Consider the following 288,358-nt stretch of genomic DNA (forward strand, 5'->3'; position numbering starts at 1 on the left):
CTCAGCGGGACAGGCAGCATGTTTGGAGAAAAAGAATGGGTGACGTTTCGGGTCAGGACCCTTCTTCAGACTGAAAGTGTAGTTAGCTGCTTGATGGATAGCAGACTTGGTATGGTGAAATGACCTGTTTACATGTCCTGAGCCAAATTTAAATACAAATATGGACTGCAGACAAAAAAAGACAGGAAGTGCTGTAGAAACTCAACGGAGTTCTCAACGCATCTCTGGAAAACGTGGATAGGCGCCGTTTCAGGTAGGGACTCTTCTAGCATCGGCAGTTCCTTGTTTTTTTATTGTCTGTATACTGAAACTTGAGGATCGAGTAGCCTTAGTTATGAATTGCAGCTACAGTAGATTGAACAGCTTCCCATTAGTCTGAAGATTAGCTCCACTATGTGGGAAAAGTTGGATATCATAAGGAAGTTTTCAAGAAACGATTTTTCTGGCACCAGCCTTCACTTTGAACGATTTTGCTGCAGAACCTCTGGTTCGTATCAGGGCTTAGCAGAGTAATCGGTGGATTGAGGAAAAGGTTTTTGTGGATCAAGATCTTGCACCTGACAGCACGCGGATCCCTGTCAAGTGTGCTTCTAAAACCTGGACTACCAAGGACGGGCATCTGGAAAATATGGGCCTTAGCTGGGTTACGAATGCCTGACTTATGGACACCATTTCAAATGATTGAGCTACCATAATATTATAAAATTAAAGATCAATATACCTATGTTCCTTCTTATGGATGGCGAAACTAGTCTCATCTCTCTACTTCCAGTAATTGTTCTTGTTTGTATATACTTTTGATGCCGTTCATTACAATACTGGTGGAGGTATGTTTACCAGAGTGATTTGTGTGTATTTTCCAGCTTTTGAAAATAAATTAACCTAGATGTGGGAAAGGGGGAACCTGTTCATTCCCCAGAGACACCCTATACTATCACTGCAACATCATCCCAATTCAACGGAACACCAAAGCATTATCGGTGTCCTCTCCCAAGCTAGCATACATACACAGAGTGATGTCCTATTTTTACTCATCCAACCATGTTGAGCAATGTTCACAATATCATGACTCCTGAATATTAGGGGAATAAATTGTGAGACAGACAAAGGAAAGGTTTCAAATGTGTCCATTAGGGTGTTACTGCAAGCTAAAACGCAAAAGGCTGTTATGTTATTTAACAGAGTATCATCGCACAAGTTTCAATACAAGCAATTGGAATGGCCGCCTGTGTTAAAACTGACATACTGTTCTTAAGAGACACCACTGTAGATCAGTCACTATATTCGTGGTCCATGTCGGGTTTTTGTATGCCATACTTTGGAATGTGTTCTAGTGCATGCGTGATTGGGGCGTTCAGAAGGCGCTGGACACGAAATTATCATCCCCGCTGAATCGAGAGAGGATCTTCAATGCCTCAAAAGGAAATTTCGACAGTTGTGCAGTCCTCGGACGAATCTTACCATGGAACTCCTCAAGTTCAACTAGAACCAAAAGGATGGTGAGATAATTGAATTGTTTGTCTGTGCTTTAAAGAAGGCAGCAAGGAGCTGCAGGTTTGGAGAGCTCTGTGATGGGCTTATTAAAGACTGAATAGTGTGCGGTATTGCTAGTATAAACTGAGAAAAGTACTTCTGCACGACTTTGAATTGACTTTGGATAAGGCTATCTCTATCAGTGCGATTCACGAGACAACTGTTTTTAACACTAAAACGCTAACTGATGTGCAACAATCCGCCGTTAGTATCGATGCTGTTCAGGCTAGGTTCCGGAGAGAACGTAAGCCTGAGAGAGCGATCCAGTCTGGTACATCTGGGATGCGATTTATTGCGGGCTGTATCAACTGTGGAGGAAATCATGCATCAAAAAGGGAGAAATGCCCTGCTTTCGGCCAATTATTTCAGGAGATGCTGTAAATCCACACAACAGGTTTACACCAGAGGGATAACCAAACAGTCTGTCCACCAGGTACAGTCAGAGCCACAGTCTGATCCACCTGATAGCAGTACAGAAGAAATGGTCAATGTTGATGGTGTCACACTGCTAGTGGATTCGGTTGAGGCACAACGAGTAAAGAATAACGAGGTGATGGTTGCTCTGCTGGTTAATGATGTCGAAGTCAAAATGAAAATAGATACTGGTGCCAAGTGCAATGTTATGTCTAAAACGGGATTCAAACGCATATGGAATGCCGAGCAACCCGAGCAAGTAAAAGTATGCAGTACCACTCTAGTGGCGTATGGGGGCAGTAAAATCAAACCTATTGGAGGGGTAAAGCTGCAGTGCCACCTAGGGGGACAGTCGTATGACTCGGGTGGCACGGTGGCGCAGCGGTAGAGTTGCTGCCTTACAGCGAATGCAGCGCCGTCAGAGACTACGGGCGCCGTCTGTACGGAGTTTGTACGTTCTCCCCGTGACCTGCGTGGGTTTCCTCTGAGATCTTCGGTTTCCTCCCACACTCCAAAGACGTTAATTGACTGGGTAAATGTAAAAATTGTCCCCAGTGTGTGTATGATAGTGTTAATGTGCGGGGATCGCTGGGTGGTGCGGACTTGGTGGGCCGAAGGGCCTGTTTCCGCACTGTATCTCTAAATCTAAATCTAGACCAGGACTCCAAGCACGCCAAGACATGGAGCTGGTTTAGGTATAAGAAAATAACTGCAGATGCTGGTACAAATCGATTTATTCACAAAATGCTGGAGTAACTCAGCAGGTCAGGCAGCATCTCGGGAGAAGGAATGGGTGACGTTTCGGGTCTGAGCTGGTTTAGGTTATTTACCAGCTGGCCCCAACTAAAGATGACACATCACAGCAAATTTTTGCGGAGTATAGTGATCTCTTTACCGACGAGCTTAGAAAGCAACCAGTAACATAATCAATGACACTGGATCCGGATGCGAGACCCGTTGTTCGTTCTGCACATCGCATTCCCATAGCTATGCAGGACTGTGTCAAAGCCGAACTGGACAGAATGCAGACATTGGGCGTCATCACGCCTGCGTGAAACCAACGGACTGGGTGTCTTCTATGGTTGCAACTACAAAAAACAAACAAACAAGTACAGGCATCAATCCTAGGGACCTGAATACTGCTCTGAAAAGACACCACCACCCTAAGCGCACGGTTGAAGAAGTGGCTGCCCACGTGGGAAACGCAAAGGTATTTTCCGTGTAGGACGCCAAGAACTCTTTCTGGTAAATTCCCCTCGACCATAGATTGTCACTGCTCACCACCTTCAGCACTTTCTTTGGCCGCTACAGATTTCTAGGGATGCCGTTCGGAATCAATTCAGCCAGCAAGGTGTACCAACGCACCATGGAACAGATTTTCAAAGGCTATCCCTGCGCGATCATCGTTGATGACGTGGAGTAGGAAAAAAACCTGCAGATGCTGGTTTAAATCGAAGGTAATCACAAAATGCTGGAGTAACTCAACGGGTCAGGCAGCATCTCTGGGGAAAAGGAATGGGTGACATATTGGTTCGAGACACTTCTTCAGACTGATGTTAGGGGAGGGGGCAGGACAAAGATAGGATGGGTTGTTGACAACCTATGCCATCGCAGGAAATTCCATTAGATCCTACGGACTACCCGGATGCAATGATGGAGATAGAAGACGAAAATGTTCTTATGAGTAATGGACATGTGTCAGTGGGCCCTGAACAGTTTTGAGACCAGGTGCTGGTGTCTGCACCCATGGAGGAACCGCCTGGGATGCCAGTGCTGGCGGAGAAATCACCTATGAAGAAATCGTCTGTGAAGCCTGCGGCTGTGGTATCACCACCTGTGAAAAGTACCACAGAAGGGCTGTACAAGACACTTGCAGGATGAATCTGCAAGCCGAATCCCAGATACAAAGACTAATGACTAAATGCTTTTTTATACATGACCATTGGTGCAGATATTGCTTTGCTATAGTTGTTGGATTGTTGATAAGTATATATATTTTTTAAAAATATCTTTGCTATATTGCTTGTATGCATGTTTGCTTTTATTTTGAGGCATGTGCTAAAGGAGGATGTAGATCAGTCACTATTTTCCTGATCCATGTCGGGTTTTTATACTGACTTACTATGGAATGTGTTCTTGCGCATGCATGGTTGGGGCATTATGATACGGAGGCTGGAATGTACGAGAGAGGCTTTGTTCTCAGTTTCTGATTCTTATGGCTAATAACGAACTTTATGGTTAAATGACTTATAGTTATTACTACTTCATACAACCACTGTCTGTTTACAGGATGTGGGGTGAATGTTTTTCTTCTGGAGGTGTGAGTGGAGAGGTGGGTGGGCTGATAGGCATACAAAATTATGAATGGCATGGATGGGGATTCCCCCCCCCCCAACCAAAATAATCCAAATCTAGGGCGCATAGGTTTAAAGATTTAGAGGAGACCTCAAGAACACAATTTTTGTCCAACAAGTCGTTAGAGTCTAGAATAATATTGGTCAAATATGGTGGAGGCAGATGCTGTTTGAACTGGCAAAGCATAGATGGGTACAGACAAAGTACATGATGGTCAGAATGGACTTGGTGAGCCAAATAAGTTGTTTGTTCTGTAACTGATCATTGACCTTTTGGGGCAAAGCTTGGCAAGTGATAGGTGGATAGAAGCTAGGGAGGTGATTGTCACTCCACCCATCTGCCAAACTGTACACTGCAAGGGCCAGGAAGCAAGCGGGCAAGATCAACTCTGACCCCTCTCACCCTGGCCACAAACTCTTCGAAACACTTCCCTCTGGAAGGCAACTCCGGACTGTCAAAGCAGCCACAGCCACAGCCAGACATAAAAACAGCTTTTTTTCCACAAGTGATAGTTCTACTCAATAACCAAAGTCTGTAGTCTCTTTTTTTGCTCTGGTTTATTTTTGCCCACATGTTTAGACCGTAATGGTGTATCCTTATTGTTTTGATGCGTTTATGCTTTATTCTTAGTCGTTAACTGTATGTTTGTGTTGTCATTTGTGAGCGGAGCACCAAGGCACATTCCTTGTATATACATGGTCGGTTGGTCGGTCATTCATTGCTCGAGGTGAAATAGGCAAGGATAAGGAAAGAGAAGTGAAAGGTAAAACTGGATGGTGGATGGAAATAGTGGAGGAGAAAGAGGGCAGATAAAAGAAATGTGGGACTCTGGGAGATGAGCTATAAAATAGCAAAAAGGATCTCGGTTACGACGATGGTGGGGGGAAATGTGTGTATACCAGAGTGAGAGGGGTATTATGCAAAATTGGAAAATTCAATATTCACAGCATTGAGTTGCAAGCTACCCAAGAGGAATACGAGCAGTTCTTCCAGTTTGCATGTGGCCTCTCTAGCAATGGAGGAAGCAAAGGACAAAGCTCAGTATACATACAAATGTAGCATTTCACAAGGGCTCCAGATTGCCACATTTGGTCCAGCATTGCCTTGATATCAAGGGCAGTGGCTTTCACCTCACATTTGGAACTTGGCTCCAATCCACATTTAAATCAAGGCTGTGTTGAGGGTGGACTTTCAGAAAGCCTTCGACAAGGTCCCACATAGGAGATTAGTGGGCAAAATTAGAGCACATGGTATTGGGGGTTGGGTACTGACTTAGATAGAAAATTGGTTGACAGACAGAAAGCAAAGAGTGGGGATAAATGGGTCCCTTTCGGAATGGCAGGCAGTGACCAGTGGGGTACCGCAAGGTTCGGTGCTGGGACCTCAGCTATTTACGATATACATTAATGACTTGGATGAAAGGATTAAAAGTACCATTAGCAAATTTGCAGATGATACTAAGCTGGGGGGTAGTGTGAATTGTGAGGAAGATGCAATAAGGCTGCAGGGTGACTTGGACAGGTTGTGTGAGTGGGCGGATACATGGCAGATGCAGTTTAATGTAGATAAGTGTGAGGTTATTCACTTTGGAAGTAAGAATAGAAAGGCAGATTATTATCTGAATGGTGTCAAGTTAGGAAGAGGGGATGTTCAACGAGATCTGGGTGTCCTAGTGCATCAGTCACTGAAAGGAAGCATGCAGGTACAGCAGGCAGTGAAGAAAGCCAATGGAATGTTGGCCTTCATAACAAGAGGAGTTGAGTATAGGAGCAAAGAGGTCCTTCTACAGTTGTACCGGGCCCTGGTGAGACCGCACCTATGTGCAGTTTTGGTCTCCAAATTTGAGGAAGGATATTCTTGCTATTGAGGGCGTGCAGCGTAGGTTCACTAGGTTAATTCCCGGAATGGCGGGACTGTCGTATGTTGAAAGGCTGGAGCAATTAGGCTTGTATACACTGGAATTTAGAAGGATATCTTATTGAAACATATAAGATAATTAGGGGATTGGACACATTAGAGGCAGGAAACATGTTCCCAATGTTGGGGGAGTCCAGAACAAGGGGCCACAGTTTAAGAATAAGGGGTAGGCCATTTAGAACGGAGATGAGGAAGAACTTTTTCAGTCAGAGTGGTGAAGGTGTGGAATTCTCTGCCTCAGAAGGCAGTGGAGGCCAGTTCGTTGGATGCTTTCAAGAGAGAGCTGGATAGAGCTCTTAAGGATAGCGGAGTGAGGGGGTATGGGGAGAAGGCAGGAACGGGGTACTGATTGAGAGTGATCAGCCATGATCGCATTGAATGGGGGTGCTGGCGCGAAGGGCTGAATGGCCTACTCCTGCACCTATTGTCTATTGACCCAATTGATCCTGAAATCCCAAAGTGAGCATGAGCATTGCAGTAATTAATGGGTTAGTGCCATTGGATGGGATTTAAAGTAATAGAACGTAATAGGGCTGCATTAAAAACATAGCCTCCATCTGCATTATATCTCAAATTTAAAATAAAGCTCTAGAGCTGTTATTATTGCTTTAATAAAAGTGGTAACTTTTACCCACAACTATATTGGGAAAGGCAAGATCAACCATTAAAACAGGATAGTCACAAAATGCTGGAGGAACTCAGCTGGACTCTGGGGGAAAAGGAATGGGTGACATTTCAGGTCGAGCCCCTTCATCATGGGTCTCAAGACTGTGTTATTACTAACCAAATTCAATATAGACTTTTGAAAAGGGATTTATATTATCTGACATTGCATTATCAAGGCTAGATATGGACAGTAAACCTTACTTTTACATTTTTCTCAATGAATTTATATTTTCTCAAAAATAAATAATCTTGTGAAGCAAATTCAGAAGTTTGAATTTAATTACATTTAAGTAGCTGTTATTAGATTATCTGTGTTATCCTACAATTGGCTTCAATATCCTATATTAAGAAAGACGGAAAACTGGTGGTGACAATAGGTCTCAATTATGATATCTATCATAATCAATTAGCAGGACATCATCCTCTTGCATACAAAATGGTTACAAAAGTATTCCCTAGCAGATGAACTATGAAACAGAATTAAAAACACAGAAATTAGACGTCTGAAACATAAGACAAATAATGGAAACATTCAGCAGGTCAAGCAGCATCTACTGAAAGGAAAACAGTGTTAATGTGTCCGTTTGATCTTTCACGATAACTTATTCCTCTTTTCACAGGCTGCTTGTCCTGCTGAATGTTTGCAGCATTTTTTTTTCCAACTATAAAACGGGCTCTCCTAAATTTTGGATTATGAAGCATAGAATACTTAGTTTCATTTCAAAGACTGAAAATGTCAGTTGTCAGATGGTTCAGAAGTAGTCAATAATCTAATGTCCAATTGGCTGTAACAAACCAAAAATTCTTAACTCAACATACTTTAAAGCAAACGAGACATACTGTGCTTACTTTGTTCTCCGTGTCCAAATCGTTACGTACATAAGCAGGCATCATTAACCTGATGTTTTCATGTCTGGTGGATCTGTCAACTTATAAAAACATTTACATTGCTGTCATGAGAGAACCCGCAGGTAAGTGTAGTTTGTCAGTTTTCTGCTGACGGTGCTGCAGCCTGATGACCCTTCGTGTCTTCGAAGCGTCTGCTGGTTACGTACAGGAGACGTTCAATTGTCCAGCGCTAACTTCCTAATGAAAGCATTTACGCAGCCCATCGGACACCATCTTGTCTGCGTTTTGAAAGGTAAGATTTTGTTTGTATTTTAAATGTATTTTAAATGTATTTTGGGGGAAATACTAGCCGAGTCAGGTCGAGATTACAGCGTCTTCTGAAACATCGCGAAAGTTCACACGCTGTCAATGCTTCTCCGGCGTCCTCATTTTCGCTGAAATCACTGACAAGTCGGTAAGTACTTGAGAGTTTAACTATAACACCTTGTATGGGTTACTTAAAAACCAAGCTTCACTGTAACAAGGAATAAACCAGATTTACTTCCAGTTTACTAATAGCAGTATTAAAAAATAATAATTTTAAAGTGGTTACGTGGATTTTTGTGAAAGGTGTGTGGGCATTCTTTGAAAATGTAAGGGAGATACATATCTGGTTTCTGGGTTGAATATCTGGGTTTGGAGCCCACTTTACATGTAATGGCGGAGGCCAAAAACACCGCGAAAATTCCCACGCTGTCAAACTGTTGCCTCCAATCTACCTGTCAAATGGCCTGACGGTAAATAAATTGGTTTACTGTCCAATTTCATTGTGGACCGCCACGGGTAGGATGTATAACTACACTTTAATGAATTAGAAAAAAGAAGTTCTACCATTGCAATCAAATGCCATTGAGACACCATGTTACGTACGTTAACACTTGTGTGGTAAATTTTAAACCTGAAAAAACTACTTGCGGTTGTGGAACTATCTTCTTTCTTTTTGATAGTCAGACGGTTGTCAAACTTGTAAATAAATGTGTTTGCATTGGTTTTTACAACAATTAATTTTTGGGTGTCTATGTCACGCTTCTCTGTCCCAGTATCATATTTATACACATATATAAACATAGCACAAAAAGTAAGGAAATTTGTGTTTGGTAGATTATTTCTTTGTTGTAACAATGCTTCTTGGCAATAAATCTTATACCGTTGGAAAGCCTGTTTATTTCCCTTTTAAATGGTGCCACATTTGTACGGAACATGCATTTGTGGGATGAGCAGCAGAGCTGAGTATATGGGTTGCGCCCATGAAAAATCTGCCAAATCTTCTCTGCCAATGCCAAACAGCTTATTCTGCCATTGACTCTTGTTAGGTGTTGTTTGGTGGATTGGATGATTGAAGTCTGAAGAAACAAGACATATTGGCAATTTAACAATTTATTCATTTAATAAACAGGAGCCTCAGTAGCGTGTGGAAGAACCATACACAGCCACAACAGCCTGGCACCTCCTCCTCATGCTGGTCACCAGCCTGGTCACACACTGTTGTGGGATGGCATCCCATTCTTCAACCAGCATTTGTCGCAAGTCAGCCTGCGTGGTTGTGTTGGTCACTCTGGCACGAACAGCACGCCCAAGCTGAATCCACAAGTGTTCAATGGGGTTGAGGTCAGGACTGCTGGCAGGCCATTCCATCGTCTCCACTCCCAAATTCTGGAGGTAGTCTCTGAGAAACCCTGCTCTGTGGGGGCGAGCATTGTCATCTTGGAGGATAGAGTTCGGTCCCAGACTGTGGAGATATGGGATTGCCACTGGTTGCAGAATCTCATCTCGATATCTCTCTGCATTGAGATTGCCTCCAATGATGACAAGCCTCGTTTTTCCAGTGAGGGAGATGCCGCCCCACACCATCACACTGCCTCCACCAAAAGATGTTACTATCGGTGCAGCAATCAGCATAGCATTCTCCGCGTCTTCTCCACACTTTGACCCTATGATCCAACTGCCGTAGGCAGAATCTGGACTCATCGCTGAACATAACGTTCCTCCACATGTTCAGGTTCCAGTGCACGTGTTGCCGACACCAGCGCAAACGGGCCTGACGGTGAAGGGCAGTCATGGCAGGCCTCCTGGCAGCCCTATGAGACCGGAGATCGGCTGCGTGCAGTCTGTTCCGAATTGTCGGGGCAGAGAGCCGTCGGCCATATCGTCTTGCAAACCTTGACTGTAAATCTGTAGAAGACAGCCTACGGTTCCTAAGTGCTGACAGAGTGAGGAAACGGTCTTCTTCGGGTGTCGTCTTCTTGGGACGCCCACTTCGCGGCCTGTCTCTGACATCCCCCGTTATATGGAACTTGGCCTTCACTTTGGAGATGGTACTAGGGCTCACTCCAAATAATGCAGCAACTTGGTTTTGCGGAACACCAGCTTGAAGTTGCCCTATCGCACGGGCCCTATAAAGATCAGTCAAACGTGGCATGCCGATTCTTGGAGCAGACACCTACTGACCACTGTAGCAGGGCCCATGCTCACAGATGCTGCCAATCAGGCACCTGATTGTCAGCACCTGGGGGTACCAGAAGCTCAAAACAAGAGTCAATAGCAACAGCAGAATAAGCTGTTTGGCATTGGCAGAGAAGATTTGGCAATTTTTTCATGGGCGCAACCCATATACTCAGCTCTGTTGCTCATCCCACAAATGCATGTTCCTTACAAATGTGGCACCATTTAAAAGGGAAATAAACAGGCTTTCCAACGGTATAAGATTTATTGCCAAGAAGCATTGTTACAATAAAGAAATAATCTACCAAACACAAATTTCCTTACTTTTTGTGCTATGTTTATGTATATATTTCGTGTCACACAACTGTTGAGCCAATAGCGAGCAAATTTTAGTGCCACGTTGTTGGCCTCTGCAAGATCCTTTACATTGCATGGGTCATATCACAGCTCAGGAGATGTTCCATAGTCTGGAGGCCCCGTCCGTACTCGCAGTCTGACGCATCTTCAGTATATCCCCACTTCAGTATGTTCTATTTGCTCCTCCCATGCCTGTCTGCAGTTGGTTGAGACTGCGCCAGGTTATCCACGGTTGGTCGGAACCTGGTGGGAATTTCTCAGAGGAGTCGATTGCTACGTGAATGTCTTCCGGAGATTTCCCCAGTTTCTCTTCCCAGAGATTGAGACTTCTGGAAGATGCACTGCAGTCCAGGGGATGGACAGAAGAGGAAATGTCTGTGTGATTTCAAACACTGAGGTAGCAAAGGGTGGTCATGTAGGGGGTGTCTTTCATTCTCTGATTGTCTGAAGCGTTCTTTTTGACTGGCTACTGGTCTTCAGATTCCAGGAGATGCAATGCCAGAGAGTAGGTAGATGTTGTCAGTCTTGGTAGGTTTCATGCATCCACTGATGCAGCGACAGCTTGTGTTTAGCACAGGATCAATCTTCCTTGCATGAGCTGAGCACTCCCATACTGCGCAGGCATACTCGGCAGTGGAGAAGCAGAGAGCCAGAGCTGTTGATCGAATGGTTTTAGAATTTGCTCCCCATTTTGAGGTACTCAGCTTGCTAAGAAGAGCATTTCTGGAACGGACTTTTCCTTTAAGTTTGGTGATATGTGCTTTGTAGGTCAGAGATTAATCAAGAGTCACACCGAGATAGACTGGATAGTCACAGTGCTCCAATCTGACTCCATTCCATGTGGTCTTCAACCTTCGATTTGCATACTTGTTCTTCCAGTGGAAGGCGCAGACTTGGGTTTTAGATGGATTGGCTCTCAGGTGATTCTCTTTAGTATGAGGACGGGTTGACTAAAGCCTCACACAGAGTAGCTTCTGCCTCGAGGAAGTCAGCACCTTGGGTTCTAATACACAGGTCATCTGCATAAATGAAACTCCTGGTGTTGGGATGGATAGGCTGGTCATTAACATAGACATTGAACAAGGTGGGTGCCAGGACTTCCTTGAAAATGTATCAAGTATTTATACCTCAAAACATTTTAATTTGTGCAGATTTCTGGAAACATTAGATCAAATTGGACACCAGATTTAGCATAAGATTTTTTAATTGAACTGGGTCTATTCAGTTAAAAATAAGTTGTTAATCTTCACGGAAAATCGTTCACAACAAATTTCACGTACAGGAAATGTATTTTATAAAAGTGGAACAAAATCGCAGTTTAGATTCTTTTTTTCTTTTTAAACTAGCTTATTGAGTAAGTTCTGTTGTCAATAACAATTTGTTACATAAGTTTCAGCAGATTAACATTTTATATGTCTTGGTGCTCTTTTCAGATGGAATCGCTTCAAATGCATCATTTTATTTATTAATGTCACAAATCTTTGACCTATTGAGTCACAGCAGCTTGATTTACCCAAAACAGATAAATGTTTTTCTTGGTCCAACTGCCAGATTATTACAACAGAATGTTGTACCTAAAGGTAATCTAAATATGCTTTCAGACACTGTCATGTGTCCAAATCGTTATCTTTCCAAATAATGCAGAATGGTAATTAGATTTAGAAATTCTCAAGTTGTTAGTAGACTGTAAAGGTTATATAGTTGTATGACAATTGGATTTCTTTGACTACTTTGGAGTATTTTAAAACAGTCAAAGAAATCTGAATTCTCAAGCTAAAGTTGCAACATCAAAAACTAAAGCAGTTATGTCTTTTGTAACTATCTTGTGAATGTAGGTATTTTACAAGTTGCCAATTGAGTGTTCTCAAAATAAGAATTAAAGCAGACATCTTTGTTTCGGATACAAAGGTAATTTTGAACAGATGCGGGCTCTGTGGCCTGAAAAGTACAGTGCAACATTTAGTGCACACTATCATATTCCAATTTCTATTATCTTTACAGGCACAACAACCAAGTACTTGCCCCCATTCAAATAACAGAAAAAAATTGATACAAGCACGTTTATAGTCTTGTAAGTTATTTACAATCATAAATAGCAATTTAAGTATGTTATCGTTACTGTTAAACAGTTGTTTTAATTTTAAACAGCTGCAATTTTAACGATTTATGTGAACTGTTAAGATTGTCACTTTGTGGTTTTAGACCATTCTTCATATATCAAAGACCTGAGTATCCATAATTGTAGAGACTGTTATGCCTCTGCAAGTCACGTACATTTATATTTTTGGGTAAGTTGAGATGGATCTAGCCATGTAAAACATGGCAGCAGTTAAAAAAAGTTTGAAACTGTACAAACTATCCGCTGTTATCAATGGAAAGATGACCAGGGACTGATTTTCCAAGAAGTCAGATACTACTTAATAATGCCAAGAAGTCAGATACTACTTAATCATGCTGAGTGAATTAAAGACAGGAATCCTTGGTATTAAATTCATCTTTTACATTTTAACAAGTTAATAGCCCAGATAACCCAAATATCACCACTACTTTGGACCCATGGTCACCAAGAAAACGATCTCAATTTTTTTTTAAGTAACATACTTTTGAATTTTCTCTTAAATGTAATCCTTCGTCTCGTTCTCAGTTGGTCTATGGTTTCAAAATTTGCCCAGAACTGTTGCTAGCAGAGCCATCCTGATGTACATGCCATTTTCAGCCTGGCGAAAATAAGCTGCCCGTGGGTCAGAATCAACTTCCACACTGAAGAGGAAGAGCAATAACATTACCAGTCTTGACACAAATTATAAACCAAGATGCATAAGACACATATATACCCAAACGCATACATGTGTATATAATATACATACATTAGTATATTGATGTGCTTTTATAGAGGAATAGTTTGAATCTCATGAGTTAGTCAATCTAATCAAAGGAGAGCAAAGCGGCTGGGGAGAAATTCCTCCATTGCTGCTCAAATGCAACAGTCATAGTTATCCACTCATCCTATCCTGTCATAATCTTAAAAATGAAAACAATTATAAACAAAATTGTGTTAACATAGATTGGTGTGGCCTTTATATAATATCACACCCTTAAAATTCATCCTAATCAAATGAAAATGGTTTAAATAGAAATAATTTAAAAAAAGACACGCCTGAAATGTTGGATGTAAAAATAAAGAACATATGCATAAGTTTAGAAGTATAAAAATGGCAAACATTAATAAGCTAAATCACAATGAACAAAACTGCAGATACTCAAAAACGAACAAAAAAAGTGTTGAATGTTTCAGATCGAGGATAAATCAGAAAGGGGAAGGAGGGAAAAAAAGTTGCAGGATATTGTTTCAGGATATTAAGTATAGAAGTTAGGACGTTGTTATAGTTGTACAAGATGTTGGTGAAGGCACATTTGGAGTGCCGTGTTCACTTTTGTTCATCCTGTTAAAGGAAGGATGTAATTAAGCTGGAAAGAGTGCAGAGATTTACAAGGATGTTGTCAAGACTTGAGGGGCTGACCAAAAGGGAGAGGTTGGGCAGGCTAGGACTTTATTCCTTGGAGGGTAAACTCCCAAATTTATCCTAAAATCTCCAAAATAGCTTTTCCAACAGAAGTCATTCAGAAAAAGATGCAAAACTAAAGGGCATTCGCATAGATTTGGTATAAAGAGGACAAACATTAATAAGCTAAATTAAAAGAGAAATAACTGCAGATACCGGAAATCAAAGAAAAACAATGTGCTTAATGTTTCCATTTCTTTGAAATACACAATCACTTCAGGTACCGTTACCTGTAGTATTCTGGGTTAAGTCTCAATCTAAGTACATCTAATATGATGTCAGATCCCACACAGGAAGCTGGACTAGAAATATAAAAAAACAGGTGGAGCCAAATGGAGGTTTAATTGGATGTTATGAGCATATGTGGTTTCTCAGTGTCAGAAAGCAGTATGTTAGAAAAGTGGATGGAAAGTAATATGTTAGAAATGTTATATCCTGGATGACTCTTAGTATGTCCTACTCTGTATTTATGGATCAATTACATTAACAGACAATAGATTACATTTGTCCATCATTTTTCACTATAAATATTGACAAGTAAATTCCATGCAATTTAATGTTACCATAAATTACATTGTAATTCTGATTTCTAATAGCAAGTGATGCCTGAAAAGGCACATATTTTCAGTAGACCCATGCACATGAGCACACACACAAAAACTTTATTAGCTCAAGCTCTTACCTAACTTCATTCACACGTGGCAGTGGATGCATAACCACCATCTTTTTCTTGCCTCTCGTCATAATATGAGGAGTAAGAATAAATTGTCCAAAACACTAGATCAATTAGAGATAAAAGACAGTATTTTCTTAAGATTGCTGTGGACATTCTGAAGAAACATAGAAAATTGGTGCAGTAGGCCATTCGGCCCTTCAAGCCAGCACTGCCATTCACTATGATCATGGCTGATAATCCAAAATCAGTACCCCGTTCCTGCTTTTTCCCCATATGCCTTAACTCCGTGAGCCCCAAGAGCTAAATCCAACTCTATTGAAAACATCCAGTGAATTGGCCTCCACTGCCTTCTTTTTCTTCCCTTCTTTTAATTTTTAATTTTTTAAAGCATATGTACAAATAATAATAAACGACAAACTGGTTATAGAGTTCTTACATAGCTTCAATTTTAAATTTTTAAAGAAAAAAATAAAGATGAAAAGAGGCTGAAAAAAAAAGACTATAAACTAATAGAGCAAAGAAAAAAGAGAATTACAAACATAAAGATTATGGCGATAGATCCGGGGGTTAGTGAGTATAGTTGTACATCCAACCGTAAACTCAAGTTTTAACTTTAGTTTTAAATTTTAGTTTTGTGACAAACCCATTTACTTTTTTAAAAATTCAATAAATGGAGACCATATTTTAAAAAATAGATCTGGTTTGTCCATTAAGGCAAACCTTATTTTTTCCAAATGCAAGGTATCGGTCATTTCCGTAATCCACATTTTAATTGTGGGGGTTACTGTTTTCCCCCAAAATTTAAGTATTAATTTTTTTCGCAGTTATTAAACTGTAGTCAAGAAAGCGTCTCTGACAGCGTAAAGTTTGTAATGTGTTCTGATAATCCTAAAATTATTCATTTTGGATCTAAATCCAGTTGGTTATCGATAACTTTGGAAATGATTTTTTAAATATCGATCCAAAAATTTTGCATATTTGTACAAGTCACAAAAGTGTGAAAATTGGCTTCTTGAAATTGACATTTATCACAAATAGGAGAGATACTTGGGAAGATCCTGTTTAATTTTGTCTTCGAATAATGCAGTCTGTGTAATATTTTAAATTGTATTAACGAGTGTCTAGTGTTTAACGAGCATTGATGTATGTGTTGTAAACTTTCGTCCCATATGTCTTGCGTTATGGGTTGAGCCAATTCGTCCTCCCATGCTCATCTATATGATTCTGATGACGGAATGTCGGTATCTAAAGAGTGTTATAAATATAAGATATTAATTTATTTGTATTGTAGTGACGGTTCAAGCATTCATCAAGAATTCCTGGGCCTCTTAATCTATATTCTTGCGTATGTGATTTTACATAATCTCTGAGTTGTAAATATCTAAAAAAATTATTAGCATGTAATCCATACTTCTGTTGTAATTCCTGAAAAGAGAGAAAAGTTCCCTTATGATAGAGGTCTCCCACCATTTTAATTCCATAACTTTTCCATTGAATGAATCCTCTATCTGAGACAGACGGTTTGAAAGAAGGGTTATTTGCAATGGGTAGGAAGAAAGATAAATTACTCAATTTTAAAGTGAGTTTTAATTGTTTCCAAATACGGATAACACTGTGTATAATTGGATTTCCTCCATATGTTTTTTTATTCAAAATTATTGGGGCGAATAAGATCGCACCAATGTCAAATGGTAAGCAATCCTCCTTCTCCAACTTTAACCAATCTGGTTGCCGATCAATGTCGTCCAGCCAGAAGGTTATATTTTTAATATTAACCGCCCAGTAATAAAATAAGAAGTTTGGTAAAGCGAATCCTCCATTAGTTTTAGACTTGTATAAATGTCTTTTATTTATTCAATGGGTCTTATAATCCCAAATAAAATTAGTAATAATTGAATCAATTTTTTTGAAAAAAAATTTTGGAAGGTGTATCGGGATTGCTTGAAATAAGTATAGTAGCTGTGGGAGGAAGATCATCTTTATAGCATTAATTCGACCAGCTAGTGAAATGGGGAGTGTTTTCCAAAATTGGATATTTCTATGTAATTTAGTAACTAAAGAAGGGAAATTTGATTTAAATAAAGAAGTATATTTCCTAGTCACATAGATTCCAAGGTATTTGAACTTTTCATAGGCAATTTTAAAAGGGAATTGTTTAAGTATAGCCGGATTTTGTTCCGTAATTGGCATGATTTCGCTTTTGTACCAATTAATTCTATATCCGGAGAATGAGCCAAATTGAGTTATGAGATGTAGTAAATTCGGAATGCTAATTTCAGGGTTTGTGATGTATAATAGTACATCATCCGCATATAAGGAAATTTTGTTAATTGTATGTTTAGTGTTATAGCCGTGAATGTCTGGGTGTGATCTGATACTCTCGGCGAGTGGTTCTATAACGAGGGCAAATAAAAGCGGAGATAATGGACATCCTTGTCTACAACCTCTGGATAAGTGAAATTTTGGTGACAACATTTGGTTTGTCAATATTCTAGCTGTTGGAGTTTTATATAAAAGTTTCACCCCTGAGCAAAAGTTTTCACCGAGTCGGAATTTTTCCATCACGGAGAAAAGATAGGGCCATTCCACTTGATCAAATGCTTTTTCAGCGCCTAGCGAAATGAATGCTAAGTTTTCATTTAATATTCTATTTGAGTATATTATATTGAACAAGCGTCTTAGGTTATAGAAAGAATATCGTTTAGATATAAAGCCTGATTGGTCAGGGTGTATTAATTTATCAATAACTAAACTTAATCTGTGGGCTAAAACTTTAGCTAATATCTTCTGATCATCCACTGCCATCTGTGGCAGAGAATTCCACAGATTCGCAACTCTCTGGGTGAAAAGGTTTTTCCTCATCTCAATACAAAATGGCCTACCCCTTATTCTTAAACTGTAACCCCTGGTTCTGGACTCCCCCAACATCAGGAACATTTTTCCTGCATCAAGCCTGTCCAATCCCTCGAGAATGTTATATGTTTCTACAAGATCACCTCTCATCCTTCTAAATTCTAGTGAATACAAGCTCAGTCATCCCATTCTTTCATCATGTCAGTCCCGCCATCCTGGGAATTAACCTGGTGAACCTACTCTGCATTCCCACAATAGCAAGAATGTCCTTCCTCAAATTAGGAGACCAAAATTGCACACATTACTCCAGGTGCGGTCTCACGAGGGCCCTGTACAACTGCAGTCGGACCTCCTTGCTCCTATACTCAAATCCTCTCGCAATGAAGGCCAACATGCCATTTACTTTCTTCACTGCTTGCTGTTCGTGCATGCTTACTTTCAATGACTGATGTACAAGGACAGCCAGGTCTCGTTGCACCTCCCCTTTTCCTAATCTGACACCATTCAGATAATAATTTGTCTTTGATAGACATTAGCTGAAAAATGATTTTTTTTAAAAACATGCACATAAAAATGCTTAAGAAATCTGATTCCGTGCATCATTAGAAAAAAATCCTAAATGAAGCACCGGAAATAAGATTCTATACTGCAAAAATCAAACATTTAAAATAACTACCAAGATTAAAGATTGTGTCATGTTAACAGGCATCACCTGTTGAGCAATAAAATCAATACCATCTAAGGAGGTTGAGGGTTCAAGATGTACTGAATTTTTAAAAAAAACTTTGGGATTCAAAGGACAATGATTTTGACACCAGCTCAGAGTGATAGTTGATCTGGATTGAATAAAAAACCAAAATGTAAACAATTCACCTGCCTTTGCTTACATATAGCAATGGGGCGAGTATAGACACCGAAGTGACTGAGATACATTCCTTATATCAAAGAGCTGCTGAATGAATGTTGATATGAACAGATGGACATTGATAAGGATCACTGATTTTCATATTGTAGATAGTTGAAATAAGTTAAAGAAACTAAAAACATGAAAACACAAAAATCAAATCTGTAGAATTGTAGCACAGGGAGCACTTCCAAACTTCTGAAATGTTACAATGGGAAGGCTATTATCTTTCAAAAAAGGAATTTCCTAAATACATCAATCAATCATTTTGAGATCCAAATAGATAAATTGATTAAAATAAACCAAAATAAAAATAATTTTAGGTGAAAGAGCATTGGTACAGAAAGTCCTATGATTCCATTTAGTATACATTTTTCATTACCGCTTCATATTCTTCTTCTGAATCAAATCTTTCTTTCTGGATCCTAGTCATGTATAATACATCAGTATCTGGTAGGGCCTCTTCCAAACTGTCAAATTCCTCCTGTATATACAGACAGATGTCAAGAAAACAATAGTAGCAGCACAGCAGTATATGACATTAAGAATGCCATGATATTCTATTTCCTCAAATTATAAGCATAATAAGCTGATCCCAAACATGCTTACAACACCCGTTTGGCAGGTTTTACATTTAGAACATAGAAAAGTACAGTACAGGAATTGGCCCCTCGGCCCACAATGTTTGTGCCGAATATGATGTGTAGTTAAACTGATCCTGTATACTTGTGCATGATCCATATCCCTCTATTCACTACACTTCCATGCGCCTTTCTAAAAGCTTGTTAAACACCACTATTGTATCTGCCTTCACCACCACCCCAGGCAATGCATTCTAGACTGCGACCATTATGTGAAAAACCTGCCACGAACATTAAACTTTCCCCCTCTCATCTTATAGCTGTGCCCTCTAGCATTGGACACTTCCACCTTGGGGGGAAAAGGTTCTGATTGTCTACCCTATCTATACCTATCACAATTTTATATACTTCTAACACGTCTCCCCTCAACCTCTGACATTCTAGAGATAACAATCTAAGTCAGAGTTATAGTGTGTGGAAACAGGCCATTCGGCCCAACTCGCCCACACCGCCAATAATGTTCCGGTTACACTAGTCCCACTTGCTTGCACTTGGTCCATATCCCTCCAAACCTGTCCGATCCATGTACCCGTCTAACTGTTAAATGATGGGATAGTCCCAGCCTCAACTACCTCCTCTGGCAGCTTGTTCCATACACCCACCACCCTTTGTGTGAAAAAGTTACCCCTTGGATTCCTATTAAATCTTTTCCCCTTCACCTTGAACCAATGTCCTCTGGTCCTCGATTCCCCAACTCTGGGCAAAAGACTGTGCATCTACCCGATCTAATTCTCATGATTTTGTATACGTCTATAAGATCTCCCCTCATCTACGCTCCATGGAATAGAGACCCAGCCTACTCAACCTCCAGCTCACACCCTCTAGTTCTGGCAACATCCTCGTTAATCTTTTCTGAACCCTTTCAAGGTTGACAATATCTTTCCCAGAACTGAACACAATATTCTAAATGTGGTCTCACCAACATCTTATACAACTGCAACATGACCTCCCAACTTCTATACTCAATACTCTGACTGATGAAGGCCAAAGTGACAAAAGCCTTTTTGACCACCTTATCTACCTGCAACTCGACCTTCACCTGTACTCCTCGGCCCCTCTGCTGTACAACACTACTCAGAGACCTACCTTTTACTGTGTAGGTCCTGCCCTTGTTCTATGTCCCAAAATGCAACACCTCACACTTTTCTGTATTAAATTCCATCAACCATTCCTCCACCCACCTGGCCAATCAATCCAGATCCTGCTGCAATCTTTCACAACCATCTTCACTATCTGCAAAACATCCATCCAACCTCTCCCTGTAGCTGAAACCCTGTAATCCAGGCAGCATTCTGGTAAACCTCTGCTTTCTCTCCAAGTCCTCCACATCCAGCCCTATAGAGATGCATCATGACTTCCTGACTCCTGTATTTAAAGCCTAGCAATGAAGGCAAACATACCATATGCCTTCTTAATTACCATAACTCAGTGAGCTATGAACTTGGTCTCCAAGATCCCTCTGCGCATCAATGCCATTAAGGGTCTTGCCATTAACTGAATACTCCTTACATTTAACCTCCCAAAGTACAACACATCACACTTGCTCAGCTTAAACTCTGCCATTTCGCCACCTATTTCTGCAGTTGATCTATGTCCCGCTGTTTCTAACCGCCTTCAGGACTGCAACCCCTCCAATATTGGTTGTCAGCAAACTTACTCACCAATCTGTTTACATTTACGTCCAAGTCATTTATATAAACCACAAACAGAAGAGGTCCCAGCACAGATCCCTGCAGAATTCCACTGGTCACAGACCTACAGCCAGAATATCTACCTTGCACCATTACCGTCTGTCTTCTATGACTAAGCCAAGTTCTGAATCCATACAATCAAGTCATTGTGAATCCCGTACATCTTAATATCTTAGAATAATTATCTTACGATAGTTCCTTACAATAATTTTATTTAAATTAAATGCAAATTATTTTTGTTCACCTGCTTAATTCCTCTGGATTCAAGAAATTGAATGATATTTTGGGGCATTCGAAGATTTCTGGGAGTAACATATCGGAGATTAACACGATATAATGTGAGAAGGTAGGCGAGGGAATGCACTGTTCGTCCATGTTTCAGGTCTCCAACCATTGTAATCTGTAGGCACATTACAATGACAATTGGTAAAAAAATGTCTTTATTATATTTGGTACAAATTATAAAGAATGCTTTGAAAGTAGCTCCAGATTGATATTCCTGAAGCCTAATTTAAATTCCATTGCTCATCAATCTGTGATCTAAATGATCCGATGAGGAAATAAATGTTCCTTTCAGTGCAGAATTGTAGGCAAAACATATGCAAATATAACATATGCAAATATAACATGTAGCTAAGAGATCTTACACTGCTTGCTTACTGTAAATTGAAACAAATGCAATAATTGTTCGTAACCCTGAACCCGATTTTTAGAGACATGCTGAGTGAGAGACAAGGATATGGCAGATGGAATGTACAGTAGGGAAGTTGTGGAAGTCATTCACTTTGGTAGAATCAAGAGAAAAGCAGGGTCATTTATGAGTGAGAAATTGAGGTGTTCGCATTCAGAGGATCAGAGTGTCCTCGTACACAAATCAGCAACCATTATTCCGTTGGAAAATGTAAGTAGGAAGGTAAATGGTAAGCTGCCCTTTTTTGAAAAATATATTGTGGAAGATTAAATGCATTTTACAGGAATTATCTGCAGCCCTAGTAACTGCACCTGGATCAATGTGTCTGATCTCCACACTAAGGAAGAATATTCTTGAAAAAGGAAATGGTTCCCAGTTTGGGAGGAAATTTATCAAGGAAAGAGAAATTAAATAGAATGAGCTAAGAATCATTGTTTCGAAGATTGAGAAGTAATCGGATTGAAAAATACAAAATTCTTACAGGGTTTCATAGGATAGATGGAATGATAAGAGGGGTCACTTGACCTGTCACAAACTGGGGTTCGTAAGGAATCAGCCATTCAGGACAAATTACAAGAAATGTCTTCACCCATAAACCATATATCTTTAGAATTCTTTAACTAAAAAGGCTGTGTAGTCTCAGTCGCTGAGGAAAGGTACGGTAAGAGATTATAGAATTTTTGAGGGGAAAGTGGTGGCGATGTAAAATAACACCCACAATCTTTCTGCATTGCAGAGCAGTAGGACAATCTAATTCTACTCCTGTTTTTATTTGAAACTAGACCAAGTGGACCCGTTGGGCCCAAACCACTTGCATTGGTGCAGCACCCTCTCCTCCCCCACTCCTCTTCTCCCCCTTCCACCTCCCTCCGTCACCCCCTCCCTCCCTCCCCCCTAGGGTTACCTCTCCTGCATTGGTGCAGCACCCTCTCCTACTCCACTCCCTCCTCCCCAGTCCCCTATCCCCCCCACTCCACCTTCACCTCCCCCCCCCCCCCCCCCCCAGGAGCAATCCGCAGTTGCTGTAGCAACCTGCCTCCCGGCCCGGGCGGCCGCCACTGGTGGAGCGGGGGTGAGTGAAGAAAGAGTCCTGTCCCATCCCGGTGTGGGAATGTTCAGTGGTAGACGGCGGCGGCTCTCCCACTGTTGCTGAGCCGCTGGACACCGCGCAGCGTGGGGAAGGTGCTGAGCCGGCCGGGGAGAGGAGGGGGGACAGAAGAGCCGAGGGCAGGCCCAGTGCCAGGCCTCAGCCTCCACCAATGCCCGGCCTCACCGCCGCTGCTGCTGCCTTTCCCCTTGGCCCACCTCAGGCTAGCGGTTTCCTGGTCACGTCCAGGCCTAGGCTCCAGCTGCTTCCCCCGGCACCAGGCCTGGCTCTGCCGCCGCTACGGAGCCGGCAAACCCGCCCCCAAGAGACAGGCGGCCGAGCCCTGCTCAACGGGCCCCAACTGCGCAGGTGCGGACGCGTTTGTTCTGTGCATGCGCTTGTTCTGTGCATGCGCGGATGAGGCGGCCATCTTACGTAAGTACCAGATCAACGGAGCCCTAACTGCGCGTATGCGCATTTTAAAACACTTAATAATGTGAATAACTTTAAAATATAACACTGATTTCAATGAAACTTCTTCGATAGGGCCACGGGATGACGGTGAGTAAGGTTGGCCTAAAATTGTCGCGCTATCATGTACCGTTTTAGCTGTTGTTCAGGAACAAGCGAACAAACAAGAGTTTTAGTATATAGATTTTGGAAAAGCTTCGTCATACCCATGTCCACGATAGTGAAGCAGGTGGTATAACCCAGCAAATTGGTGCAACCAATGCTCCTCTTGAAACGATCAGTGATGGAGAAACCAAAACTGACCAAAGAAATTAGCTCCGATTCTGAACTTGATTCAGATGATGGCAGGACTAAAGAACGAATATATGATGAAGCAAAGCAGTGAATTGAGAAACGCCAAGCAGAAAACGCCATGAAGATAATGTTAATATGCTACATTCAAACCTCTAGGTGTTTATAAAATGTATAAAATTATGATTCAAAGTAATGGTCTTTTCAATTATTGCATTAATTATTGAATTCAATGTGGCCCAAATTTGTAAATATGGTGAGATCACAGGTGTTTATCATTATTATATCATTAAACCAACAGCAACTGAAGGATTTCCATGCAGTGTAGTTTTGACACTGAAATCCCACATTCACTCTCAACAATTCTACTGTAATTCACAGGTTCTGCTGTTTGCAACTAAAAAGCATCCCAGGAAACCGGCTGCATGGTCATGAACTTGAAGTCATTTACAAAACATTTGCTGAAAATATCATTAAAATATTTCACTTTATTGCACGAGATACAAGTGGGTTTCATAAACTGGGATTAACATTTAGCAGACTCTGACTTAAAAAATATATTTTATACATTGTGCTTCTATTCTCCACGATAAATATTCTAAAACAAAATGAATTTAAAAATATTTACTTGATGTTCAAGTTAATTAACCTTTTTCCTTCTTCGTGTTGATCCATTAAAGCATCCTTTAATGAGATTGGCTGCATAAACAGCTTAATGATAATAGCTGATGAGCGACAAGGATCCCATTTCAACCACCAATGGAAAAGATTTATTTGCCACAAAAAAAACCTTTCAGGGCAGTTTTCTTCAAGGTCAGTAGTTAGTGCAAACAAATTACCAAAGAGGTGGTATTGGCAGTTTTAAAGTACATTAAGATGGATAAATCACCTGGGCCTGACACTACATCGTCAGAAGTACATCTTTCATCTTGCAGAAAGCTAGAGAGAAATTTGCAATAGGCCTTTGGAGAGATATTTGCATCACCTTTAGCCGTAAACGAAGTTCCAGAAGACTGGAGGGTGGCTAATGTGTACTTTTATTTAAGAAGGGCAGCAAGGACAAGCTAGGAAACTAGAGGCAATTGGCTTTAGGTGAGAAATTTAAGAGGGACCTCATTGGCAACTTTTCCACTCAAAGAGTACGAGTTGCCAGAGGAAACTGTTACAATAATGACTTTTAAAAGATATGGACAGGAAAGGTATAGATTGATATGGGCCAAATGGGACTAGGTCAATATGCCAATTTGGTCAGCATGGGCAAGGTGGGCCAAAGGACTTTTTTTTTCTCTGCTATACAGCTCTATGACTCTACCAAATGCAATACCTTAGATTGGTATCAAATAAATAAAATAGACAGCATATCTGTTATTGAAAAGCAACAAAGAAATTACCTGAAAGATGAACGTTTTTTCTCTCTCCTCAAGGTTGTTACCTGATCTGAATATTTGCAATTTTTGGTGCAGTATTTCAATTGCTGATAGAGTTCTTACCACCAGTATAACTGGCCAATGCTTAAAATAGATTTAGCAATATCAAACATTACAACAGCACAAATAGTATAAATTGAACCAGCACTACTCAGCCCATATATTAAATAGATTGCGAGAAATACAAACAAATTTTAATTTGTTGAGAACAAGACACAGGACCCTGCTGAAAATTATCATTTATACTCAAAAGAAAATCTATTATCTTACCGTCATTCCATTCACTGTGCCCAGCTCCTCACGAATAGTGAAAATATCTAGCAGAGCCTGTGTTGGATGCTCACCAACACCATCTCCAGCATTAATAATAGGTTTTCGGCAATTTTTAGCTGCAAGCTGCAAAAAAGTAATTGGGTGCTACTTCGTCAGTATTGGACTTGAAGTTAAAAGTATGTACAATTAAACAGGAAATTAAAATTATATTAATCAATACAATCCAGATGCAATCCAGACAAGCCCAATATAACCAATAACATTCTTTAGTTTCTGACCCTCATTCAAATGTTTTACACAATTTAATATATTTTCAAAAGTCCAAAATGTGATTTCTTTTACAGAATAAAAATCTTAACCGCTTGTTAACAATCATATTAAAATATTTTCACAATTGGCCACGAGCAATTTGAAGTTCCGATTCCATCATTTCACGAGTCCCAATTCCATTGTGTAAATAGGATGAGAGAGAACTTTGTTGTTCTATAATTGAATATATTTCTAGTTTGACTAGGATGCCTATTATTACAAGAGACGTAGAAAATATAAATACAATAATCTAATTTAGTCTTTTCAGTCCAGACTAATTACCTCTTCAAATACACAGGGGCTCAATAACATGGGTGGCCGAAAACTGACAAGCCAAATATGAAGTTGCTGTTCAGCAGCAGAGAAAATCAGATGTAGCAGCATTTGACTTGAAATACCCTGCCGACTTCTGTTTTGCAACATGCTGGTACAGAGGTCAGGACTGAGAACATTGTAGTTAACCAACAATTCACTACATGTAGCCCATTGTTCAAATGCAATTAAATCTAACTTTAAAAAAAAAAATCTCAATTAGCTGCATGTATTTTTGTCCAATAAAGTCAGTTATAATTTTGCCACTCTTAATAATATCATAACTAGGTTCAAAATGGTCGTAATATACAAACTTATTTTTGTTTGATTACTTGTTGCCAAATGCAAAATGCATGTATCCAAAACAAGTGTGTATTTTGTATAAAAGCTTTAGACAAACAAAAATAACACCTCAGTTTTAATGTTGACTGTGCTGTGTGTAAAAAACAAAACAATGCTCTCAGTCATTTGGCCAAATGTACATACAGCTGACAACTTGTCTATTTAAAGTCACCAATTATCTGCTAATGAACTCGGAAAATTGAACTTTGGAGTAACATTCAATAGTCAAATGATTCAAATACATACCTCAACTGCACCTGGCTCAGGATGGCGAAGAACCACTACATCCACATAACAACACATTGTCTGCACTGTGTCAAGGAGAGACTCCCCTTTCTGCATAGATGAAGTTGCCTCGGCAAAGTAAATCACAGAACCACCAAGCCGTTGCATGGCAGCTGCAAATGACGTGCTAGTTCTTGTGCTGACCTCATAAAACATGGAAGCCATAACTTTACCCTGTTAGGAGAGAAAGGATAGATTTGGGATGTCCCTTTTGACACTTGCCCTGGTGCTTTTACTACTTCAGATTACAGTTCCTGTTTATCTAAAAGTTTCATAATTTACTTAAACCTGAATATTGTCTTTTCATAATTTCATTTTGCAACCACCACCTCTGGAAGACATTCCAGTCCGCCATCACACTAAAATACAATCTCAAAGCCTGGGTGAAATGTGGGAACAGAATGAGATACAAACCTGAGTTTTCCTCTTCTCACAACTATCTGAATTTGAAGTGTCCCCACCTACTTGTGACAACATATTTACATTAACCACAGCTTCAATTTTTTTCCAGCCATCTTCAGATCTGGATAGGGTGATGATGGATGTTCTTGAATTCCTTCCATCAAAGGTTATAGCACAATAATAGTAGGGAAGCAATTCCAAAGTATAGACCAGGATTGATCAGGAATAGCAACTTATTTCCCAGTCCAAATTATGGGTCATTTGGAAGGGAACCTATTGCTGGTAAAAGTTCCTCGTGTCTAAGCGTCTAAGCACTTGCTCTTGGTGAACGAGGCTAGTTTGGGAGGTGCTGTCAGTGCTATAAGTGCAACAGTACATTTATAAACAATACACACTGTAGTGAAGGGCATACGCATATGGAGTGGTTGATGGATGGCATCTTAGTTTTTGATCTGCTCTTGTAGCCAGCCTGCTCTGACCAGTCCACTTGAGTTTCTGATCACCAAAGACATAAAAGGAAGTAGAAGATGGGGATTTGGTGATGGTAACATTACTGAATATCAAAGTGAGATGGATTCTTTCTTGTTGGTTGGTGATGGCACATATGTTACTTCGCACTCATCAGCCTAATGTCGTTTGTCAAAGTTTTTACTGCTTATTTGCAGAGGTGCAACAAATGTATAATGATCAGCGAACATCCCCACTTCCGAATATTGGGTGGAAGGAATTTAATTGAACAAGATTTTTGAGATGTTTGAGCCTATGAAAATGCATGCTGCAACATTGAATATCCTCCAACAATCACAATCATCTTCCTATGTGAGAAATGCTATCAACCTTGATGTCCACGGACTATGCTCCTTGATGCCACACCTGGTCAAAGCTACCAATATATTAAGGGAGGTTACTCTCATATCACCTCTCAAATTCAGCACCATTGTAAACATCTGTTCCAAGGTTTTGGTGAGGTCTGAAGCAGAATGGTCGCAGTGAAACTCAAATAGGACTAGTATGTTCAGGACACTGGTGAATATCATCTAACAGCATCTTCAACATAATAGACACCAAGTTTCATTTTTGAGAGTAGATTGATTCTTGCCCAAATAGCTGAATTGGATTTGACATAAATTTTGTTATCCCCGGACAATTTTCGACTTTCTCAGAGAGACAAGAGTGTCATAGATGTTCTGTATGTCTGTCTTCTGTATAACAGCCAGGATGTTGGTGGTGCCACAACCTTTGCTCCAACCAGTGGGGTTTTAGCTGTTTCTTGATAATACTCTTAATTAAGGAAATTGGCTGAAGATTGGTATCTGTGGAATTTAGAAGGATGAGAGGGGATCTTATAGAAACATATAAAATTTTAAAGAATTGGACAGACTAGATGCAGGAAAAATGTTCCAAATGTTGGGGGAGTCCAGAACCAGGGGTCACAGTTTGAGAATAAGTAGGCCATTTAGGACTGAGATGAGGAAGAACCTCTGCACCCAGAGAGTTGTGAATCTGTGGGATTTTCTGCCACAGAAGGCAGTGGAGGCCAATTCACTGGATGTTTTCAAGAGAGAGTTACATTTAGCTCTTAGAGCTAAAGGAATCAAGGGATATGGGGGAAAAAGCAGGAACAAGGTACTGATTTTAGATGATCAGCCATGATCACATTAAATGGCGATTCTGGCTCGAAGGGCCGAATGGCCTACTTCTGCACCTATTTTTCTATGTTTCTATATAGAGGAAGCACATATACATCACCTACTTGAGACTTTTAGCCAAATTGACTGTTCTACAGCACTTGCATTCTGGGCCCCACCATCGAGGAGATGATGTTTGAAGTTCCCTCATCCAGTTAGAGGAAATGGGATAAAAATTGTACTAAGCAAGCATAGTACAATTGTACATGACTTTGGTGAGACCACATGTGTAGCACTATATAGTTTGTCTCCTTACTTAAAGATATGAGACACTGAAGAAGGTTCCCTAGATTTATTCTTGGGATGAAGGAGTTATTTTACTAGGAAAGACGGAATAGATTGGTTCTATAACTCTGAATGAAAACTAACCTTATTGAAACAGATAAGAGGACTTCTTGGGATCAGTGGAATAAGGTTGTTTCCTTTGGCCAGGGAAGAATGAGGGGACAATATTCTGCACTCTGGTATTTTCCTCTAACTTGTATTTGATGTAGGATTTGATTGTATTCATGGACAGTATAAAAACAAACAAAGCTTTTGTGACCTTGGTACACTTGACAATAATAAACCAATACCAAAGTCTCAGGATAAGGTCTCAACTACCAAAGACCGAGATGAGGAGAAATTTATTCTTAGTGTCATAAATTTTCAATGACAGGCATCAAGTCATAGAATATATACACGAGGACGATACAGACAGATTTCCAGAATACAGAGAAATCAAGGACTATGATCTGACAAAGAGGTCACATAGCCTATCCCTGCCATTCACTCATTTACTGCGTTCTTACATTCTAGGCTACTCAGACCTGATAGTTGCACTTCAGTTCTGCATAGACCAGAAATAAAGATGTGCACTTGTTTGATAAATTGACTCATGTTAAATTATGTAGTCAAATACAACATCTTCGGATAGAATTTCATAAAAACTGCATCCTTTCAGATTATTCTCTGGACACGAGAGGTTTCTCAACATTTTGACCAATATCACTATTATTGACACTAAATGATATAAACACACCAAACAAAAACACCCAGCTTCTAAATATTATAAACTAAAATAAAATTGTTTGACAAACCTTCAGAATATCCAAGCTGCGATCTTTCTGCACTGTTAAACGCAGGTTATGAGCAACATTGAACAAGTGCGACAACTACAATAAAAAACAAAGTTTTATCAGAATATCAATATGCACAAATAATTCCAGATGTGCATATACAAGAAATCAACACTTTATCAGGACACCTGTTACAACTTTTCATACAGTTGAAACATTATGACAATTAGTTACTTTTCCATGGGCTTTATAATCAAGATCGAAATTGGTGGATAGATGGAACGAGCTGCCAGATGCAAGTACTATAATAACATTTACACAGGACAGATTAACACAGGACAGTCATATTAGTCAACCATTGGGATTTTCATTTCAATTTTAAACTGGTGCAGACACTAGGAACTGCAGAATGATCAGCCATGATCACACTGAATGGTGGTGCTGGCTCGGCCGAATGGCCTACTCCTGCACCTATTGTCTGATAGTTTACAAAAAATGACAAAGTGCTGGAGTAACTCAGTGGGTTAGGCAGCATCTCTGGAGAACATGGATAGGTGACGTTTCAGGTTGGGACCCTTCTTCAAGATGACGGCATGTCGATTAACATCAATTTCATGACACAACAAAGATCAGCACCAGAATAGAAACCATATAGCATCAGAACTATAAATTAAAACCAGTAAAAGGTGATCACCTGGTCTTTTGAAAACTGTCGAACTGACAGAACATGCTGTCCAACAAAAGAATGTAAAAGAGTAGAGTGTGGATGAGGAGCAGCTTGTGCTGCAAGATTCTGTGGTGATAGAAGCCTCGAGACAGGAGGAGGATATACATAAACATCTTGACTCATGGGATCTTTTGACAAAAGAAAAACAAATAGATGATCAAAATTAGTTGAAGTGAAAAGCATACTCTTATGTAAATATTCAGTTTGCCTTGCAAAATTCTTTTAGGTTCACGAGTTATATTTCGTACCTATTCACAGAAAACTGATTAAGCTTCACCTGTTAAAAATGCAAATTATTCATTGAATCATGAAAAGGTAGGTGTTAACTTCATTTTAAAAATGATGTGTCTGTTCAAACCAAGCAGCAAAATTTGTACTGTTAAGTTCATAATGAATTATTGCACCAATACCCAATTATATATTCAAAACCTTGTGCAGTTATGAGTGCCACTATACAATCCACCAACTGTGCCCAGGGCCCAAGCTCATCATGACATGCACATGTGCCTCTACATCAAACCTTATTTTGCAAACCAAAGCAGAAAAGCAGCCCGAATTCTTAATCGGTATTAATAAGACAAGCCAACTCCAAATTCAGCAACATTAAATTATCAGAACTATCAAAATCTGCACTAGCACGTTTCACTCAGATTTGACTGCTGTGCAGTACAATGACATGCAAAGAAGAAACAGATTCAATACTGCAAAAGAACTTTTCTGTAAAGCAGCAAAGCATTCTCAGAGGAGAAAAAAAGCTGGGGTTATCTGCCGCTAGAATTACCAACATTCCAGAGTACTGAAATTTTTTAACTGCAGCTGCATTTCACACCTTGTTCGATGAATTTCTTGACTGTTTTGTCCTTGTATTCTCCTTCAGCTGTTTAAATCAGAGCAAGCAGAATCAGCAAGTGATTGAACCAATTAGAAAAGATAAGCACGCGCTGCAATTTACAAAAACATTTCTTCATGTGACGATGAGAGGGCGTGATTCTATGCGATCCACGAGTGCTATTGAAAAGTCAATACTTCCATTATGAAATCCATTATATAATATGAGGCCATTAATATGAGAAATCCTTTTAAGCGATTCACAGCCAAGTGATTATACCAATAGCACTGAAAACAAAGGTGTTAAATCGTTAAGTGTGCCTGTTGCAATAAAGCTATAGATTTGCATCCAAATATATTACAAGAATTGTCTTGTTCATTTCAGACTTCTTCCCAGCCCATTCAAAGCAACGATTCCACAAATCTGTATTTGAAATATAATGTCGAGCATGTTCCCTGCCTTTCATCTTAGTGAACAAAACCATTGTTAGGTGCCAATTTGCGTTAAATAAAAGGGTTGACTGTGTTAAAGATTCATTGTGTGAATGCATACCAACCAGGAAAGAGCTGGACTATCATTACAAACCGAACAATGAAGATTCCAAGTTACAAACTGAGAACAATGCATTGATTGAATAGTGACTGATTTGCTCTTTTAATTACATTTGACTATGAGGGTAGAAAATGAGAAAAATATGAAATATTATTTACTTAGATTGTATTACCCACAAATTCTGATAATTTAATAAGTTTATTATAAAAAGCAAATTAAACAGAGCATTAATTATGGATAATGGATAATTTTGTTTATGGATAATGTGACAGTACTACCCACAATATTTGTGCAATTAAATTACAAAAATTGAATGTTCTATTCTACCCATATTTTCTGGGTGGTTAGACAATGTGCCAAAGTAGCAAATGCCACAAAATCTAATAACAATATAACTGACATTTAATCTGTAAGTAAAATTTCACATTTTTCAAAGATGCGATGTGACTTAAAGTTTCCTTTAATGGAATTCAGCATGTGATAATCTGGACTTTGAGGATGTAACAAGGAGAATGGATAAGGGCGAGTCAGTGGATGTAGTGTATCTGGACTTTCAAAAAGCCTTTGACAAGGTCCCACACAAGAGATTAGTGTGCAAAATTAGAGCACATGGTATTGGGGGTAGGGTACTGACACGGATAGACAACTGGTTGGCAGACAGGAAACAAAGAGTAGGAATTAACAGGTCCTTTTCAGAATGGCAGGCAGTGACTAGTGGGGTGCCGCAAGGCTCGGTGCAGGGACACCAGCTGTTTACAATATATATGAACGATTTAGACGAGGGAATTAAATGTAACATCTCTCAATTTGCAGATGACACAAAGATGGGTGGCAGTGAGCTACGAGGAGGATGCTGTGAGGCTGCAGGGTGATGAATAGGTTGGGTGAGTGGGCAGATACATGGCAGATGCAGTATAATGTGGATAAATGTGAGGTTATCCACTTTGGTGGCAAGAACAGGAAGGCAGATTATTATCTGAATGATGTCAGATTAGGAAAAGGGGAGGTGCAACGAGACCTGGGTGTGCTTGTACATCAGTCACTGAAAGTACAGCAGGCAGTGAAGAAAGCTAATGGCATGTTGGCCTTCATTGCGAGAGGATTTGAGTTTAGGAGCAAGGAGGTCCTACTGTAGTTGTACAGGGCCCCGGTGAGACCGCATCTGGAGTATTGTGTGCAATTTTGGTCTCCCAATTTGAGGAAGGACATTATTTCTATTGAGGGAGTGCAGCATAGGTTCACCAGGTTAATTCCCGGGATGGCGGGACTGACATATGATGAAAGAATGGGTCGAGTGGGCTTGTATTAGCTGGAATTTAGACGTGTGGGGGATCTTATAGAAACATATAAAATCTGCAAGAACAGGAAGGAAGATTATTATCTGAATGGTGTCAGATTAGGGGAAAGGGAGGTGCAACAAGAACTGGGTGTGCTTGTACATCAGTCACTGAAAGTAAGCATGAAGGTACAGCAGAGTGAAGAAAGCCTTCATTGTGTGAGGATTTAAGTTTAGTAGCAAGGAGGTCCTACTGCAGTTGTATGAGGCCCCGGTGAGACTGCACTTGGAGTATTGTGTGCAATTTTGGTCTCCTAATTTGAGGAAGGACATAGCTATTGAGGGAGTACAGCGTAGGTTCCAGGTTAATTCCCCGGATGGCGGGACTGACGTATGATGAATGGGTTGATTGGGCACGGATTCGCTGGAATTTTCAAGGATAAGAGGGGATCTTATAGAAACAAATAAAATTCTTAGAGGATTGGACAGGGTAGATGCAGGAAAAATGTTCCCGATGTTGGGGGAGTCCAGAACGAGGAGTTACAGGTTAAGAATAAGGTGTAGGCCATTTAGGACTGAGATGAGGAAAAACTTTTTCACCCAGAGTATTGTGAATCTGTGGAATTCTCTGCCACAGAAGGAAGTGGAGGCCAATTCACTGGATGTTTTCAAGAGAGTTAGATTTAGCTCTTAGGGCTAAAGGAACCATGGGGAAAAATCCAGAACGGGGTACTGATTTTGGATGATCAGCCATGATCATATTGAATGGTGGTCCTGGCTCGAAGGGCCAAATGGCCTATTCCTGCATCTATTTTCTATGTTTCTATGTATCTATAATGCTCAAAGTTGTTAGGACTTGAAAGCCTTTATTCAGTGCTATCACTGACACAACCAATTCACAAAACTCTAGTCTAGATTCTGCAATGAAAATGACAATGAAAGTCTGCGCTGACCATGATTATACCATGAAGCTGACAACAATCAACAGTCTCCCACTCAAGGAAATTAAAAAACTGGTGTTGCAATGCTGCACGATATCAGAAGAAGTCTGATGAGAACATCAGGCATTTATAAATTACTCCAACTGTAAAGAACATTGCTTGGAAATATTTGGCTTGGAACAGGCTCACTGCGGAGCAGCATACCGTTCAAATTTTCCAGATGCTAATAGGAAAGAGTCTACCTGGCTGACTTCAAACTTTTGGGGACTCCAGCACTGTAGCGGAAGACAGGGAGAATTAATGGTGGAAATGTGCAGTGGGCATTCATGCTGGGCGATCTCAGGACTATGGAACTCCTGCTGCTGATCACCATAGGGCTGCTGATCTCCACATGAAGTCCAGTGGAAGAGAATGTTGAACCACAAGGCACCAAGCAATACCAAGTTCAGGATTCATGCACTATCTGCATGTGTGTGGGAGTCCCAGACTTGGCAATTATTCCTTTTTTGCATTAATGGTTTGCCGCACGAGCTATAACTAAGCTTTAGATGCTTACCAAGCCATTACAATCTTCTTGAAATAGACAAAATTATTTTTCTTTGCATACTGCCATTCCATGCTTCTTAAAATAATGAATATTTAATTTTTCAATGTCTTTGATATTTTAACATCTATCTTATTAGCATTATGTCAATGGTCCATCACATTTTATATTTTGTAATTGCTTCTTGATTTGTAAGAATTCCTTACTGTAATTGATATTAGGAAAGTAAATTACATCACCATTGGATTCCAACCATCTCCTTGAATAACTCTTTTCTCTTCCTTATGTCAGTGAAGAGACTAAGTATGCTGCATTTCGATATACGTTTATACCAGACTAACCACACAATTCAAAACTTACGCGAATACAATGAAACTGGAAAATTATCTTTTTAACCAGAATTTTTTTTAAAGTTAGATACTGAGCTGAATATTGAATTTTAAGTTGATTTTGTTTGTATAACCGAACAAAACTAAAAATTCAAGGCTATATAATGATCATACTGTTTATTCCGCCTATGTTATCTTACACAAGACTATGTTAAATCACAAATGGAGGAGGAAATTAAAGACTTGCCATTTAGAAGTCCAGGATCAGAAGAGCGATGGATTCTTGGAGGTAGATGGAACCTGGCATCTACAGCAGGGCCACTACATGTCATTCTGCGTGGACTTGCTGGCCTAGTGCGGATCGTTTCAGTTTGAGTTGAATGCTTTGAATGCTCTGGAGTCTTTAAAGAAAAATTAATTTTGTAGATACCTTGCAGGCTAATTAACCAGTTGTTTTGTATGATAAGGTAAACGAGAAATCTTAATTGCCAATCACTGAAACTTTTGGGAACGTACTTATATATCTGCCACACAAAAAGCAAGTAAATGTCATGTCAATGCAATATTGAAGGAGTGCTGCTTTGATAGACTAGTTTCAAAGGAGATATTTTAAAAAGGATCTTTATTACTTATGTGTTACGGGTGGTGTGTTGGTACTGACGGAGGAGAAGGCAGCCGTGGGTTGCCACACAGCAGCTGGATGAGCGAGTGAATCAAGCGCAGCCAGTGGCAGCTACACAGGGGATCACACTGGGCCAGGCTGACTCCTACTTCATTGATCCAGTGCCACCAGGACATCAGACCTTAAAGTGAGAAAGTAAGAAATTGCATATTTCCTTGGGCCATATTTTCAGAGACTTCCAGGTCGCAATATGACACCGGAACTTGGCAACTCTGTACCTGCTGTTCCAGAAAAGGAACTATAGTACTCATGTAAAGTATGATTTGACTGGATACCATGCAGAACAAGCATCTCACTGTATCTCTATATGCATGGTAATAAATAGCTAACTAACACAAGAGATTACCAGTCAAACCTCTGGGCCAGGCCAACCCCCAGCAGAACAATCCTATTCATCCCATTCCCATGCTGACGTCCTGAAGACCTGCAATTTATCCCTTCCGTGCCCGTCAATCTCCCTTTGATTCTTTTATTAATTACCAACATTAGGGATAATTAACAGTAGCCAATTCACCTTCAAGTACTTTGGAATATAGAGTAAAACCAGTGCATCAGCAGAATTTTTTCAAAAAGAGTAAACAGCACAAGTACAACCCATGTAATGACAAGGTTCACTGTTACCAAACTTCTATTAATGACTTGCATAATGAGAACTGAATCACTGCAAACTGTTAGAAGTGGCAAAATCACTTACTTGCTCGGTACCAAGGATGAGCAAAATATTAAGCTAGCACCCCACTGATTGCCCAGGAGTATTTATGATTGCCTGCAGTCATTGGAAAGGGAGTTTCCTACATCTTGCTAGCCCACACCCCCATCAAACAAAATAATGTTTTTATTTCTAGACAGTCTCAGAAATACAAGTCAGAATTAGTTTGGGCGTGCATGAGGTTCATCAGCAATGAATTTGACTCAAAAGAAACAACGTGTTTCCTCAAAGTGTTCCAATGACTAAACTGCTGACACAGAGCAAAGAAATTAAAGTGGAAGCATTGGTCCAACATCATATTTACAGTTATTCTTCACATTCTGATCATTAATTATATTGACCACTACCTCGCAACTGAAAGCGCTTTAACAAAAGATCAAATGAAACATATTAAATCAGAATAATCTGTGCTGGAATTGAAACTTTACCTTTACTGCAGTAGGTGGTGGTGGTGGAGGCAATGAGACACCCAAAGGCCATGCTCTCACATCCTGTCCATAGCCTGGAGGAACTAGCACCTGTAATCACACATTACAATCCAGCACATTTTCATAGGCATGAAACAAAAGATCCACAATGTAATCGCAAAGTTAATGCAAGACAATGATTGATAATTGATTACTGGGAGTTATACACAGGTTAACAAGGAGTTTCGGTAAAATGGTGCTTTGGATATTCAGGTCATAAGAGGTGCATTGAACACGGATAATACAATAAACATGCCACACTAGTGTGAAGAATGAATTAATGAGATTGTTTTTACAGGTTATTTTGACGAGATACTAATGAGGGAACAAATTATTTTACGTTTAGTACTGTGTATGAGAAATAGATAAATTGATGACCATGGAACATTGAGGGAACAATGATCATTATATGAGAATTTTGTGTAAAAATGGGGGTTCCAAGAATCAGTGACATGGATTTTACATTTCCACCAAATTACCACATTCTATGAAGCTATGGAGTGGGCCAATAGGTGGAGTGTGCTTCTCAGTGTAAAAAAAAAAATTGCCATAGATGCACAGTCTCTTGCCCAGAATAGGTGAATCAATGACCAGAGGACATAGGTTTGTGAAGGGGAAATGATTTAATAGGAATCTGAGGGGTAACTTTTTCACACATAGGATAGTGGATGTATGGAACAAGCTGCCACAGGAGGTAGTTGAGGCAGGGACTATCCCAACATTTAAGAAGCAGTTAGACAAGTACATGGATAGGACACGATTGGAGGGGTAAGGACCAAATGCTGGCAGGTGGAGCTAGTGTAGCTGGGCCATGTTGGCCAGTGTGGGCATGTTGGGCCGAAGGGCCTGTTTCCACACTGTATCACTCTATGTCTCCATTGTTTACTGCAACACTGGATTTGAAAAGAAGTTTGTAAAACAAAGCAAACAGTTGTGAAGTACATTTCCTATCAGTTATAATTGGAGAATCTACTTAGTCATATATGTTTCAGCTTTGCTTCAGGTCAGTATGTGTGATAGTGAGGTATCAGGATGAGTGACACAGGAAAGCATCAAGACGCAAGACCCAATTGTAATTTTCCATTTCAAAGTTGGAAAAGATAGCAATTGTTCTTCATCTGTGCACTCAATTCAAAGCAGCCTGGAAGATGACATGCAAATCCTATTTACGAAAATATACAAATGTTTAGAGTAGAATCGATAAATCAAGGCTTGTACCAATAGAAGTAGCATAAAGAAAGAGGAAGTTCAGCAGTACATTAATCTTGTAATAGTACAGCTCCAGCTTGTACTGGAGCCTAACAGGGAGAAGGAAATTCTGGATTTAGTGTTGTGTAATGAACCGGATTTGATAAGGGAACTCAAGGTAAAGGAACCATTAGGAGGTAGCGACCATAATATGATAAGTTTTAATCTACAATTTGAGAGGGAGAACGGAAAGTCGGAAGTGTCAGTATTACAGTTGAGCAAAGGGGACTATGGAGGCATGAGGGAGGAGCTGGCCAAAGTTGAATGGAAAGAGAACCTGGCAGGGATGACAGTGGAACAACAATGGCAGGTATTTCTGGATAATACAGAAGGTGCAGGATCAGTTCATTTCAAAGAGGAAGAAAGATTCTAAGGGGAGTAAGAGGCGACCGTGTCTGACAAGGGAAGTCAAGGACAATATAAAAATAAAAGAGAAGAAGTATAACATAGCAAAGATGAGCAGGAAGCCAGGGGATTGGGAAACTTTTAAAGAGCAACAGAAGATAACTAAAAAGGCAATACGGGGAGAAAAGATGAGGTACGAAGGTAAGCTAGCCAAGAATATAAATGGAGAATAGTAAAAGCTTCTTTAGGTATGCGAAGAGGAAAAAAAATAGTTAAGACAAATGTGGGTCCCTTGAAGACAGAAATAGGTGAATTTATTATGGGGAACAAGGAAATGGCAGATGAGTTGAACGGGTACTTTGGATCTGTCTTCACTAAGGAAGACACAAACAATCGCCCAGATGTACTAGTGGCCAGTGGACCTAGGGTGACGGAGGAAATGAAGGAAATTCACATTAGGCAGGAAATGGTGTTGGGTAGACTGATGGGACTGAAGGCTAATAAATCCCCAGGGCCTGATGGTCTGCATCCCAGGGTACTTAAGGAAGTGGCTCTCAAAATCATGGAAGCATTGGTGATCATTTTCCAATGTTCTATAGATTCAGGATCAGTTCCTGTGGATTGGAGGGTAGCTAATGTTATCTCACTTTGTAAAAAAGGATGGAGAGAGAAAACAGGGAATTATAGACCAGTTAGCCTGACATGGTGGGGAAGATGGTGGAATCAATTATAAAAGATGAAATAGCGGCACATTTAGATAGTAGTAACAGGATGGATTTACAGGCTGAGTCAGCATGGATTTACGAAGAGGAAATCAGGCTTGACTAATCTGGAATTTTTTGAGGATGTAACTAGGAAAATGGAAAAGGTAGAGCCATTGGATGTAGTGTACCTGGACTTTCAGAAAGCCTTTGATAAGATCCCACATAGGAGATAAGTGGGCAAAATTAGAGCACTTGGTATTGGGGGTACAGTACTGACATGGATAGAAAATTGGTTGGCAGACAGGAAACAAAGATTAGGGATTAACGGGCCCCTTTCAGAATGGCAGGCAGTGACTAGTGGGGTACCACAAGGCTCGGTGCTGGGGCTGCACCTATTTACAATATACATTAATGATTTAGATGAAGGGATTAAAAGTAACATTAGCAAATTTGCAGATGACACAAAGCTGGGTGGCAGTGTGAACTGTGAGGAGGATGCTATAAGGATGCAGGGTGACTTGGACAGGTTGGGTGAGTGGGCAGATGCATAGCAGATGCAGTTTAATGTGGATAAATGTGAGGTTATCCACTTTGGTGGCAAGAACAGGAAGGCAGATTATCTGAATGGTGTCAAGTTAGGAAACGGGGAAGTACAACGAGATCTGGGTGTCCTTGTTCATCAGTCACTGAAAGTAAGCATGCAGGTACAGCAGGCGGTGAAGAAAGCTAATGGCATGTTGGCCTTTATACAAGAGGAGTTAATTATAGGAGCAAAGAGGTACTTCTGCAGTTGTACAGGGCCCTGGTGCGACCACACCTGGAGTGTTGTGTGCAGTTTTGGTCTCCAAATTTGAGGAAGGACATTCTTGCTATTGAGGGAGTGCAGCCTAGATTCACGAGGTTCATTCCTGGAATGGCGGGACTGTCATATGTTGAAAGAATGGATAGAGTGGACATGGAGAGAATGTTTCCACTAGTGGGAGAGTCTAGGACTAAAGGTCATAGCCTCAGAATTAAAGGACGTTCTTTTAGGAAGGAGATGAGGAGAAATTTCTTTAGTCAGAGGGTGGTGAATATGTGGAATTCTTTGCCGCAGGAGGCTGTAGAGGCCAAGTCAGTGGATATTTTTAAGGCAGAGATAGATTCTTGATTTGTACGGTTATGGGAAAAAGGCAGGAGAATGGGGTTACGAGGGAGAGATAGATCAGCCATGATTGAATGGCGGAGTAGACTTGATGGGCTGAATTCTACTCCTATTCATGACTATTTTAAAAATGTATTCCATTATATTACCCTAATAACTATTTTTATTCTTTTCATGACACATTCCTTATTGCACTGAAGTTTAGTGCTTCAATTCAGGAACTGATTGGTTTGCTGCAGAAAAAGCCACGTTTGAGATTTGGGGATTGGATAGGCACATAGAAATCCCTGGGAGTGACCAGACACTATAGCCCCCTGTAACCGAAGCCTCATATGATAACATTTCAACAATCCTGCGATTTAGGTAGGACCTCAATAAAATTGTCAGTACTGCAGAATCCAGAAATTACCTGTCCATCAATGTAGGCCATTTCACCTCTCAGTACAACTTTTCTGACTCTTCCCTTCACTTTTCTTCCTTCAAATGGTGTCCACTTAGACTTTGTGAACTGCATACATGATGGGATAATCCATTCTTGTTCCAAATCAACCTAAATATACCCAAAATACAGACTCAGTTTTGTTTCAATGACATTAGAATTCCAACATATGTTTTTTAATTCACCTTTTGAATAAAAAGAAAATTGCATACAACAAAATACTGCTCTTTTACAAATAGTTCTAAGCTCATTCGATCTGCTATTCATTGTTTCAAGCAGCTCTGCAATCTCCACAGTTCATAGTTGGTGTTCCCTCTCATTTAATTTTAATATTGAGTCGTATGCAGCCTGCCCTGCAGTTACTCCAGCACTTTGTGTCCTTTTGTGTATTAACCGGCATCTGCAGATCTTTGTTTCAACTTTCTCTATTCTTTAATATTCCCAATGTTTCCACATTCTCTTGCAGAAAAATGATGTTCCATTTTCCAGACCCACACAGACTCTCTACATGTATTCAGTCCACCTGACAAAGCTTCTGTCTTGTGTAAAACACTGAGAACAATCAAGAGCAGTTTGAGAAACGGCCTTGACTAACCCTCATTCAGTCAACAAGATCTATGGTCCCTTTTATTTACCAGTCCAAGCTCCATCAAGCTCCCATTCCAGCCACTCGGCCTCCGGACAGCAGTGATGCTGACCTCCAGTGCAGTCTGCGGGCGTTTTGTACATTCCCCCTCAGTCTGCACAGCTTTCCTCCAGGTGTCCCTTCTCCCACATCTCATTAACAAGATGGTTGTTGGGATAATTGGTTACTGCAAATCACCACTAGGGTAGGTGGATGACAGGAGAATCAGGGGAGTTGAAGAGCATCTAAGTGAGAATAGGTTAAAGGGAATTAAGGAATGGGATAAATCAGAATAGACTGGAAAGCCAAAACAGATATGACAGGCCAAATAGCCTTCCATTTCATGTGAAAATATGGACTCTGCACTGTGCCAAAAATGTTTTAATTCAGCACTTGGGAGCCAGACTTTGAGATACTTTCTCACTCACCCACAGAAGCAAAGGAAAGGAAATCCTGAAAAACAGAGTGAACTGTTTTCATGACAGTTTCTTTCCCTTCATCAAAAGCATGTGTTGCTTTTCTTGTCAGTTGAAGGCAGATGTTTGATAGTGCAACGTGGATCAGGATAGCTCACTGAAAACACTGCATCAATCTTGACTATGTTTTGTGGTACCCGAGCTGTGCAGGCTGCTTCACTTTATGTTAGTTTTTGCTTTGAATTTTCCCAGCACTTCCACTTAAATCAACTGTTCACACCATTCTCTGCATTAAAGTGTGCAGTTGTTCTCATGACTCCGACTAAGGCCTTAGCATTAACATTAACAACTTAACCAATTCAACTGGTAGACACAAAATGCTGGAGTAACACAGTGGGTCAGGCAGCATCTCAGGAGAGAAGGAATGGGTGACATTTCGGGTCGAAACTCTTCTTCAAACTCGGGTCTGAAGAAGGGTCTCAACCAGAAACGTCACCCATCCCTTCTCTCCAGAGATGCTGCCTGACCCGCTGAGTTACTCCAGTATTTTGTGTCTACCTTTGATTTAAACCAGCATCTGCAGTGTTTTTTCCTAATCAATTCAACTGCTCTCTTCCAAGGGAGTGACCAGCGAACAGGAGCTGGTGTGGACATATTAATTGGTGTTGAGAGGTGTGTATCATAGCAAATGCTTCAAAGAACTTATAAAACAAGATAAAAATATTTTTCACACACAACAACTCAACTGGGCACTTCCCTACAAATATGCTTTGCAGATCAGACAATTAATCTTAACTTTCTAAAATTATACTCTTTACAATACTGAAAAACGGGACCAAGATTGAGCAGCTTGAACGAACATGCATAAATACCAATAAAAAGTTCATTTCACAATAGTTTCAGCCACAAATTCTCAAAAGTTAAACTTTACCTCCACATAAGTGTTGTCTTGAATTGGCAATGAAAAGATCTTCCGGGGATTTTCATACAGCCTTTTCACAAGATCATCAATAGAGAGTCTTCCTTCACTGACGGCTGTGAGGAGTAGTGGTAGCATGGTCTCTAAACCAGGGTAACCAGGTGGTGGCACCTCGCTGTTCTTCTCTTCAACTGAATGTGGAGCTGAAGAAGTGAAGATGAAACCATAAAATGAACAATTACCTACAACACAATTACTTAACCCACTACTGCACATCTAGATCAAAACCATGCTAAAGAAGAAAACATCAATGGCAACCAATGAAGCAAATTTATTTAATCAAACACAAATGATCACAGCACCACCATTCCATTAATCAAGGAAATATACGCCAAACAGTATTAAGTTTAGCAATATGAAATAATTTCAAGCCTTTGCTGTAATTAAATAACTGATTGTTAGTGAGAATGTTTTAGTCCTTTAACAAGAAAGCAAAAGTAAATTCTAATGCAATTTTGTTATGTTCTGGGTAAAAGTAGTTCCATGGAAAAAAAGATCTGGCAGCAATAATACTTGATATCTCAGTTATTACATACTGTCATTTGTGTAGTTACTTGCTTTAGCTTCAACCCATTCTTCACAGCTCCACCCAGAGAAAACTCCAGAGAATGGCAACTGCAAAAATTACAGCAAATAAAACTGTCGGTTGCAGATTTTAAAGGATGCATCAGATCACAAAGATGTACAAAGATTTAAGATTTTTCTGAAAGCATTCCTACTGCTTCTCCCTTTGTCCCAGAATTCAAAAATAAAATTTAAATTAAAAGTTTGCCAATTCAGTTACGTACCATGATCGGTCGCAAAACAGTCAATGACATCCATATTTTCCCAGAGTGCTTTGACGTCTTCTTTAGTACCTAGCATTGGTCTAACTTGGCCTTTGCCATGGCCTATAATTTCAAGGTCTTCTTCACTCAAGAAAAGATGATGAGGAGCCACTTCACAGGTTACTTGCAGACCCTTCTGTTTTGCAGCTCGAATAATCTGGATCTGATAGACAAAACAAATGAAATATCACTATTTGTACACAGCCCATATATACAAGTGTTTGAGAGACCTGCGGGATGGATTTGCCCACTGTCAAGGGATTGCAAGCATGTGTGGGAACTCAGTCCGTGGTTGAATTTTGGGTTACAACCAGTACACGAGAACGGAACCCTGTCATAAACTGGGGACAACCTATATAATCTAATAAAAGCATCATTGCATCTTTTCAGTCAGTTTAAAATCTGAAATTAACACGGCCTTTTATCATGAAAAAAAATCAACACTGCCAAGATAACGTTGAAACCAAATCAAGATTTCTCTACCTTTAAAGTCACTTTAAAAGCATGGCAGTTGCATTTGGCACACCACACAAAGATGGCCATGTTGCTAATCACAATGCCAAGATCTTCTCACTGTACAAGTCCTTTCCAAAGTTTAAAAGAATGTTCACAAAAGGTACGTGTTAACATATTAAGTTTGTGCATCAAAACATAGTGACCGCACCAATGCATGTTGAAGCTGCTGGCTTCCATTACTTCCATTCAATGTCCTGTGGTAAGTGGTGACCATAACTTTTTGTTTTTACCAAACCTATACCTACTTTTGTACTGCATGGCTGTCAAAAGCACAAAATTCAAGTACTTGACACAAACAATGACTTGACATTTACTTCTGTTTTTTATTTCCCCACATGGAAACTTTTAAAAGGACACTTAAATGGATCTTCTGTCCCTATTATCTAAATAGTGATATTTAGCTCGATAGAAATAAGTAGTTACATTTTATTGCCCAATGTAAATGCATCAAGGTTTAAAAATAATCTTAAAAATACAAGATTTGAACATTTATGACTTATCTAAATAATACAATAGGTGCAGTTTAGCAAGTTTACTCACCTCCTCCTTCCTGGCTACGTGGCAAATGTGAACTGGACGCTGGTACAACTGTGCAACCATTAAAATGGCCGCTACTGTCTGTCTTTCAGCATGTACAACTATAGGAAGGTGTTTCGGCCATTTTTCAAAATGCTGAAAAAGTTTAAAAATATTTAAATTACATAATTAGGCAACATTCATATAAATAGGAACACTTACTATTTTAAAAACATTTGGAATATGTTCACTGCAAAAGATTTCATTTAAAACATGCTTTAACTGTAACTATATAAAATTCTGAGAGGCGTAGATAGGGTAACGAGGACTGAAACATCAATACTAGAGGTCATAGCTTTAAGGTGAGAGGGAAAGTTTAAAGGAGATACGCGAGACAAGTTTTCTTTTACACATAAGGGATGGTGAGTGCTTGGAACACGCTGCAGGAGGTGGTGGCGGTGGAGGCAGATACGATAGCGGCATTCAGAGACTTATGGATAGGCACATTTATATAAAGGGAATGGAGGAATATTGATAAAGTGTAGGCAGATAAGAGTTGATCTTGGCATCATGTTTGGCACAGACATTAAGGGTCTGAAGTGCCTGTTACTTTACTGTTTTTGGGGGGTTTTCTTAGAAATATAGCACGGAAATAGGCCCTTTGGCCCATCAGATCTGCGCCGACCTGCACTATCCTACACCCACTAGGGACAATTTTTACGTTTACCAAGCCAATTTACCTACAAACCTGTACGTCTTTGGAGTGTGGGAGGAAACCGAAGATCTCAGAGAAAACTCTATCCCAAACCGCTGACTTAAACAGGGGATCAGTTTGCTATTCTATTAGCTCTGGTGAAATGGAAGGAATGCAAACAGTGTTAGTTTTACTTTGGAGCGATTCATCAACTTAAGAGTTGTCTGGAACTCTTCATCTCGCAATAATTTTTTTCATAAAATAGAAAAATATAATTTGAAAGATGGGAGCAAATGCATGCCATCTTTACAGCAAAGTTAATGAAGGCAGACTGGAGGCAACTAGAAGTTTTATAATGTGACCAAAAGTTGAATTCACCACAAGCAAATCTCCCAACATTTGATTTTACAAATTCATAATTTTGATATCCAAAATTCAGAATTTTACATTAAAATTCATAATATGGCGGGTAATGCAACTTTTCAGCAAAAATAAAGGATGCACGCCAAATGCGCTACATTCATGTGTGAAAAATGACTATCATTTCCAACAGTCTGAAGTTCTTGGACTACATGTACAATGTCAGGCCTATCATATATTCTGCTATTTATAAAATGGTTATTGAACAGAGATTTTTTTTTGCAACACAAAGAAAAAATTGTTTTGTTTTGTTTTTTCTATTTTGCTTTTTTCTTACACATCCCAATTCTCTTGATATTGAATAAAAGAACAATGGTCATAAAATGTATGACTAAGTTATGAAGAAAGAGTTGATACATGCGACTTGACTAAGCATACGGAAGTACTTAAAGTAAATTTGCACATTAATTGATAATCAGCCCAAAAAGGTGGTAATTGGCTTTTCTGCTGTGTTTTATATTTTAACCCCGTCTTAATTAATTAATATAGTTATATAATCTTGCACTTAAATTTAATATTTACTCATTACTGATTTTCTGGCACTCTTGGTTCCAGAGCTTTGCTGGTTTATCCAGCTGGCCAAGGAAGTCAGCTATGGGGATAGATGTGCTGGCTCCAGCTGGGCTGGAGTTCCAGAGCCCCGGCCGCAGGTTGCAAATTCAACCTACCGATCGGCCATGGAAGTCCCGATGAGGTCGAGATTGTCTGCCTTGCCCAGCATAGGTGCCACATTTTCAGGGAGACTTCCAGGGTGCGGGGGCTTTCTCACGGAACCCCTAGCGACCTCTAGCGGCCGAATCGACAAATTGCAATTATCGACAGTTTTACGGGAAAATGTGAGGCAAAATCGGAATAGCGGAAATGAAATAAGAAAACAGAAACTTTCCACCAAATTCGGAAGGGTTGGGAGGGGTGCACAAGGATAATGGTCTAATGCTACACAAGGAATCCACTAACAAATTCAAAATTCCAGGCCTAATAGTGAATTAGCATCAGTCTCCAAATAGCAAATTACTGCATTGTACTATTTAAACAATAATGTACCTTCCTCCAATTCCTCTAGAATATTAATCGAAGGTCGTGAGCCATGCAGAAATGCGAACAAAATAAATCAATGTCTTACATTGATGCATTTGCATTACATTGATGCAAATCTGTCTTTCATTGATGCATTCATGCTTAATCTGAAAATGGAAGCTACGCCATTATATTGAGCGCCATTTAAACTATAAAAAATAACGGACTAAATCTTACAAAACTGAAAAATTAAAAACTACTGTACCTCCATCCACAAGGATACATTATCCATTTTGAGTGTTGAATAAGTGTCATTTAAGTACATCTTCAAACCAGCAGCAGAATTGCTTATCAATGGTAAAACATCGGCATTGTCTAGAGATGCTCCCAGAAACAATGCAAAATCACACCGAGCACCAGCAGTTGCTAACTGGGGGAACATTTTGTCAAAGTTATCCGTGATCTACAACGTTTACATTAACAAAACCAAATGTAAATTTTAATTAGTTTAAAATGATTCTCTGTCATAAGACTTAGGGCATTACTTATACTTTAATTTTGCTCAAAGTGGAAGATTTAAGAATTATTTTGGTGCAATATGGAACCTCAATCAATTTCACACAAAAAAAATTGACACAATTCAATGTCATCAATACATCAGAAGCAGAACGTCTACAATATTTCCCCTTAAATGTGCCTGAATTTTTCAAAAAGATACTCAATAGCCACGAACCTGTGCTAAAACTAAAAATTCCAAGTGCCAATTACCTTCTGCACAAGTGCAAATGAGTTCTGGTCTACGACTGGCGGGTTTGTGTTAGGCATAACACACACCATGGTAATCCCTCCCGCCAAAGCTGCAGAAGTGCCAGAATCAAAATCCTCTTTGTGTGTCCCACCAGGCTCCCGGAGATGTACATGGACATCTATCAAACCTAAATGCAAAACACATTTACTTTTAAAGTCACAAAGTACGTTGTGTGGTTTTCACTATTTCACAAAATCCAGCTTCTCAAATACCAATTACTAACCAAAATTAAAATCTCTTGAGACAATGCCCAGAGGTCAGAACCTATTAGAAAAGAGTAAAAATAAAACCTATAATTGGCATTACCTGGTAAGCGAATTAATTTATGAGATGTCATGGAATCTATATGGGTCTTTACTGGAGGAGTAGTACCTACCAGTCGCAAAGCCTAGAGAGAGAGAAAGTGAAGAAATCTTTTAAAGGGTTTGCACACCTTACTCTTCTCTTTTGACCAACAGAGTTTAAGGATAGGTGGGGGAAAAAAAATCGATTTTTACAGGTCAAAATATCAAAAAACTTGCCTCAACAAACAGTTTTGTGCACTTGATGTCAGTAATTAATGGAACACAACAATCTATGGCTAATCGCCTGGTGCGATACCCCTTGGTTACAAATGAAGAAAGACGTCTTCCACCAGAGTTCCTCATGGAGAGATTTATAACCAAGTCAAAGTGATTTTCTTCCAAGTAGTTCACAATACTTCTGTGCTTTTCTTTCAAAGGACAACCATTATCACAGTCTTCAAATGGCCATTCCACTGCCTTAATCTGCAAATAATTCCAAGGACAAAAGTAAATTACTCTCACAAAATCCTCAAGCTTGAGTTAATAAAGGTATTCAGGGAGAATTTTACCCGAGGGATTAATTTAATCTCATTTCAAATATTTTGTTAAATGGCTCATTCTGAACTACAGATGCAATAATGTACAGTGTGAATATTCTCTTTCTTTGAAATACATGTATGTACACATACATTACCTTAATGCCATGCTCAGTGTAAAAATCTGCTGTTCCCAAACTTGCATATAGACTGTACCCAAGTTGCTCCAAAGACTGGACTGTGGATAGCAGCTCACTCTTATTCTAGAAAATTCAGGGGAAAAACACTCAAATCTTTAAAGTGCAATTTCTGTTGTGCAAAATTCAAGCTCGGTGCAATCAGTTAGAATAATTAAATTTAGAACTAAAAAACATTAGGAAGGCTCATTAGTCAAAAGGTTTACATGAAAAAAGACAAAACAAGTGATTATTATAGATAAATAAAGTAATTTATCAAAAGTGTGCAAATAACAAGAAAGTTTAATAACCTCAGAAAGTCAAAATATTTTTGAAATGTGATCATATAGAACCTGCAAGTGTTAATTTAGGTAACATTTCACAAATAGTTGCTGGACAATTATTTATTTCGGTAACAAAAGAGACTGGAGATGTTGGAGCCTGGAACAAAACTGGGGCAGGTCAAGTAACATCAGTGGCGGTAAAGGGATGGTTGATTCTTTGGGTCAGGATCTTGCACCAGGACTATTTTGAAGATCCTGGATGAGAGGCTGATATACACCAAGATACACCTCCTGCTCTCCTTTACAATGAATGTTCACTTCAAAGGGTACACAATGCTGTTTCAGCACACCAAACTCCTTCACCCTTTTGATAAATCAGCTTAGATTAGATGTCCAGAGCAGGACAAGAACCTAACTTGAGGCTGGAGTCCCACCAATCACTAAAGGTGAATCTTTTCTTAATGTACGTAATCTTATTTCTGCCACTCTTGTAGTCGCATTATCAAATGTATATGAGAAACAAAAGTGGACAGGAATTGCAGGGAGCTAGATGCTGAACCCATGGGATTCAAATGGCTTTAGTGCTGCCTTTTTCTGTCGTGATCTCTTTTACACAACCCATCCTCTCACTTCCAAGATATGCTCATCATTTTCAAAACCAAGGAACACCAGTACAACTTTACCATTTGCAATTCAAGATCAAGCGATTACATTTGCCAATAGTAGTTTGAAACCGTATTTACCTTGTAGCTGCCGATTGAAAGCAATATATTCTTTTTTGGTATTTTGAAGCCAGTGCTTAACATGGCCTTGAGATAAGCCTCATAGCGATTTTCTCCAAAGCAGGCCACTTCTCCAGTACTTGTCATCTCTACACCCAGTACCACATCTGCCCCAGCAAGGCGTGAAAATGAAAACTGAGGAACCTACAACAAGATCACACACTGCAAAATAAAACTTTACCACAGCAAGATTAACAGTTCATTAAAAAAAATAATAATCTCAAGAACACAACCATCCACGTTTTCAAAAAGTCACATCCTACCTTAACAAATGGCCCGTTTCACAACACTTTTATTCACTGAATATTAACTTAATGAAAGCTAGACAAACATAGTGCATTAGACAATAAGAACCACTTTACCTTTCATTAGTTCTGATAAGAACCCATGATTTTAGATTGCTTCTCTTCTCAGTTGCTTCGCCTTTTTTACTGACAGTTTTTACTTACTGTTTTTATTTTAAATTTCTCCAAAGTACAATATTTTCCCTTTGATTAGTTTAAATATCACCAAGTTTTCCATTGTTTATGACAAATGTTCTTGTTTGCCACATGACAATCCTAACTTCAAAGGTTAAATCAAACGATCATTCGCAACACTAGTGCCCAGCAAGGATTATTTCTATATAAGGCAAATCTTCTGTAGATCAAATGTCTATTAGCTTCTATCCACTAATAATTTGTTTTAAAAAAAGAACAGCAAAACTGCACTGAAACACAATCAGCATAGAAGGAACAATATTACTATTATCTAATTCAATCATCTATCAAGATCAGCTTACCTTTACACCTACAATTCCTGAACCAGTCATTAATCCTACAGGCTCAACTTCTTCTCCCATGATGACTTGTGTAGCCAAAGCTATCATATCCACTCCAAGTGTCTTTGACACAAATGGAAAGGAACGCGAAACTCTCACATTACATTCTATCACCTTGAGCTGATCATCCTGTAAAGAGGGAAATAAAAGACATACTTAGTGAATGGCCATAAATCAGGATAGGGACCAATGTTACCAGATCAGCAGATTCTGAACCAATGAGTTGAACATGTTCTGGACAAATCTTCCATATTCTTTTCAATTCTAGTCCTCAAAAGTGGTTGAAAGCAGCACCAAAGGAGAAAGGCAAAGCTGATCCCTTCAGGAAATATGGCTATAGCTCAAACATAAGGTGCAATCACTCAAACGGAATAATACTACAGGCCTCTCAATAGCCAGCAGGAGTTGAGGAACAAATATTTAGACAGGTTCCAGAAAGTAAAAGCAACAGGCTTGTCGCAATGGGTGACTAACTTTCTCAATATTGACTGGGACTTCCGCAGTGCAAAAGGCTTAGACTGAGCAGAATTTGTTAGGTGTGTCAAAGAGGGTTTTTTGAAATAGTATGTGGCTAGTCCAACTCAAGGAATGTAGTGGAGCTTGTATTGGGAAACGAGCCTGACCAGTTGACTGGCATTTCAGTGGAAGAGTATTTTGGGAACAGTGATCACAATTCCATAAGTTTTAAGATTGTTATGAATAAGGATAAGTCTGGAGCCTGGAGTTCAGGTCGCTCCATTATAGAGCGATGCAGAGTATTTGGAGAGGGTGCAGATGAGGTTTATCAGAATAATGCCTGGATTCGAGGGCAAGGAGAGGTTGGACAAACTTGGATTGTTTTCTCTGAAGAGGAAACCTTATAGAAAAATATATTAAATTATGAGAAGCATAGATAGGGAAGACAGTCAGAATCTTTTTCCCAGGATGGAAATGTCACAGACTGGAGGCCATGGCTTTAAGACCCAAGCAGGAAAGTTTAAAGGAGATGTGTTTTAAAAAAAAAAAAATGGAATATAATGGGTGCCTGGAACATGCTGGAAGATGGAAGAAACAGATATGACAGTGACGTTTAAGTGATGCTTAAGACAGGCAAATGGATATGCATGGAATGGAACAATATGGATCATGTGCAGGCAGAGAAGACTAACTTGGCATCATATTCTGTAGTAATATTGTGGGCTAAAGGACCTGTTCCTGTGGTGTACTGTTCTACATTCTTTGTTGTTCAGTGGGCAACTTAAACGAGCAATTTGGACAAGTGATTAAAAGTAATGATTTAACTACACACCTGTCAAAAAAGTTCAAAACTTTGCCAGGCCTTCATTTTGCTATAAGGTTATGCATACTCAAATGCAATTGTCATGGAATGTGACTGCACAGGAGTCCATTCAGCCCACCATGCCCCTGCCAGCACTCTTCAAGAGCAATTCTCTTGTTCCATCCATTGGCTCTTTGCAGTCCGGTAAATTTTTCTCCACCACATTTGTATCTCTCAGTTCCCCTTGAAACCCACGTCAAATGCACCACCCAACTCTATCTATAATTCACTTACAATTATTGATCTGGTTGTCAAAAATTAAACATTAATACCAAAAGAATATTTCAAATTAAAAAAACATGGACTGGTACCAAAACCCAAAACGTGTGGACTTCAGGACAGGATATTGACCTTTACCGTTGAGGAAGCAGTCAGCAGATATACAGGAACATCATCCTCAGTAGGCCCCCTTTCAAATTGATATATTGCCATTTTAGGATGCCATACAATGTTGCATCATTGATACAGGGTCCCAGCTCAAACTACATACCCAACATGGATGGCGAAGCAGTAGAGCTGCTGCGTAATAGCGCCAGAGACCTGGGCTCAATCCTGACCTTGGGTGATGTCTGTATAGCGTTTGTATGTTCTCCTGGTGACTGCGTGGGTTTCCTCTGGGCGCTCCAGTTTCCTCCCACATTCCAAAGACATGAAGGTTTGTAGTTTAATTGGCTTCTGTAAATTGTCCCTAGCACGTAGGGAGTGGATGCAAATCTGGGATACCATTGAAAAAGTGACCTGGTGATGGTTGTTCGGCATGGACTTGGTGGGTCAAAGGGCCTGTTTCCATGCGGTATCTCTAAACTAAACTAAGGTTACATTACGAGTGCTGTCACTAGGAGGACTGCAATGGTTCGCAAGAGGGCAACTCTCCACCATCTTCTCAATGGCAAATAGACAGGAGCAATAAATGCTGGTTTTGGAAACTAGTCAGATCCCACAAATTAATACTGAAATAAATTCCCTCAATACTATTTTGTGATTTATTTCTATAATCTCTTATAATGTTGTAAAATCTAATTAGTCTCAACCACAGACTTGCATCAGGTACAGAACGGTATTTCTTAATTTTATAAGCTTCTTCTCTAACAAGACAATTTTTTCTGTTTGCGAATCCAAATGATCACCACTGCAGTAAAGACTCTATCAATAAGCCAGCTGATATTATAAATCCAGGAAGATCGGAGAGTGAAAAAAAACGAATTTGGAATTTTGTTGAACCTCGTGGCTTATTTGCAAACCAAACTATGCATTTAACAGTAATGCATGAGGAAAGCCCAGAATCCATTCCATCTACTATAAAGAAGATTTAAAAATTAATCACTCGCATCTTACATTTGACGACTGATGGAATATTTTTACATTACAAAACCAAATAAGACATTTATAAATGTGATTATACATTTAAGACAAGAGTTCCCAATTCAACACAAAACTTACTAATTTTAACTGGGTACAAATTGGCTGTTGTGATAAATGTTAGGCAGCAAGGAATATTTTGCAAATTTGTGGTTGAAGCACATTGGAGACACATGCTTATGTATGGTGGTTTTTTAACGTTGATTTGAATTCTCAAAGTCATTAATATGTCCCAAAAATTCAAGTTTCCTTGTCAAATGTAAATTGCCAAGTATTTTAGCATCGAGATCTTTCAATTTGGCAAAAGAATTCCAAAATGCAGCAGTATAGATTTGTTTTTAAGTTCAGTACTTAGAGTCAATTAAATCCAATTACATCTGAATAGCTAGCCAGATACTTGCCCTTTCACATCTAATTCAAACATAGCACAATTAGTAACTATTTAAATGATGATCTGACCTTTGCAATAAGCTGAAGATTGAAAGGTCCAGTGGCTTGCAGCTCCAGTCCAATTGCACAAACAATCGCTTTGATTCTTTCTGTTGTTTTCTGGTTTAGGTCCTGTGGCGGAGTTACCAATGTAGCATCTCCGGAGTGAACTCCTGCGTTTTCTACATGCTCGGAAATAGCCACTGCAATCACAACTCCATCGCAGGCCACAGCATCCACATCAATCTCCTGCATAATATATAAGATTACAACAGATATCTGCAAGAGTTATCTAAACTCCATTTCACATTGAGAGTCAAAATACTGTAGATACTGCAATAAAAAATAAACAGCTGGAAGAACTTATGCATCAAGCAGCATCTGTGGAGCAATGGGATGGTCGACGTTTCAAGTCAAGATCCTGCTACTGGATTGAGTGTGTAGAGGGAAGATAGAAGTGAGTAGAAGGGGGCAAATGCTGGTAGGGATTGAAGGGGATGGCGTGGCATTAAGACAGTAGGTGGGAGGTAATAGGTGGACCAGATTAGGGATGGATCAAGAAGCAATGGAACCAAGTGGGGAAAGGGAGAAGAAAGGTGAACCAATGGAGAAGACATCTTGGTAGGTAGGTAAAACTCTTACCCCTCCCCTACCTAGCATTTTCTAACAGCCGACGTCATACCATTCCTCCTCTCTTCCTGGTTCTATCTGTTCATCTTCCCACCCCCTCATACCTGGTACCACTTACACTCCACCCTCACACGTCTATATCCTGGCTATATTTTCTCTACACTCATTTGCCTTGACGGATGCTGCTCGAATTGCTGAGTTACTCTGCCTGTTTATCTTGATTTAAACATTGAAAACTGAATTTAATTCAACAATGAAAGAAAAAATACAGTAAGCAGAGCTTCATTATACCAACTTATACCATAAACAATATAAATCCCCATGATTCCCCTAACACACTAGCTTAAATCTTATATTTAACATTAGATCTAGAGTTCTAAAATGTTTAAAAATGCAAAATTCCAAGTGAACTCAGGTTCATTCAATCAAAATCCAAATACCCAACTCAAACAGTTGACTAATGCAGATAAAAGTATATTATGCAGATAAAAGTATATTGTGCTCTCAAAGCAGACTTTGGGAACCATTAGCTAATACGAGGACTCCTATTCTTCTAATGGAAATTACAACTTTTAAAACTAAAGATTTCTGAAACTATATTGTTGATTTTATAGAGATGTTGTTGCATGTGCAAAATCAATTAATAGTGATAAGTATTATCCAAAACAAAGACAGGTTTTCTGACAGACAGAAAATAGGAAAACATGATTGGGGGCGGGATGGGGGGATTGTACTGCAAGTATAATGAATGAAAACAATAAATCAGAATAAGTCACAAAGTACCAGCAATACATTTATAGTGTACAGTAATCTACAGGCATGAGAAAATTTATTTTTAACCTTGGCTTCTTGAATGAATTTGGAAATGACAACAGGGTGCTCCCTTGAAACAGCCACTGCACTGGTGAGGAACTTCTCCAGGTCACTGTTAGAAAAGGCCACATTCATAGCAACCCCACTCAGCACGTACGAAGGGCGGACGAGACATGGATATCCGACTTTTGTGCAAAACTCCTTGGAAGACTAAAAAGAGATACATTTTAAGTTTTGCTATTTAATTTTATTGGTTACAAAAAAGAAAACAATGACTCTTCAATCTCAGTTGTCGTGAATGTACTCGTAAACTTTGGCCTCCTGTATATGTGAGACCAAGCATAGACTAGCCGACCGTTTTGCCGAACACTTGCGCTTGATCTGCCAAGGCCTGCAAGATCACTCGGTTGCTATCCATTTTAATCCTTTTTCCCATTCCCATGATGACCTTTCCATCCGTAGCCTCTTCTGTTGCCAGAGTGAGGCCACATGCAAACTGGAGAAACAAAACCTCATATTTCACTTCGGCAGCTTCCAACCCTCTCTTTTCATCTCTGGCCTTTCATCTCCAACCACCTGCCCAGCAAATAACCCTCCTCACCTGTGTTAGCCTATTACCTGCCAGTCTTTATGCTGCCCTTCCTCTCTTCCAGCTACTCTAGAACCGTGTCTTCTTTTGTAAACCAGCATCCGCACTCGTACATTTCTACACTCAGTTTGTTAGGTTTCATCTCTTGCAATGACCAGATTGTGCACAGACCTCTGTATCTGACAGTTCTTTCCACCGTGGTTGGCTAATACCAATTGTATCCAGCATTCGGGAGAACTTGAAGCGATTTTCCGCTGTATCAATAGATTCTGGTGATGTGCCCAGGATTCGGCACTGCTGGCGGTGTAGATCCATGGCAATGTTGTTTGGCAACTGCCCACCCATTGATAAGATTATACCCTCTGGATTTTCCAGCTCATAAATATCCATTACTACCTGAAAGATAGCAATAGAAAGTAATATAAATATTTTCACAAAATTGCATTTTCTCAATGTTGCCTTTTAAGTGGATAACCCCTTGCCAAAGGTTAAGTTCCCCAACCACATGAAAAAATGGGTATCTCCGAAACAAATGTAGGAGAGAAAACGAAATATTTTCCATTTCCAGCAGGTATACTGAATCCATCTCCTTCTTCTTCTTCTTCTTCTTCTTCTTCTTGCGTTTGAGGCAGCAGAAGTTATGAAGCTGCTTCTGCTTCTGCTGTCTCTGTTGTCGTTCGCCTGACTGAGGTCAGTTGACAGGGTTCACCACGGGGAGGTCGACAACATGAGCCCCAATCCATCTCCTGCAGCTCCGTAATTGACAAAGTGAGGCGACTCAAGTTACGAGACAAGGGCCGGAAACAAAGATCTTTGTTCTGCATGGCTCTGTGCAACTCAACACATCCAAGTTGGTGAGATTGCAGAACATTTGATGAGGGGCATTCAGTTCAAGAAGTGTAGGACTTGCTGCAAAAAAATACTCTCCTCGGTTCCATCTCACATCATATATGTTGGGATGAGTTTTGCACTTTTAGTGTAGCAATTTGCGATAGAAGAACATGGTAGAAAGAACAATTTCTATCATAGAATTTGCTCCATCAGTTATAAAGACACAGGAAACATTTGCAGCATGAAACATGAAACAAAACAGGCATAATCTAAGATCTTAAAATACTGCATGATCACCCATTTTATATGGTACTAAAAGTGCTGACAAAAATTTAATCTCTCACAAACCCAAATGTGACTTATTACAATGAAGCGGATTTGCAAAAAAGTTAAATTATTAGCCATTAAATTCTTGAATAATTTCTTCCAAATACTAAATGCATTCATACTATTACCGTAACTGCAACAAAGGGAACACAACCAGAATTACAGAGAATCTACTACTTTGAAAAGTAGCTTACCTCAAAAGATATTTCATCAAAGTAAAGTCGATCGCACATATCATAATCCGTACTGACTGTTTCAGGGTTATAATTCACCATTATTGTTTTGTATCCCATCTGTACAGAATGAAACATAGTTTAAAGGCATTTCAAGAAACCTGAACTCCAATGAAATACATCTGTTGTTTGTGAGTTGGTGGGGATAATCATGAAGACAGACACTTCATTCAACACCAAATCTTTGCTTCAATAGTTCTATAGGTTTTGCACAAACGAAATTTTAGAAATTAAAAATTACCCCTTAATTTATAACATAAAATATTAACAGCTAGAATTTTTATGCTCGTGGAAGAGTTAGTGCAAACTAGATTTTAATTCTTAAATATTATTTTGGTATGGTAAATAGAGGACAGATGACCTAAACTGTATGCTGAAAATCCCCATCTGATTGCCTGCTGCTCTCATGAGGGAGAATACTAAAATCAGTAGGTGCTCACCTCCAGTCATTTCAATATGTCTCAAGAACAGTTCACAGTGCCCTCCATAATGTTTGGGACAAAGACCCATCATTTATTTATTTGCCTCTGTACTCCACAACTTGAGATTTGTAATAGAAAACAATCACATGTGGTTAAAGTGCACATTGTCAGATTTTAACAAAGGCAATTTTTATACATTTTGGTTTCACCATGTAGAAATTACAGCAGTGTTTATACATAGTCCCCCCTTTCAGAGCACCATAATCACATGGCTTCACAGGCGTTTGTAATTGCTCATGTGTGTTTAATTGCGTCCTTAATGCAAGTATAGGATAGCTCTCAGCACCTAGTCTTTCCTCCAGTCTTTCCATCACCGTTGGAAACATTTATTGCTGTTTGTCAACATGAGGTACAAAGTTGTGCCAATGAAAGTCAAATAAGCCATTATGAGACTGAGAAACAAAAATAAAACTGTTGGAGACATCAGCCAAACCTTAGGCTTACCAAAATCAACTGTTTGGAACATCATTAAGAAGAAAGAGAGCACTACTGAGCTTACTAATCGCAAAGGGACTGGCAGGCCAAGGAAGACCTCCACGGCTGATGACAGAAGAATTCTCTCCATAATAAAGAAAAATCCCCAAACACCTGTCCGACAGATCAGAAACACTCTTCAGGAGTCTGGTGTGGATTTGTCAATGACCACGATCAGAAGACTTCGTAAACAGAAATACAGAGGCTACACTGTAAGATGCAAACCACTGGTTAGCCGTAAAAATAGGATGGCCAGGTTGCAGTTTGCTAAGAAATACTTAAAAGAGCAACCACAGTTCTGGGAAAAGGTCGTTGACAGATGAGACGAAGTTTAACATGTATCAGAGTGATGGCAAGAGCAATGTATGGAGGAGAGAAGGAACTGCCCAAGATCCAAAGCATACCACCTCATCTGTGAAACACAGTGGTGGGGGTATTAGGGCCTGGGAATGTATGGCTGCTGAAGGTACTGGCTCACTTATCTTCATTGGAGATACAACTGCTGATGGTAGTAGCATAATGAATTCTGAAGTATATAGACACATCCTATTTGCTCAAGTTCAAACAAATGCCTCAAAACACATTGTCTTACTGTAGAATGAACCGCCAGCCAATGATCCTAAACATGCTGCTAATGCACAAAGGAGTTTTTCAAAGCTAAAATATGGTCAATTCTTGAGTGGCCAAGTCAATCACCCGATCTGAACCCAATTGAGCATGCCATTAAAATGCTGAAGAGAAAACTGAAGGGGACTAGCCCCCAAAACAAGTATAAGCTAAAGATGGCTGCAATACAGGCCTGGCAGATCATCACCAGAGAAGACACCCAGCAACTGGTGATGTCCATGAATGACCTCAAGCTGTCATTGCATGCAAAGGATATGTAACAAAATACTAAACATAACTACTTTCATTTACATGACATTGCTGTGTCCAAAACATTATGGTGCCCTGAAATGGGGGGACTATGTGCAAACACTTGTAATTTCTACATGGTGAAACCAAAATGTATAAAAATGGCCTTTATTAAAATCTGACTATATGCACTTTAACCAAATGATTTTTTTAATTACAAATTGTGGAGTATAGTGGCAAATAAATAAAGGATGGATCTTTGTCCCAAACATTATGGAGGGCATTGCAAGTTACCCATCAAATTTTAAATGAAAATAGACAAAAATAAGCTAGCGGAACTCAGTGGTATGGGTGGCATCTCTGGAGAGAAGTAATGGGTGACGTTTTGGGGTTGAGACCCTTCTTCAGACTGGGAGACCCTTCTTCAGACTGCAGTTTGAAGAAGGGTCTCGTCCCGAAACGTCACCCGTTCCTTCTCTCCAGAGATGCTGCCTGTCCTGCTGAGATACTTCAGTTTTTTGTGTCTATCTTTGGTTTAAGTTAGCATCTGCAGTTGCTTCCTACAACTTTGAAATGAAAGATCTCTTAAAAATCTGGCATAGAGCGTTTATTGCACAATATCTGAAACACGGTGAACTAAAGCTACATTTCCCTTTTAGTCTCCAGAACCAGGGGACACAGTCTAAGAATAAAGGGAAGGCCCTTTAAAACTGAGGTGAGAAGAAACTTTTTCACCCAGAGAGTTGTGAATTTGTGGAATTCTCTGCCACAGAAGGCAGTGGAAGCCAATTCACTGGATGAATTTTAAAAAGAGTTAGATAGAGCTCTAGGGCTAGTGGAATCAAGGGATATGGGGAGAAGGCAGGCACCGGTTAGTGATTGTAGATGATCAGCCATGATCACAATGAATGGCGGTGCTGGCTCGAAGGGCCAAATGGCCTTCTCCTGCACCTATTTTCTATGTTTCTTTAAAATATTAAGAATGCCAACAAAGCAATTTAAGGCTAACCTTGCGTAACTGCTTGATACATCCAACAGCACACCAATCGAACTCGACACTGCTTCCTATTCTGTATACACCAGATCCAATCACCATCACGTGAGGTTTGGTAAAGTCGAGGTCATGTCCTTCACCATTATACGTCAAATAGAGATAGTTGGTTTGAGCAGGCCATTCAGCTGCTACTGTATCGATCTGCTTCACCACAGGAAAGATTTGCCACTCCTGTCTCAATCGTCTTACTGCCAGCTCAGTACTAAAGAGAGACAATCAAAACAAGGACGCATTTGAACATGTCGTTCATTAAGAACAAAATAATGTTTCACCCGTTCAGCCTCCTGATAAAGATAATATGCAAATCTAAAATTTAGATTTTCCTTTCAAACTAGTAATTTTATCGGACGATGTTTGGTCAAGGCAATACCAATCTAAAATATCAGTAATTAAGATTTAAGCTAAAAGCAACCTGCAGGTCTTGTAGTATAGGCTAAGCTACTGAAAAGCAGACTCTAGCACTAAAATAAAATGGGGTCATTCAAATGTTACAGCAACATCCAGCCTCAATTTTCCCCAGAGTATTACCAGAGAAATTTACAACACATCGTGCAAGTTTCCTTCGCATCATGTAATCAAGAACAAGATCTAATTCACTATCTGCTAACTAAAATTAGCATGTGGTGAAAATGACACATGAACAATCGCTACTTTAATCAAGAGTATCACAATCTGCTTTATAAACTCAATGCAAATTGATCAGTGACTGACCTCTGAATGGCCATTGCAATCTGCTTGTCGGAGAAACCAAGACGCTTCGCTTTCAGAAGATCATGATGAAGCATTTCATCCTTGGTGTACAACTCAAGCTTCTCTGAGTATTCCACAATATTCTTCATCTTATGAAGAAACCACTTGTCAATCTTGGTCAATTCATAGAGACGGTCAATTTTGTATCCTGCCTTTAAGGCTGCAGCTAGGACAAAGATTCGCTTATCTGTTGGAATTTCAAGATCCTATGAGAAAAATCAATAAACAGTAAAGCAATTAATATGAATTTAAGACTAAATGTACAAGAAAATAGTTGGAATGCAATACTTAAAAGTACATACAAAATTAAAACCTAAAGCAACATCCAATTAGATCCTTTCCAATTGGCACTGAAAATGTAAGTGATGGTCTAACATGTAAAAATAGGTAGATGCTTGAGATAACAACTCCCATTACACTACAGAATTTTGATTACATTCAACATCAATCACAGTGAAGGCTCAAGAAGATGCTATGGTCTCCCCAGAAACACCAACAATATTATGTACAAGAATGCAAGAAATATGATCTATAGACTACAATGTGTCACCAATTTCCCCTCACATTGAGGCCACCCCACTATTTAGTATGGTCGTGGCTGATTTGATCCTGGCCACTTTCCATTTTTCTGCCTGCTCCCCACCATTAACCAGTAACTTAAATATCTGTCTTGAACCAAAGTTTCTCAAACCTATGAAAATAATACATCTACTTCCTCTTAAATTGGCGATCCTTCTCTTTGAAACTATGTCCTAGTTCTCGATCCCCCTATTGCATTTAACCATTAAGCCTCAGAATATGACATTATTTCAAGTTCAAGAGAGTTTTATTTTCTCTTTATTTTACTGTATTTTTTAATTACATGCAGGATAAACATCAAGATTTATTTTCTGGAGATGGCTGAAATGAAATAGCTTCCAACATACCTCATCAGAAGCCAGCTTCAATGTATGATCAAACCCAACACAGTTTTCGTCCACCATTCTCAGTGCTTTCTGGAAAGCTTCTTCAAAATTACGACCAATGGCCATCACCTCACCTGTTTCAAACAAGTTTATACAGATAGGATGCAGAGTTTAGACAGTTCTGAAGAACATATTAATTGAATTGATATTTTCTTTCACTATTTTCTATCCATATTATCCTTTATTTGAAAAGGCAGTACAGTTGCACAGTTCCAGCGACTCGAGTTCAATCATGGATCTCTGGTGCTGTTGATGTGGAGTTTGCACGTTCTCCCTGGGAGTTTCATCTGGGCGATCCGGTTTCCTCCTATACCAAAACACGCGCTGATAGGCGATTTGGCGACTGTGAAGAAGCTGCTTTTAGTGTAGGTGGTCAGAGAATCAGGTGGGGGTTAATAGACATGAGAGAGTAGGTTACAGGGAATTAACTGGTAAGAGGCCTAATAGCATTGCTCTGAGAGTCAGCAGAGTCTCAATGGGCCAAGTGGCTTCCTCCAGAACTATAAGGAAATGTAAATAGTAGATTATTCAATGTCATGTGAAAAATAATCATTAGCGCAACATTCCAAAATACATTTAATATTTGTGCAAAAAGAATTTGAATACATTTAACTTCAAAATTAATATTCATGTTCAGGCCATCTGGCTGTTTTGCACCTTGTGAAGCAAGAGGTTAACCTGCTCTTTGGCTTCCATCAGTGGCCCTTGTCACTTGCTGCGATGTATTAATTTTGACTCTGCTTCCTCTTCTGTTCTTTCAGTAAAGGGAAACTATTAATATAAGCTGTGCCAATTAAAAGAAAGCTGCAGCTGAATTCTCACCTTTTGGCTTCCAAATGTAAAGATTTAATCACTCTGCTGCACCCTACACCTAAACCTCTCACAACTGGCTAATAGAAAAAGCAGCTTTCAAGAAATTCAAAACTGGAAACTTAGTGGACAGTTTAGCAGTCTTTGTTTTGCAATTGCATTCGACTTTCATCACAACAGCAGTTTAAAAAACAATTTAAATGATTTTCATCCTGCATCAGCGACAAACATCCAATTGTCAAATGTAATTAGCTCAAAACTTACCGACACTCTTCATGGAGCTTCCAATTTTTGTGCTTACACGCGAGAACTTGCTAAGATCCCAACGGGGTACCTTTACCACACAGTAATCTAGACTCGGCTCAAAGTTTGCAGTTGTGGAATTTGTCACAGAATTTCTACACAAAGCATACACAAAGAGAGAATTCAGCAAGCCAAATTGAACAATCTCCTTCCAAATTTAACTTCTTTCTATCATTTTATTTCGTACATTTGGCAATTTTATTTTCTATGCCACAAATTCACCTCTATATTAAGTCATGGGTACCAAGTTCTACTGAACAATTTATGGAGAATATTGCAGCATCATGACATAAGCAATGCTTGCTTCAGCATTAGAATGAGTCCAAAGCATGTCAGCAGTCATTCTTTCCAATACTGAGATCATTTAAAAGCCCGTCAAATTATTTTTCCTCGTGTACTTTTTGCAAATACATATTTTTTCCGCATTACAAGGGTATATCATCAGATTTTATATTTGAGTCTTGTAGAATGACAGTGTTCAAAGTCCGATGAAAACTTTGTTTTCACCAATTACCAAATGTACTCAAGTACTCACATCATGGTAGTCAGAGTCATATTGTTAACATTAAACAAAGTTGAGCATATAACCTGACAACACTAATGGAAATGTAAACTAAAAAAATCCCTGTTGTTACACACAATTTCACTGTTACATGGAAACATTAAAAATAGGTGCAGGAGTCAGCCATTTGAGCCAGCACCGTCATTCAATATGGTCATGGCCGATCATCCAAAATCAGTACCTGTTCTAGCTTTTCCCCCATATCTCTTGATTCCCTTAGCCCTAAGAGCTAAATCTAACTCTCTTGAAAACATCCAGTGAATTGGCTTCCACTGCCTTCTGTGGCAGGGAATTCCACAGATTCACAACTCTCTGGGCAAAAAAGATTTTCCTCATCTCAGTCCTAAATGGCCTACCCCTTATTCTTAAACTGTGGCCCCTCGTTCTGGACTCCCCCAACATGGGGAACATTTTTTTGCTGCATCTATCCTGTCCAATCCTCTAAGAATTTTATGTTTTTATATGATCCCCTCTCGTCTTTCTAAATTCCAATGAATACAAGCCCAGTCGACCCATTCTTTCATCATATGTCACTACCGCCACCCCAGGAATTAACCTGGTGAACCTATGCTGCACTCCCTCAATAGCAATAATGTCCTTCCTCAAATTAGGAGACCAAAATTACACACAACACTCCAGGTGCGGTCTCACTAGGGCCCTGTACAACTGCAGTAGGACCTCCTTGCCCCAAAACTCAAATCCTCTCGCAATGAAGGCCAACATGCCATTTGCTTTCTTCACTGCCTGCTGTATCTGCAGTGACTGATGTACAAGCACACCCAGGTCTCGTTGCACCTCCTAATCTGACACCATTCAGATAATAATCTGCCTCCCTGTTCTTGCCACCAAAATGGATAACCTCACATTTATCCACATTATACTGCATCTGCCATGCTTCTGCCCACTCATCCAACCTATCCAAGTCACCCTGCAGCCTCATAGCATCCTCCTCGCAGCTCACACTAGTCTTACCTTAGGACAGGTAAAGGAATACCAAGGGCGAGTTTGGCTGCAATATAAGCTAGAGGATAACCAGTTGCCTTACTGGCCAAAGCAGAACTTCTTGAAAGTCGTGCATTAACCTCAATGATAAAATACTGGAATACAAAGAAAGAAGGATGAAATAGTAATGTTGACAAACAATTTCAACGGAATGCATCTAAAATTGAGTCCAATATACTTAGAAATCGATTATAACATAATCTCAATTAACATTGTCAGATTAAAGATTGAAATTTGGGAATACATTCCTAATTATTCTAATTTTACAGTTTGAAGATAGTCCAAATAAAGTAATTAACTAAAACATTTTAAAAAACTCAATGTATGACATAAAAAAGAACAATAATCAAGCTGGTACCTGTTCAGATTCAGGGCTCAACGCATACTGAATATTACATTCTCCCACAATGCCCAAATGCCGTATCACTTTTATCGCAGCTGTCCTCAGCATGTGGTATTCCTTATCATTTAGAGTCTGACTTGGTGCAACAACAATCGATTCTCCTGTGTGAATTCCCAGTGGATCCACATTTTCCATGTTGCAAACCTGCAGGTGCACAGAAATCAGACCTTGAGTCAACTCCATACTAAAATAAATAACTGGTTTCACTAAACGAAAGGAGCAGAAGGATCAGTTATTCCACTTACTGTGATACAATTATCATACGCATCTCTGACCACTTCATATTCTATTTCCTTCCAACCTTTCAGAGACTTATCAATCAGAATCTGAGATGTATGTGCAAATGCCTGTGTCACTAAGGTCACCAATTCCTCTTTGTTCTGAGCAAATCCTGAACCCAGTCCACCCAAAGCAAAGGCAGCCCGCACCAAAACAGGGTATCCCAAGCGTTCTGCTGCACCTCGAGCCTAATAAACAAAGAGGAAGTTAAACTTTCACTATAAAATCCATTAATACAAAATATTTGTACATCAAGCTACTAGGCAGAGTATTTTGTAGCACAATTAATATAAATGAAAGTAACCTTTGACAGTTCAAGGTAACTCATGCAAAGGTAAAGAAAGATCAATTCATAAAGAAACATGATTCGTAAACTAGATATATCAAAACATTGCATCAATAGATGAGATGAAAAAACATTTTCAGCGACATATGTTACAAACTTAATGCAATGATCGAAACAGAGCAATTAATAGATCAGAGTTTTACCTGATCAAGTGATAGAGCAGCTTCACTGGGTACAACAGATTCATTAATTTCTGCCATCTTTTCAACAAAGATTTTCCTATCTTCAGTCATCTCAATAGAAGAGACTGGAGTTCCCAAAACTCTGACATTGTATTTTTGCAAAACTCCTCTTTTTTGAAGTTCCACTCCACAGTTTAATGCAGTCTGTCCACCAAACGTTAGAAGGATTCCATCTGGTCGTTCATTCATTATAACCTGGATAGAAAATGCAAAAATGTCCCAAACATCACATAACTGATATGCAACAAATAATTAATTACATAATAATAATAATAATGCATTTTATTTATACATGAATGTTAAACATAGATGTGTCATATAAGCTACTAATTAACTACCCCATGTTCAGCAGCTGCACTTTCTCCTCCAAGAAGAGCACAAATTCAAATCCTACTTCAGTGTTTGAGCACATAAGCACATCCGACACAACAGTCCAGCATTCAAAAGAAACTAGATTTCAATTGATTCATTAATCGCAATCTCATTTACAGGTTCAGATATGCATTAAACATTTCACAGCTTTAATTAGTGAAGAGCAAGAAAGTTCTGAGCCAACCTTGTGCCAATCACCAGCAAAGTAAAATAAGTTCACGAACTCGTGCAAAATGTGCACAAACTGATTGCCCGTTGCTCCAACAAAACTGCAATGGTTATACATTGAAGTGATTCTTTTGCCATAAAGGGATATGAAGAGAATAAATACACAATTTATTTCCCTTTGTAATATCTAATTGCTACAGAATAACTAATATGGGCAAAGTCAGTTATTGTGTACATATAAAATCACAATTATTTTTCTCTTTTCCCTTTCAAACTGCAGTTCACCCCAAAGATAGGTACAATGCTGGAGTAACTCAGTAGGACAGGGAGCATCTCTGGAGAGAAGGAATGGGTGACTTTTCAATTCGAGACCATTCTTCTTCGGTGTAAACTAGCATCTGCAGTCTGAAAAAAGTCTGAAGGGTCTCATCCCGAAACGTCACCTATTCCTTTTCTCCAGAGATGCTGTCTGACCCGCTGAGTTACTCCAACTGTTTATGTATCTGCAGTTCCTTCCTACACATGCAGTTCACTCCACCCTGATCTTCCAACTGGTGGGGCCAGGTGGAGTTTGCAGAATCTCATTCAGATGCATAATGTAGTTTCCTGAGGATTAAACACTATTTCTGGGAAGGACTGTTTTGAGGGTGATCAGCAATAACTGGGGCAATTGGCACAGAATCGCTGTTTTAGTGCAGCCAGCCTTTTCCTCTAGAGCGTCTATCAAAGGCAATTCTTCTGTATTGCCAATGTCCAGTCAACAGGATGGGAACTCAATAGCTACAATCACAGCAACCAATATAAATCATAGAAATCAGCAACAGGGAGGAAAGTAAAAAATATTTATTTGATTTGATTTACTTTGAATGTTTTAATTGTTTTGGAAAAGAACATCTGTCCATATCTGCAACTGGATCCTCAACTTACTGACCAACAGACCCCAATCAATCAATAGGGGACAAATTATCCTCCACGATAATCCTCAACACTGGTGTGCCTTAAGGATGCGTTCTCAGCCCCCTTCTTTACTCCTTCTACACCCACGACTGTGCAGCCATGTACAAATCTAATTCAATTTTCAAATTTGCCGACGACACCACCATTCTGGGCTGGATATCAATTAAAGATGAGACAGAGTATAGAAGGGAGATCGAGAACCTCGTGTCCTGGTGTCGAGACAACAACCTTTCTCACAATGTCAGTAAGACAAAGGAGATAGTGATCGACGCCAGGAAGTGAAGGGGTACACATATCCCAGTTTGCATTGACGGTGTGTAATGAACCTGATTTGATAAGGGGACTCAAGGTAAAAGAGCCATTAGGATGCAGTGATCACAATATGATAAGTTTCACTCTACAAATTGAGAGGGAGAAAGGAAAATCGGAAGTGTCAGTATTACAGTATAGCAAAGGGGAGTACAGAGGCATGAGCTGGCCAGAATTGACTGGAAGGAGGCCCTCGCAGGGAAGACGGTGGAACAGCAATGGCAGGTGTTCCTGGGAATAATGCAGAAGTTGCAGGATCAATTTATCCCAAAGAGGAGGAAAGATTCCAAGGGGAGTAAGAGACACCCGTGGCTGACAAGGGAAGTCAAGGACAGCATAAAAATAAAAGAGCAGCAGTACAACAAAGCAAAGAAGAGTGGGAAGACAGAGGATTGGGACTCTTTTAAAGAGCAACAGAAGATGACTAAGAAGGCAATACGGGAAGAAAAGATGAGGTACGAGGGTAAACTAGCCATAATATAAAGGAGGATAGTAAAAGCTTTTTTAGGTATGTAAAGAGGAAAAAAATAGTCAAGGCAAATGTGGGTCCTTTGAAGACAGAAGTGGGGGAATTTATTATGGGAAACAAGGAAATGGCAGACGAGTTGAACCGGTACTTTGGATCTGTCTTCACTAAGGAAGATACAAGCAATCTCCCAGATGTTCTAGTGGCCAGAGATCCTAGGGTGACGGAGGAACTGAAGGAAATCCACATTAGGCAGGAAATGGTGTTGGGTAGACTGATGGAACTGAAGGTTGATAAATCCCCAGGGCCTGATGGTCTGCATCCCAGAGTACTTAAGGAGGTGGCGCTAGAAATTGTGGATGCATTGGTGATCATTTTCCAATGTTCTATAGATTCAGGATCAGTTCCTGAGGATTGGAGGGTAGCTAATGTTGTCCCACTTTTTAAGAAAGGAGGGAAGAGAGAAAACAGGAAATTATAGACCAGTTAGTCTGATATCAGTGGTGGGGAAGATGCTGGAGTCAATTATAAAAGACGAAATTGCGGAGCATTTGGATAGTAGTAACAGGATTGTTCTGAGTCAGCATGGATTTACGAAGGGGAAATCATGCTTGACTAATCTTCTGGAATTCTTTGAGGATGTAACCAGGAAAATTGACAGGGGAGAGCTGGTGGATGTGGTGTACCTTGACTTTCAGAAAGCCTTTGACAAGGTTCCACATAGGAGATTAGTGGGCAAAATTAGAGCACATGGTATTGGAGGTAGGGTACTGACATGGATAGAAAATTGGTTGACAGACAGAAAGCAAAGAGTGGGGATAAATGGGTCCTTTTCAGAATGGCAGGTAGTAACTAGTGGGGTACCGCAAGGCTCGGTGCTGGGACCGCAGCTATTTACAATATACATTAATGACTTGGTTGAAGGGATTAAAAGTACCATTAGCAAATTTGCAGATGATACAAAGCTGGGTGGTAGTGTGAACTGTGAGGAAGATGCTATGAGGTTGCAGGGCGACTTGGACAGGTTGTGTGAGTGGGCGGATGCATGGCAGATGCAGTTTAATGTGGATAAATGTGAGGTTATCCACTTTGGTGGTAAGAATAGGAAGGCAGAGTATTATCTGAATGGTGTCAAGTTAGGAACAGGGGACGTACAACGAGATCTGGGTGTCCTAGTGCATCAGTCACTGAAAGGAAGCATGCAGGTACAGCAGGCAGTGAAGAAAGCCAATGGAATAATTTAAAATGCTCTTTTCTTAAAGATAGGTCTGTCTCAAGACCCTTTGCGTTTATTTGCAGGAATAAGTTAATAAGAGCATATACCACATTGATTCAGAATATGGACAAATTCCAAATCTTACAGCATGCACCAGATTCCCCTATTGATTTAAATAACCAACCCATTGAAAAAAGAAATTGAAGGCTTTTCCAAATGACACTATAATGAAGTGGGACATGAGGGAAAGGGGACGTACAACGAGATCTAGGTGTCCTAGTGCATCAGTCACTGAAAGGAAGCATGCAGGTACAGCAGGCAGTGAAGAAAGCTAATGGAATGTTGGCCTTCATAACAAGAGGAGTTGAGTATAGGAGCAAAGAGGTCCTTCTGCAGTTGTACAGGGCCCTAGTGAGACCGCACCTGGAGTACTGTGTGCAGTTTTGGTCTCCAAATTTGAGGAAGGATATTCTTGCTATTGAGGGCGTAGGTTTACTAGGTTAATTCCCGGAATGGCGGGACTGTCATATGTTGAAAGACTGGAGCGACTAGGCTTGTATACACTGGAATTTAGAAGGATGAGAGGAGATCTTATCGAAACGTATAAGATTATTAAGGGGTTGGACATGTTAGAGGCAGGAAACATGTTCCCAATGTTGGGGGAGTCCAGAACAAGGGGCCACAGTTTAAGAATAAGGGGTAGGCCATTTAGAACTGAGATGAGGAAAAACCTTTTCAGTCAGAGAGTTGTGAATCTGTGGAATTCTCTGCCTCAGAAGGCAGTGGAGGCTAATTCTCTGAATGCATTCAAGAGAGAGCTGGATAGAGCTCTTAAGGATAGCGGAGTCAGGGGGTATGGGGAGAAGGCAGGAACGGGGTACTGATTGAGAATGATCAGCCATGATCACATTGAATGGCGGTGCTGGCTCGAAGGGCCGAATGGCCTCCTCCTGCATCTATTGTCTATTGTGCCGAAGTAGATATGATTGAAAATTTCAAATTCCTAGGAGTCAATATCACCAACAACGTCTCCTGGACCAACCATTATTGAATCAACGATTAAGAAAGCACACCAATGCCTCCACTTCTTCCGAAGGCTTAGGAAGTTTGGCATGTTCCCTACAACTCTCACCAACATCTGCAGATGCACCATAGAAAGCATTTCATCAGGATTCATCACAGCTTGGGAACAGCTCCATCCAAAGAAACATAGAAAATAGATGCAGGAGTAGGCCATTCGGCCCTTCGAGCATGCACCGCCATTCAATATGATCATGGCTGATCATCCAACTCAGTATCCCGTACCTGCCTTCTCTCCATACCTCCTGATCCCTTTAGCCACAAGGGCCACATCTAACTCCCTCTTAAATATAGCCAATGAACTGGCCTCAACTACCTTCTGTGGCAGAGAATTCCACAGATTCACCACTCTCTGTGTGAAAAAAAAGTTCTCATCTCGGTCCTAAAAGACTTCCCCCTTATCCTTAAACTGTGACCCCTTGTTCTGGACTTCCCCAACATCGGGAACAATCTTCCTGCATCTAGCCTGTCCAACCCCTTAAGAATTTTGTAAGTTTCTATAAGATCCCCCCTCAATCTTCTAAATTCCAGCGAGTACAAGCCGAGTCTATCCAGTCTTTCTTCATATGAAAGTCCTGCCATCCCAGGAATCAATCTGGTGAACCTTCTCTGTACTCCCTCTATGGCAAGAATGTCTTTCCTCAGATTAGGAGACCAAAACTGTACGCAATACTCCAGGTGTGGTCTCACCAATGCCCTGTACAACTGCAGCAGAACCTCCCTGCTCCTATACTCAAATCCCCTCGTTATGAATGGCAACATACCATTCGCTTTCTTCACTGCCTGCTACATCTGCATGCCTACTTTCAATGACTGGTGTACGACGACACCCAGGTCTCGTTGCATCTCCCCTTCTCCTATTCGGCCACCATTCAGATAATAGTCTGCTTTCCTGTTCTTGCCACCAAAGTGGATAACCTCACATTTATCCACATTATACTGCATCTGCCATGAATTTCCCCACTCACCTAACCGTCACATTGCAGCCTCCTAGCATCCTCCTCACAGCTAACACTGCCCCCCCCAGCTTCGTATCATCCGCAAACTTGGAGATGTTGCATTCAATTCCCTCGTCCAAATCATTAATATATATTGTAAATAGCTGGGGTCCCAGCACTGAGCCTTGCGGTACCCCACTAGTCACTGCCAGCCATTCTGAAAAGGGCCCGTTTATTCCTACTCTTTGCTTCCTGTCTGCCACAGTTCTCTATCCACATCAATACTGAACCCACAATACCGTGTGCTTTAAGTTTGCATACTAATCTCTTATGTGGGACCTTGTCGAAAGCCTTCTGGAAGTCCAGATATAACACATCCACTGGTTCTCCCTTATCCACTCTACTAGTTACATCCTCGAAAAATTCTATAAGATTCGTCAGACATGATTTACCTTTCATAAATCCATGCTGACTTTGTCCAATGATTTCACCACTTTCCAAATGTGCTGCTATCCCATCTTTAATAACTGACTCTAGCATTTTCCCCACTACCGATGTTAGACTAACTGGTCTGTAATTCCCCGTTTTCTCTCTCCCTCCCTTTTTGAAAAGTGGGGTTACATTAGCTACCCTCCAATCCTCAGGAACTACTCCAGAATCTAAAGATTCCAACTCCGCAAGAAATTGCAGCAAATTGTGGACGCAGCCCAGACCATCACACAAACCAATCTCCCTTCTATTGCCTCCATTTATACCTCACGCTGCCTCGGCAAAGCCAACAGCATAATCAAGAACGAGTGGCACCCTGCCCACTCCCTCTTCTCCCCTCTCCCATCAGGCAAAAGGTACAGATGTGTGAAAACGCACACCTCCAGATTCAGGGACAGTTTCTTTCCAGCTGTTATCAGGCAACTGAATCATCGTACCACAACCAGAGAGCAGTGCTGAACTACTATCTACCTCTTTGGTGACCCTCAGACTATCCTTAATCGGAGTTTGCTGGCTTTACATTGCACTAAACGTTATTCACTTATTGTGTATCGAAACACTATAAATGGTTCGATTGTAATCATGTATTGTCTTTCTGGTGACTGGTTAGCATGCAACGAAAGCTGTTCACTGTACCTAGGTACACATGACAATAAACTAGACTAAAAGAGAGGATGAGCGAGAAAAGTGCGTTTTACTTTAACACGAATGTTTTAATTCTATATTCATTTTTACATTAATTTGTGACAGGTCTGAATCCATTGTGATTGCATATGAATAACAAAACCACTCACAATTATTCAATTTAAATAGCGTAAATGAGGTTGCACTGTGGAAGACTTTGTCCTGGACCATGTTGGAAGAAGCAAGGATGCAGACAACTGGCAAATTCAGAGTATTGGAAGATTTGCCCCATTGTAGATTTCATCCAATGTCCGTTTAATACAGCATGCATCCCATCCTTTATTCATGTCTATACCAATCCTTATACTTTCCTATCCTGCACGCCGCAATACGAATGTAACAAGTAATAATCCCAACAACAAATTGCTCTGGTTTGTCCAGCAAAACAGGCACTAAATATTGTAATCTTAGTTTTTAAAGAGGTTATACCTGTGTAACATATTCTGGGGTAATCGGTAGAAAATAGACTTTGTCTGCAAGTCCTTTAGATGTCTGTACTGTTGCAATATTTGGATTGATAAGGATTGATTGAACATTCTCCTCTTTCAGAGCTTTAATTGCCTGAAATAGAACCATAACTTGAATATGAAAAAGAAACACATTGTGAAATCAAAACAAATGCACTGAGACTCATATTTAGAACAAAAAGATAGTGATTTATTGCAGAAAGGCTAACTTTTTTAAAGTCTCTTATGAATTCTTGCAACCAGCCAAAGAATTAATATGCAAAGAGAACACTGTATTTTGCATTTATTTACTGTTGCAGTCATTTGTTGCACAATCCTTTATCATGTCATATCATTACAAAATTGCCCCCAATCCCATCTTCAACTTACCTGAGAACCTGAGTAATCAAACTCCCCAGCTTGACCAATGGACAATCCACCGGATCCAAGAATAAGGATCTTTTGGGATTGCAGCCTCCCAGGTGGAGATATACTCTCCTCTGTTCCAGTTTTGTACGTATAATGCAAAGTCACACGTTCTTTAACTGAAGAACAAGAGTGAGGTTTAATTTACAATATTATTTTTTGTCATTAGTTACAAAATTAGGTTTATAATTGCTCTTAATTGTACATCAATTCCAAATTATAAAATTTGGTTTCTAATGTTATTAAAGAATGGTCATAAAAAGAAAATGATCCCTCTATATAATTTTACAAACACGTTAACAAAGCAAACTGTGTTTCATATAAAGCACTTTGAAGATTGAAAAATGTATTAGCCAACTTCCCTCTCATTGCCATGATCAAATAAAGTCCAAACTGTTGGGGACTATAAATCACTTCTCTTAACTGGTGACCAAACTCATGTTGGAGCTGCCCAAACAAATTCTCTATGGATGAGAGCTTACAGCAGTTTGGTTGTAGAGGGAACAAGAGTGACATGCTTAATAAGAAAATCATGAATAAGGATTGAATGATTAAGCTGATTGAGCTTGAAAAAAAGGAGAGTTGGGGAAAATAGTGCTGCCATTGCTGCCTTGAATATGCCCTTTATGCAGGCTTCAGACAAATACTACATAACAGGCAAGGTCACATGGCAAAATTAAAAGAGCTGGTGGCATCTCGGGTGCAAAACGAACTCTGACAAAAAAAAAACTTGGTGGGATGGTACGCACTTGTTTTGAAGATTGCAAGAAAAGTAAAATTATGTTCATGAAGGTACTTGGGCTGCTATGATAAATCACACCAAGTAAAATGTTACATTCACAAAGAGACAGCAATCAAGATGCATGCTGCAAAATAAAAACCAGGTTTGCTCCATGGCCAATGCTTAAAGAGTACAGAGATAGAGCTGGGGTGCAAATATTCCAATCTCAGAAGGTGGTAGGACAGGCTGCAAAAATCAGTTTCTCTCCAAGTCATACAAAATCATTACTTGGAAATATTCACTAAGCATTCATCATCACCAGGCCTAGATGCTGGAATAAGCGAGTTCGGTATCTCGACTGAGCGTGCGCTCCTAGGTCACAGGAGCTAAACATTCTCGCCAGCTGATCTGCTGCGTGTATACAGACCTGCGTTTCATCCGTATTTTCCAGTTTTGCTTCATAGAGGTAAGAAAATACTGCTTTAAAAAATATTAGGTGTATTTATGGTTAATTTGTATAAGATTACGATGATTTTGTAGGTTTTATTGCTTTATGCTTCGGTGAGTGAGCGAGACTGTTACAATTTTCTTTTGCTGTTTGTGCAGCAATTAGACAGTTGCTGAGGTCAGCATCCAGCGGAGCGGTTTGGCTGATCAAACCCTCCCTATAATATTACCCAGTAGACACAAAATGCTGGAGTAACTTACCGGGACAGGCAGCATCACTGGATAGAAGGAATGGCTGATGTTTCAGAACGAGACCCTACATGCCATGAGAGTGGTCCCCGGGACAGGCGGGCATATACCTGTCGGGTGCCGCTCCGTCAGGTTTCAGGTGTTGCAATCGGAAACGCGCAGCGGAGGTGTGATCAAGGGAGCAAGACCCAGACAACCAGCTACAGGGAGCCAGCACTGGCGAACACAGCCTCTGCTGGCACCGCCATCCCGGGAGTGGTGTAGGGCTGAAAAGGAGCGAGGTTTGTGTGGAATGAGGGTGAGTTTGTGCAGCGCCCGTGTCTGCTCTGGAAGGCAGCAGAAATGACATTGCCTGGAGTGGGAGGGAGCTCTGTAACCCCCAATGAAGCACTAAGCATGGGAATTTTTTAACGTGTAAGAAGGAGCTGTAGGCGCTGGTTTACACCGAAGATAGACACAAAATGCTGGAGTAACTCAACGGGACAGGCAGGATCTCTGGGGAGAAGGAATGGCTGACTTTTCAGGTGGAGACCCTTCCTGTAGGGTCTCGACTTGAAACATCAGCCATCCCTTCTCTCCAGTGATGCTGCCTGTCCCAGTAAGTTACTCCAGCATTGTATGTCTACCGGGTGATATTATAGGGAGGGTTTGATCAGCCAAACCGCTCCGCTGGATGCTGACCTCAGCAGCTGTCTAATCGCTGCATGAACAGCAAAAGAAAATTGTAACGATCTCGCTCACTCACCGAAGCATAAAGCAATAAAACCTACAAAATCATTGTAGTCTTGTACAAATTAACCATTAATACACCGAATTAATATTTTTAAAGCAGTATTTTTTTTACCTCTACGAAGCAAAACTGGAAAATATGGATGGAACGCAGGTCTGTATACACGCGGCAGATCAGCCGGCGAGAATGTTTAGCCCCTGCGACCTATGACCGGCGCATGCTCAGTCGAGATACTGAACACGCTTATTCCTACGCCCCAATCGTCATAAAACTGTGATGTTCCTGGAGGGAGCAATCAAGAGATTTATTAGAACTCCAATGGCAAGAAGGGGCCTGGACGAGTACGAGCTGTGACTCAACAGGTAACATTCTCACCCGAGTTGGAATGTTTTGCCACCATCCATTTCTGGAGCACAAAAGTGCAAACTACCATTTGTGCACTGCACTGGTACCACCTTACAAATGAGATGTTACTACCTTTTAAATGAGATGCAAAGTAGAGGTTTTGCCTGTCCTCTCAGATGACTTAAAAAATTATAAAGGCATTTCAAAGTGCAGAGTAGTTATTCCTTGAAGTATACTTAATTATTATTTTTAACATTGAAGGTCATTAACAATTGCTTTCAGTTGAAGGTTACTGTGCACAAATTGTCTGCCTTATTTCTTCAGTTATAACAAAGACTGCACTTCAAAGTATCTCCCTTACTATAAAGTACTTTCATAAATCCCAATGTTGCACAAGGGACCATAAAAATTCATAGCTCTTGTCGTTTCACTAGAAAATCGTATAGGGATATTTCATTGGTGTTCAATATCATGAAGGATTTTGAAGGGTACAACTATTTAATTTGACTGACAAAGAAGCCCCAACATGACACAAATTAAATAGTCAATACAATGTACATTGGAGTACAAAGACTAATCCTACACAAAAACATACACAATTTGTAGATTAGATAGCTTCCCCAGTGCATTTGAAACATGAGTATTTTATTTAAACTCAGAAATCAGAATTTTCTTTTTGCAACTATGTTTCATCTTACTACAAAACAAAAATATCATAATTTGTCTGGACTCCAAGCATTTTTAGAATGCACCAGAATAAATGTAAAATCCTTAAAGCTCAGCAGAAAGATGAAATAAGATGGAGCAAAACAACAAACTGCCGGAAGAACTCGGCAGGTAGAGCAGCATGTATGGGAAGAAAGGAAATGTCGATGTTTTGGGTGAAGGCCCTGCCGGGACGTATAAGAAGTTGCATTGCCTTAATGTAACAGTGTATCAAGCGGATCTTGTCCTTGCATGATGTGACGAGGAATCAGAACAGATAGAATTTACTTTTTGGATACATACTTAAACATTAAAAAAGTGAATTATAACCTTTCTTAGAGTAAGATAATAATACTTCTAAAATATACAAAACTCAATTTGAACAAAATGTTAACTCTTTACAACTAATCTCCCTTAAACGTTTAAATACCCCTGCTGTCGTAGACTTGATAATTATGACACAAGAAACCAAAGATGCTGGAATTCTGAGCAAAACAAAGTGTTGGAGATTTTTAACAGGTCAGGCATGCAGACCAATCCCCAATTTCCTTATATCTCCTCTTTCCAACACCCATATTCCTCCCTATGGCTTCACATTTCACTTTTTTTTTCTTTCCTTACCCTGTAACATGTTGTCTCCTTTTCACCTTTTGCTTTTGTCACTTTCTTATCAAGAACAGGATTTAACAGTATACAAAAAGATAATGAACCAGATGAAGAAATGTTAATGATTCATATGACTATGATGAAACACTCTGTACAATATTTTCCTCCAGCATGCTACAATTCCTCAAACACAAAAAAAACACGTCCGCGAATGCACCGGCGATTTACATAGGTTGGGTTTTCAGCCAGAAACAGATTGGCAGTATTTGCATGTCATACGTGAGAAATCACTGCATTTAAAAAAGAAAAAACACGTCGTGGTTTAGAAAGCTTTGACTTTGAGTGCACTACAGTCTGTTAAATGCCATCATGATAGGCACTCAGCTACCTGTATCAAGGTTCTTACCAGTTAGATCTAAATTAACACCTGACTTTGTGTCGCTCACACACTTCAAAAAGATATCAAAAAGATCCACCAGGTCTGTTGGTCCTGCCATATGCTCCGGGTGAAACTGGACACTGAAAACAAGAAAAAAAGAACACTTAGATTATAAGCAAATGATAAGACAGATTGGCTATTTTGCTACAGCATATGGCAACATGAAAAGAAAATCTGCATATTATATTATTCACAAAATACTGAAGTAGCATTCTGAGATAGCTGATCTGCCCAATGAGGGAACCTCAGAGTTCCGTAGATGGAGCAGGAAGTTCATCCTTCATAGGTCTTTTGGCTCAACTTGCCTACACCGACTAACATGCCCCATCTACACTTGTCCCACTTGCCTATATTTGGCCCTTATCTCTCTAAACAGTCTACACCGGATAGCCCTGTACCTGTCCGCACAGGATAGCCCTGGACCTGTCGAATTGCTTCTTAAACATTGCAATAGTCCCTGCTTCAACTACCTCCTGCGGCAGCTCATTCCACACACCCACCACCCTTTGCTTGAAGTTACCCCTCAGATTCCACAAAATCTTTCCCCCTTCACCTTAAACCTATGCTCTGGTTCTCGATTCCCACTCTGGACAAGAGACTCAGTGTGCCTGCCCCAAATATGGGAGTCTGGGTGCTCCCAGTGAATGGCCTCAAGGTTCCCTCTATCATTCCAAGGCTCCTCCTCTACTTTCAGATATCATAGACCAGATTCCTAGGTGTCAGTGGGGATGTTACATTTCTTCAAGGAGACTCCAAGAACACCCTTAGCTCTTTTCCTCTGTGGCTGTGAATCTCATCCTGTAATAGCTCAGAATCAGGAATGAGGTATCCTGAAGGATCCAAAAGAAATGCAAATTGTACTTCAACATTCAAGGTAGTTTTGGGGGCCAATGATATTGGCACTGGAAACTGTGTTGGTGGTATTTTCCACTGCCTTTAGAAGGCTGTTGAATATCTCAAATAGGATGTAAGAGGGCGGTAGTCAAGTTCATCAACGATGTGCAAATACCAACTTCACTCGACGATGGTTACCAAGTTTAGAAGTAGTTACACTTTCAAGGTATTACTGATAGCCTTTATTGTTCAAATACAGTACAGTGTGCAGGAGTAGCCTGATAAAGGAACCTTTTTAATCAGCTGGACAATTCTATCATTTGCTTCAGTAAGTAAAAATATCTTGGAGCTTAGCATCCTAGGTTGGATAAACACCAGTAGTTGAGCTTCATCGTGCAAACAAAGTTGGGTGTCCTTGGCTCTGAAGTGTGATTGTTGGTTCAAGAGTTCATCATTAGCTTTGAAGATTATCTCCAATTATCTCCATCCCTACAGGAATATTAGTTGGAAGTGAAGTGAGACATCTTACTGAAAAGAATGCCATGACATTGTTTGATGTCAGTCTTCAGCAAGGTAGGTTTTGTGGTAGGCCCATCAGTTAGTATTGTGACTTGCATGCAATTGTACAGCAAACAGGATAGAGACAACTTTCTGTGGGTAACCAAGCTACAGGATGCTGCCCCAAGCTTTGATAAGTTTTAAAAAAGGCCATGTTTGGTGGATGGCGCTGCTCCCTGCAACTTCCTTGGAATTGCCATGACAGGAAGATAGTGACCATCATACTGTAAGTGGGCAGAATCCACATTGCGATTAAGAGAGCCATACTTCAACTACAGGGAAGACCTCTTTCAGAACAATATCATGATAACTTTACTTGCAGCAGACCGCAGCAAATCCACTCCATGGTTACCACAAGCAGATGGTTCCTTTCTTATAGGTGATCACCATTACATTATCTCAAAGGTCTTCTGAAATACCTTCCTCTTCCAAGATATACAAGATGTACATGATGTACAAGATAACCGAAACACTTCACTGAGGACTTAATCCTTATCTTTGGGATTAAGCCTTCTCAATTTCCTCTCATGAATTTATACATCTCTTTAAGATCACCCCTCATCCTCCTGCACTCCAAGGAATAGAGTCCCAGCATATTCAACCTTTCCCTATAACTGAGACCCTCTAGTCCTGGCAACATCCATGTAAATCTTCTCTGTAAACTTTCCAGCTTGACAACATCTTTCCTATAACATGGTGTCCAGAACTGAACACAATACTCTAAATGCAGTCTCACCGATGTCTTAGACAACTGCAACGTGATCTCCCAACCTCTATACTCAATACTCTGAAGGCCAATGTACCAAAATCCTTTTTTGACAACCCTATCTATCTGTGACTCCACCTTCAAGGAACCATGCACCTGCACTCCTAGATACCTCTGCTCTACAACACTCCCCAGAGCCCTACCATTCACTGTAGGTACTGCCCATGTTAGACCTCCCAAACTGCAACATGCAAAACCTTGTCAAATGCTTTGTTGAAGTCCATATCAACAACATCTACAGCTCTGCCCTCGTAGACTTTTTTTAGTCACGTATCATGAATAATATTATGAATAAGATGACATATGCCTACACCTAACACAGTAAATGCCAGGTCCCCAGGGTGTGTTGTGGAACAGAGAGACAATGGGTACTAGTGCATTGTTCTCTGAAAGTGATAAAAAGGCATATGGCACATTTGCTTTCATCAGTTGGGCCCCGAGTACAGCTCACTTGATGTTGGTGAGACGGCACTTGGAGCGTGGTATGCAGTTCTGTGTCATATTGCAGGTAGGATGTGATTAAGCTTGAGAATGCAGAAGAAATTAACAAGCATGCTGCCATGACTGGTGGGCTTGAGTTATAAGGAGAGATTGGACAGGCTGGGACTGTTTTCGTTGGACCAAACCAGGCTATGGGTTGACCTTAGAGGCTTTTAAAATCATGAGGGGCATAGATGAGGTGAATGGTCACAGCCTTTTTCTCACAGTGGAGATGCCTAAAATTAGAGGGTGGAGGTTTAAGGTGAGAATATAAGATTTAAGGGGACCCATGGGGCAACATTTTTCATATAGAAAGGTGGTGGATATGTAGAATAAGCAGTCGGAGAAAGTAAAATTACAATGTTTAGAAGACATTGGACAGGTACACGGATAGGAACGTTTTAAAGGGATATTGACCAATTGCAGGCAAATGGGACTAGCTCAGGTCAGCCTATTTCCATGCTGTCTAACCCTGTAACACTAACAGAGAACAAAAATTGCTAAGGGCACTGCATCATCGTAAGACCGATAAGAGTGTTAACATATCAGGTCAATAATCTTTCAACAGAATAGACTATGTATGCAGTATATTGTGTTTCTGTTTTTAAATTATTTATTCAACTCAGTTGTGTGATCTGTCTTAAAAGGATTAACGAGTTATTTTTTTTAATTTTGAGCTTCAAAAAAATATTGTATTTTAAATCAATTAAAATTAGTCAACCTTATCTGTTCATGACTTCTATATTAGGGAAAGGAATCCAATGGAACTTTCCACTTTTAAGAAATAATTTAAACAATTATTTGCAATGATCTGACCCGGAGCAAATCTTTCAACCCAATCAACACTGCAAAGATCCTCTACGTCTCCAAAATGGCCTATCTTTGGCCCAGACAAACTGCTCAAATTTTTGTCGATGACATCTCCGGAGAATGTTCTTCCCGAACCCCATATTAAATTTCAATGAATCATCTCCAAATTATCCAGAGACAATTTACTACATTAAAAGCACAATGCGAGTGGCATGCTGATTTGTATTAAGAATTGAAAAATAACAGAAGTTTAATTTGTGTTGCCTTTCAAAGTACTTACCTGAAAATTGGTTTAGTATTATGAACTATTCCTTCATTAGATTTGTCATTAGCATTGGTGAACAGAACAGACCAATCGTGTGGAAGAAAACTTGGCTCAACAGCAAAACCATGATTCTGGGATGTAATGAAGCAACGTTGCGTATCTTCATGAATACAAGGCTGGTTATGCCCGCGATTTCCATACCTATCAAAAGAAATCCAAAATCAAATGTATTCCATCCAGGAAAAGTTCAGCAAGTACAGCAATAGCCCAGCAAAATCAACCTATCCCCAATTAGTCATAAAAGTATCCAGGAGCTATTCATTTCTTCACAACCACTGTCAAATTTCTATGTGCTGCGATTTAATATTTTGAAAAATCAATAAATAGTTGGTTGCATACAAAGACAGGTGGAGGGGCAGGGTAGTGTAGCAAAAGAAAGGACTCAGCAGAAGGACTTGGACAGATTGGGAAAGTGGGCAGAGAAGTGGCAGATGGAATACAGCAGGCATTTTGGTAGTAGGAATAAAGGTATCGACTATTTTTTAAATGGGGGAGAATTCAGAAATCGGTGGTGCAAGGGGACTTGAGTGCTGGTGCAGGATTCCTAAAAAGTTAATTTGCAAATCAAATCAGTAGCAAGGAAGGCAAATGCAATTTATTTCAAGAGAACTAGAATATAAAAACTTGAATGTAATTCGGAGGCTTTATAAGGTGCTGGTCAGACTGCATTTGGAGTATTGTGAGCAATTTTGGGCCCCAAATCAGAGGAAAGATGTGCTGGCTCAGGAGAGGGTCCAGAGGCGTTTTTTTTACAAGAATGGTCCCAGAGATGATTGGGTTAACACCTGATGAGCGTTTGATGGCACTGTGCTTGTGCGCGCTGAATTTTAGAAGGTTGAGAGGGGACTTCATTGAAAGTTACAGAATAGTGAAAGACCTGGATAGAGTGGATGTGGAGAGGACATTTCCACAAGTGGGAGAATCTAGGACCAGAGGCCATAGCCTCAGCCTCAGGATGTCTACAGCAGACATGCCAAACAGCTCAACCACTTTCACTTGAGCTGCCTACGCAGACTCCTGCACATCAGGTGGCAGGACAAAATTCCCGACACAGAGGTCTTGGAATGGGCCGGAATCCCCAGCATCCACACCCTCCTACGGAAAGCCCAAGCCAGATGGGCAGGCCATGTCGTCAGAATGCCCGAGAGTCGACTGCCAAAACAGCTTCTGTATGGAGAACTGTGTCAGGGCAAACGCTCAGTGGGAGGACAGAAGAAACGGTTTAAGGACTGCCTCAAAGTGTCCCTCAAAGACTTGGACATCAACCTTAGCACTTGGGAGTCTCTTGCTCTGGACCGTCCAACCTGGCGTAGCAAGCTCACCACAGGAGCTCGTGCAGCAGAGAACTGACACACTGCAGAGGCCCAGAGGAAACGCACCACGCGCAAGGCCCAGGCTACCTCCACTTCCACTGTAGCACCCATCCACTTGTGTCCTACGTGTGGGCTTGCCTTCCGGGCCCAGATTGGCCTCACCAGTCACTTCCGGACCCAGTCACCAATCCTCCAACTGAAAGTGAAGTCATGGTCATCTTCGAACCCGAAGGACGAACAACAACATTTCAGAAGGAAATGGCAAAATAACGTGTTTGTGTAACTGCAGAGCCAGGGTCATACCGTGTTGAAACACTTGGCCTACCGTAACTGAACCTTCCATCAACAACATTGATTCAATTTTTCTTTTCACATGCCCATCAACGAACCCCATCCTCACTATGCTCCTATCGCCACCTACACTAGGGGAAATTTACAGTACCCAATTAATTCATCAAACAGCACATCTTTGTAAGTGGAAGAAACTGAAAATATACAGGGGGAAATCCATGTAGTTACAGGGAGAATGCTCAAACTCCACATTGCCAGCATCAAAGACAGATAACTGGAATACCCTCTGCGCCAACCAAAAACTTAAGTTGTTTAATTGCATAGATAATGAGAGAAAGTTTCAGTATCCATCTATCAGTGTGCATGTACAATCAAAACAATACCGAAGACACAACACCTTTCTGCAAGTGTTACATTCCCAAAACACCAATACTGTGAGAAAGTTGCAAAAAAGATAAAACTATTTTTGGAGATTAAATAATTCTTCCAAATTCCATACAAATGACAGTAAAACCAATGTGTACATTTTTAGCATGATGGTAGTCAATATGGAATTTACTTTAAAATTAAAATAAATGCCTGTGTAAGTCATCAGAATAATAATCCGCAATTAAAACCTAATTTCAAGACCAAAAGAAAGAATTTAGAAATTTTGGAAAAAAATCCATATAGTTGAAGGTTCATACTATCTACAATCACAAGAATAAAACAATACGAGTCAAGCCTGTACCAGTACTCTTCTTAATAGGGAGTTAATTAGGACAATATCTTTCCATCAGCCTGGAACTGTTGGCATTTACCAGAAAAGTGCAGGCTTATGTTTATCACTATGCGCCTTTAAGATCATGGAATACTTGAAAAGCACTTTCACGAATTAAAGTAATTTACAAATGAAGTGTGTAACTGTTTTGTACACCAATATTGATGGAGTGGGGAAGTCTCATTTCCAAAGGGAAGAGAACCAGCTCATCATATGCCACACAAAAATCAACGTTCCTTAATTAATTCTCCTGCAATTTTTAATTCACGTTTACTTTTGCAGCTGTAACTTCAATCAATTGGATTACTCATACGGAGACTGAATAACATTAACAAAATACATAATCTGCCAAAAATATTCAATACTTGTCTTGTTTAGGGCATAACCCAAGTTATAACATGTTCATATAGACACAGAAACCTGCTGTTTCACAGCTGCATACACATGAACTTCCAGTATATGCAATATTTTACTTGTTACGTAATTAAATGTTGCTTGGTTTTAGGATCTGTAAAGAATATTATACATACAAATTCAAGTCTAAGGAAATAAAATCACTCAGAACACTTTCCTCTACATCTTTCAACACCACCTTTCTCACTTCATACCAACTCTTACACACTCACTAGCCTTGGCAATGCTCAGGTAGTTTGCTCAATGTTTCATTGAGTTTAGACTTACTGATCAGAATGACGAAAATAGTAAATGTTGGAGCTACTTGGGAGATCAGAGAAGCCACAAAATGAAGCACCATCAGTGTTTCACGTAAATGACCCGTCCTTAGAATGGGAAAAGTATTCTAATTGGCTGAGACTTTAAACAAGTATTGAAGCAAGGAATGGACAAAAACTGATCGGCTGTGGCAAAAAAATCAAATGACAAAAGGGATAATTAAGGTTAAACAAGCAAGCAGAAAGCAATTGGTGGGTTTAAATGTGGTAATAAAAGACTGATAGTATCGTTATCTTAAACTGTTGAACTCTAATGTTTGGAAAGGTGAATATTGCGCAAACAAAAGAGAAGATAGCATTGCCCAAGCCGAACGTTTTAATGGTTGAGGGTAAAGGCCAAGGACCGAGTAGTCTCATGGTAATGGAAGCTCCGAAACAAAAGTTGGGGAATTAGAACGTGGATACACAAGAAACAAAGATGCTCTGCTGATCAATAACCCAGCTTGCATTTGGTCTCCTCAATGCCAGAAATTATATTGTGAATGGTGAATATAGCATGTTAAATTAAAAACAATTTAATGTCAGTACACCGGGGTGAAGTATTTGTGGAGCTGGATATTGGAAAGTAATGAAATTATAGGCATTACTTCTACATTATAAAGCAAAAATGTTGTGGCAAGGCCAGGAGTGGTGTTCACAGAGAAGTAGGAATAAGGTGTTCCAGGGAGAATTATCTTTCAGACAAGGAAGATAAATCGGATGGCTGCATCATAATAGAATAGAAGTGGCATAAATGGTAGATGATGTCCACTGAATACTGACACTAATGTGGTGGAAAGCAGTGGCGGGGGAAGCACATCACTGAAGGATGGGAAAGGTATTGACATGGCTTTCGTACATTTCACATCGTTTTTAAACCTTATCCTCGCTGCAAGTTAAGAATGTGATCCTTGCCCCATAAAGCAGTTAGAGGCAATAGTCGGCACAAAGAAAGGCAGCTAAGTCGATTTGATCAAAGTGCTGAAGCAGACAGTGACTTTGCCCGCACGGTCACTGAATAAAGTACATATGATTCAAATCCTAGTAAAAGGTATATCATCACAAAATACCACATACAAACTCAACCTCCAATGCAAATCTCATTTGCAGCTCACTCACTTCATTTTGTAAGTCTTGGCTCCAGCTGCCAATGAAAGAATCTGATGTCCCAAACAAATTCCAAATAACGGCTTTGGCTTTTCTTCAGAAATCATCTTCTTGACATTGTTAATTGTTTGTTGACAATACTCAGGATCTCCTGGGCCATTGCTGATAAATAATCCATCAAACTCTAAAATGGAAAAACAATTGCACTCCATTTCCAACAATTATCCATCATTTTCCACAAGTGGAACAGACATAGTCAAGACTCCAAATATATATTGAGTGAAGGTTGTCTCAGTTCTTGCCTCTATGCAGCAATCATTATCAAAATGTGGATTTTTACTTTAATGGTTTTTAACTTTTATGCAATGGTGAGCAAAATGAGTTTGTGGTCTGATTCACGTGGTGAATAAGATCGTGGTGATTATAAATCACCTTCATCGAACATTACAATTCTGTAAAGTGTGCAGCAGATTTTTTTAAATCTGCAGGTGTCTGAAAATCAATCTCAACAAACCACAAAAATGTTCACAAAACACGGAAAAAGCAATGAAAAATATTTCAAATTAACAATTAGATTGTTAGTGCCGAAATGAATAGAGAGTACTTTACAAAGTTGCAACAACATTAGAAAAATAATCATCTCCTGGTGATCCCAAATTCTAAAGGCATAAAATGTTCTCAGCTTCTACTCACCTTTACTATTAAAAGGATAATCCCATGGTACCATAATTACAGAAGCTCCTCTCTTACATAAGCACCTGATTTGGTTATACTTCATTCCACAGTCCACCGCCATAATTTTCAAACTTCCAGAGGGATTGTAAACTTTGGGCTCCTGGTGGTGAGATTGGGAAAAAAATGTAATCGACTTTTATAAACACAATATGTTGACTCACTGGTAATTTCTCTTTTACTTGCAAAACTTTAACAAAACCATGAAAATATTTTCTTGCGAGAATAAGAACCTGGATGTAATTTCATTGCATACATCCACATAAATAAAGTTATGAAATACCAGCAGAAATGTACAAGTATTAGTGAACATGTGCCACATTTGGGACAGTTTAGAAAAAAGTAAAAATTCTACTTTGTACATTTTTTTTTACAATCGCATCGGACCAAAGTTGTGCCAATGAAAGTCAAATAAACCATTATGAGACTGAGAAACGAGAATAAAACTGTTGGAGACGTCAGCCAAACCTTAGGCTTACCAAAATCAACTGTTTGGAACATCATTAAGAATGAGAGCACTGGTGAGCTTACTAATTGCAAAGGGACTGGCAGGCCAAGGAAGACCTCCACAGCTGATGACAGAAGAATTCTCTCTATAATAAAGAAAAAACCCCAAACACCTTTCCGATAGATCAGATACACTCTTCAGGAGTCGGGTGTGGATTTGACAATGACCGTGGATCGCAGAAGACTTCATGAACAGAAATACAGAGGCTACACTGCAAGATGCAAACCACTGGTTAGCTGCAAAAATAGGATGGCCAGGTTACAGTTTGCCAAGAAATACTTAAAGGAGCAACCAGAGTTCTGGAAAAAGGTCATGTGGACAGATGAGACGAAGATTAACTTCTATCAGAGCGATGGCAAGAGCAAAGTATGGAGGAGAGAAGGAACTGCCCAAGATCCAAAGCATACCACTCATCTGTGAAACAAGGTGGTGGGGGTGTTAATGTCTGGGCATGTATGGCTGCTGAAGGTACAAGCTCACTTATTTTCATTGATGATACAACTGCTGATGGCAGTAGCATAATGAATTCTATCTGCTCAAGTTCAAACAAATGTCTCAAAATTCATTGGCCAGCGGTTCATTCTACAGTAAGACAATGATTCCAAACATACTGCTAAAGCAACAAAGGAGTTTTTTCAAAGCTAAAAAATGGTCAATTCTTGAGTGGCCAAGTCAATCACCCGATCTGAACCCAATCAAGCATGCCTTTTGTATGCTGAAGAGAAAACTGAAGGGGACTAGCACCCAAAGCAAGTACAAGTTAAATATGGCTGCAATATGCCTTGCGGAGCATCACCAGAGAAGACACCCAGCAACTGGCGCTGCCCATGAATCGCAGACTTCAAACACTCATTGCATGCAAAGGATATGTAACAAAATACTAAACATGACTACTTTCATTTACATAACATTACTGTGTCCCAAACATTATGGTGCCCTGAAATTGGGGGGGGGGGGAGACCATGTATAAACACTGCTGTAATTTCTACATGGTTTTAGTTTAGTTTAGTTTAGATACAGCACGGAAACAGGCCCTTCGGCCCACCGGGCCCGCGCTGACCAGCGATTCCCCGCACATTAACACTATCCTGCACCCACTGGGGACAATTTTATTTTTTATTACATTTACCAAGCCAATTAACCTGCAACCTTGTACGTCTTTGGAGTGTGGGAGGAAACCGAAGATCTCGGAGAAAACCCACACAGGTCAGGGGGAGAACGTACAAACTCTGTACAGACTGCACCCGTAGTCGGGATGGAACCCGGGTCTCCGGCGCTGCATTCGCTGTTAGGCAGCAACTCTACAGCTGCACAGTCCATCACACGGACCAGACTCCCACCATTGACTCCGTCTACACTTCACGCTGCCTCACAAAAGCAGCCAACATCACCGAGGACTTGTCCCACCCCGGTCATTCTTTCTTCTCCCCGCTCCCGTCCGGCAGAAGGTACAGAAGCTCGAAAGCGCGCACCACCAGACTCAGGAACAGCTTCTTCCCCTCTGTTACCAGGCCTTCTGAACGGTCCTTCCATAAGCTGTCCGATTCACCTCTACCCCATTGCGGACATTGGACATTGTCTCTGGAACTGGTCTCAGGAATAGATCGGTAGATGCGCAGAGTCTTTTGCCCAGAGTAGGGGAGTCTGGGACCAACCAAAATGTATCAAAATGGCCTTTATTATAATCTGACAATGTGCACTTTAACCACATGTGATTTTTTTCTATTACAAATCTCAAATTGTGGAGTACAGAGGCAAATAAATAAATGATGGGTCTTTATCCCAAACATCATGGAGGTCACTGTTAGCAGATAAAAAAATTAAATACAGCAAGTGAATTTTTGCAATAATATAAAATGCCAGAAAAACACAGCAGGTTTGACAACATCTTTGGAGACAATAGAAATAGTATTTTAGGTTGTTGACCTTGCAGTAGAACTAAAGACATAATATGTTGTGTAAGCTGTAAAGAATTTTGTTCACAATAAGGGGCATGGTTATAAACTCAAAAGTAATGAAATAAGATTTGTTTCCCCATTTGATTATAAATGGGATGTTGTTCACTTTTAAGTTGACATGCAAATATCAGCTATACTTTGGTAAAGTCTTGCCCTGTTCAGGCAATAAAATTAAGTTGAAAAAACTTATTTAGCATTCATAGGAAAAAAGTTGGAGCTAGTTTAGCAAGATAAAAAATAGCAAGCATATGCCTTGAACGACCTATCACATTTCTGACATATACCTTGATAGAAACCTCCTTCACCAAATGTTGTTTGTTCGGATCACGATAAGGAAGCGCATTTGGATCAGTCCCATTTTGCACAATCTTTCCTAACATTGTGCCTTTCTCCCGAATCTTCTTTGTTAGGCATCTAGTATCTATTCCTGTATGTTTAAGAAAGTGATATTATTAGTTTATAATATAGTTTGGATCATATGGGCATTATGTGGGTACATTCCCACCACTGCAATCTCACAGAATTAAATCAGTGTGGTCTAAATATCTAATTAGACTCAACAAGCACTAACATTCCAAGCATTGAGAAAATGTATTCAAAGACCAAAATCACCATCAGCAAAATTCTCGAGCAAAAGAATCTCCAAATATCACAACAACCAGCTGGTTGAAGTAACTATCTGTCTTAAAATGTACTTATGCAAAGATATACAGACAAAATATGGTGCCTATACTGATAATTCCAAAAGGAACCACTGGTATTCAGCTGTTCCTCTGTAGATCTGAGATTTATATAGATCGGCTGCCAGTCTGGTACAGATGACAGTCTGTCACTGTACTCCTTCACTCATCTCCACAGGTAGTCCAACGGCAGAGTAAGTCTTGCAGCAATTTCCTCATAATACACTGGGTAATCCACCACTCTGAAATATGTCAGTCAGATCCCTAGGGACTCCATTTATATTGATGGGGATTCTAAACCTGGAGAATGATAGCTCAGCGAGGAGCCAGGAAGTACAGTTGGATTAAATTACATTTATTTCAATGCTAGAGGCCAGGTAAGGTGGATCAACACAGGACGTGCATAGGTGCATGGAGGGGAAACAATATCCTAGTAGGAAGGTTTGCTGGTTGCTAGTCAGGTCGATCCAATGCAGGATTGATAAAGTTGAGTGATTAGAAGTCCATATGGAAGGCGATGAAAGAACGTTCAGTGGACAGGATGGGCAGGGGCACAGCGGGAGCAAGGAAGGACTGGTGGATTGAATTGCATTCATTTTAATGAAAGAGCCCTTTCAGGTATAGTGAATGAATTCATTTTGCCCAATCTCTCACTATGGCTCAGGCCCTCAAGTCCTGGCAACATCCTCATAAATCTTCTCTGCACTCTTTCCAACTGAACAGTATCCTTCCTTTGGCAGGCTCACCAAAACTGAACACAATATTCCAATTATACTTTTAAAAATTGTTGGCCCACGATCGGCATGAACATTCCGATGTGCATGTCAACAGCTGCCCAACCACTCAAAAGACAAAAATATTTTTTGTTGTTACACTTAATGAATCACAGCAAACTGATTGCAGTGGCAAAGTAATAACAGGATGAGACATTGAGGCTGAAGAAAATTTTCTGTAATATGCTCAACCTGAATTTTTTGTTTCGCAAATTGATAAATATATTGAGAAAGTGCATGAGATACAAAGTGCAGATCATCAAGGCTAAAAAATTGTAGCGTCAAAGATTTAACAACAGAAACATCACAGCACCATTAAACAAATACTTTCTTGTGCACCTTATCCGCTCGTAACAGAACCAGAAAATCAATCCCAGCTGATACAAGTCGTACTCGTGTAGAAATTGGCAAATCTCTGGGATACTAGTAATCTGTACTTTACTACCATGACATTTATTTGGATTGCTATGGAATCTGAACTTCCATGTTTATCTAATTGTAACTAAGCAAGGAAGAAAACTTGCTAACTGAGGTTAATTGAATACAAACAGGTTTTAATGCAAGAGAATAGATCATTTTCCAGCCTGGTTTTAATTTATAAACAGTAGGCAGTGTTTGCAGATAACCTGAGCTGCAGCTGCAATCAATTTTAGTAGCATACATAATCTGCACAAAGAGAACAAGAAACTTTGCAACTAAAGTCGTATCAGTTGTAGTTCTAAGGACAATGGCTTCCAGTTTGTCCCAAAAACTGTATTTGGGTGGAAAGGACAAGGGAAAACTTTTCAGTCACTGATAGTAAATTTTAAATTTATTCGTCATAGAACACAAATTGATTTCTCCCCACCAATTTATCATGATATGGATTTTTTAATGCCAACGAATGTTTCACTCTCTTGTAGAAATGTTAAAATCATACCCACATCTTGAGTTACTGTATGTTTTGTGGCGCTACTCCTGCACACCTGTCGCGTCAATCACGCAAAGGGGCATTGTATCACTGCTCTTCTGGACCTTTACACGATGCTTTAGTTGGATCTTTGACTTCCCCATCGGCAGACTTCAATCAGTGCAGATAAGTAGCAACATCTCCTCATTGACTATCAACACAGATGCATCTCAGACCAGGTGGCTAAGAACACAGCCTTAGATCCCATGATTAAACACTGTACTGGTGCCAAATATAAACAGCCAACAACACCAATGTAGTTGGCCAAATTACTGATGGTGAAAGTGGTACTGCCACAACAACCTCTTGCTCAACATCAACAAGATGAAGGAACTGATTCTTTATTTCAGAATAGGAAGTCTGGAGATCACACACGTCTTTATTGATGTTGTCAGTGGTGTAGAGTGTTAGCAGCTTCAAATTCCTGATTTAACGTCTTGGATAGCCTGTCCAGGGCCAAGCACATTGATGCAATCACAAAGAAGGTTTACTTTCATACCTTTCTTAGAATTTAAGTGATTCGGTATGTCTCAGAATACTCTAACAAACATTTACAGATGTATGTAGAAAATATCCTGAAGACACAAAAAGCTGGAGCAACTCAGCGGGACAAGCAGTATCTATGGAGAGAAGGAATGGGTGACATTTCGGGTCAAGACCCTTCTTCAGATAAAATATCCTGATTGGTTGCATCATGGACTGGTATGGGAATTCCAATGAACACGAATGCAAGAGACTGCAGAGGGTGGTGTTTTAGCCTAGTCCATCATAGGCATAGCCCTCCGTTTCATCCAAAGTATCTACACGAGGTGCTGCCTCAGGGAGGTGGCATCTATTATTCAAGATTCCCCATCGTCAAGGTTATGTCCTGTTCTCACTGCTACAATTGTCCCACACTACCAGATTTAGGAAGAGCTACTTTCCTATAACTATCTGGTTCTTGAACCAACCCTCACACTATCCCTAATCCAACTTTGACAACAGAACACTACAGCCCACCGCTTGCACCAGTGTAGACTTGTTTTTGCTTCTAATTTCATTTTTGCACTAATATCTTTATTTTATGAAAGAATTGTACATGTAATTTGCCCGCAGTTCAATCCAGCCTGCAATTCAGCAATGGCAGCATAAAAATCAGATACTTACCCTCCAAAGCAGGAATTCCTTGGTCTTTCAGCCACTGGCCCAATGAACGAACTGAACTCCAGTGACTTGGATTCTGTGAATGTTCACCAATTACCAGTGCAGCAGCATGAATTTTGGAAGATTCAAACCACTAAAAATAAAAGGTCAATTAAACCTCGTGAATTCAAATACAAGAACATTTTCCCACTTGGATTAAAATATTGACATAGATGCAATAACCACATTTCAGGCATAATACAAAACCAATTCCTTAACACTGTCGTACATTTCAACATGATTGGGTAATAGAAAACATCAATTTCATGATCAGATTACCTATATCAATGGAAATTAATTAGGATAATTACAGACCAATATTTAGACTCATTTAAGCATCAGGGGCAAATAAGTTTATCCCTTGTTGCATACCTTACTGAGCCCATGTTCATCATCTTTATCCCTTTATCATGTTCATCATGTTTATCCCTTGTTGCATACCTTACTGAGCCCATGTTCATCATCTTTATCCCTTTATCACGCTCATCATGTTTATCCCTTGTTGCATACCTTACTGAGCCCATGTTCATCATCTTCATCCTTTGGTACACCATAGTTCCCGATCAATGGATAGGTAAGGACAAGTATTTGGGAATAATAAGATGGATCAGTCAAAGCTTCAGGGTAACCGACCATTCCCGTCTGAAAAACTAACAAAATATGTCAAGGATAAATGGATGAAATGACAAGTGTTACAGTCAAATACTCTGATTATGTTACAGGCAAATTTAATCAACAGGCATGTTTCAATTTCATAAGTTTCCACTAAATCTACAGCTCCACAAATGTATTTGCTGAAAGATTTCCTGTAACAACCTTTTACACTTTCATTCCCCACATAAGAAAGCACCTTGTGGGTGTTTAAAAAAATGACAATGACAAAATAATTGCAATGAGAAACTTGCGTTTCCCTCCACAACAGAGTTTGCCAGTATGTAACAATGCTACAGGTCAATATACTTTAATCTACTTGGTCCAGAAACTCATAATTTATTAATGTAAAGTGGATAAGGATTTTACAATTGCTAAAAGTGGCAAAATCATCATTTGCCAGTAATCTAGAAATAGCTGCTGAAAAGGTTTTAGGACAGATATCATTTTCAGTCTGGTAGTATAGAAGCCAAGCTACAAGGGTTGGTAATGGATCAATTGTATGGAATTTTCAACACAAACATTTTTTTAAAAAGCAAGGAATAATAATTAATCTTACACAGATCAAAATAAACAGATATCAAAACTAAACATTCAAAACCGAAATAATATTTATTTAGAAATCCCCAAAATTTGAAGAAAAACTGCGGGAATGAGATTACATATGTAAAATGTGTGATCCACTTGTGTGTGTAAAATGTATGTTACACTACCTATTGCTCCACTATGTAAAATGTGTGATCCACATTCAGAGGTTATTTAGCAGCAAAAACAATGCACCATTAAAACAAAATTATTCTGGAATGAACAGGACATTACAATCCCAAAACAGAGGGAAGTGGTGGAAGGATGTTTCTTTGACTAGAGGTCCGTGATCAGTGGTGTTCCTCAAGTGTCGGGACCTGTTTACGATATGTATGTAGGCAAGCTGATTAGTAAGTTTGCAAACGACCAGAATATTGGAAGAGTTGTGGATAGCGAGAAAGGTTATTAAGAGATACTGCAGGAATATACAGTGCCCTCCATAATGTTTGGGACAAGACCCATCATTTATTTATTTGCCTCTGTACTCCACAATTTGAGATTTGTAATAGAAAAAAATCACATGTGATTAAAGTGCACATTGTCAGATTTTAATAAAGGCCATTTTTATACATTTTGGTTTCGCCATGTAGATATTACAGCTGTGTTTATACATAGTCCCCCCATTTCAGGGCACCATGTTTGGGACACATGGCTTCACAGGTGTTTGCAATTCCTCAGGTGTGATTAATTGCCTCCTTAATGCAGGTATAAGAGAGCTCACAGCACCTAGTCTTTCCTCCAGTCTTTCCATCACCTTTGGAATCTTTCATTGCTGTTTATCAACACGAGGACTAAGGTTGTGCCAATGAAAGTCAAAGAAGCCATTATCAGATTGAGAAACAAGAATAAAACTGTTGGAGACATCAGCCAAACCTTGGGCTTACCAAAATCAACTGTTTGGAACATCATTAAGAAGAAAGAGAGCACTGGGAAGCTTACTAATCGCAAAGGGACAGGCAGGCCAAGGAAGACCTCCACGGCTGATGACAGAAGGATTCTTTCTATAATAAAGAAAAACCCCAAACACAACTCCGACAGATCAGAAACACTCTTCAGGAGTTAGGTGTGGATTTGTCAATGACCACTGTCCGCAGAAGACTTCATAAACAGAAATACAGAGGCTACACTGCAAGATGCAAACCACTGGTTAGCCGCAAAAATAGGATGGCCAGGTTACAGTTTGCCAAGAAGTACTTAAAAGGGCAACCACAGTTCTGGAAAAGGGTCTTGTGGACAGATGAGACGAAGATTAACTTATATCAGAGTGATGGCAAGAGCAAAGTATGGAGGAGAGAAGGAACTGCCCAAGATCCAAAGCATACCACCTCATCTGTGAAACACGGTGGTGGGGGTGTTAATGCCTGGGCATGTATGGCTGCTGAAAGTACTGGCCCACTTATCTTCATTGACGATACAACTGCTGATGGTAGTAGCATAATGAATTCTGAAGTGTAGACACATTCTATCTGCTCAAGTTCAAACAAATGCCTCAAAACTCATTGGCCGGTGGTTCATTCTACAGCAAGACAATGATACCAAACATACTGCTAAAGCAACAAAGGAGTTTTTCAAAGCATAAAAAAGAAGAATTCTTGAATGCCCAAGTCAATCACCCGATCTGAACCCAATCAAGCTTGCCTTTTATATGCTGAAGAGAAATCAGAAGGGGACTCGCCCCCAAAACAAACATAAGCTAAAGATGGCTGCAATACAGGCCTGGCAGAGCATCACCAGAAAAGATACCCAGCAACTGGTGATGTCCATGAATGACAGACTTCAAACAGTCACTGCATGCAAAGGATATGCACCAAAATACTAAAAATGACTACTTTCATTTCCATGACATTGCTGTGTCCCAAACATTATGGTGCCCTGAAATGAGGGGACTATATATAAAACACTGCTGTAATTTCTACATGGTGAAACCAAAATGTATAAAAATGGCCTTTATTAAAATCTGACAATGTTCACTTTAACCACGTGATTTTTTCTATTACAAATCTCAAATTGTAGGGTACAAAGGCAAATATATGATGGGTCTTTGTCCCAAACATTATGGAGGGCACTGTAGATCATGTAGCAATTTGGCCAAATAAACACCAATTGCCATTTAGGTATGACAAATTATGAGGTACTGCATTTTGGGAGGTCAAATGCAAGAGCAATGAATACTGTAACTGATAGGACCCTTGGATGCATTGACATTCAGAAGGATCTTTGTGTGCCAGTCCACACATAGCTCTTAAAAAATATATAGATAGAAGGCAGCATATGAGAGCTTGCCTTCATTGGTTGGGGCATTGATTATCAAAGTCAGGAAATCTTATTGCAGTTGTACAGAACTTTAGTTGGGCTACATTTGGAGAATTGTGCCAGTTCTGGTTGCCAAACTACAGGAAGGATGTGGAAGCTTTGCAGAGGGTGCTGAAGATGTTCATTGAGAGATTGCCAGGTTTGGAATGCATGAGCTACAAGGAGAGCTTGAATAAACTTGGATTGCTTTCTCTAGAGCAGGGGTGTCAAACTAATTTTCACCCCGGGCCACATCAGCATTATGGTTGTTCTCAAAGGGCCGGTTGTAACTGTAAGACTGTATAAATGTAACTAATCCTTAACATATTGTTAAATAACTGTCTGCATTTGATTATTATTTATTGAAATGAACAAATATTGTACATGCATCAACATAAATGTAAAAATATATGTAAGCACATTGACAAATTGGGCCCATTCCTCGTAGGGTTTCCATTGCGACCTGGGAAAATCGCGTTTTTCCTTTAAAATAAATTGTCTCTTAAAAAAAATTAAATGAATCTCAATGGGGGGGGGGGGGAGAGGAGGGGAGGTGGAGAGGTGGGTGAGGAAGGGAAAGGGGAGAGGGAGCCTCTGACACCGTCCTGCCAGCGGCCAACTTCTTTCTCCTTCACTGTGGTGCCATGCTCCTCCAGGGGAGGGGGAGCGCAATTAAAGGCGATACAGGGAAGGGGAGAGGGTGTGACCGAGGAGCCTTTGACCCAAAGCCTCTCCTGTATTGGTGTAGCATCCTCAACCCCCTACTCAATCCTCCTTATCCCCCCTCTCCCTACCCCCCACTCTCCCATCTTCCCTGACCCCCACTGTCCCCTTTCTCCCCAACCCCCACTCTCTTATCCCCCACCAACACCCCCTCCTCCTACCCCACCCCTGCTGTCCCCTTCCCCCCACCCCTCCTCCCCACCCGCACTCTTCCCTCCTCCCCACCCCACCCTCCTGCCCAGTAGCACTCTCCTCCACCCCCCACTCTCTCCTCCCCCACACCCCCATTCTCTCCTCCCCAGCCCCACTCTCTCTCCCCAGCCCCTCTCTCCTCCACCCCGCCTCCCCACTCTCTCCTCACCCCCTCCCACCCTCCCCTCCACCCACTTGCCCCACCTGCATTCTCACCGTCCCCCTCCCCCAACCCCCACTGTCCCCCACCACCACCCCCTTTCCCCCCACACTCCCTCTCTCCTCCCCCCACCCTCCCCCTCCTTCCACTCTCACTGTCCCCTTCCCCATCACCCACCTTTCCCTCCCTCCCCCACTCTCCCCTTTTAGACAATAGACAATAGGTGCAGGAGTAGGCCATTCAGCCCTTCGAGCCAGCACCGCCATTCAATGCGATCATGGCTGATCACTCTCCATCAGTACCCAGTTCCTGCCTTCTGCCCATACCCCCTCACTCCGCTATCCTTAAGAGCTCTATCCAGCTCTCTCTTGAAAGCATCCAACGAACTGGCCTCCACTGCCTTCTGAGGCAGAGAATTCCACACCTTCACCACTCTCTGACTGAAAAAGTTCTTCCTCATCTCCGTTCTAAATGGCCTACCTCTTATTCTTAAACTGTGGCCCCTTGTTCTGGACTCCCCCAACATTGGGAACATGTTTCCTGTCTCTAATGTGTCCAATCCCCTAATTAGCTTATATGTTTCAATAAGATCCCCCCTCATCCTTCTAAATTCCAGTGTATACAAGCCCAATCGCTCCAGCCTTTCAACATACGACAGTCCCGCCATTCCGGGAATTAACCTAGTGAGCCTACGCTGCACGCCCTCCATAGCAAGGTGCGGTCTCACCAGGGCCCGGTACAACTGTAGAAGGACCTCTTTGCTCCTATACTCAACTCCTCTTGTTATGAAGGCCAACATTCCATTGGCTTTCTTCACTGCCTGCTGTACCTGCATGCTTCCTTTCATTGACTGATGCACTTGGACACCCAGATCTCGTTGAACTCCCCCTCCTCCTAACGACACCATTCAGATAATAATCTGCCTTTCTATTCTTACTTCCAAAGTGAATAACCTCACACTTATCTACATTAAACTGCATCTGCCATGTATCCGCCCACTCACACAACCTGTCCAAGTCACCCTGCAGCCTTATTGCATCTTCCTCACAATTCACACTACCCCCCAGCTTAGTATCATCTACAAATTTGCTAATGGTACTTTTAATCCCTTCGTCTATGTCATTAATGTATATCGTAAATAGCTGGGGTCCCAGCACCGAACCTTGCGGTACCCCACTGGTCACTGCCTGCCATTCCGAAAGGGACCCATTTATCCCCACCCTTTGCTTTCTGTCTGTCAACCAATTTTCTATCCATGTCAGTACCCTACCCCCAATACCATGTGCCCTAATTTTGCCCACTAATCTTCTATGTGGGACCTTGTCGAAGGCTTTCTGAAAGTCGAGGTACACCACATCCACTGACTCTCCCCTGTCAATTTTCCTAGTTACATCCTCAAAAAATTCCAGATTTGTCAAGCATGATTTCCCCTTCGTAAATCCATGCTGACTCGGAATGATCCTGTTACCGCTATCCAAATGCTCAGCAATTTCGTCTTTTATAATTGACTCCAGCATCTTCCCCACCACTGATGTCAGACTAACTTGTCTATAATTACCCGTTTTCTCTCTCCCTCCTTTCTTAAAAAGTGGGATAACATTTGCTATCCTCCAATCCACAGGAACTGATCCTGAATCTATAGAACATTGAAAAATGATCTCCAATGCTTCCACTATTTCTAGAGCCACCTCCTTAAGTACCCTGGGATGCAGACCATCAGGCCCTGGGGATTTATCAGCCTTCAGTCCCATCAGTCTACCCAAAACCATTTCCTGCCTTCAGTCCCCCTTCCCTCCCACCCCCACTCTCTCTTCCCCCCACCACCCCCCCTCCCCCACACCCTCCCTCCTCTCCTCCCCCTTTCACTCTCACTGTCCCCTTCCCCCACCCACCTTCTTCCCCTTTGCTTCCCCCCACTCTTCCCTGACCCCCACTGTCCCCCTTCCCCCCACCGTCCCCCTTCCCCCCACCCCCACTCTCTCTTCCCCCCCCCCACCACCCCCCTCCACGTCCCACTCTCCCTCCCACCCCCCTCTTCCCTGACCCCCAGTTCCCCTTCCCCCACCCCCACTCTCTCTTCCCCCAACCACCCCCGCTGTCCCCCTCTCCCCCCACTCTCTCCTCAAACAACTCTCACTCTCTCCCCCCCCCCCATAATCCCATTCTCTCCTCCCCCCACTCCTTCCCTCCCCCCACTCGGCCCCACGTCCACTCCCCTCCCCTCCGTGGAGCCGTTGGCGGCGAAAGGCACTTACCGAGCGTGCATGGAGGAGGGAGCCCCGGACTACTGGAGTCGGGCAGCGGAGGTGGGACTACTCGAGGCGGGCGGGGCCGGTCTAGGAGCGTCGGGAGGGGAGAGACGCGGGGGGAGAGAGGCGCTGCGGGAGGCGCACAGTCTGAAGTCGCGACGGGCCGTCGGTGGTAGCGGCCCTCGTCGACGCCGCCATCGGTGGAAGGGGAGACTCGAGGACGCTGTGCATGGGTTGAAGGGACGGAAGGGAAGGATGAGGACCATCAGTCTGACCATCTCCCTCCTGCTCGGGTGTGTCCCCCGGGTGTGGGAGAGCGGGGAGGGGAGGCTGTAAAATACTTATTGGCAAAGACAGAGCTAGGCCACAAGTTCTAAATTGGGTCAAGGCCTATTTTGATTGCATTAGGCAGGAACTTGCAAGAGTTGATTTGAGGGTGTCCCTCAACAGGCAGAACTTTGCCAATTGATTTGTAGGCAAAGAGATGTCCCAAAGTAGGATGCTTTTAAAAATGTAAAGGAGAGTTCAAGGTATGCATGCATGAGTGAAGGGCACGACAGATGGGTCCAAGGAATCCTGGAGAAGAGAAATTGAGGCCCTGGAAAAGGAAGTAGGCATGGTCAGTAATAGGCAGCTGAAATTAAGTGCATTCTTGGAGGAGCATAGGGGATTAAGGAAATCAGGAGGGCAAATAGGGGGCATGAAATAGTTCTGGCAGATCACCAAGGAGAATCCAAACAGTTTTAAAAGTAAATTAAGGGAAAAAGAGCAACTAGACACAACAGGGCCCCTCAGAAACCCACGTGGTTATTCCATGTGTGGAGCAGCAGGAGATGGACAAGGTCCTCAGTGAAGATTTCCCCTTGATTTCATCCCATTGGAGGTAGTGAAAATGTCGGGTTATGTTTTGTATGCAACGATTGATTGGGATGAAAGGAAAGGACTGGGGGGACTTTGTCCCTGTTGCAATTAGGAGGAGGAGCAAGGGCGGAGCTGCAGGGTACCAATGGAAACACGTGTGAGGACCTCATCTATGATGGAAGAGGGGAACCCCCATTCCCTAGAGAATGAGGACATCTCGGATGGATTCCAGTGTACTATTACCTGATTAATGAAAGCTAATAACCCATGCACATTCTTCAATGCCTTACCAACCTCTGCCATCTTCAGGTATTCTGGAACTTGTACATCAAGGTCTCTTTGTTACTCAACTTTCCCTGGGGCCCAACCATTCACTATGTGTGTTCAACTTTTATTTGTCCTCCAAAAGTGTATCATCTGGCACTTATCAAGATTAAATACTATCTCATTCCTCTGTCAATTTTTGCCAAGTGTTCAATATTTTTTTCTAACCTTAAACTATCCTCACTGTCAACAAAAATATTTATGCCATTTACAAATTACTAATAATACCTCCGACACTTCTATCCAAGTCATTAATGGATACGATGAAGGGGATCAGCACCAATCCTGTTGAACACCACTGGTTATCGATGACAAAAGCAGCACTCTGCCATCTGCCACTTCTTGCTAAGCCAGTTTTGGATCCAGTTAGAACATGAGCTTTATATTTTGGATTACAGTCAAAAGTCTTACTGAAGTAATGTGAACTGCGCTCAACAACTTATTTTGTTACCAAAGATAGACACAAAATCCTGGAGTAACTCAGCGGGTCAGGCAGCATCTCCGGAAAAATGGATAGATGACGTTTTCAGTTGGGACTCTTTAGACATGTAACATTTTGTTATCTCCTTTGTAAAGTACACTGAAATTAGTTGCTCAAGCTTAGTCCCAGGACTGAGAAGCAAATGCTTTAGGGTGTGCTGAAAATTATTTTAACAACAGGGCAGCATCTTCACGGTGAATGGCTGAACCCTAAGGAATGCTGTGGAGCAGAGGGATCTTTGAGTGCAGATGCAAAGTTCCTTCAAAGTGGCATCACAAGTAGAGGGTGTCAAGAAGGCTTTCAGTACATTGGGCTTCATCATTCAAGGTATTGAATATAGACGTTGGGATGTTATGATACAGTTGCACAAGACTTTGGTGAAACTGCAACTGGAATATTGTGTTATGTTTAGGTCACCCTGCTATAGGAATGGTTTTGTTAGGCTGGAAAGAGTGCAGTGAAGTTACAAGGATGTTGCCAGGACTTGAAGGCCTGAGTTACAGGGAGAGGTTGGGCAGGCTAGGACTTTATTCCCTGGTGCACAGGAGGATGAGGGGGTGATGTACTGATGTGTATGATTAGCCAGAGTAGGGGCATCAAGAATCGGAGGACATAGGTTTAAGGTGAGAGGGGAAATATTTATTAGGAATCCGAGGGACAACTTTTTCACACAAAGGATGGTGGATATAAGGAACAGGCTGCCAGAGGAGTATTTGAGGCAGATACTGTAACATTTAAAATACATTTAATAATATAATAATAAATAATTATTATAATTTCAAAGACGTTTGTTCAGTTGCATGGACAGGGAAGGTTTAAAGGGATATGGACCAAACAGGCAGCTGGAACGAGTGTAGATGGGGCATCTTGGTCAGCATGGGCACGTTGGTCCAAAGGGTCTATTTCCGTGTTGTATGAATCTATGACTGTATAAACAGCATTTAAGTGGCAAGAAAATTGACTCTGAATTCATAATTGCGGTAACAACAATACTGACAGGAACTTCAGATAGCACAATTAAATGTAAATCTGGAAGTTGCTATCACTGATGCCATTGCCTTCGGGTGGCTGTGATGATCATTAGAAATGACTGATTTATTGAAACTAACAATTTTGTTTATTGTTCTTATGAAACTAAAATATATTGCAATAGCATATAGAACATAAAGAGTACAGCATAGGTACAAATCCATCGATCAATTTGGTTTGCAGCAAACCATGATGCCAATCTAACTAGTCATATGTATCTGCACCTGGTCTGTATTCCTTTTTTCCCCTTCCCGGCAAAATGCCTTTCAGATATTGCAATCGTTTTTGATTATATCACCTCCCATGCCAGCACTTTCAGGTGCTTGTCACTCAATGTAAAAAAAAAAGTCTCACAAAACTACTTTAAACTTTCCCCCTCTCACCTAAAAATTATGCCCGCTAGTAGCCCTCTAGCCACCCTGAGAAACAGACTCTTGACTACCCTATTTAAGCCTCTAATAATTTTATAAACTTCTATCAGGTCGTCCCTCAGTCTTCGCTCTAGAGCACAGGTGTCAAACACAAGGCCCGCGGGCCGAATGCGGCCCACCACATCATTTTATGTGGCCCGGGAGAGCTTAATTGTCATTGGTCGTATATATTTTAAGTTACAGACATTTTTAACTTTCAAACTTTCATTTCTAAACACATTTTTTCCAAGTGCTGTGCGTCTGACGTCACCACGCACGGCACGGCCGCTCCTCACTCGCACACACAAGATGGACGCCGTTAGCGGAGAAACACATGAAGACTATGGAACTTGGGACAGTTGTTGGTGATGTCTTGATGCCAATTGAGATGCTGGACTCCCTAAGACATTTTAGGATAGATAAATGTCACAAGTCTGATCAGAACCATCCATGGACAATGTTGGAAGCTTGAGAAGAAATTACAGGTGCCCCGCTGACATATATTGTGTCATTAGACAAAAGAGAGGTGCCAAGAGACTGGAGGGTTGCTAATGTTGTGCCTCTATTTAAGAAGAGCTGTAAAGAAAATACAGTAGGGAAGTTACTGGAAGATTCTGAGGGATAAAATAAACATGCATTTAGATAGACATGGGCTGATTGGAGATCATGTGCATGTGGGAAATGGAGCCTCACAAATGTAATTGTGTTTTTGAAGAAGTAATTAATGAGGTTGATGAGGGCAGGAGTGTAAATGCAATGTTTATGATTTTCAGCAAGACCTTTACTAAAGTTTTGCATGGTAGGTTGCTCTGGAAGATTACATTGCATGGATCTACTATGGAGAGCTAACTAACTGAACTTGGAATTGACTTTATGGTAGGAAACAAGTTTGCAGAAGACACCAAAGTAGGTAAAGAAGATGGTTATCAAAAATTGCAGCAGGATCTCGAACAGCTGAACAAGTAGGCAGAGAAATGACTAATGGGGTTTAATTCAGATAAGTGTAAGGTGTTGCAAGGTCCATGTTGAACCAGGGCAAGACCTTCAGTGAACAGTACGGCCTTGGGGCGTGTTGTAGAGCAGATGGATCTAGTACAAGTACATAGTTCCCTTAAAGTGGCCTTAAAGGTAAATACAGTGGTCAAGAAGGCTTTTGGCTTTCAACAATCAGGGAATTTGTAGACAATTTGCAACATTGTTAGTTGTACAAAATGTTGAAGTCGCATTGAGTATTGTGTTCATTTTTGGTCTCTCTGCTATAGCAAAGATGTAATTAAGCTGAAAAGAGTGCAGAGATTTACATCACAATTAGGGCCTGAGCTATAGGGAGAGGATCGACACACTGGGACTTTATTCCTTGAAGCACAGAAGGTTGATCTTATAGAGGAATACAAAATGATGATGGGAATGGATTGGGTGAATGCAGTATTTCCCCACCCACCCACCCCACAGTCGGAGGAATCAAGAACCATAGGTATAAGGTGAGAGGGGGAAGATTTAATAAGTTCCTGAGGGGCAACTTTTTCACACAAGGGTAGGTAGGTAATAGGTATCTAGATCGAGCTGCCAGAGGATGTAGTTGTTGCAGGAACAATAACATTTAAACATTTGGACAGGTTCATAAATATGAAAGATTCAGAGTGAAATATGCCAAACAAGTATAAATGGGAGAATAACTTAAATTGGGGATCTTGGTCGACATGGGCAGGTTGGGCCAGAGGGCCTGTTTCCGCATTGCATGCCCATGATTCTATTAATATTGTAAATATAATAAAACAGCAGCTATACATTTCTAAGATACAGATCCGCCCTCAACTAGCAGTTTCGATATTTTTTATTCAAAATCGATTGACACCACAGAACAATTTACAATTTAAAAATTTAAAACTCCTATTAAGCTAAACAGTGATCTTAAATGTAATGCATGGAAAACTTTAACACCTAACCTAACCTGCCCTGGGTACAGACAGTACAGGGCATATCTGCAGCACATTTCTGTCCTCCACGTTGCTCAAGTTAATGCTCGTGGATGAAGTATTACTCTCGGTGTACTTACCCACTTCGCCAGAGACGTCGGCACTTGCGCCGAAAAGCCTGCCTTCAAAAGAAGAGCCGTCTTCCAAATAAAGCCGAGCCATTTCCTCAACTGCAACTTTGCCTGGCATCCTTTGCCGTGCAGCGTGCAACTTAACTTCTCCCTGCGCCGGTGTCTACCGCTTGCGCTGGGCCCGCCACGTGAGTCCCACAAATGCAATCCCGCGCCTGCCCGGGACAAAGGAGCGCTCTCAGCTGCCGTCAATCAGAGCCGCCGCTCTACAAAACCGCTTATTCTAGCGCAATGATCGCCAGCAACCTCCAAAATTTACTGTGCAAAGACTACTCCTTCCCATCCACAGCAAACGACAGTCCAACACTACAGCCGCAGCCGGCTACCCACGGCTACTGAACGAAGGAAATGACGTGCCCCTCATTGCTTCAATGGGTGAATTCGAGGCATGCCAGAACAACGAGTTAAACAGAGTGTAGTGCTATTTACGTACAGGTAACGGTCTTCGGGGACTTTGAAGGATGAATCTAATATTTCTGATATTTTAATTTGTCGAGGATGCTGAGGCAACGTTTAGCAGTAATATGCACTATGACTATTCTTGATTACAATATTCAAGACATCAGAAGAAATCGCAAGGTTTGGCAGGGAGTGAGAAACTTGAGTGCATCCCCCAGTTTGGAGATCTGCATGCAAAACTCCAAATGCGGCCTAACCAAAGTCTTATAGAGCTGCATCATAACTTCCTGACTCTTATATTCAATGCCATTAACAATGAAGGCAAGTACACCACATGCCCTCTTTACCACCCTATCTGCTTGTACTGCTACCTTTAGTGAGCAATGAACTTGGACTCCAAGATCCAACTGCACGCCAGTGCTGTTAAGTGTCTTGCCATTAACTGTCTGTCCTGCTAACTCTTGTGTCACCTATCACTTTTGCTCTGCCTTGATTTCACCCTACCCCGCTGTGCCTCAGAGCCAGGCCATGACACAGACCTTGCTGCTGCTGCTGCTGTCCCCTGAATGGGACATCCCACAAGCTGAGCATTCCATGGCACGAGTTCCACCCCTGCTACATAAGTTGCACTCTAAAACAGACAGAAAGTGACAGACCAAACGTCATCCTGAAATCACCCTTGCTGAAGCCTCTTGAGCCAAAGCCTCAATGCCCCACTCTTACTCTGTTCACTCTCACTATTGCCGCTCTCACTATGGCTGCTTCCCCAGGCTCAGCAGTAGCAAGGGCAGCATTTTGTGCAAATTGACAGGGGAGAGCCGGTGGATGTAGTGTACCTCGACTTTCAGAAAGCCTTCGACAAGGTCCCACATAGGAGATTGGTGGGCAAAATTAGAGCGCATGGTATTGGAGGTAGGGTACTGACATGGATAGAAAGTTGGTTGACAGACAGAAAGCAAAGAGTGGGGATAAATGGGTCCCTTTCAGAATGGCAGGCAGACTAGTGGGGTACCGCAAGGCTCTGTGTTGGGACCGCAGCTATTTACAATATACATCAATGACTTGGATGAAGGGATTAAAAGTACCATTAGCAAATTTGCCGATGATACAAAGCTAGGTGGCAGTGTGAACTGTGAGGAAGATGCTATGAGGTTGCAGGGTGACTTGGACAGGTTGTGTGAGTGGGCGGATGCATGGCAGATGCAGTTTAATGTGGATAAGTGTGAGGTTATCCACTTTGGTGGTAAGAATAGGAAGGCAGATTATTATTTGAATGGTGTCAAGTTAGGAAAAGGGGACGTACAACGTGATCTGGGTGTCTTAGTGCATCAGTCACTGAAAGGAAGCATGCAGGTACAGCAGGCAGTGAAGAAAGCCAATGGAATGTTGGCATTCATAACAAGAGGAGTTGAGTATAGGAGCAAAGAGGTCCTTCTGCAGTTGTACAGGGCCCTAGTGAGACCGCACCTGGGGTACTGTGTGCAGTTTTAGTCTCCAAATTTGAGGAAGGATATTCTTGCTATTGAGGGTGTGCAGCGTAGATTTACTAGGTTAATTCCCGGAATGGCGGGACTGTCGTATGTTGAAAGACTGGAGCGACTCGGTTTGTATACACTGGAATTTAGAAGGATGAGAGGGGATCTTATCGAAACGTATAAGATTATTAAGGGGTTGGACATGTTAGAGGCAGGAAACATGTTCCCAATGTTGGGGGAGTCCAGAACCAGGGGCCACAGTTTAAGAATAAGGGGTAGGCCATTTGAACAGAGATGAGGAAAAACTTTTTTAGTCAGAGAGTTGTGAATCTGTGGAATTCTCTGCCTCAGAGGGCAGTGGAGGCCAATTCTCTGAATACATTCAAGAGAGAGCTAGATAGAGCTCTTAAGGATAGCGGAGTCAGGGGGTATGAGGAGAAAGCAGGAACGGGGTACTGATTGAGAATGATCAGCCATGATCACATTGAATGGCGGTGCTGGCTCGAAGGGCCGAATAGCATACTCCTGCACCTATTGTCTATTGTCTATTGTCTATTTAATTTCCACACTGTGTCACTCTATGACTCTGTGACTCTAAAGAGCTTTTGGATGAATACATTGGTAGGAGCAAATACCCTCACCGACACAACTTGATTGTGTTTTTTGAGAAGGTGATTGGTGAGGGTAGAGTGACGGATGTTGGCTGAATGTATTTTAGTAAGGCATTTGATGATCCGCGCTGTATATATATGATATGATATGATATATGATAGGCCTTCATGATAGGCTGTTCCAAAAAATTAAAATGCAAAGTGACTTGGTAGTTTTGACTTAGTTTGGCTTACTCACAGAAGACTGAAGGTAGTGGTGGAAGTGTGTTATTCTGGTTGGAAGTCTGTGACCAGTGAAGTTCTTCAAGGATCTGTGCTGGGATTGTTGTTGTTTGTGATATACACAAACAACTTGGATGTAAATATAGATTGATTGGTTGGTTAGTAAATTTGGAGACGACACCAAAACTAGTGAGTTGTGGACATGAGGAAAGTTGTCAAAGGATACAGCAGAGTATTGAGTATAGAAGTTGGGTGGGTTATATTGAATTATATAAGATGTTGGTGAGGCCACATTTAGAGTATTGTGTACGGTTTTGCTCACCAAGTTACAGGAAAGATGCTGTCAAGCTGGAAAGAGTGCAGAGAAGATTTACAAGGATGTTGCTAGGACTTGAGACCACATTTGAAGTACTGTTGCACAAGCAGAATATGAGGTGCTATTCCTCGAGTTTGCGTGTGGCCTCACTCTGACATTGGAGGAGGTCCAAGACAGAAAGGTCAGTATGGGAATAGGAAGGGAAGTCAAAATGGTTAGCATCCGGGCGATCCAGTAGGCCTTGGCGGACCGAGTGACAGTGTTTGGCAAAACGGTCTACACTTGGTCTTGCCTATGCTCAGGAGGCCACATTAGGAACACCGGATGTAGTAGATGAGATTACAGGAGAAGCAACTGAATTTTGGTCTCATCTGAAAGTACTGCTGGGGTCCCTAGATGGAGGTGAGAGAGGAGAAATAGGGACAGATGCTACATCTCCTCCAGTTACAAGGGAAAAGTACCTGGGAAGGGGGTGGTTTGAGTAGGAAGGGATGAGTAAACCAAGGTGATGCGGAGGGAGCGGTCTCTGCGGAAGGAAAGTGATAGGTAGATCCTGGTGAGCGGGGAGATAACAAGATGAGGAGAAAATATGTGAAATATGAAGTGTTCCTCCAGTTTGTGTATGGTCTCAGAACAGAAGGTTCTGTCCTGTCCTCAGGACAGAAAGGCCAGTATGGAAATGGGAAATGGAATTAAAATGGCTACCAACCAGGAGATCTTGCAGACCAAGTGCAACTGTTCTCCAGCAGGCCTTGGCATATGTTAAACAGCTTCTCAGAAATAAAAGAAACTTTGCAGGGTAGTGTGAATTGTGAGGAAGATGCAATAAGGCTGCAGGGTGACTTGGACAGGTTGTGTGAGTGGGCGAATACATGGCAGATGCAGTTTAATGTAGATAAGTGTGAGGTTATTCACTTTGGAAGTAAGAATAGAAAGGCAGATTATTATCTGAATGGTGTCAGGTTAGGAAGAGGGGATGTTCAACGAGATCTGGGTGTCCTAGTGCATCAGTCACTGAAAGGAAGCATGCAGGTACAGCAGGCAGTGAAGAAAGCCAATGGAATGTTGGCCTTCATAACAAGAGGAGTTGAGTATAGGAGCAAAGAGGTCCTTCTACAGTTGTACCGGGCCCTGGTGAGACCGCACCTGGAGTACTGTGTGCAGTTTTGGTCTCCAAATTTGAGGAAGGATATTCTTGCTATTGAGGGCGTGCAGCGTCGGTTCACTAGGTTGATTCCCGGAATGGCGGGACTGTCGTATGTTGAAAGGCTGGAGCAATTAGGCTTGTATACACTGGAATTTAGAAGGATGAGGGGGGATCTTATTGAAACATATAAGATAATTAGGGGATTGGACACATCAATATCAATAGTCAATAGTCGTTTATTTGTTACATACACATAAATGTGTAGTAAAATGAAACATTACCCGCAGTTGAACAATAAGACCAATAAGATTAATCAATAAAAATGCAATAACACATACAATCACAACTAACACCAAACAAAAAGAAACATCCATCACAGTGAGTCTCCTCCAGTCCCTCCTCACTGTGATGGAAGGCCAGAATGTCTTTTTCTCTTCCCTGCCGTCTTGTCCCGCGGTCAGGCTGTTGGAGTTGCCACGTCGGGGCGGTCGGGGCTCCCGACATTGAAGCCCCCGCTGGGCGGTGAAAAAAAATCCCGCGGCCTATTCCAGGCCGCGCCAGATGGTGAAAGGTCCGTGGCGGGCAGACCCAAGCCCCGCGATTCGGGGCGGGCGAACACGCTGCCTCTGCCGCTGCCGGAGCTCCCGATGTCGGCCCCCATCCAGGGGCCTGCGGGCTTCTGACGTCCACGCGGCCCGCGCCGGAGCCTCCGGAGACGAGTCGCAGCCGTTCCCGCAGCATCCGCAGGCAGCCAGTGCCGCAGGTGGTGAGTCCGGACCGCGGGCTCTGCGAACCAGAGACCCAGGTGGTCCCAGGTGCATGGCCGGTGGTAGGCCGCAACGGGAACGGAGACACGACACAGAAACAAAGGTCGCGTCTCCGTTCTGGAGAGAGAATGTTACAGTTACAGTTCCCGTTCCCTCCCACCCCCCCCCCCCCCCCCCCCAAAACATAACATACAACACTACATCATATTAACACTACAATTGAGACAAAAACAACAAAAAACACAAAAGACAGACGGACTGCAGGCAAGCCGCAGCTGCGACGGCAGCGCTGGCTCCTGAGGCAGGAAACATGTTCCCAATGTTGGGGGAGTCCAGAACAAGTGCCACAGTTTAAGAATAAGGGGTAGGCCATTTAGAACGGAGATGAGGAAGAACTTTTTCAGTCAGAGAGTGGTGAAGGTGTGGAATTCTCTGCCTTAGAAGGCAGTGGAGGCCAGTTCGTTGGATGCTTTCAAGAGAGAGCTGGATAGAGCTCTTAAGGATAGCGGAGTGAGGGGGTATGGGGAGAAGGCAGGAACGGGGTACTGATTGAGAGTGATCAGCCATGATCGCATTGAATGGCAGTGCTGGCTCGAAGGGCTGAATGGCCTACTCCTGCACCTATTGTCTATTGTAATATATACCTTATGGTTTTCAAAACACTTCATATTTCACATATTTTTCCTCATCTTGTTATCTCCCCGCTCACCAGTTACAAAAATAAGCATTAAAAAGTACTCTTTGGACAGATATAAGGTAGTTGTTCTGATAAGTAATCAAACAACATGAGGCAATATTTGCTTTGTGCAAGTTTGCTGCAACAGTTAAAGTGCTGTCCAGCAGAAATTGCTGATAGTAAAATAACTTGTTTTTGTCAAATCAATGATCTTTTTAACCAAAAGGAGCAGGGAGAAATAGTTTTGATAGATAAGATTTCCCAAAGATTAGAATTCTAATCAGAAACTGTAATAGGCTTATATGGAACAAAACAATTTTACACATTACAAAGGCGGCATTGGGCCATTCACGATTGAAGATATTGTAATCTCAACACATTCACTGTGCAACATTACACACTTCAAGGCTGGCATTGGTTTACATTTCTTTCTAATTTAATCATTTCAAAGCTGCAATGCAACTATTTATTTTCCATCGCTAAAAGCCCCTTGAGAAGAGAGAGATGGGCCACCTATAACTTTGTGGCATTCTGGGCTATTGGGGAGGGTATTCCCATATGATGCAGGTCTGAGGTTGCACATAGTTCAGGCTGAGTAAAGCAGATAAATGTCCCCTGGAGGACATCAGTGAACCATGTGGGTTCTTCTGATAATATGATAAGTTTTTGTGGCAAAACTAAGATTAGTTGTGGCAAATTCCAGATTATTTATTTAAGTTAAATTTCACGCTATCATGGTGGGATATGCTCAGATCAAAGGATCATTGGTTCAGGCCATTAGTCTGGTAATTCAACTGCTGTGACACCACTCTTGTTGTCCTCACCTTTGGAAGATGCTGACACTGCCAACATGCCAAATGTTGGCAACTGCCCACCAACATTTCCATTTAAGTTGCACGAATGTTGGCAGAATTATACCTATAAATTATTAATGTGCAGATGTAAAAATCCATAAAGTCTCTGCTATAGATGACTCTTCTTAAATTTGATCTAGACATCAAAATAATCTACGAGTTCCTTTGACTTGGTAATTGAGATACCAGGGACCAGAAGATGGGATTTGTTACCATAAACAGGAATCTGGAATTATGGCTGTTTTGGCTAAAGAGGCTGCAACACAATATAATTAACTGGAATTGCAGTTGATGGCTTGAGCAGCTATGAATTGTGTATAATCAAACGCCTACTACTTATACTTGAGGGAACCATATAGCAGATTTTTCTGACCATGATAGTTTTGTTGACATGGGTATTCACAGGTAGAGGTGATAGAGTGATTAAGCTTATCAACAATTGGAATCATTTATCGAACTATGCAAAGTGGGATCATTGCTCAGAGAATCTTCCAAGCTGCACTTGTCTGTAATTCTAACAGTTCCAGAGATGCAAATCCTTTAGGTAAGGGTGTTAGAAATTTGAGATTGCAGACATAAAGGTTTTATTTTAATAACCAATTAGTTGAGGCAGGGTGAGACTGTGGCTAGTAAAGAAGAAGGAAGTATTAGTGTGCTGATCACACTTCTGGATGCAGGAAGGCCTCAAGACATGGTGAAGGGTAGTTAAGAATAATATGAATTTTATAAAGGACTAGACGACCCATGGACTCGTTGGGTTCCCGTTGTTACTAAAGGTTCTTTAGTAACTTGTCAGTTTGTTTGTTGAACTAAATTAAGGCGCATGTTGCAATCAAAAGCGCTTGAACAATTGGTTGGGCAGAAAACAGCCAAAACGGTACACGATAGCGCAACAATTTGAATGAAACATAACCCCTGGACCCGTTGGGTTCCTGCTGTGACAGCCCTGGGGCCGGGGCCGGTCAAGGGGGGGAGGAAAGGGGAGAGGAAGCCACTCACCCTGGCCCCGGGCGGCCATCGCGGCAACCAGCAGCAGGAGAGTGGCCGCAAGGCGCTGCTCCATTTTCGTCCTGCTGGCGGCCATCTTCTTTGACCTTCTCTCTGCCGTTGTGCTGCACCATGGGAGGAAGGTCAGGCACGGGGCACGCTGGGATGGGGGACGGTCCTCCCCGTGCTGTTGCGCAGGCGCACCGCCACCGGGCCCAACAACCCTCCCCCAACTGTGCACCCGCGGACACCCGTTGGCTTCCCGTTGTGACGCAAGATGAACACGGAGGTATTAGATCAAAATGGCGATATCCTGCGGACGTGGCAACCCTGTCCAACTGACTAAGCCTGTTGCCGGGCGGGGAGTGTCTCCTGGGGCCGTAGATGGGCGAGGAGAGACAGAGAAGGGGAGAGATATAAGAAAGGAAGCTGTGAGACAGGTTGTAAAGTTGCAAATTGTAAAGCCAGAGGGTGGAAATTGGTGGAGGGGGGTGAGTGGAGGGGAAAACAGGTGAGAGTTCAACAGGGGCACAGGGAAGAGAAGGAGAGATGGTTGGACAGGTTTGTAAGAGGTTACCTAAATTGGAAAATTCAGTGTTCATACCTTTGGGTTGTAAGCTACCCAAAGCGGAATAAGAGGTGCTGTGTCTCAAGTTTGTGTGTGGCCTCATTCTGGCAATGGAGGCCCAGGACAGAAAGGTCAATGTGGGAATGGGAAGGGGATTTAAAATGGTTAGCAATTGGGAGATCCAGTAGGCTTTGGTGGACCAAGCCCAAGTGTTCGGCAACAGTTGCCAAATCTACACGTGGTTTCGCTGATGTACAGGAGGCCACATCGGGAACACTAGAAGCAGTAGATGAATTCAGAGGAGGGGCATGTGAACCTGTCTCACCTGGAAAGACTGCTGGGTTCCCTGGATGGAGGACAGGGAAGAGGTATAGGGACAGGTATTCCATCACCTGCGGTTACAGGAGATAGTACCTGGGAAAGGAAGTGATTTGTGTGGGAAGGGATGAGTGAACCAAGAAGGTAGCGGTCTCTGCGGAAGACAAAAAGAGATGGAGATGGAAAGATGTGTCCAGTGGTGGAATCACGTTGGAGGTGACAGGAACGTTGGAGTATGATGTGTTTGATGGGGTGAAAGGTGAAAACCAGAAGAATTCCGTCCTTGTTCCATCTAGGGGGAGGGGGGAGCAAGAGCAGAAGTATGAGACATAGAGGAGATGCGAGTGAGAGATTCATCTATGACAGAATCGGGGAAACCATCTCTAAAACTCTTGTTTGTTTGTTCCTGAACTACAGCCAAAACGGTACACGAAAGCGCGACAATTTTAGGCCCACCTTACACACTGTTGTCCCTTTGGTGCTAATGGAAGAAGTTTCATTGAAATCAGTTATATGTTTAAAGTTATTCACATTTTAAAGTTTAAATCTATCTCCTAGGGAGGGAGGGGGGTGGAGGGGGGGGAGGATAAGGGGAGTTGAGGGGGAGGGGAGGGAGGGGGAGGAGAGGGTGCTACACCAATGCAGGAGAGGTTTGGGCCCAGGGTCCACTGTCTACTAAAGAAAGAGGACATATTGGATTTCCTAGAATGGAAAGTTACATCTTGGGAGCAGGGAGGAGAACTTGTCAATGAAACACGTGTCAATTTAGGCTTGCAATTTTTGGAAATTGAATTTAATGAGATCATCCTGTAATTGTACAAATCAATCTCTATTCTGTCTTCTAGTGGACAATTATCACCTTGGTGGAACCTGCAGAAAAATAATTCTAAGCGTCCTTGTATTTTTTCATTGGCTTGTCTTCCCACCTGATATAATTGTTTGTATTAATTTGAACTTCTGCTTTAAGGTCAGATATTTAATGTAAAAGTGTGACATATTTTGGTTGGAACATTTAGAATGGGATATGCGAAATAAATTGTGCAACTTTAACGAGATTCGGAAACAAAGAAACATCCGAGAATACAGTATGTGCACCGCTTTTATTAGTTGGCGCGATGATTTAAGGTCAGGAGAGATGACAAAAAAAGTGGGACTCTTCTTTCAGAAGCGAATAAAAAAAGTTGGTAACCTCTGAAATCGGATATAAATCGGAGAAACTGAGTACTGTATCAGGAAAGATCGAAACTTCTACATATGAAAGATGCACCGGTAAAGCGCTGAGCAGCGGTGGGGATGTAGCTCAGTGGTAGAGCGCATGCTTTGCATGTATGAGGCCCCGGGTTCAATCCCCGGCATCTCCACATTTTACATTTTCATTCGCTAAAATTATTAAATCAGTTGTTTCTTTTTACATTAACGAGTGCTTGTTAAAACCAAACCACATTACAAAGGAAATGAATCGGAAACATCAATAAATCATTCCCCGCTTTCTGAAATGATTTAAATGCCCGGTTGAGTAAGAAGGAACTGCAGATGCAGGTTTACACTTAGGCACAATAAGCTGGAGCAATTCTGGATAGAAGGAATGGGTGACATTTCGGGTCGAAACCCTTCAGACTGAGAGTCAGGGGAGAGGGAAACGAGATATGAAAGTGTATAAAGAGCAATCACAGAGCGGAGCAGCGAGAGAGGGAGTTGCAGAACTCTCCAGTCCCCTCTCTTTCGCGCTGCTCCCCTCTGTGTGATTTGCCCTTTGTACCCTTCCATATATCTTTAGTCTCCCTCTCCGCTGACTCTCGGTCTGAAGGGTCTCGACCCGAAACGTCGCCCATTCCTGCTCCACCAGAGACGCAGCCTGCCCCGCTGAGTTACTCCGGTGTGCGGTGCGCACGCGGCCCTGGGTTGTCCTCGCCCAGATAACGGCCGCCGGCCCACACTGTGTCATCGCCGCACCCGAAGGCAGGGACCGGTAACCATGGCGACCGAGAGCACATGCGACGGAAGCTTGTAACTAGGGCAACGGCGGCGGCTCCGCGACCGCAAGGAAACACAGTGTGGCGGCAGAATGCAGCTGAAGCACCTGAAAACTCTGCTCACACCGCAGGTACGATTGGGGAGTGGGAGGGGAGGGGAGGGGAGGGCCAGGCCACCCAGCCCTGGTTCAGATGCCTGCGGGAGTAGGCCGAATGGAGAGAGAGAGACCTGGGCCTGCTTATTGGTTTGGGGCTGGCGATTCTTTCCTAGCTCCGATGTCAGCTATGACTTGGCTTTTAACCAAACGTTGGGTTTGACTTTTCGTGACTTCCGAAAGCAGAAGAAATGCCTGCTATTATTTCACGATTTCGGTGCCGTCGCCAAGAGCGTTACCGCCACTGAACTGACGCAGCCACGTTTGCAATATGGTCAGATGCAAGATCTGCATCACACTCGATCTTTGCAAGTCCCCAACTCTCAGTCAGTGTTTTCTGCTGATCAACCTCCATTTCGGGTCTAATAAAGATGGTCCTGCACGATTCAGTTCTGCAACTCACACTTTTGTAGCAGCGTTTATCGTCTTCCTGTCAAAGTGCCAACCTAGCAATTGCAATAATATGCCACTTCGATTCTCACACCCAACTATCCCTTGCTTATTTATTCCATATCTCAGGTCATAGGACCCCGTCAGTTTTACTGTTACTAGAACAACCATCTTTACTCTCCTGGGTTCCACTTATTACTTACCAGACATTTTTTTATTTAGATATGTTGCGTTTATAAGTGTAAATAGCATTTTTAAGAAAAAGTCATGGAGTTTGAAATTTAAAAGCAGCGTTTGAAGGGCTTGAACATACTCATTGAAGCGTATGAAGAGGAAAGTCGAGGGTCCACAAACCCATCTTCATTGATGGATCGATGGTGGAGAAAGTCAGCAACTTCAAGTTCCTGGACACACATATCTCTGAAGATCTGTCCTGGACTCAGCACACTAATGCAATCGTAATGAAAGGCCATCAATGCCTCTACTTGGAAGATTGAGGAGATTAGGTATGTCAACAAATACTCTCTTGAATTTCTGTAGGTGTATAGTGAAGAAAGAGCATAATGACTGGTTGCATCTTGGCCTGGTTCAGTAATTTGAATGGCCAGGAATGAAGGAGATTACAAAAAGGGAACACTGCCAGGTCCATCGCGGATACTGACCTCTCCACCATCGAAGGGATCTACAGGAAGTGCTGCCTCAAAAAGGCATCCAGCATCATCAAAGACCCACACCACCCTGGCCACAATCTCATTTCATTCCTGTCATCAGGAGACTAAAAACTGTAACGTCCAGGTTCAGGAATACCTTTTCATCTACCATCAGACTATTGAATGCCATCAACTCCAACCAAACAGCAAACTCCAAACTGCACTAGGGACTTTGGGCTTTGTTTTGTTTTTTGCACAAATAGTTTTTTAAATTATTTATTGAACTTATTTCTTTATATTTGTTTATTATATTATCTATAGAGTACTGTTTACAAACCTGGTGTGCTGCTGCAAGTAAGAATTTCATTGTTCTGTTTCAGTACAAATGACAATAAATCTTGACTCTTCCCATATCAGAACTGAAAAAATGTAGTTATTCTGAAAATTATCAGAATGGGTGCATAAGATGTCAGATAACTTCTATTTAAAAGATTATTTCCAGAATTTAGCAATATATCAAATGGGATGAATGTTTCTCCTACATTAAATGCAATGCTAATGTAAGCCATAATACTAATGTTATTTTCTTTCAGGATGGTGCTGCAAAAGTTACGTGTATGTCATGGGCACCCAACAACACCAAGTTTGCTGTCTGCACGGTAGATAGAGTTGTTCTGCTCTATGATGAAAATGGCGAAAGAAGAGATAAATTCTCTACTAAACCTGCTGATTCCAAGGTAAAAACAGAATTGTGGTTTTAAATATATGTAATAATGTTCAGAGCTAACGTTAATTTCTCGGGAAGTTCCATCAGCAGTTGAGTATACAGTAGATTGTACTGTAGCCAAATGTAAATAGGACATAAAGCTATTGCAGAAGGATATGGGTGTGTGAAGTGATTGGGAAAGAAGTAAACAGATGAAGTATAATATGAAGTTATCCATTTTGGAAGGAAGAATGAAAAGGAGAGGTTATTAATTAAATGGAATGGGATTACAAATGGATCTATGGGGAAAAGTCCCAGTACATTAAACACAAAAGATTAGAAAGCTGATAATTAGGAAGACAAATGGAATGTTGGCTTTTATAGCAAGAGACATAGAATGCAAAAGTAGAAACATTTTGAAGCAAATATACAGGGCGCTGTTGAGACAGCAACTGGAGTACTGTGTACATTTTAAATCTGTATAATAGGGATTGGATTCCATAAAAATTGAATGCCATGCAGAGAATGTTGTTTTCTGGGATGAAGATGTTTACTCAAGAGTGGGATGAAGATGTTTACTCAAGAGTTAGAGTAAATAATTTCAGAATGAGGGGTTGCCCATTTCAGAGACGATGATGTATCAGAGTCATAGAGTCATACAGCGTGGAAACAGGCCCTTCGACCCAACTTGCCCGTATCGACCTATATGCCTTATCTACATTAGTCCCACCTGCCCACGCTTGGTCCATAACCCTCTAAACCTAACCTATCCATGTACCTGTCCAAATGTCTCTTAAATGCTCTGATAGTACCTACTTCAACGACCTCCTCTGGCAGCTCATTCCATTTACCCACCACCGTTTGTGTAAAAAAGTTACCCCACTGGTTCCTATTAAATGCATTTACTTGATCTATTCCTCTCATGACTTTGTACACCTCACGAAGATCACCCCTCTGCCTCCTACACTCTAAGGAATAAAGTCTGAGCCTGCTCAATCTCTCCCTACAGCTCAGGCCCTCAAGTGCTGGCAACATCCTCGTAAATCTTCTCTGCACCCCTTCACGTGTGACAACATCTTTCATACAACATGGTGACCAAAACTGAACACAATACTGCAAATGTACCCTCACCAATGTCTTATACAACTGTAACAAGATCTCCCAACTTCTATACTCAATATTCTGACTCATGATGGCCTTGAATCTATAGAATTCTCTACCCATTCTCTACGCCAGAGAACAGCAGAGGCCGAATCATTGAATGTATTCAAGGTGGAGATTAACAGACGCAAATTTCAAGCAACTCAGGGATACAAAAGAGTAGTTTAGTGGTGAAGAGACCAATATTGGATCAAACACAATCACATTGGATGGCAGAGTAGACTTGAAGAACCGATTAGCCTATACCTGCTCCTGTTTCTTATGTTCTTATCTCCTTAATGTAATTTTATTTCTGCAATTAGACATTAACAACGATTAATGTCAGGAACCTTAAAGTCATTTTATGATGCGTGGTCAGCTGAGTTAAAGCTTCTAAAAATGAAACCGATTCTCATCACAAACTATTTGGATTGATGAATGGGAAGTGAATTTTATTTGGAAAGATCGCAAATAATTATTTTGTTAACAATCATTGTTTCTTCGTGTTAATTTAAATATTTTCTTGCATTTATAATATCAAAAATAAAGCTCCAAATGAGTATAAATTACACCTGATTTTGTACACTTGTATTGTAACTGATTCATTTGTTTGCATTCTATAACCTGTGCTTACTGCAGAGTTATGACCAGGTCTAATATTAGTCCTCTGGATTTGTAACTTAAAGAGGACTGGTTAATCACAGATCTGCAAAGAGTAGCGGGAAACCAGAGGATTGGGAAACTTTCAAAGGACAACAGAAGGTAACAAAAAGGGCAATACGGGCTGAAAAGATGAAGTACAAGGGGAAGCTGGCCAAGAATATAAAGAAGGACAGTAAAAGCTTCTTTAGGTATGTTAAGAGAAAAAGATTAGTAAAGACAAATGTGGGTCCCTTGAAGACAGAAACAGGTGAAATTATTATGGGTAACAAGGAAATGGCAGAACAGGTACTTTGGATCTGTCTTCACTAAGGAAGACGCAAACAATCTCCCAGATGTACTAGAGGACAGAGGATCTAGGGAGACGGAGGAACTGAAAGAAATTTGCATTAGGCGAGAAATAGTATTGGGTAGAATGATGGGACTGAAAGCTGATAAAACTCCAGGGCCTGATGGTTTGCATCCTAGGGTACTCAAGGAGATGGCTCCAGAAATCGTGAACGCATTGGTGATCATTTTCCAATGTTGGAAGGTAGACACAAAATGCTGGAGTAACTCAGCAGGTCAGGCAGCATCTCTGGAGAGAAAGAATGGGTGACGTTTCGGGTCGAGACCCTTCTTCAGTCTGAAGAAGGGTCTCGACCCAAAATGTCACCCATTCCTTCTCTCCAGAGATGCTGCCTGACCCAATAGACAATAGACAATAGGTGCAGGAGTAGGCCATTCAGCCCTTCGAGCCAGCACCGCCATTCAATGCGATCATGGCTGATCACTCTCAATCAGTACCCCGTTCCTGCCTTCTCCCCATACCCTCTCACTCCTCTTTCCTTAAGAGCTCTATCCAGCTCTCTCTTGAAAGCATCCAACGAACTGGCCTCCACTGCCTTCTGAGGCAGAGAATTCCACACCTTCACCACTCTCTGACTGAAAAAGTTCTTCCTCATCTCCGTTCTAAATGGCCTACCCCTTATTCTTAAACTGTGGCCCCTTGTTCTGGACTCCCCCAACATTGGGAACATGTTTCCTGCCTCTAATGTGTCCAATCCCCTAATTATCTTATATGTTTCAATAAGATCCCCCCTCATCCTTCTAAATTCCAGTGTATACAAGCCCAATCGCTCCAGCCTTTCAACATACGACAGTCCCGCCATTCGGGGAATTAACCTAGTGAACCTATGCTGCACGCCCTCCATAGCAAGAATATCCTTCCTCAAATTTGGAGACCAAAACTGCACACAGTACTCCAGGTGCGGTCTCACCAGGGCCCGGTACAACTGTAGAAGGACCTCTTTGCTCCTATACTCAACTCCTCTTGTTACGAAGGCCAACATTCCATTGGCTTTCTTCACTGCCTGCTGTACCTGCATGCTTCCTTTCATTGACTGATGCACTAGGACACCCAGATCTCGTTGAACTCCCCCTCCTCCTAACTTGACACCATTCAGATAATAATCTGCCTTTCTATTCTTACTTCCAAAGTGAATAACCTCACACTTATCTACATTAAACTGCATCTGCCATGTATCCGCCCACTCACACAACCTGTCCAAGTCACCCTGCAGCCTTATTGCATCTTCCTCACAATTCACACTACCCCCCAGCTTAGTATCATCTGCAAATTTGCTAATGGTACTTTTAATCCCTTCGTCTAAGTCATTAATGTATATCGTAAATAGCTGGGGTCCCAGCACCGAACCTTGCGGCACCCCACTGGTCACTGCCTGCCATTCCGAAAGGGACCCATTTATCCCCACTCTTTGCTTTCTGTCTGTCAACCAATTTTCTATCCATGTCAGTACCCTACCCCCAATACCATGTGCCCTAATTTTGCCCACTAATCTCCTATGTGGGACCTTGTCGAAGGCTTTCTGAAAGTCGAGGTACAGCACATCCACTGACTCACCCCTGTCAATTTTCCTAGTTACATCCTCAAAAAATTCCAGTAGATTTGTCAAGCATGATTTCCCCTTCGTAAATCCATGCTGACTCGGAATGATCCCGTTACTGCTATCCAAATGCTCAGCAATTTCGTCTTTTATAATTGACTCCTGCATCTTCCCCACCACTGATGTCAGACTAACTGGTCTATAATTACCCGTTTTCTCTCTCCCTCCTTTCTTAAAAAGTGGGACAACATTTGCTATCCTCCAATCCACAGGAACTGATCCTGAATCTATAGAACATTGAAAAATGATCTCCAATGCTTCCACTATTTCTAGAGCCACCTCCTTAAGTACCCTGGGATGCAGACCATCAGGCCCTGGGGATTTATCAGCCTTCAGTCCCATCAGTCTACCCAAAACCATTTCCTGCCTAATGTGGATTTCCTTCAGTTCCTCCATCGCCCTAGGTTCCCCGGCCCCTAGAACATTTGGGAGATTGTGTGTATCTTCCTCAGTGAAGACAGATCCAAAGTAACGGTTTAACTCGTCTGCCATTTCTTTGTTCCCCATAATAAATTCCCCTGCTTCTGTCTTCAAGGGACCCACATTTGCCTTGACTATTTTTTTCCTCTTCACGTACCTAAAAAAACTTTTGCTATCCTCCTTTATATTATTGGCTAGTTTACCCTCGTACCTCATCTTTTCTCCCCGTATTGCCTTTTTAGTTAACTTTTGTTGCTCTTTAAAAGAGTCCCAATCCTCTGTCTTCCCACTCTTCTTTGCTATGTTATACTTCCTCTCCTTAATTTTTATGCTGTCCCTGACTTCCCTTGTCAGCCACAGGTGTCTCTTACTCCCCTTAGAGTCTTTCCACCTCTTTGGAATAAATTGATCCTGTAACCTCTGCATTATTCCCAGGAATACCTGCCATTGCTGTTCTACCGTCTTCCCTGCTAGGGCCTCCTTCCAGTCAATTTTGGCCAGCTCCTGCCTCATGCCTCTGTAATCCCCTTTGCTATACTGTAATACTGACACTTCCGATTTTCCCTTCTGCCTTTCCATTTGCAGAGTAAAACTTATCATGTTGTGATCACTGCCTCCTAATGGTTCTTTTACCTCTAGTCCCCTTATCAGATCAGGATCATTACACAACACTAAATCCAGAATTGCCTTCTCCCTGTAGGCTCCAGTACAAGCTGTTCTAAGAACCCATCTCAAAGGCACTCTACAAACTCTCTTTCCTGGGGTCCATTTCCAACCTGATTTTCCCAGTCTACCTGCATGTTGAAATCTCCCATAATCACCGTAGCATTACATTTTTGACACGCCAATTTTATCTCCTGATTCAACTTGCACCCTATGTCGAGGCTACTGTTTGGGGGCCTATAGATAACTCCCATTAGGGTCTTTTTACCCTTACAATTTCTCATTTCTATCCATACTGATTCAACATCTCCTGATTCTATGTCACCCCTTGCAAGGGAATGAATATCATTCCTTACCATCAGAGCAACCCCACCCCCTCTGCCCACCTGTCTGTCTTTTCTATACGTTGTGTACCCCTGAATATTCAGTTCCCAGCCCTGGTCCTCTTGTAGCCATGTCTCAGTGATCCCTACAACATCATACTTGCCCATGACTAACTGAGCCTCAAGCTCATCCACTTTATTTTTTATACTACGCGCATTTAAGTACAACACTTTAACTTCTGTATTTACCTCCCCTCTCACATCGGTCACAATTGGCCCTGCCCTTAATTTCTTTTCCCCTCTAGAACTTCTGTTCCCATTCTTCCGAGAGTCTTTTGCAATATCTCCTGTATTCCCTTTTACCTCATCTTCATATTCACAATTTGTTAACCCCTCCCCCCCACTACTTAGTTTAAAGCCACAGGTGTCACACTAGCAAACCTGCCTGCCAGAATGTTTGTCCCCCTGCTGTTAAGATGTAACCCGTCCCTTTTGTACAAGTCACCCCTAGCCCAGAAGATATCCCAGTGGTCCAGAAATCTAAATCCCTGCTCTCTGCACCAGTCCCTCAGCCATAAATTCATACCCTCTATCTCTCTGTTCCTGGCCTCACCAGCACGAGGTACCGGTAGCAGTCCAGAGATAACCACCTTCGACGTCCTGCTTCTCAGTGTTTTTCCCAATTCTCTAAACTCCCGCTGTAGCACCTCCTTCCTCTTCCGCCCGACGTCATTCGTGCCCACGTGCACAACGACTTCAGGTTGCTCGCCTTCCCTCACTAGGATTTTCTGAAGCCGGTCCGTGATGTGTTGAACCCTGGCACCAGGGAGGCAACAGACCATCCTCAAGTCCCTCCTGCTGCCACAGAATCTTTGTGTCCGTCCCTCGGACTATGGAGTCACCGACCACTACGGCTCTTCCTGACTTCGGTCTCCCCTGTCGAGTATCCTTGCCAACAGGTCTGCCACTCGGACTGGAAACATCTTCTGCCCCGACAGTTCCCAAGAGGGTATACCTATTTGCAATAGGCACAGCCACTGGGGTCTCCTGTAGTCCTCGTCCACTCCCCTCTGAAACAGTCTCGCTGAGTTACTCCAGCATTTTGTGTCTACCTTCGATTTAAACCAGCATCTGCAGTCTTTTTTCCAACACATTTTCCAATGTTCAATAGATTCAGGATCAGCTCCTGTGGACTGGAGGGTAGCTAATGTTATCCCACTTTTCAAGAAAAGAGCGAGAGAGAAAACAGGGAATTATAGACCAGTTAGCCTGACATCGGTGGTGGGGAAGATGCTGGAGTCTATTATTAAAGAGGTAATAATGGCACATTTGGATAGCAGTAAAAGGATTGGTCCAAGTCAGCATGGATTTATGAAGGGGAAATCCTGCTTGACTAATCTTTTGGAATTTTTTGAGGATGTGACAAGTAAAATGGATGAAGGAGAGCCAGTGGATGTAGTGTATCTAGACTTTCAGAAAGCCTTTGATAAGGTCCCACACGGGAGGTTGGTGTGCAAAATTAGAGCACATGGTATTGGGGGTAGGCTATTGACATGGATAGAGAATTGGTTGACTGACAGGAAGCAAAGAGTAGGAATAAATGGGTCCTTCTCAGAATGGCAGGCAGTGGCGAGTGGAGTGCCGCAAGGCTTGGAGCTGGTGCCGCAACTATTTACAATATATATTATTGATTTGGATGATGGAATTAGAAGTAACACTAGCAAGTTTGCAGATGACACAAAGCTGGGTGGCAGTGTGAACTGTAAAAAGAGGATGGTAGGAAGTTGCAGGGTGACTTGGACAGGTTGAGTGAGTGGGCAGATGCATGACAGATGCAGTATAGTAATGTAGATAAATGTGAGGTTATCCACTTTGGTGGCAAAAATAAGGAGGCAGATTATTATCTCAATGGTGTCAGATTATGTAAAGGGGAAGTGCAATGAGACCTGGGTGTCCTTGTACACCAGTCACTGAAGGTAAGCGTGCAGGGACAGCAGGCAGTGAAGATAGCTAATGGCATTTTGACCTTCATAACGAGAGGATTTGAGTATAGGAGCAAAGAGGTCCTTCTGCAGTTGTATAGGGCCCTGGTGAGACCACATCTGGAGTATTGTATGTAGTTTTGGTCTCCTAATTTGAGGAAGGACATCCTTGCTATTGAGGCAGTGCAGCCTAGGTTCACGAGATTAATCCCCGGGATGGCGGGACTGTCATATGGGGAAAGATTGGAAAGACTGGACTTGTATCTACTGGAGTTTAGAAGGATGAGGGGCCAACGTCTAAGATTAAAGGGGGGGCCATTTAAAACTGAGGTGAGAAGAAACTTTTTCACCCAGAGAGTTGTGAATTTGTGGAATTCTCTGCCACAGGAGGCAGTGGAGGCCAATTCACTGGATGAATTTAAAAGAGAGTTAGATAGAGCTCTAGGGGTTAGTGGAATCAAGGGATATGGGGACAAGGCAGGCACAGGTTACTGATTGTGGATGATCAGCCATGATCACATCGAAAGGCAGTGCTGGGTTGAAGGGCCAAATGGCCTCCTCCTGCACCTATTTTCTATGTTTTTATGCAAACTGTTCAATATATTACATAGTTGTTTAGACATAGTTTACTTTCTAATGTGAAATAAGATCAGCTGAGATTTCTGAAAAGCTTTTGGAATATTATTGTCTTCTTTTCACATAAATTGTTATAAATTATTATTTTTCATTTCAGTATGGCAAGAAAAGCTATGTGGTCAAAGGTATGGCCTTTTCACCAGACTCCACCAAATTAGCAATTGGACAGACAGACAGTATCATTTATGTTTATAAAATTGGAGAAGAATGGTAAGTCTATCACTGAGTGGAATGAGCTGAATGATGATTAGATTGGCAAAAAGTGTGCGTGATTTCACTTTGCTTTAGTATGGACAGTGCAGGCGAGGTTTACTGTGTACAGCTGTTTACTGTGTACAGATGTTCTGATGGGGTTTAGCTAATGAATAGCTTGCAGCTTACTAGTGGAGATTACTGTTACATTTTCATGTTTATCTATTTCCAAGTCCCTTTCCATGTCGGGGCCTTAAAGGCATTATATATTTAAAACAAAATTCCCTATTTCCAATGAAAAGTGTAAGCAGTGGGTTACAGGAGTGAGCTGGATCTCTCGATTAATCAATCTAATGATGTAAAAAAGGAAGATTAACAAAAATAAATATGAAACAGAGACTTTGACAGGAAATATAATGAGGATTTTTTTTAAATAGATGAGGTAATAGTTATTTTATTCACTACAGAAGACACAATATAAACATAGCACAAAAAGTAAGGAAATTTGTGTTTGGTAGATTATTTCTTTGTTGTAACAATGCTTCTTGGCAATAAATCTTATACCGTTGGAAAGCCTGTTTATTTCCCTTTTAAATGGTGCCACATTTGTAAGGAACATGCATTTGTGGGATGAGCAGCAGAGCTGAGTATGTGGGTTGCGCCCATGAAATATCTGCCAAATCTCTGCCAATCCCAAACAGCTTATTCTGCCATTGACTCTTGTTTGGTGTTGTTTGGTGGATTGGATGATTGAAGTCTGAAGAAACAAGACATATTGGCAATTTAACAATTTATTCATTTAATAAACAGGAGCCTCAGTAGCGTGTGGAAGAACCATACACAGCCACAACAGCCTGGCACCTCCTCCTCATGCTGGTCACCAGCCTGGTCACACACTGTTGTGGGATGGCATCCCATTCTTCAACCAGCATTTGTCGCAAGTCAGCCAACGTGGTTGTGTTGGTCACTCTGGCACGAACAGCACGCCCAAGCTGATCCCACAAGTGTTCAATGGGGTTGAGGTCAGGACTGCTGGCAGGCCATTCCATCCTCTCCACTCCCAAATTCTGGAGGTAGTCTCTGAGAAACCCTGCTCTGTGGGGGCGAGCATTGTCATCTTGGAGGATAGAGTTCGGTCTCAGACTGTGGAGATATGGGATTGCCACTGGTTGCAGAATCTCATCTCGATATCTCTCTGCATTGAGATTGCCTCCAATGATGACCAGCCTTGTTTTTCCAGTGAGGGAGATGCCGCCCCACACCATCACACTGCCTCCACCAAAAGATGTTACTCTATCGGTGCAGCAATCAGCATAGCGTTCTCTGCGTCTTCTCCACACTTTGACCCTATGATCCAACTGCCGTAGGCAGAATCTGGACTAATCGCTGAACATAACGTTCCTCCACATGTTCAGGTTCCAGTGCACGTGTTGCCGACACCAGCGCAAACGGGCCTGACGGTGAAGGGCAGTCATGGCAGGCCTCCTGGCAGCCCTATGAGACCGGAGATCGGCTGCGTGCAGTCTGTTCCGAATTGTCTGGGCAGAGAGCCGTCGGCCATATCGTCCTGCAAACCTTGACTGCAAATCTGTAGAAGCCAGCTACGGTTCCTAAGTGCTGACAGGGTGAGGAAACGGTCTTCTTCGGGTGTCGTCTTCTTGGGATGCCCACTTCGCGGCCTGTCTCTGACATCCCCCGTTATATGGAACTTGGCCTTCACTTTGGAGATGGTACTAGGGCTCACTCCAAATAATGCCGCAACTTGGTTTTGCGGAACACCAGCTTGAAGTTGCCCTATCGCACGGGCCCTATCCAGATCAGTCAAACGTGGCATGCCGATTCTTGGAGCAGACACCTACTGACCACTGTAGCAGGGCCCATGCTCACAGATGCTGCCAATCAGGTGCCAATCAGGCACCTGATTGTCAGCACCTGGGGGTACCAGAAGCTCAAAACAAGAGTCAATAGCAACAGCAGAATAAGCTGTTTGGCATTGGCAGAGATTTGGCAAATTTTTCATGGGCGCAACCCATATACTCAGCTCTGCTGCTCATCCCACAAATGCATGTTCCTTACAAATGGTGCACCATTTAAAAGGGAAATAAACAGGCTTTCCAACGGTATAAGATTTATTGCCAAGAAGCATTGTTACAACAAAGAAATAATCTACCAAACACAAATGTCCTTACTTTTTGTGCTATGTTTTTATATAACAAATAGAGGAACTATAAATCATTACTATTAAACAGAAAGTACCAGAAAAATCAGGGGGTCTAAAACTGAATGTAAGAATCTGTATCCCAAGGTTCAAAAAGAGATCACTGGGGCGTCACAGTGGCGCAGCGGTATAATTTCTGCTTTACAGTGCCAAAGATCCTGGTATGATCCTGACTATGGGTACTGTCTGTACGGAGTTTATACGTTTTCCCTGTGACCGTGTGGGTTTTCTCCGGGTGCTCTCGTTCTCCCGCCAAAGACATACATGTTTGTAGGTTAATTGGCTTCGGTAAAATTGTAAATTGTCCCTAGTGTGTAGGGTAGTGCTAGTGTATGGCGTGATCGCTGATCAGTGTGGACTCGGTGGACCGAAGGTCCTGTTTCCGCGCTGCATCTCTAAATTCTAATGGTGACCTCTGAGATAGCAGATGCTTTGGTGATGATCTTTCAACATTCTCTCACTTCTGGAACATTCCTAGTTATTTGAAAAATAGCAAATACTAGACCAAGTGGACCCGTTGGGCCCAAACCTCTCCTGCATTGGTGCAGCACCCTCTCCTCCCTCTGCCCTCCAGTCCCTGTCCCCCCCCCGCTCCCCCCTCCCCCTTCCCTCCCCCCCTCTCCCCTTCCCTCCCGCTCCCCCTTCCCCTCCCCCTCCCCCTTCCCCTCCCCCCCACTCCATCCCCCTCAACCCCCCCTTCACCTCCCCCCTCGCTCCCTCCACCCCCTCCTTCCTTCCCTCCCCCATCCCTCCCTAGAGTCAACAAGGTTTTCTGAAGGAAAAATTGTATTTAAAAAATATTTTAGTGTTGTATCATGTAAAAGGTTCTTACATAACATCTGTGGTTGGATAACATTAGCATAGATGGCAGGGCCGGATTAAGGTAGTGCGGGGCCTGTAGCATAAAGGGGCCTTAAATACGGGACAAGGTGACGTCACCACCTGCGCCCCACGTGACCTCACCCAGCCAGCGGCAACGTGCCCCCACTTCACCAATGGCAGTCGCCTGGGCCGGCTTGGGCCAACTCGGTGCAAAATGCATCAGAAATGCCGCAGGGATTTCTGCAGAGTATGGGCAGGAAACGCATCACGCCCCTGCATTGGGCGTCGACTGCAGTGCGAGCGAGTGTGGCCAGTGCCTGCTCCATACATACAATGGCCCTGGAGACACCAAGGGCTCCTCTGGGGAGGGGAAAGGAATCGGGGGGCCCGGCGGCTTCCCACCCACTCAACCAACCAACCAAACATGCCCTCCAAGACAGCAGAGTTCGGCATGGTCCACCGGCTGCCGCAAGGAACCAAACCGGACTGTCAATGGGGAACCCGCGACCAGCGTCAAAGAATGACCCAGTCCCTGACTGCTTCCCGTGGATTGGACGAATTCCCGTTGGTTCAAGCAATCCAAGTGGACTGCAACCCGCTGCGTGACCCGGAAGCACCGATTCAATGCTGCTCCCTTTGAGGGAACAACATTAAATCAGTGCCTCCAAGTCAAGCAGCGGGCCACAATCCACTCAAACTGCCCAAACCTGCGGGAATTCGTCCAATCCACAAAAAACAGTCAGAAATCGAGCCATTCCCCGACACCAATCGCAGGTTCCCCATTGACAGTTCTGCTCAATTCCCCGCGGCAGCCGGGAAACCGTGCCATACTCTGCTGTCCTGCAGGGCATGTTTGGTTGGTTGGTTGGGTGGGCGGGAAGCCGCCGGGCCCCCTGATTCCTTTCCCTTCCCCAGAACCCACAGATTAAGGCAGCGTCTCCGGCAACCCTGCACATGATGCCAGTGGAGCCTGAGGTCGAAGCGGGCGAGCCCGATTCGCAAGAGAGGGAGGCGCCGGCCACCAGGGGGCCGAGCTGCTCCAATGGGAACATGGGAGAGAGAGCTACCCTTGAGCTACCCTCAACACCGAGAGAGCTACCCTTGATGTCTCCAGCTCCACCATACACATGGAGCAGGCACTGGCCGCACTTGCCCTCACTGCTATCGCCACCCAATGCAAGGGCGTGATGTATTTCCTTCCCATACTCTGCAGAGATCACCACTTGTACTTAAGAAACCACCTTCCGACCTTTACACAAGGAGTCATAATGCTCCATCGTCTGACTTAAAGCGATTTGGGAATGATGACTGGTCGCCAATTAGAAACATTAACTCTGTTTCTCTTTCTGACCACTGAGCTTTTCCCCGCGGCATTTCTGCACATCCAAACCCGGGATTTCAAGACCTCGCTGACCACCACCACACCTTTTTGCGACCTCAGGGAGTCCCGAACGGAGGACGCGCAGCAACCCGCCTCCAGGCCCGGGGGCCGCCACCGGCGGAGCGGGGCTGTGACGCGCCGGCTGCCCATTGGTCCGCACAGCTCTGCCAATTCATTCAAACCTCGGCGTAGTAGTTTTGCTACTATGTTAATCCGGCCCTGATAGATAGGGAATTTCAATTTGCTGTAGACTGAAGCATTTAAGGTAACATTGGCATAGGTGGAGGATTGATTAAAGGCCAGAAATCAGGAAATAGGAATAAATGGGTTATTTTTTAATGGGATATCACAGGAAACAATTCTGAACTGTTTTGTTTAGAGATACAGCGGGGAAACAGGCCCTTTGGCCCACCGAGTCTGTGTCGATCAGCGATCCCTGCACAATCCTAACACACTAGGGACAATTTACACATACACCAAACCAATTAACCTACATCCCTGTACATCTTTGGAATGTGGTAGAAAACCAAAGATCTCGGAGAAATCCACTGTGACATATCAAGTTTACTTATTATCAGTACTTCATTCAAATGACCTATGAAGGCTTAGGCAAATAGCCAAGAGCTATTTCTCCTCAACTCCATGTCAATACCTTTATAATTAAAACATTTAAGGTTCCACATTTAGTTTTATCAGGCAACAAGGAGAGATCTCCTAAAAGGGAGTGGAGAGATGTCGGCAGGTACCTTAAGAAGGGCATGTAATTAATTCCTAATTAACCAAAAACTTACCAAGGTCCTACCCAATGTACTGTGAAAGACAATGGAATCGTTTTAAAGCAACTTCATTTTGGGAAGTCAAGGGCAAGGCCTTTAGAGTTAATGGTAGGGCCTTGGGAAATGTTGTAAAGCAGGGGGACCTTGGAGTTCTGGTGCACAGTTCTGTAAATATGGAATCACAGGTAGATACTGTGGTAAAGAATGCTTTTGGTACATCAGTCTGCTATTGAGTATATAAGTTGTAACGTTCTGTTACAGTTGTATAAGATGTTGATGAGGCCGCATTTGAAGTATTGTGTTGAATTCTGGTCACCCTGCTGTAGGACATGATTAAGCTGGAAAGAGTGCAGAGAAGATTTACAAGGATGTCTCCAGGACCCGAGAGCAAGAGCTATAGGGAGAGATTGGGCAAGCTAGGTCTTTATTCCTTGGAACGCAAGAGGCTAAGGAGTAGATCATATGGAGGTATAAAATCATGAGGGAATTGATAGGGTGGATGCACAGACTCTTTAACTCAAATCAAAGGGGAATCAAGAACAAGAGGATGTTTGTTTCAGGTGAGAGGGGAAAGACTTAATAGGAACCTGAGGGGCAACTTTTCACTCACAGCATGGTGGGTGTATGGAATGAGCTGTCAGAAGGGGTGGTTGAGGTAGGCACTATAAAAACATTTGAAACCCACTTGGACAGGTTTAGAGGGAAATGGACCAAATGGGACTAGCGTAGACAGGGCATCTTGGTCAGCATGGACAAGTTGGGCCGAAAGGCCGATTTCCATCCTGCATGACTATAAGATAGACACACAAATCTGGAGTAACACAATTGAGGGAGGAAGAATAGGGACAGGTGTTGCATCTTATGCGGTTGCAGGGGAAGGTACCTGGGGAGGGGGTGATTTGAGTGGGAAGGGATGAGTTAACTCTGTCCAGGGAGCCCGACAGTCCTTTCAGGTTAGGCAGCGGTTCACTTGCACCTCCTCCAACCTCATCTATTGTATCCATTGTTCAAGATGTGGACTCTTATACATCGGAGAGACCAAACCAAGACTGGGCGATCGTTTCGCGGGGCACCTTCGCTCAGCCCGCCTGAACCTACCTGATCTCCCGGTTGCCGGACACTTTAATTCTCCTTCCTATTCCTGCATTGACTTTTCTATCCTTGGTCTCCTCCATTATCAGAGTGAGGCTAAATGCAAATTGGAGGAACAGCATCTCATATTTCGCTCGGGCAGCTCATATTTCGCTCGGGCAACCCAGTGGCATGAATATTGATTTCTCTCACTTCAGGTATCCCTGTCATTCCCTCTCTCTCTATCTCTCCCCCACCCGTCGCACTAGCTTCTCGTTTTTACCCTACAAACAGCTAACAATGGCCTGTTTTCTTTATCATCGTTACTTTTTCGAATATCTTTTATTCTTTGTTCTTTATCTCTCCACATCATCGTCTATATCTCTCGTTTCCCTTATTCCTAACCAGTCTGAAGAAGGGTCTCGACCTGAAACGTCACTCATTCCTTCTCCAGAGATGCTACCTGTCTCGCTGAGTCACTCCAGCTTTTTGTGTAAGAAAATAACTGCAGATGCTGGTACAAATCGAAGGTATTTATTCACAAAATGCTGGAGTAACTCAGCAGGTCAGGCAGCATCTCGGGAGAGAAGGAATGGGTGACGTTTCGGGTCGAGACCCTTCTTCAGACTGATGTCAGGGGGGCGGGACAAAGGAAGGATATAGGTGGAGACAGGAAGATAGAGGGAGATCTGGGAAGGAGGAGGGGAAGAGAGGGACAGAGGAACTATCTAAAGTTGGAGAAGTCGATGTTCATACCACTGGGCTGCAAACTGCCCAGGCGAAATATGAGGTGCTGTTCCTCCAATTTCCGGTGGGCCTCACTATGGCACTGGAGGAGGCTCATGACAGAAAGGTCAGACTGGGAATGGGAGGGGGAGTTGAAGTGCTCGGTTTAATGGGAGGGGGAGTTGAGGGGGAGAGGGAGCTATTTGTGTCTATCTTCGGTTTAAACCAACATCTGCAGTTCATTCCTACACTCTGTATGACTCTAAGTTGAAGTAATAATCATCTTTCTGGACCTCACCTGAGAGGCTCAGTCAAATGTCGATGTAGGAGGAAAAGCCACCTAAAAATTAAAGAGATTTAAGGAGAGATATCCGGACCATAGGACCTGGGCAGTTGGAAGATAATGGCAGAGTGATCAATTGAAAGAATCTTGGAAGGTTGTTTGCTTGTTATAGTGATGGGGGAGTATCAACCTATGGAATAATTTGATGAAAAATCCAGAACTGTGGATCAAGGCAAGTGTGTGTTATTTTGCTCACATAAATATAATTCTTTATTTCTAACTCCAAATATTTGATCAGTATTAGGTTTAGAGGGTTATAGGGCAAACACACGTAAATTGAACTAGCTTAGATGAGGCATCTTGGTCAGCACGATCAAGTTGGGCCAAAGGACCTGTTTCTGTGCTGCATGACTCCATGACTTTCACTTAGAATCACATTTGGTTCTGTTAAAAAACACAGTAAATACCGTAAATGCTGAAATCTGAAATAGGACCAGAAGGTCCTGGAAGTCAGCAGGTCAGATTACACCTGTGTAGAGAGAAATCATGAACATTTTAGGATGATGACCTTTCATCCCAACTGGAAAAGATATAACTATTTTTAATGCATGGAAGCTGGGAAGGCAGGGAAAAAGGGAAGGGTTGTGGTTGGATGATATGCATGATGAGATTAACTGAAAAAAGGGCAAATATATTCTACCATTTTGCTTAATACCCAACAAATTAATTGTGATACAATATTTTCCCAGATTGTCTTAAAAAAAATTATTGTTGGATATTTTTATAATAAATTTAAAGTGATTAATTTAAAACAGAGGTTGACTTAATTTTGTGCACCAATGGATATGTCCTTTAATGCAGTTAAACGATTGCTGATTATTGATTTTGCATTTATTTCTTTAGGGGTGACAAGAAAGTTATCTGTAACAAGTTCGTACAAACGGTAAGAGAATCTTTTAATATAAATAATGCAAGATTTTCATCCATTATGCAGTTTTCATCATGTCAGCATATTTGAAGTTGTCTCATGTTATGTGAGGCAAGAAAATGTATTCATTTCGTCCATTAGAATTAGATTTTCTATTTTTGTCTTCTTTGTTTTTATTTTACTTTATTAAATAATATATTCATGAATTTGATGTCTACCAGAATGCTGCCTGATTTAGTATTAGCTCAAAGGAGACATTGGTCAAACAAATTGTTTTCTCTGGTGCATCGGAGGCTGTGGGGGGAACCTGATAGAAGAATATTAAATTATGAGAAGCATAGAGTGGACAGTCAGAACCTTTTTCCCAGGCTGGACATGCCAAAGACCAGAGGATATAACTTTAAGGTAAAAAGGCACAAAGTTTAAAGATGTGCAAAGGAAGTTTTTTACACAGTGATGGGTGAGTGCATGGAACATGTTCCATGCGTAGTGATGGAGGCACTCCGACATCTTTAAATTTGCCAATGATACTGCCATTATGGGTCGAGTAACGGGTAATGATGATTGAAAGCCCTTTTCTCCAGAGATGCTGCCTGACTCGCTGAGTTACTCCAGCATTTTGTGGCTATCTTTGGTGTAAACCACCATCTGCAGTTCCTTCCTACACAGGTAAATCGATAATCTGGTTGAGTGGTGCCAAAACAATCTTGCTCTCAAGACCAAAGAGTTGAGTGTTGTATTCAGAAAGGTAAAGCCGAGGGTCCATGACCCCAACTTTGATGGCGGAATGACAGTAGAGACAGTCAACAGCTAAAAGTTCCTTGGGCTTGCACATCTCTGTGGATCTGTCTTGTGCCCAGCAGCACATTGATGCCATTGCAAAGAAAGCTCATCAACGCCTCAGCTTCAACAGAAGTTTGTGTAGATTTGGCACGTTGCCAAATATTTTATTGAGCTTCAACAGGTGTATAGTAGAAAGCGTACTGCCTGGTTGCATCACGACCTAGTTTGGTAATTTGAATGCCCAAGGATGAAGGAGGCTGCAGAAAGTGATGCACATTCCTCAAGAAGGCAGTTTTATATCATCAAAAACCCAGACTAGACTGGTGATGCTCTTATCTTACTACTACCACCGGGAAGAAGGTACAGGCATCTAAGAACAGTTACCTCCAGGTTTCTTCCATCCTTTTATCATTTTAGTACATCACTCAAATCATCCATAACTCTAAGACAAAACAAAGTAACTCAACAAGTTTCTCTTTCATTTCTGTATTTTCAGTTGCCATCTTAACGATCCATCTTGTACTCTAGAACCATCCTGAATCTGTCCTAACCACAACCCTGCCTCAGTACCAAACTGCTTTGGATTTTATATAACATGGCACAATGTACTTCAACTTGTACTATTATGGTCTGCTTACCTAGTATAAATGATAATTGGTAGTATTATTGTTTATTCTATATCTATTTTTTGTGTTCTTTTAATGTGCCTGAAAAGCTGCATCAAAAATAAGTCAATTTCTCTTGTCTTGGCATATGATAATTAAACATTCTTGATACTTGAGAAAAGTGTTAAATGGAGGAAAGTGAAGCTATGTGATGCAATAATGAGTTAGTATTGGAACTGGAGTTTTGTGCCGGCTTTTAAAAGTACATTAGAAATATAAGAAGGAATAAAAGGATATGGGAATAAGTTAGACATGTGAGATTGTAAAGGACAAAAAAACAATATCTCCTGAGATAATGGCCAATTTCTAAGGCATGATTTAAGTTCATTCTGTGCAACCTGGTCCCCTCACAGCAAGAAACATTTCAATTGTTCTTTTTGGTATCTGTGTACAGGACAAAATTATATCCTGATAATGCAATTCACACTGAAGCAAAGGACTCCTTTTGAATTTTATTTTATAAGTACATTTGTATTTCAGAGTGCTGTTACGTGTCTGAATTGGCCAGCAGAGCAAGCAATTGTTTTTGGATTGGCTGAAGGAAAGGTATGTCCCTGTAATTCACCATCCTGATGTCTTCAAGAATAAACTAATATTCGTTGTATTAAAACGTGGGGGGGGGGGGGGGGGGGGAATTGGGGGGAACTTTTTTTCAATCTCTTACCTCGATGGAGATGCGATTTTTCTCTGTATTGTATCTCCGTCCTCACTGCGGCCTAACAACGAGGAGTTGTCGGCCTTTCCTGGAGACCGGCCTGGCGCTTCATACCGCGGGCGTGGCACAGACTTTAACATCGCAGAGCTGCGATCCTTTGCCAAGGATCGACTGTGGAGAACTCCAACCTCAAGGCCCGTGGACTTTAATATCGAGAAGCCCACAGTCTCTGATAAGAAGAGGCCGATTCCATGTCACGGAGAGTGTTTCAACCGTCCCGACGCGAGAAGTTTCGATCATCCCAACGCGAGGGCCTCGGACAGTCGGCAGCGGCGACTGCGGATGGTTCAACAGCCCTGACCATGGGTGAACAAAGAGGAAGATGTCTGGACTTTATTACCTTCCATCACAGTGAGGAATGTGGAATCCGCTGTGGTGGATGTTTATGTTAATTTTGTGTCTTGTTGCTTTTTACTTAGCATGGCTGTATGGTAACTCAAATTTCACTGTACATATGACAATAAATTAATCTTGAAATCTTGAAATCTTCAAAGATGCATCACGTAAAAAATGACATTAACCCTTGAATCCCTGAGTTGGAAATTCAATTAATCAAAGTTTTTATTGAAATAGGCATTAATTGTTGATTCTAGTTGCTGTTATTACACTGTAGTTATTATTAAGTTGTTCACAGATTAACAAGGAAGCTGAGGTTGGAATGCTAATTTCATATTTTTGTTGCAGTCGCAAGGAACTGCAGATGCTCGAATCTTGAGCAAAACACAAAGAACCAGAGTAACTCAGTGGGTCAGGCAGCTTCTGTGGAGGGAATGGACAGATGACATTTCAGGTTGGGACCTTTCTTCAGACTTCTTCAGTCTCAACCCAAAATGGTACCTATCCATGTTGCCTGACCTGCTGAGTTGCTCCAGAACTTTGTTATATTTTTTGTTGTTGGAAGAAGTTATAACTTTGGCTGTTATACTTTGTTGAGGTGTCCCCTCACTATTTGATTTTCTTTTTTGTTGGGCATATCTAGAAGCGTCCAATTGGTCTAGATCTTTCAGTGGATATGTTTGTACTAAATGATTGTCAACATAAAAAGTTAATTTGTTATTGTGGTGTAATGTTTGTCCTTCCTGTTTAACAACCACCAGGTCTCAAACCAATTAGTTTACTTATATTGTTTAGTAAAGTGTAAAGCATGGGAGCAGAATTAGGCCATTTGGCCTATTGGGTCTACACCGCCATGCAATCATGGCTGATCTATTTTTCCCTCTCAACCTCATTCTCCTGCTTTCTTCCCGTAACCTATGATACCCTTCCTGATCAAGAACCTATCAATCACTGCTTTAAAAATACCCAATATCGGTCTCCACAGCTGTCTGTGACAATGAATTCCACAAATTTGCCTCCCTCTGGCTAAAGAAATTCCTCTTCATCTAAAGGTCCATCCTTTTATTTTGAGGCTGTGCCCTCTGGTTCTATACTGGAAACATCCTCAGTGAACCTGCACACCTAAGCTTTAGTAATCAGCTGTTTGCACTGGGACAAATAACAATAGCCATAAACAACAAAAGCAGGAGTAGGCCATTTGGCCCTTCGAGCCAGCACCGCCATTCAATGTGATCATGGCTGATCATCCTCAATCAGTACCCCGTTCCTGCCTTCTCCCCATACCCCCTGACTCCGCTATCCTTAAGAGCTCTATCTAGCTCTCTCTCGAATGCATTCAGAGAATTGGCCTCCACTGCCTTCTGAGGCAGAGAATTCCACAGATTTACAACTCTCTGACTGAAAAAGTTTTTCCTCGTCTCCGTTCTAAATGGCCTACCCCTTATTCTTAAACTATGGCCCCTGGTTCTGGACCTCCACAAAATTGGGAACATGTTTCCTGCCTCTAACGTGTCCAACCCCTTAATAATCTTATATGTCTCGATAAGATCCCCTCTCATCCTAAATTCCAATGTATACAAGCCTAGTCGCTCCCGTCTTTCAACATATGACAGCCCCGCCATTCCGGGAATTAACTGAGTAAACCTACAAGAACTCGATCTATCTTCCTTTGTGGGAGACATGATCCAATCATGGATCCACTCTGGAGCAGGAGGAACTATGTGAGGTATTCACAGTATTCACCAGGCAGAAGGACATGGTGGTGTGATCAGGGAGGGACATTCTGATTTTCCTGGACATGTTGGCATCAAGAAGGAGGTGGTGTTTGGTTTCTTAAAGAACATTAAGGTGGTTAATTCCACAGGCCGTGACGGGATCTATTCAGATTTTTGAGAGAGACAAGAGAGAAAAACGCTATGGCTTCCACAGAAATCTCTGTATTCCCCTTTATCCACATGCCAGGTCCCAGATGTCTGAAATATAACATTGTTCCTTTGTTTGAAAGGACGATAGGAATAATCCAGCAAATTGTAGGCCAGCGAGCCTTATATCAGTGGTAGGGAAATTATTAGAGAAGATTCTTGTGGATAAGGTGTACTCAGAATTGGAAACGCATGGACTTATTACAGATAGTCAACATGCCTTTTTGCAGGGCAAGTCATGTCTTATAAACCTGATTGAGTTTTTTGAGGAACTGACAAAAATGATTGATGAGGATAGGGCAGTGGATGTTGTAAATATGGAATTTAGTAAAGCATTCAACAAGATCTCTCATGGTAGGTTAATTCAGCAGATTAAGGCACATGGGAGGCCATGGTGACTTGGTAGATATTCTAACTAGAGGTCTGTGACCAATGATGTTCCACAAAGATCAGTGCTGTTTCTGTACTTTTTTTTTGTTGATTAATGCTCATTGATTTTGATGCTTAATGCTCAGATTTACTAGGGCACCTTGATGACACCTCAATCAAATGATTTGGAAAGGCATACACCTGTCTATATAAGGTCCCACAGTTGACAGTGCATGTCAGAGCAAAAACCAAGCCATGAAGACGAAGGAATTGTCCGTAAACCTCCGAGAAAGGATTGTGTTGAGACACAGATCTGGGGAAGGGTATAAAACAATTTCTGCAGCATTGCAGGTCCCGAAAAGCACTGTGACCTCCGTCATTCTTAAATGGAAGAACTTTGGAACGGCCAGGACTCTTCATAGAGCTGGCCGCCCGGCCAAACTGAGCAATCGGGGGAGGGCCTTGGTCAGGGAGGTGACCAAGAACCCGATGGTCACTCTGACAGAACTCCAGAGTTTCTCTGTGAAGATAGGAGAACCTTCCAGAAGGACAACTATATCTGCAGCACTCCATCAATCAGGCCTTTATGGTAGAGTGCCCAGACGGAAGCCACTCCTCAGTAAAAGGCACATGACAGCCTGCTTGGAGTTTGCCCAAAGGCACCAAAAGGCACAAGATTCTCTGTTCTGATAAAACCAAGATTGAACTCTTTGGCCTGAGTGCCAAGCGTCACATCTGGAGGAAACCTGGCACCATACCTACGGTGAAGCATGGTGGTGACAGCATCATGCTGTGGGATGTTTTTCAGCGGCAGGAACTGGGAGACTAGTCAGGATCGAGGGAAAGATGAACGGAGCAAAGTACAGAGAGATCCTTGATGAAAACCTGTTCCAGAGCGTCTGGACCTCAGACTGGGGTGGATGTTCATCTTCCAACAGGACAACGACCCTAAGCACACAGCCAAGACAACGCAGGAGTGGCTTCGTGACAAGTCTGTGAATGTCCTTGCGTGGCTTAGCCAGAGTCAGGACTTGAACCCGATCGAATATCTCTGGAGGGACCTGAAAATAGCTGTGCATTGACGCTCCCCATCCAACCTGACAGAGCTTGAGAGGATCTGCAGAGAAGAATGGGAGAAATTACCCAAATACAGGTGTGCCAAGCTTCTAGCGTCATACCCAAGAAGACTTGAGGCTGTAATTGCTGCCAAAGGTGCCTCAACAAAGTACTGAGTAAAGGGTCTGAATACCTATATAAATGTGATATTTCAGTTATTTCTTTTTAATTACTTTGCAAAAATTTCTAAACATCTGGTTTCACTTTTTTATTATGGGGTATTGTGTGTAGATTGATGATCAAATAAATGAATTTAATCCATTTTAAAATAAGGCTGTAACGTAACAAAATGTGGAAAAAGTGAAGGGGTCTGAATACTTTCTGAATACACTGTATATCTTAAATGGAAACATTTCCGACATGAAATTGTGCCACTGTGGTATTTTAAAAGAGTTGTTTTTCTAATCCCAACTTCTGATCGAAGGATTTATAAGGAATTTTTGTAAATATTTATGTTATTAAAATTAATATTTGTGTGGATTTTGATGTGCTCTGTTGACATTGATTCTGTTTAATATAGGTTCGCTTAGCTAACACAAAAACAAACAAGTCCTCAACCATTTATGGAACAGATTCTTATGTGGTTTCGTTAACTTCAAAGTAAGCCTTTTCTGTGAATGGCTGCCATTCATTCATTCTTTGTGCACAGTGACATTGCAAATTTCATTAATAATAATTAATAGCTTTGTTACACATAGAGGCCTCTTTCAATAAATAAGATTCTTGCTTTAAATTTGATGTACTAGTGTATATTAATCTTGGCCAGTTGCAACACATGAGAAATTGTGATATGGTATACAATTTTACAAGCTACTTATTTCCTTTTTCATTATTTAGAATATTGGGTAAAGTGCAAAGTAGATGACTGGTACTGATTATCTATGGGCCCTTTTACTTAATGCCCAAAATGGATTTTAACTTTTGATTCTTTTGATGTTAACATGTACTTATTAGACAGATTTTAAGTGTTGCATGAATATTCAGAACAATATTCTTTACACTTTTATTGAGAAGCATAAAAAATAAGAGGCTAAATTCTAACTTTTTGCCACCTTCATATCCTCTCTTCACAGCTCTTCAGGTAAAGGGATTCTGTCTGGCCATGCAGACGGCACTATTGTGCGTTACTACTTTGATGATGAAGGGGCAGGTGACTCACAGGTATGGTAGTAAGTTGAATGAAATTAATAGTGAGAAAAGACCTGATCAATGAATGAGCTTTACTGATTTTTCCATGGTGACAATCCAGTCACTTATAAAATTGTCCAGAGTAAGTTTAAAAACCTTCCATTAAAACATCTCAAGATTTAAATCTGAAGATGGGTCGAACCCATACGTCACCTATCCATTTTCTCCAGAAATGCTGCCTGATCTGCCGAGTTACTGGAGCATTTTGTGTCTATCGTTGGTATAAACCAGCATCTACAGTTCCTTTTTATTACATCAAGATTTAAACGTTGCTTGTGTACATTTGATACATTTAGCATGTATTGGAAAATATCTTGTTTTATATCCCCGTACAAGTAATCGGATCTAGCAATTTTGGCATCTCGTGATGTTCATCATGTTCCTGTCCCCCCCCCCCCCCCCCCCCAATTTGTGGAATGGGGCAGGATGAATTCTCTCCTTACCCCTTTTGACTTGTTTCCTTCCATGCATTAAAATTGTTGTAATTCCTATCCTTCTGCTCTTCTCAGCTCTCTATGTCACTCAAACAGCTTAGTGCTCATGTTGTGTTAAAGGCAAGTCATGAATAAAGGTATGACTTTCAAGCAGCACACACTAGAGAAAGAGTGAAAGCTGCCCTTTTGACATAGGAAATGGAAAGATCTATTAAATTGTAAAGATTGATGGGAAGATTCCAGAGAATGATTATACACTGACATGGGGGAGAAAGCGAGAATAAGAGTCTCCACTCACCTGTATTGAGATGTATTGCTTTCACTGTTTATGAAATGTCTTGAGACCTGATGCTATTCCTTCGTGTGAAGTATTCTGAACATACAATACATTGTTCATTTTATTATGAAGTAACCACATTTACTTTTGTGTTCATATTTTTTGTGTTAATTCTAACTTCTTTGATGTAATTAGTGGATTCAGAAAAAAAGACAAATGAGTACGAGGGGCAAACATTCCATTATTGTAATGTGTAACCAGTATTCTTATAAAGGAAACACTCATGGCTTAATAAAATACCCATTTGTTAGACAATTTTAATAAACCTGCAGATGCTAGAATCTGGTGAAAACAGAAATCACTGGATGGGTCAGCAAAACAATTATATCTGTAGTGAGTTAACATTTAGGGTTATCAGTTTTCATTAGATAATTACCTTATTATTGTGGCTGAGAAGCCTACATTTTGCTCTCTTAACCCATTTTTCCCTGATGTATTTTATTTGGTGTAAATTGTATTGTTGCTGCTCATTGTTCAAAACATCACTTATTTGTAATTTATATCTCCATTTAAAAGATTGTGTGGAAAAACTGACAGAGAAATGTGGTTCATTTATATCATGCTATGATATACTCGGAGAGTTGTGAATTTGTGGAATTCTCTGCCTCAGAAGGCAGTGGAGGCCGATTCACTGGATGCATTCAAAAGAGTTAGAGAGAGATCTTGGGCTAGCGGAATCAAGGGATATGGTAGAAGGCAGGAAGAACAGGGTACTGATTGTGGATGATCAGCCATGATCGCATTGAATGGTGGTGCTGGCTCGAAGGGTCGAATGGCTTACTATTTTCTATGTATCTATGTAACAAAAATGTTTATAAATGGTAAGTAGCCCAGTTAAACTGTAAATTGGTTTTTTTTCCTTTCAGGGTAAACTAGCTACTCATAGTTGTCCACCTTATGCCTTAGCTTGGGCTTTAAATAGCATTGTAGCTGCCGGATGTGATAAGAAAATCATTGCCTATGGAAAGGAAGGCCACATTATCCAACAATTTGATTATGGCCGTGATTCTGCAGAAAAAGAATTCACGGTAGCTGCCACCAGCCCAAGTGGACAGTCTGTCGTTATTGGGAGTTATGATAGGTAATATCTTGAACAAAATAAATTTATTAATAAGGTGCTTTGTCATTTTGCTGAACAAAATTATTCCCTTGGATAATTTAAATGAGTTAAATCTCACTTCAGTGGTAATAGAAAAATACTGAACATTCCCTGGTGATATTCTGCACTCTGTACCTTCCATTGTGCTCTACCTTGAGTTTGACTTGACTGTATTTCCATTTTGTGTTATCTGATCTGAATGAATAGCATGCAAAGCTTTCCACTGTACCACACATTTCCCAATTGAAGTTTGTTTATTTCTCAATCCACATAAATAGTAAAACATATGTGGGTTGTGCAATCATGATATGTTATTTTCTTCTCTCATGCAACTTTTTTCCTTAACTATTTTCTCCTTTTCCAGATGAATTGATTTAATAGGCTTTTCAGTGGGCATTCAATCTAATTGATCCAGCAGTTCCATATAACAAAGTAAATTGTCCTGGAATTGTGATTTATGAATTTGTTATTAATTTTATTGTAAAAATAAGGTTTTAAAAGGAGGAAACATCCCTTCATAATTTTGATATTGTGTATTAGAACAATTGTTACAATGTTGTTTCCATTGTTATGGCTGAAATCAATTGTTTTTTTGCAGACTCAGAGTCTTAAATTGGAGTCCTCGTAAAAGTGCTTGGGATGAGTCTAGACCGAAGGAGATTCCAAACCTTTATACTATTACTGCCCTAGCATGGAAAAAGGATGGTTCAAGACTGTGTGCGGTTAGTATTCAAAGTATTTGTTTCATCACGTTATTTCTGAGCTTTGAAAGTAAATCTGTCATCAAATCTGATTTTGGATATGGAGCAAGTACAATAACTTATTTTCACCAATATGATATTTAGAAAAATTGTGTAATTTCTTTCCCCAGATACATTTACATTGGGATTCATTTTATAGTATTTTACTGAAAAGTTAAATGACTGTAAGGGAGTTTCTATTTCATATTCAGGTCAGCCCTTTTATGAAAAATTACTGAAGTTGAAAATATAACCCCCGATCTTAATTTACAGGGCACACTTTGTGGAGGTGTTGAACAATTTGATTGCTGCCTGCGTAGATCTATTTATAAGAACAAATTTGAAATGACGTATGTTGGCCTCAGTCAGGTTGGTAAAAAAATTGGCCTTTTAAAAATCATTTTGCTGTAAAGCGTGTACTGAACTTTTTATTTTGTATTTATAAGCGAATGACTAAAATTGTATATTACCAACACGACCAATCCCGTCTCTTCACTTCCAGCAACATATGATGGTTTTATTTGCTGCTGAAATGCATTTTCCTACTTTTGTTACCTTCAAGACATCTGGAGTATTGTGTACAGTTTTGGTCTCCTAATTTGAGGAAGGACATCCTTGTAATTGAGGCAGTGCAGCGTAGGTTCACGAGATTGATCCCTGGGATGGCTTCCATATGAGGAAAGATTGAAAAGACTGGCCTTGTATTCACTGGAGTTTAGAAGGATGAGAGGGGATCTAATAGAGACATATAAAATTATAAAAGGACTGGACAGGCTAGATGCAGGAAAAATGTTCCCAATGTTGGGGGAGTCCAGAACCAGGGGCCACAGTCTTAGAATAAAGGGGAGGCCATTTAAAACTGAGGTGAGAAGGAACTTTTTCACCCAGGATTTGTGGAATTCTCTGCCACAGAGGGCAGTGGAGGCCAAATCACTGGATGGATTTAAGAGAGGGTTAGATAGAGCTCTAGGGGCTAGTGGAATCAAGGGATATGAGGAGAAGGCAGGCATGGGATACTGATTGTGGATGATCAGCCATGATCACAATGAATGGCGGTGCTGGATCCACGGGTCCGAATGGCCTCCTCCTACACTTATTTTCTATGTTTCTATGTTTCTAAGACATGACTATTCCAGCAAATATCTGTCGGACCTCCTTGGTTTTGCCATAACCATAAGGTCTTCAAGAACTTTGCTGCTTGTGCACTGGCTTACTTAAAGTTTCAGTCATCCAGCCTCCCTTTGATGATCCCTTTTTAGTTGAGCAATAATTTTATTTTAAAATTCTCATCCTTGACTTTAAAATCTCTTTGTTTGCATTCAGTCAATCATCCCTTCAAGCCTAAAATTTGGTGAGGTGTTTGTGTTTCTTCAATTCTTGTTTTTTGCCCCTTACAAATCCACTTTGTCATTATTAGCAGCCATGTGCTCTTTGAAACCTACCTCTTTGACAAGACGTTTTTGTCATTTGCCCTAATATTGTTTTTGGTGCATTAATGTACTTTTAAAAATAGAAGTTCTTACTTTTGTTTTTATTTTAATAAAAAATCAGACATTTATAACAAAACATTATCTGCCAAATGTTTTCTCTAAATTTGTTATTTCAAAAAATTGTTTTAATGTTTAACTTATTGGCAATGGAACTGTGCTGTAATTAGTTTTAGTATTGCATTCTAAATCATGGACATGCATGGTGCAAACATTAGGTTTGTGAATCATGACTTGAAGTTATTAAATGTCCAAATAAATGGTAAAAAGCATACAATGCTTCATGTTATATTGTCCTGCAAAGGTGCTTGTTTATTTTAAGTATTCTTTTAAAGTAAACAACATAAATTTAGGGCACTGATTTTATTTTCTGTTCAGGTTATAGTAAGGAATCTTTCCACTGGTACCAGAGTGGTGCTGAAATCTCATTATGGGTATGAAATTGATGAAGTGAAGATCATGGGTAAAGATCGATTCCTGGTGGCTCATACTACCAACACATTGCTTCTCGGAGACTTGGCTACCAATAAACTTAGTGAGGTATTGTGAGAATTCTAACATCTGCCTTAGCATTAAATTTATCAATTATTTTAAAGTTTTGAGAGGTAAATTCTTTCTTTTGAAATCTGAATCTTTTGCACTTTTAAGTAGTAATGCACAGCAAGAATGAATTATTATTGAAAGTATATTGGAACGGGGAAGCAAGGGAGATAATTAAAATACCCTATTTTAAAGATAAATGGTTTAATTACTTGAGCTTCAAAATTATATGATACAATTTTATTGGTTTGAAGTCTACTTTCTCAGATAATTACAATTTTTTATTTGGAAAGTTTTAAAATCGTATAAACTATTTATGTACAAATAATTTGTGCTACTTTCAAGTGGAGAATTTAATTTCTTTTTGACATTTTGTGAACCATCTATCTATATATTACTAAAACTCATTTTTGCACCGCCTTAATCACACCGCTGGACGCTTGACGAAAATGATATTTTTATTTAATTCGGTCGTGTATTTTTTAAGTTACAGAGGTTTAAAAGTCAAAACTTTTTTTCTCTCAGTTATTTCGGCCGATTTCGGTAAAAACGGTGAACCGTAGCGCCACGATTTTTGCACTGCTTTAATCACCACGCTGAACGCTGCTGGAAAATGATTTTTTTATTTGATTCGGTCGTGTATTTTTTAAGTTACGGAGGGTTTAGTAAAAATAAAAAGATTCCAGCAGTTTTTTCCATTGCCTTCAGCGTGTGACGTCAAAATGCCCATGTGACAAGAGCTCGCCATTGTAACAATGATGCTAAGAGTGGGTCTGGGGAGAGAAAATGGGGGGGCTCTGAGAATGGGGAGTGGGACAACAGGGGTCGTGCGGACGGGACTTGGTGGTGGGGGAAAGAGGGGTACTGGGAAAAGGGGAGGTCCCCCTCCCTCCCCTCTCCCCCCTCCCTCCCTCCTCACCTCCCCCCTTCCCCCCCCCATCTCTCCCCCCCCTCCCTCCCCCCTCCACACCTCCCCCCCCCATCTCTTCTCCCCCTCCCCCCCCTCCCTCCCCCCTCCCTCCTCCACACCTCCCTCCCTGGTGTGGGGAGAGTAAGAGTGGGGCTGGGGGAGGAGAGAATGGGGGGTGTGGGGACGGGCCCAACGGGCCCTCTTTGCTAGTATATTACTAAAACTGATGTCCGTGTGTATGTACGTATGTACGTATGTGTGTATGCTTAAATTTTTGACGACTACTCCGCCAAAACGGTACACCATAGCGCTACAATTTTTGCACCACCATATTCACCATTAACCTGGCCATATATTAAAACTGCTTTCATTCAAATTGAAGCTACATTTTTAAAGCTAGAGAGATATTAAAGTTTTAAAATTTTCATTTCTAACCCTTTTCTTGAAGGGCTTCAGCGTGTGACGTCACAATGGCACCCGTGCACCAATAAGAGATCAGCTCGCGCTCCCCGCCGGTGTTCAGCGTGTGACGTCACAATGCAATGCGACCCGCACGTCTTCAACAGATCAGCTCCCGCCCCCCCCCCCCCCCCCGGGACCTTTCACTGATGCGCTCCCGGCCCCCCTCCCGGGACCTTTCACTGATGCGCTCCCCGCGCCCCCCCCCCGCGGACCTTTCACTAATTCATCCTCCCTGAACCCCCTGTAAATCTCCCCCAAACCTCGACAGCATTGGTCTAACACCCTCCCCTTACTCAGCCACCACATCCCCTCACTCACGCACTCCATTCCCACATCACCCCCCCCCCCCCCCACCTACCTTAAAACTCCCCCAAACCTGTGCTGCATTAACTTAAATTGGTTTCAGATTGGGGTTTTTTACGAGCCCCACTCACCCATTCACACCCCCTCAACTCCTTATCATCCCCCCCACAACCCACCCCCTTATCCTCTTCTCACCCACTCCATCCCCCAGCCCCATTATCCCCCCCTCTCTTCCACCCTCCATTCACCCAATTCATCCCCCCTGAACCCCCTTTGAAACTCCCCCAAATCTCTACTGCATTGGTCTAACATTCAGCCACTCCATCCCCCCGCGTTCCCGGGTGGGGGCAGGGGAGGGGCAAGTGGGGGTGGCTAGGGGGGATGGAGTGGGTTAGTAGGGGGAGGAGTAGGGGGAGGAGGGGGGGATTGAGTGGGGGGTTGAGGGTGCTAAAATACAAGAGAGGCTTTGGGTCTAGGCCTCACTCAATCATACCCTCTCCCCTTCCCTGCCCCCCCTCTACGAGGAATGGGCCCAACGGGTCCACTTGGTCTAGTCATATCTATAAGTGCAATGTATCTCCATGTTCCTGTTGAGTAATTTAGTAATAAGCTATTTTCAAGTGCAAACATTACTAATTTCAACTTTGTTTTAGGTTGCTTGGCAAGGGTCTGGTGGAAATGAGAAGCTTTACTTTGATAATGAAAATGTAAGTTTTTCTTGATTTGGAACTTTTTACATTAAATATGTGTATGTTTGGGCACAAAACATTGTACTTTGCATAAATAAAGTATGTACATGTTATTCTTAAATGTTTTAGGGAGATACATTAAACCCTCGTTTTAGCGGACTCCTATATAATGGATTTTGAAGGTAGCGGACAGACCTGCAGTCCCACCCCCGGCTCGCACCTTCTCCCCGACCGCTTAGAGCCCTGGCTTCTGACTCCACTCCCGAGTCGCAAGGTGCACCAGCGAGTCTTTCTCCACCCACCGCATGGTCTGGTGACACGGCTGTTGTTGCGGATAACTATGTAGCCCCTGGCGATAGCATTTTCTTCAGGCTGCTGCCACCAGCAGGATGCACTCAGTCAATGTGGGGCTTCCTCTCCTCTCACCTACTACAGATTACTGTTGGCTGTTGCTTTGTCCATTCCCCGCTCTGTCGCTTGGCCTCAACCACCCCCCCCCCCCCCCCCCTCACCACTGCAGCCTTCTCCTCCCCCGGAGTCGCCGACATACTCCACCTTGTAAGCGGCAGCAGCTGAGAGGGGAGGGAACCCCACGGTGACTGAGCACGTTCTGTCAGTGGCTGCAGCTTGAAGAAAATGCTACCGTCAGGGATTACAACATGAGTCGCAACAACAGCTCTCTCACCCGTTCTTTAAGAATAGCTCGCTGGTGCAGGCCACTCGACATCGAGTGATAAGGTGAAATGGCACAAAGTGCTGGAGTAACTCAGCAGACTGAATCAGTCTGAAGAAGTGTCCGATGACACTTAAGCATGTTCTCCAGAGATGCTTCCTGACCCGCTGAGTTACTCCAGCACTTTGTGTCCTTTCGTGCATTAACTACCATCTGCAGTTCTTTGTAATATATAGATATGTTTCTTTAATTGTAAAATTATGGAACATTTTGAATTTATTGTCCAGAACAAGATAATACTTAAGGGCATATGCAAACATAATTAGCATGAATAAAAGTTGCATTTAATCCAGTGCTGAATTATGCATTGGTGGGAAAAATTTATCCTTCATTCCATCTCACCCAGATTAATTGACCCATTCATTCCGACCCTCTGATAGCGCCTCCATCAACCATTCTCAGGCTGTCCAAATGGCCCATGACGCTCACTCAGCCATTTTTCACAGGTTTCAGGCCCTGAACATTGAAGAACTACCTGAGGTTACTTAATTTCCTCAGAAATCTGATCGCCTCTGCCTTAATTTTGCAGTTCTCCATTGGTGCCGTGCTTGAAGGCTTTGGGCATTGTTGACATTTGCAGCAAGGGCCTAATTGCTGCTATCCTCTTTATTGCCTTTATTTTCATTTTCTATTAGAAGATGTTGATGGGCTTTTTAATGAATGGTTAATTTTTGTTTGCAGGTCTGCATGATCTTCAATGTTGGTGAATTGACACTTGTTGAATATGGCAACAATGACATTTTGGGATCAGTTAGAACTGAGTTCATGAACCCACACTTAATTAGGTACAATTTATGTAGACTTTTAATTCGCTGTTTGTCTTTTTTCTGTCTAAACTACCTTACTAAGCCTATTATATTTTATATTTCCTTATGACATAGGAGACCATGCGTTAAGAGCAACCCCAACCATCCCCTTTCCTGAATTACTTTCCATAACCTATTCTGTCGCATGTCCATTAACTCCTCCCTGTTTATCCTAGCACCCACCTACATTAAAAGTGACTTACACCAACCAATTGACTAGCACATGTTTGGGATATTGAGCAATCAGGGGAAACTCAAAGCTCACAGGGTAAACATGTAAACTCCATATAGACATCAGAAGAGTTCAGGATGAAACTTTGATGAAGCAGCATTACCTGGTGTCCTAATATATGATTAAGTACCAATGAAATAAAGTTATGAATATTTTGATTCAGTAATATTTTGAGAGAATCTAGTATTTTCCAGAACATTTGCAAACCAGCCTAGATAGTCAAAAGAAAATCCTTACAATGAAGGTTAATAATGATTGAGCTGGGATCTTTTTCTATATATGTTTATCATTTTGCCCCAAACTGATAAGTAGACTTTGATTTCTTTGGAAGGTAGTTTTTTTACTTGAAGACTCTGCTTTATCTTTCAAGTATCATGAGTTTGGGTGAATGGCTGTATGGATGCCACTAACTATTAATGACGTGTGTTGTGAACTAGTCTTGATAAATGTCAGTGATGAGAAGAGACAAATTTAACAATCTTAATTGAATATAAAACTACAGCACAGAAACAGGCCCTTCTGCTCACAATTAAACTAATCACATCTGCCTCCTCTTGATTCATATCCCTCCATTACCTGTAAATCCATGTGCCTAACTAAAATCCTCTTAAATGCTACTTTTGTATTTGCCTTCATCACCACCCCAGGCAGCGCTTTCCACTTGCTGTGTATAATTTTGCCCCTCACACCTTAAACCTATGCCTTCTAGACTTTGACATTTCTATGCTGGGAAAAATAATCTGACTCCCTTCCCACTCATAATTTTTCTGTCTACCCACACAATATTTCTGTCAGATACATCAATGCTGTTAAGGGTCTTAACACTAACTGTATAGTTTCCCTTTACATTCAACCACCCAATGTGCAACACCCGACACTTGATCAGATTAAACTCAATTTGAAAATTCTGTGCTCTTTCCTGTAACTGTACTTTGACAGCCTTCCTCACTGTCTGCAACTCAGCCCATTTTGGTGTTGGCTGCAAACGTATGAACAAACCCATCTACATTTACGTCTATGTCATTTATATATATCACAAACACCAGAGATCGCAGCATGGATCCCTGCAGAATTCTAGTGGTCGCAGACCTCCAGTCAGAATAACACTCTTCCACCACAACACTGAATAAGCCAGTTCTGAAATGACCAACTCAACATCGAACCTAAGCATCTTAATCGCCTGGATCAACCTACCATAAGGGACTTTATCAAATGCCTCACTAAAATCCATGTACACATCCACTGTCCTACCTTCATCACCTTTGTTACCTCCTCAAAACATTCACTCAAGTTCGGAAGACATGATCTGCCCGGACAAGGCCATGCTAAATTAGACCATTCCCTTCCAAATTCAAGTAAATCCTAAACCTGAAGAGTCTTCTCCGATATATCCTAACCACTGATTTGGGGTTCACTTCCTCCTTACTGGAACACGCTGTTCCTGAACTCTGATCAGCTGGTCTTAAATCACTTCCACATGTCGGATTTAGCCAATAACAACTGCTCCCAATTTACCCACCCGTGCTCCTGCCTTGTTATGCTGTAATCAGCCTTCGCCAATGTCCAGACTTACCTTTTTCATAACTATCTTAAAACTTATGGCATAGTGATCACTGTTCCCAAAATGCTCATCAACTGAAATACCAGTCACCAGGCCAGGTATGTTTCCCAATACAAGGTCCAGTATGGTCTCTCTTCGAGTTCTACTCTCCACATACTGTTTCAGGAAACCCTCTTGGATTAACTTTTTAAAATTCTGCTTCATCTAAGCTTTTTGGAAAAGTTCAAATTGCTCACTACAACAACCCTGCTGCTTTTGTGTCTTTTTGTTATCTGTCTCCATATCTGTTCCTCTATCTTCCATTGACTATTGGGAGGGCTATTGTATAATCCCATGATACAAATGATTGCAGCTTTCTTATTTATGAGCTCTATCCATATTGCATCTGTGGAAGAACTCTCCAGTATGTCCACTCTGAGTGCCACTATGACATTCTCCCTGATTAGCAAAAGAACTCCTCCATCTCTTTGCGTTCCTATCTATCACATCTGAAAGATCAAAACTGTGGAATGTTGAGCTGCTGGTCATATCCTTCTTGCAACAACATTTCCGTAATGGCCACAACATCATAGTTCCAAGCACTGATCCTGGCTCCAAAGGTCATTTGGCTTACCCACAATACTCCTTGCATCGAAATAAACACATTTCAGCCCATCAGTTTCACCATATTTCCTTAACCTCGCTCTGCCAGACCTTTTTTGAGATTTACTGGTCATAACCTCAAATTAGATGGATTGTTTTTTCTCCTTGATTTTACAGTGTTCGTTTGAATGAACGCAAACAAAGTGGGATAGAAGATAATAAGAAATTGGCATACCTGGTTGATATTAAAACAATAGCAATTGGTAAGTCTTATCAAAATAGTATTTTAATGTGATGATTAAGTAACAACTTATTTCAGGGTAATTTCATTTCTCGTTCAGTAACCTACATTCATGGTTATATCTCTCAGTGCATGGAGCTTTACTTAAAAACGTGACCCTGTGTTTGAAATAAACTCTCAAGAATTTATTGTTTGGCTCATCAGGTGCAATCCTCACATAAGCCTTGTCCCCATTACAGATCCAACCATATAATTAGAGTTCTTCGGGAGGAAACCACCAAGCACAAATAAAACCAGTGAGCAAATAAAACACTCCAACCTATCTTACTGATTCTTAAAAGTTATCAAGTAAAACTGAACTTGTCATATCTTCCTTCTGCCAATGGTCAGTTCAGTTTTAGTCTGGTTTCCCTTAGTTATTTGTTTATATTTGCAGTCAGCATTTATCTTCAGCACAAACAGGTTATTGTTATTGTCATTCATTAACAAGAATATTATACAACTTCCCATTTGCCTTACAAGGTATATTCTTTGCTTGGGTAGTGTTAATTGTGTGTAAATCTTACATGGTTTATGAAGGGATTTTCCAATATTTTTTAGAACCACTGGTATAATACATCTTACACAGGGTTGTACAAAGTCATGGGAGGAATAGATTGGGTAAATGTATCGTGTCTTGTGCCCAAAGTATGGGAATCGAGAACCAGAGGACATAGGTTTAAGACATAGGTTGGGAACGGAGATGAGGAAAAACGTTTTCAGTCAGAGAGTTGTAAATCTGTGGAATTCTCTGCCTCAAGGCAGTGGAGGCCAATTCCCTGGATGCTTTCAAGAGAGAGCTAGATAGAGCTCTTAAAGATAGCAGAGTCAAGGGATATGGGAAGAAGGCAGGAACGGGGTACTGATTGTGAATGATCAGCCATGATCACATTGAATGGTGGTGCTAGCTCAAAGGGTCGAATGGCCTACTCCTGCATCTATTGTCTAAGCAGTAACTTTTTTACATAAAAGGTGGTGGGTATATGGAATGAGCTGCCGGAGGAGGTAGTTGAGGCATGTACAATCATAACACGTAAGAGACATTTGTACAGGATAGCTTGGGCAGGTGGGACTAGTCTGGGCATGTTGGTTGGCGTGGGCATTTGGCTGAAGGCCCTGTTTCCATGCTGTATGACTAGTATAATTTCTTTCATTAGGATAATTGCTCAGTTTAAGTAACTAATGGCAATTAATTCTCAATCAAAAATTGTGAGCTGCTTAATATTTCTTTGACTTTCAAAAACAGTATGACTATGAATATTTATGACTTGCAATGACTAAATTTAAGAGGAGGGGAAGCATAATACAAGATAAAAGGCCTTGAGATTTATTTGTGTAGCAGTGTATTCTTCAACGTTGTGCATCTGAAAATCATTCACGTCTTCAGAGGAAAATAGTTGTGTCAATCTCTGAATCAAATTGCCCTACTTGTGAAATTCAACCAGGCAATTCCAGTTACAAATCATTGAGTGCTGCTTGACTTGTAGCTGTATGATTTAAAGGGGCAGATTCCAGCCTAGCCTTGGGTCGCTGACTCAGAATGGTCCACTTTAATTTTCTAAGTTAACTTTAGTCTTTGGTTATCAGTCACCATCTATGCCCCATCCCTCAATCACCAATTTACCCACACAGCCCATTCTGTACAACCCATCCCGTCCACCTTGTCTTGCCTACACTTTCCCCTTCTCTGAAGCAAGGTGTACAACAGGCAGTGCTTAAAATATTCTGAAATATTATGTTTTTTTCCCCCAGTGGATCTATTATCTGGTTATAACTTGGGTGCTGTCAGCCATGATACAAAGATTGACTGGTTAGAGCTGAATGAGACTGGCCGCAAGCTGCTTTTCAGAGACAAAAAACTCGGTGTAAGTTCTGCTATATTTTTAAAGTTATGGTCTTATATTTTTAAAGTTATTGACATTTTAAAGTCTAAAAATTAACTTTTCAACTTACCCTGGCCGCCTGCAGTGTTCGACGTCACAATGGGACCCGCCAGAGTGATGGGAGTGGCGGCCAATTGGGGGGGGGGGGGGCTGCTGAGCAGTCCAGCTGCCGCTGCTGCTGAATAAACTTTAATAAATGTGTCGTCCCCCCCCGCCGGGAGGACCGGCGCCTGTCTCGCGCCTGACCTTCCTCCCGTGGTGCAGCGCGGCGGCAGAGGGTCAAACAAGATAGCCGTCGCCACCGAGCTGCGTTTTCGACGTCACAATGGTAGAGGGTCCATGCATGCGCAGTTGGGGCCCGTTGATCTAATACAGATGCTACCCGACTTACGATGCTTCGACTTACGATATTTTGACTTTGTGATGGTGCAAACGGGGATGGAGTAGGTGAGGGGGGGGTTGAGGGGGAATGGAGTGGGTGAGGGGGAGGGAGGGGATTAGGGGGGTTCAGGGGGGATGGAGGGGTGAGTGGGGGGAGGGTAGGAGGGAGGGGTAAGGGGGGTTGAGGGGGGGAGCGGAGGAGGGGGGGATAAGGGGATGGAGTGGGTGAGTGGGGGGAGGAGAGGAGGGGGCCTTGAGGGGGGAGGGGAGGAAGGGAGTGGGAGAGGAGAGGGTGCTGGACCAATGCAGGAGAGGTTTGGGCCCAACGGGTCTACTCGGTCTAGTACTTACTAAAATTGCAATAAAAATAAAATTCTGAAAGCAGATTGCAACTTTAGCTGTTTTCATAACACATAGAATTGGGAATTAAAACATCATTCTATTGCAATTATTCTTTTCTGCCCTGCAGCTGCACCTATTTGATATAGAAGACAACACAAAGACAACAATCTTGAATTATTGCACCTATGTTCAATGGGTACCAGGCAGTGATGTAGCAGTGGCCCAAAATCGTGGAAATCTGTGTGTATGGTACAATATTGATTCTCCTGAGCGTATTACGATGTTTCCACTTAAGGTATTTAAAAAAAAAAAATGTATGTAAATAATCTGAACAATTTGTGATGCTAGCAATGTAACATTTATGAGAGGAGTGTTTTGCAGACATTACTAAACTATGAAATGTTCAGAAAATTAAAAAGCTACAGATCCCGGAAATTTGAAATATAAACAGAATGTGGGAGAAACATTTAGCAGGTCAGGCAATACCTGTGGGAAAAGAAACAGAGTTAACATGATCACGGGGATGATTCGGTTAACGTATGATGAGTGTTTTACGGCACTGGGCCTGTACTCACTGATGTTTAGAAGGTTGAGGGGCGACCTCATTGAAACCTACAGAATAGTGAAAGGCCTGGATAGAGTGGATGTGGAGAAGATGTTTCCACTAGTGGGAGAGTCTATGACCAGAGGACACAGCCTCAGAATAAAAGGGCGGAACTTTAGAATTGAGATGAGGAGGAATTTCTTTCATCAGAGGGTGGTGAATCTATGGAATTCATTGTCGCTGATGGCTGTGGAGGCCGTCATTGGGTACTTTTGAGGCGGACATTGACAGATTCTTGATTAGTAAATGAGCCAAGGGTTATGGGGAGAAGGGAAATGAGGTTGAAAGGGAAAGATTGATCAGCCAAAATTGAAAGGCGGAGTAGACCAGATGGGCTGAATGGCCTAATTCTGATCCTGTGATTTATGAACTTACGAAGTGGTTTTTTTTCAACCTGGATATATTTTAACGGTAATTATAATATGTAGATAAATATATGATGCTAAAATCAGAACCAAATCTTTGCTCTTTTAGAAGCCTTTATTAATTGAGTAGAAACATTGATTAAGATTAAACATTTAATTTTTAGTTTAAATTGGAATGATATTGTTCATCCGCTGAATTGAGTTGGAGAGGCCACCACAGGCGGATTGGCCAGGCATTAGCTAGTGATTAAATTATAAATTATAGAGCAGCACCACAAGGGTAATAATCTTTGGATCATTAGTTGAGCCACAAAGAAATTGGCACATGGTTAATAGGAACAAGAACTGAAAGCTTGGATCAAAGATTGGTATGGGAGAAGTGGATTTTTACTTGTGGGGTGCAGGTATAAATGGCAATTTTAATAATAATATTAATATTAATCATACCATTACATGTAATGCAACATATCTATTAAAGAAAAGCAAAAAAGGATATGTTCCTCTGAGGTTTCACATCCAAAGAGGAATAACGACGAGATTGAGAAGCTATTGCTCAAAGCCATCTGTCAGATTTTTAAAATTGCGCTTTCAGAATGGCATTGGACACCAGAGTGAGAAAAAATAAGCTGGTGGGAGTGTTCCGGTGATAAGAATTTAGAATGCTAAAGAGAAAAGACATAGATGCAGAGCAGGAAAGCAATTGGAGCTAAGATAAGACATTATGCCAGGAAAAGAACAAGTAAACAAACATGAGAGAGCATGAACAAATAGTGCCTGGATAAGGAGAAACGGTAAAAAGCCAAATAGGGCCATTGTACAAAACAAATTTGTCAAAACATGTCAAAAAGATGCTTAAAATACATGCATAAATCATTTGTAAAATCATAAACAAATTAACAGTTCAGACTACAAACATTATGGAAATGTGAATGCATGGTAAGAATTGAATAAGCGAAGATATTTGCTATTTAGAAAGGTCAAGCGAAAAGGAAAAGGAGATAATGTTGCTTTTTTTTAGGAAAGGATGAAATCATATCAAAAGTGAGGAATGATATTGGCGCAGAAAATTAAGATCCAGAATCAGTGTGGATGGAGCTAGACAGCACTAAGCCTAGATTGCAATGGACGTCTCAACAGGTCTCCAAACAGGTCTAGGTTTAGGTTTAGGTTTATTATTGTCACGTGTACCAAGGTACAGTGAAAAATGTTGTTTTCCATGCTACCCAATCGGATGAGATAATAGTATACATATATGCAATTAAGTCAAACTCAAGTACAATAGAGCAAAAGGGAAGATACAAATAACAGAATATAGTTCTCAACATTGTAGCACGTCAGTTCCATAGACAAAGTCCAATGTCCACAATGGGGTAGAGGCGAATCGGACAGTACTCTAGCTAATGGAAGAACTGTTCCTAAACCTGATAACAGCGGGGAAGAAGCTGTTCATGCATCTAGTGGTGCGGGCTTTCAAAAGTCCGTACCTTCTGCCAGACGGGAGCAGGGAGCAGGCGGATTAACTGGGGTGGGAGAAATCATTGGTTTATGTTGGCTGCTTTTCCAAGGCAGCCTGAGATGTAGATGGAGTCAATGGTAGGATGTCTGCTATATGTGATGGATTGGGCTACGTCTACAACTCTCTGCAATTTCTCATGGTCTTGGGCAGAGCTATTCTCAAACAAAGCTGTGATGCAGCCCGACAATATGCTTTCTATGGTGCATCTGTAGAAGTTTATGAGAGTCATTGGAGACGTGCCAAATTTCCTCAGTTTTCCGAAGCATTTGGGTGCCTTCTTGGCTGTTGCATCAATATGGTTGGTCCACGACAGATTGTTGGTTATAGTAATGCTAAGGAAAAACTTGAAGTTCTCAACCATTTCCACTTCAGCACCATTGATGCTGATATGGTGCATGTACTCCACCATGTTTCCTGAAGTCAATAACTAGCTCCTTTGTCTTGCTGACAGTAGTAATGTAGGGGCCTTCTTCAATCAGAAAATTAGAGACCCACTCAACAAATGTACAAAAGTAATCCTGGGTGATGAATCAACATGACAATAATACTTTGGAGGATTAATTTCAGGAATGTGCTTAAGGTTTTTTTTAGTTGCTAACTCGGAAAGATCCTTTCCTACACTGGGTAATCTGTAATGAGAAAAGATTAGTTAATAATCTTGTGTAGGATCTTTTATGGAAGAGTGACTAGAACTGATTTAAAAAAAAATTAAAATAGAAAAAGAAGTAGTTAATTTTATAACTTAACATCCTACATGTAAGAAACCATAAAGATACGAGGAACGAGTTGATGGTAAGAGCTTGGGGAACTTCATGGAAAGGCATGGAGATGAATGGGCCATGAATAATATTTAAGACTGAAAGCAGGAACAGTATATATATATATTCCTTTCTGGCCCAAAATCTCAAGGAAAAACAATCTAACCACGGTTAACAAAAGAAGTTAAGGATAGTATTAGATCTACAGTGAAGTCATATAAGGTTGTTAGGAAAAGTGGAATCCTGTGATTTGCAAATGGTTTGAAATTGAACAAAATTAGACCGAGATTGATTGAAGGAGCAAAAATAGTACATAAGACTAAATTTGAAAGGAACATGAAAGTGGATTGCAATAAGATTTCGAACAAAAAGGAAAACAACAATACATTCCCCACATCAAGAGCAGTACAAGAAACAGAGATTTGAAATACATTTCCTTTTTAGGTTGTGCAACCTCCTGTCTAATGCCACCAAAATAGGCCTTGCTCCAATTTAGAACCATAACTTGTGGACCAGCCCTGTTATTATCCATAATTACTGGACATTCTGGAGGGGGAGGGTGAGCAGCCAGTTGTCGTGGTGCACATTGGCACCAACGATTTAGGTAAAAAACGGGATGAGGTCCTACAAGGTGAATTTAGAGAGCTAGGAGATAAACTTAAAAGTAGGACCTCAAAGGTAATAATCTCTGGATTACTACCAGTGCCACGTGCTAGTCAGAGTAGGAATAGGAGGATATTTCAGATGAATACGTGGCTTGAAAAATGGTGCAAGGGGGAGGGATTCAAATTTTTAGGACATTGGAACCAGTTCTGGGAGAGGTGGGACCAGTACAAACAGGACGGTCTGCACCTGAGCTGGAATGGAACCAATGTCCTAGGGGGAGTGTTTGCTAGTGCTGTCGGGGAGGATTTAAACTAATGTGGCAGGGGGATGGGAGCAGGAGCAGAGAGACAGAAGGGTGTAAAATGAGGGTAGAAGCAACAGGTAGCAAGGTGAAAAGTAAAAGTGGCAGGCAGACAAATCCAAGGCAAAAATCAAAAAGGGCCACTTTTCAACATAATTGTATAAGGGTTGTAAAAACAAGCCTGAAGGCTTTGTGTCTCAATGCAAGGAGTATACGTAATAAGGTGGATGAATTAAATGTGGAGATAGTTATTAATGATTATGATATAGTTGGGATTACGGAGACATGGCTCCAGGGTGACCAAGGCTGGGAGCTCAACATCCAGGGATATTCTATATTCAGGCGGGATAGACAGAAAGGAAAAGGAGGTGGGGTAGCGTTACTGGTTAGAGAGGAGATTAAAGCAGTGGAAAGGAAGGACATTCGCTTGGAGGAAGTGGAATCGATATGGGTAGAGCTACGAAACACTAAGGGGCAGAAAACGCTAGTGGGAGTTGTGTACAGGCCACCTAACAGCAGTAGTGAGGTTGGGGATGGCATCAAGCAGGAAATTAGAAATGCGTGCACTAAAGGTGCAGCAGTTATAATGGGTGACTTCAATCTACATATAGATTGGGTGAACCAAACTGGCAGGGGTGCTGAGGAAGAGGATTTCTTGGTATGTTTGAGAGATGGTTTTCTAAACCAACATGTCGAGGAACCAACGAGAGAACAGGCCATTCTAGACTGGGTATTGAGGAATGAGGAAGGGTTAGTTAGCAGTCTTGTTGTGCGAGGCCCCTTGGGAAAGAGTGATCATAATATGGTAGAGTTCTTCATTAGGATGGAGAGTGACAAAGTCAATACAGAAACAAGTGTTCTGAACTTAAAGAAAGGTAACTTTGAGGGTATGAGGCGTGAATTGTCCAAGATAGACTGGCGATTGATGCTGAAAGGGTTGACGGTGGACATGCAATGGAAGGCATTTAAAAGTCGCATGGATGAACTATAACAAGTGTTCATCCCAGTTTGGCAAAAGAACAAACCAGGAAAGGTAGTGCATCCGTGGCTAACAAGGGAAATCAAGGATGGTATTAAAACAAAAGATGAAGCATACAGATTAGCCAGAAAAAGTAGCATACCAGAGGACTGGGAGAAATACAGAGTCCAGCAGAGGAGGACAAAGGGCTTAATTAGGAAAGGGAAAATAGATTATGGGGGAAAACTGGCAAGGAACATAAAAACAGACTGCAAAAGCTTTTATAGATATGTCAAGAGAAAAAGATTAGTTAAGACAAATGTAGGTCCCTTGCAGTCGGAAACAGGTGAATTGATCATAGGGAACAAGGAGATGGCAGACCAATTGAACAAATACTTTGGTTCTGTCTTCACTAAGGAAGACATAAACCGTCTGCCGGAAATAGCGGGGGACCGGGGGTCTAATGAGATGGAGGAACTGAGGGAAATCCAGGTTAGTCGGGAAGTGGTGTTAGGTAAATTAAATGGATTAAAGGCAGATAAATCCCCAGGGCCAGATAGACTGCATCCCAGAGTGCTTAAGGAAGTAGCCTCAGAAATAGTGGATGCATTAGTGATAATTTTTCAAAACTCTTTAGATTCTGGAGTAGTTCCTGAGGACTGGAGGGTAGCTAATGTAACCCCACTTTTTAAAAAGGTAGGGAGAGAGAAAACGGGGAATTATAGACCAGTTAGCCTAACATCGGTAGTGGGGAAAATGCTAGAGCCAGTTATTAAAGATGTGATAGCATTACATTTGGAAAGTGGTGAAATCATCGGACAAAGTCAGCATGGATTTACCAAAGGCAAATCATGTCTGACGAATCTTATAGAATTTTTTCGAGGATGTAACTAGTAGAGTGGATAAGGGAGAACCAGTCGATGTGTTATATCTGGACTTTCAGCAGGCCTTCGACAAGATCCCACATAGGAGATTGGTGTACAAACTTAAAGCACAAGGTATTGAGGGTTCAGTGTTGAGGTGGATAGAAAATTGGTTGGCGGACAGGAAGCAAAGAGTAGGAATAAACGGGTCCTTTTCGGAATGGCAGGCAGTGACTAGTGGGGTACCGCAAGGCTCAGTGCTGGGACCCCAGTTATTTACAGTGTATATTAATGATTTGGACGAGGGTATTGAATGCAACATCTCTAAGTTTGCGGATGACACGAAGCTGGGTGGCAGCGTTAGCTGCGAGGAAGATGCTAGGAGGCTGCAGAGTGACTTGGATAGATTAGGCGAGTGGGCAAATGCATGGCAGATGCAATATAATGTGGATAAATGTGAGGTTATCCACTTTGGCGGCAAGAACAGGAAAGCAGAGTATTACCTGAATGGTGACCGATTGGGAGAAGGGGAGATGCAACGTGACCTGGGTGTCATGGTGCACCAGTCATTGAAAGCAAGCATGCAGGTGCAGCAGGCAGTGAAGAAAGCGAATGGTATGTTAGCATTCATAGCAAGAGGATTTGAGTTTAGGAGCAGGGAGGTTCTGCTGCAGTTGTACAGGGCCTTGGTGAGACCGCACCTGGAGTATTGTGTGCAGTTTTGGTCTCCTAACCTGAGGAAAGACGTTCTTGCCTTAGAGGGAGTACAGAGAAGGTTCACCAGATTGATCCCTGGGATGGCGGGACTTTCATATGAGGAATGACTGGATAGACTGGGCTTGTACTCGCTGGAATTTAGAAGACTGAGGGGGGATCTTATAGAAACATATAAAATTCTTAAGGGGTTGGAGAGGCTAGATGCGGGAAGATTGTTCCCGATGTTGGGGGAGTCCAGAACCAGGGGTCACAGCTTAAGGATAAGGGGGAAGTCTTTTAGGACCGAGATGAGAAAAAATTTCTTCACACAGAGAGTGGTGAGTCTATGGAATTCTCTGCCACAGAAGGTAGTTGAGGCCAGTTCATTGGCTATATTTAAGAGGGAGTTAGATGTGGCCCTTTTTGCTAAAGGGATCAGGGGGTATGGAGAGAAGGCAGGTACAGGCTACTGAGCTGGATGATCAGCCATGATCATATTGAATGGCGGTGCAGGCTCGAAGGGCCGAATGGCCTACTCCTGCACCTATTTTCTATGTTTCTATGTTTCTACTTAATTATTTTAAAGCTAATAGAACTGTAGTCACTGGTCCCTAAATGCTTGTCTGTTGACATTTCAGTCACTTGCCCTGCCCAATTCTCTAAGTCAAGCTTTGCTGTCTTCCTTGAAGGGCCCTCTACATATTACTTGAGGAAATTTTCCTGAACACATTTAGGGGAATAGAACAGGTGAAATGTGGTAATGACTATTTCCTGATAATTTTACACATCATTGGATATTCAATCTGGCATTTCTAGGAATTGTCACACTTTTTGTATTGGGGCAAATGGGAAAACATTATTCCCCATATAATTGATGGCCATTCACAGAATAATCAGGCTAGATCCCTGTCCAGTAAAATCCTTGCATGGTTTTATCTATTTTGGATCCTCTCCTGAATGCACCCTGCCACTTCCCACCAAGCAAAAACGCTGACCTTTTCCTTATTTTGTAATCTTTTTTCCACAGGGTGATATTGTAGATCTGGAGCGGAATAATGGTAAAACAGAAGTAATAGTCACTGAGGGAGTGAATACTATTTCTTATACTCTGGATGAAGGGCTGATTGAGTTTGGCACAGCAATTGATGATGGAGATTATAATAGGTTGGTGCTGAATGTTACTTATAGGATTTTCTTTCCTGAAATTGTTTATTTTCTAAAAGCTGGTGCTTCATTTCTCTTGGATTATATTCAGATTGAAATGAACTGATGGCATATGTGGGAATTGAGTTTGCACAGTTTATGTACCATAAACAAATAATTTTAATGTAGTTTTAGCGGGAAAAAACTTGGGTTCAGATTGTTTCTATTGTATCAAGGAGTTTTAATGGAAATGGCCTAATATTTTGAAATGCAGTGCAAAAGAATTTGCTGAAACAATGGAAATATATCGTTTATTTATATGTGTCAGACATTCTTCTGAAAGTATGAAAAAAATTTAAATGACATAGAATTTTGACAGTTTCATTTTTGGATCCTCAGAAAAAAAATCAGCGGGCCTAATTGTAAATACACCAAAAATGTAACTATGTCTTTTCACTGAATGTTCAATTCTTTTGTACTTACTTAAATGTTCCTCATGAGATAGCTTTTAAATGTGATAAATCTCAATAACCATGCTGGTTTTCATTATCTGAAGTTCTGACTCTGTGATGATTCTTATCTGAGTCAATCCCTCTCGCGTAAAAGCATGATATCCTCTGAAGCAATTAGATTTGAGAATTTGTACTCGATTTGATGTCTTCATTCTTTGCATACTGATGTGCAATGCAGACAATCACATCTAGCTTTTAATACTAATCTGTGCCTGACACAATTGGAAGTGGGTGGGATATGATGCCCAGAGTCTTTTGCACAACAAGAATGTGAATTTATTTAATCAATAATCTATTTTAACAGTAGTCAGGCAATCTATAGTAACCTCTCCAGTTAAAAACAAGATTATTTCTGCGGGAAAATTGAATCATTAAAGGCGAGTTAAATATAAATTATGTTTAAAATATGTCTCTTCTAATAATGTGGGCATAGTTGACAGAAGATTATCCAGAAAAAGACAAAATACTGGAGTAAGTTAGCCAGTCAGGCACCATTTCTGGAGAACATGGACGAATAGGTGATGTTTTGATTCGGGACCCTTCTTCAGACTGATGGTGGTGGAGAAAGCTGAAAGAGAGGAGGGGCAGGACAAAGCCTGGGTAGTGGTTAGTAGGTACAGGTAATGGGGGGTTTTGATAAGTGGATAGTTGAACAAAGGTTAGAAATGAAAAGACAAAAGGTGTGAGATAAGGATAGAAGAACTGCGAATAATAAAGCTAGAGAAAGGAATATAGGTGGAAGTAACTCATTGAAAGATGGGAAAAGGAAATAGCAATTATTTTTTCTTTTCTAATATTTAAAGGATTGTCATTACTACCCCATACACAAAATTTGGAATGAGTGCAATATTTCAAATGCCAATCTTCAATTATTCTATTCCATTTATATAAAAATGATAGATTTTAGCCTTTAGATAGGTTTTAGCCGTTGCACCCCATAACTCAAAAAGGAAATAAAAATAGCGAGATAACAGTGGCGACACTCCCACTGAAAACTATTTCTTTCAAAAGCCAGTGATAGAGCAAATGAATGTTTAGTACTTACTTTACAAATAATGTGTTTGGCTAAAAATTGGGAGAAAGTTATTATTTGGAAAGATACTTCACTCGTTTTCATTTAATGTGATGATTAGACATTGATTTTTTTGCCAGGGCTACTGCTTTTCTGGAAACATTGGAGATGTCTTCAGAGACTGAAGCCATGTGGAAAACATTAAGTAAACTTTCATTGGAAGCGCAACAATTACATATTGCAGAGAGGTAATACCTGGTGGTGTATTTGGGGAACCAAAGAGGAATTTTACATTGTACTTTTCATTAAAATATAGACTAAGAAATGTTATCCATGGCACTCATAAGCATTATTGCAATTGGTTCCCTTCAGCATTTGCATTAGTGTTTCACCAGAGTAACCATATTTTATTCAAATGGAAGAGTGAATATTTGCAAGATTTTTGCGCCTGGAGAGGAAGGCAATGTAGTTGAATCCAATCATGCTTCAAACATGCCCACATGAGGGTTTCTATTAGGAACCAATTGGTATCAATCAATAATTTCCTCCTCACCCTTAATTGTGTCAAATTGTGGCTCTTCTGTCATATATGGGAGTAGATATGAAGAACAGATTTGAGTACATTTGGACTAAATATCTCAGATCTTGCAGCTGTTGTGAGTGCAGTTTGATATTCCTAGCGATTTCACAATGGTGCCCGTTCACTGCCATTAAGCAAATAAATTGCATATAAAATGCAAGTGACTGATTTATACAAGCTGTCGATTCAGTGAATAAAGTTACCTACTAAAAAATAAAAAGTTTCTGCAATCATCCGTGTTCATAAAATCACAAATATTATATCACAGCAGGAGGTTTTTTGGTCCATTGAGTAAGTACTAGCTCAATAGAACACTAATCTAGTTTGTCGCACTCTCCTGCCCTCTCCTCATCGGCCTGGTATTTTTTCTTTTCCAGTATTAATCCAGTTCTGTTATGGGGCCACCACCATTCAACCTCCCTCCATTATCCCATTATGATTTCCAAATTCTAACCAATTGCACTAAAACCAAGCTTTCCCTTGTGCTACTTTTAGATCTTCAGCCAATTGTTTTCACCCATTGTCTTCTGATTCTTGACACTTTCATCAGTTCGAATAGTTTCTCTGAATCTATTCTGTTTAAATTTTCATGATCTTTAATACCTCTCTCAGAACTTCTCTCAACTTCCTCTATTTCAAGGAGAGCAACCCCAACTTCTCTGTTCTTTCCACATAATTTGATTCCTTCATCCCTGGAATCATTCTAATAAATATGTTCTGCATCTTTTGAAAGCTTTCACATTATTCCTTGACTGTGGTGGCCCAAACTGGACATGGCACAGGGTTCTATATATTAATGCTTAAATTATTAGACCAGTAATCAAAACTCATTGATTCAGAGCACAAATTAAATCTTACTGCAACAACTGGAAAATTTGCATTAAATAAATATTGAATTTTTAAAAATCCTGGGTAATGGTGATAATGAAACTGCTGGATTTGTTATAAAATTCCATCTAGTCCCCCTAACAGGAAGAATATCGGCCATTGTTAACAATTCTGACCAAATTGTGACTAGCCCCTTCCAACAGGTTGACTTTTAATTATCTTCTCAGTTAATGTGCATGGAATGATAGAAAAGTGGTTTTGTTGCATCTTTGAAATGCTATATTTGGGGTAATATTGTTCCCACAGTGATAACAATGGCTAATTCTAGGATATTGACATTGCTGTGAACCGAATGGCTACAGGTGTCTATGTCAGGATGATGAATAATTTGTGCTGGTATTATTTCTCTAATGTTGCTCATGGTCTTGTTAGTAGAGGTCACCGTCGATGTTCTGAATTTGATGAGTTTCGTATGTGTTACAATTCTATTCATTAAAGTGAACTAGAAATATTCCAGATTTGAGCTTTAGGGATTTGAGTGTGGCAAATTGTTGAGAATTTTTCATCAAAGCTAAACACTGTAGAATAATCACCGTGCTGTCCCATCTTTCATTTTTTAACAAAGGGGAGATAATAAAGCAGCTGAAAATGATTTGCAAAGTATCCTGCCCTGAGGATTTCTATTGAACTTTGACCATCCTTACGTAATCACAAGTGCATTCCTGTTGCACTCAGGCATCGTTCTAGCCCATGGAGGATTTTGCCTTTCTTCTCAATTGGGCTCTCCGGTGCCAACTCTGTCAAAAGATGCCATTTATATTGAGACCAAGTGACCTTATCATCTCACTTTTAGCTTTTATTTCAATCCTAATGAGTACTGTTACAAGTATAAATAATGGTTTTAGCTACATCTAAAAAGATGCCAATAAGGCAGTTATTTGTTCATAAAAATGGATTAATGGTCCCTTTGAACATTCTTTCCAATGCTTTGCTGATGATTGCAAGGAGCTTAGTTGCCAAAAGGAGGGTGGGTTACATGAGTTTACGGTGGATGGTACACAAGTAGGAGCTTTCACTTTGCCGGTTCAATGCTGCTGCCATAGATTTGTTGGAATAGCTTGACTTGGGGTAGGATACTAATATTGCTGGGCATAACACAATAGTCTCGCAGCTGTGCCTGTAATTTATGTTTCTATAATATGAATTGCTATTTTGATGGATTAGGGAACACTATTTGCATTTCGACTCTGACTGGCGCCGACAATGGCTGCCACGATGCACTGCTCCTTGTTGTTTTGTCTGTGTTTGTTCGTTTGTGTCGTCTGTGAAAATCCCACAAAGATAATTTTCATGAGAGAGGTACTCATTAACATCAAATATTCGGTACCTCCAAACATTGTTCCGGATTTCTCTCACTCGCTGGATTATTTGGACATACTTGTTGGTGGGACTGTGGCTGTGTTGAGACGGAGGAGGACCCATGGGAAGCGCTCTGGAGCACTCGCCCGTCTCCGGCGACGAGGATTACACACACCGCTTCCTTGCAAATCTACATTCTCTCAACAACAAAGTGGACGAACTGAAACTCCGGTGCCAAACAAACAAGGGTTTCTCTCGAGCCGCTGCCCTGTGCTTCACCGAGACCTGGCTGTGTGAGTTGACCCCGGACAATGCCCTGCAACTGGCTGGCTTTTAACTACACAGAAGGGAGCGGAGGCAGCATGGAAATCGAGGCGGTGGAATATGCTTCTGTACTAACCAGGGCTGGTACAGCGACATCACGGTACTGTCTAACTTCTGTTCTCCCAATCTGGAATCTTTTTTTATAAATTGCAAACCATTTTATTCTCCGAGGGAATTTAGCTCTTATTCTCGCTGGAGTTTACACCCCCCCCCCCCCCCCCCCCCCAAGCCTGCGTACTGCGTGAGGCGCAAACGCAACTCGCTGACCAGGTAATGAGTGTAGAAAGTGACGTCCCGGACTCCATGGTCATTGCTTTAGGGGATTTTAACAAGGCTAACCTCAGCCAAGAGCTTCCAAGATACAGACATCACATTACCTACCCCACCAGAGGGGAGAGAACACTCGATCATTGCAACACTACAATCAAGAATGCATGTCGCTCTGTACCCCGTGCGGCTCTGGGTCTCTCTGATCATTGTTTAGTTCACCTTATTCCGACCTACAGGCAGAAACTAAAATCTGCTAAGCCTATGGTCAGAATAATGAAAAAGTGGACAAGCAAGGACATTGAAAACCTACAGTGCTGCTTTGACTGCACTGATGGAATGTGTTCAGGAAAGCAACCGCAAGCCTCGATGAGTATACAGACACTGTGACATCATATGTCAGCTTTTGTGAGGACAGTTGCTTTCCCACTAGGACCAGGATCTGGTTTAACAACGACAAGCCCTGGTTTACAGCAGAACTCAGACAGCTCTGCCAGTCTAAAGATGAGGCCTACAGGAGCAGGGATGCAGACCTCTACTGGCAGGCCAAGTACTAGCTGAGAAGAGGAATCAGAGCTGCCAAGGAAAGGTTCTCCGAGAAGCTGAGGAGCAAGTTCTCAGCTAATGACTCATTTTCAGTGTGGAAAGGCTTGCAAGAAATCACCAGTTACAAGAGGAAAACCCGCCGCTCCTTCGACAATCGTCAACTGACCAAAGACCTGAACGAGTTCTACTGCAGGTTCGATAGACCGAAACATAACCCCGGTATCCCCTCGCTCCCTCCCCCACCGACTCCTCCCTAATCACCACATCACACCCACTTACAGCCTGACCAGTCTGCAAAGACTGGGCCCTCATCCACTACCCACCCCCTCCTTGCTGCCCAACATCAGTCTGTCCACCTCCCCATCACAAACAATAGAAATTGAGGAGGTGGAGAAGCTGTTCAGGAGACAGAAAAGCCGGAAATCTCCAGGCCGGACAATGTTTCCCCCTCTACCCTCAAGCTCTGTGCCGAACAACTGGCACCAGTCTACACAGACATTTTCAACCAGTCCCTGCAAGCCTGCACTGTCCTTGCCTGCTTCAAAGTCTCCACTCTTGTTCCTGTACCCAAAAAGCCAAGGATGACTGGTCTTAATGACTACAGGCCTGTCGCATTGAACTCTGTAGTCATGAAGACCCTTGAAAGACGTGCTGGCCCAGCTGAAAAATATCACAAACCTCCTGCTGAACCCCCTGCAGTTTGCATACCGGGCCAATAGATTAGTGGATGACGCAGTCAACCTAGGCCTGCACTTCATCCTCCAGCACCTAGACTGCCGTGTGACCTATGCAAGGATTTTGTTCGTGCATTTTAGCTCTGCATTCAACACCATTGTGCCAGAGCTACTACACTCCAAACTCTCCCAGTTGACTGTGCCTGAACCCCCCTGTCAGTGGATCATCAACTTCCTGACAGACAGGAAGCAGCATGTGAGGCTGGGAAAGCACATCTCGGACCTGCTAACCTTCAGCATAGGAGCACCGCAAGGCTGCGTACTCTCCCCTCTTCTTTACACTCTCTACACCAATGACTGCACCTCTACAGACCCCTCTGTCAAGCTTCTCAAGTTTGCGGATGACACAACCCTGATTGGACTGATCCAGGATGGGGAGGAATCTGCCTACAGACAGGAAGTGACACAGCTGGTATCGTTGTGCCTTCGCAACAACCTGGATCTCAGTGCTCTTAAGACAGTGGAATTGATCGTGGACTTTAGGAGCGCTCCTCCTCCCCTCCCCCCACTCACCATCAACAACACCACAGTCACATCTGCGGAATCATTTATGTTCCTTGGAACCATCATCTCCAGGGAGCTTAAATGGGAGGCCACCATCGACTCCACAGTCACAAAGGCCAAACAGAGGATGTACTTCCTGTGGTTGCTGAGAAAACACAATCTGCCACAGGAAATGATGGTTCAGTTTTATACTGTCATCATAGAGTCTGTCCTCACCTGTCTGTCTGTTCTCATCATGGTCTGGTTTGGCTCAGCCACCAAGCATGACATCCGGAGGCTGCAGCGCATGGTTCGATCAGCCGAGAAGGTTGTTGGCTGCAACCTTCCCCCCATTGACGAACTGTACACTGCAAGGGCCAGGAAGCGAGCGGGTAAGATCATCTCTGACCCCTCTCACCCTGGCCACAAACTCTTTGAATCACTTCCCTCTGGAAGGCGACTGCGGACTGTCAAAGCCGCCACAGCCAGACATAAAAACAGCTTTTTTCCACGGGCAGTAGCTCTGCTCATCAACCAAAAGTCTGTAGCCTCCTTTTGCTTTGGTATTTTATTTCATTCTTCACATGTGTAAATTATAATGTTTTATTCTTAATTGTTTACTGTGTGTCATGTTGTTACTTGCGAGCAAAGCACCAAGGCAAATTCCTTGTATGTATACATGCTTGGCTAATAAAATTTATTCAATTCAATTCATTGCACAGACCAAACTATATACAGTACAATGATGATTAGGAAATCCAGTTTAAATCTGTACTTTGAAGGCACCTGCAGCCTGAAAAGCTATAATGTGATTTTCTATAACACAAGATTTCTTAGGAATGTAAATATAGCATTATAATACTACTGTCTGTACTTGGTTTAATTTAATATCATTCTACGTAATTAGATATAGAAGCACCAAAATACTCTTGCTTCCCACCATTGACCCAATTATGAAAAGGAACAAACAAAAAAATAGAGGATTGCATTTGCATTTCACAGTCTTATCATATATTCCTTTTTTGTTTAAAGATGTTTTGCTGCTCTGGGGGATGTAGCTAAAGCACAGTTTCTTTGTGAGACGAACCGGATTGCAGACCAAGCAGCAAAAGAATATGTAAGTAATAACTGGAACAATTAGCAATAGATGACAAAAAGAAATGAATACCAATTGAAAGATTTAAATCTGTCTGAATATATTTTTTTAGGCACAACGTTTCATTAATTTGTGTTGTAAGTAAGCTGAAAATTTTTATTTTGTCGTAATTGTTTGTGTCCTTGAGGAAATAATAGATTTTATACCTCATAACAAATTAATGTTAATTCAGGTCAAAGTGGAATTTGTAGGACAAATTTCATTTGTGGTCACTGGTCAATAGACAATAGACAATAGGTGCAGGAGTAGGCCATTCAGCCTTTCGAGCCAGCACTGCCATTCAATGCGATTATGGCTGATCACTCTCAATCAGTACCCCGTTCTGCCTTCTCCCCATACCCCCTCACTCCGCTATCCTTAAGAGCTCTATCCAGCTCTCTCTTAAAGCATCCAACGAACTGGCCTCCACTGCCTTCTGAGGCAGAGAATTCCACACCTTTACCACTCTCTGACTGAAAAAGTTCTTCCTCATCTCCGTTCTAAATGGCCTACCCCTTATTCTTAAACTGTGGCCCCTTGTTCTGGACTCCCCCAACATTGGGAACATGTTTCCTGCCTCTAATGTGTCCAATCCCCTAATTATCTTATATGTTTCAATAAGATCCCCCCTCATCCTTCTAAATTCCAGTGTATACAAGCCTAACTGCTCCAGCCTTTCAACATACGACAGTCCCGCCATTCCGGGAATTACGCTAGTGAACCTACGCTGCATGCCCTCAATAGCAAGAATATCCTTCCTCAAATTTGGAGACCAAAACTGCACACAGTACTCCAGGTGCAGTCTCACCAGGGCCCGGTACAACTGTAGAAGGACCTCTTTGCTCCTAAGAAGGACCTCTTTGCTCCTCTTTGTCCTTCATCTGTTGTTATCCAGATAAGTGGTTTCTTCCCTGCTGCCAAAATATATACATGTGAATAATGACCAGAGTGAAGGATTAGACTCCACAAACATATCTTATTATGTGGGAAGGGAAAAATGGCGTATGAATGAAAATGTGAATTTCAGTCTGCTGATGGTTCAATTGATGGTTTGTGGGTCATGGTTATGTTATGGGTCCAGTTTCCAGATGCCCGGGCTAATTTTGTCTGCTAGGTGGATTAGCTATGAACATAATGTTCACGATTAAGCTAACAGGGAAAGTACTTTAATAGAAAGATAGAATTAATCAGTAAATGTCCTACAATAGGCCATGGATTCTGGATCAATGAAATTTTCAAGATTGAGATTGACAGATTTCTGTCGAACAGAGATGTCAAGGAATATGCAACTTTGGTGGTAAATACCTTGAAGTATAGATCAGATTTATTGAAAAACAGAGCATGCACATGTGGCTCATTGGTCTTTATATTTCACAATAAATGTAGGCACTAAAATTAGAACTTGAATGGAATTTATATTTACACCAGCAGATGGCAGACTTTATTCATCATTGCTTTTCGATTTATTCTAGGCCCAACAGCATTGAAACGTTTCCAGATTGAGAACAAAATAATTTTTCAGTAAAATTGATTTGTTACTTTGGTTCAGGAGTGTTCTCAACAATGGAGCTGCCCGCTTCCTCTCAATGTCTGAACAAATAATTATTCTTCATTATGGATGTCCAATTTATTTCTATTTGTGCTGTAAACTTATATATCGTTTTATGTATGATATGTGTATTCAGAAAACGATCCAGTAATTTTACTATTTGTTGGTGCATTCTTATGCTTCTGCACTTTTTTATTACTCTTTTCATTGCCCTGCACAAATTGCTTTTATCTTTCTCTTTGCCTTCGAAAATATCCTTCTCCTGAAGTCTATCTTTTTCCAGCCTAGTTTTTCCCCCTACAGATTCTATCTCAGCTTCTCATTCCCTGCTAGGCTAGTGTAAATCCTCCCCAGAGTTATTAGCAACCCTGAAAGTCCCACTCCCATCCCACAAAGATATTGGAGCATTCCTGTTGTGAATCAAGCTATCTTGCTTGCAGTGATCCTACCGCCTCTGGAAATAGTCCCACACCTCAGGAATCTAAAGCCTTTATACTTAGATCATCTCTTTAGCCTTCTCCCCTTATTTCCATACCTGTTAACATATAATTACAATACAGAAATCTTTGACATACTGAGATGCTGATTTTTAAGAAAATCAGTTAATATTCCAAGCCACTGTGCTTTCACCACAATTAAAAAAGGTTGATGACCTGAAACATCCATTCTTCTTGCCTGTTCTGTTATACTGACAGTATTTTGAGGATTATGCTTTTTTGACAAAGAGTAGTGATATACTTAAGGCAATTTGAAAATACGGAAAGTAACAACCTCCACAAGCAAAACTGTAAGAAGATGACCAACGGAAGTTGCATAGTATGGATTAAATAAACCAGCAGCTTCCTTCATGTACCATTATTCTTTATAGTGTTTTCTTTCTTTGAGTCTGTACTCATTTTGGTGTTTCACTCATTTATTTGCTCTCTCAAGAAAGATTATTAGGTGGAATGTAGCTGTCACTGCTTAGCAATCATAAATTACTTGGCACAAAATGCTGGAGTAACTCAGTGGGACCAGGGAGCATCTCTTGATAGAAGGAATGGGTAAGGTTTTGGGTCAAGTCTGAAGAAGGGTCTCGATCTGAAATGTCACCCATTCCTTATATCCAGAGATGCTGCCTATCCCGCTGAGTTACTCCAGCATTTTGTGTCTATCTTCGATTTAAACCAGCATCTACAGTTACTTCCTATAATAAACTACTTGACATTGGGTATAATTTAAACAAGTATGAAGACCACTGGCTTACAGATAGGGGCATCCGGCACACAAATTGTTTTAAAAACATAATGTGACATCAGAGCATGCCATGATATTCCTTTAAAATGTGAGAATCTTTGTGACCAATGCTTCTAAAGTCATGTGGCTCAAGGGGTTGTAAAGCTTGCTTCAGCTTCAGCTTCTCATGTTCTTGCACCTCTCTTGAAATTTCCACTTAACATTGCTGTCGGGAATTGGGCTCAATTAGTGGTTGGAATTTTGCAGTTCCTCTATGCACAAATAAAACCAACTAGCAAAACCTTGATGTTCATGAGTAGGCCAATGAAAGAAATAGTACGTTGGTTCAACTCCTCCAGTATGATGCACACACAATTCCATTTTGGAAGATAACAAACAATCAAACAAATGGAGAATTAAGAAAAAAATTAAATATTTAGTTCCATATGTTTGTAAACTGGGTACAGCACAACTTGGAAAATGACTAATAATTCAGCTGTAATCTATCTTTTACTTTGATGTTCAAATACCTATTGAACATCAAAAAGAAGCCAACAGAATTTCTGTCGTTTGTCCTTTCCACTCTCTCTGTACAACTAAAAAAAAATGGTTTGATTTATAACATTTTCTAAAGATGAAAGGTCAGCAACTTGAAATATTAACTCTGAATCCAAAGATGCTATCTGATCTGCTGAGTATAGCATTTTCTTTTTTTTTTCTACGAAATTGTATGGAGGATACTATTTAATTGTATTTTTAATTATACAATAAAGCAGCAGAATTTTGTTTTGATAGAAACATAGAAAATAGGTGCAGGAGGAGGCCATTCGGCCCTTTGAGCCAGCACTGCCATTCATTGTGATCATGGCTGATTGTCCCCCATCAATAACCCGTTTTTTCTTTTTTCTAGGGGGGTGATGGGACAGACAATTACCTTGTTCGTGCACGATTGGCTATGTTGGAGAAAAACTACAAATTAGCAGAAAATTACTATCTGGAACAGGTACGTGTACAAAATCATTAAATAATTATAAACCATTAACACTGCATAACTCCACTGTTGTATAACCACATTAATATTGAATATCAAGGGAATACACAATTATAATGTTTTATTGTTTCCTTTTCTCTTAACAATCATGTACTTTGTTATATAATTTTTATGTAAAGCCAAAACTTTCTCCATCGTCAGAGTAGGCAATTATTAATATTTCATTTGTAGATTAATAATTGATCCTATCACTAACTTTTTCTGTGGAAAGCTTGATTTTTGCTCTATCTTCTTAAACTTTACACAGAGAAGGTATCTTTCTATATACATACATATATCAATCTTTTGTTTATACATCTGATATTCTTTAAAATTCTCAACAGTTTTCTTATCGCTGTGAACCATAAAAATATTTTCCATTCATTTACTTCTAACCACTGTAACTTGCATTTAATAAATCTTCCTCTTTATTGATAAATATGAAAGAATAGATTACCTAAAATGACAATTTTAGTTGTTATAAACATATGAAAAGAGAAAATATTGAGGGAGTTAGTTGCTTCAAAGATGAATAAATCACCACGCCTGGATGAAATATATCCAGGCTACTTAAAAAAGCAATTGAGAAAATTTACAGTGGATTTATTTACCAATATTCAGTCTTCCCTGGCTACAGGAAGGTGATGCCAAAAAAAGTAAAAGCTCATGGGATCCAAGGGAGAATGTAAAATTGGATCTGTAATTGGGTCAATAGCAAGAAGCAAAGATTGATTTTTGTGATTGGAAGGCCATTATCATAGAATTCCACAGGGCTCAGAATTTTGTCCCTTGTCTTTTTATCATACATTACTAATTTATAATGAAATGTGGGGAGGATTAAAAATGAGTTCGCAACTGGTTTAGTGATTGACAATGATAAGAAAACCTTTAGATTGTAGGAAGCTGTGGAAATATTGTAAAATGGAAGCAAGAGTAAACAATTTGGTCTTTCAAACAAAAACAAAAGCTGCTGGAAAAACTCATGGGGTTAGGTAGCAACTGTGGAAAGAGAAACAGCAAATGTTTCATGTCATCTTTCATCAGAACTGGGAAATAGTCGCAAGGCATTCTTGCTCCAGTAATTAAATCCTCTTGCCATTATATGAGAGCTGCATTTGAATGTTTGCTCTCAGTAACTGGTGTACAAAAACGATCATGGCTCTGTATGTGTCAATGCCTCTTAATTTAATTTTATTTAAATAATACATATCCTTTTGCTACCTTAGTGGATAATTGCACCATGTTATTACAACATCTGCAAGTTCTTGCCCGGTCACTCTATCTATGTTATCTTAGAGCCTTTTGTATCCTCCTCACAATTCACATTCCCACATTGTGCCATTGGGAAATTATGAATTATTAAGTTTTGTTCCCTTTCTAAGTCTCATTTGTACTCAGTGGTGCAATTTGTGAAGCTACTTTCTCACAGCGCCAGTGACCCAGGTTCAATCCTGACCTTGGATAAATTGTCTGTGTTTAGAAACATAGAAAATAGGTACAGGAGTAGGCCATTCGGCCCTTCAAGCCATTCAATATGATCATGGCTGATCATCCAAAATCAGTACCCCGTTCCTGCTTTCTCCCCATATCCCTTGATACCGTTGGCCTTAAGAGCTTTTTCTAACTTTCTCTTCAAAACATCCAGAATTGCCCTCCACTGCCTTCTGTGGCAGAGAATTCCACAGATTCACAACTCTCTGGGTGAAACGGTTTTCTGCATCTCAGTCCTAAATGGCCTACCCTTTATTCTTACACTGTGATCCCTGGTTCTGGACTACCCCAACATCGGGAACATTTTTCCTGCATCTAGTCTGTCCAATCCCTTTAGAATGTTATATGCTTCTGTAAGATCTATGTATAGGATCCATAAGATCCTTCTAAATTCCAGTGAATATAAGCCGAGTCGATCCATTCTTTCATCATATGTCAGTCTTGCCATCCCGGGAATTAACCTGGTGAACCTATGCTGGACTCCCTCAATAGCAAGAATATCCTTCCTCAAATTAGGAGACTAAAACTGCACACAATACTCCAGGTGTGGTCTCACCAAGGCCCTGCACAACTGCAGTAGGACCTCCTTGCTCCTATACTCAAATCCTCTCGCTATGAAGGCCAACATGTCATTAGCTTTCTTCACTGCCTGCTTTACCTGCATGCTTACTTTCAGTGAATGATGTACAAGAGCAGCCAAGTCTCGTTGCACCTCCCCTTTTCCTAATCTGACACCATTCAGATAATGGTAGACACAAAATGCTGGAGTAACTCAGCGGGACAGGCAGCATCTCTGGAGAGCAGCACACTTGGAAAGTAGTGACAGATCAGTCAAAGTCAGCATGAATTTATGAAGGGGAAATCATGCTTGACTAATCTTCTGGAATTTTTTGAGGATGTAACAAGTAGATTGGATAAGGGAGAGCCAGTGGATATAGTGTATCTGGACTTTCAAAAAGCCATTGACAAGGTCCCACACAAGAGATTATTGTGCAAAATCAGAGCACATGGTATTGGGTGTAGGGTATTGACATGGATAGAGAGCTGGTTAGCAGACAGGAAGCAAAGAGTAGGAATTAACGGGTCCTTTTCAGAATGGTAGGCAGTGACTAGTGGGATGCCACAAGGTACAGTGCTGGGACACCACCAGCATTTGCAGTTCTTTCCTAACCATTCAGATAATAATCTGCCTTCATTTATCCGCATTATACTGCATCTGCCATACATCTGCCCACTCACCCAACCTATACAAGTCACCCTGCAGCCTCATAGCATCCTCCTCACAACTCACCCTGCCACCCAGCTTTGTGCCATCTGCAAACTTGAAGATGTTACATTTAATTCCTTCGTCTAAATCATTGATATATATTGTAAATAACTGGGGTCCCAGCACTGATCCTTGCGGCATCCCACTAGTCACTGCCTGCCATTCTGAAAAGAACCCATTAATTCCTACTCTTTGCTTCCTGTCTGCTAACCAGTTCTCTATCCATGTCACTACCCTACCCCCAATACCATGTGCTCTAATTTTGCACAATAATCTCTTGTGTGGGACCTTGTCAATGGCTTTTAGAAAATCCAGATACACCACATCCACTGGCTCTCCCTTACCCAATCTACTTGTTACATCCTCGAACAATTCCAGAAGATTAGTCAAGCATGATTTCCCCTTCATAAATTCATGCTGACTTTGACTGATCAGTCACTACTTTCCAAATGTGCTGCTATAACATCTTTAATAATCGACCCAAGTATCTTCCCCACTACTGATGTCAGACTAACTGGTCTATAATTCCCTGTTTTCGCTCACTTTTAAAAAAAGTGGGGTGACATTAGCTACCCTCCAGTCCATCGGAACTGATCCAGAGTCTAAATAACTTTGGAAAATGATCACCAATGTGTCCACGGTTTCTAGGGCCACCTCCTTGAGTACTCTGGGATGCAGACCATCAGGCCCTGGGGATTTATCTGCCTTCAGTCCCAACAGTTTACCTAAAACCATTTTCTGACTAATGTGGATTTCCTTCAGTTCCTCCCTCCCACTAGATCCTCGGTCCCCTAATATTTCTGGGAGATTGTTTGTGTCTTCCTTAATGAAGACAGAACCAAAGTACTTGTTTATTCACAAAGTGCTGGAGTAACTCAGCAGGTCAGGCAGCATCTCGGGAGAGAAGGAATGGGTGACTTTTCGGGTCGAGACCCTTCTTCAGACTGTTTACTGTTTACAGGTACTTGTTTACCTGGTCTGCCATTTCCTTGTTTCTCATTATAAATACCACCGGGTGGCGCCGTCAGCGATGGCAGCCTTGCCAATGGTCTCTGTATTTTTTGTTATTTTTAGTGTGTTTTAAAAAGTTTGTGTTAATTCTCTGGTTTGTTTTGTGGTGGGGTGGGGGAGGGGGTCGGGGGAAACTTTTTTTCAATCTCTTACCTATCCGGTCGCTCTGCGGACTAACGTGGAGCTGGCGGCCTTGCTAAAGACTGACTTTGACCCCCACCGTGGTGCCGTGGACGCCATCGGAGCCTTCGATCCCTTGCCTGAGGATTTCACCATCGAGGAGCTCACAGTCTCGGGTAGAGACTGATGTCGGGAAGCTCCAAAGTCGCAAGAGGTTCGACCAGCCCCGACCCAGGGTCCGATTGCCCGGCGCTGGGGAGATGAGATCCCCCCGATGCGGGAGTTTGATCGCCCCGACGCTGAGGGCCTCACCGCCGGCTACGGGAGCCAAGATCGTCCCATCAACAGAAGGCTTGTGGCCCCCAACCGCGGGAGAACAAAGAAGGGAAGAGATTGAACTTTTCTTTCCGCCTTCCATCACAGTGAGGAATGTGGAGGAGTCACTGTGGTGGATGTTTATGTTAAAATGTATTTTGTGTGTTCGGTTGCTTTTTATTGGTATGACTATGGCAAATCAAATTCCTCGTATGTTGCAAAACATACTTGGCTAATAAAGTATGATTATGATGATTATGATTAAATTCACCTGTTTCTGCCTGTAAGGGACCTATGTTTGTCTTCACTAATCTTTCCTCTTCACATATCTATAGAAGCTTTTACAGTTTTTATATTCCCCGCAAGTTTTCTATCATACTCTATTTTCCCCCTGTTAATTAACCCCTTGGTGCGCCTCTGTTGAATTCTAAATTTCTCCCAGTCCTCCGGTTTGCTGCTTCCTGTGGCCAATTTATATGCCTCTTCCATGGATTTAACACTTCCCCTAATTTCCATCGTTAGCCACGGTTGAGCCGCCTTCCCCGTATTATTTTTACGCTAGACAGCGATGAACAATTGTTGTAATTAATCCATGCGATCTTTAAATCTTTGCCTTATGCATATCCACCGTCAACCTTTTAAGTATCATTTGCTAGTCTATCCTCGCCAATTCCCATCTCATACCATCAAAGTACCTTTTTTAAGTTCAGGACCCTTGTCTCTGAATTAACTGTGTCACTCTCCATCTGATGCAGAATTCTACTATATTATGGTCACTGTTGCCCAAGGGGCTTTGCACAACAAGATTGCTAACTGATCCTTCCTCATTGCACAATACCCAGTTTAGGATGGCCTGCCCTCTAGTTGGTTCCTCTACATATTGGTTTAGAAAACCATCCCGTATACACTCCAGGAAATCCTCTGCCCTTGTGTTGTTACCAATTTGGTTAGCCCAATCTATATGTAGATTAAAGTCACCCATGATAACTGCTGTACCTTTGCTACACGCATCCCTTATTTCCTTTTTGATGCTATCCCCAACCTCACTACTGCTGTTTGGTGGTCTGTACACAACTCCAACAAGTGTTTTCTGCCCTTTGCTATTTTGTAGTTCCACCCACGCAGAGTCTACAGCATCCAAGCTAATGTCACTCCTTACCATTGCATTAAATGATGGCTCTGTAGGATTAGTGTAATTGGGTGGTGGTTAGGGACTATATGTATGTGCTATATGTATCTATCTCTAGGAAAGGTGTAAACTCACTGATGCAGAGGAGATTTACAAGGAAGTTTCTAGTATTTGATAATTTTTTTAAATGAGGAAAGAATGGTAGGCTGGAGTTGTTTCTTTGGAACAGGAAAGGTTGAGACTTAATTAGATCAGGTACTTTTGTAATGTAATTGCTTAATTCTAACAAGATGTGACATTATTCCTTGTAAAGTAATACTGTATATTTTATGTTATCCCCACTGGATATTGATGTATCCTTTGTCTTTGGTTGTTGGCAATTTAGAATATTATTTCAATATCATTTTAGAATGCTGTTGATAAAGCCATGGATATGTACCAGGAGCTACACATGTGGGACGAATGTATTAACGTTGCAGAAGCCAAGGTAAAATGGTTTTTTTTATTGGGACTATGTAAATAGGTTATATTAAAAATACTTAACCAGGTTAATTAATTTTATTTAGAAAGACTTTAAAAAGGACACCAAAAACAGTTCAAGACTAAATATTTTATAAAACCTATTAGAAATTTTAAAACCATTTAGAAATATTTAATGGAGAATCTTTAAACTCTATACCCACAAGTCTTTTTAAATTATCAAGATTACCAGAAACGCTTACAACTATTCTTTTCCATTAAAATCAATGGGGTGCAATCCTCTTCCAGCTTTGGGGTGCAGCCTGCGCCTAACAGAATTGCTGACAGCAGCTAATGAATTGTCATTTTCGTATAGGCCGAGGGGTAACCTTTCAGAGGTTTATAAAATCATGAGGGTCTTAGATAAAGTGAATAGCCACAGTCAAGAATTAGAGGACACAGGTTTAAGATGCTAGGGGAAAGATTTTAAAGGGATCTGAGGGTGTTAAGTGGATTGAATGAATTGCCAGAAGAAGTGGTAGAATTGGTATCAATTACTGTATTTAAAAGATACCTGGACAGGGACATGGATAAGAAAGGTTTGGAGTGGTATGGGCCAGGCAAAGTGGGACAAACACGTTTGGGCAATTTAGTCGGCATGGATGAATTGGGATATATTGGGTTGAAGGGCCCATGGTTTTTATGCTCCATGACTGTAACATCTGGGCCCAAAACCTTTTTCTTTAAAGTATATTTCCTCATGTAGATAATAGAATCAAATTTTAAACTGTGCCTTCCCTGTCTCAATTGCAAGTATCAACAAGTTACAACTTAGGAAATATTGGAAGGTTTTAAATGAAAATTTTAGCTGCTGCATTGGTTAATCTTAATCTATTGTGATCTTGAGGTACAATTATAGTCATGTCAACAAAAACATAGCATCCTAATGTAAGGATAAAAAGAGATTGTGATAATGTTTTGGTTATGATATTTTTCACACATAGGAGTGCATGTAATATCTCCATTTTTAATCTTCATTGGGCAGAGCAACCTTGTATAGTATAAACTACTGTTCTGCTTATTCCTTCAGGATCACCCAGAATTGGATAGTCTTAGACGTAATTATTATCAATGGCTGATGGAGACAAATCAGGATGAAAAAGCAGGAGAAGTGAAGGAAAATGAAGGAGATTACACTGGTGCTGTCAATCTCTATCTGAAAGCTGGCCTCCCTGCAAAAGCTGCCCGTTTAGTACTAAGTCGGAATGAACTTTTAGCAAACAATGATGTTATGAATCGAATTGCTGCTGCCCTGATTAAAGGGGATTTTTATGAAAGGGTTGGTATTAATAATATCAATACTTCTTAAACAGTTTTACTTACATCAGTTTTATACTTATCAATTTTACTTATCAGTTGCTGATAATTAAATAAGATTTAAAATCTTTTAAAGCCAAATTGAGGACATTTTGATTACTAAAATCTTATTGAACAAAGCAAACTACTTTCAGCAGTTCTTGATGTTGAATCCCCTTTACAATCTCAATATTCATTTTGATTGACTATGTGTGTATATTTGAGAAACGCTAGATTTGCTATGAATATAACGGTAAATGTGTTTCTTTGCTCTGTCATTTATATATTGCAGTAACTGCAAATACTGGGAAATCTGGATCACTGGAGTAGGGTCTTGGTATTTGAAAGCATTGCGAGATGAGGGTCAGGGAGTGGGAACAAAGACAGCTGTGGGATCACAGTTTTAGAGGATTATAAGCACTGAATCAAAGGATCTTAGATAGGGCAATTGGTGTGAGATGGGGATCATGGTCAGATAGGGTTTTCAGAGAACTGGGAGGGGAATATGGCAGTGTTGAGGGAAGCACAGGGAACTGAAATTGAAATTCCTTTGGTGCTTTTTAACTAACTGAAACATTCACCTGGCATATCAAATTGAGGAAAGTAGGGTATTATGGTTTTCTCCTGTGGTTTAAATTATATTCTTACGTTGTCGTAAAAGTAAAATTGTTCTTGTTAATGCTCTGTGCCACAATGTCAAATCTATTTAAACTCTACTTTCTTTTCTGGGTAATATATGCAGCTGAAACTTTGGCTTTGAGAAATACTGAAGAATTGAAATAATTGTTTAATGAAGGTATTGACACTTCAGGTTCAATATAAAGCAGAAAAAATCCTTTAAAATCTTGCACTTTATTTTTATCAACAACAATATTTGAAATGTGCCATTGTGCTATGACAACTAAAAAGATGACACAATTCTGCAGCACCTCCAGGCTGGTAATGTAAACCAGTATCCTGCTCAAAGCTACACTTGGGAGTAATGCGCAATTGTTCGTCATGAATCAATAGTCGTGGATGTATATTGGCAGTCTTCAAACTGAGCTTTTTTAATTCCAGTCATACTTGTGTAATCAAGGCATGTTACAGGAAGAGAAAGAGAAAATAGGATTCTGTATACTGGTTCTCTACAATTGAAATTATCCCAGTGTTTAAACTCTTCTACAGTAAATTTCTGATAATCCAGTATCTGTCAATTTTAAAATCGTGATGATTCGGCATCTGACCGCCTTCTCACACCAATTGTCCTTCCATCTTTCTGAAACCCCAATTCTCATACTTCATTCTGACTTACAAGGGCCACGATCTCTGTGCTTCCTGTCATTCACTGGGCCCCCAGTTCCTGCATTCCCTTCTGCCTTACCAGGGCCTCGTTCCTCTACTTATTTCTGAATGTCCAGCGCCCTTCTTCCCATGCTCCTCAATTCGCACAATTGGGCCTTGGTTCCTATGCTCCCACTCAACTAATTGGAATTCCATTTATCAGGCAATCTTTGAACGACCACTGTCATGTTTCTTGATCAGCCTATAAACTTACATTGGTAAATTCTTATAAAATGTAAAATTTAAAAAAAAGAATTTAAAATGTATTTAATATGAATACGGTGGTCTAGAAGGTCTGCTCATCTGGCACCCCCAATGTTATGAGAGTAGCAGATTATTGCAGTTTTACTGTAATCTTACCTTGAAGTGAAAACTGAACAGGATTTAGTCACTCAGCACAGACAACATGCGATAGCTGGAAAACAACTCTGGAGACATTTGTCCGTTTAGTTACTAATTTCAGCTGAAGAAAGGAATAGCCTTGAAATAGAGTATGGACTAAGGGACGACTATTATAAATATCTTTTTTTTGGAAGTGGAAAATATAAGAGTACGTAGATTGCATTGGAACAATAGTGTTGAGCAATATGGAGGTTATCCAGGTATTACCAACATGTTCATTGATTTGTGTACTATCGAAATAATTTTTATTCACATTTGTTGTATACTATTACACAAATTAATCACAAAAGGTTTAGTAAACTAAGATTTATTTTTGCACTTGAATTTCTTTCCAGGCTGGAGATCTCTATGAAAAAGTTGGAAATTACCAAAGAGCATTGGATTGTTATCGGAAGGGAAGTGCCTTTAGGAAAGGTATGTGGAGAGTTCATTGTAGGGATAAGTACTTTTTGATGTAAAATGAATTATTGTCCAAGGTAGGAAGGCAAATTAAATGGGATTCAGTGCATATTGCAAAAGATTGGCCTGGATCTAATGTTTAATTATTTCAGATGATTTACTTCATTTTTACTATAATTCCATGACAGTGCATCACTACTGTCACTATTTATCACCACTGTAATTGCATCAGTAGTGAGCCTTTGTAGCTGGGTGTGGTTCTCTGCTGGTTGTGAAAGTTTTCAAGCATGATTGGGTGGTTAGAGCTTCCTCGGAATAATGTTGGAAGCCTTGGCCTTCCTCAGGCCACCATGGGTGTCAGGAACACTTCAGGGGCGTTAATGTAGGCCTTCCATATTGGAACCAGAGAAGTATGGCTATTGAAAGATTATCTCAACTGTTCTTGTGGGCCTGGATCAGTACGATCTAGCCAATTAATTAATTTTGCAGGTTGCACTAGTGTCTATTATATTAACCAATAAAGGTAACATTGGGGTATCAATTTGCATAGAGTTTTCATACAAGTTTTGTCATATTCTCTGAATCTATTGTCTTCACCTGTTTATCCCCCTCTTTTCAGTCATGTATTTGTCACTCCCCTTAGGTTCTTCAGTACTGTTAGTCTTGTCCTCAAAACCTGCAGTTACCTTAGTATCTGAAAGCTGTTGAAGTACGAACTCAAAACTGTAAAATGATTTATGACAAAAGGAAGCAAGCAGTCTGAATTGTAAAGTTCTGCCCAAAGCAATATGACTACAATTAATATTTTGTATGATGGTCATTAATTTGTGAAAGAGTACAAAATGAGAAAAATGGCTCCAAAATTGTTAGAGCAATTGTATAAGCATTAATTATGAAAGATACATAAATATATGGATTTTTAATTTTTCTGATTGAAAGTTAGTACAGTACTTGTTGTGGTTGAAATAACTATTTATGGAACCTTGTTAGTTCACTTCATCAAGAACAAAAATATTGCAGATCAAAAATTAAAATAGACATCAAAGTTCCGATGGAAAGCCATCATACCTTGTTTCTTTTTCCACTGATTTAATGAGTATTTCCAATATATTTGTATTCTTATTTTGTTCATTTTATGGTCAGTTTGTGCTATTACTTTGTCCAAAGTATTCTTTTTAATCTATATTTCAGCGGTGGAATTGTCCAGAACTGTTTTTCCATCAGAGGTTGTGAAATTAGAAGAAGTCTGGGGAGACTATCTTGTACAACAGAAACAGTTGGATGCTGCAATTAATCATTTTATTGAAGCTGGGTAAGTTCAGCTAAATAAACCAAAAGGAGGCCTTCAGTCAGTAACAATGAATAAGCCTTATGATTCAAGTGTCAAAATTGGTATCTGCAATGAAACCTATTAAATTATATGTTGATTTACTTTGTGAACTATATTTAAATTTTCATTTGTTAATATATTTTTTTCCAGTTGTTCTGTAAAGGCAATTGAAGCAAGTATTGGAGCTCGGCAGTGGAAAAAAGCAGTCCATATTCTGGAGCTTCAAGATGACAAAACAACTTACAAATATTATCATAAAATAGCTCAGCACTATGCCTCCATTCAAGAATATGAGGTCAGGAACTCACCATATGTGTAATTTTCTTCATTTAGCCTGTAAATTATTATTTTTTAATTTATAATTTTTCATACTAGTTAATTCAAACTTTCACTTTCACTGTATTAGTGAAGGTTTTATTTGTTTATTGTTTCTCTGGGATTTATTTTTCATTTGTGTTCATTGTACGATAACTTTATGATGTTGGTCAAATGGTCATGTCCCAATTAAACAACTTGATTTGTACTCTTCAGTTATATGGATATTGAATATACATATTGAACCATAGCACTCCCTAAGTTAGAGGGTGATTATCAACACATATATCCCAGTTGACCAATGCCGATTGCACATACAACTAATCCCACTGCATGACTCTTCCCTGGTGAAAAGAAAGAAAATGTAATATCAAAATATGAAAAGGAGGAAAGGTTTGCTTTTATATTTGTGTCTTCAAAGTCCAGGATGCGCTGAATGCTAGCAACCAAGTGCATAACTGCTCATTAATTATTGTCAAGTCATTGATTGAAAAAGAGATGGAGCAATTGAATCATTTAAAATGCTCTTTTCTTAAAGATAGGTCTGTCTCAAGACCCTTTGCGTTTATTTGCAGGAATAAGTTAATAAGAGCATATACCACATTGATTCAGAATATGGACAAATTCCAAATCTTACAGCATGCACCAGATTCCCCTATTGATTTAAATAGCCAACCCATTGAAAAAAGAAATTGAATGCTTTTCCAAAAGACACTAAAATGAAGTGGGACATGAGGGAAAGGGGACGTACAACGAGATCTGGGTGTCCTAGTGCATCAGTCACTGAAAGGAAGCATGCAGGTACAGCAGGCAGTGAAGAAAGCCAATGGAATGTTGGCCTTCATAACAAGAGGAGTTGAGTATAGGAGCAAAGAGGTCCTTCTGCAGTTGTACAGGGCCCTAATGAGACCGCACCTGGAGTACTGTGTGCAGTTTTGGTCTCCAAATTTGAGGAAGGATATTCTTGCTATTGAGGGCGTGCAGCGTAGGTTTACTAGGTTAATTCCTGGAATGGCGGGACTGTCATATGTTGAAAGACTGGAGCGACTAGGCTTGTAGACACTGGAATTTAGAAGGATGAGAGGAGATCTTATCGAAACGTATAAGATTATTGGGTTGGACACATTAGAGGCAGGAAACATGTTCCCAATGTTGGGGGAGTCCAGAACAAGGGGCCACAGTTTAAGAATAAGGGGTAGGCCATTTAGAACTGAGATGAGGAAAAACTTTTTCAGTCAGAGGCAGTGGAGGCCAATTCTCTGAATGCATTCAAGAGAGAGCTAGATAGAGCTCTTAAGGATAGCGGAGTCAGGGGGTATGGGGAGAAGGCAGGAACGGGGTACTGATTGAGAATGATCAGCCATGATCACATTGAATGGCGGTGCTGGCTCGAAGGGCCGAATGGCCTCCTCCTGCACCTATTGTCTATTGTCTATTGAAATGGGATAAGTGGGAAATTAAGTGGATTTTGCTTTATTTTCCTTGACTATTTTAACCAACTGAACGATGTTTCTAGCTGATTCAATGATACCCTGCATCGGCCATATCAAATCTGTTAATGAATATTTAAATGGAGAACATGTTCCTTGTTTGTTTGACTTACTTTGATACTTTTAATCAGGTTTTCCTCAGCATGTCGCAAACGTAGCTATATCCTATGCTACATTTGAGTTATTTAACTTTTGTATACATTTATAAAGAGACACATAGGATGGTATCACTTAGCACAAAGCATGAATTGACTGTCAACACTCTAGTTCCTGTGAATGGAGCTGTGAACATTTCATACACATTTGTAAATTTAAGGAAAAACATGCACATTGTATCTGGACTTTCAAAAAGCCTTTGACAAAGTCCCACACAAGAGATTAGTGTGCAAAGTTAGAGCACATGGTATTGGGGTAGGGTATTGACATGGATAGAGAACTGGTTGGCAGACAGGAGGCAAAGATTAGGAATTAACGGGTCCTTTTCAGAATTGCAGGCAGTGACTATTGGGGTGCTGCAAGGCTTGGTGCTGGGACCCCAATTATTTACAATATATATTAACGATTTTGATGAGGGAATTAAATGTGACATCTCCAAGTTTGCGGATGACACAAAGCTGGGTGGCAGAGCTGCGATGAGGATGCTTTGAGGCTGCTGGATAACATGGATAGGTTGGGTGAGTGGACAGATGCATGGTAGATGCAGTATGATGTGGATAAATGTGAGGTTATCCACTTTAGTGGCAAGAACAGGAAGGCAGATTATTATCTGAATAGTGTCAGATTAAGAGAAGGGGAGGTGCAACGAGACCTGGGTGTGCTTGTACATCAGTCATTGAAAGTAAGCATGCAGGTACAGCTGACAGTGAAGAAAGCTAATGGCATGTTGGCCTTCATTGCGAGAGGATTTGAGTTTAGGAGGAAGGAGGTCATAATGCAGTTGTGCAGGCCTCTTGTGAGACTGCACTTGGAGTATGGTGTGCAAATTTGGTCTACTAATTTGAGGAAGGACATTCTTGCTATTGAGGGAGTGCAGCGCAGGTTCACCAGGTTAATTCCCGGGATGGCGGGACTGACATACGATGAAAGAATGGGTCGACTGGGCTTGTATTCACAGGAATTTGTAAGGATGAGAGGGGATCTTAGAAACATATAAAATTCTTAAAGGATTGGACAGGCTAGATGCAGGAAAAATGTTCCCGATGTTAGGGGAGTCAAGAACCAGGGGTCACAGTTTAAGAATAAGGGGTAGGCCATTTAGGACTGAGAGGAGGAAGAACTTCTTCACCCAGAGCTGTGAATCTGTGGAATTCTCTGCCACAAAAGGCAGTGGAGGCCAATTCACTGGAAGTTTTCAAGAGAGAGTTAGATTTAGCTCTTCGGGCCAAAGGAATCGAGGGATGGGGAAAAAGCAGGAATGGGGTAATGATTTTAGATGATCAGCCATGATCATATTGAATGGCGGTGCTGGCTCGAAGGGCCGAATGGCCTACTCCTGCATCTATTTTTCTATGTTTCTATGTGAATAGTTTCCCGCTATTTTAAGATAATGTGTGGTATGCGCAATTTTACAAGATAATCATGATTCAAAAAAGCATTTAAACTAGCTAAATTAAATTATTCCGATTTCTATGGTGCTTTATTATTAAATGTACAGAGATACAGTGATTTTTTTGCATACAGTTCAGTAAGTTATCACTATTCATAGGCACATTCCCAGATTAAGTGCAAAGTGTAAAGAAATAGTCCACTGAGACCATTTACAAAAGTGGCCTGGTTTTGACACCATTTTCAAAGTCCAAGTTGCTTTAACTGCAGCTGGCATGAAGGCCCATTATCCTTGTAGCAATGCAGGATCCGCCTGACCAAGCAAAGTTGGTGATATCCTCCATCATTGCTCCACCCACTCTGTGTACTTAAAAACTAAATCGCATTATCTCATTGTTTCTTTAAAAGTCCAAATTGGCCTTGTCTTTCTAGCATGTTCAGGAAAAGATACCACATAGTCTGGAAAGTAATATTGTGAGTGTCTTTTCCATGCTGTTTTCTAATTTGTGTACACAATTTAAGACCTTGATTTGAATGCAATTTCTCAGAGCCCAAAACATCAAATTTGTACAGTATTAAAACTCAAGTTTTAATAGTTTAATGTAAGAGATAGCCTTGTGGGTTTTCTCTGCATTGCCGCTTACTTACCTTCATCATGAACTCATGACGCTTGACCAAAGGATTTGATGACAACATCTTTATTTGTTCTGGATCGTTTTGACCATGTTCTCAATAATTAGCTGACTTTATTGATTTCACTGTTGGATGCACCGTGTCAAACATGCAAAGATTCCAAGAGCTCTCTGGTTTAGTTCTGTTCCATTGTCCTTCCTGTTTTTGGAACCAACTACAAATTTGCAAAGACTTTTCTGTATACAGGTCCTTGATGTAAGTCTAGAAACAATATTGGTTCCAACACTAAGCCTGAGGCACTGCACTCATTACTTCCTTCCAACCCAATACAACTTGCTTATAAGTAGGTCGCATTAACCCCACATGTTAACTTAGATCTTCCTGTTTTATCATACAGGCTTCCAATTAAGTTCTATCAAGGTCACTAACTTTGTTCATACCTGTAGGCGATGTGCTAATTTTTTCCCCTTGTGAGTACTTGAAGCATTTTTTCAGAATATTTGCTCTATTCTGTTTTGTCTATTTGCATCTGCCATCGTTCTTATGTCATCTGTGATTATTATCTTACACTTCAAGTACTAAAATATATATTTTTAATTGACATTTTGCCTTCAGCTGTATTCTTCTGCTCCTCCTTTTAAATTGCTTCTCCATGTGCCTATATCAATCGCACTGAATACTTTATTTTTTCTCCTTGACATCTTTAGAGGTTGTTTTTCGTTCTTTATTTCACTTTGGATTCATTTGCTAACCCATTTACTTTTATTCCAGACTTTCTAAAATTGGGTGTGTTGCAAAATTTCTGCAAATTTGTCAATATTCGTATCTCAACTGCTCACTTTCAGCCAAGATCTTGGATATCCAACAATGCTGTAGGAGTATCTGTGCCACTGAGACTGCAGTGGTTTAAGAGCACCTCACAACCACCTTCTCCAAGGCTATTAGGGTTTACCAGTCGATGTTGGCCCCTTAAATGCCATGCCTATTAATGAATCTCTGTTTCAGTTAAAAAAAATCAGTTTGGTCATCTTGTTTCTAATATTTATAGTAATCATACCTTCTTTCTAGCATCTGTATGGCACAAGGGCCCCTTCAGCTCACAATGTCCGTGCTGACCATCATGCACTCATTTCCACTAAACCACATTTCCTCTCACATTCCGATCAACTCCACCCAGTTTTCCTCCCATTACTGTAAACTATCAGCCTATCCGCTGGCATGTGGGAAGAAACGGGAACAGAAAGGTCACCTGAAGGAAACCCATAATGTTATACAGGAAATCACAAACTCTATTGAGGCCATACTCAAGGTCATAATTTCAGCTGGGCCTCTGGAGCTGTGAGGTCACAACATGATTTAGGTTTATTACTGTCACGCTTACTGAGATAGCATGCAAAGCTTTGTTTTGCATACTATCCAAACAGATCAGATATGCCATATATGTTAAAATTAAGTACAATAAATAGAGCGAAGGGGAAGGTGCAGAATACAGTTCTCAGCATTGTAGCTCTTTGTAGGTCATCAGTGCCACAGACAAAGTACCACCATGCTACGCTGTAATTTCATTTACTTAGTTTTAATGGGCACTGCTTTCATGAAAAATGATTGATGAGCTTTTTGTTGTTTCATTGAGAAAGCAAAATATGGAAACAAATAATTAAAAAGCAAAAACAAAAACAATACATTTTCTTGGCAGGAGGCCATGTTCTTCCCCAGAATGTGTTTGAGCAAAGCAGAGAATTTTATAGTCAGGTTCACCAGATACAAATAGAATCGTTGGCTGAAGCTATTGATTGCACAGTTAAGATAAGCAACATCTTCAAACTGATACAATCTGAAGATTATAATAAATATTTTCAAGTCATTTGCTATCAAGTGATTTTATGCAAACATCTTTTTGAATTGAACTTTTAGTGTTTGTGCTTTTTCATACTTTTTCTTATTTGTCAGGTTTACAATTGCAGAGAAGTGTTAGCATTATATGTATTGTTTCTTTGGTATTTAATGTTTTAATTAACGTGAAATTTGAGTTGCAGACAGGCTGCTGCTGTTCATTTGGCTACCCCCTTTAAAAGATAGGTGAGCATCAAAGGGGGAAAGGCAGATTTTGTACTTCACCAAGTTTCATCAAGGTGGAATTTGAGCTTCATTTAATTTCGATTTATATGTCCCCACATTAATTGGTTTTGTCCATGTGTTTGTTCTGAGAGGTGTTGCTGCCAATGCAATAGACAGGCATTTCATGACAGATCATAGTGTTGAGTATTGTAGCCAGCTGGATCTAGACCATTTTGATATATTACACTGTTATTTTCTTGAAGAAAATGATAAACTGTAATAAATTTATGTGGAAATATATGGTTGTATTCGAAAAATGGAAGTTCTGTGGCCTTGTTTTACCAATTTTACCTTTTCTTTCATTCATTTTGATTCTATAATCAACATATAAATATTTTAAGCTACAAGTTAAATCTTTGCAATTTCGAACATGTGTTTGCGATGCAAATGAATAATCTTCCGGAAAAATCGGTGAACTTTGCAATTTAAGTATGTGGAAATGGCGCAGGATTAATCTCCCTCCTGCCTCACCCAATCCCTTTGTTCGATGTAATGAAGGCAGATGTCAATTTCCTGTATTGTGTTCATATTTGTACGATTTTGACTAGAGCATTCAGCTCCAAAGTGATTTTGCATGTGTCACATTTATGTTGCATGCCATTCGATATCATGATTTATCATGATTATATGTTTTGGTGATTGATTAATTGTGGCAGGCTTTACCACTATGAAAGACACAAAATGCTGGAGTAACTCAGCAGGTTAGATAGCATCTCTAGTGAAAAAGGTTTGGTGACATTTCGGGTCAGAACCCTGCTTCAGACTGTAATAGTGTGAATAATGTCACCGATCCGTTTCCTCGAGAGATGCCGCCTGACCTGCTGAGTTACTCCACCACTTTGTGTCCATCTTCGGAAAATACCAGCATCTGCAGTTCCTTTCTACACACATTAGATGTCATATTGCCCAAAGATATTCACGAAAAATCCACACATCTTGCAATCAAATATTAATGAAGAAGTCTATGTCTTTTATGGTTCTGTTAACCTGAATTGATGGCTTTTCCTTTTATGTTTTAGACTGCAGAAAAAATGTACATTAAAGCTGACCAAATCAAGGATGCCATTGACATGTACAAGCAAGTGGGATGTTGGGAGAAGGCTCACAAGGTTCTGTGCTGAATTCTGATTATAAAATGAAACTGTTTAGGAAGCATTTCTCCATGTTTATGCAGCACAATTCACCTGGGACACAGGTCGAAGTATAATTTTGTCTTGTAGGAAGGGGAAGAGAAACCCAACGCACTTACACAGAAACAGGCAACTTGTGCTCAACGATATTGTATTGATTAAGATTGATGTCCAAGATCTGCCCCTGATTTCATAGATAGTTATCATTGGAATGGGGATCATTGGGGATAGAGCTGACCCTAGAAAATTCGGTGGACTCCATTTTGATTGCTTTGAGCACTAATCTGCACTTGCTATGTCCACACAGCACGGAGTTTGACTGTATAATATTGCTTTTAAATATGTTTTTCATATCTGTCCTACTTACCAAATTGATGTACAATGTCTATCTCTGAGTTTCCCAGCAAACAGGCTACTTAGCTTGAACGTAAAGATGACAGCATTGAGTGACACTACAAATTTACGAAAAGCATAAATTTCAGAATCAGGCTGTTAATACGGTTAGACATTTCACCTTTGAATTGCCAATTCTGACATAATCATATATTATAACAAAATATACATAATTACACAATCGTTCAGCATAGAAACAGACCCGTTAGCCCTCTACTTTAAACACTTATGTAATGGGGAAAATGTTTCCACTATCTACCCTATCAGTGCCCCTAGCTTTGGACTTGTGTGTTCGATGCAATGATACTTCTGCAACTCTCACGGATTAATTATGTTTAAAGCAAAACTTTTCTTGAAACTTACAGTTGGCTATGAAGTGCATGAAGCAGGAAGAAGTTTCAGTTCTGTATATAAATCAAGCACAAGAATTGGAAAAGAATGGAAAATACAAAGAAGCTGAAAGGTAACATATTGAATACTATGCTGTAGGCATTATTAGATGAGGTAGAAGCTTTTGACCCAAATTGTCCATGCTAATGTTTGCCTTGACACAAGCAATAATGCGAATGTTCCTCTGATATCCTGCAAATATTCAGTATTGATCTCAGTGCTGGTGCTGGTATTGCTAAATATATAGATAATTACAGATACAATTAACTCCAGTTGTTTTTTGCATTACTTCAGTTCCTATCTTTTTTCTAGTGTGATGCCAAACAGTGGTTTATTTCTGGAATAAAAACAGAAAATGCTGCACTCAGCAGATCAGGCAGCATCTATAGAAAGAGACACACGGTTAACATTTCATGTCAAAAACTCTTCATTAGAAAAAGATAAACAAATTAATTGCAGAGATGATGGGGAAGAAATGGTTAAGACAACAGACTATCACTGATACACATCTGTTTACATAGCTATCCAGTTGATAGATTAATGATGGCAGTTAAAAAGAGAGAAAACAAGCAAAGGGACATGTAATAGCTCTGAAGTTCAGGCCAGAACTGTTGCAAACAACTAACCAAAAGGAAAATTGTGTAAATGCCTGAGTAGATCAGACGATAACTCTGGAGAATGAGTTTCTGGGCCTAATGTAACTAAGATATTTGGTCAGTGGTCTATGTTGATGTTTACCTGAAGGCAAACAATAATCCTAATGTTCCTATGATATACATCAATTGCAAAGATGATGGGGGAAGAGATGGTTAAGACAAACAGACTATCACTGATACACATTTATTAGTCTCAATACTGGTCCTGGTAAAAGGACCAAGAAAAGAGTGTGTGTTGATAAACCTCAATGGTGGAAACCTGGGAACAGGATCATGAAAGACATGTCATGCAGTCTATCTGAACACAGACCATGGGCATTCAATACATTATGATTAAATAAAGCTTTAAAAAGTTTATTAACAGCTAACTCTAGTTACGGCATTTAAGACCCCTGAATCTGATGGGCTCAAGACCATTGTTTTAACAACAATGCAGCTTTAGCAACCAAAAAGATTGTCTTTAAATACTTTTGCAATGATGCAGTGGAATGTAGTCATGTTTTGATATTTCATGATTTATTTCACCAGATTTTGATTTTCATTTCCATTTCAAAAGTGGTAAATGTCCCTAAGCTTATCATTATAAGAAATTGGTACCTCCAACCAAACTTTAAAAATGTTGCCCTTAAATTCCTTGCTCTCCCTAGTACATCCACTCAGAGTCAGTCAAAAATGGTATCTCCCAGGTTTAGGAATTTGGAATAATGTCAGTGCTACAACTGAATGTTAGCCAGATTTTGCATGATGCCACGTTTCCAGTGGTAGAGCTGACTTTCTGTATTCCCGCAATGGCTTATAAAAATAACTCTTTAATATTGATCGTTGCATGCACTGCAGTAATCAAATATTTCAGTCCATTATTTCAGTCCAATGGCAACTGTAATGCAGTTTGAATAAGTGCCATTTAGCGTTGAAAGAAAATTGTATTACAGTTCCTTTCATCTTTTTTTATTTTGGCTAGAGGGGTTGCAGTCTCAGATGGAGGTCTCGTATGTCAAGCCCTAGTTTTGAATAGTTGGGTGTCAAATGGTTAGTAGTGAATGGTTAGAGAGAGTCCCAATCGTGGGTTTGAGTGTAGTTGAGTTCCATGTCAAAGTCCTGGGTATGGAGTAGAACCTTCGGTCCCAATGTGGGGTTGGAATATCTCAAATCCTAATCTTTGGGTAATTCATGTTCCGTGTTTTTCGCTTGTTTGCTGCTTGGGAGTCTTCCATTTAAGTATACTAAAAGTGAAGATGTTTAGCAAATAGGGCAGTAGATATGTTACTTCCTTAATTCATGCGTTCATAACTATTTGTGAAATGCTGATAAATTAACATCTGTGCACATTCAGTATATCACATGGTCTTTGTCAAGTTTTGAGGAGACCAATGCCAAACACAGTTTATAAAATTCCACTGGGAGGCTGGAGAGGATTAAGAGATCCAGGTAACAGCATGGAAAAGCAGTAGGAGGTGTTGTAATTTAATCGCAATTGTATCTTGTATTTGCCCACTGTATTCTGACCTAATAGAAGAAAATTGATCAATTTATTTTGAACTCTTACTATGATAATCTTTTGCTGCAGATTATACATTACAGTTGATGAACCTGATTTAGCAATCACAATGTACAAGAAGCTTAAAATGTATGATGACATGATTCGACTGGTGGCAAAATATCATAAAGATCTACTTACTGACACCCACCTTCATCTTGCAAAGGTATGGGAAAATAAGTGGATGTAGCTGTTCAAAATGCATCTTTTTGTCTGACTGTACAATACTATTGCTGTATTTATTTGCATGTGGAAAGGTGAGGACATCTGAGAGAATTTAATTCGCAGGCTCGGCGATCATTTCGCTCAACACCTTCGCTCAGTCCGCCTTAACCAACCTGATCCCCGGGTGGCTGAGCACTTCAACTCCCCCTCCCGCTCCCAGTCTGACCTTTCTGTCATGAACCTCCTCCAGTGCCATAGTGAGGCCCACCGGAAATTGGAGGAACAACACCTCATATTTCGCTTGGGCAGCCTGCAGCCCAGCAGTATGAACATTGACTTCTCCAACTTTAGATAGTTCCTCTGTCCCTCTCTTTCCCTCCCCCTTCCCAGTTCTCCCTCTATCTTCCTGTCTCCACCTATATCCTTCCTTTGTCCCGCCCTCCTAACATCAGTCTGAAGAAAGGTCTCGACCCGAAATGTCACCCATTCCTTCTCTCCTGAGATGCTGCCTGACCTGCTGAGTTAGTCCAGCATTTTGTGAATAAATACCTTTGATTTGTATCAGCATCTGCAGTTATTTTCTTACACATCTGAGAGAAAGTCAACATGGCTTTGTGTATGAGAAATTATGTCTCACAAATTTGATTCAATTTTTTTGAAGACATCACCAAGAAGATTGATGAGGGTTAGGTGGTAAACATAATCTACATGAATGTTAGCTGTGGGCTGGTCTGGAAGGATAGAACACATGGTGTTCAGGGTGAGCTAATTAATTGGATACAAAATTGGCTTGTTGGCTATGGGTAGTTTTTCAGATTGAAGATCTGTGACCAGTGATGTGCCCCAGAGATTGGTGCTGGGTCTACTGTTATTTGTTTCATGCAAATGATTTGGATGAGAATGAAGGCGGCATTATTAGTAAGTTTGTGGATGTCATCAATGTTGGTGGTAAAGTGGACAGTGAAGAAGCTTACAACAAGATATAGGTCTACTTGGAACAGAGAATGGGCAAGAGAATGACAGATTGAATTTAATTTAAGCAATTGCAAAGTGATACATTTTGGGAAGTTAAATCAAGGCAAGACATATACAATGAACGGCAGGATATTGGGGACTTGTTGAACCATGAGACCTGGAGGTACAGGAACATAGGTCCCTAAAAATGGTGGCACAAATAGACAAGATGGTGAAGAAGACGTATGGCAAGCGAGCCTTCATCAACCAAAACATTAAATAAAGGAATTGGGACGTTGAACAAAATGTTGTTTAGGCTGCACTGGGAGTATTCTGGATGCCAAACTGCAGGAAATTTGTAAGTAAGCTAGAAAGGTCGCAGAAAAGATTCACAAGTAAATTGCCTGGATTGGAGGGCTTGAGTTATGAGGAGAGATTGGTAGGTTGTGTCTGTTTTACCTGGAACTAATGAGAATGAGAGGTGACATGGTAGAGGTATATAAACTTACGGGAGCATAGATAGGGTCTATTTCCCATGGTGGGGTGTCAAAAACTAGAGGGCGTAGGTTCAACATGAGAGGAAGGAAGTTTAAAGAAGATTAGGGCGGGACGGTGGCGCAGCGGTAGAGTTGCTGCCTTACAGCGAATGCAGCGCCGGAGACTCAGGTTCGATCCTGACTACGGGCGCCATCTGTACGGAGTTTGTATGTTCTCCCCGTGACCTGCGTGGGTTTTCTCCGAGATCTTCGGTTTCCTCCCATACTCCAAAGACGTACAGGTATGTAGGTTAATTGGCTGGGTAAAATGTAAAAATTGTCCCTAGTGTGTGTAGGATAGTGTTAATGTGTGGGGATCGCTGGGCGGCGCGGACTCGGTGGGCCGAAGGGCCTGTTTCCGCCCTGTATCTCTAAATCTAAAAAAAATAAAAAATCTAAATCTGGGGGGTGGAGGGTACATTTTTCACAGAAAGAGTAGTTGGAATCTGAAATGCGCTGCCAGAGGAGGTGGAGACAGGAACAGTAACGGCATTTAAGAAGCACCAGGTACTTGAAAGGTCAATGCACAGAGGTATGTGCAATTAATGCATGCCAGTGGGATTAGAATCGGTAGACATGATGTTTAGCCAAGACACGGTGAGGCTAAGGGCCTGTTTCTATGATGTACAACTCCATGACTATGTCTATCATTTAAAAATATTTTTATTTGTCCAATATTACAGGATAGGAAATTATGTTGACATTGATTTTAAAATTTATATTCATAAATACAAATTTATAGAGCTAATCTGAATCTTGATTCAACATGATATGAACATTTTGACGACTTGGTCCATATTTTCCTTAGTGCTGCTGCCGATGAAACCCTCACTTGTCTTGCATTTACTTTATGGGATTCCACAAAGGTTGCTGGACAAAACCCTATTGGGCATACCTGACAAGGCTGATTGTATCATGCCTGGGTCTTACAAATAATTTAAAACTTTACCACAAAAACATAGAATCAAAAATTAGTTTACTTTTCTTCCTCACAACTACAAAATCTTCATTCACATGAAGGGGCTTACAGATCTTGTACCGTCTCTATCCTGCTGCAGAATCTGTGAGCAAATTCCACAAGCCTAAATACTGGGGAATTCAAGCAACTTCATGCATAGTGATAGATTGAAAATTCAGAAGTTGCTGACAAATTCAGGGCTTCCATGTTTAATATGGATGCATTGAAGTCCAGAATCTGCTAGCATTGAAGTGGGTAAATGCAGGCAGCTCTGCTGCAAAACTGTCATAAAAACACTGCAAACTCTAGGCCATTATTTTTCTCAGCTGAAATTTGAAGCTAAAATCTATTACTCCACAGGATTGTTAATATATTTCTAGCTATTATTTGGGTTTATTGGTGCAACCTGTTCTGATACGATTGTGTTGCTATAGGAACTGGAAAGTCAAGGCCGTTTTCGAGAAGCTGAGTACCATTACTTGGAAGCGAAAGAATGGAAAGCAATTGTGAATATGTACCGTGTTAATGACATGTGGGATGAAGCGTATAGGGTAAGAAAATCAGCTTGTCCATTTGCTTATTCTTGCATTCATTTTGTAATAGACATGAAATCCATTGTTTACAAAGACCACACAAAAATGTCGAAACTTAAAACATCAAATGGCTCTAATAAACTGAAATATCTTTATATTACAAAACATATTAGTAAAACCTGTTAGTCCATTATAATTCAGTCAAAATAAACAGATCCCCAGAGTTTTTAATTTTAGTGTTATACCTTCTTGTTATCCAGAATGTGATCAATAATAGAACAAAAAGAAATAGGGCGACACAATGGCGCAGCTGGTAGAGATGCTGCCTCACAACGTCAGAGACCAAGGATCAATCCTTGCCTCGGGTGCTGTCTGCATGGAGTTTGCATGTTCCTCTTGTGATAGCATGGGTTTCCTCCAGGTTCCACCCACATCCTCTAGTTTCCACCCACATCCCATGTAGATTAAATGGCTTCTGTAAATTGCCCCTAATGTATAAGGAGTTGATAAGAAAGTGAGATAACATAGTATTAGCCTGAATGGGTGATCAATGGTTAATGTGGACTTGGTGGGTCGAAAGACCAGATTCCATGCTGTATCTCTAAACTTGAAAAATAGGAGCATGCGTCAATCAATATGATCCTTGAATCCTTTTTGACCATTCAGCAGATCATGGCTGATCTTGACCTCGGATCCATTAATTAACAAGTATTCCATTAATACTTGTTGCCATAACACTTGTCTCCTTTATGGACCAAAGGTTTCCCTCACAATTTTGTATGTTCTAAGGCAGGAAGAGGCAGCATAGTGACGTAGCTAGAAAAACTGCTATCTCATAGTAACAACAACCTGGGTTCTTTCTGGACTCTGATGCTGTCAGTGTGATGACAGCATGTTTTCCATGTCCACTGGATTTCCTCCAAATGCTCCATTTTTTTTCCATATCCCAAAGATATAGTAGTTTAGTTTAGGGATACAGGCCTTTGGCCCATCGAGCCACATCGAACCAATGATCATCCATACATTAGTTCTATGTTATTTCAGTTTCACATCCTACACACAAGGGGCAATTTACAAAAGCCAATTAACCTATAAACCTGCATGTCTTTGGAATGTGGGAGGAAACTGGAGCACCCAGAAAAACCCACACGTTTTCAAGGAGAATGTATAAACTCCATACAGACAACAACCGTAGTCAGGATCGAACCCGGGTCTCTGGCGTGGTTAGGTGGCAATTATACTGCTACGCCACTGTGCCACCTTGTATTGGCAGGTTAATTGGTAACTACAAATTCCCCCTAAACAAACTTCCACCATATTTCCAATTGTTTCTTATTTTAGTTCTCCCTTTATCCACACCACTGCAACCATATCCCTTTCTATAAAATATTTTTTCAGTTTCCTTTCTTCACGCTCTGCGTTTTTCCTTTTTCCCATTGTTTCTCATTCATTTTCTTGTATTCTAGGGGCCACAGTTTAAGAATAAGGGGTAGGCCATTTAGAACGGAGATGAGGAAGAACTTTTTCAGTCAGAGAGTGGTGAAGGTGTGGAATTCTCTGCCTCAGAAGGCAGTGGAGGCCAGTTCGTTGGATGCTTTCAAGAGAGAGCTGGATAGAGCTCTTAAGGATAGCGGAGTGAGGGGGTATGGGGAGAAGGCAGGAACGGGGTACTGATTGAGAGTGATCAGCCATGATCGCATTGAATGGCGGTGTTGGCGCGAAGGGCTGAATGGCCTACTCCTGCACCTATTGTCTATTGTCTATTGTTTCCTCCCATCTCCATTCTGACTTCCATTCTGCTCAGGCTCCCACTTCTAGCATCTGTCCATCTTTCATCCAGTCTTTTACTTTTTCCATTCTTCCCTGTATCTCAGTTTTTATTCCACCCGATCCTTGAACCAGTTTGCTACCTCTTGACCCTTTTCTCTATAAAGCATCCAGAGGATTCTGTATTCATTTACCACTACAGAAGACAAATTAATGATTAGTTATCCAGTATCTTTATATTCTACATGGGTGCAATGGTTTCTTTAGTGGTTTCATTAATTTCTTTATCCTCTTGGTCATACCCTTTGTGTTTTTCTCTGTTTCTCCCTGTGACTATTATGCCTCCGTGCAATTACCCTCACATAGAGCCATAATTGGATAGGCATCAAAAATTTCAGAATGGAGAAATATAAAAATTTATAATTGGATATTAGTAAAGGGATTATGGGGAAGGAGGGATGCACAAATCAGAGCAATTTGGGGGAAATTATTCAACCCAGCCTATACTTAACCTTTTATTAACATTAATTGATAGCAGATAACTGATTGGGTTGCGTTGTTTTTTGCTAAGTACTAAATTGAAAAATTCCAAAGTAGACTGAAAGTAGACTGAGAATTATTTTTCTGAGAAAACATCAGCACCCATTTGTACTTGGTAAGTTATCATTGAAAATTGAAAAATATCCAATGTGTGTAATGTGATAATTGATTTAAGAATTTTTGATTGTGTTTCTTGCAGGTCTCTAAAGCCCATGGGGGTGCAAATGCTCATAAACAGGTTGCCTACCTATGGGCTAAAAGTCTAGGAGGAGAGTCGGCAGTTAAATTGCTGAATAAATTTGGTCTTCTGGAAACAGCAATTGACTATGCAGCCGATAACTGGTGAGATATGCTTAAAATAAAATCCTTCCACATTACCATTTGTGCTAAGTTATATGACTTTTCCCACCTTCCTTCCTTTGTTGGGTAACCCTTATTTGATTGAATATATAACCCCCCTTTTGGGAGTCGATTCTTGAACATTGGAACATAATGAATTTATTTTGATAAATGGTAAACATGTTTTTGCATTCATCAAGCATTCTGCACTATAAAAGCTTTCGGAAGGAGAACAGATTTCTGTTGGGCGTTAAATTTTGTTACTTCTGTGCTTTGATAAGTATGTACTTAAATCTGCTGACTAACAGTCACAGCTGCAAGCTTAAAGCCAATCAAAAGACACATAGCCAGTCACAAAATGCTCAGTGCGACAAGCAACATCTCTGGATAGAAGGAATGGGTAATGTTTTGGGTCGACCCGAAACGTCACCCATTCCTTGTATCCGGAGATGCTGCCTGTCACGCTGAGTTACTCCAGCATTTTTTGTCTATCTTCAGTGTAAACCAGCATCTACAGTTCCTTCTGACACATAGCCAGTGTTGGGCATGATGACAAGGGCAAGGAACAGCAAAATATTTCCAAATCAAGGTGGTGTGTGACACAGGGAGGAACTTGACTCACTCGGTTTGCCCATCCCAAAAGGGGGGTTATTTATTCATCAAATAAGGGTTACACAACAAGGCTATCATATACAGTGCCCGCCATAATGTATGGCCATCATTTATTTATTTGCCGCTGTACTCCAAATTTGAGATTTGTAACAGAAAAAATCACATGTGGTAAAGTGCACATTGTCAGATTTTAATAAAGGCCATTTTTATACATTTTGGTTTCACCATGTAGAAATTACAGAAGTGTTTTTACATAGTCACCCCCATTTCAGGGCATCATAATGTTTGCGACACATGGCTTCACAGGCATTTGTAATTGCTCAGGTGTGTTTAAATGCCTCCTTAATGCAGGTATAAGAGAGCGCTCAGCCCCAAATCTTTCCTCCAGTCTTTCCATCACCTTTGGAAAGTTTTATTGCTGTTTATGAACATGAGAACCAAAGTTGTGCCAATGAAAGTCAAAGAAGCCATTATGAGAATGAGAAACAAGAATAAAACTGTTAGAGACATCAGCCAAACCTTAGGCTTACCAAAATCAACTGTTTGGAACATCATTAAGAAGAAAGAGAGCACTGGTGAGCTTACTAATTGCAAAGGGACTGGTAGGCCAAGGAAGACCTCCACAGCTGATAGAAGAATTCTCTCTATAATAAAGAAAATCCCCCAAACACCTGTCCGACAGATCAGAAACACTCTTCAGGAATCAGGTGTGGATTTGTTAATGACCACTGTCTGCAGAAGACTTCATGAACAGAAATACCGAGGCTCCACTGCAAGATGCAAACCACTGGTTAGCTGCAAAAATAGGATGGCCGGGTTACAGTTTGCCAAGAAGTATTTAAAAGAGCAACCACAGTTCTGGGAAAAGGTCTTGTGGACAGATGAGACGAAGATTAACATATCAGATGATGGCAAGAGCAAAGTATGGAGGAGAGAATGAACTGCCCAAGATCCAAAGCATACCATCTCATCTGTGAAACACGGTGGTGGGGGAGTTATGGCCTGGGCATGTATGGCTGCTGAATGTACAGGCTCACTTATCTTCATTGATGAATCAACTGCTGATGGTAGTAGCATAATGAATTCTGAAGTGCATAAACACATCCTTTTGCTCAAGTTAAAACAAATGCCTCAAAACTCATTGGCCGGCGGTTCATTCTACAGCAAGACAATGATCCCAAACATACTGCTAAAGCAACAAAGGAGTTTTTCAAAGCTAAAAAATGGTCAATCCTTGAGTGGACAAGTCAATCACCCGATCTGAACCCAATTGAACATGCCTTTTATATGCTGAAGAGAAAACTGAAGGGGACTATCCCCCAAAGCAAGCATAAGCTAAAGATGGCTGCAATACAGGCCTGGCAGATCATCACCAGAGAAGACACCCAGCAACTGATGATGTCCATGAATCACAGACTTCAAGCAGTCATTGCATGCAAAGGATATGCAACAAAATACTAAACATGCGGGCTCGAAGGGCCGAATGGCCTACTCCTGCACCTATTTTTCTATGTTTCTATGACTACTTTCATTTACATTACATTGTGTTCCAAACATTATGGTGCCCTGAAATAGGAGGACTATGTATAATTTCTACATGGTGAAACCAAAATGTACAAAAATATAAAAATCTGACAATGTGCACTTTAACCACATGTGATTTTTTTCTATTACAAATCTCAAATTATGGAGTACAGTGGCAAATAAATAAATGATGGGTCTTTGTCCCAAACATTATGGAGGGCACTATAAGTGAATGGGACCGCAATCTGAGCTTCCACTGTAGCTGCACGACAACCGTAGCCGATCTGGGGACTCTTCTCATGCAGATTCTGCCTCAATGCTTATCTCTAAATTATGCACTATATCACTATCTGAACTGATAGCTTCAAGTGTGAAATCGAGTAACAATGTGTCTTTATCATCACTGCCTTCATGCTCTACTTCTGTAATTTGGCCAAAGTAAATGTCCTGGAAGTTTGAAAATGTTTAAATTCTGAAAGGAGGTAGAGCACAGGGTAGGATAATGATAATCAGAGTGCAAGTTGAGTTATAGGTGCATGCTTACTCCATCTCTAGTAGTAAATCTGGAGATTAAGCTTTGAGGAGGGAATGTTGTATAAAATGGAAGATTAGGGAAGAGACTACTGACCACTTCATTGTTTTGGCCAAGGCAAGCCATGGCTTCAGCTGTTTTATTAACAGGCTCTTATTTTCTCCTCTATGGGAGTTAGGACATGAAGATTTATTTGGGCACATCGAGTTATTTATTTTTATCTTTGCTTGTACATGGAAGGAAGAGGCGAGGATATCAGTGAATGTCTTCAATATGTTTTGGTAATTTAACGGTCATGATTGAATTGTTGCCAATGTGCATGCACACTGTGATGTGAGAGGAGACAATGTAGGATATTAATATTAAGTTTGATGTTTGTGAAAGTCTGCTCATAGGAGAACAATAGGTGTGTGGTGAACTGAGCAGTGTCTGAGACTAATGTGCATTTGATATAATATGATCTCTGAAGATGTATTCATGTATACCCATATATCTTGATGACATTTATTTTAATCCTTCATCCAGATCCTTGGGTGTTAATTTAGGGCACAAATATTTTGGCCTGTCTACTCCTACTGTGTTCTTAAGGATCTTCAGTAACTTGAAAGACACCAGGCTCTATGAGGATTCCAATGCAGCATGTGACAAATTCTGTCTGTTATCTCCCTTGTCATTCTTCAAATTTTCAGGTTGCATTCAATGAACAACTGCTCTAGCCACAATACTCCTCCCTCTTGAAGGACAAGGCTGCCCCAGGGAGCATTGGCCATCTCTAAATCTGGTTAGGAAGGAGCTGTAGATGCTGGTTTAAATCAAACGTAGTTTAGTTCGTTAAATCTGGTTAGTTATGATATTCACCCCTTGCAGCCATTGAACAGTGGTTCTGGTGGCTGGAACAGACGGCCTTCACGGAAGGCTTGCAGCCAGTTCCGCTGACAACTGATATGTATTAGTGCCAGTAATTTGCAAACAGAACAGCATGGTATAGAAGTACTTTGGTGGAATATAAATGTATAGTTAATCTATAAAATAATTCACAAGCTTTGTAGGAATAATATAAGCTTGCTAAAAATAATTTTGAGGTGATTATTGGGGTTGGAGGGCATGAATTATCTGATTAAAACTTATACATTGCAATTAAATATATATATTAAGAAGCCTAGTAAGTTGATGTTGAATAATCATTTACACTGATAACATTTGCTTTCAGTTCTTTTGAGTTTGCTTTTGAATTGGCACGATTGTCAATGAAAAATAAAATCCCAGATATTCATCTCAAATATGCCATGTATCTGGAAGATGAGGTAATGGTTATTTTCTTTATTTATGTTTAACTACTTTAGTTCTACTGGAAATGTTATTTAGAATTTTTATATGTGTGCTTATCACCATAACAATATAGTATAATACAATTTGATGTAATACAATAAATTTGATGGCCGAGGCCACTAGATACGCTCAATAGATAACACATCCAAAATATTTTGTCATTTTCTTGAATTTCTTGTGGGTGCATTCTTATCCGCATGGGTGGTCAATAGCCATTAGACTTTTACAACTGTTTGTGAGAGTAACATAACATCTGAACATTTTTATTTCGGGGTTACATCCAAACCTATGAGCCCAAATTTATGGTGCCATTAATTTTTAATTCATTAATGGTTTTCATCAAATATTGATAATATACTATTAGAAAATAACTATAAGAAACAAGTGAAAATACATGAAAGAAATTTAGTTGGAAGAAACCAAGGAGTAAAGAAGGAGAGGATAACAAATTTGTCCTGATTGCTTATGCTAAAAGCCCTTGCATGAAATTAAAGGGAGCCAAATTTCAGAAGAAGGGTGCATCATGTGGCCTTCATGAGAAATGCATGTTTAGCATAAGTAACCAAAAGCAATTTTGATTCTCCCACAGGAGTTTATAAAATGCCAATAATCAATCAACAGATATTATTGTCAATCTGATATCAGAATTTGTTGCAAACCTTGTAAAGATTTATGGAAACACTTTAACTGTAATAGATTAAAAAAGAAAAATGCAGACGCATCATAAACATAGTTTGGCTTACACGTTTACTAATTTCTCATTGCTATATTTATCATGTTTCACAATTCCAGGGTAAATTTCAAGAGGCAGAAATTGAATTCATTAAAGCGGGAAAGTCTAAAGAGGCTGTCCTCATGTGAGTCTTTTGTCTGATAGATCTTTCATGACATAAGTGAATATATTTTGTTTTGTATAGCGTAACATTCAGTTTACTTTTCTAAGGTATGTACACAACCAGGATTGGGATGCTGCCCAGAGAGTGGCAGAAGCTCATGACTCAGACAGTGTAGCTGACGTCCTGGTTGGCCAGGCACGATTTGCCTTTGACCAGAAAGAATATCAAAAGGCTGAGGCGTTCCTCCTGAGGGCTCAAAGACCAGAACTGGCTGTGAAATATTACAAGGTCAGATTTTTTAATACATTTTGTTATTACCATTGAAAATTACTATAATTTATCAGGGATTGCCAAAAAGGCACAAGAGATGCTAATTTTATAAATGAGCACACTATTTATAATTCACAAAGATAAAATGCCATTTTAAAAAAGTCAATAGTTAATGTATCCTTTGCACATATTTGTTATATTCAGATTTCGCAGTAGCAAGTGTTCAAAATCGGAGAATATCTTTAAGGAATATTCCTCCAACTTCTGTCCAAGGACTAAAGTAGAATAGGGATGAACCAATGTTGCCAATTCCAGTGGAAATTACAGTAGCCATGAATTTCAAAACTACTACTGGGATGTTAATAACTTTTCTGTAAATGCAGTTTCTGTATTCAAGGGAAGCTAAATTTATTTTCTGGCAGAACATAGCTGATAGGTCATGCACCAGGATTCCCAAGGATTGTGTGTTCCACAATGATGAATGCGCTCATGGAGATACAAGAAACTGCAGATGCTGGATTCTTGAGTAAACACAAAGTGCTAGAATAACTCACCAGGTCAGGCAGCATCTCTGGAGGATATGGATAGGTGACGTTTTGGATTGGGACTTATCTTCTGACTGATTAAGGGGTGAGGACATGACAAAGCCTGGCATATAATAAGTAGATGCAGATGAGCGAGGCTTGATTGTCAAATGCGTGGATAAAGGCTAGAGATGGAAAGTAGACAAAATGGTGTCAGATAAGGGGAGTGAAGAATGAAATTGAAACCCGGTGGGATATAGCTGGAAGTGGACAGGGGAAATGAGAAAGGGGCGGCGAGATAGTGGGAGAAATGGGTGGGGGTGCATAGGATATAAAGGAGAGAGTAAAGGGGGGGGGGTTACACAAAATTGGAGAATTCATACAATTGGGTTGTAAGCTATCCAAACGGAATATGTGGTCCAGTTTAAGTGTGGCTTCTCACTGGCAATGGTGGACGTCCAAGATAGACAGATCGATATGGGAATGGGAAGGGGTTAAAATGGCTAGCAACCTGGAGATTCAGCAGGCCGAGGTGGACTGAAAGCAACCGTTTGACAAAATGGTCGCCAACTCATAAATGCACTCATTTTGTATTGAAGGTGGCACACCACAAACTTTTCCACTCTGATCAGTCCTAAAAATCATAAAGATAGGCACAAAATGCTGGAGTAACAAGCAGCATCTCTGGAGAGAAGGAATGGGTGACATTTTGGGTCGAGACTCAAACTCAAGCCTATCCTATTTTTAATGGATTATAGCCTTTTTTACTTGAAAATCTTTGTTGCAGGATGCTGGAATGTGGAGTGATGCAATTAAAATTTGTAAAGAATACATTCCCAACAAGCTGGAACAGCTTCAGGAGGAATACGAACAGGAAGCAATGAAGAAAGGAACAAAGTGAGCATGTGACCTGTTTAATATGCAAATGTTTGTAATTTAAAGTTTTGTTAGCAAATATTTTATATTCATGTCGTATATAACTTATGTGTGTGTGAACATGCGTGAACCATTTTCTGTTTGGAGAATTGATCGTATTTTGATAAAAAGTCCTTCGCTAATTGGAGTCCCAAGTTCCTGAAAGGAAGAACTTAAATTGTGCAACATTTGAAAATGTACTGAAAAACCAAAAAATGTAGGTGCTAGAAATTTGACATAAAAATAGAAAATACTGAAACTATTCAGCAGGACAAGTAGAAACTATGGAGAAAGAAACAGATAACATTCCAGATTCATGACATTTCTTCAGAACTAGGAAATTTAAAACTCGGATATGTTTTAAATGGGGGTGGTTGGAGAGAACAAAGGATATGACTGTAAATGGATGGAAATAAAGAAACTAATATAGAATTAATGACACAAATGAAGGTGCTGTCACTGGCAAAAGATGACAAAGGGTGGTTAATCAAAGCTAATTTGACTGGGAGATATAAATAAAAGATGAATGCAAATGAGGAAGTAAAAATGCAGTGTTGGAACAGTGAGATACAAAGCTCCAGATTTGCTGGCAATCTCAAGTAAAAGAGTTTACTTGTATGCTCTGATCCTGTTTCTTTCAGGAAAGTGATTATCAGAAATTGTTGAAAACATTTTTGAGTACTGAGGGGTGAAAAAGCCGAAGTTGTATTTCCTTAGAGTAGTGTAAAAGGTGAAATACAGAATGGGAGTGGGAGGGGCATTAGTCACAGGAGGCTGTACATTCAGTGTCGCTCCCTGGAACTGAAAAGAGGTGATTTGCAACAATCCCTACCTTGCTTATTTTCCAGATAATTGATTAATTCTGCTCCTATCACTTATGACCTTATTAATAGCTGTAGTCAAAGTGAATCCAATGTATACTACAGTTTACACCCGAGCGGTATGAATATTGATTTCTCCAACTTCAGATAGTTCCTCTGTCCCTCTCTTTCCACTCCCCCTTCCCAGTTCTCCCACTGTCTTCCTGTCTGCTACTACATCCTATCTTTGACCCGCCCCCTCCCCTAACATCAGCCTGAAGAAGGGTCTCGACCCAAAACGTCACCCATTCCTTCTCTTCTGAGATGCTGCCTGACCCGCTGAGTTACTCCAGCATTTTGTGTCTACCTTCAATTTGAACCAGCACCTGCAGTTATTTTCCTATACTATCTTGGAGATATGCTTAATGGTTGGAGAAGCCTTTGCCAATGATCATCTGTTTTCAGTTGCGGCAGTTAATTAATTGGCACAAAATAAAGATTATTGAATTTGATGGTCCTCTAACTAATATAAATGTGAAATTTATCAAAAGTGTAAAAGTACCTGCCCTCAGAATCTCTAGTCTTTAGGATTTTACCAAAAAATTCTACAATAAAGTCCCTCGTCTCATTTGCATGATTTTTAGGAACATCACATATGCTGTTCTTATCACATACAGCTTCTGTTCTTCAATGTACTTAGTTTGGTCATTATGAAGTTTGATCTTTAGACAAAGACACAAAATGCTGGAGTAACTCAGTGGGACAGGCAACATCTCTAGAGAGAAGGAATGGGTGACGTTTCGAGTCAAGACCCTTCTTCAGATCTTTGGACAATTGATTGTTATGGACAGAAAATAGGATAATGTATAATTGTTAATGTGTTATATGAAACTATAAATTATTTTTCCACTTACTCAAGGCAATATTGTGCTACAGGGTAACAAGTGTTATGGTTCCCTGAAACAGTGCACAACTTTTTATTGAGGCATTATAGTACTTTCTGCCTTCTTGATTTAATACTCAATAATTTCATAATTTTATTTCACAGGGGAATTGAAGGAATAGTTGAACAAGCAAGAGAATGGGAGCAGTCAGGAGAATATATCAGGGCTGTGGAATTTTACCTTAAAGTCAAGGAGACAAATAATCTGGCTCTGATGGAGAAATGCTGGATGAAGGTAAACTATTTGCTGAGAATGGAGTTCAGTATGGTCAGTTGAACAACGATATTAATGATGTCAGTTGTACAATCTTCATTGGTGAGCCTGAATGTGGCTGGCAAGACCACTCCTCGAAGCACAAATTCTGAAACAGTGGGGGTTCAGGAAAGATGCTGTGGCAGGTAAAATGCTGAGGCTTTCCTACATTCTCTGGCTCTGGTGACTTGGTCCCCTCATCTGCCTTCAAAGTTGATACAGGCCTTCATGCTCAGTGCACACCCGCCTGTTTGGACCTGGGTGCAAGACTCTCTTGTCAGAATGTCACTGTATTTGAGGCTATCTTTGATACAATCCTTGTATCCCTTTCTGGGACATTCCTGGTTCCAGTGGCCCTGTTGAAGAACCATGAGGACTTGGCAAGGCAAATGAGAACTGTCCATGGATTACATAGCCTGGCGAATACAACTGAGTAGGTTCATGTTCTCAATGCCGACTAGCCGGGCCTGTCCAGAACTTCCAAGTTTGTCACTTTGTCCTGTGTGACCTCAGAGATTTCATGTGGAAACACTAAATCTATTTGATGAGTTTCCTGTAAGGTGTCGTGTAAAGCTTGTTTGTACGATTGCTTTGTACACTTTGATCTTGATTGACAGCTCTGTGATTCATCGTACAAGAATGCAGGCAACTAAGTGACTGAGCAACCTTGCTGAATTGAGCTGGTGTTTCCATGTCGAGAGAGCCATCAGAAGAGATGGCACTTCCCACGTACTTGAAGTGAACGGCAATCTTCAGCTTGGTTACATTGATGCTTATGCTGAAAGGATATGTAGCAGAGCCCAAAGCAGGCTGGTATTGGCCCTTGGTCTTGCTGAGACTGATTGTAAAATTGAGGTCTTGGGCAAACTTGTTAATGATGACTTGAAAGTCAAACACTGAATGTAGTAAAAATGCAAATAGTGCCTCTGAGATCAGTCTCACAAGTGTTTTCGGTCATGTTTTTGGTCTATAGCGATCGGAGCAAGCTGTGCAGTCCGTATCTCAAGTGCATTCCTCTTTCAAGGTCACGCAGGGCACTCATGAAAATCAAGTTGAACACGATTGGAACAAGTACACAACTATGTTTCATGCTATTCAAAATGTTAAATGTTTTTGAACTGCTGGAGAGGCCAAAACCCACCATTTCATCATGGAAAAGGCAAATGATCTGGATGAATTTCCTGGGAGAGCCACGCTTTGCTAGGATGGATAAGTGGGGTGTACTTCGATAGCTGCCTCAATCAGCTATATTTCCTTTATATTTGAAGAGGAAGACAACTGTAGTATCTTAAGTCTTGTGGCATAGTCTCTTATTCCCAAATACTGGTTAGGATTTCACAGAATGCATCCAGAGTCTTGAGGCCAGCTGCTTTGAAGAGTTCAGCAGGAAGACCATCCATGAACAACGGTAGACACATAATAAAAGTAATCAATACTTTTGGTGTTGCGACCCATTGATTTTTTTAAGTTCACCCAGGAAGGTCACAGCTAATTGGTTCTATTCCTTTTGGTGGATTTTCTTGATGAATTATAACTTGTTAATATAAAACCATTTAACCGCTAAGTGATAAGCAGGTATTATTTTTGTTTGTACAACAACATTGTGGTTGTAGTTTAAATATTAAATATTATAAGTGAAAAATTAAAGATATGTAACTCCATACATTACTGTGTTCAGGGGCGCAGCGGTACAGTGGCTGCCTTGTAGCACCAGAGACTCGGTTCAATCCTGACTAAGGGTGCTGTCTATACGGAGTTTGTACGTTCTCCCCATGACCATGCGGGCTTTCTTCGAGATCTTCGGTTTCCTCCTACATTCCAAAGACTTACAGCTTTGTAGGTTAATTGACTTGGTATAATTATAAATTGTCCCTACTATGTGTGGGATAGTGTTAATGAGTGGGGATTGCTGGTCGGTGCAGACTCGATGGGCCAAAGGGCCTGTTTCCACGCTATATCTCTAAACTGAACTAAATTAAATGTGACCCATTGAACTTGTGTCATGGTTGATGCTGTCACTTCAAAAATGAAAGATCAGAAGATGGTAGTAACGAAAATCTGTAATCCTTTATTAGAGGTTTACGCAGTAGGATTTTTCTCCATGGGTGCTAATTCATCTCTGCATTCCTTGGCTTTTCTGTTTTATTTCAGCCTTCTAGCATTTAGAGTCAAGCTGTTTATTTTGCTGTTTTTTTAATTGTCTTTTACTTTTCTGTTTCTGGTTTAATTCATCGCCCTGTTTTATATCTAAATATTTCACAGTTATTTGATGCTTACAGTCATATCTTTAAGTATATCTGCCCCACCTATCTGTTTCAGTGTTTTTTGTTAACTATACCTCTCATACAAATATTTGTTGCATTAATGGATTCTCTGTTTTCCAGGCTGCAGAATTGTCCATCAAATTCTTAAACCAGGAGAAAGCTCTTGATGTTATTCAGACAGTTGGTCCTCGGTTGATTGAAATACAGAAATACAATTTGGTATGATTTGAGATTAATCTAAAATTGTACATTTAAAATTAACTTTAATTTTAAAAAGAAACACTGCAAATGCACAGAAATATCTGAAAAATATAAATATTTTGGATCGAGACAGGATGTCAAACTATTTCCAGATAATAAAACGGATTAGAGATCTAGAATTTTTAAAGATTTCTATTGTAGGTAATCCTTTATAGATGCTATGGAGACAATAATATTTGACAAATAAACTGGGTCCCTGGATTAAACTCACAATAATATTTCTAAAGTGTTGTAAGTAGTAAAGTAGTTTTCCATCCTTTTGCCTCTTCAGATGCTGCCTGACTGGTTGAGCAGTTTGTTTTTTTGCTCCAGATTCCAGCACCTGCAGGCTCTTGTGTCCCCACCAGAAGAGTTGCCTTTGAAACTATCAGGTTGTCATAAAAGCCTAAATGATTTTATGAATATCCTTCAGCAAAATAAACAAGCCATCTTTACCTTTGAGCTCTTTTGTGATTCTTGTCCCAAATCAATATGGTAAACATTTATCAGCCCTCCAGGGTAGCAAGCTGCTCAGTTGAATCAAAATGGTTCAGTACCATCTAGTGAAAGTCAAGTAGCAAGGGCAATAATGCCGCCTTATCAGCAATGCTGAGAATAAATAGAAAGAAGCCTTGCCAACATGATCAAGATTTTTACACATTATTTCCCCCATGATTTCCTAATTGGACATGTATTTATGAATGGGAGTAACCTACAATATATTGATACTGTTACACTCGCTCATGCTCTGCCAGTGACTTACGTGGACTTTGTACTGAAAATACATTTCACATCTCTTTCACATCTCTTAGATTTATTTTGTCAATTCTAGTTTTGATATACCTCAAAGAAAAGATCTGGCCATGTAACATTGATTCTTCCACGTCCTTGTTAATATATTGTGAAACTAGATTCATATTATTTACTCAAAATCACAACAACCATTGTTTTGCTGGAAATTATTCCTTCTCAGTAGGGGTTATTTTATGAAAATTATATTAGACCATTAATTATTAATATTGATCAAACGGTCTATCTCCAAATCAAAGGAAGTTCATGTTTTAAGAGTTGAAAATTTATGATCAAAGTACGGTTTTAAAATATGGAAAATGCTCTGAAAGTTGTTTTGCCGCAACTGAACAAGAGGTAAAATCTTACTTAAAAATCAAGTTACATATGCAAATCGAGTGAGGTGGTCAGAAATTTTGTATGACATAATGACCTATATTAAACTAGTACACTAAGAACATTAAATAGTGTAACATAATACACAATGTTTCAGATTTAGATTAAGTTATTGTCATACCCACCAGAATGTAATTAAATTCTTTGTTCACATAAAATATATTGACAATTATGTTTTCAAGTCTTTTTAAGAATGTTTGCTCAGCTCACATTTATAAATAGGCTGGCTTTTACAAAGTGATGTGAACATTTCAGAGGTGTTTTTCACAGGTTGCAGTGTATGATCTTGGACTAGAAATGCTGGGACAGTGGCATGTTGAACTGCCAACATTTACTTAATAAAATGTGTTAGGATTTTAATGATCTCTGCTCAAATGCAGACGTCCCAAACGTCCTGGCTCAATTACTTTGCCAACTTTCCTGTTGCTGCTGATGTTGGGCGCCACATGATGTCGAGTGGCAGAATACAAGCTTGCTGCTGGTAACTGTGTGCTGAATGAGCCCATTCATTTGAATGGGGAGGGAAGATTGTAAAAAAGAAACAAGTATAATATAATTTGCATTTATTTTAAGCAATTGAGTTTTCTTGAATTGTTAAGAAGTCTTTTTAAATATATATATTTCAGGCAATTAAATTTTGATTTTAAAAGAATTTTAATAATGATAAATTCAAATTATTTAATTTTTTATTGTTTTTTAACAGTTTTGAATGTTTCTGAATGACAAAGATATTGGAAACAACTTTGACAGTTGGCAAAGCTTGGGGATTATCAGAGTTATATTGTGCCAGATTTTGCTGTACCCTTGTGATTCTTAGCTTTTGTGTAATTTATTCAATATCCAAAATGACAAAGCATTTACTCAATCCTTATGGACAAGTGGTGCCACATACAGTTGGTTCAAGTCATTGACTGCAATGTCACACTGGGAGGTCTGCACTCCTGTCTTTGCTACATTGTGTTATGTTGACTAAACAAAAATAGATTTATTTTAAGCATATAATAGAATATTAGAATAATTGTTTCCTAGGCTGCTGAATTGTACCTCAACATGGATCTCATAAAAGAAGCAATTGACTGCTTCATTGGAGGAGAAGAATGGAACAAAGCCAAGCGTGTGGCAAAAGAACTTGATCCCAGGTAACAATCTTTAGGCTGCTTTTGTTTGGTACAGTGAGTATTCCAGTTTAGTTAAAATACTTTTGAATCATGGTATTTACACAACAAATATGTCATTCAGTCCTCTTGGGTTTTTGTCCTGGTCAAATGCATCTCTTAACCACAGCATCCAACCTATACATATCTCATTTCATTGACATGACAATACTGTGTGCGGGTTGCATGTATGTAGAAAAAAACAACCGTTAAGGGCCTGTCCCACTTTAGGCAATTTTAAGGCAACTGCCAAAGTCGTAGCAGATCGCCAAACTTTTCTTTTACCCAGCGACAATAACCACGATACTGCCGAGTCAGGTCGAGATTATAGCGTCTTCGGAAACATCGCGAAATTCCCACGCTGTCAATGCTTCTCCGGCGTCCTAATTTTCGCTGAAAACAATAGACAACAGGTGCAGGAGGAGGCCATTCGGCCCTTCGAGCCAGCACCGCCATTCAATGTGATCATGGCTGATCATTCTCAATCAGTACCCCGTTCCTGCCTTCTCCGCATACCCCCTGACTCCGCTATCCTTAAGAGCTCTATCTAGCTCTCTCTTGAATGCATTCAGAGAATTGGCCTCCACTGACAAGTCGGTAAGTACTTGAAAGTTTTGAACTATAACATCTTGTATGGGTTACTTAAAAACCGAGCATCACTGTAACAAGGCATAAACTGGATTTACTTCCAGTTTACTAATAGCTGTATTAAAAAAAAAAAATTAAAAGTGGTTAAGTGGATTTTTGTGAAAAGTGTGTGGACATTCTTTGAAAATGTACGGGAGATGCATATCTGGATTCTGGGTTGCATATCTGGGTTGGAAGCCCACTTTAAATGTAATGGCTGATGGCCATAAACATGGCGAAAATTCCCACGCTTACCTGACCGTCAAACTGTCGCCTCCAATCTACCTGTCAAATGTCCTGACGTTAAATAAATTGGTTAAACACAAGCATTTTATGGTATTTTTAAATGACTTTACTTATTTTAATATGTGCTTCTAAATGCATCTAAGAGAACCTAGCAAACCTGGGGACAGCAGGCAACAGCGCCTGCAATAAGCAACGATATCTGGCGACAAGCCGGCTGTCGCCGAGAAATTTCACTCCGGATGATTTCTCAGCAACCGGCCTAGTCGCCGGCAGTCGCCTTAAAATCGCCTAAAGTGGGACAGGCCCTCACTTTCAATAGCCGTGAAGAGTATTGAGGCATTGTGAAGTCTGATATGCACTGCTCTAATGCACATTGTTTAAATCCAATTTTCTTCATTATTTTGTTCAGATTTGAGGACTATGTCGATCAATGCTATAAGGAACATTTGAAAAATCAAGGCAAAGTGGATTCGGTGAGAATTTGATTTGTGCAGCCTTCTTTCGTGTCCATCATCTATGTTTCAGATGTTCGGCCAGGCTCTTACATAATGGACAGCCTTCTCGTTTGCCACCGCTAGATCTTCCAGGCAGCATTGTTCACCAAGAAGTGGGCATCTTAGTAGGTGTGGCATGTACAGATGTGGATTGTACAGATGTTCCACATTCACATTCTGTGTCTGCCGCATCTGTATAGCCCCATTTGCTCATATTGGTCTTGCAAAGGCCCATCCCTGTACGAAGCCTATTGAGGGACTTCCAGGTCTTCCAGTCACATCTGTGACTAGGCGGTAGCTGTTCCTTGGTGGGGATTGGCAGCTTTTCGTGGTGGTGGTTTTCACTGCCTTTTTTCCCCACAAGACTAGTCTGGTTGCTTGAGGAGACTGTGACAGTGGCTGGACTGTGTGAAGGAAGCTCTTCCTTGACCAGGCGGTTTGGGGCTGGGTGATGGGAGTGACAGGAATGGTGGGTGTCCCCAACTTGCCTACTACGTTCAGTTCTACCGTCAACTGATCTGCGGATTCCTGGTGGAGCAATACCGGCCAAGACATGCAAGCTATTCACAACCGTTGGTTTTAGGCAGCCAGTGATGCATCTGCAGCTGTCTTTAAGGGCGACATCACATTGATATGACGTTATTTTCCGTTACGCATTTTGCATTTATTTATTTTATCCCTTTTGAGTACTTTGGGCATTAAAACCTGAAGTTTCTATAATATGTAGAAGACATATGAAGAAATATCCTAATATTAACTGCTAATATTAACTGCTAACCAGGGTGAACGGTATAGAGAACATGAAATTCCTGATTTTGCCAGAATATAATAAGTCCAACGGGAAGGGTATGAGGTATGGTGAGATTTGGGAGAGAGGGATAGTAATTCTGCATTTACTTTCAGGGAAAGTGCATTCAGGAATTAAGGAATATTAGTGGAAGATCATTCTGTGGTTATGATCATAATTCAGTTGAATTATGGGAAAGGTCAAATACAAAAGAGGAATGGGTCGAGTTATCAAATTGGGATCTAGCAAATGTGGAATTGAACCATGAGCTACATGAAGGTAAATCAGAGTTAGAACAAAGGGAGACCTTCAAGACAAAGACTTAAATGCTTCAGGATATTACTGCTCCATTACTACTCCCATAAAGGAAATGATTGGGATTGCTGAATGACATGGCTCAAATAAGGCAAAATGCAGCAAAAAATGGAGAGCCAGCCAGTGAGACCCTAAGTCCACAGAAGAGTATGGAAAATGTAGGAAGTCAGAGGGAGTATGTGAAAGATTTTTTGTGGCAAGTAATTTTTTTAAAATCCAAATATGTTTTATAAATCCATTAAGAATAAGAGTATAACTTAGTAAAGAGCTTATTAGTAATCTGTGAGTGGAGGATGTGGACAAAGTTTTTTAGGAATACATTGAATTTATCTTCATGAACTGACACTGCAATTAAGGAGGTTGGTAATGGATTGGATAAACACAATGAAGGAAGAAAAAGGAAGAGGTTTAATTTCATCACGTACAAATCACCTAGATAAAATATATCTCCGTTTTTTTATAAGAAACAAGGGAGGAAATTGCAAAGCACTGACCATCATTTTTCAATCCTTCCTGACCTCTGGAGTGATGCCATTGTGTCGGAGGACTGATAATATTATACTGTTGTTTTAAAAGAGAGGAAGAGATAAACCAATTAATTACAAACAAGTTGGTTTAACTTTGGTGAAAGGCAATTATTGGAATTAATTCAAAGGGAAGGAATAAACCTTCATTAAGAAAGGCAAAGATTAATAAAAGGTCAATTAGCACTTGAGTTATGACTACAGGACATGGATCATGTAGTGGGAGGTAGGATTTGACTGGGTAGCTCTTTTTCATCTGGTACAGACATGAGCAAAACAGCCACTCCCTGTGGAATAAATTATATGTGATTCTATGAACATCTGTAATTTTGCTTTGTAATCTCCATTCCATGGATCTGATTGTACAAAATTGTGGTTCCAGCAAGGAACTTCACTCTCCATGAGTACAGCTCAAAATATTACTGAAGCAACTGAAATTGGTGAATTTTTGTTTAAAAATGTCATGCTGGTGTGCCACCAGTGGGTAAATCTCCCTGTGGGTTTGCAATATTCTGATAAAGTGCATTAACTGAAGATCTTCCCTGAGGCCCCTGCCCTTGGTGCTCTGCCATGCAGTAGTAAAAAATCAGACATTCAGAAGACATGAAACCTTCAGTGGCTTTATTGATATTGATGGATCTGTCAAAGGACCAAATCATTAAACCACTTTGCCAGATTTTTGGTTAAAAGCGGATTTACATTGTGAAAGTTACACTGCGGAAAGTTATGATAGTTTTAATCTCATGAATGAATCAATTTCACTTATGTGAATGGGGTACCTATTGGTGAATTAGGTGTCCAAGGTGGTGTTGGGTTTTCAGTGTTTTCTAAATTTCCTTTGAAGAGAACTATTGGCTTTTCAAGGAAAATGAAGCCTGGTAATTTACAATGGTTTCTTCCAGCTTTCCTGATAGTCTCGCCATATAATTCATACATATTTAATTGTTTTACAGCTGGTTGGAGTGGATGTGATAGCTGCACTTGACATGTATGTTGAGCGAGGACAATGGGAAAAATGCATTGAAACTGCTAATAAGCAGGTGGAGTAGAGCTATTTTAGTTACCTATATTACTGTTAAAATGTTATTTTAGCACAACTATTGCCTCTGCTGTCGAATGTCATGGGTTCAAGCTTCACAATAACATTTTAAACATGTGGACTTAAAATTTTGTGGAAAAATATCAGCATAGTGTCCTGCATTTCATTACATAACTGCCACCAACTTAAGGATTTCTGTGTGAACACGCATTTCCTGATGTCCCAGTAAGCTGTTGGTTGATGGTCCTTCGATAGTATTGGTCAAAATTACCCATCTATTTAAATGATGTTACACCTCAATCTTTAAATACCACTTAAATATTAAAACAATTATTTTCATAATTTTCTGAGGTGTTTATACAATGATAGATTGTCCCAATGTAAATCATCTTTAATCTGAAGACATTGTAAAGTAGCTTGGTTCTGTTGGTATACTGAATGAATTTTAATAGTATTAAGTTATACAATACTCACCATGGATGTTGTATGGAGATTACAGTGAATTATCAAGGTAAATATGTCATATCTTTATTGATTATTGCATTTGAAGAATATTTTAAAATGTAGCTAAGTATCAGTTGAGTGGAGTGGCCTCATTATGCATTGTGAAAATATTTTGATTTATATTGTGTCAATCTTTGTGATTTGCAAAGTAGTAGAGACTTAACTGAGTCATGTGGTTTTTAAATAATGTTCTATTATTTATGACCTTTGGAATACAACATTAGCTTTTCCTTTGAGTAAAGCTGTCGCACTGCAGCTAGCTCTTAACTGAAATGCCTGACAAGCCACTCAATTTAAGGCAAACTGGGATGGGCAATGAATACCAGCCTTTCGAGAGACTTATACTCACTAAAAATAGTTTTATTATACAAATTTCGAAACAAGGGCAATGCTTTAATTCAATAGTGCTGTTGAAACCATTAGAAGTGATGTGGAAGAGGGAAAATGTAACGTAACATCGCAACTTCTATACTTGTATACTTGCTTCTTGGAAAGCCATTATACTTACATCAGGTCAAATAGGAATGAGTAGATAGTGTGGAAGGTGACTCATGCAGGATATAAATAATGATCTAGACCATTTGGGTCACATGGGTTGTTTCTGTGATATAAATTCTTACAATTCTTTGTATAATCAGAATCAGATGTCCAGGAGATAAATAACTGAATTTACCAGTAACTTATTTGTTTTTTGCATGTTGGGTTTCTCAACATTGATAATACATGCTAAAATTTGTATAACTGGACTGTGTTTTAGAACTACAAAATTCTTCACAAGTATGTGGCTTTGTACGTTACATATCTTATCAAAGAAGATCATCCAGAAAAGGCATTAAGTCTATATGTTCAACATGGTGCTCCTGCTAATACACAAGTAAGTGAAAATAATGAGACTAATTTCATACAATAGAACTTCCAAGTAATCTCCTCATATATGCTTCAGTGAGGAACCAGTTTTTGAAGAATGATGTATGTGCTAAGCTAAACTAACACTTATTTAGGGATTTCAAGAGAGAGTTAGATTTAGCTCTTAGGGCTAAAGGAATCAAGGGATATGGGGAAAAAGCAGGAACGGTGTACTGATTTTAGATGATCAGCCATAATCATAATGAATGGCGGTACTGGCTCGAAGGGCTGAATGGCCTACTCCTGCACCTATTTTTCTATGTTCTATGTTTCTATGATTTGGGGTCCAACATGAAGGTCATAATTTCAAAGATGCGTGTTGCAAGTATAATACTAGAATTGAATTCATGAACAATTTTTTCTCAACTATTATTTAGAAGAATATATGCTTACGGCCTAAATAAATGAATTTAACAGGAATAGAGAGATGTTAAAGTGATTAATGATAAATAGCAATTAAGCATTAGATGAAGACCGCAAGAGAAGTCAATTTAAATTCTCTGATCTCTGCAAAAAGAGGTTGAACAGGATAAAATTGAAGCATTATACACATATCTCGTTTTGACTATTTCAATTTCTGATGGGCTGGACCCTGAAACAAGTTGGTCTACTTTTTGGGGGATATGACCTGAACGTAGCAGAGCATCCATCATGGCTGCAAAACCAGTCAAATGGTGGTGACTATTTTTGGAGGATCCAGCGGACAAACCTCCTCTTGCATCCTGAAAACATTTATGAAATGTTATTTTCCTGGCCTCCTTCCTCAAATCTCTCATCTGCATCCATTCCCACTACTCACCACCCCCAAACCACTGACCCACCAGCCACTGAATATTCTCCTTTCAAAAATATGTCCAAGACTTTGATGACATCCATCAGTTCCAGCTATGTGGCTTCTGAGGTCCTTAATATTATGCAAGCTAGAACACATCAACCTATCCAAGAAGTTCAGGCTATTGAAATGGAGATGGCTCAAGCAAATGTGCTAGGCTGCAGATAAATGCAATAGAACACTTCACCCTCTCCCTCCTGCTTGCATTCGCCTACTACCAACACATGTTACTCAACCCCACTCCCCCTGCCCCTATCTGGTCCTAGTTCTATGTGGCCTTCACCTCGTCCCTGGTAGTCCCCATTATCACTTTCATTACATATCAATATTCAGCACTGGTAGCCTATGTGTTCTAGTTTATTACCCTCCTAGCTGGTTTCACCTTCATCTTCCTCAACTCCCCATCGGCTATTTTTTCACTGCCTCCATCTCTCACTCACATGCCTTTGTCTCCCAACTCCAATGGGCAGCACGGTGGCGCAGCGGTAGAGTTGCTGCCTTACAGCGTTTCCAGCGCCAGAGACCCGGGTTTGATCCCGACTACGGGTGCTGTCTGTACAGAGTTTATACATTCTCCCCGTGACCTCGTGGGTTTTCTCCAAGATCTTCGGTTTCCTCCCACACTCCAAAGACGTACAGGTTTGTAGGTTAATTGGCTTTCTATAAATGTAAGTTGTCCCTAGTGTGTGTAGGATAGTGTTAACATGCGGGGATTACTGGATCTTGCGGACTCGATGGACCGAAGGGCCTGTTTCCATGCTATATCTCTAAACTAAGCTAAAACTACACTCATTTCCCTCTCCTGCTTTGCTCCACTTGCCCGTCATCTATCACCCCTCTGGTCTACCAATCACTTTTTGGCATCTACCTCAGCCCTCCCCGCTTTCTCTTTCTGCTGGCAATCTTTCCTCTGCATTCTGAACTGATGTGGGGTTCTGACCTGAAATGCCAGCAATTTCATTCCCCACACAGATGTTGCTGCTCGACCTGCTGAGTTTCTCCAATGGATTGTCTGTTCCCAGCAAAAGTATTATGGTAGCAAAGTTAGCAGTTGCCCGTGAGATTTTTTTAATTGAAAGTATGCACTTAATATAAGAGATCACAATAGCCTTTTCTAATCTTGTATATGAACTGGGAAATGGAAATAAGCCGACACGATGAACATTTTTGTGTTGTTTAGCTTTTTTAGGTTCACTTTTTTTTCCCTTACAGAATTTCAATATATACAAACGGATTTTCATGGATATTATAAATATGCCAGATATAAATTGTGCAGATGCCTACAGGATATGGGCTGATCTTCGCAACATACTCTTCAATCTGGTTAGTGCAGCATAAAGTTAATTTTGAATCAGAAAAAAACTGAAACAAATTGAGATTTATGAAGGTTATCTGGATGTGCAGAAGAATTGATTCATTGTTTTTTATTTCCCAGAATGGAGAGAGAACTCCAGGTAAATGTAGTTATAATTTTTGCTCTATGAATTCTATTAAGAGGTTTTTGCATGGAAACAATTTAGATAGCTTCAAATCAATACCTTGTGAAGGTTGAACAATGGACCAAAGAAAAATTCTCTGTTCTAAGACTTGGCAAGCAGCTAATCATAATTCTTGCATGAGCAAGCAGTCTTGTCCTATTGGTTCAATAGTACCAAGGATAAGGATTCTCCACTAAGATATGAGCACGGGTCATTCCAGGGTCACTTCAGAAGAAATAGTTAATCTGTTCTGAGGATATACATGGAATCATTTAGAACATTGAATTGAGTAAACAAAATATTAGCTTTTGTACAAAATGCTTATCTGATATTTTGATATAGCATTGCCTAATGTTTCCAAATACACAGGACAAGATGTTAAAATCCAAAGTGCCAAATGTCAACTTGCTCCCGGTGGTGATGGGAGGCTTATGCACTCACCTATGCTCCTCCGATGTTGAGAAAGGCTAGGGAGACACGTCATTGGGGTTATCAAGTGGGCACCTACTTTCATCGACGTTTCGCTGATTGGACCAATGACATCTCCAGTAGGCTCAGCAGTGCATTCTGGCATCCCAGAACCACCCCCCTCTGCATCTGCCTAGCCGACTTATTTGGGAGACCAGATGGGGTCTTCCTCTTCCACTGGCTACTCCGCTCTGCCATCCGTGATGTTTCCTTGATAGCCTGGCATAGGGCTTGTCCGCTGATCCCCAGGTCCTTCATCAGTCTTACGGTAGATGTTGCCACAAATCCTCGACATCCAACTTCTACCGGGCTGATCTTTGCTCTCCAGCCCCGCTGTTCTGCCTCCGCTGCAAGCTCTGTATATCGCAGATTATTTCTTTCGAAGGCTTCCTGCGCAACATCCTCCCAAGGGACTGTGAGCTCCACAAAATACACCATGCGCTGAGAGTTCGACCAGAGGACAAGATCAGGCCTCAAGTTGGTGATGGCTATCTCTGATGGAACTGTAAGCCGTTGGACCACATCTACCAGCATCTGCCAATCCCGGGCTGCCTCCAGTTGTCCAAACCTTGTCCTTGGTGGAATTTTCCGTTGCTTTCCCCCCCCCCCCCCGAACAAAGGCAATTGGCATAACTGGGTTGGTTGTTCTGGGTGGCAGGGCATTGTTGGTTGTTCTCCTGCTTTTCAGAGTCGCTGCCAGGCATTTGAGCACTTGATTATGTCTCCAGGTGTACCGTCCTTGGTAGAGGCTTACTTTACACCCAGTGAGGATGTGCTTAAGCGTGGCTGGTGTTGAACACAGGGGGCATGATGGATCTTCGCCCAGCCATTGGTTGAGATATTTTGGGCTAGGAAGTACATCATAGGTTGCCCGAATGAGGAACCTAATCCTGCTCGCCTCCATCTCCCACATGTCCTTCCAGCTGATCTTCCGCTTTTCCACACTCTCCCATCTCATCCACTGGCCCTGTTTAGCTTGCGACACAGCCTTGGCACACCTACTCGACTCCTCCTGTCGGCGGACTTCGGCCGTGACCAACTTCCGGCGCTCCAGTGAGGATGCCTTGTTCCAGCAAGGTCGCTTTCTGCCAAGCCCCAAGCCACTTCTTCCGTGTTGGACTTGCCCAATCATGTCGCCTTGGTGGAGTGCAGATTTTGCCTGTTGTGTCACATTCTTAGCCGTCCACTTCTTTCCTGTTGCCAGGGTTGGGGCAGCAGCTCGGATGACAGTGCCCCTCGATTCTGCCAGGGTCATCTCTAGTCTGACTAGTGCACTTGAACTCCTCTGTGAGGCTAGAGAGAGGCAGCTGAAGTACCCCCTGACCGTACAAGCCTACACTGCTCAGGCATCGAGGAACACATAACCACTTTCTCACAAAAGAGCTGATTGTTCTTTCCATCTTATCGACTCTTGTGAGGGTGATGTCATACATGGTTAGTGGCCACATAAGGCGAGGTAGTAACCCAAATTGCAGGCACCAGATTTTCAGCTTTCCAGGCAACATGGATCGGTCGATGTTCGCAAGACCTTTGATGATTTCTAGCCTAAGCTCGTTTGCCTGATCAGTGTCCTTCAGTTTAGAGTCATACCATCTTCCCAGACTTTTAATTGGCTTCTCTGACAGTTGGGATTGGTTCTTGATCAATGAAAAACCTTTGATCTGTCAGTTTGCCTTTGATTATAGAAATGCTTCTTGATTTGGATGGCTTAAATTTCATTCTAACCCCAGTGATGTTCTCTTGAAGCTTCCCTAAAAGGCGCCTGGTGCAAGGTGCTGTTGTTGTTATGATTGTCATGTCATCCATGTAGGCCCTGATGGGTGGTAGACGGACTCCAGACTTCAGCCGGTCGCCTCCCACCACCCACTTGGAGGCCCTTATGATGACTTCCATAGCCATTGTAAAAATCAATGGGGAGATGGTACACCCTGCCATTATGCCAATCTCCATGCAGTGCCATGTGGTGGTAAAGTCTGGCGTGGTAAAACAGAGCTGCAGATCTTGAAAATAAGCCTTGACAAGAGCATATAATAGCTTCCTGATATATTAGAGTATCTCCAAGTTTAAATAATTTTCACTGTAATGTAAATTGTGTTTACAACCGATAGATAAAGATCGTTTATTCTTTAAACGCAATGTTATCTGAAGAAAATATAAATGTTTTCTTAAAGGTTGGTTTTACTTCATGAATAGAAATTATTTTAAGCCTTATTTTTTGCTTGTAATTTAGAATTTTCTCATGATACTGCGAATGTGTATGCTAAAGATAATTAACACATCTTCAAACATCTGAATTTCCCATGGAAGAAAAGGAAAAGATAATTTAGTGCAAAATGAATAAAATTATATCATTATATAAAATTATAAAATTATATATTATACCTATTTGCATCAACTGATGTTCTAGATCATTATTTTACTACCATTGTTTATCATGTTTTTTTTTCATTATTGTCCGGGTATGTGATGGCTAGTCTTTGAAAATATGTCACTGTGTGCAATTTACTTCTATTTTAAATAATCCAATCCTTTATTTCATAGGTCTCAAAACTGATTATTTGTCTGCTATTTCTTTTCCTCTGCAACTGAAGTATTATGTTTCCAAACATCAAAATTTCAAATGTTTCAAACATTAAAAAATTCTAACGTGACTTCAGGAAAGTTCAATTAAGCTGACTTTTATGCTTTTCATGCATGGGTAACAGCATTCAGTAGAATGCCTGAGCTCTCTTCCAAGGCTCACCTCCACATTCTGAACTAAATTAGGATTGCATAATTTATTTACAAGCAGCATCTTTATTTTCTCAGAACATAACATTCAGCTGGTTTTGAAGATTTTTTTAACTTTCCAACAGCTTTGACACCAAAGCTTTTTCAAAATTAGTTGGAGAAAAGAAATTGTGGGGATCCAAATTCCAAAATTTGATTGTAATGAAATGCCAATTCAAGAGTGTTTAATTGTCATACACTGGGAGCATTCTAGAGAAATGCCAATTCAAGAGTGTTTAATTGTCATACACTGGGAGCATTCTAGAGAAATTCAGTTTTTAGGAGAAAAAAAAACAAACATTTGAACTGCACACACAAACATCAAGAGTAGAGACAAGGATTAGTGTAAGAGAAAGTGAAATTGTCAATAGACAATAGACAATAGGTGCCGGAGTAGGCCATTCGGCCCTTCAAGCCAGCACCGCCATTCAATGTGATCATGGCTGATCATTCTCAATCAGTACCCCATTCCTGCTTTCTCCCCATACCCCCTGACTCCGCTATCCTTAAGAGCTCTATCTAGCTCTCTCTTGAATGTATTCAGAGAATTGGCCTCCACAGCCCTCTGAGGCAGAGAATTCCACAGATTCACAACTCTCTGACTAAAAAAGTTTTTCCTCATCTCTGTTCTAAATGGCCTACCCCTTAATCTTAAACTGTGGCCCCTTGTTCTGGACTTCCCCAACATTGGGAACATGTTTCCTGCCTCTAACATGTCCAATCCCTTAATAATCTTATACGTTTCGATAAGATCCCCTCTCATCCTTCTAAATTCCAGTGTATACAAAAAACTTGTCGCTCCAGTCTTTCAACATATGACAGTCCCGACATTCCGGGAATTAACCTAGTAAACCTACGCTGCACGCCCTCAATAGCAAGAATATCCTTCCTCAAATTTGGAGACCAAAACTGCACACAGTACTCCAGGTGCGGTCTCACTAGGGCCCTGTACAACTGCAGGAGGACCTCTTTGCTCCTATACTCAACTCCTCTTGTTATGAATGCCAACATTCCATTGGCTTTCTTCACTGCCTGCTGTACCTGCATGCTTCCTTTCAGTGACTGATGCACTAAGACACCCAGATCACGTTGTACGACCCCTTTTCCTAACTTGACACCATTCAAATAATAATCTGCCTTCCTATTCTTACCACCAAAGTGGATAACCTCACACTTATCCACATTAAACTGCATCTGCCATGCATCCGCCCACTCACACAACCTGTCCAAGTCACCCTGCAACCTCATAGCATCTTCCTCACAGTTCACACTGCCACCTAGCTTTGTATCATCGGCAAATTTGCTAATGGTACTTTTAATCTCTTCATCCAAGTCATTGATGTATATTGTAAATAGCTGCGGTCCCAACACCGAGCCTTGCGGTACCCCATTAGTCACTGCCTGCCATTCTGAAAAGGACCCATTTATCCCCACTCTTTGCTTTCTGTCTGTCAACCAACTTTCTATCCATGTCAGTACCCTACCTCCAATACCATGTGCTCTAATTTTGCCCACCGTCTCCTATGTGGGACCTTGTCGAAGGCTTTCTGAAAGTCGAGGTACACCACATCCACCGGCTCTCCCCTGTCAATTTTCCTAGTTACATCCTCAAAAAATTCCAGTAGATTAGTCAAGCACGATTTCCCCATCGTAAATCCATGCTGACTCGGAACGATCCTGTTACTGCGATCCAAATGCTCCGCAATTTCGTCTTTTATAATTGACTCCAGCATCTTCCCCACCACTGATGTCAGACTAACTGGTCTATAATTTCCCGTTTTCTCTCTCCCTCCTTTCTTGAAAAGTGGGATAACATTAGCTACCCTCCAATCCACAGGAACTGACCCGGAATCTATAGAACATTGGAAAATAATTACTAATGCGTCCACAATTTCTAGAGCCACCTCCTTAAGCACCCTGGGATGCAGACCATCAGGCCCTGGGGATTTATCAGCCTTGAGTCCCATTAGTCTACCCAAATCTTTTTCCTGCCTAATGTGGATTTCCTCCAGTTCCTCTGTCACCCTAGGATCTCTGGCCACTAGAACATCTGGGAGATTGTTTGTATCCTCAGTGAAGACAGATCCAAAGTACCGGTTCAACTCTTCTGCCATTTCCTTGTTCCCCATAATAAATTCCCCTGCTTCTGTCTTCAAGGGACCCACATTTGCCTTGACTATTTTTTTCCTCTTCACATACCTAAAAAAGCTTTTACTATCCACCTTTATATTATTGGCTAGTTTACCCTCGTACCTCATCTTTTCTCCCCGTATTGCCTTTTTAGTTATCTTCTGTTGCTCTTTAAAAGAGTCCCAATCCTCTGGCTTCCCACTCTTCTTTGCTATGTTATATCTCTTCCCTTTTGTTTTTATGTTGTCCTTGACTTCCCTTGTCAGCCACGGGTGCCTCTTACTCCCCTTAGAATCTTTCCTCCTCTTTGGGATAAATTGATCCTGCAACTTCTGCATTATTCCCAGGAATACCTGCCATTGCTGTTCCACAGTCTTCCCTGCTAGGGCCTCCTTCCAGTCAATTTTGGCCAACTCATGCCTCTGTAATCCCCTTTGCTATACTGTAATACTGACACCTCCGATTTTCCCTTCTCCCTCTCCATTTGTAGAGTAAAACTTATCATATTGTGGTCACTGCCTCCTAATGGCTCATTTACCTCGAGTCCCCTTATCAGGTCAGGTTCATTACATAACACTAAATCCGAATTGCCTTCTCCCTGGTAGGCTCCAGTACAAGCTGTTCTAAGAATCCATCTCGGAGGCACTCCACAAACTCTCTTTCCTGGGGTCCATTACCAACCTGATTTTCCCAGTCTACCTGCATGTTGAAATCTCCCATGACCACCGTAGCATTACATTTGTGACATGCCAATTTTAGCTCCTGATTCAACTTGCACCCTATGTCGAGGCTACTGTTTGGGGGCCTGTAGATGACTCCCATTAGGGTCTTTTTACCCTTACAATTCTTCATCTCTATCCATACTGATTCTACATCTCCTGATTCTATGTCACTCCTTGCAAGGGAGTGAATATCATTCCTTACCAACAGAGCTACCCCGCCCCCTCTCCCCACCTGCCTGTTTTTTCTGTACGTTGTGTACCTCTGAATATTCAGCTCCCAGCCCTGGTCCTCTTGTAGCCATGTCTCAGTGATTCCCACAACATCATACTTGCCAATGTCTAACTGAGCCTCAAGCTCATCCACTTTATTTCTTATACTTCGCGCATTTAAATACAACACTTTAACTTCGGTATTTACCTCCCCTCTCACACCGGTCACAATTGGCCCTGACCTTACTCTCATATCCCTTCTAGAACTTCCCTTCCCATTGATACGAGAGTCCTTTACAGTTTCTCCCGTATTCGCTTCCCCTTTAACTCCATCTCCATATTCCCAATTTGTCAACCCCTCCCCTCCACTACTTAGTTTAAAGCCGCGCTCGTAGCACTAGCAAACCTGCCTGCCAGAATGTTGGTCCCCCTGCTGTTAAGGTGTTGTCGTCAGAATTATTTGTAAAGAATGGTAAAGTACTGATTTTCATATAAATTTGTTTTACTTTTAAAAAATAGTTCAGTTTTGAAGAGAGACGGTTGTGATTTTTGACAGTCGGTAAATTAACTGCTTACTTCTGCTGCTGGTTAAAGGTGTACCTAACTGCTAGGATTCAGAGGAATTAGATTGAGACTACATTCTGCATATTCTTGCACAGTCCATCAAGATCTCTCGGTTGCTAACCATTTTAACTTCCACTCCCATTCCCTACTGATCTTCTGTCATGGGCCTTCTGTGTTACTAGAGTGAGGCTGTATGCAAACTGGAGGAACAGCACCTCGTGTTCCTCTTGGGGTAGCTTGCATCCCTACGGTACAAACATTGAATTCTCCAAAATATGCCCGTCCTCCCCATTATCCCTGTCCCCCACATGGATGTGTACCCATTTTTTCCCACAATCCCAGCGCCTTTTCCCATTCTCCCATTGACTTCCACATATATCCCTACCTTGGGCCTCCTCTTCCTAATCTTCTGATCTCACAGTTTTTTGTCTTTTCATCTCTGGCCTTTCTACAAAAATCTGCCAATCAAACCCACCCTCACCTGTACCCACCTATTTGCCTGCCTCTTTTCTGGCTTTCTCTCCCCTACAACAATCAGTCTGAAGAAGGGTCTTTCCCCAAAACATTGTCAGGACCCTTTGCTTTCTGACCAAAGGAACACTGTCTTTTTCTGCATTTCAGTTTAGTTTAGAGATACAGCGTGGAAACAGGCCCTTCGGCTCACCGCATCCGTGCCAACCAGCGATCTCCCGCATATTAACACTATCTTATCTACACTAGGGACATTTTACAATTATACCAAGCCAATTAACCTACAAACCTGTACGTCTTTGGAGGATGGGAGGAAACCGGAGCTCCCAGAGAAAACCCATGCACGTCACGGGGAGAACATACAAACTCCGAACGGACAGCACCCCAAATCAGGATTGAACCGAGTCTCTGGTGCTGTAAGGCAGCAACTCTATAGCTGCGCCACCATGCCACCATTTTCTATTTGATATTTCTGAGACTCATCTGCACTTGTGGTCTTTGTAGATCCAAGCAGGACTTGAATATACTTTTATATTTTCTCTAAGACCCTGGTCATAATTACAGTAATCCAAGATGTCGTTTTACATCCTTTAAGAATTGGAAGAGGAAATATTTGTGATGATTAATTTGTAATTCTGCAAATCTTTTCAGTTTATTTTGCTTTGTAGCAGAAGTAGTGTTTAATATTTTGATTTTTGTTTGTGATTTTTTTAGTGTGAAAATCTAGTTAAATCTTCAGAGGCTAATACTCCTGCCCATGAAGAATTTGAGCAGATGCTACTGATTGCACACTATTGTGCCACTCGTGCAGCGTCATTGGGAGTCAATCAGCTGGTACGTTTGTGAATGATATAACCATCCTAAAGTGTTCCATCAAAGATTTGTGTGTCACCAGATACTGACACAATGGTTATTTTTTGGGTACATTGATTTAAAGATGAGTATTTATTAATTCATCAACTATTTATTATTTAAATATATTGGCCAAGGATATATTTTACTCTGCTGTTCTAAGTATATGTTGTCGTTAAGTGATATGGCTTTTATTAGTTTTTATCAGTGAGAGAGTTCACCAATAGTTTTCCATAGTTCTTAACATTATTAATTGCCAATGCATAGTCTATAGTAGATATGGTATTTACAAATTAATCAAGTGTCTAATTAGTAGTTAGCACCATTTTATTTTCATAAATGCATTATATGTTCTTGATATACCTAGAACAGGAAATTTAAATGTTTTCGGGAATAAAAAACAAAATTAATCTATTGCACCTTTAAACTTATTAAATGATTCTTGATTTCAGGACATGGTTGCTTCAAAATTATCGATCTCTTTGCTGCGGCACACAGACATCATCCCTGCTGACAAAGCATTTTATGAAGCCGGCATGGCAGCAAAGGTATAAAATCTCTCTGATTTTATAATAATGGGGTAACTGCTAAGCTTAGCTTTCAGTGAGCTTGAAAAGATAACATTAGAAAATTATAGCTGTGTATAATAATTTTCATTTTGGAGAAAACCCTTTTTTCCTGAAAGAAAGATAATCGGTAAGTTTCTTTTTGAAATTCCCTTCACTCTTAAGGAAAGGCTATAACGGCATGTGATGATGTCCAGGATCAATGTGTTAAGAAATGTGGATCAATTAAAACAAGGGTAACATTAATGCTGGTTTTAGAAACATGTAGTCATAGAACAAGGAAACAAGTCCTCCGGAGCAACCCATCCCTGCTGACCAAGATGCCCCATCCAACCTGGTCCCGTTTGTCCATGACTAATCCACATCCCTCTAAACATGTTGCTTGGCTGAATATTTGTGATAAAGGACATTTTGATATTTATGATCAAAGAAAGGATGAGAAATCGGGCTTGCTAGTGTCCATTTGTAGGTGCTGTGTGTACACTTGGATTTTCGGAATGATGTCCAAGTCATGTTAGTATATATTCTGAACCATGTTGGGTGTCATTTTTGAAGAGGCCTGAGCACAGTTAACATTACAGGATGCTTGAAGACACGGCAGATCATAATGTGCGAGTGCAGCACTGATGTGACGCCATCACTGTCCCATTAATTTTGTTTTAATTGCCACTATAATTTCTTACATTTTTGGCTTCAAGTTGTGGAAGTATACAGGGAATGGTGTGATAAGTAGTTGAAGTTTTGATAACATGGAGGCCAATGCTTCTGGACATTGGTGCACTAATGGACCTTCCCTTTGGAACTATTCACAACTGGGGAAGTGAACAGAGAACATACAGAGCAGACAAGTTGCTGGTAAGAGAATGAGGAGGAAGAAGAAAGAAGGGCTCTTGGCTATAGGATATATCTTCCCAGCCTGTTTGAGAAACAATAATCCTACCAGAATTCATTGAGGAACATTGAGTGAAATCTCTTTCATTTATTATGAAAACTTTCAATCAAATTCAGTGAAGGTGATCTGCTTTTAAAAATATTCTTACATGTGATTTCATCGAAGATTGTGCTAAAGATATTTGCAACACTTCACAGATTGCGGTCTACTGTTAAAAATGCAAAGTGACTAAATCTTTCTCTTCTAAGGGATATTTACCTTTTGCCAGAGGCAAGGGTTTACAAGGTTTGCAGATTTCCTTTGGTACAGCGTGCATGATTGCAAGCAATTATTCCACTATCAGGAGAAACAAGGAATTGTTTCATTCTTGCCACTCTGAAGAAGAGTCCCCACCCGAAACGTATCCAATCCCTGTGCAGATGCTACCTGACCAGCTGAGTTACTCCAGCACGTGTTTTGCTCAAGATTCCACTATCAGGATTGCCTTGCTGGAGGATGGAGCACTGCTGATGTTTAGTGAAGGTTTAGTGGATGGCTTTGCAACAAAATGAACCAATTCTTGGCTAAGTATCAGACCGTACCACCATGATTTGAGTGTCACAAGTCAGGGTTAGGTGGCTGACGCCAACTATAAGGATACTGAAGATGGGGTAGCAAGTATGAATGCCATCTCCCTGAGCAAAGACAGCAGAATTGTGCTTCAATACCTCCTGGCACTCTTTCCAATTTAGTTTAGAGATACAGCACGGAAACAGGCCCTTCGGCTCACCGAGTCCGCACCAACCAGCGATTCCATACACTAACACTATCTTAAACACACCAGGGACAATTTACAATTTTACCAAGCCAATTAACCTACAAACCTGTACATCTTTGGAGTGTTGGAGGAAACCAAAGTGCCCAGAGACAACCCACACACCACAGGAAGAACGTACCAACTCCATACCGGCAGCACCTGTAGTCAGGATCGAACTCGGGTCTCTGGTGTTGTAAGGCAGCAACTCTACCTCTGCGCCACCATGCCTCTGTAATTCCAAAAATCTCTTGGAGGAAAGACTGCTCCAAGTCCCTTTAAATACTAGCTGTGCAGTAATGGTCTGATCTTGGTTACAAGCAGTATGAGCTTGTGTGACAGCCCTGTAAACTTGCAGAGCAGCAAACTAATGTTGCATAATTCAGTACAAATTGAACTGGTGTACAGAAGTTTCTGATGATAACCAGTTTCTGCTGGTTTTGTAATGGAAGCTGACACAAAAGCCATCAAACTGGCTGAATGGATGTGTGGCTGCAGTAACCCTGTGAATTTAAAGGCAGAAGGGTCTTGACCCACAACATCACCCATTCCTTCTCTCCAGAGATGTCCCACTGAGTTACTCCATCATTTTGTGTCTACCTTTGGTTTAAACCAGCATCTGCTGTTCTTTCCTACAAATTTAAAGGCAGTGATCTATGGAGAAAAAATTGCAAGGACACAAAGCACCTGATGCAATAATAAAGCATATTTCTGATTTCTCCAAATTATGTCTAGACACTGGTATCCCTATGATTATTGGTTACATAGCTCTGCTTTAGTAAAAAATCTTACTTTTGCAGACAATCGGATGGGAGAACATGGCTTTTATATTCCTGAATCGGTTCCTGGATCTTAGTGATGTAAGTTGTCCATTGTTCTAATTTCAGACAATTTATAAGGATTTTTTTTGTGAATCAGCATATCTAAGAACAAAATGAAATTTAGAGCATTACTTTCATGAACAAAATGTTTATATTCCCAACAAAATTCCTTCCCTGTGAATTTTGTTTAGGCAGGTCAATGGATCGCTGATCTAAGTTTTGTGTTGCTTTGCCTTTGATAGCAGAATGTCCATCCATAATGAGACTTTGACAGGTCACAGCTGAGATTGGGAATTCCTACAGTGAGAGATATAGTGTACAAGTTACAGGATTGAAAACCAGCCAAAATAACATATGAATGACACTTGAAGAGTGCAGTGTGGAAAGGTAGATGTCAGATGGATAAAATCATTAGGAGTTTTTTTGATTTAGCAAGATGTTTTGTGTCCCCAGACATGGTCCACCAACTATTACTTCCTTAACATTAGGTATCATATTTCTTGATGAGGGGACAGATCATTCAGCCACTTGCCTTATTGGGGTGAATTGTAGAATCGTATCAAAATTTAAAATACAACCAGAAAATACTGGAAATACTCAGCAGTATGGCAGAACAATGGGAGAGAAAAGCAGCATTTTAGGTTTCAGGTTCTCAAGTGTTCATCTGAACTAAGTAAAAGCTAGAAATGAACAAGGTTTAAGTTGCAGAGTAAGTGGGAAGGCTGGAGATGAGAAGGAAAGGTCTTTGATAGGATGGCGATCAGAAGAGATTGAATAACACTCAGTAGTGGTGCCAGATGAAAGAAGTGATAAGAGTACACCCAGAAGAAGTGCAAATAGCAGAAGATAAATGAAATCTGACTTCCCTATAGATGAGAGAAGGCAAAAATTGCTGGATAGTGGGAATGTAAGCTGCAGGACAAAAATGGCTGATTATCTGAAATTGTTGCATTAAGTGATGAATCCTGTAGCTTATAAGTATCAGATCAGAAAATGCAGTACTCAACAGTTTGACTACATTGATTACTTAAGGGCCTGTCCCACTTAGGCGATTTTAAGGCGACTGCCGGTGACTAGGCTGTCGCCGAACGTTCGCCGGGGTGTCGCGGGCATAATCGTGAGGAGTCTTCAATGAATCGTAGCGGATCTTGGCGCATCGCGGAAAAAAATTCCAGATAGAAATTTCTCGACAGCTGGCTTGTCGCCAGGTATCGTTGCTTATTGCGGGCGCTGCCGCATGCTGTCCCCAGGTTTGCTAGGTTGTCGCAGATGCATTTAGAAGCACGTAATATTAAACTAAGAAAAGGCATTTGAAGATACCAGAAGATGGTTTTGTTTAACCAATTTATTTACCGTCAGGACATTTGACAGGTAGATTGGAGGCGACAGTTTGACGGTCAGGTAAGCGTGGGAATTTTGTGATGTTTCTGAAGACGGTGTAATCTCTTAGCCAGGTGCTAGATTCACGATAAAAGTAACTTGCATCGACCTGACTCGGCATTGTCGTAGGGTAAAAGAAAATGTCGGCGATCTGCTACGACTTTGACAGTCACCTTAAAAATCGCGTAACTGGGACAGGCCATTTATTCCTTTTGAAATAAGACATTTTGGACTTATTCTTTAAAATATTTTGTTTTGGAAGATAAACACTGGATTTCCTTTAATGGTAAAGGAAATTGCCAATTACAAAAGAAATTGCTCTGATGACCCAGTTCATCTTTTGTTTATAGGCAATCGAGGAAGGGAATCTTGATGCACTTGATCATTCTGATTTTCAACAAACAGATATTCCATTTGAAATACCTGTGCCTGCAAAGCAACATGTTTTGGTAAGTTTAAAGCAAACAATGGTAGCCCTGTCTATTCTGGTTCCATCCTTGGCAATGTGTAATTTCCAATTTTTTTAATTAAGTACTAAACCTGAGTTATAGATTTGATTTGTTAATGATGGTTGCTTTTTATTTTAAAGCCTGACATAGTTCTATTTACGTTCCTTAATTGAGCATTTGAAATAGTCAACATTAACACGGATAAACTGGAATATAAAGGTTACAGAGACTCCTGTTTTCAGAACTCATCTCTTGTTAAAGAAAACGTATTTTCATCCTCTGTGGCGTTACTGAGGTCATTTACTATTTATTTTTAACTGCTTCTGCTCCCATGTTCTCATTGAACCCAGCCTCTCTGGCAATCCGTGCTATGTCTGAGTCCCAATTAGACCTGGGAAAAGGACGACACTGGACCGATGACCAAACTGAACCTGTCTGTAGGTCTGCTCAATTCTCTTGACCCAACTGGGTCTAGAATCATTAACCTGAGCAGGCCTGGGTACAGGAACCTCTCTTAATCTGGGACTTAATTGGCTCCAGTTCATCTTTTGGAGCTCATGTCCAGATTCACATTCAGCTTAAGACATGAGTGTACTGTATGGGCGTGACTGGTAAGGGATATTCATTTGTAGCATTCAAAAGGGAGCTGTACATATCTGAAAGGAAATAATTCGCAGAATTGTGGTGAGGGAGTTGGACTTGCACGAAGCCAGTATAAATGGAAAAGAAACAAATGGTTTCTCTCAGTGCTATAACCATTTTGTGCTCAGTTTATAAGACAGTGATACAGAAGTGATGGATGAGTCTTGTTGCTGGCATTGACTGCAATGTTAAAGAGGTTTCTTTGAACAGTTGGTTCAACCACTTGGTCTTGTAAGGTTCTTTTAATCATTATCTCTTCCAAAACCGCACTCATAGATTTTACTCTTAGAGGCCGTGAATTGCACTTGAAATTCACTCATTATTGAGGGTAGACAGGAAGGAAATGTTTCCTTCTGCTGGATTGATGAGTAAGAAATGTTTATCCCCAAAGAAAAGGGTGTGAAAAAATATGTAGCTTTTATACGTTTTCGAAATAGCTTGAATAAAATAAAAAGTGAAGCAATAGTGGTTGTGACCAGGAGATTGAATATTGCTGGAGTGCATATATCTAGCAGGATTATAGGACTGGAGCAGACTACAGAGTAGTCAGAGAAAAGAGATCTGAATCAAATAAGGAGAATTTCAAAATCAAGATGTTGCTTGATGAGGAATCCAGGTAGGTCAACGAACAAGACAGGGTTGGTGAGTAGGTCTCAATGTATGGACATGGAGAGCAGTGTTTTGGAAACCCTCAAGTAATGAAAGTAAGAAAGCAGATGATCAGGCAGGAGAGAGCAGAGAATTGGGCAACATGCCTTAGAATGCTCAAATCCAGTGGTCGCAAATGTGTAGATGAGGATTTCAAATGCAGATGGACTAGGGAAAAAAAGGTACATGTTTAGGTTGTAATAATAGACAATCGAGATTATGAAGTGGACATTACTTAGAAGTTTGATACCTTATCAAATATTAAGATAGCAAAATAGTTTGCTAAGAATGTTTGCCATAGTGGGGGAAGCTGTCTGGCATGGAAACAAGACAAATCACTAAGTATAAACATTTTCAAAGTCAATAAAAATAATAAAAATGTTATTAGTATACAGTGACATATTCACATTATTTTGTAATGTCCATTTTTACTTTGAAATGCACTAAAAGAGGCTTGAAACTGGCAATTTTGTGTAAATTTTCCAACATTTTCCTTTTTTTTTATCCCCGCTGTACGCCTTGCGCAAGTGCTTGGCTCTTTTCTTCTTTTTTTTTACCTTACTCACATGCCTGATAATCAATGCTGAAGATTTCTGAATTCACTTGCTAAAAGAAAAGTTGCACCAGTTTAACTGTTTTAATTTCACAGTTACTTCCACAGCGACAACTTAAAAGTTTTTTTTACTTTCAGGATGACAGGCGGGAAGAAATTAGGGACTGGGTGCTCACTGTTTCGATGGACCAGCGAGTTGAGCAGGTCCTTCCAGCTGATGAACGAGATACTTACGAAGCTTCATTAATAGCTATAAATACCGGCATCAGTTCTCTTCCTTGTATAATAACAGGTGATTTTTTTTTGCATGGTTAATTACGTGTCCCCTTAGGATAAGATATTTACAAAATTGGATAATGTTAAAGTTGTTATCTTCGTGTTTCAATTACACCTCAGCAACTTACAGCCTAGGTCAAAGGCATGGTAAAATTTGCTACTTCAATAATGTTGTTTTAGCCCATGCTGCGCCAATAAATAGCTGATACTATCTAGGAGGTACAAATGTGCTGGTTGGTTCTTTGTGTTGATGAAAAATCATTAACGAGAGATCATATATTTAGTACAGATGGAAAGTAAACTGAGAGAGGAGGAGAAAATTAAGGTGAGAAAATTAAGAACAATTCTGATGGTTGAGCTTACCCAATTAGGCCAATAAATGAGTCTATGATCCTGTTGTGCAAAGTGGAACAGTATCAGGCCATCTGCTGCACACATACTGCATCATTCAGGATGTACAGGGGAAATAATGTTTATGAGTAAAAACACATGAAAATGTTTGATTCCTTTTTCATCATGCGCACCACAATATATCTGAAAACTGAATGCATCTCAAATTTAACTGAATATGAGGTGAAACAACTATTTTCATATATTGATAAACCATTTATGTTATCATGGTTCAGGTTATCCAGTACTGCGACACAGAATTGAATTCAAAAAACCTGGGAAAGCGGCAAACAAAGACGACTGGAACAAGTTCCTCATGGCTGTGAAAGTAAGTAACTGAGCAAATTGCAAAAGTATTCAAGTAAGTTTGAAAGTTGTCCCAAGTGCAATGAATAGTATTGATAATCTGCAGAGAGCTACTAAAGATTTTGGCTTCTCCTTAATACAATTGATATTAATTCTGTTCCTATTCTCAATCAAGGATAACTCCAATTAAAACATAATTTCATTTTGGTAATGAAGCTATTGCAGATGGTTAATTCAGAAGAGAGCAAATGGTTCAGTCAATAATAGTTCTCACAAGTTACTATTCTGAGGTAATGACTTTTAGTTGAGCTTCTTATTCTGATTTTTCCATTTGTAAAATTACATGCAGTGTATTGTTTTAAAATACTCAAATAAAAGTTCAGTTGGAAGTTAAAGCATTAGTGCCAATGTTTATGTAATCGTGATTTATATATCATTTCTAATTAATATTTATTCTATTTTTAGACAACTCACAGTCCCGAGTGTCAAGATGTTTTAAAATTCGTCAGTCAGTGGTGTGGAGGCCTTCCCAGTGCTAGTTTCTCCTTCCAGTGAAGCAGTTTAATAAATGAATAAATGCTTCTAAACCATTTTTAAGTGTATTTCCATTGTGCTAACTTAATATGACCAAATAGTCTGCTTCATTGTTCTTTTCCATTCGAAAGACATATTTATTTGCCAAGTTATTGCGTAAATAAAACTTCTTAACTACTGCCATTGACTGTTTTGAATCTCTGCAAAGTTTTGCTATTAGAATATATCTGTACTTGATATTCGTTTACGAAGAGTTAATTAAGAAACAAATTAGGTAATGTTCATGTTATTTTTAAAGAGACAAGCATAGGAAATGGGAAATTTTTGTTATCCTATTAAATGCCACAATGGGCAATCTAACATCATAGTATCTGTTTAATATTTACTTTATTTTCATGTTGTCTTAAGGATCAAAAATACAAAATTCTCAAAATATGTGGCACATCAACTAGAATTTTTGGACTAGAATAAAAGTTAACATTCTGGTCGATGGCTTTCTAATTAAAAATCAATGATGCAAAATCTTAACTCCTTCTCTGCACAGAAGCTGCCTAATCTGCTGAATGTTCTCAGTTTTCTTTCCATTTCTATATAAAACTTCAGCATCTGTAGTATTTTGTTTGTAGTTTATCTTAAAGATTTTTGAATGAGACTGATGAATTTTACAGTTTTGTTCTTTTCACTTTCATCATCACACTCCGGATGGATTCAGACATGTGGAAAAGCATCTTTCCTTAATCTATGAAATAACCCAACTTATTTCTCCGTTGTTCAATTTTTTCAAAAGCTATATCAATGTAAACTTGGGGAACATTCCCTTAACGTTCAACAGAGCACATTACAGCCTTCTAGATGCTAATTCAGTTCAATTTCACATATTCCAAGTAAAGTGCTTTTGTTTCTTCTGTTTGCTAAATGCCACCTTTATTTGCAATTGAATCTTTCTGAGCATTCTTTATTCAAAACTTTTATTTTCGTCTTTCGTTCCTTCTCCCATTCTTTTCATTTTGAAACTTCATTATGAGCACCTTTTTCCAATTCTGATAGACATTGACCTGAACATTGTTTCTCTCTCCATTCACTGCCTGACCTGTGTTTTCTGTTTCATGTCATTTTTTCAGCATTTGCAATGTTTTGCTTTTGCCTTATTATTTATTTTGTAGTTGGTTGAGGAATAAAAATTCCTCAACCAACTACAAAATAAATAATAAGACAAAAGCAAAACACTGCAAATGTTTTTATTCCTCAACCAAATGCTAAATTAACAATCAGAAAATGTTCCTGTTTTTCAATAAGATACTGCAGTGATATCTTTTTCAATCACCTGAGCAGGTACTTGGGAGTTTAGCATCTTTCGAAGAGAGAGAAATCTGACACAAAAATAGTATGAGCTGGAAACAGTAAGCAGGCTCTTCAGCATCTGAATCAAAATGATGGAGCACACTATGATATATCATTATGAAAGCATGTACAGTTGCATGTGGCTACAACCACCTTCTCACAGATTAATGCAGTGGGGCAATGCTATATCTCAAGAACTACAATAAAATGGATGTAAGCTGCAATTCCTTCAGTTTTTTTCAAATCCAAAAGGTCACTAAAAATTTGTTTTAAAACTACTAAGAATTCTAATCATTGGAACTGAGGGAATGATTGAAGTAGAATGGAAGTCATTCTTGAAATTGTGCATGCTTTGGCAAACATTTTAGGCTATTTACACATGCATCAACATCAGCTTCTCATAAATGTATATTTATCTGAGCAGATACAGTAATTAATGATAATTTACAGGTCAAAGATTTTTTTTATTTTGCCCTGGCCTTCCATAATGTACCATTTCAATCTACACTACCATTACATACAACTATTTATGCAATAAAACTGGTGAAATCCCAGCGGGGTGGCAACTGAAGTGATTCTGAGACAATTTCATCCCTTCATTAATATTATTCTAATCATCAGACTTAATTGAACCAAACATTTATCCTTGTTTTTGTTTATTCACAAAGAGTCAAGTTGAAGAGCAAGTGTGATCCAAATGCCAAAGATAGCTGGGGGTTGTGGCAATTTGCAACGAACTTGTCACCAGACTACACACAAATTTGTTATATGCTTAATGATTTAAGCGACACTGCACCTCAGCAATGGACCCAAACTTGTGTCATAGCTGTGACAGTCAGGTATAGGAGAAAATAACCCGTGGACCTGGTATAATGAAACAAATAGTACATTGATCTCCCTTGTGGTAAATTGGAAAAGAAGGTTGATGTGTAAACATAATGAAATGTTAGGCACATTAGCAGATCAACCTTCAGGCCTAAGCACTGTCAAGGAACATAGAAGAGCTTAGCACAGGTTTGCACCATTAATCATACTACGTCCCCACCTGCACAAGATCCCACTGTAATTCACGATAACCATCTCCACTGTCCACAATACCACCTATTTTAGTGGTATAAGGAAATAACTGCAGATGCTGGTACAAATCGATTTATTCACAAGTGGTATCTGCAAACGTACTAATCACACCTTGTACATTTTCACCAAATTGCTGATATAGATGACAAACAGCTACGGACTCATTTAGTACAATGAAGTACAATGTTGACCACAGGCCTCCAGTTTGAAATGTTCTGATCAGAACATCTCCATATACCTTTCCAAGTTCCCAAGTCTTCATGGCTTTCTCCATGAAAATATTCATTGAGGACTGACTATCTCCTGCTATATTTTGATGAGGATCTTCTTACCAAAGTGCAAGCATTGGGTTTCTTACTTAGGGAATACCCCCCCCCCCCCCCCCCCCCCCAAGTATCCAGGGCTGATAATGACCCATATCTTTGCCTCATCCTCCACAAGGAGCTTATCCTATTCTCTTTATCTTGTGCGTGTTTTCCCAGTCAAGCTGCACTGTCAGGACAGCCTGCTACCTCATCCATGTATGGAAGCAAGTTGTTAATGTTGAAAAGATAACATCTGTTAATAGATAGAATGCTAAAAAAAAAGCATATGACGTGCATGCCTTCAGCTATCAGGGTTTCGAGTATATAAGTCAGCAAGTCATGTTGCAACTTTATCAGGCTAGTTAGGACACATTTGCATGCAGTTCTTGTTGCCCCATCAAAGCAAGGATATGGAGGCTTTAGAGGTATACCAGAAATTTTCCTAGATTCGAGGGTATTGCCTGTAAGGAGAGGTTGGACAAACCTGGATTATTTTCTGTGGAATGTCGGTGGCTGAGGGAAGACCTGATAGAAGTATATAAAATTACTAGACCAAGTGGACCCGCTGGGCCCATTCCTCAAAGGGTTTCCATTATGACTTGGGAAAATCGCGTTTCTTTAAAATAAATTGCTTTAAAAAATAAAAAATAAATCTTCTTGCCTTTGAGGCAGCAGAAATTATGTAACGCCCTCCAGGCGCTGGAGCCAGTGCACTGTGCTGTTGTCAAGGGCCGTGAGGTCTATCCCTCCACCAGGGGGACGGAGGACAGTGCAGTTGAAAATGACGTGCTGCGCTGTTTGCTGGTCTGCTCCACACACGCAGGCTGCTGATGGACGCAACCCCCAACGATGCATGTTGGCATTGAACCGGCCGATCCCTGTGCGGAGCCGGTTCAGGGCGACCCACTCTTTGCGGGGCATGTCAGAGAGTTATGAATCTGCGGAATTTTCTGCCTCAGAAGGCAGTGGAGGCCAATTCTCTGAATACATTCAAGAGAGAGCTAGATAGAGCTCTAAAGGATAGCAGAGTCAGGGGGTATGGGGAGAAGGCAGGAATGGGGTACTGATTGAGAATGGTCAGCCATGATCACATTGAATGGCGGTGCTGGCTCGAAGGGCCGAATGGCCTACTCCTGCACCTATTGTCTATTGTGGACCAGTTAATTTCTACGCTTTGCTTCCTGTCTGCCAACCAGTTCTCTTTCCATGTCAATACCCTATGCCCAATACCATGTTCTCTGCATTTATCTGCATTATACTGCATCTGCCATACACCTGCCCACTTACCCAACCTATCCAAGTCACCCTGCAGCCGCATAGCATCCTCCTTGCAACTCACCCTGCCACCCAGCTTTGTGTCATCTGCAAACTTCTATCCATGTCACTACCCTACCTCCAATACCATGTTCTCTAATTTTGCACACTAATCTCTTGTATGGGACCTTGTCAAAAGTTTTTTGAAAGTCCAGATACACCACGTCCACTGGCTCTCCCTTATCCATTCTACTTGTTGCATTCTCAAAAAATTCCAGAAGATTAGTCAAGCATGATTTCCCCTTCATAAATCCATGCTGACTTTGACCAATCCAGTCGCTGCTTTTCAAATGCGCTGCTCTAATTTCTATAACAATCGACTCAAACACTTTCCCCACTACCGATGTAAGGCTAACTGATCTATAATTCCCCGTTTTCTCTCCACCCTTTCTTAAAAAGAAGAGTGGTGGGTGGTTGGAAAGAGATAGCGGCATTTAAGAGGCCTTTAGCAAGGCACATCTGTATGCTGGGAAAGGAGGGATTTGGATCATGTGCAGGCAGAGGGGATTAGTTTAACTAAGGCCAACAGGTCCTTCTGCCATTGTTCCTGTGCTGTTCTGTTCTATGTTCTATCTGCCACACATCCCCCTGGACTTAATCAGCTTGAAAGAACTCCAGAAAGTATCAAACGTCAAGCATCAAACATTGCTAGAATTGTAGCAACTACCAATTGAAATCAACTAAAAACGAAACTACAAAACATTAAATTATTACTCGCGTTTGTTCTTCCTTTTTCACTACTTTTCAGCTGGAAGCGAGAGTGTGTAATTTACACCCAGTTACCTTCACTTTGACAGCACTGGTATTATAATACAAGTATTTAGGTGCCAATGCTGTAAAACAATGGAATTTCGTGGCTTTAATTTCTAAGGAATTTGGTGCTTTTGCTGGGATGTTATTCATTGCATCCACTTAATTTCTGTGATAGAATAACATCCCTCTTAAATATAATAGTTTCTATTTATTTTATTGATTTTGTACTTGTCTATTTTTGGAATCACACACAAATTGAAATGGCAAATGTGAATACCTTGTACAACTAGTTATCGTTCAGATATAAAACTGAATCTACTTCAGTACATTTTTCAGGTTGTCTGCGGAAGGATGTCCATAATCTTTGTTAATTGTGCTAAACCTCCCAAATAGAACTATTATCTTTTTGAATGCATGGAACAAATGGTATATTAAAAGCAACCTCTCAATTGGGTTTGTTTAACTTTGTTCAGATTACTAACGTTAGCTTGTGAAAGGGCACTATTAAGTACATTTTTTCTGCTCAGTTTTGCATTACAATTCATTTATTCAAATTAAGTTAAGAACATATTTAAAAGCAAACTATCCTGTTGCCTTTTATTTTACTTATATATAATTTAAATTATTTTCATATGAAAAATAACATTTTAATTAAGGAAAAAGAACACCTACATGGATAAGTGATCTATCATTTAATTCCATTCTGAAATAGATTACACAATTTAAAGTCGAGATACTCCACAGAAATCCAAGACTGGTGATTAGCCCAATTGTTCAACTTCTTCTGCACTCTCACTTCTTTGGAGCAAAATTGTCCCAATCAAAAGTCATTCATAACTTAACTCAACTTTCTGGGCAAACTACAGGATCTTACAATGATGTCTACAAAGCTGCACTGCGTCTTATGGGATAGATAATTTCTAGATAATATCGAACCACATACCGATCGAAAGGCTGAAAACTCTACCCTTTCGATTTAAGAACAGCTTCATCCCAGCAACCATTAGGCTCTTGAACACAACACAAGATTAACCACAACCCCACCAGCAACTATGATCCATTTTGGACTTTGGTTTGATTGCACCACATACTTTGATTTTGCACTATTACGGTCTGGCTTCCTTGTATTACTGATTATCAATTATTGATTATTGTATATTTATTTGTGTGTTATTGCATTAATGGGCCTGAAAAGCCAAAGCAGGTAAAAATTTCATTGCTCAGGTACCAGTACACAGGACAACTAAACACTCTTGACTCTTAAACAATGTTACATCTGGTCCAACAGATACCATGTCACATTTTGGCACCAAAATAACTTCCATCCATCAGGGTCACAGAGTCATAGAGAGATATGGCACTGAAAAAGGCTGTTCAACCCGTGCATTTCACCTCAACCATGCATTTTACACAGTAATCCTACATTAATCCTATTTTTAAATCCTCCTTACATTATTGTCAACTCTCCACACATTCTACCGCATACTCTACACTAAGGGCAATTTACAGCGGCCAATTAACCAATGTTCTTGGAATGTGGGAGGAAACCCATGTGGTCACAGGGAAAAGGCACAAACTCTACACAGACAGCACCTCAGGTCAGAATTGAATCTGGGTCTCTGACCTTGCTAGCTGCACCACTGTGCTGTACTAGGCACCAATAGGGAACTTACAGTTAAGTGACATAACAAATCATCATCTAGAATTATACCACCCCGTTTTTAATTCTAAAAGCTTTTTACCATCATGTAAAAACAATAATTGCAGACATTTGAATTAATACTTCTGTTTAGTTCTTTGTATAAATATTATGGGTATCTGTTATTCACAATTTGTAGTTCCCACCCATGTATACATTGATGTCATAGTTAATTCATTTTATCGCCACCCTCTCTCCCCTTGCATATTTTATTGCAAATTGCAAACGACAGAATAATATGTTTACAATACATTGTATTGATTATTATCATCGAGGTAGCAACATTACATTAGTGGTTTGTTCCAGCTGCCAGTGTGGAGGGGTACACTTTTAAAGAAGATGGACACAAAAACCTGGAGTAACTCAGCGGGTCAGATGGCATCTCTGGAGAAAAGGAATAGCTGACGTTTCGGGTCGAGACCCTTCTTCAGACTGGGAGTCAGGGGAAAGGGAAACGAGATGTAGATGATGTTGAGAGATTTAGAACAAATGTCTATATCTTCGGTTTAAACCAGCATCTGCATTTCCCACACTTTTAAAGAACATTTGGTTCAGTGATCAATGGTTTCCAGTAATGTTTTATGATACTAAAGTTCTTGAAAAATCACTGAAAAGCCTTCATTTAAGATGCAGGATTTAACAGGACTGTGCTGACAGTTAATCTAATTGCACGTTGTGATCAAGCAAAAAGGAATTTCCTGTAAATTTTACAATTACAAAAGCATCTCTTTGATTTTATGGACAGCTACTGCTTTCACAAATGTTAATTTATTGTTGCCTTACATTCCTCAAGGAAACACGTTTCAAATTATACACAGCACAGATGCATTGTGCATTATGAATGGAGAATTAATGATAATATTATTGTCTTGTATGTCCCTCGTGTGGAAAATGAGCTTTCAGCATGGAAAATTAAAGGTATTTCCACAGCTATAAGAGGTCCAGATACCCTGCATCTGAAATGTTGTATGTGGTTGCTATAGAAAGAAGGACAAGTCCAGAGATCATGTACAGTTTTCATTAGCTGGTTGACGATGGAGTTAGCAACTTTAAATTTCTGAACTTTAACATCTCAGATAATCTGTCTTGGGCCCACCACCCAGATGTAATCACAAAGAACTCCTGCACTTCTTCTTTCTTAGAAGTTTAAAGGGATTCTGTATGTCACCGAATACTCTAATGAAGGTCTACAGTTGCACTGTAGAAACTATCCTGACTGATTGCATCATGGCCATATCCACAACCACTGTGAGGAATAGGTGGAATGAAAATCTTCCTTGCAGCAGCTTCACAGGCACATAGACTCAGACAAATGCAGAAAAACATGCACAAATTATATATAATTACATGTGAACATTCTGAGATAATAAAAGAAAAAAGACTAATAAAGAACAAGACATTAGTGTAAAACACAATTGGAAAAAAAGAACAAGTCTATGACAAGAGATGATCCATAGTGTTCTGACATCGAAGTAGGATTAGTATTTTACAGGTTGATTTGTAACCTGTCAGAAAGTAGCTATTCTGGAGTAGCTTCCCTATCTCTTGCCCAGTGGTAGCAGCAATGTCGAGATGGTGCAGATCATTGATGGTGCGGCCTTATTGAGGTGCCGTGTCTTGGAATTACTTTTGATGGTGGGGAGGGCTGTGCCTGTGATGGACCAGGATGAATTCACCACTCTTTGTGGCCTCTTGCGTTCCAGTGCATTGGAATTGCCATACTAGGCCATTATGCAACCAATCAGGATACTTTCTACAGTACATTTGCAGTATTTTGTGACATGCCAAATCTCTGGAGGATAGGGCATATCTTCTTTGTGACTACATCCATTCAACGTGGGTTGTTTTTAAATGTGCTATACAAATAAATTGACTTGACTTGACTTGACTTAACACCAAGGATTTAAAACTGATAACCCTCCTCACCACTGACCCACCAATGAGAACTAGTACATGATTTCCTGAACTATTTTCTGAGGACAGTGATTATTTCTTTGGACTAATTTGGTATATTTCATGGCATGAATGTGTTTAAATCCATGAAAAATGGGAAGACCCCTGGCCCTGACGACTTAAATAATGAATTTTATAAAAAATTTAGTGATTTGATCTCTTCACGTTTGCAAACTGTATATAGTTACACCTTTAAACAACAGAGATTACCACAAACTCTGACTGAATCAACAATAATACTTATTCCTAAAAAAGATAAGGATTCTGAAGACCCTGGTTCGTACAGAGCGATAGCTCTTTTAAATACTGATCAGAAGATATTAGCGAAAATCTTAGCTCATAGATTAAGTCTAGTTATAGATAAATTGATACACCCCGACCAATCAGGCTTTATAGCTAAACGATATTCATTTTTCAATTTGAGACGCTTGTTCAATATAATATATTCAAATAGAATATTAAACGAAGATTTAGCAATCATTTCGCTAGATGCTGAAAAAGCATTTGATCAAGTAGAATGGCCCTATCTTTTCTCAGTGATGGAAACATTTCAATTAGGTGAAATTTTTTGTTCATGGGTGAAACTTTTATATACATCCCCAACAGCTAGAATATTAACTAATCAAATGATGTCATCCAAATTTCATTTATTTAGGGGTTGTAGACAAGGATGCCCACTATCTCCGCTTCTATTTGCCCTCGTTATAGAACCACTTGCTGAGAGTATTAGATCAAATCCAGACATTCACGGTTATAACACTAAACATACAACCAATAAAATTTCTTTATATGCGGATGATGTATTAATATACATTACAAATCCTGAAATTAGCATTCCGAATTTATTAAATCTCATAACTCAATTTGGTTCATTTTCAGGTTATAGAATTAACTGGTACAAAAGTGAAATTATGCCAATAATGGAGCAAAATCCGGCCATACTTCAACAATTTCCTTTTAAAATTGCCTATGAAAAGTTTAAATATCTTGGAATTTACGTGACTAGGAAATATACTTCTTTATTTAAATTAAATTTTCCTCCTTTACTTACTAAATTACACAGAAATATCCAATTTTGGAAAACACTCCCTATATCATTAGTTGGTCGTAGTAATGCTATAAAGATGATCTTTGTTCCACAGCTACTATACCTATTTCAAGCAATTCCGATCTATCTTCCAAAAAAGTTTTTTTTTAAAATCGATTCAATTATTACTAATTTTATTTGGGACTACAAGACTCATAGAATAAATAAAAGACATCTATGTAAGTCTAAAACTAATGGAGGAATTGCCTTACCTAACTTCTTATTTTATTATTGGGCGGTTAATATTAAAAATATAACCTGCTGGTTGGATGACACTGATCAACAACCGGATTGGTTAAAGATGGAGAAAGAGGATTGTTTACCATTTGATATTGGTGCGATCCTCTTAGCTTCAATAAATTTAAATAAAAAAACATATGGAGGTAATCCGATTATACATAGTGTTATCCGTACCTGGAAACAATTAAAACTTACTTTAAAACTGAGTAAATTATCCTCTTTCCTCCCTATTGCGAATAACCCTTCTTTTAAACCGTCTGTCTTAGATAGAGGATTTGCTCAATGGAAAAGTTATGGAATTAAAATGGTGGGAGATCTTTATCATAAGGGAACTTTTCTTTCTTTTCAGGATTTACAGCAGAAGTACGGATTACATGTTAATAATTATTTTAGATATTTACAACTTAGAGATTATGTAAAATTACACATGCAAGAATATAAATTTAGAGGTCCAGAAACTCTTGATGTATGCCTAAATCGACATTATAATTCAAATAAATTAATATCCTTTATTTATAATACTCTCCTAGATACTGACATTCCGTCATCAGAATCATACAGACGAGCATGGGAGGACAAATTGAACCAACTCATAATGCAAGATATATGGGATGAAAGTTTACAACATATACACCAATGTTCATTAAATACTAGACATTCCTTAATACAATTTAAAATAATACATAGACTACATTATTCGAAGACGAAATTAAATAGGATTTCTCCTAGTATCTCTCCTATTTGTGATAAATGTCAATTTCAAGAAGCTAATTTAACTCATATTTTCGTAACTTGTATAAAAATGCAAAATTTCTGGTTGGATATTTTAAAAATAGTTTCTAAAGTTATCGACAAGCAATTGGATGTGGATCCAAAATTAATAATATTAGGATTATCAGAACATATTACAAACTTTACAACAAGTCAGGTACATTTTCTTGATTACAGTTTAATAACTGCGAAAAAATTAATACTTAAATTTTGGAAAAAAACAATAACCCCCACAACTAAAATGTGGATTACGGAAATGACAGAGACCTTGCATTTGGAAAAAATAAGATTTGCCTTAATTGACAAACCTGATTTATTTTTTAAAATATGGTCTCCATTTATTGAATTTTTAGAAAAGTAAATAGACAATAGACAATAGACAATAGGTGCAGGAGTCGGCCATTCAGCCCTTCGAGCCAGCACCGCCATTCAATGCGATCATGGCTGATCATTCTCAATCAGTACCCCGTTCCTGCCTTCTCCCCATACCCCCTCACTCCGCTATCCTTAAGAGCTCTATCCAGCTCTCTCTTGAAAGCATCCAACGAACTGGCCTCCACTGCCTTCTGAGGCAGAGAATTCCACACCTTCACCACTCTCTGACTGAAAAAGTTCTTCCTCATCTCCGTTCTAAATGGCCTACCCCTTATTCTTAAACTGTGGCCCCTTGTTCTGGACTCCCCCAACATTGGGAACATGTTTCCTGCCTCTAATGTGTCCAATCCCCTAATTATCTTATATGTTTCAATAAGATCCCCCCTCATCCTTCTAAATTCCAGTGTATACAAGCCCAATCGCTCCAGCCTTTCAACATACGACAGTCCCGCCATTCCGGGAATTAACCTAGTGAACCTACGCTGCACGCCCTCCATAGCAAGAATATCCTTCCTCAAATTTGGAGACCAAAACTGCACACAGTACTCCAAGTGCGGTCTCACCAGGGCCCGGTACAACTGTAGAAGGACCTCTTTACTCCTATACTCAACTCCTCTTGTTACGAAGGTCAACATTCCATTGGCTTTCTTCACTGCCTGCTCTACCTGCATGCTTCCTTTCATTGAATGGGTTTGACACAGGACTAAAATAAAAAATTTAAATTAAAAGTTGAAACTTGAGTTTAGGGTTGGATGTACAACTGTGGTTATTGTCTCCCGGATCTCCCCCCTTTAATTTTTATAGTTATAACTATTCTTCTTTATTTTTATTTTCTCTCTTTAAAAATTTTAAAATTGAAGCTATGTAAGAACTTTGTAACAAATTTGTCTTTTATTTCCATCTGTACATATGCATTTCAAAACAAAATTTAAAAAAAATAAAATAAAATAAAAATAGTGGAATGTGCTTCCATTTTGGAGAAACAGCCAGACATCAAAGTGTTCAAGTGTCCACTCCAAAGACATACATGTTTGTAGGCTAATTGGCTTGGTATACATGTAAATTGTCCCTAGTATATGTATATGTAGGATTGTGTTCATGTGCAGGGATCAGTGGTCAGTGTGGACTCGGTGGGCCGAAGGGCCTGGTTCCGCGCTGCATATGAACAACAATGGAACAATGAAATTCTTACTTCCTTGTGATACTTACAAACAACATATTCAAGTAACTATTTGATCCACTTTGCTCATTAAAGTTTTGAAGTCAGTGCTTAAAAACCATATCATCCAAAACACAAGCTGCACAAACACGGTGGCTGCCGCAGTGGATTCCATTGCACCCAATCCACAAGAGGACGGATTGGGAGCTGGTAGTAGGCGACCAGACCTCACTGAACTCTCACTGCCCAAACCTGGAGAGGCAACAGCTGGATCTGGGACACAGAGGAACCGAGTTACTCTCCCAGTAAATTAAGAGAAACCTCTTATCTAGGACCCTGGACATTTAATTATACCAGATGATGTGAGAACAATTGTTAAGTGTAAGTTTTGATTATCTTCCTTTGGTAAGTTAATTGACTACTGTAAATTACCCATTTGTCTGTGGGCGAGGGGTAGAATCAGGGAGGAGTTGACGAGAAAGTGGGGAAAATTTAAAAAAAGGATTAATATCGGATTCGCCCAAATTGATGTTAGTGGGCAGCATTCACATGTTGGGCTGAAGGGCTATGTTTTTTTGCCTATATTTTGCACTATTTAAAATAGAGCCATGCAAAGGGAGACAATCTCTTAAGATTTCAGGACGTCTTACCACGTAGGCACATAGTATTTGTAAAGGAAATGAGGCTTGCACTAGTTGATGAAGCAAAATCCACTCTTTTATTAAATTTTAAATGCAAATTGGAGTGTAGAAAATTAGACATGTAAACCTTCATATCAACATGGTTAATGTACTATATGCCCTTCTGCTAACATTTCTAATATTTGCTCTAAAGATGAAAAGAATCATAAAATTGTGATGAATAGATGTTAAACTGATAAATTATCCAATGTGATAAAATTAAAAATATGAATCTTGGCATTAATCAATACTTATGTCGTATTCTTTTTGATATTGATCAGAAAATAAAGTACCTTACATTTGTAACTCATTAACCTTGGTCTTGGATTCAGAAATAGGATGTTGCTGTGTGATGAAGCACCAACCTTAGGGTTTCTCGGCACAGTCAAGCAGAATTGTGCATTTACCCTTTCCTGATGTTTGTTCATTCTGTTCATGGAGTACAGGAGAATCCGGGCTGCAAAACTCAGTTCAGTGATAATTTTTATTTGAGCACCGCACCTGTGAAATGATTCAAGAACATGGAAGCACATTTGGAGCAGGAGACACCATATTGGTAAGAGTGCCATCACAAGCAACAGCAAAGAAAGTGTGGACAGTGGGCAGACTATCATCAATCCACGTGCAATACTGAATTGACACCAGCACGATTAAAGTTGAGCTCAATTCTGCAACCCAAACATACTCAACAGCACAAAAGAACAAACACCAACCCCATAACATCCACCACCACTACTTAAAAGCACCAGTTACAGTTTAGTTCCAGATTGGTTTCTACAACCTGATGCAATGAATCTGCTATTATTTGGTACTGTATGGAGTACTTTAAAGTTGCTGACATCTATAGGGAGTTATGTGTTCTCTCAGAGTCTCTGCACAATCCAGTTTCTTGTGATCTGGTTAATATGCACAGGAAGAAATTCCTTTTACTGATCTTGATTATAAATAATTATGCAAGATTCAGATTAAGGTACATGAGATAAACATTGACTTGGTCATATAGATTCAGAATTGTCTTACTAATAGAAGACAGAGGGTTGAGGACGAAGGACAATATTAAGGTTGGAAATCTTTGACCAGTGGAGTTACATAGAAACATAGAAACAAAGAAAATAGGTGCAGGAGGAGGCCATTCGGCCTTCGAGCCAGCTGATTCATTGTGATCATGGCTGATCATCCACAATCAGTAACCTGTGTCTGCCTTCTCCCCAATCCCTTGATTCCACTAGTCCTTAGAGCTCTTTCTAACTCGCGTTTAAATTCATCCAGTGGATTGGCCTCCACTGCCTTCTGTGGCAGAGAATTCCACAAATTCACAACTCTCTGGGTGAAAAAACTTCTTCTCACCTCAGTTTTAAATGGCCTCCCCTTTATTGGCTTCCCCTGTGGCCCCTGGTTCTGGACTCCCCCAACTTTGCGAACATTTTGTGAATAATCAGCCATGATCACATTGAATGGTGGTGCTGGCTCGAAGGGCCGAATGGCCTACTCCTGCACCTATTGTCTATTGTCTATGTCTATATTATGGATTAGTTCTGCAATGATCTGTGCTGGGACCTCCCTTGTTTGTAATATGTATCAATATGACTTGGAATTAAAAGCACTGATCCCTGTGGTACCTCAACGAGGGGAAACTCCTTTCATTCCATTCTTTGCTTTTTGTCCAATAACAGATGTCAATATAATATTCCCAGTTCCACATGTTCCACACATTAACCAACCCTTTGTTGGGACCTTATTGAAAGTTTTCTGAAAATTTAAATACATTATATCCACTGGTGTCCTTTCCCCTCTCCCCACCCCACCCCACTGATATATTCTACAAACCAAAGAATTTTAGTTGATTAATCAAACATACTTTTCCTTTCATGAGTCCATATTAATTGGGCTGAATCCCAGTATAATTTTCAAGGCTTTCTGCATTATAGCGTTCATTCCAGAACAGCTCTATTGCTGCCCATTATGGCATTCACTTGGTCATAATGGAAACATAAAACACAAAACAAAAAAAACTCAAACAAAATGTGTAAAACAAAACATGCTAGGTTTCATTCTCCTGCTGCCTGTTCTGCGTGCTTTGAGGTCCCAGTGCTACACAAACACAGTAGCCTGACTGCTGCTGGGGTTTTATTCCCATTTCTGGAGTGACCACCAGCAGCTGAAAGAGCCTTTAAGAGTGACTGAAGCAGAATCCTATCATCCTGAGAGAACATAGGTAGGATGTGGGATTTGAGCATCCACCTAATCAGATGTGCAGCACTTTGGTCAACGTGGGTTGTTTTTAAATGTGCTATACAAATAAAATTGACTTGACTTGACTTGACATGTAATCCGATGTGATCGTATGCGGATGCTGCTGCCTTCTAACACCACTGCGCTGCAAAGGGCACTGCAACGAGGATGCACTCTCTCCTCGGGGGATAAATTTGTGCAAAAAGGAGGGACATGTGACAGTGATTGTTCCATGTAATAGTTGGGATATGTGACTTGCCCGGTTGAAGAGCTGCCAGTGTAAGGAAGGTATGCGTTGTTCTTGTGAAGCTTGCATTATTTCTAAGTGTGTGAGAATGTGATCATGCATGTGAAGGTTGGGTATGTGTCCCAATTAAGATTATTCCTGGTGGTGTGAAACTGTGTACTGCATTAAAAAGTGTCTGGAGCTTGTGAGTAGGATATGGAATTTGTCCACAATGTGAAGTCATTGAACTAATTGCCATAGGCCCCTGGAACTTGACTACTGGCAATGACTCCCATAGTTATCTCCACCCAAGGTCACAAGTCAAGAAGGCCTCCTGACTTTGTGTGGAAACTGGACCTATCTGCACCCATCCATATGCCAGTGCATTGTCAGAAATCCATGGAGCCTACAGTCTCTTGTGTTGTACCATTATCTTAAGCCAGCTTCAGTTCCAGAAGGTGAACCAGGCCCCATGTCAGCCACAGTGTAACTCTACCAGGTGCTGCAATGCAGAAAATTGGAGCTTCTACAAAGGCAATAAACTAATAAATACCACAGGTAGCCAAGGCTGTCCACTATAATCATTAAAATGAACTCCAGTTGGGCGCACTCTGTAATGGAAGTGTCAGGAGTTACTCACACATTGGGATTGTGCATGCAATTGTGAGTCAGAGGTCCTTTTAATGATAAGTGCATGTAGCTTCCACAGAAATTCCAGAAGAGGGGCATGAAATGAAGTTATACATGAAAGACACCATGTGTATTGTCTATTGTGTTTTGTATTTCACATTTTGTACTTCACCCCAGGGCAATGATATACTATAAAAATGAATTTCAGTAGCAAATACAATTTCACAGTTGATGGAGCAAACATGAGAAGTATGGATGTATTTGTAACTAAACTATAACCTTTACAGAGTTCTCATTAGATTTGCAGTCTTCCTATTTTGATGGCAAATATACACCATGATTGGCACCACATCTCCCACTGATCTTGGAACTCTGATGAACTGAATGCTCATGGCCGAAAGAGCAGAAATATAAATAACGAAGAATGAGAATACATTAAGAATTATTTCAGTGATACTGCATCAGTAAATTGTTGTAGTGGCAACTTTTTACTTTGCTCAAAGGGACAATGTCTATCCGTTACTCAATTTTTCAAGTTTTATACTTACTAAAGGCCAGGTGATCCTGAAATTAATATTTCATTTCACGAGAACTGCCAATCCTTTCCCTTTTCAATTTCTTTGATGTCCTTCCCCTTAACACTCAATTTGCAACATAAGCAGCTGTGGTTGGTGATATGTTGTTAAATAATGAAAGGAGAGTTCGGAAGCTTGCATTGTCACCTGTTAGTAAAGCTGTCATCTTTACTCAAGTCTGAAACTACAGAGGGGGCGGGATGGCAAATGAATTGTCAGAATGGGGTACCTTAGTTGTAAATTGTTTCCTCCGCTGATGAGAATTATTTGATAATTGAATAAATATAATAGCCAATAAAACAAAGTATATTGAGCAATTAGTAGAAACAAGGAACTGCAGATGCTGGTTTATACCAAGGATAGAAACAAAGTGCTGGAGTAACTCAGCGGGTTACTCAGAATCTCTGGAGAAAAAGGATGGATGACGTCTCTGATCAGGACTTCAGACTTAAGCAATTAAACGATTAGTGTTTTGCTTCAACTAAAAGCTTTTGATATAAGGTTAAAGTTTAAAGGTTTTCAGAAGACCCACTCCAAACCTGGACTATCTCATTCAAATCAAAATCTAGTAATGGTACTGTTGAGGTTTCCTCATTCTGGCCAGAACAGATGGTTTCCTCGTTTGTTTTTCCTCAATGGATAAATTTTGCAGTCCAGAATCTGTCCTGTCGAGTGCTGCCAGTTTTTGAGTGGGTTGCTGAAATGGTAAACTTAAGCAAAAACCAAACTGCGAGAAGGTCTTAATCAATTAGACAGCATCCGTAGAGGGAAATTGACGAGACCACAGAAGAATCAACATTGTTTTCAACTTTGTCCTACTCCCAGATTTCTTTTCCAGCTTTCTCGTCTTACTCCATCAGTCTGAATCCTGTCTGAGGCCATCGCCAACCGGGTCAAGTCTGCTCTGGGACAGGTGATCCACCCGGACCAAACCTGTGCTGTACCTGGCAGGAAAATCTCAGACAGTCTGGCGCTGCTGAGAGATACCATTGCGTACGTACAGGACAGACGGGTGGATGCCTGCCTGCCTGGTCAGCTTGGACCAGGAGAAGGCCTTCGACAGAATATCACACATGTACATGAGGGATGTGCTCTCCAAAATGGGCTTTGGGGAGGGAATCAGGAATTGGATCCAACTGCTCTACACCGATATCTGTAGTGCAGTCCAAATCAATGGGTGTGAATCAGCTTCCCCGTCAGGTCTGGAGTCAGGCAGGGTTGCCCTCTCTCCCCTGTCTTGTTCGTCTGTGGTATTGAGCCCTTTGCCAAGTCCATCAGGAAATCATGCGAGCATAAGAGGAGTGACATTGCCAGGCAGTGGAGGCACTCAGGTCAAAATCTCCTTGTACATGGACGATGTCGCCGTCTTCTGCTCGGATCCAGGGTCGGTCTGCAGATTGATTAGCATCTGCGACCAGTTTGAGTCGGCCACGGGAGCCAGGGTAAACTGCAAGAAGAGCGAGGCCATGCTCTTTGGCAACTGGCCCGATTCCATCCCCTTCACCATCAAGCCTGACTTCTTGAAGGTGCTGGGGATCTGGTTCAGGGGGGCTGAGGCGTGTGACAAGAATTGGCTGGATTGGATAGCCAAGGTGGGGAAGAAGCTGGAGCTGTGGAAGCAGCGCTCCCTCTCTATCACGGGAAAAAATCTGCTCATCAGGTGTGAGGTGCTCTCAGGGCTGTTGTACTTGGCGCAAGTGTGGCCTGTCCCTCCCTCCTACGCCACGGGGATCACCCGGGCCGTCTTCCGCTTCATCTGGGGGTCGAGGATGGACTCGGTACGACGGGCCACAATGCACAAGTCGGCAGACAATGGGGGTAAAAGCGTGCCCATCGCCGCCCTCATCCTGATGGCCACCTTCGTTTGTGGCTGCATCAGGCGGAGCATAGAGCCAAGGCATGTGGGCACCAAGTGCCACTAACTGCTGAGGTTCTACCTGTCTCCGGTGTTGTGAAGGATGGGCCTGGCGCAGATGCCACGCAATGTGCCAGTCAGCTGGACATTGCCGCACCATCTGTCGTTCGTGGAAAGGTTCTTCGGACCAACACCTTTGACCACAAGTCCATCGGACAGTGGTCAGCACGGAACGTCCTGCAGGCAATGACTCCATGGATCCTGTGGCGTGGTTCCCAGAGCAGACTGCCCAGCTTGTCTGGTGAAATGCCTCATCGCCAGAACTCACCAACAAGCACCAAGGCCTGGCTTGGCTGGCGGTGAGGGGAGCCCTCCCAGTCAGATCCTTCCTGCACCGCCGGAACCTCACCACCAGCGCACACTGCCCTCAGGATGGCTGCTATGGAGAGGAGACAGTTGCCCACCTCTTCCCGGAGTGTGGATTTGCAAAGATTCTGGAGAGGTTTGCAAGGGTCCCTGTCATGATTTATTCCGAACAGCTCCGTCACAGAGGACTCTATGATTTACGGACTGTTCCCAGGGATGCATTCAGAGACTGACATTGAGTACTATTAGAAGGTCATCAACTCGGTGAAAGACGCTCTTTGGTCTGCCCGAGATTTGTTGACCTCCCAGAGATTTCCGTCGGGCAATGTTGCCGACTGGCCCACTGTAGACTGCAGGAGTATCTGCTGATGGACGCACTGAAGCTTGGTGCAGCCAGCGCCAAGGCTCTGTGGGGGAGGACCACAGTCTAGGGTCCTTCCGCTGCTGGAGATGGGGGGCAGGATGTGGTGGAGATGTCCCACTAAATAAGGAAGCGATTCCACGCCAGTGGGCCACATGAGTGGCAAGGGTGGGGGGAAATGTTATGTAATTGGTGTATTGAATGTATGCATTGAATGTATGTATAGCCTCCGAGAATGTCGGATGGAGTTTTGGAAGGAAAATGTTTTGTATATATTTATTTCTTGAATAAAGTATTCCTTTAATTTAAAAAAAGGGTCCTGAAGTGAAATGTTGTCTGCCTATTTTCCTCTACAGATGCCACTTGATCCATTGAGTTCCCCCAGGAGTTTGTCTTTTTGCTCAAGATTCCAGATTCTGTAGTCTCTTCTGTGGTAACAATTCTGCTTTACAGAATTTTTAGCTGGGCATTGTGAGTTCTTGGTAGTTGTTGGTAGTTACATGGCACAGACTAGCTACAAGATGTCAAACCATCAAATTGTTCCTTTTTATGTCCATTTTACATAGAACAAACAGGATAGGGACTAAAGCCTTCTAGAATGTATTTTAATATTTCCTTACCAAAACAAGTGTCAAAATTGTGGTAAGATTTGACTGCTGCAGTGTACGTAATGAAATTATCAATAACTTTTGCCAAATCTCACTGCACATAGAAAGCAACAAGGAAATATTTTCCTGGACTTTTCAAAATATTTTTTGTATGCTTTCTTAAGCGTAACATAATATTTTAGCAATTTTTTAAAATATATACCTCTTCATTCTTGCATTTCTCCTAAATTGTTTATCCTCACTTTTTTCTGCTGTTTAGTTTTCTGCATTTTTGCTGTGCGTTTAAAATATAATCTGTTGAGTGATGTATTTCAACCAGGAACATGTGATCAGAAATATACAATATATGCATGCACATGTGCCTATATAAATGAAATTATTACCAGTAATATATCATCCAGGATACAGTTCTTAAAATAGATTTTCAATAATGCATCTAAAACACTCAGGAAGATTAATGATGACTGATTTATATCTTGAATGGCAGGGATTATCTCATTTGGTTTACAAAGGAGTTGTTGGATTCATATGGAAATGTAACATCTGCTTGTGAACCAGTGAACTCATTTGGTGCTGAGTTTATACTGCAGTTCTGCTACTGGTGGTAGCCATGATTTCCAGATGAGCAGTAAATATCAAGGATTGAATGTCCTCAGCCCATCCGTAGACATCAGTGCTGTTGGTGATACATATAAAGGTTACCCAAACATCTGGGACGAGAACACGGGCACGGTGGCGCAGCACAGTTGCTGTCTTACAGAGCCAGAGACCGGGTTCGATCCTGACTATGGGTCCTGATTGTACAGAGTTTTTACGATGTCCCTGTGACCACATAAATTTTCTCCCACATTCCAAAGATGCGCAGGTTTGTAGGTGAATTGTCCCTAGTGTGGAGGATAGAACTAGTGTATGGGTGATCGTTGATCAGCGTGGACTCGGTGGGCAAAGGACTGTATCTCTACACTCTGAATTCTAAACACACTAATGGTGGTCTTGGTGAGAACATGCTCAGATATCCCACTGAATGGGAAGCTCAGATTTTCTATCAACACACAAAGTACTGGTGTATCACAACAGGTCAGGCAGCATCTGTGAAGGACATTGATAGGTGATATTTCGGGTTGGGACCTTTATTCAGTGTCTGAGTCATTCCAACACTTTGTGTTTTGATCAAGATGCTAACATCTGCAATTAATAGTCAATAGTCAATAGTCGTTTATTTGTCACATACACATAAATGTGTAGTGAAATGAAACATTACCCGCAGTTGAACAATAAGACCAATAAGAATAATCAATAAAAATGCAATAACACATACAATCACAAACTAACACCAAACAAAAGAAACATCCATCACAGTGAGTCTCCTCCAGTCCCTCCCCACTGTGATGGAAGGCCACAATGTCTTTTCTCTTCCCCTGCCGTCTTGTCCCGCGGTCAGGCTGTTGGAGTTGCCACGTCGGGGCGGTTGGGGCTCCCGACATTGAAGGTGAAAATCCCGCGGCCTATTCCAGGCCGCGCCGGACGGTGAAAGGTCTGCGGCGGGCCGACCCAAGCCCCGCGATTCGGGGCGGGTGAACACGCTGCCTCTGCCGCTGCCGGTGCTCCCGATGTCGGCCCCCACCCAGGGGCCTTGGGGCTTCCGACGTCCACGCGGCCCGCGCCGGAGCCTCCGGAGACGATTCGCAGCCGCTCCCGCAGCATCCGAAGGCGGCCACCGCAGCAGGTGGTGAGTCCGGGCCGCGGGCTCTGCGAACCAGAGCCCCAGGTGGTCCCAGGTGCATGGCCGCTGGTAGGCCGCAATGGGAACGGGGACACGACACAGAAACAAAGGTCGCGTCTCCGTTCGGGAGAGAGAATTTTACAGTTCCCGTTCCCTCCCACCCCCCCCCCCAAACATAACATACAAACCCTACACCATATTAAAACTACAATTCAGACAAAAACAACAAAAAACACAAAAGACAGACGGACTGCAGGCAAGCCGCAGCTGCGACGGCAGCGCTGGCTCCTCTTCCTTTTGTCTCAATTTTGCTGCTCAGATTTGTATCCTATTTCAGAAGAGTCATTTGTCCATAAACTCAAACAACAAAGCCCATCCTTAACATGAGATCCGTTCAAGTGACAGATAATAGTGGGGAAGAAGCTGTTCTTGAATCCTTATTTGAGGTTGTAGTGTTTAATAGCCTGATGGCTGTAGGGAAGAAGCTATTCCTGACCCGGATGTTACAGTTTTCTGGTACTTACGTAAGATGGCCGCCGCATCCACGCGTGCACAGAACAAACGCGTCCGTGCCTACGCAGTTGGGGCCCGTTGAGCAGGGGTTCGGCTGCCTGTCTCTTGGGGTCGGGTTTGCCGGCTCCGTAGCAGCAGGAGAGTCAGGCCTGGTGTCGGGGGAAGCAGCTGGAGCCTGGGCCTGGGCCTGGAGGTGACTGGGTAACCGTGAGCCTGAGGTGGGCCAAGGGGAAAGGCGGGAGCAGCAGCAGCGGCAGTGAGGCCGGGCATTGATGGAGGTGGAGGTGGAGGCCAGGGCCTAGCGCTGGGCCTGCCCTCGGCTCCCCGGTCCCCCCTCCTCTCCCCAGCCCTCTCAGCAACTTCCCCACACGGCACAGAACCCAGCGGATCAGCAACAGTGGGAGAGCCTCTGTCGTCAACCACTGAACATCCCTGCACCCGGACGGGACAGGACTCTCTCCCCCCCCACCACACCCCACCCCCGCTCCACCAATGGAGCATACCTGGAGTATTGTGTGCAGTTTTGGTCTCCAAATTTGAGGAAGGACATTCTTGCTATTGAGGGGGTGCAGCGTAGGTTCACGAGGTGAATTCCCGGGGTGGCTGGACTGTCATATGTTGAAAGAATGGAACAACTGGGCTTGTATACACTGGAATTTAGGAGTGTAAGAAAATAACTGCAGATGCTGGTACAGACTGAAGAAGGGTCTCGACCCGAAACATCACCCATTCCTTCTCTCCAGAGATGTTGCCTGACCTGCTGAGTTACTCCAGCATTTTGTGATACCTGGAATTTAGAAGGATGAGAGGGGATCTTATTGAAACATATAAGATTATTAAGGAAATGGACATGCTAGAGGCAGGAAACATGTTCTCAATGTTGGGGTAGTGCAGAACCAGGGGCCACAGTTTAAGAATAAGGGGTAGGCCATTTCGAACGGAGACGAGGAAAATATTTTTCACCCAGAGAGTTGTGAATCTGTGGAATTCTCTGCCTCACAAGGCAGTGGAGGCCGAATCTCTGGATGCTTTTAAGAGAGAGTTAGATAGAGCTCTTAAAGATAGCAAAGTCAAGGGATTATGGGGAGAAGGCAGGAACGGTGTATTGATTGCGAATGATCAACCATGATCACAGAGAATGGCGCTGCTGGCTCAAAGGGCTGAATGGCCTGCTCCTGCACCTATTGTCTATTGTCCTGTTGACCCACACAGTAGGGCTTTGAAAGATGTGGCTATGGAAATGATGTGTGAAGATAACAAATATAACTACTATTTAAGGAAGGACGGGAAAAGACAATTGGGAACTTCAGATTATCTGGACTGAACATTAGAATACATTAGAAAATAACAATAGGATTGGACAGAGACACATTGATTTGTGAAAAGGAAATTGTGTTTGGAAAATTAGTTAGTTTTAGTTCTGTAGCATATTTAGTAGGAAAAGATTATTACTCATCCATTACTGGTTGGTGGACAACCAATCAGGCAAAATGGATATAGTTGAAGGGTTGAGTTAGGTGCTGCTGATGTAGAGCTGGGTTTCAAGCATACATGGGAAAGGAAATGTGCTTTCAATGTATTGCCAAAGATAATGCATGTGGAAAAGGGGGGGGGGGGAGGGCAAAGAGTGATCCTATGAGAGTGAGGATATAATTCCTTCTGCCATAGTAGAGGAGTGGGAAGAGATGCCATTGCAAATAGCTCTCCTGCAATGAAGCAGAGTGGTGACTGCCCCACCCAGATGAAAACATGGGGGGGGGGGGGGGGGGGGTGGCATCTCCTGGTCTTTAACGTGCACCATCAGGACAGAACTGCAATGTAATAAAGCACTATCACCCTCTACTCCCCTCTGTATCACCTTGCCTGCACATAGCACTTTATGTTGCATGAAGTCACAGGAGAACGCATAAACTCCATACAGGCAACACCCATAGTCAGGCTCGAACCTGGGTCTATGAGGCAGCAGTTCGACAAGCTGTGCCATTGTGCGGCTCTCTTGGAACCTTGTGGTGACATTTGACCCCAAGGTGCACTTTAAACAGCCATCCCATCACTAAAACTATCTACTTCCATCTTTATAAGCAATGCTCCTACCTCAGTTCATCTCTCTGACTCCTTCCTCCAAGCCCTTGTAATGTCTGAGCTATCTTTCCCTGACCTGATGACCAGCCTTACATCTTCCCTCTCCCTGCACCAAGGAACATTCCAATTTCTGCTTCCCATAACGTAACTCACATTCGTCACTTTCATCCAACAGCCCTGTACTGGTCAACCGACATTGGCTCCTAATCCAGTAATTCTTCAATCAGAAAATGCCTTTTATGCCTTCAGATCCCTCTAACCTTTTCTATTTCAGTGATCTTCTCTATCTCTTCCATTTCTGATCTACTTGGCATCTCCATTCTTAATTGTATCATCGGATGATGAGCTCACAGTTGTCTGGAAGACTAACCTCCTCCCCCTCTCTCTTGAATTAAGATACTTAAAACTTATCAGTAACCAAGCTTTTGGCAATATGCTCAGTGGCAAATGTTGTTTATATTTTTTTATCATGTTGAAGGTCCTAATTGAATCCAATTTGTTGTAAACACACACTAATGTAAAGACAGTGCAGCAACATGGTGTGCCAGAATATGCTGTGGGAATGGTGAATCCAAGCATTTGTGTTCTGGATGATGCTGTTGATGTCGATGATGCTTTGTTTCCATCCACGAAACTGAATTTATCACTGTATGTTTTAGATGGGAGAGAATCCGGAATGGTCAATGCATAAGTTACAAGTTGAAGAATACCCTGCACCTGACCTGCACTGAAAAGAATTATATATTTTTTTCTGATCAATGGCAATCATCTGCCTCTACCCTCTTCAATAGAGAGTTCTCAATGGTGGCAAAACAGTTTAAGATGATGCAGAAGTGTTTGCTTTCCTTGCATTCGATTTGTATTTTCCGGCCCAATCCTGCATGAGACAAATCTTGCAGCGTAATCCATTCTGTTTTGTGTTCACTCACTGGGAACCAACATGTTACAGGCAGGTAGCCATATGTCGGGGTCGATAGAACACCATTGATTGCAGAGTAGTCTGAGTCAATCTACACAGAAAATGGTCTCTTGAAGAGCAGAAGAAATAGAATTTACAGCAGAAACTACAGTAGCTTCCAATAAAAGGAAGGATACATTACTGAAAAATCCAGTGAGTGGAGAATAGTTGGACAAATTATGTGCATAACATCAATCTCAGTCAATTACACCAATTTGCAATGGCCTTCAGATGTGATTGAGAGGTATGCCATCCCAACTCTGTCAGGTTCACTATTATTCTATCTATTTGTGAACTTAACCCTTAAAAATGAACAATGGCAGCCATTTGTTGGACTTGCCAATACTCATTTTATCTCTGAGAAATTTCCATGACAAGTTGCTGGATGTGCAAGTTGGAAATAACATTGTACCTTTAACAGGGATTCTGGGATCTAAGTGAACAGGACAAGCAATTATGTATTTCCTTAATCAATCATGACATGAGCAGTAGAGGGTCTGAACAAGGAACTGTAAATTACAGTAGATATTAATGTCAAAATGGGTAAATGAAAAAAAAACAAAAGAAAAGGAAACCTTGATCTTAAGGGAAAAAATAGACAGAAAAAAACATTAAAAAGCAATTTATAAAGAGCTGTCAACAATTAAAATCTGAAAATTCTGAGAGTCCATGCTAATAATAATAAATTTTCAATGCTAGAGAAGTTGACTACCATAATTGGCATTTACCACATTGTTATAAAGCTACTTAAATATGAAGATATTTAGTTAACTTTTAGTGGCGAGCTAACTGTACAGTATTGGCAATGTGTGCACAGGATCTTGATGCATTTCAGTATGGTGCAGTGATGAGTCAGATAGCAAGATGTTGTTTTGCAAAGCTAATAACAGGGCAGTATGTCTTTGACAGCAACTTCTTGATTGGTGATTAAATGTGCATCTACTCCTCCCTAATTTTGCTGAAGGCTTTTCACTTATCTGATGACAACAGCAATTAGTCTCACCAGTATTTTGACAACAGTATTTGGGCCACTATCTTATTCCTGTTACATCAACCTGCGCCTTCGAATCCACCTGGAAATCAGATGCCTCCTATCATCCCTTTTCTGCATTCTCCTGTATAAGGAGTTTATAATTGGACGCACACAAAAAAAAGCAGAACTTATTTATACTGGTATTGGGATTGCATCAGAAACAGGATATTTTCCTACCCATTAAACACCAGAAATTTAGAATGAAGAAATGTGAAAGGATACTTTGATTCTCTTTGCAGTGTTCATTGTTGACAGACTTCTCCAGTGAGGAGCTGTAACTCGTTAAATGCTGATAAACAGTTATTTTAAAGTAGACATTTTGAGTATGTTAGTAATTTTATAGGAAGGAACAGTTTCAGAAATGTGTACACTTGCCAGCCTTGAAGAATAACATGCTCATAACTAGGGTCCAATTGCTGTCTGTCTATTGCCTATTCTCTAATTGCTGAAAACAGTAATTTTCAAGTTATTTTATGGGGGAACATTGAAAAAAAAAACATAAATCTTCAAAGTCATTCTGTGCTTTTGCATTATATTGTTATTTATTTAATTATTTATCATTCTTAAAATTAGATCTTTTGCATTGTTCATATCTGCAGTTCCTTATATCTCCGGTTAACTATTTTTATTGGTTAAAACAATATTGGCAACTCACATTTATACTCAGTCATGCTGATGCTTACATGTAGAAAAGAAAAGGAAAGGTGAAACTGATTAACAATACAATATTGTTCAGGCTTCAATAAAACTAGAAAGTGCCAGATATACTTAACAAGCCAGACAGCATCTGTTGAAAAAGAAATACAAGTAATGACTTCTAATCAGAGCTGGAATAAGGTTTGATATCCCAATTAAGGTTGATATTTCATAGATAAACTCTCTAATTGGATATTGTACAAATGAGTTCTATCCCTGGTCTGTGCTGGGTTAATTGATCAAGATGGGTCAGAGAACATTTTGAACTTTTCCACTTTAGCCTAGGAGTACCGTTGACAACTGTTGCACCCTTTCTCAAATTCCACCAATGCAATCCTGGATCCTGCTAAAGTAAAATATGTTTTCTATTGAGTCTAGTGATCTCTCCTTGTGTCATTTTTGAAAGATTGGTGGAAAGCATCACAATGTAAAAGGCATTTCTGATAACTAAGAAGTTAAAATTTCAGCTAATTAACTTGATTCGTCTTTATGTGCATAGTTTCAAAAGTTAATTTGCGCCTTTTAAATCCCAAAATATATCTTGGCTCTGAAGAAAGCAACCACATAACCAGAGGGTTTGATGGTCTGGAGCATATGATGGTTACCAAGTAACTGCAGAAAATATTAAATAACAAAACCGTATATTCACATCAGACATTTAAATGCTAAAACGTAAATCAGTGTTTGAGTCATTTTTCTATGAATACTGATGATTGTTTGAATGATGCCTTAATATAAACAGATTAGAATCCTAATTAGTTGATGTCTTTGGATGAAATTACAGAACATTCATGTGATCAAATTGAGTAATAGAAATTTAGATTAGGGGCATCTTTGTTCAAGATTATTTATCTTAGTAATATTTTGGGTCAAGAATTATTGGCAGTAACTAAGAAGGGATTTTCCATTTTGTAATTAAAATTTGTGTAATTCTTCTTTCACAAGCAAAAGCAATTTTTATCAGGAACATGGTTTAATCAATAAATGTTGTGATTTTAAATTGCAGTATTGAACCAAAAAATGTTTTTAATTGAATAAAAGATCATGTCATATTTGTAGATCTGCACAATTGTGACCAATACTGGAACAAGAGTTAACACAACAGGAAATGTAAATGTATTTACCAGTGATGATTACTTGTTCTTAAAAATTCTCGGTGATAAATTCCAGTGCCATCTTTTTTTACCTTTAGAAGCAGCATTGTAGCAGAAGCCTTAGGGATTTAGCTGTGGTCTGAACTCTCAGATTAGTCCAAAATCTATTCAGAGGAAGTAATTTATAATGTAATTTTCTTCAAATGCATAAAGCGTGTTTAATTTCTGGAGACAACCAAGCAAACAATAATAGAGGAAAATAAAAGGAGCAGCAATAGAGAAAGACAAATATGTCCAAATTTAAAACATAATATGTAGAAGTTAAAAAAATTTCAAATAAAGAAATTTGCATCAATTTGGCCAACATCTGAAAAAGAAAAACAATTATTTTTTTTCAAGTGGGACCAGTTATTAGAAGTGACAAAATAACTTTTAATTTTGACTATCCTTCTGTACATTTCTGGAATCATCCATTTTTGTTCTGAAATACAACATAAATTTGAAGAAGAATGTGACAAAATGAATGAAGAGAAGGTGAAGGGATCGAAAGAAGAAACGATACGTAATTTCTTAATTTTTATAATTGTACATTTTGGTATGGTATGGTTTCATCAGATTGTGTGTTAAATAAATTCGCTGCATGTTACTGTAATAGTGTATTGTAATTTAATATTTGAATTAAAATACATAAACTGCATATTGAAAATGAGCACAGTCTTTTGTTTTATCACCTGATCACCATAAATAAAAAGCACTCACAAAGTCACAAATTAAAAAAAGACTTGGAAGTGATGCTGTGAAGTCAAGATAATTACAATGTAGGTGAATTGGTGGGTAACCTGATTCCTTGACATCTCATTGTTTCATGGTATATATTCTTAAAGTTGGAAACCATGCTCAGCTAATGACAGAATATTAAATAAACACCACCAACTGTAGCCTTTGATAAAAATCAAAATCAAGTTTATAAAATGATGATGTTTATTTGTCACATTGTTAGACTTCATTCATCGGTCTCACATTTTCTTAGATATATAGCAAGCAGATCATTTTGTTTTACAGAAATCGTGCTCAAATGATATCAGCACAGTTTGCTCAATGTTGTTCATTTCACCACCTTTCAGTTTATTGAAGGTTGATGTTCAAGGGCATATTGGTATTTTGGCTTTCAAAATGTAATTTTCAGACTTTCAGTTTAGCATGAAATACAACTCGGGCTTCCTTAACAATGTGTCAGCCATTGAATTCAAGCTGTAAAGGGCACAGCAACAGCCTATAATTATGGAACCATTAGCTTTCTATGTTTGTGAGCACATGAAATGACAGCTAAACTTATTGCATATTACATGAAACTGTCTGCAAATACTTCCATATGTTTATTAGGCTTAAGATACTTGCTGTTTCTTTGTTTCTGGGGTATTTGACACTGAAATGTGTGCCAGTGTAAAAGAAAAGGCAAGGTTTTATAATGGTTCAATGTTCAACTTGTCTATGTAAAAATAAAAAAATCATATTGGAACGCACAAATCTAATCACACCCCAGAGTTCAGTTATATCCCTGAATATAATGTAATTGTATTTTTTCACCACCCCCAGTGATTGCAGAAAATAAATATGTTGCTTAAGGATAACCTAAGTGTTTAAACCTACAGATAAACACCAGCTATTAAAAGGGTTAATCCTCTCACAACGCTGACAATTATGTCCTGGTGAGGTGGATAACATTATTAGTAGTATTAACTCCCCAGTCCATTCAAAGATGAAGATCCTATTGACAATGGGCTCGTTGCTACAGTCAAAGAACTATCAATATGATACCAAGGGATTTCCACTCTGAGTCCTAATGTTTCAATTCGTTAATTCTCGCTTGAGATTTTTTTTAAATGGAATTAATTACTTAGTTTGGTCTTTATTTTCTGATAAAATTGTTTGAAATAAAATTGACCTGGAGGTCAAAATATTTTGGAAATGTTGACTGTTAACGTTCATTTAGGATCAAAAATTGTTTACTTCCATCCATATTGCAATGGTTACTTCCATCCATATACATTTAAGTTCTCTTCCTTGCTAGTTTTAGGAGCTGCTACATATAAACTAGACGTAAAAAATGGTTTCAATTAATTTCTTCTTGCAGAAAAAAAACTAATAGTTCAGTTCTTAGAGTTTATCAACCAAAATCTTTTTGATCAAAATAGCCAAACCGGTTAAGCTGTATCTCGCCAGATTTAAATGTGACGACGCTTTGCAAGAGGTAGAGAAAACAAATGTCTCAAAGTACTTTCATCTTCGTGTAAGTTTTTATTGTGGCACGAAATAGATGTTTATGCCTGGGGAAAAAAATATTAAATAAGCGGACGGAGAATAAAGCTGGGGCATAGATGGTAATGTCACATGCTTTGTCGATGCTTAACAAAATTTAAACCAGTCTGAAGAATGGTTCGGATCCGAAACGTCGTCTGTCCATTTCCTCCACAGTTGCTGTCCGACCCGCTGAGTACCTCCAACACGTCGTGTGTGTTGCTCAAGGTTCCAGCATCTGAAGTTGATTGTGTCTCCATTTAAACCCAACATGTTGCCAATTGGTATCAATTCAAATATGAGTTATTCCCAAAATTAGCTTCTAATTCAACTGGATGAGATTTAAATGACAGAATCATTCTTGCCACAGCGAATATTGTGGACCACACATAACCGGTGAAAACTTGCCGTTTAAACCACTTGCTTAGATTGAATCACTCTGCGTAATTTGGTATTTTCAGCTATTATTATTTGATTTTAAGTACGGTCCCTCTGGCCAACATTAATTAAAATTGAGCTATATTTCGCAAAGAATTTGAAATTCTAGATGGCAATGTATGGGGATTCATTAATTTATGCTGTAATAGACGTTACCCCAGACATAACCCCAGAATTGTATAATTTCGCGATTTTGTTCTTCATACCGAAAAACGAGTCACATTAAGGTGAGGTATGTTCTGCCTACCGCCTTTCGATAAGCTTCACAACTTAGTCGAATCGAACATTTTCATATATAATTCAAAGTACTGGAGTCGAGAGTCTGAGATTATTAATAAGGTTTCAATTGTGTTATTCGGTGTGGCATTTCAAAGTTGCTTTGATGTCATTTATTAAATTTGGTGCAAGCCATTGGTTTCAAATGTATTGAACCTTTAGATTCAAGAAAAAGGATTAAAGAGGCGGAAAAATATTAGTAATTCTTATTATTTGTGAGCATGTGGTAGATAAACGAATATTTTGTGTGGATCCTATCCAATAGCAATATCATTCCGGTAGTTCTGTCTGGTTACATTATCACGGTTTATCCATAAGAATCATAATTGTCTTCCCCCAAAATGAACGTATTTAAAAAATATTAAACCCAGTTAGTAGAAATGATGCAGTGACTAATAGTATATCTCTGGTGTTGCGGATTAATGAATATTTCATTGAATCTAAAATAGAACGCTTGATCTAAAGTTGCTGGAATCCAATTTAAACGGAAATTAAAAAAATAAACTGTAAAACAACTAGATTCGTCAAGACTTCCTGTACAACGTGTCAACGATTGGAATGAAGAGCTACTTACATATGTATCTAATAAATGTATAACATACAGAAAACATGTCGTCGTCATGCATCAAATGGTGATGCATAAAAAGGGTCCAAACCTAAATCGTTCTTATCCAAAATGAGACGATGCAAACACAAAACCCCGAGCATAAATTATAGGAGAAAATGCAATGCTTTAGATCTGTTATTGCACCTCAGCTATTGCTCATTGTTACAACGCATCAATATCATTGCTGCAGTTCACATCTTGAAAGTTCCAGACGTTCGATCGATCTGCCCAAAACTCACTATATGGTCATCGTTATAAAAGGTGTCTACCAACAAAAGGGGTTGTTTTAATCCATTCTGCTCGCAAAGGTTTATCCAAATTTCGTTTTTGGTAAAATGAGCCCTACAAAATTTAGGGAATCGCAAATATATATTTTTAAGAAATAAAAATGAATCTTTAAAAATCTTTTGTAATGGTTTCCAAATCATCCCACATTTAAAGCGCATATTTGCTTGAGCTAAATCAGAACCGGACGGATAGCAGATTGGAATCAAGCATCTCTGAAACCACACGGAAGTATTTGTTTAAATCTTCATGTGAAAAATTATTACAGATACCAGTTTTCTCATTCGATATCGGGGAATTGACAACAAATACGATTATTAGGGCCAGGTTGTGCTCAATTCAGCCAGAATGTCAACATTAACATAAATAACCATTTCGTGATTGAAATTACAATCTGCACTCTGGACATGACGCTTTATGTATCAGCAATAAAACGAAAGCGATGCGGATGACCCAACAATAACTGGCTGAAGTCAAAACATTCTATCGGAGCCCTCGGATAGGGTGATTGCCGTAATGTCTGTATGTTAGTGAACATCATTTTCTGCAGATAACACAATCATGTCCATCACATGATTTTCACTGAATTATTTAGTGACCCACCAAACTTATTTTTTGTTCCTTGGTCGCTTCAGTCTCGCTCTGCCTCACCTGAAGCAGGCGAAGATGGATGGATGGGGGGGGGGGGGGGGGGGGGGGAGTACTGGTTTTGGGTGTTGGGGTACTTCGGATCTGTTTTGTACATAACGTATATTAACTCAATCTTCTGAAACCAATGAAATGTATGAGACTGAGAGTGCCTGAAATTTACCGATCCGCTGTCGTATAGGTCGGTAACTGGGCGCTGCTGGATTTATTTTACAGACATTTGCTCTAAATGCATTCGCTGCAGAGAAGACAAAAAGAAATAACTTAGTACAATATGAATTATTTCTAGATTAAGATGGCAGGTTGATAGAGAATAATAATAAAATTATTCATTTTTAATCAGATGCCTTCTTTAAGCAATGGAGTTTTCCATTAAAATTTACATTATACATGTGCATCTCCGCACACAGCTTCTACATTAGATTATAGGTGTCTGCTTGCTTTTCACAGCCCAACATAAACATTAAAATAAATGATCCATTATTAAGAGTTTCTGGGCTGTTTCTCGCGGGGTTGGGGGCTGGGGTGGAATCAGAGTTCGTAGCCAACACACGGCTTAATAGAAACACAATTGTCAAGCAAAAAAACGTTTACAAAAAGAGGCAATTACCTTACTCAACGGCACAAGGTAGAGCATGAATGAATTTATTTGTAATTCAGTGACAATTTCCAATTCAAATGGCGCCAGCTTCTTAAATAGCAACAACTCGTCCATCAGCTTGGTTTTTCACACACAAAAAGGATATTGTCAGTAGTGACAAGGTAAAGTTCCCCCTTCCCCCTCCCCCCTCCAGAAAACCAGATCTATTGAGCCACTGCCCGCGAAGCAGGTGCATTATGTTTCCTAGACCAGGGTCTTTGAATAAGATCCACGGGGCTAATACTTCTAACCGAGAGCGCAGCATGCAAACCCTTTTCTAAACGTGAATTCGTTCTCACCAGAGGCTGTATCGGGCTGGTTTCTGCTTAAATCTCCTCTGGACGATAAGCGGATCCTCTCTTGGCATTCACCGCGTGCCTTAATTGTATAACATTAAATCAAGGTCCGCTGTGAACACGGAGAGTCGGGCCCGATCTCCATCTAGTGCAAAGAGCAAAATAGCAACAATGGGAAAAAGCTGTCCGCTCCACACAAAGCATTGCAATTTCTTCATTATCTGCTTTACCTCCTGGGCGATCTCCCCCAAAACATGTCCGCCCTGGACCACCAAGTACACACTGTACGGTCTGATCAATGGCGGTGCCTACAAAAAAAGGGCTGGCAAAAAGAATCCACGGTTAATGGACAAAAATCACCTTTTCCGACCTTGAGCCATTCTGTATGGTTAGCCGGCACCAGAGGGAAGGCCAAGAAACCGTGCTAGATTTGCGCAGTCTGCCCGGGTCCCAAGTGTGCAAAACGGCCCATCTGCTCCTCAGCTTTTTTTGTCAAGTCTTGCATAAGCTAAAATGTTAATGATCGAATAGAGCTCTCTCTCTTTTTCTCTCCCCCTCTCTCCCCCCCTCTCTCTCTCTCTCTCTCTCTCTCTCTCTCTCTCTCTCACACAGAATACGCACATCAAACTTACTGCTTGCTCCGCTTTTCATGGAGCCAGGGCCCAGGGAACTGGAGGTTTATAGGGGTGGGGAGAGGTAACAAAGCACATCCACATCCTGCGACTCCACCAACATACAAAGCCGAGTGCGCTCAATATCCAAATTCGAACAGCTGACTGAAAGCAATCTGTCGGGGGAGAGAGTGAGCGACCCGCACACACAGTCCAGCAATACACCCACAAGTGTAAATGCTATTCCTCCTACACGGAAATAGACGATTGGCAGCTCTTGAAAAGAGAATACAACCAACGCAGAGAGGGAAAGAGAGCTTTCTAAAAGCCCAGCGACCCACGGTGCTGAGATGCCGCAGAGCGCCGCGGTTGTCAGTTTCACCAATGCGGGCAGCTCTGGGAGGGAAGGGTTGCAGCCTCCTCAATTTATCATTAGCCGCTCTAATCGTGGTTAGTGTCCTAGCCCATCCAGTCATCCTGTGTGCACTTGATCTACTTTCTTTAAGGATTATTCAGCAAACTTCCCATCTGCTGATTTGGGTTCGACACAAGCCGATTACATGATGGGACCCACGCGTCATCTGCCCCATGTGCCCTCGGCTCTCAACAATGTATTGGAGGATGTCCTTGAATTAAAGAGATCTAACACGAGGACATCATTAACCACGGCCAGAAATAAAACCGCTTTCCCCTTAGTGTGAAAGAAAGATGATTTTCTAAAGCTCTTATTAAGCGAACATTTAACCAGAGTGAAGAAGTATTACAAGGGTGCGCCACGCAGGCGCGCCTTTTATTATTCATTACTGGATGATAAGACTGATGGATGCGATGATTTCTCTTTCTTCCTATTTATATGGATTGATCCTCGCAGATTTATTTAGGCGAGGTAGCTGTGATTTACCAGGAATATGCTTTGACCATTTATTGCATGGCTCTCTCCGCTGTACCATGGGCAATCCGGGTGCTGGAAAAAAATAGTAACGAGATGAATCCAAGGGGTTTACTGGCCTCCCGAAGGAGAGTGCATGCACTAGTCAACCCCGACTTTTTAAACTTAGAAGCAATACTTAACTATCTTCAATTGCATGACAGTGGTTTTAGCTAGTGCAAACCGTCACGTGAAAAACGAAGATACATTTCTGTAGCATTCGCTTCGTGCAAACATATAAACCATATCTTCAAAGTGTGGCCACCACGGGGCAGAGAGTGGACAACTTCATGATTTCCACACTGCGCCACTTTTACTCCTCTCAATCCTTACAGTTGTCACGTGTGTCAAGATCGTGTAGAACGAGAGCCCCCCTTCCCCCCTCCCCTCCAGTTTAATAGCTAAATGTTTACAAATCCAATTGTGAACTTGACGAGTCCTCAAACATTTAACCGTGCTTCTAGAACTGCGAAGTACAGGCTTGGTCGATGTGTCCAGAATTAAGCATTTAACCGGAACATCTAGAGTGACCCCAGATCTCCTGCCCATCTATCTCACACAAATTTGCTTATAAGACAGCCCTCTGCGCCGGTTCCCACCGAGCAAGGCTATAGGGCATTTGTCGCCTGATGCTGCACCCTCGGTGGTTCAGGGCAGGCGGAGGGGTCGTGGGTCGTGGGGGGGGTCGTGCTTCAGGACCAGCTTGTAGGTGCCATCACTCCACCGTCAAACCACACGGCCAGGCAGTGGGCTAACGTGGAGGAAATATTTTAAAAAGACACAGAGTGCTGGAGTAACAGCGGGTCGGGCAGCATCTCTGGGGGACACGGATCGGCGACGTTTCGGGTCGGGGCCTTTCTTCAGAAAGAAGGAAATGCTTGTTGGGTGGACAAGACTGGCCGGGGCAACAGAGGGCAAGCGAAGGACGGGCCACTAGATCTCCTCTCTCATTCCACGTTTCGTTGAGGTGTGACATTGGAAATAATTGCAACTATAATCTTTGTGTGGTCCGGGAGGGGTGAACATTGCTGCAGTGACGGGGGTTAAAGTGCTCGTTTATCTCCATGTGATGGGGGTTACTGCTGTAAGCTCCCTCTGTATGGAATAAGGCAGCTCGGACCAAGCTGATACAGCTTTCATCAGCATATTAAGAAATTACATTTCAAAACTCTACAAATCGGATTCAGCACAGCTCCCTGCTCCGTATGGCTTCGCATCTGTGCTGATCTCCTTTAACATCAGACACCGTCTCCTCGCCCTTTCTCTGCGTCCCATCAACACCCCCTCCTCAGTTTAATCTGGGAGGATCTATTCAATAGGGACAATTCCCTACTCTTTACTATGCCCTTGCCCCTTTGTTGGCTCTGCTTTAGTTTTCACTTTCTGTTTTTTTTTTATTTTACAAGATATTGTGTGCGAGAAGGGTTGCCATTGTGCGGGGTGTCGGGCCGAGGTCAGGCAAGGTTCCCCGTGTCCGGGGCGGGACTGAGAGGATAATTCCTGTCGCCTGCCTCACGCGTGGCTTTCCATAAACACCACTGACTTGCAGTGGGCACCAGATGGCTTGCTTTCTGGATTCTGCGCTATCTCTTTGTGTTGACCTACATATCCACTGCACTTCGATGATGCGTTAGATATGTAAAATTCATACAATACAGGTTTATCCCTGCGGCTTGGTGAAATTCTGATTTTCGGGTTACCACCACCTACCCGGCTTCTCAAACGAAATACATTATAACCACCCTGTTACTTGACTCAGAAATGCTCTTCCTTCCATCTTTTGCTTTGACACCTCGATCATCCAGTGCCTGACCATTAGCGGACACCATAACAATGATGGAGGCCTCATTGCCAACGGAACATCACCTCATTCTCCAGGAACCATTGTCCAGCTACGCGTTTAAAACATTCCTGGAATCTGTTTTAGATGGTGGTTCATGTTAGTATTCATGGTGGTTCTTTTCTGCAAGTCCCATACTGTGGTTGTCGCCTTCAGAAATAATTTGTTGGATAGCCTGCCTTGATGGAGAGTAAAGAGCCGATGGAAATTACAAAAAAGACTCTTCCAAGTCTTCAGTATCTTGTGATTAAAAAAAATACAGAATCAATGTTAATAGAATGGAGAGTTACAATGGAAAAGTCAATTCGATTGAAATTAATAGCCTTAATGCATATAAATAAGACCTATAGGCAAGAAAATCTTAAATTTATAAGCTGAAAACACAATTGCAACAGAATAGCTGAGGTTATTCAAGTAGTGGAAAGTTTTAGTCACAACAGAACTCTATTTTTATTTGTTGTGATTAGGCTTTCAGTAATTAAGAGGCTTTTATTATATAGCAAATGCTGTGTCTGTTTTGAAGTCCGGAAGAAACTATTAGGTCATTTCTATCATCAGACATTAAATTCTCAGGAATAGGTTTTTGGAAGCTTAAAAATTCTGTGAACCAATAAGGAGATGTGATTTCAATATCAAAGATAACTGTAAACTCTATTTCTGATACAAAATGGAATTCGGAGATATGTCCAGACAGCAAACAAATCTTTTATATGAAGGTTACATCTTTAATTTTATTGAAGAGCATTGAAGTGCTGGTAGAAAATGGTGTTTTCGCTGGTCCAACCGTCAATATGAAAACAGTTTGGGTTTATCGAGCTGCTTGCAGCATTGTGCAATATTACCACCCACTCTCTCTCTGCTCGTTCAACACTTAGAAAAGGTAATAGAGAATTATGTTTTTACATTTCTTGCTTAGTCTGCTTTGACATTGCATATTTCTGCTCAATTAAATGTGCTATGTGAACCAGAAGTTTTTACTTTCTAGGTATTGGTAAAAGATTACAGTAACTGCATTGGAAATTCTGATCCCATTTTTCTCCAGTAGCTTTGATTCTTCAGACAGTATATTGGATCTCACTGTAGATTGCTGTTTAAGATCATGGGCGTGAAGAGGAAAATGAAGACTGGGGAAATATCATAGCAAATTAAAAATTAAAATAAGAAAAAATATAATTTGGTCAGATTGGATACGTTTTTCATTAGCGAAATGAATTCCAGGATAATGGAACGATATTAAGATATAATTGAATTAGAGATTAAAAAAAATATTTGAATTGCAGTTTTATCCTGTGATTCTCTAATAGCTATTTTCTTTGCCATACCACGGTAATGCTAATTAAATTATGGTGCAGTAGAATTTTCATGGCCACAAGTCAAACATCAAAATGTCTAATCAAGTAACATTATCAAAATGAGTAAAAAGAAGTTAGCTATTGTTTTCTTAATGCTGAGGTCCTAAATGGGAGATTCAGCCTTAGAATATCAGGAACATTAACACTTTAGGTACCACTTACAGATGATCAGCACTGATCTAGCTGAGCCAGTAATAAGATGACCTCCCTAGCATTGTGGGTGATGTCACCTAAATAAAATGGTGATTTTGACCATTAAGAAAATATTCAGGTTCGATTTTAATGTCTTTGTACTTAATTAGCTGAATTAATAGCTTTTCAATAAATAGGTGTTGAAATTTCAGTGGCATGAATCACAACTTAGGTATGTATGCTTAAATGCTAAAGGAATATAATTAAGTTTGGATTTTTAAAATTAAATTAAGTAAAGAGGAACATGAATATGAGGAAAAGCTATAGTAAGAGAAGCAGCAGGGAATGGAAGGAAGATGGAGCAAATAGAGGAAAACTATAGGCACAGCAGAACAGATATAATGTTTATAATATCTTATATTTAAATTGCAATATTTTAAATATATGAGGGTTATCTTCAGCAATCCTGACATGATCAGACCTGTCACCCACTTTATACCCATTCATTTTTACTTTCAAACGGCCTCAATGGAATGTTAAATGTAGCAGGGTATTGATTGAATGGTCGATCCCATTCGATGTAACTGTTTTGGTGGTTAGATTAAAATTATTCCTTACTCAGATCACACTGATAAAACCATTGTTGATCCTGACTAATAAAGTGGGAACTTTGGCATCACATGAGGACCAAAGTGATTTAAAAAAAAGACTAATTCTTATAAGGAGTACCACAGCATCCAGAGCATATTGATGGCTAAATTGTAACATTTCTGCAAAGAATAACACTCTAAATTTTGCTAATAAACATAGTATTCCAGCTTTATATATATTCAAAACAGTTTAATAGTTACTGACCCTTAGAAATAATCATGCAAAGATTACTTGACCATTCGAAAAGACCATCTCATTTAAAAATAAAGATCTATTTCAATTAAAAAAAGTTATTTTATATTTTTTTATTGATGTACCTTCAGTTGCTAAGCATCTATATGAGAGGAAACTAGTGCTGCCCAGGAGGGGTCAAACTAATATGGCAAAGGGATGAGAACCAGGATAGAAGGTCAGCAGGTAGAGCGATTGAGGAGAATGTAAAGGTTCAGACAAGTAAATCTCATAACAATACCAGAGAAGGCCTGGTTGATGAACACAGTAGGATTGAAAGACTGAGGTTTATTTATTTTAATGCAAGGAATTAGTCCGGATTAGTATTAATGTACTACAGTTCTACAGTTCGACAGTTGTACAGGGCCCTAGTGAGACCGCACCTGGAGTACTGTGTGCAGTTTTGGTCTCCAAATTTGAGGAAGGATATTCTTGCTATTGAGGGCGTGCAGCGTAGGTTTACTAGGTTAATTCCCGGAATGGCGGGACTGTCATATGTTGAAAGACTGGAGTGACTAGGCTTATGTACACTGGAATTTAGAAGGATGAGAGGGGATCTTATTGAAACATATAAGATTATTAAGGGGTTGGACACATTAGAGGCAGGAAACATGTTCCCAATGTTGGGGGAGTCCAGAACCAGGGGCCACAGTTTAAGAATAAGGGGTAGGCCATTTAGAACAGAGGTGAGGAAAAACTTTTTCAGTCAGAGAGTTGTAAATCTGTGGAATTCTTTGCCTCAGAAGGCAGTGGAGGCCAGTTCTCTGAATTCTTTCAAGAGAGAGCTAGATAGAGCTCTTAAGGATAGCGGAGTCAGGGGGTATGGGGAGAAGGCAGGAACGGGGTACTGATTGAGAATGATCAGCCATGATCACATTGAATGGTGGTGCTGGCTCAAAGGGCCGAATGGCCTACTCCTGCACCTATTGTCTATTGGAACTACGATGTTGAAACCATTACAGAAACTTGGTTGGGAGAAGAGTAAAACTGCCAGCTCAACGTTCCAGGGTACAGATGTTTCAGGTGTTTCAGAGGGGATGTAAAAGCGGTGGGGTCTTTCACTATTGATGAAGGAGAATGTCACAGCTGTACTTAGAGAGAATATCGTGGAGGGCGTATATACTGAGGCCACATGGGTTGAACTCAGGAATAAAATTGACTATAATGGGATTATAACACAGGGCTACCAATGTCCAGTGGGGCCAAGACGAACAGATATGCAGGCAAATCCTGGAAAAATGTAGAAACAACAGGGTTGTTGTAGTTGATGATTTTAACTCCCCCATTATTGACTGTTGGGGAATGAACCTGGTCAGGTGATCAAAATTTCAATGAGGAGCATTTTTTGGAACAGTGATCATAAATCTGTCGATTTTTAGATCATTATGAATACAGTGAAGATGGACACAAAGTGCTGAAGTAATTCAGCGGGTCAGGCAGCATCTCTGGAGAAAAAGGATAGGTGACGTTTCCAGTCGGGCACCTTTTTAGGCCTCCGCCTCCGTGGCTTCTTCTATGGGAAGGAGTCCTCACCACCCAGCAATGGCCCCATTTCCCATCTCCAACATTCCTCCTCCTCTTGGACTCTCCCGGACTGCCATCCATCCTCTTTGGACCCATTTATTTCTAACTGCCATCTTAACTTTTCTACTCCCCTTTCCTTTAGTCTGAAGAAGGGTCCCAACCCAAAATGACACCTATCCTTTTTTCTGCAGAGATGTTGCCTGACCCGCTGAGTTACTCCAGCACTTTGTGTCTATCTTTGGTATAAACCAGCATCTGCAGTTCTTTATTTCCACATAAATACAGCAATGACTGATCCTCAGGTGAAAGTCTTAAATTGTGGGATAACTAATTACAACAGTATTATGTAGAAACTGGGGTAGGTAGATTGAGAGTAACTGACATGTGGGAATCTCTAAAAGACCAACTGCTTAGTGTTCAGGATGAGCAAACTCCAGTGCGAATAAAAGATAATGATGGCGAGGTTTGGGGTCCTTGGGTGACAAGATAAATTGTAAGCTTAGTCAAGAAAAAATAAGAAATCATCGGAAACTGATGACAAAAACCCTTTGAGGAACACAAAAAGAACAGGATAGAAGTTAAACAAGGAATTAGGAAGGCTAGATGGAGGCATGAAATATCCTTGGCTAGTAGGATTAAAGAGAATCCCAAGGTATTTTTAATGTATATCAGGAGCAAGTGGGTGGCCAGTGAAATGGTAGGTCCACTCAAGGGAAATGAAAGGAGTTTATGTGCAGAATCAGAGGAAGTGGGCACGATCCTTAGTAACTACTGGGCCAAGTAGACCCATTGGGCCCAAACCTCTCCTGCATTGGTTCAGCACCCTCTCCTTCCGCCCTCCCCAACCCCCCTCCCCCCTCCCCCTACCCCCCTCCCCCTACCCCCTCCCTCCCCCTCCCCTCCGTCCTCCCTCCACCCCCTTGCCCTCCCTCCACCCCCTCTTCCTCCCTCCACCCCCCTCTCCCTCTCTCCCTCTCTCCTCCCTCTCTCCTCCCTCTCCCCCTCCCCCTCCCCCTCCCCCTCCCCCTCCCCCTCCCCCTCCCCCTCCCCCTCCCCCTCCCCCTCCCCCTCCCCCTCCAGCCCCTCCCCTCCCTCCACCCCCTCCCCCTCCCTTCCCCTCCCCTTCCCTCCTCCCACCTTCCCTCCCCCTCCCCCCTCCACCCCCATCCCCCTTCCCCGACCCCCCCACTCCATCCACCTCAACCCCCGTTATCCTCCCTCCTCCCCCTCCCTCCCTCCCCCCTCCGTCCACTCCCTCCCTCCCTCCCTCCCTCCCTCCCTCCCTCCCTCCCTCCCTCCCTCCCTCTCTCCCTCCCTCCCTCCTTTGGAGATAGATTTAAAGTTTAAAATGTGAATAACTTTAAAAATATAACACCGATTTCAATGAAACTTCTTCCATCAGCACCAAAGGGATGACGGTGAGTGAGGTGGGCCTAAATTGTTGCGCTATCGCATACCGTTTTGGCTATAGTTCAGGTACAAAGAAACAAACAACGAGAGTTTTATTCTATAGATTTCACATCAATATTCACGAGGAAGAAGGAAATGGAAGATGGTGACATTTTAGAGGAATGTGGTGTTATTCTACGACATATTGATAGTAAAAAGGAGGTGTTGTGTGCATTAACAACACTTCCTCCGTATTGGCCTGAAGTTCCAATCTATATTATATGGAACCAAACGGTACTCCCAGATCTAATTCCTACGATCACCTTGCATATCTGTTTGCATTTGAGAATTCTCGGTTGTTGCCCAGAGGTGCAATGAGACCTCGATGTCTTGTATATCGGTCATTGAAAGTAAGCATGCTGGTCTTCATTGCGAGAGGATTTGAGTTTAGGAGCAAGGAGGTCCTACTGCAGTAGTACAGGGCCCTGGTGAGACCGCACCTGGAGTATTGTGTGCAGTTTTGGTCTCCTAATTTGAGGAAGGACCTTCTTGCTCTTGAGGGAGTGCAGCATGGGTTCACCAGGTTAATTCCTGGGATGGCGGGACTGACATATGCTGAAAAAATGGGTCGACTGGGCCCGTATTCACTGGAGTTTAGAAGGATGAGAGGGGATCTTATCGAAACATGTAAAATTCTTAAAGGATTGGACAGGCTAGATGCAGGAAAAATGTTCCTGATGTCGGGGGTGTTCCGAACCAGGAGTCACAGTTTAAGAATAAAGGCTAGGCCATTTAGATCTGAGATGAGGAGAAACATTTTCATCCAGAGAGTTGTGAATCTGTGGAATTCTCTGCCACAGAAGGCAGTGGAGTAGGTGCAGGAGTAGGCCATTCAGCCCTTCGAGCCAGCACCGCCATTCAATGTCATCATGGCTGATCATCTAAAATCAGTAACCCATTCCTGCTTTTTCCCCATATCCCTTGATTCCTTTAGACCCAAGAGCTAAATCTAACTCTCTCTTGAAATCATCCAGTGAATTGGCTTGCACTGCCTTCTGTGGCAGAAAATTCCACAGATTCACAAGTCTCTTGGTGAAGAAGTATTTCCTCATCTCAGTCCTAAATGGCGCCTACACCTTATTCTTAAACTGTAACCCCTGGTTCTGGACTCCCCCAACATCGGGAACATTTTTCCTGCATCTCCCCTGTCCAATCCTTTAAGAATTTTATATAGTTCTGTAAGATTCCCTCTCATCCTTCTAAATTCCTGTGCAGACAAGCCCAGTTGACCCATTCTTTCATCATATGTCAGTCCCACCATCCCGGGAATTAACCTGGTGAATCTACGCTGCACTCCGTCAACAGCAATAGTGTCCTTCCTCAAATGAGGAGACCAAAATTGCACCCAATTCTCCAGGTGCAGTCTCACCAGGGCCCTGTACAACTGCAGTAGGACCTCCTTGCTCCTAAACTCAAATCCTTTCGCAATGATTGGCAACATGCCATTAGCTTTCTTCACTGCCTGCTGTATCTGCATGCTTACTTTCAGTGACTGATGTACAAGCACACCCAGGTCTCGTTGCACCTCCCCTTTTCCTAATCTGACACCATTCAGATAATAATCTGCCTTCCTGTTCTTGCCACCAAAGTGGATAACCTCACATTTATCCACATTATACTGCATCTGCCAAGCATCTGCCCCACCAACATATCCAAGTCACCCTGCAGTCTCATAGCATCCTCATCGCAGTTTACACTGCCATCCAACTTTGTGTCATCCGCAAACTTGGAGATGTCACATTTAATTCCCTCATCTAAATCGTTAATATATATTGTAAATAACTGGGGTCCCTGCACCGAGTCTTGCAGCACCCCAATAGTCACTGCCTGCCATTCTGAAAAGGACCCGTTAATTCCTACTCTTTGCTTCCTGTCTGCCAACCAGTTCTCTATCCATGTCAATACCCTACTCCCAATACCATGTGCTCTAATTTTGCATACTAATCTCTTGTGTGGGACCTTGTCAAAGGCTTTTTGAAAGTCCAGATACACCACATTCAATGGCTCTCCCTTATCCAATCTACTTGTTACATCCTCAAAAAATTCCAGAAGATTAGTCAAGCATATGATTTCCCCTTCATAAATCCATGCTGACTTTGACCGATCCTGTCACTGCTTTCCAAATGCGCTGCTATAACATCTTTCACAATCAACTCAAGCATCTTCCCCACTACCGATGTAAGGCTAACTGGTCTATAATTCCCTGTTTTCTCTCTCCCGCCTTTCATAAAACATGGAGTTACGTTGGCTACCCTCCAGTCCACAGAAACTAATCCTGAGTAGAGAGAACATTGGAAAATGATCACCAATGCATCCACGATTTCTAGGGCCACCTCCTTGAGTATTCTGGGATGCAGACCACCAGGCCCTGGGGATTTATCTGCCTTCAATCCCAACAATTTACCTAACACCATTTCCAGACTAATGTGGATTCCCTTCAGTTCCTCCCTCCCACTAGATCCTCGGTCCCCTAGTATTTCTGGGATATTGCTTATGTTTTCCTTAGTGAAGACAGAACCAAAGTACTTGTTTAACTGTTCTGCCATTTCCTTGTTTCCCATTATAAATTCATGTCTCTGATTGTTAGGGACCTACATTTGTCTTCACTAATCTTTTCCTTTTTACATATCTAAAGAAGCTTTCAGAGTCAGTTTTTATATTCCCCGCAAGCTTTTGCCCTGCATTGCCTGTAACATATCCAGCAATGCAGCATGCCCCTGTTACTGCAGCAATCTCTGTAACTGTACAATAAAGCAACATATCCTTGTAAATGCAGAATATATCTGATAATTTATTATACATCTGAAAAAAACAGTACGTCTCCCTCATTGTGGTACATCTCCTGCACTGTGGTACATTCCTGCAAATACGAACCACCTCCAGCACTGAATCATATCTCGAAAAGAGCAGTACATTTTTGACAAGTGTGCTCTTGTCAACACAGCATTCCTCTATCAATGCCAATCCATCTGAAAATTCAGAATATTTCTAAAAGTATCAAACATCGAAAAATGCAGAAGGCCCTTGTTTGTGCTTCATGGCACCATTGCTGCAGAACAGCTCAACAGCTCCATGGACTCAAAACATCTCCCATGGCATCATGCTGGAAAATGTAAAAAAGTAACTGTCAATGCTGAAAATCGCTTTCAATGCAGCACATCCCATCAAAATAGGACACCTTGGTCACTGCTCGTGTCTCTGTCAACAAACCATATCTCTATCTTTGCAGCACATCACTAATAATACACACATCTCTGTCACTCTTCCCTATCAGTCACTGCAGAAAATCTGTCACAGCTGTGCTTCTTTGATAATTCAGAACATGTCTGCATGACCCGTAGACATATTCAGCAATGCAGCATGTCGCTGTTACTGCAGCAATCTCTGTAACAGTATAACAGTATAACAGTATAACAGAACTTTATTGTCATTCGGTATAAATACCGAATGAAAATCAGTACAATATGACCCGGGATACGGCTGAAAATTATAATGTAATGTGTCTGGAATTGCAGACTGTTTCATAAAATGCAAGACATATATACTGTCACTGCAATATGCCTGAAAATGTAGATGAAAATGCATTAAAAGTCTACCAGTCCACTATATATCTTACATATCTTTGTCATAAACAATGTCATTGCAGTAAATCTCCAACAATGCAGCACATGTTAGCCAATGCATAACCTGTCGTAAAATGTAGTAGATCACTACCAGTGCAGCACATCTTGGCTAATGAAACATAGCTAAAACTGCAAAATATTTCTGTCAATCCTGCAAATCAGTCACAGCAGCACATCAGTGCAGCACGTCTCTGCTGCGGCAGCACTTCTGTGACAAAGCACAACATCTCAACATCTCTGTTTCAGCTGCACATCTTTGTCACTGCAGCACACATGTCTGACTCTGAAGCATGCCAGTGTAAAGCAACATGTCTTTGCTATTCACAGAAGCAGGTCCATTTCTTTGCAGCACATGTCAGCGTTCTACATTTTCAGATGTACTGCATTGATAGAATGCGCTGCAGTAATATGTATATTGTGTACTTTCAGAAAATTTATTTAATTACAGATATATTGCATTATCTGAGATCTATTACATTTTCTGATAAAATGTGCATTTGCAGAGATGTGCTGTGCTGCAGATCCCTGTCAAAGCAGACAATCTGCCCCACTACAGCACATCCTTGAAAATGTAGCTCAACATGGTCATGCAGTGTATCTCTAACAAAGCAACAGAACACTGAAAAAAACCCATTCAATGCAGAGAAGTTATTGCTGCAGCATTCTCTGATAATGCAGCACATCCTTGGCACTGTGAGACACCACTGTCACTGTAGTACATTCCTGTCACTGCAGTACATTCCTGTCACTGCAATGCACCAGTCACTGCAGTACTTTCCGTCACTATAGTACATTTGCGTCACTGCAGTGCATCACTGTCAATGCATGGCATCCATGTCACAGCAATACACCACTCATTGCAGTACATTCCTGTCACTGTGGTACGCTACTGTCGCTGTAATACACCTCTGACACTGCAATAAACCACTGACACTGCAGTGCATCCCTTTCACTGCTGCACTGCCCTGTCACTGCAGTGCATTTCTGTCACTGCAATACTTCCCTGTCACTGCAGTATATCCCTATAACTGCAGTACACCATTGTCATGGCAGCACATCTCTGTCAGATCTGATAAACTTGCTTGCTTACCTGTCCCAATGCATCAATTTTCAGACAAGGCGTGATATTTATGTTAACGCAGCACATTTCTGTCACTGCAACATACTTCTGATAATTTAGCATTTACAAAAAAATGCAGAATATCATTATAACAATACCACATCTCAGTCTCCGCAGCATGTATCTAATAAATCAGCAGATCCCTGAAAATGAAAGAGGATGACTCGCTTCCACGGATTTTGTGGACTCTGTGGTTGATAAAATCAATGCGGAAACGGTAAGCTCTTGCACAATGGGGCAGATAGGGCCGGCAGGTGGATGGTTTGTTCGGTAGTCTGCTTCCTCTGCTGCTTGCACAGGGCCCCAGTGTTCTCCCGATGCTTGTCTCAAGGTTTTGAATGCCACCCTGAATGTTTCTACTCTATCAGTGCAACACAATTTCACTGCTGGAGACCCTTGTCACGACAGTACATCTCTGATAAAGCAGCATATCTGAAACTGCAGAGTGTCTGCACTTAAAATGCAGGACATATCTGCCGCTCTAGTATATATTCAGAATGTAGAATATATCTGGAAATGCACAAAACATCTGTCAGCATAGCAAATCTGTGATAGTATGGCAAATCTCTGACAATGCAGGGTATATCTGTCATCGCAGAACATCCCTAAAAATACGGATCAATCCTGTTGGTGCAGCCCATCACTGACACTGCAGCACATGTCTTGTTAATGCGGAACATTTCTTGAATGACCATCAGTGGAGCTTGTCTCTGAGAGTGCAGTATATCTGAAGCACCATACAACTCCTGTGTAAACGCCGCACATCTGCGGCTTTACAATATATTGCTGACACTGCAGTATATCACTGTTAATGCGGCACATCTCTGTGAATATAGATTATCTCAATCCAGAGCAACTCTATGACTGTAACACACCTCTGATTACGCGGCGCGCAGCTATCTAGTCTGCATATTTTTGTCTGCATATCTTTGTCGGCATATCTATCATCTCCATCAATGCAGCAAATTTCTGCAATTTCTAACATTTCAGCAAGTCTCTAGCAATACAGCACATCTCTGTCACTGTCGATCTTTTCTAATAACAACACCATCCTGAGTATAACAAATATCCTGGTCTCAGCAGCACACCTTTACTAATGCAGCACATTTTTGCCAGGGCAGCAAAACTCTGTTCCAGCAGCACATTTGTATAATACTGAAGATGAATAAAAATGCAAAACACCCATTAATGCAGCACATTGCTGTCACTGCAGGAATTCACTGATAATTCAGCAAATCAAAGAAAATGCAACACATCATAATGCAGCAAATCGTTAAAAATGCAAAACTTTTTCATGGCAGCACATATGTCACCTGAGTGATCCCTTGTCATTTCTGCACATTCTGTCAATGCTGGACATACCTGGCAAAAAAACATTTCTGTAAATGCAAAAATGTCTGTCAGTGATTCAAATGCAATGATAGAATATATCTATTACAGCATCACAACTCTGAAAATGCTGCACATTGCTGTTTGTCCAGAATATCCCTGAAAATGTAACACATCTCTCATAATGCAGAATATCGATATCGCTACAGAATATCCATGAAAATGAAGAAAATCTCTGCCAATGCTATAGAGCCCTGATAATGCAGAACATTTCTGGAAATACAGACCACATCCTCAAGTACTCCATATCCTTCTCACAGTTGCAAATGTCTTAAAATATATCTCTGTTAATGCAACACAACGTTGACAATGGAGAGATTCCCTGAAAATGCAGAACTCCTCTGAATCCGCAGATCTTGTTTCCAAATGCTGCACCACAACTCCATCACTGGGGCACATGTCTGTCACTGTGCCACACCTCCACTGGGACATTTTCCAATCACTGCACCACACCTCCATCACCGGGGAACATTCCTTTCAGTGCACCATGTCTGTGGAAATGTAGTGCACTTTTAAATTTGCTGAACATTTCTGACAATGCAGCAGTGTGGCACATCTTTCTAGCCACCCATTATACTTCTGATATTGCAGAATGGCACTGAAAATGCAGCATATCTCAGATGATGCAGCACATCTCTCTGAATGCAGCGTATTTCTGAAAATGTGGATCATATCTGTCAGTGAATTATATTGCTGCCAGGGGAGTATATCTCTGTCCTTGCATTACATCTGTCAATGTGGCACTTTGTTCTGATTACACAACACGTTTTTGAAAATGTAAAACATCCATTAAAGTGCAGAACGTATCACTCACTGTTTCGTATCTCAACAGTTCAATGGTTCTTTGTCACATGTTCCGAGGTACAGTGAAATTCCTTCTGCATACAATTCAGTAAAGTAATATTATTTGTAAGTACAATCTTAGATTAAGTACAAAGTGTATAGAAATAGTCCACTGACACATTCTACAAGAATTGCCAGGTTTCGGCACTATTTTCAAAGTACAGGTTGCTTTAAGAGCAGCTGGCTATAAATGCCCATTGTCCTGGAGCGGTGCCCGTTCCAGTCAAGCCTCAGGCTGCAGCATGGCCTCCAGCTGTTGCCTCAGTCTGTATATGTATACAATATGTCCGAAAATGTGTTCGCATCTGTCAAGGCAGCACATTGTTATAAGTGGAGCTTATCTATGCTAATGCAGCACACTTTGTTGTGTCCTTAGCTTCACTGCAAAGCCAGCATTTATTGGCCATCCCTAAGGGTCCTTCAGGTTTGGTGGTGAGCCACCTATTTGAACCATTGCAATCCTAGTGAAGATGCTCGCACAGTGCATTTGGAGAGAAGAGATTAAGACCCGGTGACATTGAATGATTGCCATTATTTTTCCAAGTCAGGATTGGACATTTCCATAACCTACTTGTGGCAGAAGAGGTTGTGGGTTTGAGAATTGCTGTCACAGTGGCCAGAGAGAGGAGCATTTTGAGTTTGTCACCAAATGCAGCCAGTGTCAAGGGAATGAATGTTTAAAATGAAAGAAAAGGCACAAACCTAGCATTCCATTTTGTCATAGAGTCATAGAGAATGGAAAAAGGCCCTTCAGCCAACTTGTCCATGCTGACCAAGATGCCCCATCTATGCTAGTCCCTATGTTAGTCCCTTTCCAAATACCTTTTAAACCTGCATCAATCACTTCCTCTAGTGGCAAGTTCCATATACCCACCACACTCAGTGTGAATAAATTTGCTACTCAGGTTCCTGTTAAATCTTTCCTCTCACCATAAACCTATGCTCACTAGTTCTTGATTTCCCCTACTCTGGGCAAAGTGTACATTCACCGCATCTATTCCCCTCTTGATTTGATACACTTCTATAAGATCACCCTCACCCTCCTGCATTCCAAGGAATAAAGTCCTTGCCTGCTTAACCTCTCCTTATTGCTCAAGGCCTCAAGTGCTGGTAACATCCTTTCAATCCACACTCTGTCCAGCTGACCAAAACTGAACACACTATTCTAACTGCTGCCCGACCAGGGTCTTGTACAGTTATAACATAACGTTCCAAAATCTAGTCTCATTTCCTTGACTGATGAAAGCTAATGTACCATGTTAGAGGCAGGAAACATGTTCCCAATGTTGGGGGAGTCCAGAACCAGGGGCCACAGTTTAAGAATAAGGGGTAGGCCATTTAGAACAGAGATGAGGAAAAACTTTTTTAGTCAGAGAGTTGTGAATCTGTGGAATTCTCTGCCTCAGAGGGCAGTGGAGGCCAATTCTCTGAATAAATTCAAGAGAGAGCTAGACAGAGCTCTTAAGGATAGCGGAGTCAGGGGGCATGGGGAGAAAGCAGGAACGGGGTACTGATTGAGAATGATCAGCCATGATCACATTGAATGGCGGTGCTGGCTCGAAGGGCCGAATGGCCTACTCCTGCATCTATTGTCTATTGTCTATTGTAAAAGCCTTCTTCACCACCCTATCAATCTGCAACACCACTTTTAGTGAACTATGTACCTATACTCCTAGATCCGTCTGCACTACAACACTTCCCACAGCCAAACATTTCACAGTGAAGGTCCTGCCCAAACTGCAACTCCTCGCACTTGTCTGAATTAAACTCCATAAGCCATTTCCTGTCCCACCTGCCCAGCTGATAAAGATCCCGCCGTAAATCTTGATATCCATCATCACTGTCTAGTGTCAACTGAAATTTACAAATTATGCCTTCTACATTCTCATCCAAATCATTGATATAGATGACCTAGCAATGGACCTAGCACTGATCCCTGAGGCACAGGCCTCCAGTTTGAAAATAAAACCTTCACCACCAACTTCCGCTTTCTACCATGAAGCCATGATCATATTGAATGGCGGTGCTGGCTCGAAGGGCCGAATGGCCTACTTCTGCACCTATTTTCTATGTTTCTATTTTTTATGTAAGCCAATCTGAATGATATTGCTGTAAGTCAGATTTTCATTGCACCTGTTCTTCACCGTACTTGTGCACCTGACAATTAACTCAACTTGACTTGTCTGCAGTTCAATATACCGTTAACCTTCCTATTGGGTGCTATACCTGCTCATTAACTAACAGTAGTTCGTGTACAATGATTCCTTGATGTAGTTGAAATCCATCTTTCAATCTCTCACCGTGTAAAAATATTCCATCTTTCTATGCTTTCTACAAAAATGTACTTTCAACCGGACTGACCTATCCACTTGCAACCTCACTGCATCTCCTTGTCCACACTGGCACTCAAGTTTATAATCATCAGCAAACTACAGTGCATAAATTATATCTCAGCTGGTCTCTCCAAGCTCCATACACAGTCAATTATAACTCTATAGGTCAGTAGGTCGGTTCTTGCAAGTCTATATGGATGACCTATTATTGTTTTGTGTGGTCAGTTAATCATCGCTCCATTTGTCAGTTCATCTACACTTGATGGAATGGGTCAATAGGTGTTCCAAAGAATCAGACTCTACATGGTCAGTGAGTCAGAGCTCCACATAGTCGGCCAATATTCACCTTGCATAGTTGGTCAGTCATCAATCTATATAGTGGCACGGTCAGGGTTTTGAAAAATTTATTGGTGCTCCATTGGTTAGATGAGTCATAAATCCATGCAGTAACTAAATTGCTGCTCAAATGGATAGTTCATCATTGCTTAATCCATTCAGTTTATTGCACAACTATTGGTCTGAATGGTTTATCTTTCAATCCTCAGTG

General features: G+C 40.8%; 3 protein-coding genes and 1 non-coding gene across 6 annotated transcripts in view; 3 read left to right on the top strand and 1 right to left on the bottom strand.

The window, feature by feature from the left end:
* Window positions 1-11,790: 11,790 nt before the first annotated feature.
* cad (carbamoyl-phosphate synthetase 2, aspartate transcarbamylase, and dihydroorotase) lies at window positions 11,791-104,081 on the bottom strand. Of its 2 annotated transcripts, XM_078399426.1 has the most exons (44): window positions 103,711-104,081; window positions 92,208-92,347; window positions 91,662-91,791; window positions 88,398-88,540; window positions 85,609-85,750; window positions 84,928-85,099; window positions 80,690-80,875; window positions 76,929-77,041; window positions 72,684-72,838; window positions 72,277-72,408; window positions 65,130-65,363; window positions 64,607-64,828; window positions 64,317-64,505; window positions 63,929-64,053; window positions 62,356-62,489; window positions 61,243-61,355; window positions 60,278-60,522; window positions 59,522-59,768; window positions 56,663-56,761; window positions 55,482-55,706; window positions 54,749-54,931; window positions 53,309-53,527; window positions 50,134-50,301; window positions 49,314-49,496; window positions 48,269-48,373; window positions 47,812-48,057; window positions 47,597-47,678; window positions 47,251-47,417; window positions 46,748-46,912; window positions 44,376-44,507; window positions 43,281-43,482; window positions 42,445-42,635; window positions 40,443-40,583; window positions 36,554-36,643; window positions 34,982-35,135; window positions 31,093-31,140; window positions 30,231-30,391; window positions 29,558-29,632; window positions 26,350-26,562; window positions 25,138-25,263; window positions 21,145-21,300; window positions 18,951-19,052; window positions 14,818-14,912; window positions 11,791-13,332 (listed from the first exon to the last, which is right to left on the bottom strand). In XM_078399426.1, exons 1-44 carry the CDS (start codon window positions 103,817-103,819, stop codon window positions 13,230-13,232), a joined length of 6,762 nt encoding a protein of 2,253 aa, XP_078255552.1. In that variant the 5' UTR covers window positions 103,820-104,081; the 3' UTR covers window positions 11,791-13,229. The 2 variants fall into 2 exon arrangements, with proteins under 2 accessions (XP_078255552.1, XP_078255553.1); XM_078399427.1 differs by lacking the exon at window positions 31,093-31,140.
* Window positions 104,082-113,390: 9,309 nt separating this feature from the next.
* trnaa-ugc (transfer RNA alanine (anticodon UGC)) lies at window positions 113,391-113,462 on the top strand. The gene has a single exon. It is a non-coding gene; the product is annotated as a tRNA-Ala (tRNA).
* A 356-nt stretch (window positions 113,463-113,818) lies between these two features.
* Window positions 113,819-237,136, top strand: ift172 (intraflagellar transport 172). Of its 2 annotated transcripts, XM_078399428.1 has the most exons (48): window positions 113,819-114,205; window positions 115,863-116,006; window positions 123,843-123,955; window positions 132,118-132,157; window positions 134,071-134,136; window positions 138,569-138,648; window positions 139,122-139,209; window positions 140,874-141,088; window positions 141,705-141,828; window positions 142,120-142,215; window positions 143,712-143,873; window positions 146,202-146,255; window positions 147,652-147,755; window positions 150,329-150,414; window positions 152,184-152,296; window positions 153,165-153,332; window positions 160,732-160,868; window positions 162,512-162,619; window positions 168,525-168,609; window positions 172,302-172,394; window positions 178,164-178,241; window positions 179,304-179,552; window positions 181,630-181,708; window positions 182,885-183,005; window positions 183,174-183,318; window positions 190,144-190,233; window positions 191,013-191,110; window positions 193,261-193,396; window positions 196,278-196,394; window positions 198,883-199,025; window positions 202,901-202,994; window positions 203,812-203,876; window positions 203,963-204,143; window positions 205,437-205,546; window positions 207,413-207,542; window positions 209,945-210,043; window positions 212,279-212,388; window positions 213,686-213,749; window positions 216,350-216,436; window positions 217,697-217,813; window positions 219,890-220,000; window positions 228,204-228,323; window positions 228,794-228,889; window positions 231,393-231,452; window positions 233,144-233,242; window positions 235,224-235,377; window positions 235,988-236,079; window positions 236,523-237,136. In XM_078399428.1, the coding sequence occupies exons 1-48, from the start codon at window positions 114,167-114,169 to the stop codon at window positions 236,610-236,612; spliced, it is 5,250 nt and encodes a 1,749-aa protein (XP_078255554.1). In that variant the 5' UTR covers window positions 113,819-114,166; the 3' UTR covers window positions 236,613-237,136. The 2 variants fall into 2 exon arrangements, with proteins under 2 accessions (XP_078255554.1, XP_078255555.1); XM_078399429.1 differs by lacking the exon at window positions 209,945-210,043.
* A 36,708-nt stretch (window positions 237,137-273,844) lies between these two features.
* msraa (methionine sulfoxide reductase Aa) overlaps window positions 273,845-288,358 on the top strand; it is a 269,008-nt gene continuing 254,494 nt past the window's right edge. Inside the window, exon 1 of the mRNA XM_078399436.1 lies at window positions 273,845-274,044. The gene's annotated coding sequence lies outside the window, so the exon portion shown is untranslated. The remainder of the gene's footprint in view (window positions 274,045-288,358) is intronic.

The sequence above is a fragment of the Rhinoraja longicauda genome, chromosome 5 (assembly GCF_053455715.1).
Source record: "Rhinoraja longicauda isolate Sanriku21f chromosome 5, sRhiLon1.1, whole genome shotgun sequence".
Classification (NCBI taxonomy): domain Eukaryota; kingdom Metazoa; phylum Chordata; class Chondrichthyes; order Rajiformes; family Arhynchobatidae; genus Rhinoraja; species Rhinoraja longicauda.

Excerpts from the sequence above, each read along its gene's own strand:
- cad (XM_078399426.1), bottom strand. The coding sequence starts at position 103,819 with ATGCCAGGCAAAGTTGCAGTTGAGGAAATGGCTCGGCTTTATTTGGAA. Across the intron at positions 72,839-76,928 it reads TGTTAATTTAGATCTAACTG|TTAAAGAACGTGTGACTTTG; the intron begins GTAAGAACCTTG and ends CTTGTTCTTCAG. Across the intron at positions 49,497-50,133 it reads CAGGAATTGTAGGTGTAAAG|GTTCCTCAGTTTTCATTTTC; the intron begins GTAAGCTGATCT and ends ATCTTGTTGTAG.
- ift172 (XM_078399428.1), top strand. The coding sequence starts at position 114,167 with ATGCAGCTGAAGCACCTGAAAACTCTGCTCACACCGCAG. Across the intron at positions 123,956-132,117 it reads TATAAAATTGGAGAAGAATG|GGGTGACAAGAAAGTTATCT; the intron begins GTAAGTCTATCA and ends TTATTTCTTTAG. Across the intron at positions 162,620-168,524 it reads CAATTACATATTGCAGAGAG|ATGTTTTGCTGCTCTGGGGG; the intron begins GTAATACCTGGT and ends TTTTGTTTAAAG.